Source organism: Euprymna scolopes, chromosome 13 (genome assembly GCF_053919585.1).
Source record: "Euprymna scolopes isolate OS-2025 chromosome 13, ASM5391958v1, whole genome shotgun sequence".
Classification (NCBI taxonomy): domain Eukaryota; kingdom Metazoa; phylum Mollusca; class Cephalopoda; order Sepiida; family Sepiolidae; genus Euprymna; species Euprymna scolopes.
The window spans coordinates 97,891,966-98,180,323 of NC_136494.1; the positions used below are offsets into that span (position 1 = coordinate 97,891,966).

General features: G+C 34.2%; 2 protein-coding genes and 1 pseudogene across 6 annotated transcripts in view; 1 reads left to right on the top strand and 2 right to left on the bottom strand.

Annotated features, from left to right (window-relative positions):
• Positions 1-6,863: 6,863 nt before the first annotated feature.
• Positions 6,864-8,670, top strand: LOC145292100 (caspase-3 pseudogene; annotated as a pseudogene). Its single transcript, XR_013869551.1, has one exon. The product of XR_013869551.1 is annotated as a caspase-3 pseudogene (transcript).
• A 15,021-nt stretch (positions 8,671-23,691) lies between these two features.
• LOC145292101 (DDB1- and CUL4-associated factor 6-like) lies at positions 23,692-159,562 on the bottom strand. The gene is made up of 16 exons (XM_080138186.1): positions 158,151-159,562; positions 102,167-102,228; positions 79,492-79,584; positions 79,177-79,254; positions 78,645-78,749; positions 75,137-75,250; positions 70,739-70,874; positions 66,560-66,720; positions 63,307-63,460; positions 53,169-54,917; positions 52,147-52,288; positions 47,767-47,938; positions 45,308-45,464; positions 43,497-43,585; positions 35,032-35,137; positions 23,692-24,658 (listed from the first exon to the last, which is right to left on the bottom strand). Exons 1-16 carry the CDS (start codon positions 158,218-158,220, stop codon positions 24,591-24,593), a joined length of 3,456 nt encoding a protein of 1,151 aa, XP_079994312.1. The 5' UTR covers positions 158,221-159,562; the 3' UTR covers positions 23,692-24,590.
• A 21,955-nt stretch (positions 159,563-181,517) lies between these two features.
• LOC145292102 (thiamine transporter 2-like) overlaps positions 181,518-288,358 on the bottom strand; it is a 136,616-nt gene continuing 29,775 nt past the window's right edge. For 2 of the 4 annotated variants that reach the window (XM_080138189.1, XM_080138190.1), the window contains 4 exons: positions 261,454-263,504; positions 196,116-196,308; positions 188,574-188,715; positions 181,518-186,570 (listed from right to left, as the gene is read on the bottom strand). In XM_080138189.1, the coding sequence (XP_079994315.1) occupies positions 186,439-186,570; positions 188,574-188,715; positions 196,116-196,308; positions 261,454-262,396 (1,410 nt within the window). In that variant the 5' untranslated portion in view covers positions 262,397-263,504 and the 3' untranslated portion in view covers positions 181,518-186,438. Of the gene's footprint in view, positions 186,571-188,573; positions 188,716-196,115; positions 196,309-215,088; positions 216,450-234,189; positions 234,559-261,453; positions 263,505-288,358 lie in introns of those variants that run through there. The other 2 variants (XM_080138188.1, XM_080138187.1) reach the window with 2 other exon arrangements.

The window sequence follows — 288,358 nt, forward strand, 5'->3', positions numbered from 1 at the left end:
TATATATATATATATATATATATATATATATATATATATATGTATCATAATTTAGGAATTTAAAATTTGTGATTTGAAAAAGGTAAATTTCAAATATAGAAATTTTATTGTATGCAAGACAAAGAATACAGTATAATAAAATATATTTCCTTAACCCATGAGTTTTCGATGTTTATACATCTCCTCGGAGGAAAAATATTAGCAAATATTATAAAAGGTTTGCACCTAATTTGCTAAAGGTAATAAACATAGAAAATTGAATTTAAAGTTTTTAAATCATTTTAGCAACAAAGATTAAGGAAAACTAGACATTGATGCAACAAAAAAAAAAAAAAGGACATTGAACTTCAAATCGAAGTGTAGGCTAAATCCTGTAATGGAAGCTCTTGGTATTCGGCAGGTAAAAAGATCCAACGCGTATTGTAATAAATCCAAGGAAGCTGGTAACAATCCAATATATACATATTTCCACAGTTTTTCTTTAGTTTGATTGGATATCCGGCAAATCTTTGATTATATCAATCCGGTAAAAAAATTTTTTCCATATATCAGTTTCAAAATTCAGTTCAAGTTTTCAAATAATTTGTGAATAAAAACCAAAAGATATCCGTAGACAGGCAAGTAAAATAAATTAAAATTAGAATTAAATGAAAACGAAAATAATTAAATAAAAGAATTGCTTATCAAAGCATCATGCTGCATCAATATCCAGTTTCCTTTATTCTATGTAGCTAAAATTTTTTTTTTTTTTTAATTTCTTTTCCTTCTTTACAACAAATATTTTCAGAGTTTTCACATGTAATCGCCTAAAAAAATTTGAATATCTTTTGGGGGAGAGTGCAGATCGTTTATGTGTTTATCTAAAATAGCACGAAATTTAAATCTATTATAAAAAATAGGTCACGACAGCAATGTAACCAACAATATTTGTACTACTGTTTAATATCTTTTTACAGTCGAGACAAAAACAATTATGAACTACTAGTCATCAACGTAATCATCTTCTCATCAACAAGATGAAATGACTAACAATCAATAAATATAATAAGCAACAGCTTACTTTTATTTCATTGGACTCAAATCATGACGATAATTAAAACATTCATGCAGTATGCTTAACAACCATGAAATCGAAAACAAACAAAGTAGATAACAAATATAATTGTTATACATATTATTCAGATTCTTCAGACTACTTTTCTCATCTTGAGTGTCATTTTCACAACGTTTCGGCCAATGTAACCTCCGACTTTCTCCAGGTGTATCTTGTCAAACTCGGGAATGTTTCTGCCGAACTCGAGAATTTGGGCAGAATTTTGAATGGAACCCTTTATTTACTTCACGGGGGTAGCATGCTCTCATTCTGTTAGCCATAACTGGATATGAGTCCTAAGTAATTCACAATTGTATCTTTCAGTCGCCCACACTAAGAATTGAACCTTCAACCTTCAGAAGAATATCACTTTTACTATTGATTTTCTGAGTACTCCAATCACTGCTCCACGGGTCCTTGTGGACTTACTTAGGATCTCTATCCAGTCATAGCTGATGGAACGAGAGAATGCTACCCCCATGAAGTAAATAAAGGGTTCCGTTCAAAATTCTGCCCAAATTCTCGAGTTTGACAGAAACGTTCCAGAGTTCAACAAGATACACCTGAAGATTCCATGAACAAAGCTTCTTTCTTAGAACTGCACGACTGTGGAACTCTGTTCTGTTTTCCTGCTTTCCAACTGACTACAATATGGTTGTCTTCAAATCCAACGTGAACAAATTCTTGATGAGAATTCCTTATGTAATTCAATTTACCAAATTTCTACTACTAACGATTACTATGACATGTTCCCCTTCACCACTGTACACGCATTAACCCTTATTTTCGAGTGGCTTCCAGGCCTTGATAAGTGGTTACTCCTTTGTAAAAAAAAAAGGTCATAGGTTACATCGACTGAAACACTGTGAAAATGACACACAAGATGTGAACAGTAGTCCAAAGAATCCAAATAATATGAATAACCAATCCTCATCTCCAAATTACAGAAACATTATTGTAATTTGTAATAGATCTGGTATTTAATATTTCTATGCTTTTTACATCGCAGAATTGAAAACATCATAAATCATTTTAAAGCCAAACTCGGTGCTAAGAGATTTTTTTTCCGAAAAATGAAAACAATGCAAACCAAATATTTCGGTAGACACCCGATCATCTTCAGTGAATTATAGACCTTTTTTCTTTGTTTTATTCATTGTCGAACTTTTCTGACAAATGCCAATAATAGCCGAACTCTCCTGTCGTCAAATAGATACGATTATAAAAGTATAACTTTTATAAAACGCATTTAGAATTTAGTTTTCTATCGACCTCTATATATTTAAAGTGTGGAAACCAATTGTACGATTTATTATCTCTGAATCTGTTATCGTCACTTTATAACTCATCCATTTGCCAGTGGAGTGTTACTTGATTGTTGTTTCTAACTCAACCAGTGTGTACAAATGATCGTTTGCCAGGGATGGTTACTTAATTCATCATGCAAACGACCTCAAACCCCACCGCTGTGGTCAAACGGTATTCAAAAACAATAAGACATAACTCAATGGTGTGGATCGCTTCTGTTTGGTTGATATCCAGTTCAGCTCCTTGAGTCATTCTGGCTGTGATGTCTGCTTTTTTTCTTTTTTTTTTAATTACATTTTCACCCCAAACAAGGCACATTGCCACTTTGATGTAGGGGGATACTATCAATGACATAATCTACAGGGGTACTATGTGGGGAGTTGGCCAGCAAGGTCGGTTCACGTTACACTTGAACTTCTGCATGTCAGTATAGTTGGGGAAGCAGGGGCCCAGAAGGAAATTCCAAAGTCTAGCGGTTCTGGAGAAGAAACTACTGGAGTAGAAGGCTCTCTTATATCTAGGGATCTCTACTGTGAAGGGGTGGGATTTAGCTGCTTGTCGGGTTTGTCAGGGGTATTTACGTCGAGGGGGTATGAGTGCTTGCAGTTCGTTGGAGCATTCACCATTAAAGTACTTGTAGAACAGGCAGAGTGGTGACAAATGACATGCAACACAGATTTAAAAAAAAACTTAGCTATTTATTTTACAATATCGTACATTATATTTTAATAAAAAACTATATTAAATTACAACTGAATTATTTTACCCTAACTAGGTTCCATTAGCTAATTCTTTATGCAGGAAGAAAAGGTGCCCGCCTCCTTCATCTTCCAACTGAGATACCAAAATATGTGTGTTCATTGCATGCTGGTCAGACTAGAAAGAGAGAGGGAGAGTTGTAAGAATGGGATTATGGGAAATCTATTGCCTAACCCTTACACGACAGGCCCCATCACTCAGCAAGAATATCTGTGTTACTACGTTGAGAGTGCCACCTAACAAGTAATGCCACAACTTCACTTAGCCAATCATGAGTAAATATAAAAATAGCAGCCAATTTTGTTTGCATATTACATACACCTCACCTCTTGAAAAAAGTCTATTGTCCCACGAATTACAACCAAATAAAATATTTGGACGTTCATAAAAATTCCTCATATCATGTTCATGTTCACCCATACCAATCCTCTATGACTGAGACAGTCATTCCATGATCGTCTTCAGGGGTGAACTCTCACTGGAATTAAAGACACACAATAACACAAGGAAAAAAGAATTTGAAGCACCTTTTATTAGACTGTTGTTATTGCTTTCTCTTCTGCTAGCAGTAAGGGGTGCATTTCAGTTCTAGGCCTTTATAGCCTTTGGACCCACCCTCTAATTTATCATTAATGCTTAGATATTCTCTACATGTATTGCTCATTTCCCAAATATCCAACCCACTTCTACTCCTCTTGCTCCATCTCTCTTCTAGCCATGTGACATCATGTCTATTTCCAGCAGACAGCAGCCTATATTGACCCACACATATAAACCACGAGATTAATATTAGCAAACTATTACTTACTATTTAACATGAAGATGGTCGCTAATTTTAGATTTAAAAGGTAGTGAAACAAAGGCTTACTCTAACCCTAGGTTTGACTTGTGTCAGCTCGACAACAATAAGTGATAACAATTAATTTTTTTTTGCTATGTTTTAAGGAATTGAATACAAACAATGCATGGGTCAACCATACTGGATTTTTATTCCATGTGAAAAGACAAATGTTGATTAAATCTTATATTGAAATTTAAAAAAAGTGTAAACAGCTTCAGAACTTTAAAACTATACAGGCCAGTAAGAAAAAACTTTCTTGTGTTTGATAAACGTTATTCGTATTATTTGGATTCAACAGACTACAGTCCTCATCTTGAGTGTGATTTTTCACAACGTTTCGGTCGATGTAACCTCCGATCTTCTTTAGATGTATCTTGTCAAACTCAGGAACCCATGGATCCGTGGTGCAGTGATTAGAGTACATGATGTCACATGGCTAGAAGAGAGATGGAGCAAGAGGAGTAGAAGTGGGTTGGATATTTGGGAAACGAGCAATACATGTAGAGAATATCTAAGCATTAATTATAAATTAGAGGGTGGGTCCAAAGGCTATAAAGGCCTAGAACTGAAATGCATCTCGAGCGCGTGGTTCAGTGGGGGAAGATGTGGCTGGTTACCTTTAATGCGTCCAAAACCAAACTCCTATCCTTACATCATAAACACTTAGATCCCCAGCTGGCATCAATTGTGATGGATGGCTCTCGTCTGGGTGAGACTCCGTGTTTTGACAAGCTTCTGGGTTTGACCTTTACTCCTGATCTGAAATGGAACACGTACATCAAGTCTGTTGCCAAGGTCGCTGGAAAGATGGTGGGATCCTTCTACCGCTCCAGAAGATATCTCACTACTGATGCAATTTCTCTATCTATATAAAAGCCAAATACGTCCAAGGATGGAATACTGTTGCCATATCTGGGCAGGAGCTGCTAAAAACAGCCTATCCTGCCTTGACAGAGTACAAAATAGACTTCGTGGCTTAGTGGGGGATGCCCTTTTCTCTACCCTGCAACCTCTCTCCCACAGAAGAGACGTTGCGAGCCTGTCCTTGTTTTATCGTTATTTCCATGGCAGATGCTCGTCTGAACTCCAATCTCTGGTCCCCCCTCGCCAATCTTTCATGAGAAACACCCGTCTAGCTGAATCCACTGTGAAAAATTTCCCCCACTCTATATATGTGCCTAAATCAAAACGCGGATTCCATGAACAAAGCTTCTTTCTTAAAACTGCACGCCTGTGGAACTCTGTTCCGTCTGCCTGCTTTCCACCGGACTACAATTTGGATGTCTTCAAGTCCAATGTTAACAAATTTCTAATGAACCGCCCCCTTAAGTAAACACTTCAGCAAATCTCCTCACTAACTTAATGTACTTGCAATAACCCTTATCCCTGAGTGGCTTCCGGGCCTTGATAAGTGGTGATCACTGTGTAAAAAAAAAAAAAAAAAAAAAAAAAAAAACTTGGAAAAATCAATTGTAAGAGTGATATTCTTCTAAAGGTTGAAGGTTCAATTCTCAGTGTGGGCGACCGAAAAATAGAATTGCGAATTACTCTATCCAGTCATGACTGATGGAACAAGAGCATGTTACCCCCGTGAAGTAAAAAATGGGTTTCATTCAAAATTCTGTCCAGGTTCCCGAGTTCGACAAGATACATCTGAAGAAGGTCGGAGATTACATCGACCGAAACGTTGTGAAAATGACACTTAAGATGAATCAAAATAATACGAATAAACAATCCTCATCAAAAAAATTCAGAAACGTTAGTCGAAGTAAGTGACGTCACAAAAGGTACTCTAACTTGTCCTTGCTACGTGTAGGATATGCAGCTAATTTCATTTCCCATGGAAAGAGAAGTTGTTGCTGAAAGAGTCTATAAATTTACCTACCTAAGCAACATGATTTCAGTGACGAACTGACACAAATGTAAGATGATGTATATCTGTCACATAGAGATTCTTTAAACTGTTAACAATTTTACACGATGCAAGAATCCAATTATATGTGAGAGTGACATCATACATATCCGACCTGTATTCTTGCGAGATGTGGTTAATGATGAAACGTTAAAATGGTGTGATCCTTAACGTAGCACATTGGATGGACAAAAGTGCCGATCCCATTCTACAGGTTTTGTTTGTTTACTTCCCTTCACCCTAAACAAGGCATGTTGCCACTTGGACTTAAAGGGCTGCTATTGGGACCATGCCTAAGAAAGATTAAGATGTTGATTTACGTTACATTTGAACCTGCATATCAGTAGTTAGGGAAGCAGGTAGCAGGAAGAGAATTCCAAAGTCTAGCTGGGAAGAAGCCACTTAAGTAGAAAACTTTCTGACATTTAGAGACCTCAACAGTGAAAGGGTGTGATTTTGTTGCTAAGCAGGTGTGTCGGGGATATGTACGTCAAGGGAGCACAAGTGCAGTTTGAGAAAATATGTCGCACAATGACGCCCCAACTGGTATGCCTATGTCACCCGCAGTCATTATCTGAAACACTCCAAAGTGTCTCACATTGATGTCGATGACTTAAATGGAGCATGGCATTATTCAGGGTTGCTGCAAAATTTGCCATAATCATCCCATCGACATTCCCCGATAAGCATCGACCAGCAATAAGCATCTCTTTCGAATCAGAAGGTAGTGCTTGCTGCTTGGGATGGTGGTCTACTGAGACCGAATAATGCCATGTTCCACGCTTATACAAGTCCGATGATCTATGCCAGACCGTATTAGTATTCAAATATCAATATCTCCTTATTCAAGGAACCGGAAAAAATCTATATAAATAAATACAAGTTTATAAATTACTTCGTCTGCTGTGAAAGCTAACTTTTTCTTTAGAGTTATCTCCTCTTGGATTTTTTTTTTTTTTTTGCCCTTCCTTTTACCGCTAGGCGCGTGTGTAACTTTCTGTTTCACAGTTTAATTAAAATTGCGTAAGAGATACAGAAACATGTCCGCCGGAGGAGATAAGAAGTCACAGCAACCAGATATGTTCATAACAGAACGTAACCCTGAAGAAGATCTGTTGGATGGTAGCAGTATACCTCATTATAAAATGAACTATAAGAGTCGGGGAATTGCCTTGATAATCAACAACGAGACCTTTCAGAACGGCTTGCCTAAAAGGGAAGGTTCCGGACGCGATGCCGATTGCATGCAGGATGTTCTGAAGACTCTCCAATTCACCGTGATCCGCGTCAACAATAAAACCGCGAAAGAAATGAAGCAACTCTTCGAAGATATCAGCCGAACGAACCACGCCGAAAATGCATGTTTTTTAGCCGTGATTATGTCGCACGGTGAGGACGACGACGTTCTCTTCGGCACAGACGGTACGGTCACCGTCACGGAACTTGTCGAGTACATCCTTCCGAATATTTGTCCGAGTCTGGTCGGGAAACCTAAGCTTTTCTTTATTCAAGCTTGTCGAGGAACGAAACTGGACAAAGGGACAGAAAAACCCGACGCCATGGAATCAACGAAGACGGCAAAGAAGAAAAATCAGATGAAAATTCCCCTGTGGGCAGATATATTGATATCCTATTCAACAGTTCCGGGATATTTTTCTTGGAGAAACTCCATAAACGGTTCGTGGTTTATTCAATCGTTGGCTAAAGTTTTAGCAAATTATGGGAAAAAAGAGGAACTAACAACCTTGCTTACAATGGTAAACGCCAAAGTCGCATTTGAGTACGAATCGAATGCGGCCGGTATGTTAAACAAAATGAAAGAGATGCCGACATTTTCCTCAATGTTAACGCGAAAACTTTACTTTTAATTTCCAATCTGTTGAAAAAGGGTAAACGTTATTATTTTGCGACAATGATGCACTGATGCACTGATATTTTACAACCAACAAATCGAAAACAAGCAAAATATACAACAAATAATTTTTACCTAACGATATGCATAATGTTAAAGTTTTAAAACTGTAAGTTTTGTAATTTATTAAAATGTGTTTTTTACGTACTCTCAATAACCCTAAGTCCGAGTGGCACCCCCCCCCAACTCATATAAAACCAAATCTGATCGCCTAAATATTGCAAAATGAAAACATCACTTTTGTTGCTATGTGATTTTTCGTGTTTCAATAAGACATGCGAATATAGAAATAAAATACTTAAATAAAAAAAAAATGTACTCCATCAAAATACGGATCGTGCTATTTTTATTTATTTTATGATTTAAATTCAATTTTTACGATATCTTTTGTGTATTAATTATAAAACGCCTTCCCTTCGCCATTTTAAGAATGGATTTCTAAACAATAACTTTATTTCAGCGCGGTCCGCATAAGTATCTAAAAAAAAATCTTAGAAACAGTTTCCACACGTTTAAAATATACTGATCGGTTGAGAATTTAATTCTGCTTCGTTTTCTATAAATTATTTGTTTTTATTTTACTTTTTGTTTACGATTTAACCTTTTATCTATTTCCAAATTTCCATTTACTGTTTAACATTTCATCGCATTTTTCTAAGAAAAATTAAAAGTCATAACTAAAAAATTTTTTAATTTTTCGAATTATTTCCTAATGTATGGTCGCTTATTTATAGTGAAATGAATTTCGATATTATTCGCTAAAATAAAAAAAAAACAAGTGGGGAAAAAAATCAACAAATAAATGTTACCAAAGGCAATAAAAGTTACTTTTATATCTGCCTGGTTGTATTTGTGTGCGTGTTTTTTTTTTTTTTTGTAATAGAAATATTGCATTATTTTTAATAATCCGATAAAATCCGATAGATTTTTACTTTAATTTTAAAAATGGCTGACGACTCGTGTCTGGAATTTGCCGAAGACTTTTTTTTTTTTTTTCTATCAATTCGATTTTCAAGAAATAATTGCGCCTCGAAAATTACTTTTTTACGCAATTGAAAGTAGTTGACGATTTCTTGAAATCTGAGTTAAAATTTTCGGTATTTTTTTAGATTAGGTCCACCTCCACCTCCACAATTTTCTTTTAAATGACGACTTATAAAAGTTTTCGACTATGCTGAATGCAGAAAGCACATTGAAATTTTGCAGAAATAAATAGTTATCGAGATATAAAAAGTTGTTTTATGCATTGTATTCTTTGTCGGCCATCTTTGTTATGCCCGTAGATTTGTTTATGGCGCGCGCATGCGCGTAACAAAGATAGCCGCCAAAGAATACAATGCATGATACAACTTTTTATATCTCGATTACTACTTATTTCTGCAAAATTTCAATACGATTTCCGTATTCAGCATAGTCGAAAACCATTAAGAGTCGTCATTTAAAAGAAAATTGTGGAGGTGGACCTAATCTAAAAATTTACAAATTTTCTAACATTCATTTGTTGTTTTGTTTCTTTCACCTACTTTTTTTTCTATTTAACTATTTTAAAGAAAATCATCAAACAAGTTTAGAAAGAGGTAAGCTAAGAAAGATCGATAATTCAGGTTTATAATTTTCTTGTTAAATGAGGTTATAAACTTGAGTTATCCTTCTTCCTTGGCCTCTCTCTCAAATTGCGACCCTCCCTTCACGCGTACGACAAAATTTGTTATTACTTACTGTTTTTAATGTCATTCTTATTTTTTTAAAAAACATGGTTCAGCGCCCAGCGGACCTGAATGAGCTTTATCCCTTCGGACCTGAACGAGCTTTGTCCCTTCCGTAAAAATTCTTTTTTTGCGTTTTTTTTTTTTTTTTTTGCGTTTTTTTTCTATGGATTATCGTCAATAAGAGACTTAACTTTCATATTAGCAAGATTTTTTTTTTTTTTTTTAAAGTTTATGTAATAATTTTTAACATTTATAAAGAACAACGATCGCAAAGTTGGGTATTAATTTAATAGAACGACAGAAGGTTATAATTGAAAAGTGATAAGTCATAAAATAAACTTTAAAAATATAATTTCCTGTTAATATGAAAGCCAAATCTATTATCGACGATAATCCGTAGAAAAAAAAAAGAAAGAAAATGTGAAAAGGAATTATTTTTACGGTAGGAGAGCAAGCTCATTCCGATCCAAAGAGGGAAAGCTCGTTCAGGTCCGCCCATGGTTCAAGTAAAAATAAGTTGTTTAGGAGGTGCTTAAGATATAATCGACAAATCTTCCTTTTTTATTATTTTTAATGTCGTTTTAAGCAAAAACAATATAACGTACTTATCATCCCGAAAATAGTAATACATCCAAAAATTACGAAAAATCAAGTAGGAAGTTATTTCTAGTTCCTATTTACAATGCCTCCCCCCGGGACAGTTAGACACCAGGGTCGTTTTTTAACGTGGAGAAAAGGAATAAAAATTGTCTCAGTCGTGAAAGATTTCTCCTCCACTGACAGAGAACAAGAAATTGAAGTGTAGCAATGTAGCATCTGAAGAATAGAAAAAGTAGGCAATAGTAGGCTAAACGCAAGGGACATAACTCTGAAACGAATATTTTAAATTATTTGTGTTATGGCTGCAATATTTGTTGTCTATAGTGATAGTTTTTTTGTTTTTTTTTCACTAAAAGCACGATAGCAATTGTCCTACTCGGTGCATTTTCGTAATGTGTGGATATATTACTATTTTCTATATCACAATTAAGTACGTAATATTGTTTTTGCTGAAAACGATATATATATATATATATATATATATATATATAGTAATTTATAAAATATATATGGCTATTAAGCTACACTGAATATTCTGCGTTTCATCCAACTATAGGATTCGTCAGGCTTATGCGCGAATTGTGTGGTTGCTTCTTGTTTTTATATGTTTTATATATGTTTATATATCTTAACAAGTGGCGGAGTGTGCATGTGACTGCATGTCAAAACCTATTTCACTACGTCACTAACAAAATTCGAATCGTGTTTACAAATTTTAACTTTGATGTCGCTTTCAAAAATTATTTAAAAAAAAAAAAAAGACCATTTTCATACATTCCATTTGTTAACGTTTCTGTACACATTCACAATTTCTTATGATTCCGCTCAAGTTTTAATGACTGCATTTGAACTTCAAAAACACTGACATTACGAAAAATAAAACAAAACAAACTATGTTTTCATACGTTGTTTTATGTTTTCTGTTGTTGCCAATAAATGTTTTCTATGGAGAACATTTTTAACCAACGTGTATATTTATTTTATTTTATTTTTTTTTTTTCACCATTTTTACTTTTCTTTGTTTCTCTGTAAAGTCTTAAACGCATTTTTATTTTAATATTTGACCAGATCATTTGCAACGATGTCATTTGTGTGTATTTATATTCCTCTTACCAGTTAACAAGAGAACTATTATATACAATTATATAAATGCAGCTTTGTCTGTGAGTTCGTTCCTTATATACTCCGAAATAGCTGAACAGATTTTCTTTAAAATTTACAGAACTTTAGAAGTCTGGGAGTGTTATTAGTTAAGTTTTGTCGCAGAATACCCCTGATAATTACTGATAATCAAAACCGTTATTTTAATTTATCATCGGTAAAGCCATTTTTTCCATGTCGTCGCTTAGCAACAATGATAGAACAACGGGCCGTGAAAATTCTTCCGTGGTAAGTGCTTTGTTTTTGTTTTTTTTTTTGTTCTTTTTTTTTTATAACTGGAAAGAAGTTTATATAAAATAATTTTATAAAAGAAACAGGTTCTCTAGAGTATAATGTAGAATAACATTTTGGACTAAGTTACTGCATGGATGCATGTGAAGCTCTTCCTCCCGGACGATTTCACGGATTTTGGTAACAATAAAATAGAGAAGTGTGAAATATTCATTGATCATCATTCAATCCCGGGCAATGGCGGGTCTCCCTGCTAGTATATATATATACTATATATATATATGCTGTGTAACTATATTGAACTTCACAAATTAAAGGATTGGTATAAATAAAAGGTAAACTATAATTGAAGAAACATATTTCGACATAAAAAAATAAATATATATCATGTTTCTTAGTTTCCTCAAACTATTTCTAATTCATTTTAAATGAATTAGCCCGGTTTTTATTGCTAGCTCGTTTTTGCAATTAATTTGGATGGAGGAATCAGACACAATGGGCTCTTTGCTGAATAGATTTTGACAATGACACTTATTTCTTCAAACGCTCATCTTGGTTGTTTGCTTTGATCTTGACTTCAGTAACTCTTTCTGTCTGTAATAACATTGACATGTGAAGATTGTCTATTTTCGGTTGCATTAGTGATTTTAACATTTTTAACATAAAACAAAAGACAAAGAAGCTCAGAAAGATTTAGAAGCTGTATATCTCAAAGCACAGCAGAATTACATACAGTCCCATGATTCATAATGATCAGTTAATTACTTTAGGAGTGAATCCTATGCATACAAATATATAAAAATACAAACAAACTTTATATGAATGTTATCCAGCATTTAGTTGTTACACAGGTTCAATTTCTGCATAAAGTTTGTCCAGTTCGGAAACAACTAACATTTGTAGTAGAACTCCACAGTAAAGTCGTAACCCAATTATAATGTCATGATTCATCAGTTGCTGTGATGCGAATATCATTTTATAGAATCACTAGCAGGCCGACCAGTGCTGCTCGGTCATAAAATATGCATAAATATATTTTAATTCATACAGTAACTGAGATATATGCATGTGAATATTGTTTTTCTAAACAGTTCACTTCTTGTAAGTAAAAAAAAAAAAAAAAAAAAAAACTTAAGACGTCAAGTATGATAACCATTAGGCCAATTTGACACGATCTTTAAAAAATGTATTCAAACCTATTTTAACATAATGTGAACCATGCACATTTGTGAAACGCGACCCTCCCACATACTAATTTTACAATTTTGACCCATTCAGAGCCCGTTTTTTCTAATGAAAACCAATTGAAGAGTTTTCCATATGTCTGAATACTCTATATATGTAATTTCAAGTCTTTAGGTGAAAAATTCATTGCGTATATAGGTTGAAAAGTGTCCTCACACACATTCTCACTTTTATAGATATATAGAAAAACAACAAAAATAAACAGATTTATGAAAGCAATTGTTTGTCACTGACAAAATGTCACAATTCTAATTTTTTTTTTTAATGGAAATCACTCCAGACAAAACAGGAAGCCATTTGATGTAAGGAGCTAAAATAGAAAAATACTTCAAGGTCAAAAACCAGCCAATGATGAGTGCGAGATGGGTAAATTCTGAATTAGAAGACAGCAATTCTTCCCCCTTGGTCACAAACATTGCTCATGACGACTCAAAGCAGTTGGTTATTGATGTAAGAAGAAAGAATTCATAGTAATAAGGAAATAAGACTTTGCTGCCCCCCCCCCTCCAGTTGTGATAGGTCAGTAGTAACTGGTGGACCTATAAGGAAGAGAACGTGTTCCTCTGTTATCACCAGCCTGGGTCCAAATGAGCCACATTGCTAGCAGAGGAGAGGCAGGAGGAGGTGTATTGCTCGTAAACCAAATAATGGTTTTGCCCTCGTCAAGAACTCATTGGTACTTATGTAATCGGTTCTGCAGATATCCATACCCAGTCTTGATTCGTAGAGTTACTTCTATGCACACTACAACTACTGTGTGATCCTTTTTTCCTTGATCAAGAATGCACTATTTGACCTCGATCAGCCATATAAAACCGATTTCTGGCAATGGACAGCATAAAAAGAAAAAAAAAAGTTTTTTGTAATATTTTCCAACTTCCAAGATATTCGTCCATAAAATGTTAGGTCGACCAGGAACATATTTGTTTTTATTTTCTTTTTTTTCTTTTTTTTACTTCTCTGGTCATTCCCAAGGTAGTGGACAAGTTGGAGAGAAGACCAGTGTAAATGATTCATCTTGAATCCTATTCAATGCTTGCTTTATTCCAGATTCAATTGAAAATTTTCATCAATTGCATATTATTGTTGGCTTCTGTCAATATTCTTTGATATTTAATTAATCTTCCAGAGTTTTTTTAAAATAGATTTTAATTTGTTTAATTGCTTTGAATCACCATTGGATTTTTCTCGTGCATGAAAAACAGTGCAAGTTGACATTAATACAGTAATATATATAATTAAAATTACAGATAAATATCTATATTAGAACCTGTTGAGATAATAAAAAGCTCAATATACTAGAGCAGATAAAAATTGAATAAATTACAGTATTTATTAATCCATCAAAACTTCAAACAAATTATAATAAAGAAAAAATCCTTAACTCATGGATGGATAGGTTCTTTTTATCAAAAAATAAACGTTAGTACAAAATCTATCCCTGGTTAGCCTAAATTTGATATATATATATATATATATATATATATATATATATATATATATATATAAATAAATAGGCCTGGCAAGATCACGAAGAAGACAACCGAAGCAGCAAAATTGAAGTCGTCTGCCAGGACACTATATACAAATGTAGGCAAATTTGGGCATATTTTATTGGTTTTAAAATATAGATTCTTTTCTAATTGTCATAAAATTTTAACCATAGAATAGCATTATAATCTTCAAAAAGCTTGCAAATTTTCATGTTGTTTCATCCGATAGAACCAAAGATATGAGTTGGCAATTTTACTGTCACAGTTTATCTATCCAATATGCAGAAATAATGTTGACTGATGCACAGTATACGTGTTAGATATTTAAAATCGAGAATGTAGCCCAGTATTTGTTTCAATGGAGTCCATGAAACAAAGCAGTTCCAAACCTATATAAATTTATGAAAGATGATCATAAAGTTATGCCATCGATTTTCCCAAACCCTCTGGCGAGTTAGTTGTATACATAACTACACTGATGAGTCTTTATCATGCCAAACAAACGCTAGTCTTAAATGTTTAATTATTGTTAGTCCCCTTAAAGGGAGAACATTATGTTCAGGAAGAACTGTTTGTTATAAAATATCATGCATAGATTCTCTCCCTTGTCTTAATTGAGATTGAATCCTGTTGAGACAATATATCATACTAATAAAATGCAGCAAATGCACTGTTTCTCAGAACTTTTTATATGCTACCTAGATTATAATATCTACGATTCACGAAACGAGATGGTGTGTATCTTTAATTTGGGCGACTTTTACATGCTACTTTCGCAATTTTGAAAAATCTGTGTTTGTTTGGCTTTTCCGTATATAAGCGAAACTGAATCCCTAGCTGATGAACCTCCCTGGCACTTGTGCTAGGAGGTCCAGAAAAGTAATCAGCTTTGATCAATGTGGGGGAAACCCCTTATATCAGACAATTGCTATTCATTTGGACACTCCCCTTTTCATGGGGAGCTGGTTCTCCCCAACATCTTGAGGAAAACTGGCTTGCAGACAAAGTTAAGTCGCGTGATGTTTGACCTCATTAAATTTACGTACCTGTCACTTAACTTTTTAATCGTTAAATTAAAATGCTTTTCACTTCCTGTCCTGTCGTCGCCGAGCGGTAAGATGTCAGGTTCTTTCACACTTTCTTTTCCACCTCTGCATCAAGGGTTCGGGTTTTTTATTTCTCAACACACACCTCTAAACACCCGGGCACCCACGCTAGTCCATATATATAAAAGGCAAAACGGCCACAAGTGTTTTTGTATGTCCAAGAAAGGCTTTTTTCGTGGAGGTTCTTGACAAGGTTACTATTATGGAGAACTTTCCTTATACTTTGTTAGATGATAATATCTCTGATTTACGGACAAACATAGTCTCTCTCTTTATTTTGATCGACTTTTAAAAAATTCCCTCCGTCCCGCCATTTCGAATGTGTTCTTGTCTTTTTTGTATAAATAAAGTGAAATTGATCGCAGCAAATACAACCACCTGGACATTCGGGCCGGCACATCTTGAAGGCAATTAGTTTTGATCAATATGGGGGAAACCCTTCATATCGGACAATTGCTATTCATTTGAGAGTTCCCCTTTGGAGGGGAGCTGGTTTTCCCAAACATCGTGGGAAAACAAATAAACTGGCTTCCTTCATTTCTGCGCCTGTGTGCACTCATTCACTTAATTATCCATTTCTGCAAGTCAATTGTTTGATTGACATCGCTAAATTTGAACGCTTTTCACTTCCTCTCGCACGGTAGCGTAAAGATGTCAGGTTTTCTTTCACTTTTTTTTCCCGCCTTTGCATCACAGGTTCGAGCCTGCCTGCCTACCAACACTTTTTTTTTGCTCAACACACACCTCCAAACACTTGGGCAACACCAGGCACCCTTGCTAGTCTAATATATAAAAGGCAAAATGAGCACGAGCGTTTGTTGATCATATCTCAGATTCTCAAACGGATATTGTCTCTTATCTTTTTTTGCTCGAGTTTTAAAAAAATTCCCTCTGTGCCGTCGTTTCAACTATTTGTTTGTCTTTTGTATAAATAAAGCAAAACTAATCGTATATATAATGATCACACACACACACACACACTGTTCATCACAGGGAAAGTCTATCAGGCATATGTACACTGTGGTGATGTTCGTAAATGAAACTTAACCCATGAGAGTTATGGATATGCGTTGCATGGAGAGAAATATGAATATGATACAATGAATGCGTAATAAGATTCTTAAAGACAGGTTTAGTTTAATGACCTCAGAGGAAGATTAAATCTGGACAGTATAAAAAGATGTGTGTGAAAGAGTAGACTTTGATGTTAAGGCCACATTGAAAGAATGGATGAGAGTTTTGGGTTCAGTAGAGTAGAACAGTTGAGGTAGCAGAGAGAAGGTCCAGGAAAACCTAGAAGGAAGTGATAAAAATGAAGGATAAAGACTTGGCTCGAGACATGTTACTTTGGAAGTCAATTTCTTAAAGCTATCCAACACATGGCAGCATAAAACTAAATGTGATGATGTATGGCAATAGTAAATAACTAATAATAATTCTTAACACTTTTACGAATCCTCTAATTATCAGAATTGTATTAATAAACTTTCAAACGTTGATATGGCTCAGTTTTGATTTTGAGAAGTTAATTTTTTATGTTATGTATAGATTGAAAGCAGAATTGAATGTCAATGAGTATCAAAGACAGCTCCACTGATTTTTGTTTTTTCTTATTGAAAATTAATACAAGGATTTTCGTTGTTTAGGGTTTGATTCAAACTTAACTTTTATTCATTTTCGTTTTTGAATTATCACAAAATAGTTTTTATTTTCTTAGGTGAACAGCAATATTAACATTTATATATAGTATACTTTTAAATATAACAGAAATAGTCAAGTTTTATAATAAAGAAAATAGGAATAAGAATCATTTTTAACTAGCTATGATGTGAGGAGGCAGTATTTTATTCATTTTTTTTTTATAACATATTTGTTAACTATATTTTAACTTATAAATTAATATTAACTTATTAACTTATATTTCTTAACTAGCTATGATGTGAAGAGGTAGTATTTTATTCATTTTTTTTTTTTTTTCAACCTACTCGCCACCTCTGGGAGGAAATGAAAGTAAAAATTCAATGACATTAACTTTTTACCCCATGACTAAGCAGAATCAATTATAAAACAGGATATTAAAACGCTTGGATTGTTTTCATGTGACCTACTTATTACTTATCTCATTTTTATATGCACCCACGTATCTTTGTAAGGGGATTGGTTTCCTGCCACACATTGAATCGACGGATTAGTGGTATGTCATGCCTAAGTTTGAAATATTTTTGTTGGTCTCTCATGCTTAAATCTGAAATAATATTTTTGTTGGTTTGTCATGCTTAAGTTTAAAAAAACATTTTTGTTCTTCCATGCTTACGTTTGAAAGAGCATTTCTGTCGCTGAACATGCAGAATGAAAGACTGCAACTCTAAAATAAAAATACATCCACTCAAATGTGTGAATCTAGTGATAAAAATAGTATTTCAAACTGAAACATGACAGACGGACGAACAACATCCGTTATAGAGAGTAGCAGATGGCACTAAAACATGATACAATTTAAGTGTTCATCATTATCATCATCATAAGATGGTGCCAACCAAATCTGGAAAAATAAAAATATATTAAAACAAAATCTGTCTAAATTCTGAGCAATATTAAAAATACTCTTGTCACTATCGATCTATTATAATATCTGGAATGGTGTAGTCCACTATAAGAGCGAAAAAGAACATGACAAAACGAAACTTGGTAAATGGTCACAATCATCAAGTTTTGGTGTTTAAGATGCTAGAAAGTCCTAAACTCAAGGGTCGACAATATTTCAAACTGACTCTACATGCAGTTTGATATCAGTTATGTTGTTAGCAGTGAAATCACTTATGCACTGAAGTCATCTCTTCCTCAATTTACCATGTTCCCTAGTGCCTCTTGTATCCAAACCTGTTATCGAGTTGATGCATACTGTAGTGTTAAACCACTAGATACACAGAACATGTAAGCCATTCAAAATCACATCAATACCAAGTTTCTGATGAAATAGTTGAAGGGATCCTTTCCTTCATCACGCCTAATTTTATTTAGCTGAAACAATCACACATATCACAAATTGAATACAATTTTAGTTCATTTACAAATAAATAATCAATGCAACAACAAAACGTATTGTTTTACTATATATGTTTTCAGTGTCCCAATTTTTTTTTTTTTTCGCATTTAAATTATCCAAATAAACAATTGTTAATACTTTCTGCATTTTTTTTTTTTTTTTTTTTTTTACATCGTTCATTTCCGTATTATGTTTAAGTTATTTTAACACAATTTTCTTACAAATAATTTACTTTAACCCGTTGACAACCATAAGAGCATTTTACAACGGCGATTTACCTACCGCTTTCATTTTTTTTTTTGTTTAATTTATTCTCCATTGTTTAATACACCTTTCTTAAAAAACATTCATACATTTTCTTCTATACTACCAACATAAATAACCCCGAAAATGTTTTTTTAATTTGTGTTACAATAATCAATGCGACAATAAAACATTGTTTTACTGTGTACATTTTCAGTGTTCCAATTGTTTTGTGTTTTTCATGTTTAAATTAAAAGATATATCAAAATTTGAATTTAACTATTTATTATGGTACCTGTTCAGTGCACATTTACCTATAAGTATGGCAAGCTACTTATAATTTAATGGCTGTAAGTTTTTTTTTTTTTTTCAAAAATAATCAATTATAATAAACAGAACGACTCATAGAAATCGATCTATATTCTTTTTTCATTTTAATATACTTTCACTGAAATGTTTGTCATGTCACAAAAACCTATTTTCTTTATGTCACAAGTGTCATGCTCATAGATTAATTCCATAGCAAACAAAATTCCCACTAATGTTTACTACGCTAAAATCACAATGACTAATGTATATCCATTAACCCTTATCCTCGAGTGGCTTTTGGGCCTTGATAAGTGGTGCCCCCCCCCTGTAAAAATAAATAAATAACATACTGACCCAACGGGTCACGGGTAGTCTAGTATTTAAATAATCAGTGACACCATGAACCTGCTATAAAACTAAGTACATTTTCTTTAATCAGCCTGTTTCACAGCTCTTCAGTGAGACTAGTTTTGAAAAAGGAAATTTACTATTTGTCATTAAAGATTAAATTTTATTTTTGTTTATCAGCAAATAAGGAAAACTGAAAAAGCTAGTATTACCAAATCTTGTTTGGAATGCAGTAATGCTTGATGACTGTAATTGCTAATTGTGAGTAATCTGTGTCTTACTTTTTTAGATTATACAACTTCTCTTAGCACAGATCGTTTGTAAGTTTAAATAGTTGTTCTAATTTCAAATGAGGGAAAGCAAACCAATTATTGTGCGTAATGGGCTTTCTTTGATTTACCATGTGTGTAAACTAATGTCAATCATTAGTGGTTTTGTGCAGACGTAGTTTCAGAAGAGACACGCATACATACGACTGATATTACTGGCAGGGTGGCACCCAAGATAAAATAGGCCCCTTAACACATATATACATCAGGTAGCAAGAGATATACAATGGTGTAAACATTGCTATCTCTGGAAGTGACACTCCAGTCATGACACTGAGAGAAGTTAACTAGGGTAAGCCATTATGAAAAAGGCGTTGACCCCATATATCCATCAGTTGCAGCAACAAAAACAGGAAAATAAGAGGATTTAAAGCCAAGCTCTTTTGCGCAAAAGGAGGTACTGCTCGTTTTCTATGATTACTCAAAGTTTAAAAAGTGGAGCAAGACTTCAAACAGACTCCTCGCCGAGAAAACCAAATACTGGAAAGAGTTTGAATGCAACACAATCTTCAAGTGTTTTTGGCCTCTCTGTACAGGGGTTTGTTAGGACAACCTGACATGAAGTTACTTCTTCTATAAGTAAACTCTGAACAAATATTCAAAATAACATGTGAAACCCAACACTTTGGCTCATATGAATAGTGATGTTACCCTAAGTAACAGCACTAGATTGGGTACCCCACCAGACTAGATGAATTCTTGTTCTGGAATTTGGTCAAACCAAGAAAAAACACAACAAAGATAAACTATAACGTAGTTAAGTGGTCAATTGGAGGGAAGTAAAATTGATGTTTTCCACTACTTTACTAACTCAACGTTTCAGAGATAAAGGACACGCTTGATTGAACACTCGGGTATCTATGTATCTCATAACATTCAAGTGATAGCTCCAGGAAGGAACACCTTGATTTATGAGAATTTACAGTCTTATCACTAGATGCATTCCAAAGTCATGCTTAGAATAGTGTTAAAAAATCAAAAATCAAAATTACTTATTACTGGAAACGGACCAGGATTCTAAGAGTTAATGATCATGAGAGTATCCATGCTAGACATTGGACTTTTTTTTTTTTCTTTTGAAATAATATGAAATTCTTTTTATGACAGGACTATAGTAAAGAATTAATGACCACCCACCCATCCTCGGTTATGAGTAAAATAGCAATTTATCTTCAATATATTGCACCAAATCAAATATGTAATCATGCCTTGTATATCATTTTTGTTACAATAGATGAGCGGTCCTAAGAAAATTAAAGTTTCACAAAAAGTGCCAAAGGATTCCACAAACTCAAGGGAGATAAGCTAATGCATTTTTGACTTTTTGCTAATTTGTGTTTACGTAAATTATTTTCAAAATAAATATTCAAAATTAATAATCTATATATCTATAAAAGTGAACATATCTGTGTATGTGTGCCTGTGTGTGTACATTTCGCAATAACTATCAATTTTAAGCTTATAGACTCGAAATTTGATATACAGGGTACTGAGATTTGGGAAAATCTTTGTAATCCGTTTTTGGACAGAGATTTGGCTGTTAAGGGTTCAAAGTTCAACGATTTGACCTTTGAGAACTCTACTAAACTCCTCCGCCAAATTTTGGGTCTAAACACTTGAAGTTTTAGATATGGGTTCCTTGGACATGGATCTAACTTAACTTGATTTGAGCCCCAAACAATAAATGTTAAGGGGTCATAATAGGGGTCCAAGTTAAAAAAAAAAAAAAACTGATCTTCGGAGTCTCTACCAAATTACTCATACAATTTATGGTCTAAACATTTGAAATTTAACATAAAAGTATCTCTAAAAAAAAAAAAAAAAAAAATAGCAACCATTTCTTTCTTCTTCTTACATGATTTTCTCATAAAATCTTTACACAAAACTGCTGCTTATATGTATGAAAATATTAGACTTAAAAAAAAAAATACTGGACTATTTTTTTATATTGTTTCACATGTAAAAAATTGATTTAGGTTTCTATTTTCGCAGTATTTGATACAAACTAGTGTACGATTAATAATTGACTAGCAGGAAGCCATGGAAATTCTGCAGTTGTCCTTCTCTAATGTAACTTCAGAATATATCTCGTTATGGAAGTTTATCTACAAACCCCTTCTAGGAATTTGTGACATATTTCCATTCTATGCATGTTCAGCATAAACGCAGACCCCACACTATTATTATACCATCTTTGGGCAGAACAGATACTACACTTTGATCCTTGTCTAAAGGCCAAAAAAATAAATAATAGTTTCATGTCCCACACAACAGTGACTTACGATGAAAAATTTTAAAAAATTACTTTTTGCATTGCATCTTTGGCAATTGGGTCGGGCCATCTTGTAAAAAAATAGTGGAGGATAAAAACGTGTGTAAACAAGGAATTGCTTTAGTGTATATAGATTATACAATCACGTACAAGTATACATGTCCTTCCTCATCTTCATGGGTTGAACACTCTGGTAAGGACTATCACCAGCTGCTTAGTGATAAACTTGTATCGGAGATACGTCTTTGACAATCAGTTTGCTTTTATTGCTGTCAGGCTGAAGTATAGTTCTGTTCAGTTCCAGGAGTTATCCTCTCAAGCTTTACCTTTTAGAACAGGTTAATTTATTCCTAATCGCCTGAGGTGCCCCTACAAGGAAATTTCGACAGGGCTGCTCAGGCATTTTTTGTAGATTACTGAGCACTAATTCTAGTGCACTAGCTTTTCAAACCAACAAAGGACCTTATATTTATCCTCATGGAGAGGATGTAAATAAAATAAGCATTAAGATTTATCTCATAGCTTGTGTTGGTGAGTAAGAAGTTGGACCATTTAGGAAACGATAATTTCCATCTCAGCTTTACTGAAAGGGCGTAATATAGCAAAACAGTATTTACTTGTCTCCTCACAAGGATAGAGTTAGACACAAAGTCAGAGAAAATTTAATTCTTCAAAATGAGGCATTTCTTTTTTTTTAAATTGGCTCAGTTTAAGTTTTATTCACTGACTGAGGACAGAATAGATAAAGAGCAGTATCAAAACATATTCTACACTTTGCTTTTAACCAAAGACTGAAGTTGTTTGACAATTATAGAGCAATATATTCTAAAATATTAATCCAAGGGCAATAACTCTTTAAATTTAATGAATAATTTTCTTGATGGTGTTTTATTAATTAACCAATTATAATTAACGTTATAGAGATACTTATAACAAACCAAAAGATAAATAAAAATAAAACACCATCAGACAAAAGGGAAATAATTCATTAAGTTTCAAGATTAAACTTAATCTTTGATTAATATTTTAGAATATTATTGTTCTTTAAATGTCATAAACAACTTTAGCCTTTGGTTAAGAGCAAAGTGTAGAATGTGTTTTGATACTGCACTTCATCTGTTCTGTCCTCAGTCCTAAACTGAGCCAATTAAATAAAGAAAATGCCCTATTTTGAAGAGCTAGATTTTCCCTGACTTTGTGTCTAACTCCATCCTTGAAGGATGACTGGACACAAGTTTTACTGTCAGTCAGAAGAGGTTTGTTTAGCAGCTAACACTTCACTGTCATTAGTTCTAGAAAATCTCATAATGAAACAATTTTAACTGAATGTCTATCATTAAGATTAAGTACAAATTCTCTAGGAAAAAAAAAATCCCACACTGAAATATAAATCACCAATTGAAATATGCATTTGTGTTCATTTATTCAAAATTAATTGTCTCTTCATTTCTAGGGATTTGTCAGTGATTGTCAAATTTATCAATTAGCTCATTGTTATTATTGGGTGCATAAAACAAAAAACATTAATCCAATCTCACAGGTAAATTTCTAACCATGTAGCAATTATCTTAAAAAATTCACATGACCTGTAGTAAAAGATCCCAGGTGCACAATCGCTTGGCCTCTTATAGGGACAGTCATGAAAATGCTACATATAAGTGAAATGTCAGTGGAAAGCCAAATAAGAAAAGGTTGGAGAGGACGTAGGTTGGAGAAAAAACAAACCTTAAAAACTGAAAAAAGAAAAGCAAAAATGAATAACAAACAATAACAGTAGCAATTTCTGAACTCTTTCTTTCCAAAGAGGGTCATGGGTTGCATACGTCAGGAAGTTGACAACATTACAGTGAGTCTCTGTGAATGGTAAGGGTTAGGTAATCTTTAATTTGTACAAAAAAAAAAAGAAAAAAAAAAAAGAATGCTGCATAATAACAATAATTATTATAATAATGTACATTGTTCATTTAGCCATTTTTGTTTTTTGTTGTTGTTTCCAATTCTCTCCATAAGCGACAACAGGAACACAAATAAAATGGCAAGACTGAAGCCCCACCCCCCTTTGTGAATTCTTTGGGAGTTGAAGTGAAGACTCATCTGGGATTGCTATTTCTCTGACAAATTTCCATGGTGAAAAGAGCAGGAAAAAAGAGGAGAAGAGGGAAGGTGTAGAGAGAAAGTCAGATAGGTGGGGATAAGAGAAACAAAGGGAAAAGGAAGTGAGTAGGAGGAGTAAAGGCTCATGGGATAGGTGCTTAACACTAGTTTTATAAGCGCTAGGCAAAACGGGTGGCCTGATCCCCCCCCCCCCCATGACAAGATGCTAATCTGTTGTCGGTTATATTCACAGCAAGGCTGGTAGCCATTGGTACATCTGGATAAAGTGCTTACATCACTTAATATTCTCCAAATTGTCACCCATCCAATTACTAACAATGCTCAATGTCGCTTAACTTTAGTGATCTGATGAGAACTAATGTCAACAAGATTTAGCTGTAAATGGGTGGCAGGTGTAAATTCAGAGGGAGGGAGGGAGGTAAAAGGTGGTAATGGTGTGTAGGGATAAAAAAAAAACAAAAGTCTGCCATTTTGCTTGTTTGGTTACCAGTGAAATTTTTATTCATCTGGCAGTTTCAATCTTTCCTTAATTGCTCGGTGGAAAGGAGTCGTATCTGTTTATTCACTTTCGCTTTCTGCACCGTCTCTCATCGCAGAGGTTGGGTCTTCTCGGCCGGATGCACGACCTGTAATAAACACAAATGTAAACATTATAGCAACAATGCAGTATAAACAAACACTTTAGCTTTAATGCTGACTTAATGCTGATAACTGAATCAAATGAACAAACAAATTTTGAACTCGTTAAATTTAAGATTGCTATTGAAATATAAAGTTCTATTTATAACTTTGAAAAAACATATATATATATACCATTCAAACACGGTAGTTGTGGTAGTTTTAGTCATTTAGAACTGCTTTAAAGCTTTACTGCTCACTCATTTTTCGACCAAATTTCAAACAATTATTACAGTTTATAGATCAGCTTTTCAGCTATATTGTGGAAAAAATTTTTTTTTCAATTTTCGTTCAGTAAAACAAAAGTTATGATGAATTTACTGGTGTTCAAAATCTTTAAAAAACGTAAGGAGGTGAGCAACGTTTTTTTATGACTGGTTTCCATAGCAACTAGATGGCTTCAGCAACTAGTGTTACTACTAAAAAAAGAAAAGAGAAGTAATAAGTGAAACAGAGAGAATGAAAGCAGATGAGTGCCGTACATTGTTTTACATATGTGTATGTTATGTTTATGGGGGCAAAAAAAAGAAGACTGAAATTAAAGAAAGAACAAGTGAATTTACTAGAAGTCTGGAAAAATCATGGATTCAATAGAAAAATGCGAGCATGAAAAGTGATATAGTTAAGCTTAAACATGGAAAAGAAAAGGACAAGATATTCTAGTAAAAAATATAATAAATTTATAACTTAAAATATTGCAGCATTAAGAATTTTTTAAAAAATTCTATTTAACATTATATAATCAATTCTTAATGTTGCAATATTTTAAGTTATAAATTTTTATTTTTTACTAGAATATCTTGTCCTTTTCCATACTTAAGCTTAACCATATAACTTTTCATGCTCACATTTTTCTATTGTCATATATATATATATATATATATATATATGTGTGTGTGTGTGTGTGTGTGTACGCACTTTTACACTGTCTGTTACAAACTATAAGGGAGATCTAAATTGAACCCAGCATGGCAACGAGCGACCACTGAACCCGGCACGGCAACATGTGATTATTGGCAGCACACATATATTAACTGCTTATCTATACTATTAATAAAATTCTAAATGTTTATTTATTTATTTATATGTGTGTGTGTGTGTGTATATATATACCAATAAAACTTTCGAACGGATGCACCGAATTGAAAAATTCTTTTTTTCCCTGAAAGTGCAAGTCTCTAGATTGTCCCTATCTGTATAAGGTTTGTAAGGATTAATGCAGAGTAACACAAAAAGCTCGAAATAAGGGTTTTTGGGCTGTTTCGTGCAATTGTTGAAAATATTACGTGCTCTTGTCAACGGAATTTAACACTGTATACAGTCGCGGTAACATCTTTCGGCATATGGACAGGATTTGTGGCGCAATGGATAACGCGTCTGATTACGGATCAGAAGATTCCAGGTTCCAATTCTGGCAAGTTCATAATTTTAACCATCATTTTATCCAACGTTTACTCATTATCATTAGGGTATTTTTGTTTTTTCAGTGATTTTTTTTTTGTGCATATGGGAATTTCCTTTACTCTGAGTTTACAGGGTAAGCATCAATGGTAAAACGATGTTGAGTGTACTTGATTTTGTGTTTGACCGCTAGTTAACAATATTAACTGACCCTGTGTCTAACCTTGCTTTTGTTTTTGGTTAGAAGAGAAACCTTTATAGACTAAGACAATTTTTATTGGTAAAATGATCCAACCTTATTCTGGCTAGTTAATAAATTCCTCGAAATTTATTATAGTATTTGACAAAAAAATTTATTATTAATAGAAATAAGATTAAGAAGATACTCATCTGTTTAACTGATTTTATTTTTAAATGAAGAATTCCATTTCAATCTCATTTTTTGCCCCCATAAACATACACAGACGTAATGAACGCCTATATTGTGATCAAGTATATATATTTTCATCCATTTTGATTCAGAATAATTCTTTTACTTGAAGATTCCTAATAATTTAATGAAAATTAGATTTAAAAAATTATTTATGCAGTCGTCTGCTTTCAATAACCCCCCCCCCCCCCAATTATCTTTCAATGTTATCTCGCTTTCACTCTTTCATTCTGTTTCACTTTTTACCTCTCCATCTCTCTCTCTCTTTGATTTCTCTCTTTTTCTCTCTGGATTTCCTCCCCTTTTCTTCTTACTTCCTCTTTCTTTCATTTAATGTTTTTCCCCAAAAGTTGACATTATTACAAACAATTCATATCGTGGCGAAACAGTAAAATAAAAGATGTAATCTATATGAATAAAATATTAGACGTATGTGTGTGTGTAAATATCTAACAGGTAAACTCTTAAACTACTGGTCACATAGCACTGAAATTCTCAGGAAATAATATTCATGCACCAAGGGTGGTTTATAGCGAATAATATCTTTGCTGTATATAGCATCCAGACATCGGCAAGTTTACATGTAAAATGTTCATTAAATATTAGCCAACATTTTGTTTTGTATGCTCATATGTGTACTTTCGTTTTTTTTTCTCAGACTGGAACACTCGATTCTTTTTAATTTCAATTCTAACTGATGACACCAACTCATTTTTTTATGTTTTTGTATTAAAAAAAACAAACAAAAAAAAAACGAAACCATACGTACATTTTATTCGCGGTTTGAAATTTGTAAGCCTATAAATCTTTTTTACGATCTCATATTTACTTAATTTCATACATTATTTTAAGACGGAGGAGGGGGGTGACACACGGTATACGGACAGTGCTGAAATAATAACATCATTTAGAAAGCCATTCTTAATATAGGGAGGGGAAGATATTATTTAAACTATTCTGTACTTTCACCTAACAATCTATTAACAAGAAACTGACATTTATTATCTCTATTTTTGTTTAGTATTAGTTAACATTAAGATCTGTTTCTCAATCCAATTTCTTGATTAGTTTATTGTAAAGCAAGTTTTGCCTAATCAATATCTGCACTTTGAAATATTTATTTTTTGGAGTAGCATCAATTTTAAATAAGGTGCTTCTACAGTGTAGTACGCATATTTAAAAAATACAAACAATTTATGATAAAATCATGTATTTCAAAAAACTGCCGAGTCATTTTCCGGAAGTGACATCATATGTTGATGATGTGGGGGGAGGGGGGGGGGACAAGCACGATTATGTTGCTTTTAAAAAGTACTCTGGAGGCTGCCAGGGATTACCAAACCTTTTTTTTAGGTGAGGTTGGGGTGTGGTGAATTAGTGCTTGTTCATTCTCCCAAGCATTACCACCACTTTTTCTGTTTATGGAGAGGGGGGGGGGCCAGTAGATGATTTTGCTGAAATGCTGTGTCAGAAAGATATTACACTTTGATCTTGGCCAAAAGACCAAGCGTAATATAGTTTTCTACCAGGCATTACCGCCTCCAAAAATAAAAAATACAAAATAACAGCCACAGCATATATTTTAAGAGGTGGGAAGGGGAATATGGAGTAAGTCCTGGTAATGGCTGAAGCAGCAGTTTATGATCTCCAAAATACTTTATTTCATATATATTTTTTTAAAAAGTGGGAATAAGGAGTCAGGCCCGCAAACGGCTGAAGCAGTTTATGATCTCAAAATTACTTTATCTAATATTAAAAACTAAAACAGTCTACGATGTAGACATTACATTATTTCATGTATGTTTTTAAAACAGTGAGGTGGGGGATATGAAATCAGTCCAGGAAATGGCCGAAACCGTTTACGAGTTTAGCATTACTATATTTCATTCATATTTTTAACAGTGGGGTGGGGCTTACAGAGTCAGTCCCGGAAATGGCTGCAACATTTTACGTTTTAGACATTAATTTGTTTAATGTTTATTTACAACAGTGTTGTGGGGGATAAGAAGTTAGTGCCGGAAATGGTTGAAACATTTTACGATTTAAACATTATTTTATTTCATGTATATTTTTAACAGACATTATTATATAGTTATTATTTTCGTAAGGAGGGAGGCGATAATATGGGGTAAAATTATGAAAAATTGTCTAAACATATCAAAGAATTATGAAAAATGATGAAATGTGAGTTAATTGATTGGTGTTTTTTTTAGTGAAATAATCGGTCCAGACAATATATCAAAGTTATTATTTTCATGGGGGGGGGGGGCTAGGCTAAATGTGGGTTAAAATTATAAAAAACATTGTTGAAATTAGTAACATATCCCAGAATTATGAAAAATGATGAAATGTGAATTAATTGATTGGTGCGTTTGTAATGAAATGAGTTATTTTTGTAAGGATGGGGGCATTATGTTGGTTACAATTATAAAAAATGATTGTCGAAATTAGTAACATATCCAAGAATCATGAAAGATGATGAAATGTGAATAAATCGATTGATGTGTTTTTAATGAAATAAATAACTAAGGCAATATATCAAAGTTATTATTTTTGTAAGGAACGGGGTGGAGGTGATAATGTAGGTTTAAATTATGAAAAATGATCGTCAAAATTAGTAACATATCCAGGAATTATGAAAAATCATAAAATGTGAATTTATTGATTGGTGCGTTTGTAATAAAATAATCGGCCCAGACAATATATCAAAGTTATTTTTTTCGTAAAGGGTAAAGCGATAATGTATGTTACAATTATAAAAAATAATTACCAAAATTAGTAACATATCCAAGAATTATGAAAAATGGTGAAATGTGAGTATATGATTGGTGTGTTTGTAATGAAATAATCCACCTAGACAATAGATCAAAGTTGTGATTTTCATAAGGGATGGCTAGAATGTGGGTTAAAATTACGAAAAATGATTTTCAAAATTAGTAACATATCCAAGAATTATGAAAAATAATGAAATGTGAGTTAATTGGTTGGTGTGTTTGTAATGAAATAATCGGCCCAGACAATATATCAAAGTTATTATTTCAGTAAGGGGTAGGCAATAACACGGATTACAAATATCAAAAATGATTGTCGAAATTAGTACATGTTCAAGAATTATGAAGAATAAATCGATTGGTGTGTTTGTAATGAAATAAACAACCCAGATAATATATCAAAGTTATTATTTTCGTAATATGGGTTAAAATTATAAAAAAATGATTGTCGAAATTAGTAACATATCTAAGAATTATGAAAAATTATGAAATATAAGTTGACTGATTGGTGCATTTGTAATGAATTAATCGGTCCAGACTATATATTAAAGTTATTATTTTCGTAAGGGGGTGGGGTGCGATACTTTTGATTAAAATTATGAAAAGTGATTGTCAAACTTTATGTTATTTTTCGTAAGAGGTCGGGGAGGGGGGGCGATAATGTGGGTTAAAATTAGTGTTGTACCGATTAATCAGAATCGTGAATCGGAAAAATTAGTGTTGTACCGATTAATCAGAATCGGGAATCGGAAAAATTAGTGTTGTACCGATTAATCAGAATCGGGAATCGGAAAAATTAGTGTTGTACCGATTAATCAGAATCGGGAATCGGAAAAATTAGTGTTGTACCGATTAATCAGAATCGGGAATCGGAAAAATCGGTAGCTTTCGGGGTATCAGAATCAGTATCGGAAAAATTTGTGCCTAATTTCCGATTCCAAAACCGATTCTTTTAATATTTTATTATGTTAATTTTTCATTGCTGATACCGTTGACAAATATTTATTCCTTTTAAACTATTAATAAAACTAACCTCTACAGATCATGATAACATTAAAAGGAATTTAGGAAAACTCGTCTCCGGAAAACTTGTACCCGGAAAACTCATCCTCTTTTGCTAGGTAGGAAAACTGGTCCCTTATTGAATAAATATCGATTGAAAACACATTTTATGACCGTTCTTGAAGAAGATATTGTCTTTAAAAGCGAATACACATCCCATAATATTTTTAAAAAAAATATTTTTACTTGTTTACTGTTGTTTCGAAAAAATTAAATTTATTTTTTAAAGTTTTAGTTTTCTACCTAGCTTCGAAAGTTTTTGGCCTTTCAACTTATTTCAAAGAGTTTATTTAGTTAAAAAAAAAAAAGTAACGTCGAGTGTTACTTATGAACAAATGTCCAACATAAGAGGATCACGTCACATCTTAGGGGGATAATTGCTCAAAAATAGAAAATTAAAGAAAATACTAAGGTAGATATAGTTTTAAAACGAGCCCCCCTCCTAAAAAAAGAAAGTAAATTTGTATATTTTTAGGTAATAATGCACATCCCATAATATTTAAAAAAATATTTTTACATGTTTATTGTTTAAAAAAAATTAAATTGATTTTTCTAAGTTTTCGTTTTCTACCTAGTTTTGTAAGTTTTTGGTGTTTAAACTTATTTTATTTTTAACTCGACATTACTTAATAAATAATTTTTAACAAAAAATGTCCGAAAATTAAAGAAAATACTGAGGTAGATATAGTTTTAAAACGAGCCTCCCCCACACCCAAAAGAAAATAAATTTGTATATTTTTAAGTACTGCACAAGTACCCCTGAAATTACTTTTAAACGATACCCTCCCCTCCCGATGTTAAGAATGGTTTCCGAAATAATAACGTTATTATTTCAGCGCGGTACCAAAATTACATAAGACCATGTTTTCTTTTTTGTTTTATAATAACACAAGAATTATTTAAACTAAATTAATTCTTCTAAATAAAATAATTGCTTTCTTTGATAATACGTGTTTTCTTTCTTTATTTTTGTATCGTAATGACATAAAAAGTGTTAAAACTAGAGTATTTTTAAAATAAATATTTAGTTTTGTTTTTCGTATCTTGACTCCGTGATCAAGTTTATTTTTTTTAAGCAAGAGTTAAAAATAATTTTTTTAAATATTAGAGGGGTGCATAGTCTCATTTAAAAACATTATCTCCTTCAAGAACGGTAATAAAATGTGTTTTCAATCGATATTTATTCAATAAGGGACCAGTTTTCCTACCTAGTAAAAAGGGGGAGAGTTTTTTTGGGTACGAGTTTTCCGGAGACAAGTTTTCCCAGGACGAGTTTTCCGGGCACCCATTAAAAGAAGATCTAAATTTATTTTATCTGCATGAAATAAACAAAATAAAAGTTGAAACTTTGCGAAAAAGATAACCTTTAGAAGGATGCAGTTTATTTTCAAGGTATTGAAAAAATTGTTCAAATTTAAAGAAATATTTTGTCAAGAAAAATAATATCAAACATTATTGCTAATTAAATCAAAAGTAGAATATAATAGTGTTGGATTATGTCCAGGTTTTTGTCCCCCCACCCCACCCCGCAATGAATTTACCAAAGTCTGGATAAAATAGATAAAGAGAAAACATTTCGAAATTTTTCAAATTGAAAAAGAAATTATATCTACATTTAAAAGTACCCCTCACCCGCATTGAAATTCTACTTTTGAGCGATATTTGTGAACCCACTAAAAACAAAATTATTTTAGAATTTAGGATTGAGAGTTAGTAGCCCATATAAATTAATCTCTAATTTAAATATGTATAAATTTTAAAAGAATCGGAATCTGATCGGAATCAGAAATTTTGAAAGGAATCAGTAATTGTATCGGAATCGGGAAAAATTTTGGAATCGTCCCATCACTAGTTAAAATTATGAAAAATGATCGTCGAAATTAGTAACATATCAAGAATTTATAAAAATGTGAGTTAATTGATTGGTCTGTTTGTAATGAAATAATAAGCCCAGACAATTTATCAGTTTCTGTAGGTGATCAACAATATTTTTCTGAATTTTCAATGTTAGCTTCTGGGAATGACGTCACAGTTGTAATGGTGAGTAGAAAGCCACATGATTATGTTGCTTTTTAACGTGCTTTGGAGTTCTTTATGAATTAACAAACCTTCACTTTTGGGGTGGGGCTGGAGAGAGTAATATCCATTTTGGGGTGGTGCAATGTCATATTCCAAAAATACGGAATAACTATGGAATCATATTCCGGAAATGACATCATTTATCTTACTAATGTGTTGTTGGTGGTTGTGGTAGTAAGAGGGGAGAACTATATTTATATTGAAAATTGTGGTAAAGTAAAAGTTACCTCATGATAATTCACATCAATGCATTTATGTAATTAGTTGGAAAACCTGCTGAGATATCATTTCACTTAAAATGATGGTGTCAGTAGTAAGGAGAGAAAGAACACAGTAATATGGAATTTTGTAGTGAAGCAAGGGTTGCCTAATCACAAAGCTTCTCAACATATTTGTTTATTTGTTTGTAAAGCCAGCTGAGTAATCTTCTGAAAATGACGTCTTTTTTCAAAGTAGTGGAGAAAAAATGAAACAGAGTAATGTAGAATTTGATAATGAAGCAAGGGTTGTCTAATCACTTTACTTTGTCAATGTATTCATGCATTAATTTTAAAATCCTGCTAAGACATCTTCCAAAAATGACAATTTTTTCTTACAATAATAGTGCCAATAAGTGAGGGAAGAAAGAAACGCAGTAATGTTGAAATTTATGATGAAGCAAAGTTTGCAAATTCATTAACCAACACAATGTATTTATGTATTAATTTGTAAATCCTAATGATCCATCTTCTAAAAATAATTTCAATTTTCTTAAAATCATGGTAGCCTTGGTGGGAAGAGAAATCATTTCATATATGTTGTACAATACCTGTTGAGAGTATGTTAAATTGTTTCAGATATATAAATTACCCGTCCAAATGTATGTAAACATCTTTTAAATAAGTGTTGTCCCAAAAAGGTAAAATTATTTCATATACATTCTGTAAATTACCTGTCCTAGGGAAGGTACAATTAGTTCATACGTGTAATAGCCGTCCTAGGGTAGGTAAAATATTCTTTTGCTCGAAATAGCAAATGATACATACACATTAAAAATTCCTCTCTCCAAAGAATAACAATTATATTCAAAATCAACTTCAATTTTCTCATTATTTATACGGGTCCTGAGCAACAGCGGGTAGCCCAGCTAGTTAAATGAATAAACAAAAAGAAAAAAAAAAGAGAAGCAGAATTAACTGGTGATGTCGTAAGCGAAAGATGACATGCAAGTGACATTCCCGCTATGATTTATGAATGTGTTGACGACATGGTAAAACTTTAATAAAAAGGTTACCCTTTCCTTTTCTCCTGTTAGGTACAGACACCAAGATAAACAACTCTCAAAATCTCTCTCTGTCTTTAAGGTGAAAATCAGAGAAAATAAACAAGCCTCTCTATATTATTGTTGTTAATTAACACAACAAAAAGCCTAAAGTCTTGGCTTTTCTTTCTATTTATTTTATAAATCAGCCTGAGTGCCTGGCATTGCCTGAGTGTTTGGAAGTGTGTATTGAGCAAAAAAAAAAAAAAAAAAAGTTGTAGTAGGCAGGCAGGCTTGAACCAGTACCGCGAAGGAAGAAACGAATGTGAAAAAAAGAGGATAGTGAATTAAATGAGTTGGTAATTAACTTTTGTCCGGGTTTTTTTCTAATCAAGCCGATGATGAAGGTTCTTATACTGTTTTCTCTCCTTTTATTGCTCGGGCCCATTTGACTGGAGACTAAGTTCTCTTTGGGCTACTGCACTGTTCGGAAAAACAATTTTCATTATTTCAGTTGTTTTGAAGGCTTTCCAATCGGATTATATGCATCGTCACGCTGGATTTATTTTGGACCCCATTCTCTCTAAAGAACTATTTTCGCATTTCGGATCAACTTGAGAGGATTTTCATGCAAGCTGAAATATTATGCGCGATTTGTTTGTATATTTTTTTTTTACAAATCCAACATTTTTTCATTCCTTTTTTTTATTTGGCAATTTATAACTACCATAAATTGCAGTTTTACTTAATGCCTTAACTAGCAAATTCTAACATTGCTACAAATATAATTTGCTGATTTTTTTATGTTCTCTGATGAGAAGAATAACAAGAATAGCATTCTTTGAAGTTTTGTGGAATAAGGAGTTTGTAAATTGTTTTTTGGAGTATTCAGCCGAATAATAAATTTTTATTTTAAGTTCAACTTACAGTTTTAATTTTCTTTCTCTTATAATAAGCTCTACTCTCTATTGCTTATTGAGCTTTTTATTCGGTTGGGATTAAATTTTCTATATATAAATACTGTTATTTATATTAGTTTGAAGTTTACCATTACATATATCAGGTAAACACTACATCCCTTTGATTTCATTAAGATATATATATATATATATATATAATATACTAAAAAAATACTCATCCCAAGATAAGAAAAATTAATTACCAAAAAGGTTTTGCACAACTTTTATGTCCCATTACAAAAATTAAAATCAAGGTATGATATTAAACATTGTGTCTAAAATCCTTATTTTAATTTTGATCAAAATTTTAACAAATTTATTGTTAAATGCAATGTTCAACTTTCAAAAGATTTCAAAGTCAAGCATATGGCATCCTTACCTGAACGGATTTGATTGAGAGATGCCAAAACCCTGAGCATAAAGGCTGCTGGTACAGTGATAGTGTCACGCGTCTCATCCAACATGATTTCATTTCGATGCATAATCTGGAAGAGAAAATAAAAAATCGATTTCCGTACATGAAATTTTTAAATTAAAAAAAAAAGCAGTAATTCATTTACACACATTAATTATCAATTTGAAAATTGATGAAAGACAGGGTTTCTCCTTCTGGTTCCATTATTCATCATAGAATCATCAACAACAATTTGAAACAACGTTGTCATTCATTGTGTTACACATTGAATACAGAGTACATTGACACTAATTCCCCTTAGATCACCCAAGTTAAGCAATGTTGAGCCTGGTCAGGACTAAAATGGGTGACCATTTGGGAATTCCAAGTGTTGTGTGTGGTCTCTGGTTATCTCAACATTGTTTCCAGTCATCCTGGACTTCTCCTTGTCACTGGACTCAAGCAGTGCCAATTCAGAAGAGGTGTGGTTGGAGATTGCTCAATGCGTGTCTCAATTACATGTGCAGCTACCCTTACAGGGAGTATCCATTGTCTTTTGAGACTGAATGGAAGTGATGATGATGACAGTATGTCAACTAGGTTTAAATAAGTCATTTTCCATTTGATTGTATTTAAGGACAACCTATCTGGCAGAGTTAAAAGGACAGAGCAGGCAAAATGTAGGAAGAGAAAGAATAAGTAAGTGTCTCTGGTTTTCTCCATTTCACTCAAATGTATGTTGGATCCAAAGAAAATTTGTTCACATTAGACTTGAAAACATCCAGGTTGTAGTCAGGTGGGAAACAGGCAACCGGAACAGAGTTCCACAGGCGTGCACTTCTAAGAAAGAAGCTTTGTTCATGGAATCTACGTTTCAATTTTGATACAGATGAGTGGGGAAAATTTTTGACAGTGGTTTCAGCTAGGCGGGTGTTTATGGTGAAATATTAGCGATGGGGGACCAGAGATCGAAGTTCAGACGAGCACCTGCCATGGTAGTAACGATAAAACAAAGACAGGCTCGCAACATCTCTCCTGTGGGAGAGAGGCTGCAGAGAAGAGAAAAGGGCATCACCCACTAGGCCACAAAGTCTATTTTGTACTCTCTCAAGGCAGTATAGGCTGTTTTTTTTAGCAGCTCCTGCCCAGATGTGGCAACAGTACTCCATCCTTGGACGTACTTGGCTTTTATACAGATAAAGAATTGCATCAGGGGTGAGATATCTTCTGGAGCGGTAGAAGAATCCTACCATTTTTCCAGCGATCTTGGCAACTGACTTGATGTACGTATTTCATTTCAGGTCAGGGGTAAAGGTCAAGCCCAGAAGCTTGTCAAAACATGGAGCCTCCCCAAGACGAGAGCCACCCATTTCAATTAATGCCAGATGGGAATCAGAGCATTGATGATATAAAGATACGAGCTTGGTTTTAGATGCATTAAAAGTAACCAGCCACCTCCTCCCCCACTGTACCACGCGCTCAAGATCAGAGGAGAGAGAATTTGAGAGAACTTTGTCTACGGCCTTTGATGTGTTGCCATAGATGGTCGTGTCATCAGTATAGATGTCAACGAATGATTTAAGTATGTGTTTTGGGAGATCATTGATGTATATCAGGAAGAGAGTTGGGTCTAGGATGGACCCCTGAGGGACTCCAGCATTAATATTGATGGCCTCTGATTTCTGCCCATCAACTACTACTCTTATAAGCCTATCGGAGAGAAATGATTTTATGATCGAGAAAACATTTCCAGTTATACTGTAGCTGGAAATCTTGTGAAGTAGGCCCTTATGCCATATCTTATCGAAGGCCTTTGATATGTCAAGAGCAATTGCCCTAGAGAGGAAGCCTTTGTCAAGAGATTCGCTAATCCTATGAGATATAACAGTTAGCACATCTGCTGTAGATCTGGCAGAACGAAAACCATATTGCATGTCACTAAGAAGGTTATTTCTGCTGAGGTGGTTGACTACTTCTCTATTTAATATGGATTCCAGCAGCTTACTCATGACACACAGGAGACTTATTGGCCTGTACTGAGAGGGAGATGACTTATCACCTGAGTTCTTAAATACAGGGCATACTGATGAGGTTTTCCAGGGTGTTGGGAAGCACTTCTCTTTAAGGCAACGCTTAAAGAGTTTTGTAAGTATGGGGGGCAAGTTCTAGTTGAAGATTTTTCAGCACAATGATTGGAATATCGTCAGGGCCAGTTGCTTTACTGGAATCAAGGTTCTTGATTAGCTTGGCGATATCACACACAGATATTTGTATGTTGCATAGCGTGTTGTCAGTTATAGGAGGAAATACGGGGAGTTGATGGCCTTCGTCGTATAGAGTAGAATTAGCTGCAAAGTTCTTGGCAAATAGTCTGGCCTTGTCTGATGCTGACGAGATGACCTCAGGTCCATTGATGATGGTTGGGATAGAACGCACGCTTCTATTCAGGATCCTGTTTGCTATTTGCCAAAACTGATGGGAACCAAGCCGCTGCTCAGCTACCTTGGATTTAACAGACTGGGCATACAGCTCTCTTGCATTTTTTATTACTCTTTTGCAGTGGTTGCTGGCAGTCCTGAGGGCAGCTTTAGTCTCAGTGCATCTATTACGTTGGGAGCTATGGACAGTGATTTCTGTGCACGATGGCAGCAGCACATTCTGGGGAGAACCATGGCTGGCTGTTAGGTTTTTGTTGGAATTTTTGGATGGTATGAATCGGTCTATGCCTACAATTAACCGTTCTGTCAGGTCTGATACTATTGAGGACACATCTTTTTTAAACATGGAATGCAGTGGTAGATCGGATATAAGTTATCCCAGTCAGCGGTAGAGTATCGATATACGGTATGGTGGAGAGGTACATCTCCAGACTTATTGCATTTCATTTTTATCTGTGGTGGAAGATCCCAGAGGAGACAGAACGGAACTTGAACATAGCTCAGGGGAAGTTGTGAGAAAAAGGTCTAGAAGGCTAGCATACTGACCGGAAGTATCGGGCACTCGGGTGGGTTCGTGGACAATCTAGGTGAAGTCATAGGCAATGGCAAAATCATGACAGAACCTCCCCTCATCATCTGTCTTGTTAGAGTGGGTCAGCCATTCCACATTGTGGACATTGAAGTCACCACAAATGTGGATGTTAGCTAAAGGGTGAGCAGACAGGATGTGGTCAATTTTTTCAGATATGCTCTTAAGGATAGTAACTCCGCTGTTGTGGGGGCGATAGAGAGCGAATATAAATGCAGTGGTGTAAGCAAGTGCAACCCAGAAGCACATATAAAGTAAATTAGGGTCTTCTCTGGAGATATCCCTACCACATGGAAAGCCATCTTTAATGTAGGTACATATTCCATGTCCATGGCGATCTGTGGGGTCAGATTTAGATATTAAGTAAGAGTATCCTTTAATTATGAATTCGTCAAGGGAAGCGGTCGGCCTAATGCCAGTTTCACTTAGGAAGAATATGTCTGGTTTTGTCTCCTGTAATTGGGTTTCAACCTCTGGAAGGTTGGAACGTAGACCCCTGATGTTGGAGAAGGAGACATGGTAGTAGGGGGTCTACGTTGGAGGATGGGGTTCTAGGTTTACACATGTTATTTTTCTGGAGGTATTTCGTTGAGGATTGGGATTTGTGGAACAGGTCAATAGACTTGGTTAGAGCAGGACAGAGAGGGAAGGTAAGAGAGAAAAGGAGAGGAAGATTTTTTTTTTTGTAGCCATGATAAGGTAAAGCCGTAACAATTACCCACTAGTATGGCATCGAGAGGCCCCACTTGAAACTACTGCATGGTCCAGAGTCCATTCACCAAATGGCAATACAGCAGCCCCAGTATTTTGCACCTGCTGATAGGACGGCCTCCTTAATGGTTAATCCAAGGTTCGGGTCCCTGACTATCAGGCGGATAACATCAGTCCAGATGAAACGTTTACCTCCAGCACCCTTACTAGTGACATGGCCACAAGGATAGGCATAGGTGCAGAAAATTTCCGACATCTCAGTCTACTGTTCCCGAAGTACTGTCGTCCTGGACAGCAGCTTTTTCTTCACCCTTTGTCAGAAACATCACTCATTGGAAATGAGGACGGAGGGACAAATAAGAGGACACAAGAGTAATGAGAACTGCCGATAACACATCCAAAATGCGTTGTCTACTCTCCATCTAAAAAAAAGGGGGGGTGTAAGGACTTATTAATATTTACTTAGTATAAGTCCGTTGCTTTAATTTGAAATGTAAGATATTTGAGGATAAATTCCCCCCTTTTGATATTTCAGCTTCTACTGCAGTTCAACTTTGCAGGGTTTTCAGAACTTGAATGATCAGGTAATAACAATCAAACAAATATGCAGGTATAACATTTTGATCCACTACAGCCATATTCTTTAGGGTCCTTTTTTTATATAGGTACTAACGAGTCATTGCTTATGAAGGCTCAAGGATCACTTGAGGATAAATATTTATGAGTGTCAGGTGGACAACACAACACTGTGATAAGTGGTAACAATTACTGATTGAGTATTTCATTATTTAAGAGAACAGCTCAACGAAAATTTGTTAACATTCAACTTGAAAACGACTATGCTGTAGTCAACTGGGAAGCAATCCTATAGTACTGCATTCCACAGATAGGTAGTTCTATTCTGGGAAATAAACATTCTTCATGGAAGTTCCATTAGTTTTAGGTACACAAAGGAAGAAAGGAAAATTATTGACGTTGATTGCAGCTAAATGAGTTTTTGTTGTAAATGTTTTACAGGGAGGAACCATAGATTGGAGCTCAGTCGAACATTTACGAGGAAATTAATGATAGAGTAGAGAAAGACTAGCAATGTTTCTTCTGTGACAAAAAGACTGAAAAGAGGACACTCCTCACTAAATTTTGAAGTTGGTTTTGTACTCAGCAGGAAAATATGCTCTTGGGTAGCAGCTCCCCAGCTATGGCAACAGTACTCCATCTTGGGATATGTTTGATTCTCAAACAGGTGTGGCACAATGAGGAAGCTCACTTTTGGGAGGAGCTGGAGGCTTCTGCATTAATCAACCTTGTGCCAGGCTAGCTCTGTACTTGTGGAGGAGCTCACATATATCATGCAGGCGTTGTGTGATTTTTAAAATGTCAGAATATATCAACCAGGTTTGACTGACAGTTGTTTCTGAAATACAACAGCAGAATTGAAAACACCATAACATTCGACTTGCCTAGATTTAAAAATGTTATGTATGCATCTCTCTCTCTCTCTCTCTTTCACTCTCTCTCTTTCACTCTCTTGCAATAAAGAAAGAGAGAATTGAATTTATTGTAAAATACAGTTAAAGCGTTTGACTGTCGAAAGCAGATGCATACCAGTTTTGTGCCAGCTATTGGTGACCCATGTCGAGTCTCAACAGATCTTAACTAAATATGCTCCTCCATTGTTAAATGTAAAATGAATAATTATATATTTTTATAAAAAAAAGATGTTCGTTTATTGTATGCGGAGTTCAATTTTAACAAGCAGCCCCTGCTATTTGATGCCACCGATAGAAATGTTGCCCATAAAGACACAATGAAGACTTGATAATCAAGCCCATGCCAACTGGCTATAGTCAATGCCCTACTGACCCCTTTGATGTAAGGGATGTGCCTATCGTTTGATCGTGTCTAACACCCGAGGAGCTGGTTGCCGTGCCAGGACATAACAGGTTCAAGAAACGTCCCCACGAGAAACCAAGTAACTCTCCCTGGCAAACGATCGAATCACATTTGGTACCTTAAAACCAGGATACAACCTGAAGAAAAAAATCCACGGACAAAACAACCCAAGAAAATCAACTCAAGATCAGCGATATCAGTCAACACATCAGTTCTCATTAGATCACCAAAATTAAGCAACGTTGAGAGCTTGGTCAGTACCAGATGGGTGACCATTTGAGAATAGTAGAGAGGATACAGATACTTCCCTATAAATAACTAATATTGTTATCACCATTGACCAGAACATATATGCAGCTGGGAACCACTTGTAAATTTTATTTATTTTTTCTGGAAACTTCCTCTTTTGGAGGAAGTCATACCAGGACAGAACAGAAATATGGAGTTCAAGACACTAAATTTTTTTGACTAACATTTTTTTTCTTTTTTTTTTTTTCACAAATTTGGTGGATCTATAGATATTTAGCTGAAAAAATACTTTAAAATGGTATATAACTACAAAAACAAGATTTTTAAACTTTGTGACTATCTTCTAAAATTCCTATTTTTTAAAAAGGTCAGAAGAGTCATATCTCTTAAAACTAACTTAGAGATAAAAGAGAGGTAGTTTACTTGAAGGTAAGCAGATATGTGAGTATTTATTTAGTACTCTTAAACTTTTCACTTCACTTAAAGGATCCACTTGTGCATTATTTTTGAAAAAGGGAGGGTATTTCCTGAAATTATCAAAGACATTACACCATTCCAGACACTAATATTTTAGCAATAAATCTCATATTTACTTACTTATTAAATAAAAGATTCTTTTGAAAAATAAATAGATTTTGCAAAGATTCGTAACCCAAATACTGTCTTTGTTTTTGCTCATATTTTCCTTCACCATTTTGGATTTCGGCACCCTTCATAAATACCCACATGCTGAATTAGAGATGTGAAATAAACCAATTAGCCTCAAAATGAAAATAGTGTTCTCGTCACTATGTCATGCTTAAAGCAGCTATTTTGTTACTCTGCCATATTTGTTAAAAATAATATTTTTGTTGGTCCATCATGTTTGAGTTTAAAAATAGCATTTTCAATTTGATGAAACATAGAATTATCTGTTCTTTTATTTTTAAAGGAAGAATAGATAATTCAGTGAACTCATTTAAAAATGTCATTCAACCGAAAAACATTGGACACAACCAGGAAGAAAAATACATTAGTATTTATGCATAATACTGACCGCATTATCGTCAGTATGTTCCAGGCAGGTTACATAAACCACTGGAAGGTGTCAGACAAAAACGTTTTGTTTTGCAAAACTTTTTTTTACTGAAAATGATGGCCAATGTTTAAAACACGAACAAACAGTTAAAAACTAACAGAAAAAATATATAATTATATTCGAAAACTGTCACCATATGGTGATTTCAATAATAAAAAAAAAGTTTACGGATCGTGTAGAAATAATATTACTTTAAAAACCATTCTTAACATAGGGAGGGGGACTTTTTAACTATTCTATACTTTCACCTAACAATTTAATACACATAAGATACTGAAAAAAAAATAAGATAGCATTTAACAATTGTTGGCTACTGCAATTTCATTAGCTAAGTGTTTTGACACCTTCCAGCAGTTCAGATAACCTGCCCAGAATATGCTAATGATAAAGTGGTCTGCCTAAGTACTAATGCACTATTTCTGAGATGAGATAGTGTTATTTACAAGTTTCTGAGGTATTTGTAATGAAAATATCGAAAAAAGGTTATATTGTATGTATTTGTTTTGGACTGAAGATCTCCGAAAAAAAAATTTAATTTAATTTGATTGAGTATTTTTTTTTATAGCGGAAAAACATTTTTACGAGAGCGCATTGAAGTCAGCCATTATGAAATTTATTGAACACGTCACGGGGAGATAACTCCAGTTAAAGCACCGACACCTCTCCTCATCTTTAATACTAGCTTTTCTTCCTAAACACCAAACCTTTTGCTCAGTATCATAAATTGTTTTTTCGCTGTAAAAAAAAAAAAAAAAAAAAAAAAAAAAAAAAAAAACTAACTGATGAAATTAAGTGAATTTATTTTTTTCGGAGAACTTCATTCCATAATGGATGCATACAATTTAAATTTTTTCGATATTTTCATTTTTTAATGTCTTGGTACAAGTACTGTTTCTGATTATTATTTAATCCTCCAGAAGCATTAAATTATTTTGCGTTCTATAATTTCTGGTTCTTTCTCGTAAGATATTAAGATATTCTCAACAAAAACCTATCTTACTACTACAATTAATTACAAGAAACTTTGCTTTTTTTCCTACATGTGCCTAGCATCAGACAGTTTCCATGAACAGAGTCTTTCCAATAACTTCATACTTGTGAAACATTATCACTGAGCTGCTTACAGGCAAACTATAACAGGATTTCAATGTCAGCCATAAACTGTTCTCATAAGTAATCCATTTTTTTTTTTTATAGAAATAATCATTTACAATCCTCTCATAATATATCATATAATGTAACTGATACTCTCTCCATCACATTAATTCTTATCCTCAAATAAATTTAACGAGTCACCATTTATAAATAAATAGTGACTCATTAATAAAATAAAAATGTCTTTTAGATATCAGGTATCATTTAATTTTTTTTCAATACTCCAAAGATGCATAAGAAAGGTAATGCAGTTTAGCAGTTTTGATAAACTTGTTTTTTGTAAAATGAAATGATGGTAAGTGGGGCAGGGTGGGGGGCATAAATAAGGAAACCCAACCTCTTCAGCTTTACACTCATCAAAATTTGGATGTTCTTCGAGAGGTTGCCACACTTTAATATCATAGTCGATTCCACTGGAAGCCAAAACTGGAAAAAAAAAAAAAAAACTCTTTGCAATTCAGTTGGAATTTATTTTATTTCAAATTTTGAAAATAATTATACATGAATATTACATTTAATTGAATATTTTATACCTTAGCATTTTAGTAGAAACTTTCATGGCATTCGCAAAATGACAACGCACCTTTCATTAGCATTCACAAAATGTCGATGCACCTTTCGTTAGCATTCGCAAAATGCTGACGCACCTTTCGTTAGCATTCGCAAAATGCTGACGCACCTTTCATTAGCATTCGCAAAATGCTGACGCACCTTTCGTTAGCATTCGCAAAATGCCGACGCACCTTTCGTTAGCATTCGCAAAATGCCGACGCACCTTTTGTTAGCATTCGCAAAATGCCGACGCACCTTTTGTTAGCATTCGCAAAATGCCGACGCACCTTTTGTTAGCATTCGCAAAATGCCGACGCACCTTTTGTTAGCATTCACAAAATGCCGACTCGTTAGCATTCGCAAAATGCCGACATACCTTTCGTTAGCATTCGCAAAATGCCGACATACCTTTCGTTAGCATTCGCAAAATGCCGACATACCTTTCGTTAGCATTCGCAAAATGCCGACATACCTTTCGTTAGCATTCGCAAAATGCCGACATACCTTTCGTTAGCATTCGCAAAATGCCGACATACCTTTCGTTAGCATTCGCAAAATGCCAATGTACATTTTTGTTTATAAAAAAATGTATGGAAGCAAAATTGTTATTCAAGTTTGAACATAGATTTGTTTATTTTAGATGTTTATGTAAAGAGTTTATAGCTCTTATATCCGGACATTTAAAAGTATTAAGGATATATTTATCCTCATACGGAAACCACTTGTAAAAAAAAGTAAGCAAATATATAGTACAAGTTTCAATTATTAGAAAAATTGTATTTTTTTTCACTGAGCAAGCATAAGCATTTTATAGTAATCTACAAGCTGCTTCTCACTGAGGAGCTGTATTACTTTACTTTGAAATGATCAGACTTTAAACTCTTCACATTGACATTTAAAATAACCAAATCTGTATTCCAATTTTTATAATTTTTTTTTTTACATATTCTTTATATATTTCCTTATTATATTTATGCTCCATTTCTGAATTTTTTTAGATGAGGATTGGTAATTTGGATTATTTGGACTAGTTCTTATCTTGAGCGAGATTTTCACATTTTGGTTGATGAAACTTCCAACTTGCTTCCGGTGTATCTTGTCAAACTTGGGCGATACTCAAAATATAATTGTGAATTATAAGACTTCTACCTAGTTATGGCTGACAGAATGAGAGCATGTTACCCGATGGATTAAATAAAAGATTCCATTCAAAATTCCATGCACATTTTAGAATTCAACAAGATAAATCTGTAGAAGGTGTGGAGTTACATCAACGTAAAGGTTGTAAAGATAATGCTCAAGTTGAAAACTTGAGTTTGAGGAATTCAAATAATACAAATGTTTATACTCTATTTCTAAAATTAAGCATCCCACTATCATATTAGGATATCATCTCTCTTAATAGACCTTATGTATTTATATCTCCATATATTAAAGAAATCATTTCATAGTTGAATAATATTGCTTTTAGTTTTTGAGAGTCATTTATTACATTTGTACAATTTGAATAATTTAATGCAAGGGAGTAAAAGTGGCTGCAATTGTTTAAATATTAGAAAAAGTTTAAAATGGTAAATAAACCAAAGAAATACTTACTTGGATAGAATGGATGAGGTTGCAGGCAGTTGACAACATGTCGGTCAGCCTCCAATAGCATCACCAAGCGGCCGGTGAAGCGATCCCAGAAAAAAATATGGCCACAATCAGAACCACTCATTACAAAATGATCACTCCAGAAATTGGCTTCTTTTATCTGTTAACATGAATCAATAGAGAAATTGAGAAAAAAAAAACTTTATTTAATCAATCAATAAAAATTTGATTTGATATATCAGATGTTTATATTCAATGAAGAAAGAGACGGAGGATGAACAGCTTTAGTAGGATTATATAAGTATGGAAAATAGTGTGACAATGATTACAGGCATGGATTGTGGACTCAGCATGCCAGGTTCATGTTCAGATGAGTCTACTGCATGATTTTTAATTTGGTTGTTTTATGGCATATCAATCCTTTACAGTTTATTAGCCACTTTTCATTTTGGTAGAAATTTATTTAAGGTGTTTGATTGTTTCATTTTATAGCATATCAACCATTTTCAGGTTACTTAATGCCAAATCCAGTCATTTTAGTGAAAGATTTCATGTTTAAAGTTCTTTAAATGTTCAAATATTTATTCAAAGTGTTTGGTTTTGTTGTTTTAAGGAGGAAAACTATTGTTTTTGACTTTGAAGAACATGATTGAGTTTTGAAAAAGGAAAGAAAAAAAAACAACATTAATGTTTGGTGCATTTTAAGCCAAGAAGACTGTATTTTCATGCACCACTTCTAACACACTTAGCATAAATATGAATTCATATATCTTTTCACCAGCTAAGGATCAAATAGTAGAGACCTTAGTTGTGCAATTAGTCAAGGTGAACTGAAAATACACCAGTTTTTATCTGCTTATCCCTGTATTGTTCCCAATCATCTTGAACTTCCCCTTCTCAAGCAATAACAATACAGAGTATGTGCAGTTAGGGATTGTAACTCTTGCTTCCCAAACAAGCACTGTTAGAGGGTGGGGAGCATTATTTTTCAACACTGAAAGGAGGCCAATCAGATATATCTGTGGATATACTTGAAGAATACCACATCATTTCTTATGATGCATTCATTCAAATCAGAACATTTAGTGACTAACAGGCCATTTAAAAATTTAACAACAAACCAAAGAAAATGCTATTTAAACATTTCACACAAAAATACCAAAGAAAATACCCTTTAAAACTTAAGTTCAATAGATTAAAGAAATAATTTTTGTCTTTGCTGTAAGTATCTGCATTGCTTTTGAACAAGGCTTTAGAGTCCCAAATGTTAAAATAGTTTGATGTTTGTTATTCATTCTATACTTATTAACCCATGAAAATAATAAGAGATTTGTTTTTAATGAATAATAAATGCTAAGAGTTAAAAAAAGAAAAAAAAAAAAAACTTTGCATATATTGACAATTAAGACAAAAAAAAATGATATAGTTAGAGAAACACATTATACATTCTCACTTTACAGTGAAGACTTAAGATTACTTCCAACAAGAGATAAAAAAGGGATGTCTTTCTGATAGTTTTACAAGGAAGACCATTTCAAATTAAAATATAAAACAATTAACAAACTATCAGTATATTAAGATAAAATAATTAAAACATCAGCAACAAATTATTATATAATCTCCTACAATATCTTTAAATAAATTGCTACATAAAATTACAAAATTAATTTTATACTTTCTAACAATTTTAACGCATATAAAATTATAAAAAAAAAAAAATATTATTTAACAAAATAAAAAACTTTGAAGATATTGAGATGGAATAAATTAGAAATATTAAAAGACTAGCGAGGGTGCCCGGCATTGCCCAGGTGTTTGGAGGTGTGTGTGCTTTTGGGTAAATCAAAACAAAAGAATAATAAAAAATTGTTGCCCAGGTGTTTGTGTCGAGGGGGGGGGGTTAAAAAAAGTTTTGGTAGGTAAGTAGGAAGGATCGAACCCAAAGCCTTGAGGCGAAGTTGGAAAATAAAGTATGAAAAAAAAAAAAAAAACATGCGATGTTAACCGCTCGGTCAGTAAGAAATAGTAACGGAAACATGTCTGATATAAGGAGAAACTCTGCATTGATCAAAGCTGATTGCTTTTTGACGTTCCCGGCGATCGCACCGGGAACAATGTGTTAAGCTTAGTTTCGCTTTTATACGAAAAAGCCACATCAACACGTGACAATCCAAAAATGTGGAATATTTAGCTTTTCAAAGTCAGGCAAATTAAATAGACAGGCGACCCCCATTGTTAACTCGTAGATATTACGATTTAGACGTGATATAAAAAGTTTTAAGAAGGAGCGAGCCGACCGATCGCTTCCTGGAAAAAAAAACCTTTTATGGACATGCACAAAAACACACACACACAAACAAAACAAACAAACACACATTTTCGCTTATATATATATATATATATATATATATATATAGATAGATAGAAGAATATATTTAGAAAAATCACAAAATGTGTCTTACCATTGTTCTTGCATTGCGATGACCTTTGAACTTTGTCTTTGTAGTAGCCTGGAAGACCCGATTCATTGCTTCTTGTTCTTCTTTAAGACGTTCTTCTTTTTGCCGCCGATAATATTCTTGCAGCCGTGATTTAGCTGCATTCCGTTTTGCCTCCCGACTTGTATTGCTAGCCCTTTTTAGATGGAGGAAAAAAAAAAATGGTTTGCATTCAAAAAGAATTGTCAGATAAAAGTGAATAATATTGACTGAAAAATTAAATATGAAGACAGACGTCTGCCAGAAGAGACAAGCGAGATGACATAGTTGAAATAAAAATAGAGAGAGTGAGAGAGGGGGGAGTAGAAGGGGGTTAAGAAAGTTCCCTCTGTAACAATCTTTTTAGATAAATAAGAGAAAGAGAGAAGAGAAGTTAAGAAAGTTCCCTTCATAACTCCCCTTTTTTTAGATGGGAATATTTACCGGTCACATGGGAGAGGGAGTTACCATCTTTTTTTCTCTAGATAATGGTCGGAAAGTGGGTGTTGAATTTAGTAGAATGTTATAATTGAAAACTGATCTCCGACAATAAAAGTCATAAAAATTTGTTTCAAAAGTATTTTTTTTTAAGTCTAAAAGTAAGTCTGTAAAAAGTGAAAATTGTGGAATTTAGTGTGGGGGAGGGGGGGGGGGTCTTCTAGACGTCCACCAATATTAAAATCTAACTCCATAACAAACTCTATAAATTCTCGTTTATTTGGCAAAAAATGAACTTCACTGGCACAACTAAGAACGTCACATAGTATAATTTCTATCTAAATTTTGTTGCAAATAATAAAAAAATTGCGCTATAAAAAAAAAAACCCAAAAAAAAAAAATGCTTCATTCATTTATTTTTTGATTGGATAATCCAATCGTCAAAAATTTTTAGAATCTCAGTGAATTTCGATTGCAAACAAATATTTTTTAAAAAGGTGATATTTTAATCTCAGTTTATAAAATAATGTAAATAGCTTGCAAAACATCCAATCTTTTAATACAGGGCGGAACGATAAAATTGTCGCCCTAAAGAAAACAACACTACAGCTTTATTTTAAAACTTTTATTGAAAAAATCAATTCAGGTTGATTTTGTAGTAGAGCTGACATCTATTCAATGTAGCCGCCTTATGCCTCCATCACCACTATGATACAGGTTCAGAACTGGGAGCATGCCTTTTCCATAAACACTGGTGAGAGAGCGGTGAATACTCTGTGGATGGCAGCGATCAGGCTGGCTTTGGTGTTATGGGAGATCATGTTGGTGATGTTCTTGATGTATGGCCAAACAAAGTAGTCCAACGGGTTCAGGTCTGAGGAGGAGAGGAGAGAAGGCTACAAAGTTGTAGTACTCCTTCTGAAGCCAAGCCGGAGTCTCTTTGGACTTGTGAGCTGGCACAGTCCTGCTGCTACATCCAAGGTCTGCCATCAGCCATCTGATTGCACCAAGGGATCACCACACTCCAGGTACAGGTTGGTGTTGACTTTTAAGCTGACTTTGAAGATGTGAGACGACATGATGTGACCCTCACTTAAAGTCACACCAGAAACCAGAATTTTAAAGCCAGTTTAAATGATTATATGATAATTTAAATGTTTTCAGATTCCTTTATAATTCCAATGGATCAGAAATTCATTTTTTTGTTTAACTATCAAGCTTAAAATGGCGGACTTAGAATGCACGATGGTGGATTTATTTTTATAACTTTTTGCAAATAGAATTTTTAAGTTAACATAGTATAAAAAACTAAAGCTATTTTTTTTTTATTTCAACCAATAATCGATTAATAATAAATACAAAAACATGTAAAAAAAAAAAATAATAATAATAATTGCCATGACATTAAAATGTCAGGCAGGTATAATTTGTTTTATTAATGATATGAAATAATTTTGTAAAAAATTTGTAAATTTCATAAGTGTGGCATCCGTCAGTCGAAACGACTATAGATCAGCGCCGTATTAAGATGTTGCCTGTATGCATCCTTTTGTGTGACTGTAGAGACCAATTCTTGATTTGCATAGTCTGCCACAGCCTTGACATACGAAGGTTGTTATGCAATTTGCCGCTTCGTCCGGCTGTTCCGCCTGTACACTCGCTCTTCTCCTAGCTCTCTTTGCAGCGTTTTCAACATGGAGGGTCCTCTCGCTGATGATAATCCCCTGGCGTATCATTTTCCTCCAGGCAGTTCTGTCAGCTGCAGAGGCTTCCCATGTATTCCTGTCCACCGAGAGAGCCTTCATGTCACGCTTGCAGACATCCCTGTAGCGAAGATGGGGTCGCCCCCTATCTTAGAGTTATCTCCCTTGCATTTAAACTTTAGGCGTTTCTTCGTTTATAATAATGAAATTTGATAATCGAAATATTGAATTTCAAGTAAAACCGATAGTATTTACTTAATTACCATGTTACAGTAATGAGCATATTCAAAAATTAAGAAAAACGATAAGATAGAAAAGTTTTCAGACAATAAAAATTGACTTTTGCTAAATTGGTATAAGATTTTCAATTTCCAGAAAATATTTACCTCCCCTGTTTGAACTCCCTGGTTTCTTTTTAGCAAAACTCAATTTTCGCTATCGAAAACTGTTTTCATTAATAATTCATTTTCTACCTTATCGTTTTTTGTAATTTTTGAATATGTTCATTACTGTGAGATGACAAGTAGATATCATTGGTTTTACTTGAAATCCAATATTTCGACTTCTGAATTTCGTTATTATAATGAAGAAGCAACAAACTTTATAACAATGATTTCATTTTCTGCAATTAACGAATGCATATTTCAATTAGAAGGGAAGGCATTCATATCAATATGTAGTTTTTTTTTTAATGGACAACTAAAACTCTAAGCATAGTTTTTATATTGGATCTTATTCTTTCAACCAATGAAACAAACATATTTGTAGATTTAATTTTATTCAGCTTCTTTTTTTTTTTTTAATTGGAAAGCAGAATAGAGACTTTAGAATGTTAAAATAAAAAATCATATACAACCTCTTGAGATAAGAGACAGATTCTGTTTGTTCACAGAAACAAAAGGAGACACCTATCACTATATTTATTCTGAAATAACATTACCCAAAGTACTTGGATAAGTATATTTCACATTTTGATCAAAGAGAGTACAATCATTTTGTGGGGGTCAGCATTATAGCGGGATATTCATAAAAAAATATTTTATTTTATTTATAACTTGAAAGTTGCAGAAATTAAGAAATAAGGATAGAAATGTTAATAGGGTTCAGGGTTTGAAAAAGAAATGTTAAAAGGGTCTTCATTGATTCTCAGGAAATGCAAAATGTGCATCAAGAAGTTTAAATTTAAATTATTTACTAATAATTATTTTAATAAATCTCACTTTATTTATACTCCTACCCATCAATGCAGCATACATTACTAAGCCCTACTCAAAAAATTGAATATAATTAAATGTAATTAATAAGGAAATAAAAATTGATATGATGTTATGGAGAAAGGACATAGAATTTCTTATTCTATCCTGAGAAACGTCTTGTATAAATGATTCTGCAAAAAGTTCAATGAGAAGAGAAAATTTACATCTTAAACTCAACGGAATATTTATTTAAACAATGAAGTATTCAAGATCATAAATTAAATTTTTTTAAGTTGTATCAAAGTGTAAGCACAGGAACCAGTTTCTCCTTTATAGTTAAGCACAAGATTAATTAAAAAAAAGTATATATTTTTTATCCAAGCAGAATATAACACTAGACTTTTAAGCCCATTAGAAACAGGCAAAAGTTATAGACTATTGATTTAGAAGGTATGCTTTACGTCAAATTGATGGTTGAATATGGTTAAATTTGTACTCATTTTTGCATTAAATACTAATTCCTATTAATCCTTAACTGTGCATTGGACAAATACCATAATTAGTTTCTCTGCTTCACGTCATAAAGATCCATACAGAATTTCAACTAGATCAGACCCATAGTTCCTGAGAAAAGTGCAACAAATAGACAGATAAAGAGAAAATAATATAGATTACATCACATCTTTTACACTTTGAGTATCCTGAATTATCAAATAAAAATAATTGCATTCAAACAATTCAAATAAAAACAGATTACAGCAAAAGAAATAAATTTGTTGGTTAGAAATATTTATAAAAACTTTTTATTATAGTGCAGAGTGATCTAGATTTTTAAATCTTAATATGAAATTGGTTTGTTATCATCTATCAGAGTCTAGTCGATGTAGACCATACTGAACACCTTAGGATTGTCTGTTGTATGCAGAAACTGGTGGGTCAACATAAATTATCTCTTTGAGCCATGAATAGAAGAAATGGTTGCATAATCTTGAAACTTTCTGTAAAAAAACAAAAACATTGAAACTTACGCTTGTGCTGCGTGCCCCTCTTGACTACTTGGTCGGAAAAGCAGTTCATCATCACTGTTCTCTTCGTCATTTCGGCTAGACTCCGCTACATTTGCTACTGAACTTCCAGAAGCAAGCAGCTCAGATATGGTGCTTGACTGATCTGAAATGCATTACACACATATTTATATATGTATAATTGAATAGATTGTGTCTTTAATCCTTCATGATCACTAGTTTTACACTATGAATGATTTGTCGGATGACTCTAAAGTTTTTAATTTGTATTAACGTATTACAATCATTTAACAAATCATTCACATTAGAAAACTAGTAGTCAAGAGGGTTTCAAAAAAACACCAAATTTATTTAATTAATCTAACACTAAGGCAGCATCAAGTACTGTATATAAGTAGAAATCCCAAATTTTGAACAGGTTTTAAAAGGAAAGATGATACTCATCAGCTTTCAGAATATAAGTCTGACAAAAATGTTATTTCAAAATTAAGCATGACAGACCAACAAAAATGTTATTTCAAAATTAAACATGTTTAAAAAAAATAATTGTGTGGTCGGTTTAGATTTTTAAATAAATTTCCGGTAAAAATGGAAATAGATAAAAAAATGTTTTAGTATACTGTGAAAATCTAGGGTTAAAAGATTACAATCATTTTTATCTATTATTAAATTCAAAATTTTTCAACAATCCTTATAACCAATATAGAATTGATTCTATGATAATACATACGCAATCTGCATAAATTAAAATATCATGTTTAAGTGTATTGTACAAATGAGCAACACCTGGCTGCCAGCTAGTATCCTATAAAGTTAAGCAAATCTTGAAAGTAATTTTAGTATCAAAAAAGATTTCTGGTAATAAATTAAAGAAAATAAATTTTAGCCATTAACGTGTTAAAATATAGATTTTTAAAACTTTTATGTATGTTATTCTCACTCTTCAAACACATTTTTGTGCTGCCATTATTTATTTCTACAGAAAACAAAGAGAAGAAAGTGGAAAACAAGAAAAGCATTAAAACCTGCTTCATTAGAATTTGATGATCTTCGCATCGACTCGTCATCGGCACTTAATTCTGGGAAAGCAGCCATTGCTCCAGTTGTATCACAGATATCTGTATTCTGATCAGATGTTACAGTCTGGTCAGACACATTTTTCCTGCCACTGGCCACAGTGCTTTTGCTCCCTTTGCCCTTCCTTTTAGAGCTTCCGGAGCAAAATGCTGAACTTGTATCATCCTTTTGCATTGCACCATTGCCATGGGGCGACGACTCTTTGTTCATTACTGACTCTCTGGAGTCGCTGCCACTGCTTTCTGTTGTTTGATCACAGTTAGACTCATTCGTTTCAATCTTTAACCCCTCATTGTCCAGCGGTGGTGCTGGAGATGAGACTGGATCACTTTTGGGAATCTCTTGAGATCGAGGATCTTGAAAACCTGATGAAAGACAAGGGGAAGTAGAGGTAGAGGAGTTAGAATTGGCAACAGGTTTGTCAGATTCATTGACGTCACTGGAGCTAGACGTTTCTTTCTCTATTTCCATCGAAGTAGGAGTTGCTGCATTCTCATTAGCTGGCAGAGTCAGCTGACTTGGCATCGGTGATGTGCCCAACTGACTGAGGGAAGCATTCTCTGCACTCCGCTCAAGAATGCCAGCCTCAAGGTTCTCAAAGGCTGCAAAACCAACACGGATAGTGCTGCTTGAGGTGCCTTCAGTTTCATAGTGAAGGCTTATCACAGGCTCTATGCGGACAGGTGGGAAATAGGATTGTAATGGTGATGGAAGTGAGCCAACCGAGCTGGAAGCTCCAGGTTGATTCACAAGATGAGGATCAGGTGGAGCACTAGCACTGACTGCCTCTTCTCTGGGGTTGATATTCGATTCATGGGCAGTCCCACTTTGAGTAGAGGATGACAAAGTTTGCAATGAACTGCAGGAAACGGTCGGTAGAGATTCTTTTAACTGGCTTTCGGTCAATTTGTTTGCTTCTAAGTCGGGCGTATTTTCCACGCCTTCATGACTATCATCTAGTATATTACACTCCCTACTATTAGATTTTTCTGCTGGCTGCTGGCATTCAGAGTCCAGGGAGACATCTGCATGCGATGTGGTGCTTGCTTGGCTATTGCTTTTGCCTGTCGTTGAATTAAGGCAAACCTTTGTTTTAACTTTACTGTTGATTCCAGAGAATATTGAACATTCTGATGAAATAGACCGGCTGCTGGGACAAGGTAAGGGATAACTGGGGACGTTATCCGAAAGATTGTTTGTGCTTGAGGTAGATGGGATACTAATCATACTAGGGTCTTCAAAACTACAAGATGGTTGTGGACGAAGTTCTGAATTTGGCGGAACTGTGGACTGAACTGTTGAATTTGTCTCTCCTTTGGCTGCCAACGTAGAAGAACATGAATTTTCAGTGGACAGTTGATTGGCTTCCACTGTAGACTCATGCTGCCCAGACTGCAGGGTTGGAATATCGGTGGACGAACCGGAGGTGGTATCCATGGTTGGCATCGTATCTCCACTCTGGTGCTCTGAAAGGCTACCTGTGTCTTTAGAAGTACCCTCTGGTGGGTTGGCTGGGGCTGAAGGAGGAGCTGCTGCTGAAGCTGCCATAACATCTGTTAGATCGCTGGATGAGGGAATTTCCGCTGTTGGTGCAGATGCCTGATCTCCCTCCTCTGTGTTACGGAGACTCCCATCCAGCCACCGAGTCAGCATGTCGGACATACGCTGCATGATTGTTGTATGTGGACTGCGTTGTCCTGAAAAGAGAGAAACAGACAAAGAAAAAATAAACAGACAAATTAAAAGAAAAACATATTCTTTAAAATGAAATGTATACATAGAAATTTCATGGAATCACAAAAGATTTTAGTTTGGTTTGTTTTATGGTATATTAACCCTCTATGGATTATTTAATGCGAAACAAAGTTTTCACATATAATTCTATAAGTAGCGTAATCTATATATCTATAAAAGTGAGAATGTGTGTGAGGATACTTCTCAACCTATATATTCAATGAATTTTTGATATACAGACTTGAAATTTGGCATATAGGGTATTCAATCATGCGAAAAACTTTTTAATCAGTTTTCATCCAGAAAAAATGGCCGCTAAAGGGTAAAAATTAAAAAAATGGCCGCTAAAGGGTAAAAATTAAAAAAATGGCCGCTAAAGGGTAAAAATTAAAAAAATGGCCGCTAAAGGGTAAAAATTAAAAAAATGGCCGCTAAAGGGTAAAAATTTAAAAAATGGCCGCTAAAGGGTAAAAATTTAAAAAATGGCCGCTAAAGGGTAAAAATTTAAAAAATGGCCGCTAAAGGGTAAAAATTAAAAAAATGGCCGCTAAAGGGTAAAAATTAAAAAAATGGCCGCTAAAGGGTAAAAATTAAAAAAATGGCCGCTAAAGGGTAAAAATTAAAAAAATTGATACGTGAAGGTCATCGGATTTTTATCTGTTTGTCAACTGTTTCATGAATGTGCATGCGTGAATCGTTCACATGACAGATTACTTATACTAAGAACAAGTAGGTTTGAAAACACTTAATAAATATCATGTCAAGCTGGCCTAATGGTTATTGTACTTGACTTACTGTTTTGGTTTCGATCTCAGCTCAAGTATTTTTTTTTTAATTAAAAGAAAGAAACTGTTGAGAAAAAACATAATACCCACACGCACATGTCTCAGTTTCTTTCTGTGTTTTTACTTCATTTTTTTTTTTTTAAAAAAGGAATTTAAAGTTACGTTTAATACCTACGGTATTTCGGCTTATAATAAACTAGTGGGTGTGCCCAGCGTTGCCGGGTGTTTGGAGGTGTGTTGAACAGAAAAAAAAAGTGGTAGTAGACAGGCAGGCTCAAACCTGTATCACCAAAGAGGAAAAGAATGTGAAAAAAAAAAAGAGTTGGTAATTAACTTTTGCCCAAGTGGAGGATATTGGCGCAAGGACGAAATAAAAAATTTTTTTAAAGAGAGCGAGAGAGAGAGAGAGGTGGGAATGCAACACGAAAACGTATGGTAATTAGTTATCCTCGCTAACCGTTACCCAAAGAGGACAATGAATTCATTAAGTTGGAAATTAAGTTAAGAATCATAGGAGTCAGCACAGAAATGAAAATGGCTTTTAAACCTGGCCTAGAGCCAGTTAAGCTTTCCGCTTTCTGTTGTGGTATTTATTTGCTTCCTCACGAGGTTGTTTATAATGTGGGGGAAAACCAGCTCCTCCCAAAAAGGGGGAATGCGGGCAGTGTCCAAATGAATAGCAATTGTCTGATATGAAGGGTTTCCCCGATATTGATCAAAGCGGATTACCTTCAAGAATAGTAGTAGAAACAAAGTAGATATAATTATCAAGAACATTTATAATAATCCGTCACTCCCCCCACTTAAAATCAATAAAAGAGTATTAAAAAATTACTATTAATCTGCACTACAGAAGTACCTTTCTGAGTCCAACGGTAACATATATACTCAAATAGATGGAGTGGCAATGAGATCAGTACTTGGACCGACCTTAAGTGAATTCTACATGGCTGAGTTAGAGAACAAAATATTTATAAATAATATAAAGCCCCCCCCCCATATATGTACGCTACGTGGACGACATCCTTATTTTAGCAGACAATAATGAAAAGATATACCAACAATACCATTTTCAAAAAAACTCAATTCTTAAATTTACAGTAGAGTTAAATAATAATACAATTTCATTTCTTGATGTCCTTATTGGCACGTCCAATAATACTTTTAATACTTCTGTATATAAAAAACCAACTTTAAAAATGAGTGGCCACAAAGGTAAAAAAATTTATTAAATTGCGCTAAAATGATATCCACAAAAAAGCATTACTAATTGAAATAAAAAACATTAAACAATTACTCATCAATAATTATTTTCCTAATTACATTGTTGACGAACAAATAAAACAAATACTACAATCTCTTGAAAACCCTAATAATAATATTAGCCAACACTGCAATGCAAACCCCATTAATATATTTTATCAAAATCAAATGACACTGAACTTCAGAATCGAAGAAAATGCAATTAAAAATATCATACGTAGATACTTGACGCCTGCTGACAGTAATCATAAAATTAAATTTATTATCTACTACAAGATAGGTAAGGTAAGTTTTTGTTTAATGTCACATCAACCCTATAGGTCATTTCATGCCATGAAATGTGAAGAAAGTATTCTTCATTGAGTCTTTAGGTTATAAATTGTTTTTAATTAAGACTTAGTATTTCTAAGTCTTTTTGCAGGGTTTTTTTTCCTTTTTTTAATGTGTTCCAAAAGTTTAATTTTTCTTAGAAAATCTAATATTTTATAAGGTTTTCCAAATATTGCTTGAAGGTTTTGTTCTTTGAAATATTTCACACGAATATATTTATATTTTTGCATTCCGTTAATATGTGTTTAATGGTTAGTGGATGTTGACAGGTTCTACATTGAGGAATACCTTCTGCTTTCAGAAGGTATTTATGAGTTAGTCTTGAATGACCAATTCGAATTCTGGTAAATATAGTGTCTAATTTTCGTATTGGTATTATGGTCCTATCTTGTCCAACATTCGGTTGTATTTCTCTAAGTTTGTTTGGTTGTTTGTCCCATAGTTTTTGCCATTTGGTTTTTATGTAGGAGTTTATTTTGTTTTTCCTATCTGTGTATGGTATTTTTATGTTTGATGGAGTCAGGTTTGTTGCGTCCTTAGCCAGTTTGTCAGCTTCTGAATTTCCCTTTATGCCGACATGACTCGGTATCCATGCTAATATTATTGTTTTATTTTCCTTTACTTGGTACATTTCCATAATTTCTAGGATGTACGGATGGTTCGTGTTCCTTTCTTTCAATGCCATTAAGCTGGACATAGAGTCACTGAAGATAAGGAATTTATTCTTGCTAGACTCTCGGACTAGTTCTAGAGCCATTTTAATAGCCTGTAACTCTGCGGTGTATATAGAGGCACAGTCCGGTAATCGGACTTGCTTGTGTGTATTATGAATTTTTGCTGCTGCTCCTACTCTTTCAGTTATTTTTTAGCCATCTGTATAGATGGTTTTGTATGTGGGGTATTTATCCCCAAGTTCAAGGAATTTGTTTTGATAGGTTTAGTAGTTAGTCTGTTTTTTAGCTGTTTTAATAGTCATGTCTATATATAACTCTGTGATTGTCCATGGTGGAGTATTAATTGTGTAAGTTTGTATGTTTTTTGGTCCTTCATATCCTTCTGTAATAGCCTTTTTAAGGCGATATCTCCAAGGTTTAATAGCTGTAGGTTTGCTGGTATAAAAATGTTCATACATTGATGTATATATTTTTTCATGAGCAGGATTTTCTGGTAGACTTTTAAGTTTAAGCATATATTGGAGAGAGAGTTTTTCCCATCTCAGGTGGAGGGGGAGTTCATTAGCTTCTGTGTGCAGGCTTTGAACAGGTGATATTCGGAAGGCTCCTGAACAGAGTCTGAGTGCTTGGTTTTGTATGGGCTTGAGTTTCTCTAGATATGATTTCCTTGTTGAGTTATATATAATGCAACCATAGTCCAATTTAGGTCTAATGAGTGATCTATATAGTAGGAGCATGGTTTCCCTGTCTGCTCTCCAGTTTGTGTGTGATATTATCTTTAGTATGTTTAATGCTTTTTGGCATTTTTTTTGAGTGCTTCTATATGTGGCTTGAAGTTAAATTTGTTATTCAGGATCATCCCCAGATATTTGGTTTGCTGTACCATTGGTATTGCATTGTTATTAATTTTTAGTTGTGGCTTATGATGATATCCTCTTTTTTTTTCAAAAGTGCATGCAAACTGTTTTGGTTTTTGAGAAGAGAAAACCCATTTTCATCAGCCCATTTCTCTATTTTGTTAAGGCATTCCTGTAATTTTTTTTCTCTTGTTAACATATTAGGGGATGAATAGGTGATTGAAAAGTCGTCTACAAAGAGGGATTTATCAATGTTTGTGGTCACTACTTTACCAATAGTATTGATTTTTAGCAGGAAGAGTGTAATGGATATTATACTGCCCTGGGGCACTCCCCTCTCTTGTTCATGCATTTCAGATTTTTCTCCTCCAAGGCACACCCTAAAAGTATGGTTTTTAAGGAAATTTTGTATAAATGTTGGCATCCTTCCTCTGATTCCCAGGTTGTGCAGATCCCTCATGATGCCGTATTTCCATGTGGTGTCGTATGCTTTTTCTAAATCAAAAACTACTGACATTACATGGTGGAATTTTTTTTAGGGCTTTTTCCGTTTCTTGATTGTTTCTTTACCATGGTTTATGCTTACTATTTTTCTTTGAAGTTTTGGGGATTGTTTCCTCTGCTATTTTTATTAACCTTTGAGTGAACGTTGCAACTGGGTCAGGTTCCTGAAGTATTTTACAATTTATTTGTGCTTCGCAGAGATTCCCCAATGTGGACCAGTCAGCTCTCTTTAGTTGCCATTTTGGTGCTCCATTCTCTATTGTGGGATTGTTTGTTTTGATAATAATTGGGTAGTGATCACTACCACACTGTTCTTCATGGATATCCCAATTAAAGTCCATGTAAATTGTCGGAGAGCTGAGTGTTAGAACTATGGCTGAGGTTGTTCCTGTAGGTGGATGTAGGTAGGTGTGTTTGCCGTTGTTTAGTATACATGTCTGTAGTTTCTAGTATGACTTCTATTATTTTTCCGTTGTGGTTTGGTTATCTGTCTCCCCAAAGATGGCTGTGTGCATTAAAGTCCCCCAGGATTAGGAATGGTGCAGGGGGCTGTTTAATTAATCTGTCTATTTGAGTTTTCCCTAGTTTATATTTTGGTGAAATGTAGATTAAGCAGATTGTGAGAGTTTGGTGTAAGGTAGCTCTTACTGCTACGGCTTGAAGTTCTGTATTTAGGTCGAGTTTCTCGTGGGATATTGCTTTTTTTTTTTTTTTTTTACCATAATGGTTGTACTGCATATTGGTCTGCCGTCTATGTGTGAAAGGTTGATTTTATTGTATCTTTCATAGTCTTTAAAGGATAGTTTGGAATTTTCCTTCAGTAGAGTTTCTTGTAAACATATGATATTCGGATTGTATTCTTTGATTAATTGCTGTAGTTCTTCATAGTTTGGCTTCAATCCTCTACAGTTCCATTGTAGAGCTGCTATGTTCCTAGTTTTTTTTATTTTGTTCTGCCATTTTTATTTATTTGGGAGTGTAGGCTTGCTTTTGTCCCTCTGATGTTCCATTGTTTTTGGCTTGTCTTCTGTTTGGTTTTTTATTTTGGTTCTTTTGTTTGGGGACCTGGAACTAGAATTAGTATGGGACTTTATGTCCGTTTTGTTTTGGTTTTTCTTTTGTTTTGATGGTGTTAGATAGGAAGTCTCCATTTCATCAGGTTCCGTCAAATTTTCTAATTTTTGTTTTATTGGTTTATTGTTTGGTTTTGAGAAAGTTTGTTCTTTGAGACATTGGCCTTTAAGGGGGCAGGTTTGGGTTTGGGAGGAGACAAATACTTTGAGTTCTTTTTTGGTTTCTTGCTTTAATTTTTCCAGTTTTTGAGAGTGTTGTATTTTTAAGTTTTTTTAAAGTTAAGTTCATTCGGTTCTAGCTGTACCAGTTTTTCAATTAGTTGGTCGTATTTATCAGGCTGGTTGGTGGGATTTGTTTTTTCTGTAATTTTTGCATGAGTTTTGTTTTTTATAACTTCTTCCACTATTTTTTTCGCTTCTAGGTAAGAAATATTTCGTTTATGTTTTGTGGCTAGGATTTCTTTTTCAATTTTCCATCATTCACAGTTTTTGGAATAGGCAGGATGCTCGCCTTGGTAGTTTGTACATTTGGACTCGCAACATTCTTGTTCATTGTGACTTACTTCTTTAGAGCCACATTTAGTGCACGTGAGATGACCTCTGCAGGCATCTCTATGGTGACCAAATTTTTGACAGTTGAAACATCTCAGAGGATCTGGGATGTACATTTCAACTGGTTCTATGGTGTAGCCAATTTTAATTTTAGATGGAATTTTTGGAGTGTTAAATGTTATAATATAAGTATGGGTTGGTATTTTCTCTGAGTTTTTCTTCATGTAAATTCTTTTATAGTCAAGGACTCCTTGTTTGCTTAGTTTGTTCTGGATTTCTTCTAGTGAAGCAAGTGATAGTTCCCAGCTTCGGATAACTTCTTTAGATTAATTTAGTTTATTGTGTGGGGTGACTTTAATGTTAATATTATGGAAAGTTTTCATGTTTTTTAAATTTAAGCTTTGGTTTATTGTCTCAATTTCAATTAATAGATTACCATCTCTTGTTTTTTAAAATCATTTTTGGGTTTATTTTCCTGCTTAGCACTTTTTCGATGAGAAAAGGGGATAATTTGGTCATCAGTGTTTCATCTAGTGATTCTATTACATAGTATTTAGGAAAGTCTACGTTTTCCTCACTTTCTGAGTCCAATAAAGTTTGGGTTTTTTGTTTTGTTTTGACATCATTATGGATAAAAGTTTCATTGCCTGTGTTCCCCACCCACCTCGGAGCCCGATATTGGGACTTGTCAAGGAGGAAACCCATTCGCCTTGACAGAGTCAGGGTTACACAGGCAGTATACTCAGTCAAGTAAGAATACCGAACATCTGTCGTTACCCAATTTTCACTACCCAAATCTAGCGTGAAAAAAGTTGTGATTGCAGTCATGTCAGGATTTGGTTCTACACTTTCTGCTGATTGACCCTTGGCCAGCGCTTTCAAATGTCTACTTTGGGGCAAAGTTTTGTTGGTTTCTATGGTTTTGTTTGAGAGGATTTCTTTTATTGATTTTAAAATTCCCAGTTTAGTCCAAACCATTGATAGTAGACGTAGAGCTTGACCTGACCAGCCGATTGATCGGATCCGGCCCCTCTGACCGCCCATCTAACCGAAGAAAGGGCCAAAGTGATGTGTTGGGAAGAGGAGGCTTATAAACTTATCCTCCAAGACCTTCAATCACCAGGATTCCATTCCAAGGTGTCACGGGTCACCACCCACAGCCAACAGGTGGCCCCATTGAGGGACTTTTACCCTCTGCAGGGGGGCAGTCAGTGTATTCTACTGCCCCACCAACATAATCGACTTTTCATCGACTATATATTTTAACTTATCGCCGTTTACTGTATATTTTAGTTTTCACTTAATTCTTATTTTCGCTCCTTCGGACTTTTACTTTAACACCTGATGATGATTTGTGGACGAATCGAAAGCACTCGTGACAGCAACAACTATGGAACTTTTATTAATATTTTTGATTTTGATACAAAAAAAAATTACACAGAAAATCGAAAAATTAAAAAAAAAATAATCAAAAAGCAAAGTGTCTCTGTTACATTTAATAATATTTGCTTGTATATATATATATAATCCAGCAAGAGGGCAGAGAGGATCAGTTTAGTTTTTATGAGTCTCAGAGACAGATGGAAATTTGGGTCTTAAACTGATGGATTGTTTGCGTTTGGAAGAGATGTTTGTCCTAATTTGCAAGTCTGTCATACAGTAAAAAAAAAAAAAAATTCAAAACATTGTTATTAGTGTTAACCTTGAGATGTGATTTTATTTAGAAGGAGTGGTGGCTTTATAGAGAAATAAAATAATGGCAGGTGAGAGACGTTTTCTAGTCTAATAGCAGTATCTTCTATGTGTCTGTTTCAATTCATATTACCTATAAATGTTAGGCCGAAGATTTCGAATGTGGAACTCTCAGGTAGGGTGCTATTAGCCATGACAATCGATAATTGGAAAGGTTTCTTATAATTGTTAAAAGAAAGGAGTTTTGTCTTAGTAGCATTAAATTTAACCATTCATTTATAGCCATATTTCACTACAGACGGGAGATCATTTTCTACGGATTTAGCCATTGCCTCGAATATGTGCATATTCGTTTTAACCACATGTCGAGAATAGGGCATGGTGTTATCAGTAAATATGCCTATCTTCAAAAATTTTATCAGACAGGTTCTTTATGAAAATCAGAAATAATAAAGGTTCAAGAATTGACCTCCTGAAATACACCTGCATTGTTTAGACGTGTAGCCATATATTCATCCTAGCAACTGTGTTCCAAAATTCATAATGATCGACTAATTAGTTTTGGAGTTTAGCCCATAAAAACATGTACAAATATATAAAGGAAAAAGAAAAAGTGGGTCACCTTCCCCAGATTGCCTTTCTCTTTCAGGCCTTGCATTTGGCCCAGTGTCTGACCAATCACCGCGTAAACGTAGCCTCTTGATAGGAGGTTGTCTGTTTCCTGCGTCACATGAGGTGCCATCAGCCATTAGACAGGTACTTCTACCTTCATCGCCCTGCACAAACACAAAGGATACATTCATCAGAAACAGGACTATTTAGATTTTTTACAACAAATGACAATACAACAATAATGAACATACAAAACTCAACAGAGCCCTACTAATAACACAAACACGAACGAGAGACATTTTGCAAAAAGAGATCGAAACTTTTACTACAAAAATCACATTTAGGGGTAACATCTTTACCTTTAAACTCTTTTCCCAAAACAAAGAGATGAAAAATGTACAAAACAAAGGCAAAACCATATGAATCAGTCTGGTATAGAAAATTCCACAAGAATAAAGAGAAACTTAGAAAAAAGAACATTCCAGATTTCTGCAATTCTATTATATGAAAGTCAAGCAGATAAACTGACAAAACATGAAGAAACTAAAATCAATTACTTTAAAAATTACAAAATTGAGGATAATAAAACAACAAACAAAAATAAAATTTTTATTTAACTGCATAAATAAAAGCCAAGGACAAGAAATAAAAATATTGGATAATAAACCAACTCTTTTCTAGGGACCCCAGGATGATATACAGGAACATCAATAGAGACAAACTCACCAACAACAGGCGAAAGGTTTCTAAAGGTTGCTACATATAGATCCCAAAGAACATTGGAAAAAAAAAAAAATTAAGTGGATAAACATCATAAAAGAGGATAATAAATTAAAAAATAAAAATGCCAACCCTGGAAATTACCAAAGAAACAGTCTATGGAGAAAAGTAGCTTATTTCATTAACTGCAAAACTCAGAAATTGACATCTCAAATTTCTGGATAAAAAAGTTGGCAGCACTTCATCAGTATGCAACACCATTCAATAGAATCATTAGTGGTGATGAGGAGATATCTAAATGGTTGACTGTAGGTAGCACAGTCCTTCTACTCAAAATTGAAGAGACCTCAGTTCATATATACAATGAGTGATGTTTCTGACAAAGGGAGAAGAAAAAGCTGTATACTAAGTCGGCAGTCTTTTTCCTAAGCAGTCGCTTGAGATGTCCTTATTTTCTCTTTCTATCCATGTAGCCATGTCACTAATAAGGCAAACATTTTACCTGTGCTGACATTATCTGCCTGATAGACAGGGACCTGAACCTTGAATTAATCCCCAAGGAGACGGTCTTATTAGCAGATGTAAAGTACTTGGAATGCGATTTTCACTTGTGTCCCATGTTGTAGAAGTACCAACCATTTTTCAGAGCTAAATGATTAACTGGCAAACATTATCCTAATATTACATGGAAGGAAAAATACAAACCTCAAAACTGTTATGAATATTTAAAAAACATTTTACAAAAAAAAAAAAAAAAAGTGGGGGAAAAAAAATTGACAAAAATTAATACTAAGAATTAAGTGTGGGATAAAAAGCAATCACTAACAAATAGCAAATACAGACTTATTGAATTTCAAATCAATGCATTTATTTGAAGACAAGTAAACAAGAATACATACAGGGTGGAATGATAAAAGTGTCAACATAAAGAAAACGACATTACAACTTTATTTTAAAACTTTCATTGAAAAAAATCAATTCAGGTAATTTGATTATGTAGTAGAGCTGACATTTATTCAATGTAACCGCCCTCAGCCCCAATCACCACCTCGATACAGGTCCGGAACTGGGAGCATGCCTTTTCCATAAGCACCAGCAGGAGCTTGGCGAATACTCGGCAGATGGTGGCAATCAGGCTGGCTTTGGTGTTGTGGGAGGTCATGTTGGTGATGTTCTTAATGTATGACCAAACGAAGTAGTCCAGCGGGTTCAGGTTGAGGGAGGAAGGGAAGGGAGCAGTGAGAGAAGCCAAACATAAGGTCTCTTTGGACTTGTGGGTCAGCACTGACTCCTGCCGCCACACCCAGGATCTACCAGCAGCCACCTGATTGCACCAGGGGATAATCACACTCTTTATCACATCCAGGTTTACTTTGGTGTTGAATTTCAAGCCGACTTTGAAAGTGCAAGGTGGCATGATGGGGCCCTCTCTTGAAACTGCACCAAATACCATAACAATGGCTGGAAATTTCATTAAGCTGTACCATCAAGTGTTGAATCATCCAGATTTTCATTTTGAGGGTGCTGACAATGGTCCTGTTGTCATAAATTGGATCAGTAGAGAGCAGGAGTTGTACAGCGATGCATCTCCGATCTTGCTTGTTGAACATTGTGTCACTTTCAGATATGATAGAACGTTCCTATCGCTCTTGGGATTTATAAACAACTGGCCAGCTAGATCATCTGCAACAAAAAAACAAAAGAAGAAAAAAGAAAGTTGTTTTCATCAAACCGAAATGGAATCGTCTTTTCTAGGACAACAATTTTATTATTTCACCCTGTATTGTTAAGACATGTCTATTCAATCTGCACATGTAGTGAAGAAAATGCTTTCTCAAAACATAAATATGACATCATCATATTCAGTTTAACGTTCATTTTAGATGCTGGCATGTGTTAGACAGCTTTTAAAAACTAACTGCCAAAGTAACCCATCTTTCGACAGGTTTTTTATAATAAAATCGCTCCAGACAAAGCATGGAACCACTTGATGTAAGGAGCTAACAAGAACAAAAGATGATTATTACAAAGAAAGGAAATGACTATTGATCTTAGTCTTAAAAAGAAAAAAAAGATATAGGTAGAAGGAAAACAGTCAACAGGAAGAGTTCGACAAGTCTGCAGTTTGTAGAAATAGGAAGCTGTATAAGAATTAGGTATCAAAACTAATAATTTAAGCATAACCTGAAATATGAAATATCTTAATTTGTTGGCATTTCCTTATTTGAAGCAAGATTTTTATGAGCCAGATGTCCTTCACAGCAACCATGTGAGGCGATAGAGATCAGAGCTTTTATCAAAAAACTACTATGGCTAAAGAGCACTTCACTTTCTCTTAAACCAAATAAAATGTTATTTCAAACCGCTGTTTGGCAAACTGACAGATAGAACCCTGTTATAAGAATGCTTGGACACACCTAAATATAAAAACGTTTATGGATGAAAGAGCTATTTTACACTGAAGAGTGACAGATCGACCAATTGACAATTTTGTTTAAAAAAAAAAAAAAAGAAGAAAAAAGAAAAAGAAAAAGATAACTTACCCGAGTTTTGAATAAATAAATATACTCGGAGGAATAACTGACAAGCATCTCATTGCCATCAGGACTATAACAAAGTGATGTAATACGATAATTCCGGTTCTTCAGGGTTGAAGCCGTGAAGCGACAGGTTAAACCTGTTGTAAATTTAGTTGTATAGTTTCCTGCAAAAAAAAAAAATTCAATTAAAAGTAATAACTGCAATAGTGCAGAACATTTTAAGATGAAATAAAATGATTTCAGAAATAATCTATAAATATAAAATCGAAAATGTATGTATGTGTGTTTGCTTTTTCTGTGTGTCTACAAAAGACTTCTTTCAGAGAAGCGGTCGGTCGGTTCACAACTTTTTAAAACTTTTTATATCACATATAAATCGTAATATTTCACAGTTAACAACGAAGCTCGCCTGTCTATTTAATTTGCTTGATTTCGGGAAGATAAATATTCAATATTTGTCGCTCACCGCATGTGGGTTAGTCTTTTTCCTATAACATCTTGAGGGTGGGGAAAAAAAAGCGTTCAGCAGTAATTGAATACTATCCCGCAGTCAAACTTGACCTCATTAACTCATTAAAACGAGCACTTGCTAAATCCAACTAATTAAATAAATTCAAACATGTTTGCGTTAGCATCTCGCGGTGGGGCAATGGTTAACATCGCACGTTTTTTTTTTTTCACACTTTAATTTACAACTTTGCCTCAAGAGTTCGGGTTTGATCCTCATACTTACAGTTTTTTTTTTAACCTCGCCCCCCCCCAAACACCCGGGCAACGCTGGGTACCCCTCGCTAGTAGTAAAATAAATCAGAATGATACGTAATATATTACCAGAAACAAACTTTAATGTTAACTATATAACAAGTTTACTAGATTAACTACTGAATTCAAAGTTTCTTTCTCACCTAAAATTTCAAGCAGTGATGTCATGTACTGTTGTTGTTTTAATGGATCCAAAGGTTATACGTACGTAGTCCAAAGTGAATAAGAACTCCAACACAAACTTTCCTGGTGCAAGAAAAATTTATTTTCTCTGTTTACCACACTAGTCACCGACACTTATTTAATATCCGTATGTTCTCTTTTTCTGACCACCACATCAGCCCAGTCATTACACGGCACCAGCAGACACTAGCTAGCTCTTGGTACATGGCATCAGATAAACTTATGCCATAAATTTCTCTCACACAATGGCAATCTTCAAAGTTCGACTCTTAAAAGAGGTAGTAAAAGAGAGAAGACTAGTCTAAATTGCCAATCGCCAAATGTATTTCCCTTTTTATTCTTTTTCTTCCAATGTTAATCCCTATATATGCATTTGAGTCTGTGACATCACCCTCACTCCGCACCCAAAATGCTGACGCAACTACTTTACATTATGTCATTTATAGGAGCTAAAATTGCTCTCTTCATTAAGCATTCAGGATGCATATAGGTGTTCAGCTATACTTGGATAAATTTTGGGTCACTATTGAGATGCACATGTACTTTTACAGATATTATTACAATCTTCATGTGCTTTTACAAATATGACAATTTAATGTAAGCATTGAGTATCAGCAAGACTTCCATGTGGAATGATAGGAAATTGTTTGTCAAAAGTCGGCTGATGACAAAAAGCTTGATGCTACCCACCACAACACGTCTTAAGATCATGCAATGTTTTATATATTATTTAATTGGAATTCATTATTGAGATGAGTATTATTTATTAATTTATTTATTGCGGACTATTATCCTCATCTTTTTTAGTTGTTGTTTCACGATATTTCAGGCAACTATTCCTTTGGCCTTCGTCAGGTGGTAACTGCAACGGGATAGGAACTCCAAATCTAACTGCATCCTCAGCAATTACTGCCTTCCATAGTTGTTGTCTCATCAGTTAGGAGATTCGGAGTTTCTATCCTGTCGTGGTTACCACCTGATGAAGGCCAGAGGAATAGTTGCCCGAAACGATGTGAAACAACTAAAAGAGATGAGGATGATAAATTAATGCAATGTTTTATCTTGAACTTTGAATACTTTTTATCTGCCGTTGTACATTCAGTCCATATGATCAAGGAGGAATTCTGTAAAAATGTTAGATGAATCCTTTTTCTATTTGGCAAATCAGATCAGCATCTTTTGTTGTTGAGTTGTTCTACCATCAGGAAAGAGTGGCTGCAATACCTGATGTTTGCTCATGTTCACTAATTTCATGTGTCGATATAGTAATGAGTAATGAGTGGATGAGCATTAAAGCAATCAAAGTAAGATCCAATTTTGTCAGAGTTTTACCATTTATCTTGTAAGTTATATCTTTGATATGAATCCGAACCACATTAAAGTTATCGTCTGAAAATGTCATATCAACCTCAGGATGTTAATTCTGCTCCCCAAGAAGGAAAATTCTACTAAATGTTTCTTTCTAAAGAACTAGTGGGTGTAGCCGGCGTTACCCAGGTGTGGAGAGGTTTTATGGTAAGAGTATTGATCAACAGAGCCTTAAAAAAAAATAATAAAAAAAAAAAACATTTCTAAATGCTGTAGAAAAATAAAAGTAGCAACAAGGACTTCTGCAAGTGGAAAGAAAATTTTTTTTTAATTTTTTTAAAAAATTAAAAGTAGCAGGCAGGCAGGCTCGAACCTGTAACGCTAAGAGGAAATGAAGTTGGGAAAAAAAAAGTAAACAGTTTAGTCACCATGCATACCACAACAAATGACGTCAGTTGCATTCAAAATAAGGTTAGTCATTGCAAGGCATATATGATGACTTTGCAAAAATGTTGAGGAAAAAAGTGATCCCTTCCTTGTAAAAAATAGCCTGATGGTTAAAAAATGAATGTTTTGGGTCAATTTTTGGATATTTGTCAGCTGAGAAACCTATCTTTTTAATGATACCAATTTTGTCATTCTTTGATGCATCTGTCAAAAGTTTTTAGCGGACACACAGACAGATAGTTGATATTTATATAATACTAGCGAGGGGTACCCGGCGTTGCCCGGGTGTTTGGGGGGGGGGGTTAAAAAGAAAAGTAAGTATGAGGATCGAACCTGAACCCTTGAGGCAAAGTTGTAAATTAAAGTGTGAAAAAAAAAAAACGTGCAATGTTAACCATTGGCCCACCGCGAGATGCTAACGCAAACACGTTTGAATTTATTTAATTAGTTGGATTTAGCAGGTGCCAGTTTTAAATGAGGTCAAGTTTTGACTGCGGGATAGTATTCATTTACTGCTGAACGCTTTTTTCCCCCCGAAGATGTTATAGGAAAAAGACTAACCCACATGCGGCGAGCGACAAATATTGAATATTTATCTTCCCGAAATCGAGCAAATTAAATAGACAGGCGAGCTTCGTTGTTAAGTGTGAGATATTACAGTTTGTATGTGATATAAAAAGTTTTAAAAAGTTGTGAACCGATCGACTGCTTCTCTGAAAGAAGCCTTTTGTAGACACACAGAAAAAGCGAACACACATACATACATTTTCGCTTTTATATATATAGATACTAGTGGGGGTGCCCAGCATTGCCTGAGAGTTTTGGAGGTGTAAAAGAAAAAAAAAAGTTTTGGTAGGAAGGTAGGCTCGAACCCAAAACCTTAACACGAAGGTGGAAAAGAAAGGGAAAAAAAACTGGCATCTTACCTGCTTGGCCACCATGGGAAAGGAATGAAAAGTGTTTTAATTTAACAATTAAAAACTTAATTGACAGGTGTGTGAATTTAATGAGGTCAAACATCACGCCTATGGGAAAACTTAACTTTGGCTGCAAGCCAGTGTCTGCGTTTCCCCCAAGATTTTGGGGAAAACCTCTCCATAAATAGAGGAGTGTCAAAATTGATAGCAATAGTCTGATATGATGGGTTTTGGCTGCATTGATCAAACCTCGTTGCTTTCTGGACGTCCCGAGCACGAGTGCCAGGGAGGCTCATTTTGCTATGGATTCAGTTTCGCTTATATACGGAAAAGCCAAATAAACACTCAGAGACTAAGAAATACTGCGAAAATAGCATGTAAAAGTCGCCCAAATAAAAGATACACACCACTCCCTTTCGTAAATCGTAGATATTATAATCTAGGTACCATATAAAAGGTTCTAAGAAAGAGTAACTGCCTGGAGCGCCTCCTCGAAAAAAAGCTTTTGCCGGACATGCACACAAACGCACACATTTTCACTTTTATATTATAGAAGGTTACTCACCTGTGGCTCTAGTTCCTAGCATTCTGCGGTCAAAAATCAACACTGTGCTATCAGACAAGGCTATCCCCAGCTCATAGGGCACCATAGGGTTGACTGCCATTGATGTTACGGCACGTTGGCAAAAAATCATAACATCCTGTAAAAAACAAACAATATATGTAAGCAACAAAAAAAAAAAAAAACCCAGACATATTCAGTCTTTATTTTTTTGTTTTTAACTTTTGTTCACCCTAAATTAAAACATATCTCCACTGAAACGAAAAAAGATACTGTGATAGGGGGGGCCAGGTTTATATGGGGGAAACCTAAGTGGGTAGTTGGGTAGCAAGATGTTCAGATAAGATTTAATTCAAGGAAACAGGGAGTAAGGAAGGAATTCCAAAATTAAGCGGTCTGAATAAAGAAATTATTAGAGTAGAAAATTTTCTGTCATCTAGGGGCATCTACAGTGAACAGGTAGAATTTTGCTGCAAGTGGGTTGGAGATATTTTATTAAGGGGGGGAGAGGGTTACAAATGTAGGAAGTTCATCAGAACACATTCCATAGAATCACTCGTAAAACAAGCATAGGAATGCAATATTGTAGTGATGTAACAGGGAGTTCTTTTTGAAGTATGCAATTTTGGATGATGTACAAGCGATTTTGTTTGATTTTTGTTGTGTTCTATCAAAAAAGAAAAAATGGTTCTACAAGGATTGTTCTAAAAGTAAAGCCTTCTATTTATTTTTAACTCAAAAGGTTGAAAATCTACAAAGTCAGGAGTAGTACCATTAAAACAAGCGACCTTTTGTGCTCCAGAATTTATTTTTCTACATAGTTACTATCATTCTGAATGCAATTTTGCTAGGAATTCAATTACACATTTTTGCTTCCAATGCACATCCATGACAAGGTTTGCTTCTTAGAATCTCACACAGTCAATATCTGCAACAGAGAGATGAAACATCCAGGTCATGAATGCATAAGTGCAGTCATCATAACAATGCAATTTGTGATCCTATTTGAAACATTAAGGTGGAATAAAAAAAAAATAGGAGGCATTACTTTTAGAACGCCCTTCGTATTATATTTCTTTCTGTAAAGCTTTATTATCGTTTTTACATTTTAGGTTTTCTGGATCTCCTGTTTCTATCCTATCTAAATATTCAAAGTTATTTGTAGGAATTTGTTCAATTTGGGTTGATTCTTGTTTGTAATTTTATGTATCTGTGATGTTCTCGTTCACTGTGAGAATTACTTTTTCTTGAGTTTTGAGTGAAATCTCTTGAGTTTTTTTTTTTTAATTTCTAGTTGAGTTTTTTTTTGTGCGTATTTTTCTTCCTTTTTGGATGTTTGTTCTTCTGTATGTAACTTATTTGTTTGGAAATTGTATTTCTGATTGGTTAGTTGATTTTGTTTTATCATTTCAATTAAATGAGTTTGATATTATCTGTCATTTGTTAATAGTGTTCCCTGTCCAAGAGAGAAAACGTAGTGGTAACAATGAAATCTATACACATATAAAGTTGAGATTTTTATTACACGAACATTGATATTATTTCTATTTAAAAATTATTATAACAAATTTCTTTATATACTCAATCTTGAATATGTGAGCGATTTCATGATGGTTAACTAATTTGCATATTACCTTGAAACACAAGTATTCATTATTAATTATTTTTTATGGTTTCTTATTGGATGATTGCTTTCATTTAACTATTATGCTCAGTTCTATTTATTCATATTTTCTACATTGTGCATAGTATTTAGAATAAAAAAAGTTCTAGCACATGCACATATATAAGTGACCTTGTCAGTGTGTGTGTGTGTGTGTGTGTGCGCGCAGAACAGTTGCTACAAAACTCCTCTATCAAATTTTTGGTCAACAGACTTGAAACTTGATATGTAGGGAATTTGGACCAGTGAGACAATTTCAATTTGGTTTATAGAAAAAAAAAAAAAAAAAAATTAGCTGCTATGAGGTCAAAATTGGACAAAAAAAAAGTTGACTAAACCTGTTACTTCTGCAGATGTGCAAATATACATTAATAGCTTAAAGTCACTTAATTTTTAGCCCTTCTTATCTGCCGATAGCAGAAGCAGTAGCGACCAAAGCTGGAGCACTAAATGTTTTGGTTTTCATTCTAGTTGATGGCACCCATGTCCTGTTTTTTTTTTTTTTTTTTTAACTTTTGAAATCATTACTATGTTGGGTACAATATAATAATCAGTAGAGAATTGGCTCTATAATAATAAATACAAAATCTGCATAAATTAAAATATCATATTCAAGCATATTTTATGACCAAGTCATGCCAGAGGGCTAGTACTATATATTGAGTACAATGTAATAATCAATAGAAGATTGGCTCTATAGTAATAAATATGAAATCTGCATGAATTAAAATAATTATATTTAAGCATATTTTATGATCGGGGAACACCAGGCAACCAGCTAGTTTTTTATAGAAATGCACAGGGCACATATAAAAAAGGCTAATTCTCACTTCAAACTGCATCTCAAATTGAAATCTAAGAGTATCAATATCTAATTATATATCAACAGCAGTATTATGTGGTCTTTAGTGTGTCAAATTGACAGACAAAACAATGAAATAAAATCTAGTCTTTCAAAATAACATATTCAGAACAATGTGTAATGTAAAGTTAATGGATCAAATTAGTATGCACAATCTTTTAATAATTCATAGTTAAATACAAAGTGATAGAACTTAAACAAATTACGCAATTAAGTTAAAAAAAAAAAAAGCATTAATGTAAAACAGGTTTCTAAAAACGAGGAATTAAAAAATTTCAAAAGAATTCTCGATCTATCGGATGAAATATTTCAGAGAGAATTTTAACTTTATATTCTTACTAGCATGGGTGCCCGGCATTGCCCAGGTATTTGGATGTGTATTTTGAGCAAAAAAAAAAAAAAAAAAAAAAAAAAGCGGTCAATTTTTTTAAAAACTTTGACCCCTATTATGACCCCTTAACATTTATTGTTTTGGGCTCAAATCAAGTTATTAAGTTAGATCCATGTCCAAGGAACCTATATCTAAAATATGAAGTGTTTAGACCCAAAATTGTCTGAGGAGTTTGGTAGAGTTCTCAAAGGTCAAATCGTTGTACTTTGACCCCTTAATCGCCAAATTTCTGGCTGAAAACTGATCACATCGATTTTCCCAAATCTCAGTACCCTGTATATCAAATTTCGAGTCTGTAGACTTAAAATTGACAGAGGGAAATGTAGACACACAGACAGACAGATACACAGACACGTTTACTTTTATAGATATATAGATTATACAGTACAGCACTGAAGGATAAAGCACTGAGGCCCCGACTAGTCATTGCCAAGACTGACAGACTGCATGATGATGATGATACAGTACAGCACAATCACGTTGACACACCGATTCTCACCAGATCACCCAAGTTAAGCAACATTGAGCCTGGCCAGTACCAGATAGGTGACCATTTGGGAAGGCTAGGTGCTGTATGTACCTTCTGGGAAGGATGGACATGGGACCAACACCCTCACCCTGAAAAAAGAACTCCTTGCTACAAAAGCATCTACAAAGTTGTAGATGGCCTATGCCCCTTCAGGGTCTCAAGGCTAAGGATGGGATGGATGGATTCTAATTATACATTACCAGATGATGTGTATTTTAATTTTTTTTTTATTAAAAGTTGGAATGGAATTATTGATTAAAATAGAAAAATAAATGCAACTGGAGACATTATCTCTTTATTAATAGAATTATAAGACAGCTTCATGTGTGGGTTTTGTTTTTTGGGTTTTTTTTTCTAGCGAGTATGAGAATTAAGTCAATATTTCTGCTTACTTACTACTAATAAATTATTTAATAAAATAAAAGATGCAATAGTGTAAAATAAAATAACATTATACATATTTTCGTAAAAATAATTTGTGAAATTACTTCAATGTGAATTTCATTGTATTTGTAAAAAAAAAAAAAAAAAAAGTTAGTCATTTTAATCTTTTTTAATAGTTGCCAGGAAAAAAATGAATTACTTTGTGACCTTTTGAAATATTCAAGAAATTTGGAAGCATCGAACTACTGAATAGAAAGTCATTTCTGGCTTCAAAATTGTTTTGAAAGTTATTTGTATCCAACATTTTTATAAATGGAGATTAAGATAGCATTACCTTAACAAAAATTTGATTCAAGTAATAATTTAATGGCCAAATGAAACCATAGTAATTAAATTTAACTTTTAAAATCCTATTTAAGAAAAAGAATTTGGAAAAAAATAAAAAACTTAAAAACAACATTTTTTAAAACCGGGAAACAAAAATGAAAGTAAAACGACTTCCGAACAACATCAGATATAGCTGTTAAGTATTTATTATTCAGAGAACATGGAAGACAAAAACAGTTTCTTACATCTCGACAATCATCTTTATTGCATTTAGTTTTCATGCGGAGATCAAACCACCTGACAGTGCAGTCTTCACCACATGAAAGAAATGTGGAGGCCTCATTTGGGACGACCACCACCTGCAAAGAAAATGTAAGAAAATCAGACGACTGACCAGCAATATGAAGATATAAAAGTAGAAATGCTGATATGCTTAAAATAAATTTTTAATAAATTAAAAGAAAAACAAAAGCTGATTTAACATCAAACTCCAAAGTCAATAAGTGTTGAAAAACTGAATAGGTTTTACTCAGATCACCAAAATTAAGTCGGAGATAAGTGATCAAATGTTGTAAGTTTTTTTTTTTTTCTTGCTTCTTAAGACATTCAAAAAGTTTATAATATTTCAACATTTTCATGGTGACTGTATTTCATGTTAGGAATTTAAGTAGAATAGAAAGACTTGTCAACTTCATAATCCTCACTTCTCTTATTTTATCTTTTAGTTCTTCCATTTCATGAGCAACATTTCTGACAATGAGGGAAGAATTGCTGTTTTCTGGGTCAGAATCTATCCATTTCACATTATCGTTGGTTAATTTTTTTTAACATTAAAGTAGTTTGGGGTTTGTTTTCTTTTTTAGCTCTTTACATCAAGTGGCTATCTGCCTTTTCTGGAGCAATTTCCATTAAAAAGATTTATGATTTTATTTTTTTAATAGGCTAATCAACCCATCATAGTAATTAATATTGAATAATAAACTAAATTTAATTGTAATTTTCTATCAAAAATCACTGTGCATTGACATTCTTTTGATGGTACTCATGCATTTACTGATCCATATTTCCATGATGTTGTCTAAGCAGAGCTCAGCAACTTACGTAAACTGCCAAAATATGTTGAGCACTTATCAAATTTTAAAACATTAGGAAGAAAAAAATAAAAAAATAAAAATTATTGTATAGTAATTACAATGAAAAACAAGCTGAGCATGCAAGGTCCTCCTCCACGAGTGAATACGTTATTTTCAACATAACTAATGTTTGTGTAAATTTTTTTTAAAACATCCACGGTGTGGTTATTGAGAAAAATGCGAACAAATGAACGTATGAATGATTTGGGAGCAATTTTACTCCTATAATGCCCCTTGAGGGGTTGGGGGCAACCAGAGTTATCCCGGAAAATTCATTCTAACAAAAATTTACTTTCACCATGACTAATGTTTGTGCAAAATTTTTTTAAAAATTCAAGGCATAGTTATTGAGAAAAATGCCAACAGATGAACGAGAGTGAATTACTAGGTCCAATTCCTCCTTTGTCGGGTGGACGAAAAAATAGAAATACAATAAAAATATAACATCAACCTATGGTAAGTTTCATATATAAATATTTTTAATAAAAACATTTTTTTTGTAAAAGTTTTTTTTTTTTTTTCTTTTTGTAAGTTTTTGAAAACATTTTTTGTTGATATATTTTTTTGTCTGAAAGATTTTTTAATATAACTTTTTTTTTTTTTAGGGGGTGGTAGAGGAGGTCTACTTTTTTCTTTTGAATAACAGCTGTGACATGGACATAAAAAATGTTTGCTTAATCCTTAATCAAAACTATTTTCAAGTTCTGCTTAACTATGGAGCCTGGTTACTAGAGATGAACTGCATTACTAAAACATCAATAGATATTGCTATTACCAAAATACTGAAAAGATTATAAAAATTTTAAAACCGTTCTGCATGTTTTATTTATTTTTTTTTTTAGATTAAACACTTCATTACTATTAGTAAATAGTAAATGCTTATGATTTTATTGAAATAAATCTTGGATATTCTTTGGTGGATTAAAATGACATAAAACAGAAAAAATTAAAGTTATGGTTTATAATAAGTTGTGTTCTACAAATGGTCAACATTTTTATCAACATATTTGCACTATCAACAAGAGGAAGGATTGCACAAAAATTATAAACAATTGATTATCTTTATTAAAAAAAGGAAATTGATTGCTATAAAATCTATTTATTTACATAATTAGTGAGAGAATAATATTTTCGGAGGAGGAAAAAAAAAAAAAAAATGGCAATAATTTAATAACCATACTATATACATATATTACTACGAGCATGGATACCCAGTGTTGCCAGGGTCGACATGAAGTTCGGTTTGGCCACACTTGCTATACCAAGAATATTGAACAGTTTTTCATTATTATATGTCAACTCCATCGTTACCCCAACAAAAATTTCAAAAATAAAAGAACAAATAAAAACACAAAATTAAGCAGTTACGATGTCAAAAAAATGTGAAGAAAGAAACTGGTAAAAAAACGTAAATGAAAGTTGTTTTTGTTTTAAATAAAGAATCGTAGTTGAATTGTTTGTTTACTTTAAAATAAAAATCCATTGGATCACAACGTTTATTGCTAAATCACGGAAATTATTTTAGTTAGCTAATTCCAAAAATAATACTTGGAAGGTTTTAGTTTTAATATTCACCAAAATAGAAAACAAAAGGAACAAAGTTCGTACCCAGGGGAAATAATTGAAACCGGTTTATAAAAAAGAAAAGAAAAAAAAAAATCGATGTTGGTAAAAATAAATTAAATATATTAATACAAATCAAATGTATACAATAAACTTAAATAGAACACTTAAAACAATCCTCTCACTATAAACAATAACTAACACACCACGATCTAATAAAATCGATTTTCCTTAATGTAATATGCAAATGACATCACCTCTTAATCATATATTTTGCAAGAATTATACTATATATAGGAATGAATGAAACATTAAAATAAAGGACCTTTTGTATATATTAATCAAATTGTGAACAAACAAACAGACAGGAATACGAATTTATACATATATAGATAATTATAATCAAGCAAACTTGTACATTGTACAACCTCCTCTACACTTAAACATTTTAATTACTTATTCTTTTTTTATATTTTTTTTGCCAAATTCTCAGATTAAAAAATTAACTTTAATTTTTATCAAGGGATTCATTTTGCTCTAAAAATTTTGAAGTAAAAGGATCCAAAGATTTCTATACCATCCACTAAAATCTTTGCTATTTAATTTTTTTTAAAAGAATCCTGATTAAAGCAATTTAAAAAAAAAAAAAAAAAATATGTGATGTTTAATTTTTAGATGGTAGTTCAGTTATGTAAGTTTAATGCAAAATAAATGTCCCCCCCCCACACACACACACGCAGACACTTCAGTTCAACATTTTCAAAGAAATTTGTAAATAATATAGGTTGGCTAAAGACTGGTAAAAAAAAATCAAGACATTTTACGCAAACTTAGCAAACTGAACACACACCCTACAAAAATTTGAACACAGAATTTTTCAAAACATTTACTTCATAATCTGAAAATTTGTTGGTTAGTAATAGTCAGAAAAAATGTAGTAAGTAAAAACGTAATTGCTAGTTTTGTCTCTTCATTTTTGGTTAGTTTAATATATAATAGACTAAATAACTTTCTAAAGTCTATTAATAGGAAATAATTGCAAACTGCTATCACCCACCTCATATGTGGTACCAAAGTGACAATCAAAACAATTGGTGCCATACATGTCTTCTCGTTCTGTGTTTGTATAAAATATCTTGCCATCACCAGAACAGGAGACAATCTGAAATAAAACAAAACCGTTGCTTATAAAATAACTAAAAAAGAATATGGTTAAAAACCGAAATTAGAATTACGGTTACACACTCTCAGCTGTAAATAAAATTAATCTAAGGAACGTCTTCTTGATGGCTGAATCAAATGAGTAAAAAAATAAATAAAAAAGCTAAATTACATCTGCAGTATCCACTATTATGTTTGAGATTTAGAAATACTTCATTTCTTTATATTTATAGAATTGAGGCGAAATATTCGTCTCATTAAGATACAACTAAAGTTAAATTTACTTACTTTAACACACACATAACAAAGAAACATTTTAAGTTAAATTCAAATGAACATTTTCAAAGATCAATTTGGTAAAACTATAATAAGTGTGGCAATTAAAGAAAAATACATTTTATTTTAAAAGTAAAAATTGAATTTCTCACTTCTTTGTCATAACAGTTGGGCAAAAACTTGGCACTAAAGATATTTGCCCGATGACCAGATCGAATCGAAGTAACCTTCTGAAAGAAAAAGAAAACATTTTTTTTTTTTTAATAACTGGAGTTTTTAAAGAGAATTATTTGAAATTTTAATATTTAATTAAAACAATAAAAACAAACAAAAACTTCCAAACTAGTTTAATTTAACATAAGATGAAGTTAAATTTAAGATTTTTTATTTTTATTTTAGGGAAAAAATTAATCTATTGAAATAATTCAGTTTCAAGTGATAACTTATAAAATATAAAATGTACTAACTTTGCCATCAAAAGGATTTGTGATGACCAGGTACTGGTCATCTGAACCAGATAAGATGTACTGGCCACTGTCATTCCAACATATTGTATTTACCTGGAAAAAAAAAAAATCAAACAAAAATGAATAAAATTTTACTTTGTATTCAATTCTTAAGATGATCCTACAATTTAAAGGGAGATTATTCCTCAGTCTGAAGAAGTACACTTTTTTTTTAATCCTCACAATCGTTATTCACTTAGTCTGTGATTTTTTTTTTTTTTTTTTTTGAAGTTAGGAAATGTAAATTGTAAACTTTACATATAAAAAGAGACCTTTTAGTTTTTAATGTTCAATGTTCCTTTTTTTTTTTTTTTTGTAGCATACTTGTGACAGCATATGTGATATCCTGTCTTCATCAACCACCAACTAGTGATGGTAGTATAGGTTTAATGACTATGGCAATACTTCCACTCTAATGCTACCAGCAATTTTTGCCACCAAAGAAACAATTAAAAAAAAAAAGGGTCTAAATAATAAATGTGCATTAATTTTTGCAGTTTTATTATAAATTGTTGGATGTTCTTAACAGTACATGTTTGCTTTCGGCTATTTATGGCATTACATACTTGTAGTAATCGTCTCTAATCAACTATATGTAACCAGTTGCACAGCACACAGAAAGTGAACCCACATTGCATCGGACCACTGTTCTCATCTTGAATGAGATTTTCATGTTTTGATCGATGTAACTAACTTTCTTCAGACACTGATAAGACCAACAGTGATGTAGGACAAGCTGACTTCTGATGCTTCACTGAAGGAATGCACTTGTCTCACAATTCACAATATAATGGAGATGTTCTCCATGTAGAAACTGCATACTTCATGATAAGATCTGATATATTGACAGGAAGGTCTGGCGATGGGATCACCATTGTTCTCAGTACTAGACAATGCATACATGGAATACTTTTAGAAAATTGCATTAGAATCTACACTAATAAAGCCAACAACGTGGTGACTATATATAGATGATACATTAATACTCAGGCCTCATTAGGAAGATGTTCAAACATTACTAGACTACGTGAACTCTATTTGTCCAACCAGACAGTTCATGATGGAAAAAGATCATAAATTATCATTCCTAGATGTGCTGATAACCCACAATGGTTAGGAGTTTATGTCATCTGCATACCGAAAGCCAACTTTCACTGGACAATACCTAAACTTCAATTCCCACCATCCATACAATGTAAAGAAAGGAACTGCCCGTTGCCTACAACACTGAGCAAAAGCAATATGTAGTAACAGCAATGCATATCAAGAGGAGATGAACAGTTTAAGAGAAACCCTTCACCAAAACAACTATCTAGAGAGCATGACATCAGCTCCAAGAAATCTGGACCAGACACAAAAGGACACCACTCAGAAACTCACTACAATTTGTATACCATACATGAAGGGTTTTTCTGAAAAACTTCAATGAATATGTAATCAATATGACAGGACAGTATTCAGGGGCGTTTCAACTCTCCGGAAACGGCCTGTGAAAGTCAAGCCTCCTACAAAAAAAAATCATGACTAAGAACTGTGTATATGAGATCCCATGTAAATGTGGAAAACTATACAAAGGTGAGACATGTCATCCACTAAAAGTACAATAAGAACATCAAAAAAACGTAGTACGTGGAGAGATTGAAAAATTGGGTATAGCTGACCATATCTGGAGGGAGAAGGGAAACCATCTTCCATTATGGGATGAAGTAAAAATTATAGTAGCAATACACATGGACAATAAAATGTTTTGAATAATCACAGATTTCAAGGGTGTTCTGCTAAAATCGTCATATTTTAAAAGCCAAAGCATGAATTAATAAATAATAATGTACATTATATATTTTAAGAGTTCTAAGCTAATAAAGTGATAAAAAATGTTATTAGAAAACAGCGTTCTCGGTAAGGTTTCATAATGACACCCCCCTCCTGATTTGTAAATGCTTGTACCGCATTTGTATTAAGAATTTTGTCATGAAATTTGGAAACTAATCAGAATATATTTCACTTAATAGCTTGGGGTGTCTGAAATACTTTTGACCGTTCATTTTTTTTTTTGTTGCGTTAAAAAAGACTTCATCATGACGCATATTGAAAATTTCGAAAAACAAATTTTCTTTGGACACTCACTATTAAATAAATCAATTTTTTTACTGTTTTTATCCATTAAAAATATAACTGCATGTTTTCTCTAGCAATTTAAAATCATGATACCCGGAAAAAAATATCTAAAAACTATCTGTAGCAGCAGCAATACTATCAGCAATAGCACGACTGTAAACAGACGGTTTTTTGTTAACTTTTTATTGCAGAGTGAATTAAAAAAAAAAAAATGAAAAAATGAATATAAAAACATGTTCTTATGTTTAGTTAGAGCTATTCAGTTATCAGAATATATAATTAAAGCAATCCCAACCAGTCCGGTGTTATTTCTGGTAAAATTTTTAAAGTATTTATATGGTTGAAAAGACAAGAAAATAAGCTTTGCGTGCACTTTTATCCATTGCATTAGTTTTTAACAGTGAATTAAACAACGTTTTGTTTAGAAAACCGAAAATGTGAACTGATTTATTTGGTTCATGTGTGGAAGCGGTAATTCCCATTTTTTTTTTTTTTTGTCTTTTTTACAATTTTTTTTTTAATCGAATGGGGTATGTTTTAAAGAGAGTACCCAGTGTAGTATAAACACCACCAACCTCCACACATTAAGAACGGCTTTCAAGGTTGGGGGGGGGGGGGTATTACGAAAGTTGTTCTTAACATGAGGAGGAAGGGGGGGGTGTTTATACTACACTGGGTACTGTCATAAAAAAAAGAAATACCTCGGATGGACACTAATCTACCCAATTATAAAAAAAAAAAAAAAAAAAAAAAAAAAAATACAAAAATCAATATTTAAATATTTGTAGGGGATGCTTAGTTTCTAATGAAGTTAAAACTTAAACTGGAAAGTTCAACAAAATAATGTGTCAGCCTCCTCCTAAAACCTTCTTTAGCCTTAACAATTATCACCAAACAAAATTTCTCAGTAAGCTACATATAAGCGTTTAAAAAAAAAAAAAAAAAATAGATCCTTTCTTAGAGAAAAGTGCATGAGTTATCATACATAAAAATAAATTTGTCAACTGCCCTAAAATGCTAGAATGGTCTCGAAACGGTGAATTATTTTACATTAAATTTATGTGAAACCAACCCCCTACTCTAAATTCTAAAATTTTTTTGTTTTGTTTCTATCAAGTCTTCTGGATGTTCATACATAATTTCCCTTAGCTCCATCATTGATTCAAAGTCAGGGTGGCAACCTGCCCATCCTCTCGTAATTGCACAAAGACCCTCTTAAAACTACACAATCGTCTTTAGAAAAAAAAGACTGCACAGGATTTATCTCTCAGAAAAAAAATGGTTAACTGTCCTAAAACGCTGGAATGGCTAAAAATGGAGAGTCATTTTATATTAAATTCTAAAATAATACTAGACTACCCATGACCCCTTGGGTCAGTATGTTATATTAGCTATAGAATTCATGTATAAACGTGACACTTGTGACGTAAAGAAAATAGTTTTTTTTGACATAACAGAAACATTTCTATGAAAGTATATTAAAATGAAAAATCACAGACAGATCACTCAAACATGAAAAAAAAATCCTTCCTATTCGTGTAAAGTTACCTATTTTTCCGAATAATCGCTCAAAAATCGAAAATTAAACATGATTTCCTACGAATCGAACGCGGGTGAAAGTCATTTAGCAGCAAAAACGCACATGAACATACCAATGAGAAATATAAGAATGGAAAACCCATATTGGAATCCTTCAACCAAGTTATAGAAACTTAAGATCTAAAAAAAAATAATAAACCTGAAGCAAAAAAATAAAACCTAAATAAGTAAAATAAAATAAAACTAATATTGAAACAGATTAGTAAATGTGTCAACAAATTCACTGTTCTCACACAACAATTTTGTATCTAGAAATGTAAACAAAAAGGAAGGAAGGAAGAGGGACAGATAGAGAGTAGTAGTAGTCTTGGCTTTACTACAATTGTTCTTATGTTTGTCAACGGGTTAAAGTTGTTTAGTTGTAAGAAAATAGTGACAGTATAGTTGTAATAAAGAATAGTTGCAAAACACCCCCACTCTTCCCATGTTAAATAATAATTTTGAAATAATAACGTTAATATTTTAGTGCGCAGGTCAAAATCTACAAAAGAAGCGATTTGTGTTTATTTGTTTACGTTGTTATGGGCTAATGCATGCGCAACCGGATGTCGTAAACCGGAAAGTGGGGTACATCACTCGTTGCAAGGTCATTTGAGTTTTCTAATTATATAGATTTGTTTATCTTTCATTAAAGTTTTTCAAGGTGTTCACACATAATTGCCTACAAAGGTAGAATCACATATTTTGGAGAAGTGATCAGATGGGGAGGAAGGTTAATGGAAAGTATTAATCTATATATATATAAAAGTGAAATTGTCTGTGTGTGTACATTTCCTTACCAAATTACTCTGTCAATTTTAAGTCTACAGACTCAAGATTTGACATAAGGGGTATTAAGATTTTAGAAAATCTTTTTAATCAGTTTTCGGCCAGAAATTTGGCTGTCAAGGGGTCAAAGTTCTATGATTTGACCTTTGAAAGCTCTACCAAACTCCTTCGTCAATTTTTGGTCTAAACACTTGAAATTGTAAATGTAGGTTCCTTGGACATGGATCAAACTTTTTTAACTTTGAGACCAAAACAATGAATGTTAAGGAGTCAAAATTGGGGTCAAAGTTTTTAAAAATTTGACCTCTGCGCTCTCTACCAAATTACTCAGACATTTTCTGGTCTAAACATTTAAAATTTTACATAAAGGGTATTCAGAAATAGGGCAAGCTTTTTAATAGATTTGGGTTGAAAATCTGAGCTGTTAAGGTGTCAAAGTTCAAAAGATTTGACCATTGCGATCTCTAGCAAACTACTCAGCCAATTTTTGGTCTAAAAATTTGAAATTTTACATAATGGGTATTCAGGCATGCGGCAAGCATTTTAATTAGTTTGGGAGCAAAAATTTCGCTGCCAAAAGGTCAAAGTTGAAAGAGTTGGCCTTTGCAGATTCTATCAAACTGCTCCGCCAATTTTGCATCTAAAAACTTGAAATTTTAGATGTAGGTAACTTGGACATGGGTCAAACTTTTTATTTTGATCTGAGACTAAAACAATAAATGTTAAGGAGTCAAAATTGGGGTGAAAGTTAAAAATTACCTCTGCGGTCTCTACCAAATTATTCAGACAATTTCTGGTCTAAACATTTGAAATTTTACATAAAGGATATTCACATATAGGGCAAGAGGAAAGCCGGGCTGAACTGCTCATCTACAATAATACCAGGAATAATAAATTTATTTTTAAACAGTCCTAGATTTAGGGAAGGGCATCACATCATTTCAGTTTTTTTGACATAAAATGCATTACAATTCAACATTGAGCTCCCTAACTTCTTTTCTTTTAATGGATACATGGCATTTTTAAGGAATTGCAGCATATTTATGTGCATTTACTGCAGATTATTTAGAAACCATCAATTTCTGGAGATTTTCAGCAGCATATTCTGATTCCTAGCATAAAAATATACTCATATGGCAAATTTCATTGCTTAATCTTCTGTTTTAACAAAGATATAAAATTTTTACTGAAAAAATAGTGTAAAAAATGTGACCAAACGAAAAATATCCAAATGTGTAAGGCACAAAAATAGTCCTAACTTTCTTAATTCTAAAAAATGTTAACTTTTAAAAATTTTAAAAGATTCTTTCTTAGCTCATCAAGCTCTTTCTATATATCTATATATATATATTAAAATGTTTGAGGCCATTTCAATTTTTTCATGTGTATTGCTAATTATAGATGGAGAAGAACGGTGGAGAATAAATGACTCAAAGAAGCAGCACATATGCTGGGAAACAACTAATTACTAAGTAATAGTAGTATAGTATTTAATACAATATGGGAACCATTAATTATAATACATAATACATTCAAGTAATAAGTAAAAAAAATAATTATATATATATATATATATATATATATATATATATATATATATATAGTAATAATAATTAGTAATAAATAGTGATATTTACAACTAGAAATAAAAATAGGTTTAAGGTTTCTAAAATTTGTACTAGAATTGTCCTCAAGGACCTGTGGCACAGTGGTTAGAGTACTTGGAAAAATCTGTGGTAAAAATGATATTCGGTTGAAGGTTCAATTCTACTCTATGCGACGAAGGCCATCAACTCCTCGTATTTCCTCCTATAACAGACAACACGCGATGCAACATACAAATATCTGTGCGTGAAGTCACCAAGCTAATCAAGAACCTTGATTCCAGTAAAGCAACTGGCCCTGACAGCATTCCAGTTATAGTGCTGAAAAAGCTCCAACCAGAACTTGCCCACCATACTTACAAAACTCTTTAAGCATTGCCTTAAGGAGAAGTGCTTTCCAACACCCTAGAAAACCTCATCAGTATACCCTGTATTTAAGAATTCAGGTGATAAGTCATCTCCCTCTCAGTACAGACCAATAAGTCTTCTGTGTGCCATGACCAAGCTGTTGGAATCCATATTAAATAGAGAAGTAGTCAACAGGAAATAACCTTCTTAGTGACATGCAATATGGTTTCCGTCCTGCTAGATCTCATAGGATTAGTGAATCTCGACAAAGGCTTCCTTTCTAGGGCAATAGCTCTTGACATATCAAAGGCCTTCGATAAGGTATGGCATAAATGCCTACTTCACAAGATTTCCAGCTACGGTATAACTGGAAATGTTTTCTCAATTATTAAATCATTTCTCTCTGACAGGCTCATAAGAGTAGTGGTTGATGGGCAAAAATCAGAGGCCCACAGTATTAATGCTGGAGTCCCTCAGGGATCCATCCTGAGCCCAACTCTCTTCCTGATCTACATCAATGATCTCCCAAAACACATACTTAAATTATTCGTTGACATCTATGCCGAAGACACGACCATCTATGGCAACACATCAAAGGTCGTAAATGACAAGGTTGTCTCTGATTCTCTCTCCTCTAATCTTGAGCGCGTGGTACAGTGGGGGAAGAGGTGTCTGGTTACTTTTAATGCATCTAAAACCAAGCTTCTATATTTACATCATCAACGCTCTGATTTCCATCTGGCATCAATTGAAATGGATGGCTCTCGTCTTGGGGAGGCTCCATGTTTTGACAAGCTTCTGGGTTTGACCTTCACTCTTGATCTGAAATGGAACACGTACATCAGGTCTGTTGTCAAGGTCGCTGGGAGGATGGTGGTATCCTTCTACCGCTCCAGAAGATATCCCACTACTGATGCAATTCTCTACTAGGGACATGCAATAAGTAATGCCCCTGACTCACTTCCCATAGTAGTAGAGCAATGAAACTTGGCACAGTTATTAGTCTTTCTTTACATAGGAACCACCCAGAGTTATGCATTTCTCCCATCGTTTGATGCAGCTTTGGAGACCATTTTTGTAGAACACCCCAGGTTGGTCCTCCAACCACGACGTGACTTCAGAAATCAAGGTTGCATGATCTGGGAAAGGCTTTTCTTTCAAAAACAACTTCATGGCTGGGAAGAAGTGAAAGTCAGAGGGTGCAAGGTCAGGAGTATAGGGAGGGTGGGGGAGGATTTCATAGCCACACGCCCGTGCTTCTGATCTGGCAACATGTGAGTTGTGGACCGGAGCGTTGTCTGCAGGAGGAGGATACCTTTGCTGATCTTGCCCCGCCTCTTGATTTTGATAGCTTCTCTTAATTTCCTCAAAAAGTGAAGCATAATAAGGCTCCTGTAATTGTGGTACCCTTTGCCAGGAAATCTGTCATCACTACTCCGTCCTGGTCGCAGAAGACTGTGAGAATGACCTTGCCAGCGGAGGGCTGCACCCTTGCCTTCTTTGGAGGTGGTCAGTCCAAGTGCTTCCACTGCATTGACTGGGCTTTAGTCTCTGGATCATAGTGATGGACCCAGGTTTCATCCTGTGTAATCAGTCTGTTGAAAAACTTTGACTCATTTTGGCACATCTCTAAATTCATTCTCGAGCACTCGACACGTTCTCGCTTCTGGAATGGTGAGAGCAACCTGGGAATCCATCTGGCAGACACCTTATGCATATGCAAATGGTCATGGATGATAGTTTCCACATACCCTGTACTAATCTTGATATCTTGGGCTATTTGGCGAATAGTAATGCGCCGATCTTCCAAAATAGCAGCCTCAACTTGATGGACAGATGCCTCATCAATGGCAGAAGGGGGAGGGGGCGACCAGGTCTGGGAGCTGTTTCTACAGACTTCCGGCCATGTTTGAATTCACGATGCCAGCGTTTTACAAGGTCATATGATGGGGCATTATCGCCATGAGTTTTTCATTTCATCAAAAGTCTCCTGTGGTGTGTGTCCTTTCAAATACAAAAACCGGATCACTGCTCGACATTCAACAGGGTCCATTTCACACCTGACTCAGTTCAAACACCTGTAAAACAGAAACCACAATTAATTCAGAGCTGTAATTTGCCACATAACCTGTAGAGATATAAATCATTGCACATGCAAAATTTCAGCTAGATCAGACAACTGGAAGTGGGTCAGGGGCATTACTTATTTCATGGCAAGTGCTCGTCTGAGCTGCAGTCTCTGGTCCCCCCTCGCCCAATCTTTCACAAAAAACACCCGTAAAGCTGAAACCACTGTCATTAATTTTCCCTACTCTCTATCTGTGCCAAAATCCAAGCGTAGATTCCATGAGTAGAGCTTCTTTCTTAGAAGTGCACGACTGTGGAACTCTTTTCAGTTTGCCTGTTTCCCACCTGACCACAACTTGAATGTCCTCAAGTCAAACATAAACAAATTCCTGACAAACCGCCTCCTTAAGTAAGACACTTTATCAAATCTCCAATACTAACGATTACTACAATACTATCCCATTGATTACTGTACACGCAATAACCCTTATCCCCGAGTGGCTTTCGGGCCTTGATAAGTGGTGACCTCCATGTAAAAAAGAAAAAAAAAAGTGTAGGCGACCAAAAAATACAACTGAATTGCTTAGGACTTCTAATCCAGTCATTGCCGACGGAACAAGAGCATGCTACCCCTATGAAATAAAGAGTTCTGTTCAAAATTCAGTCTAAATTCCCAAGTTAAACAGAAACATTCCAGAGTTCGACAAGATACACCTGAAAAAGGTCAGAGGTTACATCGACCAAAACGTGAAAAATCACACACAAGATGAGAAAAGTAGTCTGATGAATCCAAATAACCAATCCTCATCTCAAAAATTCAGAAATGTCAAATTGTATGTATATTTCATACAATTTAACCTTCTAGATTTCAACTAAATCCTGTTTGATATTTATGGAACAGTGGTCTGTTATTTAAACATTTTTGTTGAGATTCTATAAAACAATCTCTACATTTACGGTTTTTTTTCTAATCCTTGATGCCTACTTACTAAACATTAAGAATTATCAAGCCAAGGAAAGGAGTGATGCCCTTCCTTACATCCTAATGTAGTAGCCAACAAAACTATGGTCAATCCTTTTATTACAATCCTTTTACAAATATATTTAAATTCTGTGCAGTTTCATTCCAGACAACTTTTTTTAGCACATTATTATACAGTTTGTGTTTGCACTTGACATACATTTTACTTTATAACTCAAAAATTATAGAAAGTATAAAGAAAAAGGAAGAAGAGAAATTTAGTATTATCTGGATTATTCGGATTACTGTTTTCGTCTTGAGCGTCATTTTCACAACATTTAAGTTAATGTAACCTCCGGCCTTTTTCAGGTGTTTCTTGTCGAACTCTGGAATCTATCTGTCAATCTCAAAAATCTGCACAGAATTTCGAACAGAACCCTTCATTTAAATGGCTGATGGAACAAGAGCATTCTACCTCCCTTGAATTAAATGAGGAGTTTTTAAATGAAGAGTTCCTAAGTAACTCACAATTGTATTTTCCATCACCTACACCGAGTATTGAATCTTCAAAAGAAGGTCACTTTTACAACTGAATTTTTCCAAGTACTCTAACAACTGCACCACAGGAAGAATATGAATGCTATTAAAAGGTTTGGAGCTTTAGGTTCCATTTAGTTAACCTAGTTAAATTTTCCTTTAATGTTTCTACTAGTAATCTTAATTCTTTCATCAATTTAATCAGATTGTTTTGCATTGTTTCTTGTCTTGAAATCGAATTATTTGTAATTTTCGCTATATTTGCATACGTTGGTGAATCTGATGTGCTCTCAATCTTTTCGCTTCTGGGTATGATAGATTTTTGGTGTATTTGATTGTAGTTATTTGTTTTTCTTTCTTCCAAACTTCACATTCTTTTGAGTCAGCTGCGTGTTTTTGCTTACAGTTGGCGCATTTTAATGGCATTTCACAATTAATGTGTTCTCCCATTTCACCAGTTTTTACATGTTGGTGGTCTGGTACATCTGTCTTTGTGATGGCCAAATTTATGACGATTTTGACAATGCAAAGGGTTTGGTATATAGACTTCTACTTTTTCTATTAAATATCCGATTCTTATTTCAGCAGGAGGGTTTGGGGGTGTTGAAGTTTAGGATGTAGGTCTTCGTTGGAACCATTTCGTTGATTTTTTTTTGTTACTCTTTGAATGTCTATGACACCTTGTTCCTTTAAGCTATTTTTAATTTCATCTGACAAACAAAATGAGAGTTCTGGGCTTTTTATCACGCTCTTTGAGGAGTACAGAGTGATCTGAATATAAGCTTTTATTTTAAGGTTGTGGATATGGTTTTGGTTTAGGAGTGTAGCTGCTGAAAATTTATTGGATACTTCTATAAGAAATGTTTTGTTCCTGCTGTTGAATAGGAATAATTTAGTGATTGGAGTGTTGCTCTCTATTGACTCAAAGATTATGAATCGTGGAAATATTTTATTGTTGGTTTTGTCATCTGGTTCTGATTCTGTCTATGAGTATTCCGAGCTGGATTCGATATGGGGTCTTGTTTTTGTTGGATACCATTAATAATGTTTTTCATCTCCCTTGCTCTCTACCTGCCTCGGAGCCCATCAGTGGAATATGTTAGGAGGGAAACCCTATCACCCTATTATCCCAAGGAAGGTATACTCATACTAGTAGGGGTTTGTTAGCATTTCAGGTTTTTCTTTGTTTTCCTGACACATTTTTTATGAAAACTTCAGTTTTAATCCCTTCCTGTAAGAGCTTTTCCATACTAGTAGATTGACCCTTGCCACCACCTTCTGATACTTACTTATACTCTATTTCTTGCTTGTGATTGAGAGTCAAACGATTTTCAGATGTGTCTGAGGGTTTATGTTATCTGAAGTAGGTTAATTTTATGTAAGTAAGTATTAGGGCTTGACGTGACTGGCCGATTAATCGGATCGGGCCTCTCCGACTGCCACTCTAGCCAAAGTAAGAGCCGAAGTAATGTGTTGTGATGCCTAGACTGCTATGAAAACGGGACCATTGCCAGCACTCTCAAAATGCAAATCCGGACCGTTCAATACTTTAGGGTACAGCTCAACAGAATTTCCCGCCACAATTATAGTTTTGAGTGTGGTTTCAAGTGAGGGTCACATCATGCCACCTCACATCTCCAAACTCGGCTTAAAAGTCAACACCAAAGTTTATCTGGATATGCTGAAGAGTGTGGTGATCCCCTGGTGCAATCAGGTGGCTGCTGGCAGATCTTGGATGTGGCAGCAGGGTTTGGCACCGGCCCACAAGTCTAAAGAGACCCAGGCTTGGCTTCAGGAGTGCTATGACTTTGTACCCTTCTCTCACTGCCCCCCCTCGTCCCCCAACCTGAACCCACTGGACTATATTTGTTTGGTCATATGTTGAGAATATTACCAACATGACCCCCACACAACACCAAAGCAAGCCTGATTGCCACCATCCACCAAGTATTCGCCAAGCTCCCACCAGCACCTGTGGAAAAGGCATACTCCCAGTTCCAGACTCCTATTGAGGCGGTGATTGGGGTTGAAGGCAGTTACATTAAATAGATGTTAACTCAACTACATAATTAAGTTACCTGAATTGATTTTTCAATAAAAGTTTTAAAATAAAGTTGTAATGTTGGTTTTTTTTTTTAGAACGACAATTTTATAGTTCCACCCTGTATGTATATATATATATATATATATATATATATATATATATTTACAAACGCAAGGGAAATCGTCAGTCATGTGACAACCACCGCGGGATATCCCTTCTTTCCATCGCCGGGAAAATCCTGGCCCGTGTCCTTCTCAACCGCCTGCTGGTGCACCTTGAAGATGGTCTTCTTCCCGAGAGCCAGTGTGGCTTTCGAGCGGGCCGCGCGACGACTGATATGATCTTTGCTGCACGCCAACTGCAGGAGAAGTGTGTCGAGCAGCACCGGGGCCTCTACACCACGTTCGTCGACCTGACCAAGGCCTTCGACACTGTTTGCCGAAATGGCCTCTGGCGGATCATGAAAAAATTCGGTTGTCCAGACAGGTTCATCGCCATTGTCAGGCAGTTCCATGAGGGCATGACCGCTCGTGTCCTGGATGACGGCGACCCCTCAGAACCCTTCCCTGTGACCAACGGGGTCAAGCAGGGCTGTGTCTTAGTCCCGACGCTCTTCAGCATGGTTTTCTCTGCCATGCTCCAGGACGCTTTCAAAGACAGTCACTCTGGCATTGTCATCAAGTACAGATGTGACGGGGAATTGTTTAACATCAGGCGAATGCAGGCAGTCACGAAAGTGAGGGAAACCATCATCAGAGACCTTCTCTTTGCCGATGACTGTGCCCTTAATGCCCCAAATGAGATAGAGATGCAACGTCAAATGGACGGATTTTCCACCAGTTGTGACAACTTTGGTCTCACCATCAGTACAAAGAAGACAGAAGTTATGTACCAACCCGCCCCAGGAGATGCATACCATGAACCCGGCATCACTGTCAAAGGACAGAAGATCCATGCTGTGGAGCAATTCACCTACCTTGGCAGCACCCTCTCCCGCACCGCCAACATTGACATTGAGGTTAACCATAGGATCTCCACAGCGAGCAGTGCATTTGGAAGACTTAGAGACAATGTGTGGAAGAGGAGAGGCATTACACTCACAACCAAACTGAAAGTATACCGAGCGGTCGTCCTGACAACCCTACTCTACGCCTGCGAAACTTGGACGCCATATAAAAGACATGAAAAACAGTTGAATGGCTTCCACCTCAGATGCCTCCGTAATCTTCTCAACATCCGCTGGCAAGACAGAATTCCTGACACAGAAGTCTTGAAGCGCGCGGGGCTCCATACCATCACCACCATAATCCGCAAAACCCAGCTCCGGTGGGCAGGCCATGTCTATCGCATGCACGACAGCCGAATCCCCAAACAACTTTTCTATGGGGAACTCAGCCAGGGAAAGCGGAATGCAGGGGGCCAAAAGAAACGATATAAAGACTGTCTGAGAACGTCCCTAAAAGACTTTGACATCAGCCCCCAGTCTTGGGAGAGTCGCGCTGCTAAACGTTCTGCTTGGCGTTGCGTCATCAGCCTAGGAGCCGACAGGGCAGAGAATCAACGCATGACACACGACCAGCAGAAGCGCAAGAGGAGGAAGGAGAGAGCTGCCTGTTCACAGCCTGCCGATACCGCCTTCACGTGTCCAGAGTGTGGAAGAGTCTGCCGAGCACGGATTGGCCTCATCAGCCATCTCAGGACCCACAAACCCCTGACGCCGAATTGATTGATACCTTGGTCATCGTCGATTCCGACGGACGAGCAAGAAGAAGAAGAAGAATATATATATATATATATATATATATATATTCTAGCAGAAGCCCATAGAAATCACACAGTGCTTTCTACATAATCTGTCTAATTTACATTTATTAATAATATTCCTTTTGAAATGATAAATGCTTTTCAGAGTCAATACTATAAAGAAAAGAATGGCTTTCATAAAAATAATTGCTATTACCAGCTAAATATTCTTTAAATAAATGAATATGCCTCCTCTATATTTATTTAAAATTGTAGCAAATTTAATTCTTTCTAAGATATCATTCTGCCTCATGACTGCAAAAATTATAGTCAATTACATAATCTCCAAATTAATAAAATGAATGTCAGGTTTTTCATTGTAATTATTTAAAATTGTACTGTTTAACCAACGAGATGAAATAATTTAATTTTGAAACAATTAGTTTTAAAATGAATAACATGTTTTTTTTACCCTAGCAACATCAGATTAATCACAAATTAATATCTTTGTTGACTGCAAAATTTCATTTTTTTTTAAATTTTTTTATATCAATGAAAGTTATAATGTATGCACAAACATGAAATGCCTTTCGTATTATTTGGATTTTTCGGACTACTGTTCTCATCTTGCGTGTCATTTTCACGTTTCAATTGATGTAACCAACGACCTGTGGTACCGTGGTTAGAATACTTGGAAAAAAAAAATCAATGGTAAAAGTGATATTCTCCCGAAGTTCAAGGTTAAATTCTCACTGTGGGCAACCGAAAAATACAATTGCAAATTACTTAGGACCTTTATCCAGTCATGGCTGATGGTACGAGAGCATGCTATCCCCGTGAAGTAAATAAAGAGTTCTGTTCAAAATTCCATCAAGATTCCAGAGTTCTGACAAGATACACCTGAAGATGAGCAGAGATTACATCAAATAAAATGTTGTAAAAATGACACTCAAGATGAGAACAGTACTCCAAATAATACAAATGAACTGCCTTAGCATATTATCATGTAGGTTTCGAAATTCAAAAATGTTTTCATGAATATCTGCTGGCATTTTCAAATAAACATACAGAAATATTTACGAAACTCTTGTGAAGTCATTATAGACACTCCCCCTTCTCTCATACCAATCTTCCTTCACCCTCTCATAATTATTCACTTCCTCCCACTACTTCATTCTCCCCTTCCTCCCACTAAAACGTTCATGTACAGATGATAACAAGGAAGTAAGCAAAAAGTGACATATAAAATATTTCAGAACATAAAATAATCTTCTATTCAGATATTTAAATATCGTTGCATCAGTTAAAATTTTTGTAAATTTGAAGTTTTCTAATTAAGAACTAACTTTTTAAATTAGTTATATTTTTATGCAGCCATTTTTTTTTTTTTTTTTTTTTTTGCGTACTTGCTACTTTACTCTCCTGTTTTTGGTTTTAAAGCTTGCATACAAACAAACCAACTGGCATAACAAAACTAATAATCCATCTAATTCATTTACAGCACAGTGGTAATCTCTTTAAGAGATTTTTTTTTCTTTTAATGTAATTTCTCTCCACCCTCTTCCTCATGTGCACCAATCATTAAAACCTGCTTAAGTCACAAATTTGGCAATCTTCATTAAATTAGACGAAAACTTCCTTGGAAATCTGCCAAAGACAAAAACGAAAACACATTATTCTCCGTAGTAATCAGAATTCAATAATTTTGTTTTATAGAACAAGGCCAACAACTTCATGGCATTTAAGTACACAAATACGGAGTTTAGTTTCCTATTTGGAATAATACAAAAACCGACTCCCTACTTAATGTAAAACATAAAATATCAGCAGACAGTTTGCTTCAGAGATTAACTTGCTATCAAGGCTAATATCTTACTTTGTTTTTGTCTATAATAAATTACATAAATAGAAATAAAAATGTATTTTATTACTTCAACAAATTACATAACTGACTACACATAAATCTACTAACTTTCATTAATCGACAACTAAGGAGGTGATGGTGGCTGAGTGGTTAACGACACAGACCGACAACTTGGACATGCCCAGTTCGAATACAGTTTGAAATAAAGAAAAAGTTTCACTTAGGATATTAGTAACCTTCATATGGCTCCTTCTGTTAGTACTCTGTGCCTTTCTAGAAAGAATTCTAAGTAGAAAGATATCAGAGAAAAGACTGCTAACAATAGAATCATCTGTAATTGAATTGGCATCCATATTTGAATTGTACAAGTCTAACAACAGTATATCATTCTTTCTTTAATGATGACTATGCACATCAGACAATTCTTAATCATGCCAAATTACTTAACAGAATAAAAGCAGTTCAATTAAGAAACTCTTTGTTGAATATTATGACAAAACTAGATTTTTTGTTCATTAAAAAACTGGTAAAAATTATAGCCTGTTGACTTAGAATGGATGCTTTATGCTAAATTAATGGTTGAAAATGATTAAATTTGTGCTTATTTTTGCATTAAATACTAATCCATATTAATCCCTGTGCATCGAACTGATACCATAATATTTAGTTTGTTGCACCTTATTATAACAAAGGTTCATACAAAATTTCAGTCAGATTGACCGGAGCCCAGTAGTTTCCAAGCAAAAATGAAACAGACTAAGAGAAATATAATGTAGAAGTTTCTTTTTTATTATTATTTAAAAAAAATTAACAGAACAATTTTTGATTTTAAAGACACTAAGTTCAGACTTGGTCTGATCATAATTATATTGTGGCTCTAATTCAAACAAACGCTATCAAAGCCTTTTTTTTTCTTTTTTTTTTCTTTTTTTTACATATCTCATCTCTTCAAAATGAAAATATTTAACTTTGAAAAAGAAAATTAAAAAGAAAATGTCTCCTCTAATCAAGTGAAATTGACAAATTGCTGTGAACATTTCAGAGAAAAGGGAAATTAGGATAGGGAAGGAATACATTTAAATTGCCAAAGAGAAAATTTGTCTAGTTTGAAATGGAAATTAAAAAAAAAAAATCATCCAGTGAAAATTAAGTTTCGCCCCCCAGAAATGAACATAGGGAATTTAATGTGTCCTTTTATATTTTGATGCTTTAAGGATGAAAAACATATATTGCAGCATCATGGTCATGTATGTTCTATCATTCAGAAAAAAAAAAAGTAAATAAAAAAAATGTTAAGCCATTCCTCAAATTTATTAAAAATGCTTCAGATAAGCCATCCAGTATAAAAAAAAAATTTTTAATAAAAACACCAAAAAATTCATAAATTGTTTAAAATTAAATAAACAAAGGAAACTAAAAAAAAAAAAAAATTCATCAATTAGTGACATCTGCTCCCCCATCTCCAGCTGTTTTTGTTTTTTTTAATCTATCAATGCCTCCATTTAGTCTCAAAAGACAAAAGATACCCCTGTAGAGGCAGCTGCGTGTGAAATTGTAGGGCAAGAGTTGCGCAATCACCCAACCACACCTCTCTTGGAATCGGCACTGTTTGAGCCCAGTAGCAAGGAGAAGTCCAGGATGACTAGAAACAATGCCGAGATAAGCAGAGAGCACATACAGCATCTAGAAGTCCCAAATCGTCACCCACTTAGTATTGACAAGGCTCAACATTGCTTAACTTCGGTGATCCAACAGAAACCAGTGTGTCAACATGATTATGCCGGATACATTTTGTATCTGTAAAAGGCACAATTAGATATTGGAGAAAACAATATATTTATCTTTATTTCCAGGATACAGGATAGTTTTATGAGGAACAACTGCATCACGAACAAAAAAGTCTTTGTTAAAAGCAACGTTTTTGTAACAAGTTATACAAACACAAGTGAAAATCAAACACTTTCTATGCATCCAACAGAATACGATCTATTATGAATTGTCTCCAATACTTTCTACCTTCCACTACTTTGTTTATCTGACTGATTGATCTGGAAGCCCAGAAACATGTTAGCATACCATCTTCTGATTTTCCTTTTGTTCTGTACCCTTCCACTGTACCTTTTTGACATATTAAATCAGCAACTGATTGGCTGATATTATATATCGTATTAATTACAGCTATAAAATTAGAAATCTTTTTTTTTTAATGGAAATTGCTCCAGATAAAGCATAAAGCCACTTGATATAAATGGCTTTAAAAAATAATACTTTAAGGTCAAAACCTAGTCAACAATAAGCATTATACAGATAAATTCCAACCCATAAAAGAGCAATTCTCTCTCTTTGTCAGAAACATTGCTCATCGAATGTGAGGTTAGGGTTAGACAAAATAAGGAAAGCAAGAATTATAAAGCTGATGAAAGTAAAGTCATGCTCCACTTTCTACTCTCCAATCTAATCATTTGGACAAATTTTGAAAATTATTTATCCATTTATTTATTGCAGACTATCATCCTCATCTTCTAGTTGTTTCACGACATCTCAGCCAACTATTCCTTTTACCTTCATCAGGTGGTTAACCGTAACGGGATAGGAACGATGAATCTCCTAACTGCATCCTAAGCAATTAGCCACCTGACGAAGGACAGAAGAATCGTTGGCCGAAACGCTGTGAAACAGCAATTAGAAGATGACGATAATAGTCCGTAATAAATAAATGGATAAATAATACAAATGACTCATTTTAATAAAAATTCCAATTAAAATAAAACATTTTGAAACGTTTACATTTTTCTGTGTTCAATTTTAGATCATACTTTCAAAATTAAACATGTTTTCTTTGGTTTAACTTTAGCTCTCAGAATTTTGTGATCTGAAAATATCAGGAATGTTGAATGTTTTATCTAAAGCATTTAATTCACTGAAAGTTTACTTGTCAAAATAAAATGAATTCCATTTTTTTTTCAAACATTAATAAACAAAACTATGAAGAAAATGTAAAGATTTGGATTTTTCTCATAAATAAATACAAAGTAATAAAGAAACAGTGAAATATGTAAATGAATATTTATTTCTTTTAGTTTTATGTCTATGTAATGATGATGATGATGTTCATCTGTTGCTTGCGAAGATGACCGTGATCATGCAATTGTTCTGTAAGTTTGAAGATGGCTTGTTAGACTGAATAGAGCACTGAAGTATTTCCCGCATGTTGTGGGAAAATTCTGCATCAGAGATGTTGATTGCTCTGTTTTTTCCTAATGTCATGTTTTCTCTTGCATTCTTCATTGCATGTGGATTCAGCAATTATAGCCCCATTGTGAGTTGCAGCACGCCAGGAACATCTGTCTTGGGTTAGTTTTTACCCATGAGTTAGAATACAAGTCAAACTGTTTGAGGGAGACCTTCAGATTGTCCTTGAACCGTTTCCGCTGTCCTTCTGCGGGTCTTTTTTCCTTTGGACAGTTTACCGTAAAGGAGCTGTTTTTGGATCCTTGAATCAGGCATGTGGCATATATGACCTGCCCAATGACACTGCTGTAATATAGTGTGTACTGACGGAAGTTTGACCAGGCTAAAATCTGTCTGGTACACTGTCTTGCCACTTGATTTTTAACAATCTACAGAGGCAGGTCGTATGGAAATGGTTCAGTTTCTTGGCATATCTGGCATATATAGTTCAAGTTTCACAAGCATACATGAGGATAAAAATCACAGCTCAGTATACTTGGAGTTTGGCCTGCAGCCAAATTCCTCTATGCTCTTACACAGTGGTTCTGAGACGTCCAAAGGCAGCACTAGCCATGAAATCAACTTCATCTATATATACTGCCTTTGACAGAATGCTGTCCAAGTAAATAAACTTGTCCACAGCTTTTAGGTTGGTTCCATGGACTGAGATCTGAGGCTAAACATAACATTTTCCAAGAGCAGGTTGGTACATTACTTCAGTCTTCTTTAGATTAATAGTCAAACCGAAATTGCCGCATGCCTTAGAAAAACGATCAACAATATATTACATGCTTGGCTCTGTGTTGGCATTGAGAGCACAGTCACCAGCAAACAAAAGGTCTCGTATGATGGTGGTTTTAATCCTGGTGACAGCACCAAGTCGTTTTAAGTTGAACAATTTGCCATTTGTCCGATAGTTGCTTACTCCAAGGTCTTTTGCATTGAATGCGTCAATTAACACCACCGAGAACATCATGCTGACAAGTGTTGGTGCAAGTACTCTTTGACATTGCCGTTGACAGGGAAGTCATCGGAAGCCTCTCCATCTATGATATAAGCCATAATCCCATCATGAAATTGTTTGATGATTGAAATGAATTTGTCAGGACATCCAAATTTGACCACGATCTTCCATAGACCTGCCCGGTTTTCAGTATCAAAGGTCTTAGTCAAATCAACAAATGTTGTGTAAAGGTCCTGGTATAGTTCTTTACATTTTTTCTGGAGTTGATGAGCTGCAAATACTATGTCAACTGTACCACACCTCATACGTCTATGTAGATAGAAAGGGGCCAATGTATATAGTGTAGGGAATCCAGCATTCAATTTAGAAATGTAAAAGTAAAATCCTATGTGACGAGGCTCCATAAAAATTATGCGACATATAGATAGGTGAAAAAGTGGCTCTTCGCAAAAAATGAAAAAAGTGAGAGTTAAATGCGTGCGTTATATACATACAAGTTTACAATCATCATCATTATTATATTTGATTTAACATCTGTTTTATATGTTGGCATATATTGAATAGCTTTTAGAAATTGACATTCAAATTAAGCTATCCCTGATCAAGTCTTTATCTCTCAAATTCATGGTTATTACTTCCTTCCATGTTTTCTTGACCTTTAGATACCTCCAATGCATGCCACAATTTTAATCTCTCCAAGATGTAACACGATGTAATTTAATTTAATATTATCATCCTAACTTTTTTACCATTTAAAAGAAGCAACTTCAAATAAACTAATATTTTTTAATAATTTTTTACAGCATTCAAAAATAATGAAAATGCGAGACTAAAACCGTGTTTATATTATTGACGCTTTCAAACAACGTTCCAATGTAGTGATGTTTTTGAAGCCGTATACATACCCAAGTTTTAAAAATTTAGCAAAAATCAAATAATAGTCATAGTCTCCCGAATTTTTTTTATATTTATTCATTATTAAATAAACTTACATAATAAGAGTAGGTTTCATTAAATATATTAGAGGAAATATTTATTTCACTTACGTTAAAGTTGTAAATAAAATTGGACATAAAAAAAATCAATATTATTATGTTAAAAAAATAAAATAAACACTTTTTCTTCATAATTTTTTTCTCAGTAATATAATTATTTGAATTACAAAATAAAACAAAAAAAAAGCAAAAAAAAAAAACAGAATTCTAAAAAATAATTATTTGTAAAAAGCTTTATATGATATTAAATTCCAATATTCCGCAATATGACGTTTAAACTAAAGATCTTTTTATAACGGGTTTCCGATATTAAAAAATATATTCATATAATAGAATATATAACTCTTGATATAATAAAAATCCAAAGTCGAAAATCAACCTAAAATAATTTGTTTTGATTTGATTATATAAATTGATAGGTGAACTTTATTTTTTGTGCCTTTTTCCAAAAAAAAGTACAAAGGGCCTTAAGCAACACTAGCAGGAGTAGCCGGCGTTGCCCAGGTGTGGTGAGGTGTGTGGAATGGAAAATAAAGAATAAGTGAACATAATAACCTTGTTTAAATATTATATAAATAAAAAAACAGCAAACGTGATGCAAAATAAAGAATAAGCGAACAATGTTAAAAACTTCTTTAAAAAAATCGGAAAAACAAAAAAAAAAAAACAGCGAACGTGATGGAAAAATAAAAAAAAAAATGGCATAAATAACCTTGTTTGAATATTAAAACTTTAAAAATCGAAAAAAAAAAAAAAATCTGATATATCGACTCAAATGTACAATCTTAAGATAATGACGCTGCTACTATAACGACTGGTCTATGACCATGAGAGCGAAATTAGTTTCTTTTTAATATTTAAACTAATTCAAGACAGAACAATTTTGCGCAAGCATGTTTGGCTAAATTGTCATGATAGAACGATTTTCTGCTATCCCTCTCTGTAGAAAAGTGCCCAGTTAAGGAATTAATGTTTTTAGCCAATTTTTCCATATTTGTTATCCAAATTTCAAAAGAGCTTCAAAATGATACTGATCTCGTGAAAATCTGTCGCTTCTGTCAAAAGTTTTTGCGAGACATACAAACATACATACATTCATTCATACATACATTTAAACAGACAGGTGAGATTTTTATTTTATTATGGATTATCTTTATATACATAAGTGTCAACAGAAGACGTTAAAATTAGTTTTATTCATTCTTGTCTGTGTAGTTCCTTAAAAAAATATATTTGTTTTACAATGTAAATATGAAAATCCAATAGTAAAAAAAGCCGCTACTTCCATTAACCATTATAGCACAAGCACCACTGTCCATCCATAAAAATTGACACAGAAAATAGTAAACACACAAAATTATTACGTTGCTGTTATTGTGTAAAAAGCTGATATTTTACACAAAGCTGTGGAGGAGCCTACTGACCTTGAACTGAACCTGTTACCTCAACTGTTCTACATGTACTAACCCAAGAACTCTCATCAATTCTTACGTGACCTGTTCTACACACATCTCTCTATACCATCCAGATTTAATCTTCCTCCGAGTTCAGATCTAAGCCTGTCTTTAGCACTCGCATTACATATCCATCATATTCTCATATCATTTATCTTCATGCAACACATGTCCTCAACACCCCCTTTTGCCAGATATTACTTCCATACATCACATTACAAACACATGCCTGAAAATATTATATATTGGTCAACAAAAAGTATTTTAGACAATTGAAAGAAGGAAAGTGTACAAAAAAAACCAAAAAACTTTCATTAAATAAATGTTTAATTTACTTACACAACCATTATGAACCTCAAGCTTCCTTTCCAACTTCAGTCGTTGTATAAAGTCCAAGTTGCCTGAAATAAACAAACAAAATATTTTAGAGTGAAATAAAAAAAAAAAAAAAGATATTAAACATAATCGTGGCAATCAGAATTGAATGGTTAATGATTTTGCATACTTGAGAAATGATAAACAAAATAACAGTATAATTTTCCATCAATTTCACTGGTCTACAAGGTATACTCAAACGTTCAGTGAATCATCTGAATGCAATACAAAAAAGAAAGTAAAAAGAAAATATATAATGAAAACGATATTTTCTAATAACCAACCCAATTTAATTAAAACAAGGCCGATAAAATACAGGTGGGAAATGTTTAATTAAATTTAAATTGCAGAGAGTTTATGAATTACCTATAAATAGATATCACTAACAAATTTTATTTCTATTTTATCTAAATAGATTTTAATGTGACGACAAGGATCTTTGCAAAACAATATCAAATTTTATTTTAGTAACACAATTGACCACCAAATTATGCCCATTCAAAGTTTGTTAAAAATTAGAAAATTTTCCATCTTGTGTCCAGAAGCCAACTTTCAGTGTGTATAACTAAGAAAAAAAAAAAAAAAGTGAAAAACGCTTACAAATTTAATGTCTTCTTGCAGTAAATGGAAATTAATTATAATAGAAGCAAGAATTATTAGATCAAGCCAGTGTAAACATTTGGCAAACTCCCACTGTCTCACAAAAAACATACAAAAGTGACACTGAAGTGCAACTTTACCTATTCATATCATATTCATTACAAAGGTTAACAAATTGAATCTTAATATGATTCAGAGCAGACTATAGATCAAGCTAGATGCTTCTTTTAATAGTTAATCAAGGAGAAAAATCTCAGATTTGGATCATGTAAAAAGAGATGGAAATACAATTTGATAATCGAGCAAAAATTACATCCACTAAAGTGTTCAAGACCACTTAAAATCCTATATTAAGGCCATTATATTGATGAATGCTCCTCCCTCTTTTCTTGAAAGACATGACTGTTTTTATATATTTAGAGACAAAAGATATCGTGCACATCAAGTTGAAAAAATATCAACATTAAAAATTAAATCGACTATCACTGAAAATAGTAGCTGCTTAACTTCAAGTAACCTGGAACAAGTGAAGCATGCATGGTCCCCCGTGAGTGCACAGTGACCGAGGCATGAAAAAAATGACTAAGTTCAGCATTTGACCCCCCCCCCGCCGCATTTAACCCCCAAAAGTCCCCAGGGGACGTAAAATCCTGGTGAAAATGGACAAACGGTGCAGTCTTAGAATATGTGAATTTGAGTTCTGCACCATGCAAAAAAAAAAAGACAAAGTCCATCATTTGCCCTCCTCCCTCATTTAACCCCAAAAGTCCCCAAGGCCTTAACATATTTAAATTTGAGTTCAGCACCATGCAACACTGCCAAATAGACATACACAGAACATTTTTGACAAACATGGTAAAATAGTTCCAAAAATAGAGTGTTTTTATTAGCCCTAAAAGAGCCCCATGGTTATCACGAAGTATAGAGAAACAAAATTCTATAGAAATCAGTTAGTTAAAACTTTTCAGAAAGTTTTATAAAAATCCAAGGCATCAATTTTTTTTTGATAAGCACAAAAGTGTTAATTTTAGCCATTTTAATCCGAAAGGTACTCCTAGGGAGGCAACCGGAGTTTTCCCAGAAAATCGGTTCTGTTACTTTTTTTTTTACTCATATCATGTTTAATGTTTGTGCAAAATTTTAAAAAATTCCAAAGTGTAGTTATTGAGAAAAGTGCAGACGGACAAATGGACAAGGGTGAATTTACAGGTCCACCCTCCTTTTGTCGGGAGACCAAAAACAAAAAAAGTGTAAAAGACAAAAGATTAATTTTTGTGCACATCAATATTTTATCAAAATAAATTAAAAACGCAAATTGAATGAAATTTCACTATATTTATGCATTGTAACACACTAAACTGGCTGGTTTATAATACCTACTAGAAAACAGTATATTTTGCAATGTAAACAGACCTTTTCCCTATAAAACTATACTTGGCAATGTAAACAGACTTATTTCTCTATAAAGCTGTATACTTGGCAATAAAAACAGATTTCTTCAATATACCAATGTAAGCATAAAACTATATTTAAATAGAATTAGAAAGAAAATCATTGATAAAGAACACTGAAAATAAATCACATTAAGATAATTCTAATCCTTCCAGGTATTAAATATCAATTAATCTGCTTAAGTCACTGTGTAAAACATATCTCAAATGCAACTATCGGATTTTAATGAAACTACGTAACTGTAAAACGATAGTTTTAATGAAAATTATTATTATTATTATTATTATTATTATAATACCACCACCACTGCCGTCACTCATAAATGGAAATAAAAACTTGAATTTTTATCATAGTGACAAACAGAAAATATGAAAAAAAAAATAAATAAATAAAAACTGAGTCAAAAAAATATAATGAACCAAAGTTATCGTCTTAGATTACTTATTAATTCCTTAATTTTCAATGCTAATTGCAAAGAATTTGACACTGTCTCTTATTGCATTTGTCTTCTGATTTTCTCAAAACTGATTAATTAGTTTTTCTATTTTTTAACTAAGATTATATGATTATAAATGAAGAAAATTGGTGAAAATAAATTTTGGCGGGAAACTCTGGCTTTTCCTCTAGGAACCTAACAATGGCTCAAAATAGCAATCTCATGCAAATATTTAAATTTTCCTTCATTTGGTTGATTTTAGGAAACACGAAAGAGAATGTGTAGACACAGCAGCCGAGAAAGAAAATGGCCGCTAAGTTAAGAGTTTTATGCAAAAATTGAAGCTGAAAGAAATCTTTACTTCACATGTAAATTATAAAGATTTGTTTGTAAGGAAAGTTTACTTTAAAAAAGTTTACGTTGAATGATAAAATCCATCTTGTGAACATTTCCATCTCCAACCATCAATTGACTGTGAATAGCAGTCCAATGTGCATGGTAAATTACAGATTTACCTATGCTTGGCAATCCATGCGATCATTTCAAAATTATCAGCCAGCTTTATGATAAGTTGAAATATTGTTATTTCTTCAGTCCGCATAAAATTGTGATAGGCTGATAGGCATCATTTACAAAACTTGTTGGGCGTAATCTAAGAATTCAAAAGCCATTTTCTTTACCGAATCCAGTGATTTGGAAGAAAAGTTTTTTAGTAGAATGTTTTTTCAAGTCAGTTTCTATTTAACCCATAGTTGTGATCCTAACAGGTACTACTACACGGGCCAGAGTGGACGTGGGAGCAATGGCAATTAAAGGGTGGCTCCACACTCCCCAAAGCCCACAAGCTGGGGCCTCATCATCGGATATAGTTTAAGGTCATATCCAGGACCCCCTTTTTCTTTCTAGGCCAATGTGTCTATACATGACAAAAAAAAAAAAAAGTATAATTAATGGTTGTTTACATGAAACCAGTACGGATGACATGCAACATACTTGCCTATTATTATTATTTTATTAGAAGACTTTTTTTCTAAGTAGTATAAAATATGTTGTAACTGCATTCATTCCAGTTTCTTCCCTGGCCTGCAATACATCCTAAATCATAGCAGCCCATCAGCAAGATCATATAAGAGGACTAACCAATCATGATTCAACTGTCAAAGGTCGACTTATGGACTTGAGAGATCAGCCAAGTCCTCCTTAATGATTGTTGTTCAGGTTCGCAGTTGTCTTCCGATATGCTTGCACCATCCAAGGGTTAAGAAGGTCCATGCAGGTAGGTAATACCTTTTGAAGATGACCTTCCATGGCATTCTTGACTAGTCCCTATGCAGCCAGCACTATACAATGCCTTTCGATGGTGAATGACCATCCATGCGTGCCAAAGAGTCACACCCTTCATGCAGTAATCCTGTTAATGTGCATAGGTATAGCCAGAACATGGCAGCTCTAGAGGAATCAAACTTCAATAAAACCTCCCTCTATCCTTACAAGTAGTTGTAGTTCCAGTGGCAATTATTAACAACTCGATGCCTTGACTGAAAGAATATGGCAGAGGGTGTCTGCACTGTAAACAAACATCTGACTTCATATAATATTCACGCAGGATGGGTTGAGCTAGATTCTTCTATAGAACATAGAACATCCTAGATGAACGCAGACCACCCACAACCGTCCATAGCAACCAGGAAAGTTATGGGAAGCCAGTCCCAGGACAAGCAGAGAACACTGTAGACCTGTGGACTAGAGCTAGGTTTGACATTGGCTATTATGGTGTGTAAATACGTCTTTAACTGGCCTCCCTAACATCTTTGCCGATCTTGGAGTAGTTCTAGAGCTATTGCTTCATGAGTGACCTCTCCTGAGTCGTGGTGCGCAGTGTGGCCGAACTGACAAAATCTCCTCTTTAAAAGAGCTTGGTTAAAAGATGGGAGGGGGGGGGGTCGTGCATCGCATCCAGAAGACCTGCAAACTTTGATGGAGGCAGTACAAGTCAAACACTACCAACCTTTTGAGATCCATATATATGGCATAATCATGTTAACACATTAGTTCTCATTAGATTACCAAAGTTAAGCAACATTCAGTCAGGTCAGTACCAGATGGGTGACCATTTGGGAATAATAGGTGCTGTATTTAAGGACATAAACACCTCTCTGCAAGTACTGCAAAAACTCAATGTAGTTATCTCCCTTGATGGAGATATACAAACGACTGGGGATTGTGTGTGAATTTGATATTCCTATGAAACTTCCTTCTTTGGAGGAAATCAGTTTAACCAACCTAGGGCGAGTGCCACCTTCGGTCTGCTTTGGTTTTGAGATCCGCAGGTCTCGTAGCCATAGGGAAGGATTGTTCAATCTAACACCTAATAAATCCAGATTTTTTACCCTATTGTGATTTCGAGACGAGACCACAGACCATGTTGTAGGTGATTGAAAGCATACCAGGCATTGTTGATTCAGATATCGATATAATCATACTCCTGATTTATGGAGACAAATATTCAGCCCAGGTATTTGAAGCAATCAACTTACTGTAGGATTTTCCTGTTGAGAAGTATCATACTTTTTTTTTTTTAGAGGGTAGGAATCCCACGCGAAGGATTTTGGGTTTTCGTAGCATTTACCTTCATACCAATCTTAGATAGAAAGTGGTACATCTGTGGTATATGAAAGTGTTACAACTCTTCCTTCAAATCTTCACAATACTTCTTTCATACGGCAAGCATGATATACAATAGCACGACTCACACCAGGGCATTAAATGCTTTAGCAAATGTGCCAATCCCTTCAGCCGATTTGGGGCCGATGATAAGTTTGCAATGTGTCACTACACTAATTGCATGAATGGAATGGTGACAGGATAGAGCATACTACATCGACATGATATAGGTGTGGCATACTTGGCAGAAATCATGTTTCCTCAATACTGGGTATCACATGATCAAGCTGTGAGGTACAGATTTTGTCTACCATCTGTCTCACGGCAGAGTAATTCATAATAGCATACTGCACAGGGTGATCATCACGTTCAGCTCTGACACACGCAGCTCTTTTGATGCGGGCGTCAATTTCCAATTACTTGGTAAAAGTCTGGGTCAAAGGAGTGATCAACATCATTGCTTCATATGCATCAACACTCAGACCAATATATAATATATTTTTTTATGCTAGTATTGTATCAAATTTTAAATTCTGATATCATATGGAAATTTAAATGTTGCTATCAACAAAACGCTATTGGATAACTTGGTTTCAGAACGTTTTCACAAATTAAATATGCAAGTAAACATTGACAAAAAAATTTTTTTTTTGGGGGGGGGGTCTAACATTTCAGAGAATTAAATTCATTGTTAAATTATTCAGTTTATTATGAATTATGGAAACTATATTCTAGGTAATAGAGTGAGTAACATGGACACAATTCAACTAAAATTCTGGCACAAATGAGTTTGAATCTTTCACCTGGTTTAGCTAATCAATCAGCCATCTACTTCACATATTGTTTATGAGCTGACCATAAATTCATCTACCAATCATTCCAAACAAAAAGGCACACCTGAAAAGTATTTCTACATTCCACATTTAAAGTATATTACTGCCAAACAATAAAAAAAAATATGCTCACAGAATAAAGTAAAGTACCTGTTCAAAAGATTATAAACCAGATATAAAACAAGAACAGACTCATTCTTGCAATCTGCATATTGAAGGATGAAAATGCTATTTCAAATTGAAACGTAACAGACTAAAGAAAATGATATTTAAGACTTATGATAGACCAACAAACCAACCAAAGTCGCTGATAAGGAGGCTGTGGGGTATCTATAATAAAATGTACTCATTATTGAACCTGCACATTTAAAATGCTATCTAAAACTGAACATAAAACTGAACATAATAGACGAACAAATGAATAAACAAAGATGCAAGTACTTCCATAGAATGTTTTGATGAATTTACTGCACTTGTACTTTTCCAACAAAAGAACCTCCGAACTACCCAACTAGCAGCAAAACTCATTTCTTCACGAGAGAAAGCTGTAGATGCTGGAAAACTTTCTACCGTAACAGCTTCCTTCCTCACGACGCTTGATTTTTTTTTTTAATTCCTTACCCCAAACCATACAGAAATTTAATTATAAACATATTGCTGCCCAACTCCCCACTTAAGCTGCCTTCCAATAAATATGACCCTTATCACAGCAGTCCTTTACATCTCAATGTCAATATGTTTTATCCGAGATGAATATTAAATTCTTAATATATTTTTTAATTATTAGAAATCCGGGTTATTATTATTATCATCATCATTTTGCTTTTATGCGTTCAATGATTTTATGCTCCAAGTTAAAAATGAAAAAAACGGTAAAAAATTACGACAGCAAAAAGGGAAACAGTTTTTTCAATGTTTACATTTCATACGTTACGTTTGGATACATATGCACGGGGTCAAATTTGATTGGCTATGGATGAAATTTTAAAGGCTATATAAGCATAGAAGTCCATCTTTACTAGTCTTTGATTTTTTTTTTTTTTTTTTACGACCACAGGAAGCAAAGTTACGATTGATAAGATAAATTGGTATATATCATCCATCTTCATATAGATAATAGTTTCAGAATTATTTTCATGTATAATATGAAAATATTTAATAATTATTAATTGTGCGGAAATTTCTTTAAAATGTTATCTTTTATAGAAATTCAAATCGCTTAAGGGAAACGGATCGCTATGTGCTAACCATTGCTGTCAGCATATTAACGAGTTTGTACTGTAATGATATAGATAGAGAGGAAAAAAGAAACGAAAGAAAAAGTAATAAATAAATAGCTGCGAGTGGCGAACCCCCTTCCTCCCTCTCCAAATCAAACGTAGACCCCTACCAAGCACCCCCCTTCCCTCACACACAACAGCGCTAGCAACGAGAACTCTATCATCATCTTTAACACCCTGCCTTTTTCTTCTCCTTTGTTCACCCCTCTCTCTTTCACCATGTAAAACCAGAAACTAGTAGCAGCGATAAAAATTTAAAAAAAAAAAAGAGGAAGGGGGAGGAGAAAAATCTCTAAGGGGGAGAAACGAAAAAAACCCGGTCTTTCTGGGGTCGACACCACGAGGGAGCGGAGGGAAAAATTCCTTGCGCCGCCATGCCAAAAAGCCATGGAAGGAACCAGTAACCAGATATGATGGACGAATCATCTCTGTACTGTCCCGAGGATAAAATGGACTCTTTTGCTGTCTAACTCAAACCCCATGAAAAGAAACTTAATATTCAACCACCAGAAAAAATAAATTGTCGTGGAAATGATACCCACGTGGAACAATGTAAAATGATGCCCATCACGTACAAGTTTCGGGTCGATGATGTCGAATTGGAAAAAGCCTACAGAAGGCAATGTATCTGCGTTCATGGATTTTTAAAAATAATTTTAAAAAAAGAAACAAGAAAGAAAAAAGCTATGCGGGCCATGCGATATATTCTATCAGCAGTTAAGTATCCCATTTCTAATACGCCATCTCCCAAACCCAAGCCTCACCTCCATCCATGTTATTTTTTTCTCCAGACTGTTATTCCAGAACGACATTCATGTCAAGTTGTTTTTCACGTTATCCTTTTTTTTTGTTTGTTTCATTATTTTTTCACTTAATTTCTCGTTTGCTCGACCTCACCCCAGCCCATTGAGGTGTTACATTAAATTTCAATCACATGTTTAATAGAGCTCTTATATTTTATCCACGTGTTGTCATCCTTGCTTTGCATTTGGATTGCTCAAGGTTAAAGGAGTTATTCATGCACGTTAGATAACGTGTCGTTCTGGGTGCAAATCCGCACCCGACGCACTTCTGTTTATTTTTATTCTATGTTACGAGAACGTAGGATGAAGCGCCATTTTAGAGTAAAAAATTCTAACCAGGGGTGATCATCCCGACTTAGCCTCTCCCAGCCAGTAACAGTATTCACTTAAAAAATAGAAAACTGTTTTTCTGCTTTCAAAACAGAAGCAAAAAGAAGTTTCATTTTTTATTCTGACTTTGTCAATTTAAAAAAATTATTAAGCTTTTAAAATTTAATTTCCAAACAATACTATTTTGTTGTTTTTAACGCTTTTAGTACAATGTACTAAAAGCGTTAAAAAAACAACAAAATGTACGAAGTACATGCGTTTGTTTTTTGGTGGTAACAAATAAAAAGGTACTTGTGCACTTAATGCTACCATGCTGAAATAATAACATTATTTAGAAACCCATTCTTAAAGAGGGAAAGGAAAGGGTGTTTTGTTAACTATTCTGTACTTTCACCCAACAATTAAATTATATTGTGAAATTTGAATTTATTTTTAACTCATTGTCAAGACCATTTTTTCGAATCTGTAAAACAAACCCATTTTTTATTTTAACTAAAGATATCTAAATAATAATAATAATAATTAGGCAGTTCGATAAAGAATTTCATTGCGATGCATTTTGTAAATTTTTACCTTGTTTCCACCTTAACAGTTTTCTTTAAAATGACTATCTTTTAAGGTTTTCGGGTATGCTGAAAACGAATATCGCATTGAAATTTTCCGCAAATAAGTAGCTTTCCAGATATTAAGCAATGTCATTTCTTATGTTATTGCTGGTGGCCATCTTGGTACATGCATTTGCGCATAGTTTCTCGAGGTTAGGTTTGTGCGCTCGCGCATATCAAGATGGCCACCAGCGATAACATAAGAAATGACATTGCTTAATATCTGGAAAACTACTTATTTGCAGAAAATTTAAATGCGATATTCGTTCTCAGTTATACCCTAAAACATAAAAGTAATCATTTTAAATGTTAAGGTGTTTACATAGTTGAATTTTCAGTAAAACAACAGAATAGAAATGACAAAAATTACCATCAACTGATGAATATATAGTTGTTGCTTATCAGGATTCCTGGTATTCTGGTACTGTGAAAGCTACATCAAGGATTCATGTAGAGTACGATTTGTGGTTGCATCTCAGAAAATAGGGGTATATTTTGGGCCAGATAGAGAGGATTTATAAAATTGAAAATTGGACTGGTCCCAAAATGCATAAGTTCTGGTTGACTATGGAAATTTCCATCTTTTACAGAAATCCAAAATCTATATGCAAAATTTTCTTCGATTTATTTCTGAGATTAATTCATATCTACTCTTTTTTTTTCTGTGAGGGGAGTAGTAAATGAATACTTTAGGCATTCAATGGCTACACTGAGATTAAGCTCTTCTTTGGTGAGGAGGCAGGAAAATGCCTATTCTCAATAAAGCTATAATTAAATACCACTATAATACTTAGTTTTGTTTATAAATAGAAACCCACTGTAAACCATGCGCCAGTTGAAAAAAAAAATTGAAATTTGTACATTTTAATTTATAATTCATGGCTTATGGTAAAGAGATACATCAAATTTGACTGTATAATCAAAAAAAAGCCCACAATTTTACATAAGAGTGCCAAGTTTCATGAGAATAGCTTGAAAAATAAATAAATGGTGGCGAAATTATCGAATTTCTTGAAACGTTGAGCTCCGTAATTTAGCCCACTTTTTCTAAAGAAAAATGTCCACGGAAAAGCATAAATTTGGGCACTTAATCTCATAACTTTTGAACTACTGATGGTATTTGCAAAATTCAAACGGTTTTAAGCTTCTTTTACATAGCTCTTTTCATGCAAGTTGATAAAACAATTATCTAAAAAGAAAAAAACAATCAACTTGTAATGCTAATAAAACTTAATTACAGATGAAACATGAAAATTAGTTTTGTACATTGAAAAGATGTGGGAGTCTCATGTGGTTTTGACGTCACAAGTGAGAAGTAGATCAAATAGATTTCTTTCCTCAACTAGAATTCAATGAGAGCAAATATTTTGAATGCTGTAAAAGGAGGTTTGAGTAGACACTTAAACGATTTGATACTACAGCTCACAAATGTCATCCCTGGCCAGGATTTAATAAGGAATTGAACTGTGAATTCTTGTTGTATGGTATTTTATAACAACGCTGGTCTACATCATGGGATGTCAATTAAAGATGGCAACATGCATGCGTGGCATAGTTGCAGAAAACAATAAAAATAGGTGATGCAACATTTCGTTTCCTAGTTAAAGCATTTACTGACCTTTAATGTGAAACATTGATACTAATGTGATCGATAAAATCTATTACCAATAAAAATATTTAGTCTTAGTTGAATTTTTTTTAATAGATTTTTAAAATTATATTTATTGAAATGATTTCCTAATAAAGAATTATTACAGTCCGTATTTAAAAATAATTGTTTTATTCCTCTTTATTAGGTTTTTATGGGTTTTTTTTTTAAATATTTTAGTAAAAAAAAATCTGTGTGCGTCTCAATTATTGCACACTACATTGTGCCGGTGAGCGGATCAAAATAATGGACTAAACATGACAATAAAGAATTTGACCTTTGACCTAAAACATTCATACTAAGAATATGACTAAAAAACGTCTATTATCAATCAAAACATTTAAAGTCGAGTTCATTGTTGAAAATTGAAATCAGAGTTCTGTTTCAACAGGAAATAATTAAGAGATGCAATTCAAGAATGGAGAAATTGAGGCAGATAAACTTCATAAAAACAGATCATTAGAATAGATATCTTTTTGGAAATAAAATAGAACTCTGAATCAAGATTTCTTCTCAACAATAGAATCGGTAATAAAGTTCTAGACAAATATTGATTTTTTTCGTTATTGTAAAATTCAACTGAATTATATAACTTAATGTATTACAATATACACAACAGCTAAATAAAAGTATATTTCTAGAAAGTTCTGTTAAAGTAATACGAATAGACATGGTTACAATCAATAGTGCAATACAATTGCAATTATACAAACCAAAGCAAAAAAAAAAAATTTAAAAACATAATCAATGTATAGAAAAGATAAAGTGTCTAGCATATAAATCGTATGTCTGTCATTCTATTTAGATCTGTCAGAGGGATGCAATTAAATACAAAGATCAAGCAATTTTTTCAAAAGTAAAATTTTACAAAAAAAAATCCAATTGTTGTATTAATATCATAGCTTCATTCACACCTGACAACCGTAAAGAGCAAAGGTGACATTAATTACTTAACTTTTAAGTAGAAAATTGAAAATTATAGAAATTAAAATAATAGGAATATGGGATTTAGTACTGAGAGCGGAAGTACACAGAGGTCCTTATTAATTCTCAGGCGAAACCAGAGTTGATAACTCGTTATCAATAAGCAGAATTTTATTTTTCATTCTAGTAATCTAAAATGAAATGTGAATTTTGTTTTTCGTTTATTACTCCTATATCACCATCAAAATGAGTTACTGTTATTTAGTGGTTTGAAGGTAAAATCTTTGAATGCCTAATTTGCAAAACTATTTATTTTAAACAGGCAATAAAAAATTAACGTTAGTGTGATTGATTTGTAATTTTACGGTTATATTTTTCCCTATATACCTGCAATAGCTTTATCAATAAGAGTAATTGAGGTGATTTAATTTAATAATAAAAAACAATTACTGAAACTTTTAAAATATTTTCAATAATTATCAAGGAAAATAATTTACATGAAACCAAAGATATATTAATGAAGCATGAGATTACATAGAAAGAGGGGAAGAAGCCACTTTTAAAAACAATATAAAAGATAATTTTGTATCGCTCTCATTTCCTCTTCTTTGGTCTTTCTTACTCTAACTACATCAAATCTTATTTTTAAAAGAACTTCCAACACATATGCAGACATTTTTTTTTTTCATTTCTTTAATTTAAAAAAAAATAAATGTATATCAAAAGTTTTTTTCTCCATATATAATATTTTGATTGCAGAAATTCCCCTCTGGACCAAAGTACCGTAGGTTTGCAACAACAGATGTCACATACAAATTTATTATGTTTAAACTATTAGCCACTATCTTATTAAACCTTAGAATAATATTTTAGACACATTTGGTTATTATAAAATCCTAGATTTCATCCTAAGAGCAACACCATCACAATCGCACCATCTTTAGAGGAAATACTTTCTATATTTCCCTCTAAATATAAAGTCCTTCTACCGCCCCCCCCCAGTCATCACCGGGAAGAAATCTACAGATATTGTGCTTGCACCCTTCGTAACTGGATCATAATTTCATAGACATAACAATCTTTCCATCTCCCAATTCAAAAATAATAAATCCTCCCTTCTCAAATTCTGCCCATTCTCATTGGCTGAGCTCTGATTATTCTCATATTACAGAATTCTATTCTTCTCTATATAAACGAACAGTTATTAGAATTTTTAAAAAAATGGTGTCGCTAAGAAACATTATATGGCCCAGAAATGGGCCGGATACAAAACACACAACATCTGTTGTTAAAACTACTGCAACAAAACAAAATACTAAATATAAATAAACATTACACAAAACAACTTCTACAGAGAAAAATAAGTATACATATTGAGCTCTCCAGTAAACTTACACATCCATTCTTGTGTTTGATCCAACTTGTGTTCGTAAATAAAACACAACTTTTTACATACTTTGCAATATGAAATAATAAATGTTATACAAACTGCTACTTCTCCGGAGAAAATTAAATATATATATAGATATTCAGTAAATTTACAATATATGTACATTTTTTTCTGGCCTGTTACTTTGTTTACATTTTCAGAGCTATCGAAATCATGCATGCATATTTCTGTGTGCGTGTGTTCGTGTCAGCATGTGTTACCAAAGAAAAACACAACTTTAGCTTTTAGATACTTTGCATAAACATTTATTACATGTTAATAAACCATTACAAACTGCAAGTTCTATTTAGATGTGTATCTAATCAGTCAATTTTAGGTATTTTTTTTTTTTTTCAATTTCTGGCTTGCTATTCTTTTCCCATTGCTTCCCAAATTATGTGGGGCGTTCATTATACAGGTTGGCCGATACAAAAGGGTGCTTCTTCGTTATTGTAGCAATATCAGACAGCCGAAAGGTTGATCTTATTTAAAAACACAATTATATCTATTTACATTTTTTTGTCTATTAAAGTTTTGACCCGATAAAAGATGGTGCTTTTTCGTTATTGTAAAAAGTTGATTTTTATTTATAAACGCCATTATAAAAAAATCACATTTTTTGTCAATTTGTGTACTCCATGATTCAATAAAACAGCAGTTATTTCTGTTTTGTCACGTGACGTTTGCCATAAATACAGGAGAAATAGCCTATTTTGCATGCATTTTGGATATTTTAAGTACTGCGACATGGCAATACATTAAATACTATTGGTTTCACTTAAACGTCAATATTTCTATTAGTACAGTACCAAACAAACAACAAAATTATATTTGAAAGCAATATCCACAGGTATTGAGAAAATGAACATAAGAATCATACAGTTTGCCTATTATGATTTTTGTTGGTTTTCAGCCACAGCAACGCACGGCCAGGTACAGCTAGTAGAAAAATAAATGTGTATCAAAATTTTTTTTAAACAAATTTGCATCAAAATTATGAAAAATGCTAATATCTATATGAATAAATGCAAACATTTTTGTCTTGTGTTTACAAGAAACTTATGAATGAAATATTATATAAATTTCTGGTTTCAAATAGCTAACTTTGTAGAGCAATAGTGACAAAGACAGCTATTCGTAAATAAATGTGTCTAAGAAATAGTAACTGATCCAAAGAAAGGCTTTTCAATTCAATAATGATCAGTGAATTAACAAGAAAACGAGAAAAATGTGTTTAATTGAATTTTATGGTTTAGATTTCTCCAGTTAAAAAAAAAAATTTTTAATTGGAAAGCCGTAACACACCTATCCTCTTTAAAAATAAAAAAAAAAACACTATATTATATAGTATATATAAATTATTATAAATGTGAGGTGATGAAATGGATACTGACATGGATCAGCAACTTGGATGTGTGCCATGTTTGAATCCATTGGATCCACAGAATCACATTCACTATGAATGTTGGCAACCTTCATGTCGTCTCCCTTACAGGTAAAAGTGGGTCAACCAATGCCAACACCAGAAACAAGCAGATTAGAAAGTCATATCATACAGATTCATATTAATTTAAATATTTTATTATAAGTGGGAAAAGAATATTTTTTAGGTCAAACCTTTTCAAATTTCATGTATCACAATGAAGTATTTGGGTTTACTGACACTACAGCTCTGATGAGATTAATATTATTTTAGATATTCAAAGAGTCATCTTAGGTTTTATTATAGATCTTAAAATTCATTTTTATTTTATCAGAGATATGTTTGCTTGGTTTTATTTTTCTGCCTGTCAACTTTGTTGAGTTATTTATAATGCTGGAGTAATCAGGAGTAATCATTTTGCTAAAAGATTATTGCTTAACTAGCAAAGATACCCGTGCTTCGCACGGAGCTTTGTTGCGCACTCGGGTACCAAAATCTGTGGGCACCTTTCCAGTAAGTTGATGTTGTAAGAGCAACGATTGCATAAGGTGATTAACATTTTAACTACCTCTTGTAGTGACTGAAATTCAATCAGGAACTTCACAAAACATTTTCATCAAAAAGGAAGGTTACTTGATGTTACATAGTAAATTTTTCATTGAAGTAATTTTCAACTCTTGCTTAAATTTTATCTTGCACATTCAATACTAAAAACTTACCACAATCAGATCATGTCAGTTTTTCCTCATATCCATTTCTCGAACTTTTCACTGAAGAGCCTCAGGGTAAACTACATTTCTGCTGCTTTGATTTGGAGCCAGAATGTAGAGTTTTTCTGAACTTCCTGTCCGGCTGATGGAGACGTAGAACATACCGTGACTGAAGCAGTCTGATGTCAAGTCTACGCCAATGGTGTTAAATGTCTGACCTTGACTTTTGTTTATGCTCATTGCAAAACACACCTTCACAGGAAATTGGAGTCTCCGGAATTTAAATGGAAGTTCTGAGTCCGATGGAACTAAGGGGATCCTTGGCAGTAGAACGGTTTCGCCTTTGTAGGGACCACAGGAAATGGTGGCCTCAAGTACATTGGTGTGCAATCTGGTGATAACACATCTGGTTCCGTTTGTTGTTTTTGGCGGTTCCAAGGATCGAAGAATCATGATTGGCGATCCAATTTTGAGATTTAAAATGTGTGGAGGCATTCCAGATATCTCCAAAGAGTTTAAAAACTCCACAGGGTAGTGAACAGCTTCATATTCATTAGTAGCCGAATCAACTGACTTGTATTGCTTTGTGTCTCCTGGAAATTCATTCATTATTGAATTGTTCAAATGATTCACATTGCTGTTTAATGGCGAAATAATAGCCCTCTCAGCAAGCCAATCCGGTGATTTTCCATTGTTTTGCAGGTATGGGTACACTTTGTCTTTCAGTTGCTTCTGATTACCGACACATTTACCAAGCGCAGTTGGAATCTTAATTGTGTCAGGTGAAGAAGTGATAGGAAACTGACCATTACCGATTTGGAGAAGCAATTTTGAGAAGTCTGCTGTAGCTGTGTTATCAGAGATATAGGCTCTCATATTAGTAGTCAGTCTCTTCACTATAACGTGCCTCCAGAGATAGGATTGTTTCAAACTTGCATTGACAATGTTAGCCCTTGTGCCATTTTTAACCACTGGGAGGATTTGACGGAAATCACCGCAAAATAAGGTTGGAATGCCACCCATGGGATTCTTGTTTCCTGTGATGTCTTGCAGTGTTCGGTCAATTGCTTCATAAGCACTCTTGTGCGTCATTGGGGCTTCGTCTACAATGATTGCAGAGGTGTCTCTAATTACATTTGCCAAGGCTGAGTTACCAGTAATTTTGCAAACTGGCTGATCCATTCGATGAGTATCCAAGGGTACTTTAAAAGTGCTGTGAAGAGTGCGGCCACCTTGTAGTAGAGTAGCAGCAATGCCACTGGATGCTGTTGCAAGCACAATCTTTCTCATGGATCTAATCTTTGCAAGGATCAAATTGATTACAAAAGTCTTGCCCGTACCACCTGGAGCATCAAGAAACATCATGTTTTTGTTCATTTCACCTTGTGCTTCCAACATTGCCATGAATGAATTGTAAACTTCTCTTTGAGAATCGGTCAGTTTTTCTTGCATATTTTTTGCTTGTAGGGAAAGTTCTTCAAGATTATAAGTAACTTCACGTTGATACTCTCTCGCGAGTCTTTCATCTCTCCCTTGTGTTGGTGCAGGTAATCCATAGCTTGCCAATGGTTGACCGCACATAAGGAGAACTTTTTCTTCAATTAGACAAAGAGTTTTATTGTAGATGTCCTCATTAAAATCTGCTTCTGGATTGTTAACTTCTTGCCTGTATCTGTGAAGAATGTCTTCAGATATTACATCACGAAAAGCCATCCAGATCTCAAGAGGATTTCTTGGCTCACAGGCTGTTAAAATTATCACAAATAGGCTTCGCAAATTTGAAGGTGATTGAGTGGCACTTGCCTCTCCTACTGCTTGATGCAAGTGATGGTCATTTTCTAGAAGGCCTCGAGCAATGCACGCTGCTCTGTATGTTTCAAACACCTGACCATTGTATGCTCGCAAATTTTGAAATGAAGTTGGACCAGCAACCTCATTGAGCAACAGGCGTAAGAAATAACACTCCCCTGCTTTTGGACTAATCGTGTAGATTCTCCCAATGCATGGTGCCTTCCATACATCATCATTTTCAGTACCTTCAACTTGTACCCCACGCATTCTTCTCATCCATTTCTTTGTCGATTTGTTCCAAGTGTAAAACTCAGGGACTTCTACGTATTTGAGACCCCTTGCAAAGTCATCCTCATGGCAGAGTTGAAAAAATGGTGTCAAAGTTGTGGCAGGCGGTGGACCTTGGGCTCGTTCCAGAGCAGTATCAGCTGAGAACATGACATGCTGCCCATTTTCAAGATGAACAGAAAGTTGTACAATTGGGGGGAAATGTTCATGGATGGGATGTTCCAATATCCTCCAGGCCGCCTCTGAACTGCCGACATACCTTGCATTCTGGAACTGCTGGATCTCATCCACAATGTGACTTTGTACTTGGCCTTGTTGGTTAGCTGCTCCATCAGTTCTTTGTAGTTCAAACACTGCTTGATCACATCCTTTATTCACGTATTTGAGGACATATTTGATGCTTTGGATCGAGCTGCAAATTTCTACGTTAATGTGAGCGTTGAACTGCTGAAGGAGGACCTTGTTGTACGGAACAATCCACTGGTTTGTTATTTCTTGATTAACATACCGACCATTTCTCTTCATCCTTATTGTACCAGTCTGGCCTCCATCTTCTGGTTTTCTTCGCCTGTACTTGGGGTAAGAGTCTTGGCCTTGCTCGGTACACTGAAGAAATTCTTTTGGGTATTTTTTGGAACATTTGTTGTCAATCGTACATGGACACTTTGGATTAAATGGTCCACAAGGTCCATGCACCATATGTGCCATCACTTTAGCATGAAGATCAGGATCTTCCTCTTTGTCAGGGATCTCTGCAGATATGCAGAGATCCATTTTTTCTGGTAGAAGTTTGTCCTCTGGGGCCTGCCAGGTGAGGATGTGTGCATGCGGCAGTCCTCTTTTTTGATATTCAATACTGTACAGGAAAGCCCTCAACCTGCCAAATCCTCCCTTTTTAATAAATTCAAGTAACTTTTTTAGCTTCTGCCTGAAAACCCTGGCAACAATATCTGGACGATCCTGAGGGTCTTGCCCTTGAAGACAATTTTCTGTAATTTCTGTCCACTTTGGATTTGTTGTGAACGTGATGAAGAGGTCGGCTCGGCCCATTCGCCGAACATATGCCATGGCATCACTTTGACGCTCAAACATGTATCGAGGGCCTCCTGTATAAGTTGCCGGAAGAACAACTCGTTGACCAAACTGTTCTGGATTCCCATCCTCCCTAAGAATTGAATCTCTCAAGTTGCTATAATTGTCAGCTCTCAGGGTCTGTTGCTCACGCCTCAGGAACTGTAAACGTTCTGTTTCAATCTTGCAGTACACATCCACCAGCCATTGTTGAAATAGCCTTCGGTACCAGAGAAAATAGTTTCCAGGCCGAGTCATTAAATGGTACGAATAAAATTGCTGTTGGGTAACTTTTCGCCCATTGGATGCCTTCATGTAGATGTTGTAAGATGGAGAACCATAGGGGTACATTAACGGGTACATTAAAGTATCGTAGAGGGAATGTAGTTCGGAGATCCATTTTAATGTATCATTTCTAAAACGCAAGACAATATCCCGGTTAGCTGTTGGTTCATTCTCCATTAATATTCCAATCTCATACGTTGTTGTTGGAGCATTGAATCGCCGTGGATGCTCTTCTTGCGACCTTCGGTTTTCCCTTATGACAACTTTATGTTCTACCAAGTGTTCTTCTTCAATCCTCTCCTTTGTTGTTTTCAGCTGACAAATGAAGCTGTTGTTCTCATGTAAAAATTCAGTCAGACTTTGGAGAATGTCTCTATTGAGTCTACTGTCACGTCCCCGATTATGTAGTTCCTCTTCCAGACTATCCAAGAAGTAGACTTGAATAAACTTTGCTGTTTCATCTTCAGGTGGTAAAAGACTCCCAATCTGGTGGCAAACCTGGCCTCGAATTCTAAAAGAAGGATTCCACCCATGTACTGCCACAATTTTGTGACCAAATGATGTCATTGCAAAACAATTGTTATAACTGCGTAGATTTTGCAGAAAATCTTTAGAGATGGGACCATTGCCGGAGAGCAAATCTTGAAGCAACTGAGGCAGTGGTGGAAAGCTATCAAGCACAACTTTGCCAGAAGAACAACAACAACCAGGGGGTTCTCCTTTAAATTTTACAGCTGAGCAATGTTGACATACTTTGTCCATTTTTCCTATATCAGCTGTAGTGAGAGAGTCATTTTTGTTGTAGAGCAATCCTTTTCTATTGCAGTGTTCTATTTCATGGTGTCTCAAAGCAGTCATTCGTTGTCTAGCTGCCTCGTTTTCTGTCAATTGCTGGGGCAAAGTCATACTCTCTCTCCATGCAGCCTCTCGTTGTTGCCCTTGGTATAGGCGAAAGCTTCGTTGGGTTTCCGATTCATTCTGATGTCGTTGAGCCACTCTCAACTGACCTTGTGTACGTCTACTTACCTCATATAATTCATTCGATCGTAATATTGCTTCTCTTTCCAGTGCATATCTTTGCCTTTCTTGAATTTCATCTTGTGATGAATTTAACCGCCTTACAGCATGTCTAGTTCTGTCAGCTTCACGTTGGGTTTCTCTTTCCAAATCTGACAGTCTTGCTCTCCTTTCTCTTTGACGTATCCTGTTAAGTTCTAGACGTCTTTCTCTATCTGGATTGTTTTCATTGGAGCGAACTGCAGCAACTCTTAGTCTATTAGCTTCCAATCTTTCCATTCTTTCTTCCTCACTTTCGTTTCTACTTCGTTTGGGTGGCATAATTTCGGTTTTGAACGGAATTGTTTAACGATATTAATGATTGTAAATTAATTAAGCGTAAAGGAAATGTATACTAACTGAAATGGACGAACTATAAATAATATTTCTGAATAGTACAATTATAAACAATTATATTGTACCTATTTACTATGCCTCCCCACGGGACAGAGTTAGACACCAGGGTCGTTTTTTAACGTGGAGAAAAGGTACAAAAATAAAAATTGTCTCAGTCGTGAAGGATTTCTCCTCCACCGAAAGAGAACAAGAAAATGAAGTGCAGCATCTGAAGAACAGATACTACACTTTGATCTTGACCAAAAGGAATGAATAAAAGCGACCTACGTGTGACTCATTACTTCCGGGTGTAAACGTCACAGTCTAAAAGTAATAATTAAAAAAAAAAAAGTAAATGTAAAATAAATGTAATACCAACTTAGGTTAACTAAGTAAACAGTACAATTAAAACAGTTCTATTAAAACAAATAATTACTAAGATCTAGGTAATTGTTAGTCTCATTGTTATGGTTTTAAAGAAAAAAATGTGTAAAAAAAGTTCTGCTTTTGTGAGTACGTGTATTTCTTTTAAATTACATAACCTTTTTATTTTATTATTTATATCTCTTTTAAATTTATATATTTTGTTAGTAAACTGGAAGAAATTCAGTTGAATAAAACCTTGTTCGTGTTCTTTACGTTAAACTCATATTTTTATAAAAGGTTCATCCGGTTTAAAGAAAGCACTAAGTTTAAATAAGACTGGAAATAACTAATTCAATATATAAATAGAAAAATGAAATAAATATAAGCTTTAAGTCTTAAGATAGTAATAATCAAAATGTAATAAATTATTTGTAGTTCAAATCTATGATAAGACAGGCTTTCGAAATAGGCTCGACCAGAAAGATTAAATTGGAACGAAATTATAATCTCCGTGCCATTTTCAAAACAACCCCACAAAAGTAACGGTATCCTGCAGTTGGTTAAAATGACAACGTTGGTTGTAAGAAAAATGTAAAAGAAAATGCGCTTATCTGTTTATTTTGACCTGTTTTATTTAATTAAAAAAAAATTGGCTATAACTGGAAGAGAGCGTTATGTTTTGGGGGTTGTTTAAAAAATAGAATGGAAATAAAGTTAGTTCCGTTTTAATTGTCTTTAATTGCGGCAAGCGCTAACAAAATCGAAAAATCACTGTTTACATTCGAAATGTTAACTTTTATAGGTTTACAGGTTTGCTGACAAGGCTGGGGGTGTTTAATACAATTATTTTACTAAATTGATTTTTTTTCATTTAAAAATAAAATTATTTCTTTTTTAATAAAGTTTTATTTTAAAATATTTGTTTTTGTTTATTTATATAAAATTACGATAGTTGAATTGTATTCTTTCAATAATATTGGCAAGTAAAATATAAAAGATTAAAACGGAACGAAATTGAAATTTCCATTACATTTTCAATACAATCCCAAAACATAAAGCTTTCCTCGCAAATGAATTGTTTTGATAATATACGTAAAGTGAAATAAATCGAATATAAAATTAAATGAAAATATATTAAATAATTAAATGTTAAATAGATTTTGTAAATAGTACAGTTGAAATGATTAGAATATTTCCAATATGTAATAAGGTCGAGGTAATTAGTTATAGAGATTTAATATAATGTGATATGCAAATGAGCATAAGTCATTCGATACGGGGGTGGTTTGTAGACTTGTATATAAAGAAATTAGGCAAAGATTCTTATATCTCCTATAACAGAAACATCCTAAAATGGGTTCTAATGTTTCTCTACCCGGAGAGATCTACCCTCTTGCCTCCTTTATATTTCGTTGATGATGGAGAGCTGTACACACAGACAGAAACACACGAACCCTATTACTTTATAAAAATATATAGAAGTTCTTAAAGATTGAAAAGTACTCTTTATTTCAATCTCAGTTGACTTCATCCAAAACTCTTAATCATATATACATGAAAGATGACACGTTTACTGCTTGACTTTTTGAAAACAAAAGTGGACAGATTGCTTGACCTTTTTTCTGATTTATTTCCAACTTACTGTGAGACTTGTTGCCATGACAACATTTCAAAATCTTTAATTTCTTTGTCTCCTTTCTCATATATTTATTGATTTAGTTTTTTTTCTTTTGCAGTTTTTATTTTTACATTTCTTAATACGTTCTCTTGGATATTTCTAAACCCATTGTGTCTTATATAGAATCAGAAAAATCAATTACTCAAAAACGGTCCTTTCGGATGATTCAAAACTGACCAAATTAAAAAAGTTCATCTAATATATACAGTGAAGTCGTTTTTTCTACACTTTACTTTTGGCAATTATAAACCTCATGGCAAAAACTTAATATGCCAGACATTTCAACTAACTACCTAACAGTAATTCCTAATGTGGGTTTCCAAAAAAAAAAAAAATAAATAAATAAAATTAAACGAGACTTACATTTATTTTGACTTATTTGCCTCTCACAAATATATCATCCACAAAAGTAGCAAACCTTTTTACTCACTTATATTATCTCCTATCATATAACTTTAATACACTAAGTTGTTTTTTAATTTCAAAAGAAACAATTTTATAGACATCAAAATTATTTCATCTCAACCTGCTTACTATCTTCTACATAAACTTCCAAATCAAAAAATATATAACTAGCAGGATTCATGTACCGGCATTGCCCGATTGAAATATGAAACAAAGCTAGAACAGCTTTGGTGACCCCCACCCCAGAACTGAAATAACCTTTGATTATCTAGTATGCGAGTTACATTTGGAAAATTTTGTGGATAAACAACTAAATATTAACACAGAACATAGATAAATAGCGGTGGTTACTAGTGGTAGCCATTCTCGGATTAAGAAAATTACAGACTGGTGGCAGTGGCCAAAATGAAAGCATCTGGCTTGCATTGTGTGGGAGTGGCACCTAGTGGAATCCACTGGCTGCCATTGTTGGAGATTAGTGTTGTTTAGAGTGATTACTTGCCTTTACAATTGTCGGTGCATGGCAGTCAGTATCGATCCCCATGATCCAGTGGCAGACACTATCATCTAGTGGCAGTTATGACTTATCTGCATTTACTGGAGGATAGCGATCTTTTTAGGTGGTTACTGTCATTTGATGGCACAAGTAGGCACTGTCAGGTATTTCTATATTGAGGTGATTACTTGTGAGCACTGGCTAGCTTAACAACTTTTTTTTATCACAGTTGTAAAGTGAAATAATTAAGAAAAAAAAATTGTGCTATCTCCAGTAACTAAGACATAGTTTGGATTGTAATGCTCCTAGGAATTAATATAAGATCTTATTATAACAGATGAATGAGACAGCAAATATGCGCAAAACATATGTAAGATAGTGGCTAGTAGTCTGATCATAATGAATTTATATGTGGCGTCTACATTTGTCAAGTTATGTTTTTTAATGGAATAATTTTTATTATATGTAGAGATAATAGTTTCTTGGTGAATATCAAAATTCAAACATTTGACCATTGGAAATGCCTTTTTCTCATAGATTCCGCAACCCTTTCACTTTATCTTTATAATTAAACACATGATTGCTTCCAAATGGCAGCATCTACAGGATTCTTTCATAATAAGTAATTTTCTCATGTTCGAACAATCAATCATTTTTTTTTATAAATAAATATTTTTACATATTTGTATAGTGATATAAAATGATAAGTAGCAAGATTGTATATTTAAAAATAGAAATAGATTTAAAGCTCTTAAAATTCATACTAGAATTGTCTGCAATGACCCATAGCATAGTTGATAAAGTAATTGGTAAAATTTAGTTGTAATTTACCCTCTTCTAACGTTTGACAAGTGTGAATTACTTAGGATTTCTACCTAGTCATGACTGATGGAACAAGAGCATGCTACCCTTGTGGATTAAATAAAGGGATCTGTTCAAAATTCTGTGCAAATTTAAAAGAAAGATGCTCAAGTTTGACAAGATACACCTGAAGAAGGTTGAAGATTACATCAACCGAAATGTTATGAAAATGGAAACAATAGTTCGAATATTTGATGCTTCAGACTACTGTTCTCATCTTGATTGATTGAACAGTAATCGAATCCAAATAATATGAATAATCAATTCTCATCTTAACAAATGAAGCATGCATGGTCCTCCATGAGTACACAGTAAATAAGGCATAAAAAAAAATGACTATATTCAGCATTTGCTACCCCCTCCCCATTTAGCCCAAAAGTCCCCAGGGAGCGTCAAATCCTGGTGAAAATGAACAAACGGTGCAGTTTTAGGCCTTAACATATGTAAATTTGAGTTCTGCACCATGCAAAAAAAGAAATGACTAAGTCCACCATTTGCCCCCCCCCCCATTTAGCCCCAAAAGTATCCAAGACCTTAACATATTTAAATTTGAGTTCAGCACCATGCAAAACTGCTAAATAGACATACAGAAAATTTTGGACAAATATGGTAAAATAGTCCCAAAAATGAAGTGTTTTTATTATCCCTAAAAGAGCCCCTGGGGAAAACCCAAGAGTTATTACAAAGTATAGACAAACAAAATTATATAGAAATCATTTAGTTACAACTTTTCCCAAAGTTTTATAAAAATCCAAGGCATCAATTTTTTTTAATAAACACAAAGAGTCAATTTTAGCCATTTTAACCCAAAAGGTTACGAGGGCAACCGGAGTTTTCCCGGAAAATCCGTTGTGTTACTTTTGTACTCATAAAATTCATCATTTAATGTTTGTGCAAAATTTTAAAAAATTCCAAGGTGTAGTTATTGAGAAAAGTGTGGACAGACGAACGGACAAGGGTGAATTTACAGGTTCACCTTCCTTTTGTCGGGGGGACCAAAAATTCAGAAACACAGTATTCCGAATAATTCAAATAATATGAAATATTTTTAACGGTCAAATCACAATAAAATCACCTTTTTTGCTCAACAGTTTAAACTATATATTCGCTGAAATTATTCTGTAACGAACAAATAACTAAACACATTTCATTAAAAATTTATTTTGCTTGTTTTTCTTTCATATTTTCATTTACTTGAATTTATTTGGAATTGAACCAATTATCTATCATGTGTAAACATTTCATTATCACAATTTCAAATTTGAAAAAAATTTTATTCAAAATTGTTTAAAAAAAAAAAAAAAAAAAAAAGAAAAGACACACACAATGCCTGCCAGCACTGAAAACACTGAAATAACATTCAATTTTAAACTATGAAGTAAATTAGAACTTTGTTTCATGGCAATACAAACAATATAAGTTTGATCATCAAAATGTGAAGTATCATTATTGTAGAATGGAACAAATTATTTATTATATGGAAACTTTAATAATGACATTTTTTTATTCAGGTGCAGACTATATGGAACTGCAAATGGATGGTAACATTTAATGCTAGTAAAACTAAGCTGCTCTCCTTTAACAATTACAAGACGTCTCTCCAACCCCCTATATCCATGACAAATAGTACCCTACTTGAAAATTCTACCTTTAAACTCCTCGGCTTAACATTTGCGGGGGAATATGAACTGGAACAAATACATAGAAGACATTGCAAAGGCTGCTGCAAAGAAGGTGGGTTCCCTCTATCGAGCTAGAAAACTACTCACGCCTGAGAGTATCATGTACCTCTAGAAGGCCACCATTCGCCCATGCATGGAGTATTGTTGCCACATCTGAGTTGGTGCATCTACCACTAGTCTCTCCCTCTTAGATAAAGTCCAAAAAAGAGTTATCAATCTAATCGGTCCCACTTTTTCAACTAAGCTCCAGCCCCTGTCTCATCGCCACAATGTTGCATCACTGTGTCTGTTTTACAAATATTTTAATGGAATGTGTTCTGATGAACTTGTTTCACTTGTACCCCCTCGACGTACATATCCCCGACAAACCCACTTACCAATAAGATCTCACCCCTTCACTGTTGTTATCCCTAAATGCCAGAAAGCTTTCTATTCTAATAGTTTCTTCCCTTGAACAGCTAGACTTTGGAATTCCCTTCCTGCTGCCTGCTTCCCTGGCTGTACTGATATGTAGAAGTTCAAATGTAACAAACAAATATCTTATTAATCTTTCCTAGACATGGCCCTAAATAGTAGCTCCTTACGTCCAAGTGGTGATATGCTTTGTAATGGGTGAACAGGAGTAAAAAAAATAAAAATAAAAAAAAATTTTTTAAAAGTTTTTGTTAATCCACCACCTCTTCCATACAGAAGTTCCCGAAGGGGGGGGGCAGGGATTTCTGTATAGCTAACTTCATATCTTTTTTTTAATAATCCCTATGCTACGATTGACACATTCCTCTGCCTCTCTCTCTCTCCTATAGTCTTTCCTCTTTTTATCCAGTTTAAACTTAAGATGTTACACTTTGAATTATTTATTTGCAGAAAATACTAAATTACAATCTGATCTTGTGTCTAAACTTTCTGACATGGGAGGAAGATAAATAATTATGAGGTATATGTAACTGTTAATCAAATTAATGAGTCTTTCTGCAATCCAATCATATATGGTATAAACAAACTTCAAACTATGCATGACTTGTCCAAGTTTCAGACATGAATGTTGAACAGTTTGGGTTTTATCACCATTCAATGATATGCTTTAATGCAGCAAGTCCACCTGAATAAAACATGACATGAAAAATTGTCAACAACTGATATTCTCTTGACACTTCTCTAATTTGGGCTGTGATGGCTCCTTTCAGTGCAGGAATAGTCTAGGGATTGCTTTTATAGGCATTATCTTTGCAATAACCCCACAAATAAAAATCTGGGGTTGTTCAGGTCCAATGAGTATGAAGCCCATTCAGGATCACATCAACTGATGAGAAAATCACCAGAGTGTTCATACAGCCATTCTAATGAATCATTTGAAACATGAGGAGTTGTCTCGATTTGTTGAAACAGGTGTTCATTCCTCACAACACCTATTTGTCTGGTGAACTCAAAATTGAATGACAATTAAGCAGTGTTCAGTAGTAATCAATGTAGAGGTGCACATTTCGAGAATATCATTTAAATGGTGATAAAAAGAAAAAAACTGCTGGACATACAGGAGTAAAACTTGGTGGACAAGACAGGCACAGATTAAAGTTTATTTGTACCAAATATGGTCGGATTGCCAAAAGGATTGTGAATTTTTATTAATGATTCCATGAGTGGCATTTTTTGGCAGGTCACCCTGTACCAGTGATTGGAAAGTGATTGTGTAATTTGAGTAAACTCTGCTGCTTTGGAAGACACAACCTGCTGCAATAATTAAACTGTCAGCTGCCAACAACTTCTGTTTACAACTGCTATCAAAACATAAGCTTCTTATTTGTTGCATGATTAACAGCTTAAGCAATACCTATTTATCTTAGGGATGTGAGGGGGAGGGGAATAAAATAAAGACGCAAACTCAAATCTTAATGAAATTGTGTGATCTCTTATGTGTATGTGCATGTTTTTCGCCCCTATATAGCTTGCACATTAATAGTTAATAATAATAAAAATAAAATCAAAACTGCAATAGCATAAAATAAATAATTTTTTAAAATCTAATTTTTAAAAAAAATTATAAAATTAAATCCACCATAATGCATTTCGGTTTCTTTGTCAGTCATTTTATTTTATTAACAGCTGAAAAATGCATTACTTTGTAACTGTTCTTTATTTTTTTGAAAGGTATTTGGCAACATCCAAACTGCCAAATAGATAAATCATTTAAACTGGCTTTAAAATTACTTAGCAAATCTTCAGGTGTTAAAAGATTTAAAGTTTTGGATTCTATTTATATCCAATAATTTTATAAATGAGCTTAAAACAACATTACCTTAAAATTAGGTTGCTGCAAAAACAATGTTTTTTGACATGAAGTTGAACGCCAAAAAAAACATTATTTTTGCACCAACCTAATAGTTAAAAAAAAATTTGTTTAATGGTTCATTTAATGACTCAATGATGTAAAGATTAAATTTAACTTTCAAAATCCTAAATAAAAATATTTTAACCAAATTATTTACTTTTTCTTAAAAGTAAATAATTCGGTTAAAATATTTTTTTATAAAATAAAATGAAAAAATATGTAAAAAGAGTAGTGACAGCTAGATACTAATAGAGAGAAAAATCACCCCTGCTCAGGTGCATGCTATCATAAGAAAGCTTGACACTGCAAAAGCATGTGGACCTGATCTCATCCCGGCTGTGCTATTAAAAAAAGTGTGCCACCGAAGTAGCTCCAGTTCTCTCCAAACTTTACAACAAATGCTTTAATGAATCTTGCTTTCCTGCCTGCTGGAAAACTGCTTCTATAGTTCCAGTTTTCAAGAATTCTGGCGAAAGAACTGACCCAGTAAATTATAACCCCATTAGCCTCCTCCCACTTTTCGCCAAAATATTTGAGACCATAATTAACCAAGCTCTAGTCCATCACCTTACAGATGCTAAACTTCTGACTGACCAACAATATAGATTTAGGCAAGCCCGTTCCACAGCAAACATCCTAACTGTAATCTCAGAACATATATACCAGTCACTGGACAAAGCGGGGAAGGGTAGAGCAGTAGCTCTAGATATATCTAAGGCTTTTGACAGGGTATGGCATGAGGGTCTTCAAGAAAATCAGATCATACGGCATCACTGGAAGAATACATAACATAATTAGATCCTTCTTAGATAAGAGAAAAATCCAGGTTGTCCTTGACGGGCGTACATCTAAACAATATGATATAAATACGGGAGTTCCTCAGGGATCTATCCTTGGACCTCTGTTATTCCTAATATTCATAAATGACTTCCCTGACAAAATTGTGAGATGGGTATATATGCTGATGACACCACGCTCTATAACAGGCACGACAGGAAAACAAATGAACACATTTCTAAATAACACTTTCTAAATAAACACTAGACGAAGACCTCTGATCCATAGTGGAATGGGGACAAAATTCGATAGTCACCTTCAATGCTGCCAAGACTAAACTTGTTTCCTTCAATAATTACAAGAAACCTTCCCTACCGCCAATAGCAATGGCCAATGACTCTTTATCTGAAAGTACATCTTTTAAACTCCTCGGCCTAACATTCACAGGCAACATGAGTTGAAACAATTACATTGAGAGTATTGCCAGGACTGCTGCGAAGAAGGTGGGTTCTCTCTACCGTGCTAGAAAGCTATTAACGCCTGAAAGTATCCTATACCTCTATAAGGCCACCATTCGCCCATGTATAGAGTATTGTTGTCATATTTGGGCTGGTGCATCTGCCACTAGTCTCTCGCTCCTAGACAAGGTTCAAAAGAGAGTTGCCAATCTGATAGGTCCTGAACTGTCAGCTAAACTTCAGCCTCTGTCACATCGACGAAATGCTGCATCCCTCTGCCTGTTCTACAAGTACTTTAACGGTGAATGCTCTGACGAACTGCAAGCACTTGTGCCCCCTCGATGTAAATACCCCCAACAAACCCGACAAGCAGCTAAATCCCACCCCTTCACAGCAGAGATCCCTAGATGCAAGAGAGCCTTCTACTCCAATAGTTTCTTTCCCAGAACAGCTAGACTTTGGAATTCCCTTCCGGGTCCCTGCTTCCCCGACTGTACTGACATGCAGAAGTTCAAGTGCGTGAACCGACATCTTGCTGCCCAACTTCCTACACAGTACCCCTGATGCTTATGTCCCTGATAGTAGCCCCCTACAACAAAGTGGCAATGTGCCTTGTTTGGGGTAAAAATGTAATTAAAAAAAAGAGAAACTTAAATGATCTAGTAAAAATTCTTTTCAGCCTCGTTTTTGCTCAACTCATGCCAGCATGTAAAATGGATGATAAACATGCTTTTGCGGTTCTAGTATATAAAGTAATTATTATATATAGTAATTAGTTTTCATCTAAAGATGAATCTTGTTTATTCATACCACGATATTTTGAGATATATATATATATATATATATATATATATATATATATATTTATTTTAGATTTAAAGTTCCTTCACCAGGAATTGACCTCACAAGTTCAAAGTAGAAGTCATTCTAAATTTCAAGATATCTAAATTGGTATGGAATGCAATCTTATTCAGTATTAAACTGATTTAATGAATATGACTACATCTACATATCGCTGGTTAAGCCATAAATACAAACTGGTAGATCCACAGACGACAGGTGTTGAAAGGTACATCAAAGCCTCACACTCTAAAGATATACCTGCTCTGACCATGAACACTCGTTCAATAAGGGCACGTACCAGATTATTACACAAATACTGTAGTCAAATCCACTCAGCTACATCAAAGAAATATATCCCTTTTGCGAGACATTCAAATATACAAGTCAATTTATTAAATACAGAATTTAAAATTATTGGGAGATGGTGACAAAAGCACTTGAAGAAAGTCTAATAGTACAATGGCTAAAGTTTGTTCGTTTTTTATTATTATTTTTTTTAACGTCATCTTTCCAACCTACTAAAGATATCCCTATCATTCAAATGCTGTATTTAGTGTAGCGAGTATGTTGATGTCAGGGGATAAGACTCCAAGTAGAGGAGTTCTTACATTTTTTATTATATTTTAGGCTTTGAAATGGAATATCAAGCAAAGCAATACCGACATTTGATGGTTTTTAGTTATAAAAAAAAAAAAAAAAAAAAAATCAACAAAAACCTGCACAAAGATATGCAAGATGTATAAGGAGAATACCATTACAACACGGGTTTGCCAGAAATAGTCGATTCTAAAAAGGACATTTTTTTTTCAGTGAAAGGTGCTCCTAACTCTGGATGACCAAAGATGATAAATACTAACCAGGTGAAGGCAACAGTTGAACAAGATTGCTGTTTGACAATCAGTCTCAAATCGGATACCTTTTCAAGATTTCTAAATCGAGTGTGAAAAATGAATTGCACAAACTCAGTTATATTTATAAACTTGATGTTTAAATTCCCCATAAACTAACTGAAACAAGAAAATGAATGAACTCTTTTAGTCAACCAATATATATTTTTCTAATTGCATGATTCACATGTTTTGCATTGCAAGAATCTGTTGTACTTTTGCTTAGTTAGTAATGAGGAAAAAATAAATTTGCAAAGACTAAAAGGAGTATTAAGAGAAGAAAAAAGTAAATGCCTTCTTTGTTGTTTTGTATTATTTATTTAGCTTTAAAACCGTGTATCATCAAAATATATAAGCCTCATTCTCTAGCTTCCGTATGCAGATATTGCATTTTACATACATCATTTCCTAATGAACCGCCCCCTTAATTAAACACTTCATCAAATCTCCACACTAACGTAATGTACTTGCAATAACTCTTATCCCTGAGTGGCTTCCGGGCCTTGATAAGTGGTGATCACTGTGTAAAAAAAAAAAAAAAGCACAACCTGATGTTCCCAGGTGGTCATCCGTCTAAGTACACGTCAATAACACAAAAGCAGTTCAAGACAAGTTGTAAAAGAAATCTAACAGCATACTTTTCTTCTATTCACAGTCATAATATATAAATAGAAACAGACATATAGACGCTATTAAATTCATATCTTTACATTTTATACATTTCTGATTACTAGAACTCTTGATCACAGTTGCGGTGTTGGAAGGTATAAGGTCTAACTCACTCCTAAGTGTCAAAAATATCTGACAAACTCCTTAAGTTCTTCCAATATTCAGACTATCATTATATTAATTTTTATTTATTGTGGACTATTATCCTCATATTTTTTCTTAGTTGTTTCACAACGTTTCGGCCAACTATTCCTCTGGCCTTCATCAGGTGGTAACTGCGACGGGATAGGAACTCTGAATCTCCTGACTGCATCCACTGCAGTCGTGAAACAACTAAGAAAAAAGACGAGGATAATAGTCCACAATAAATAAAAATTAATAAAATAATACATCTCAATAATGAATTCCAATTAAATAATATGGAACCAATCAACTTTTGCCAAACTAAACCTAAAACTTAAGGTTAGTTTAGAGCTAGCGTTAAAAAAAAAAAAAAAAAAAAGAAAGAGAAAGCACGCCAGTGGAAATTCTGTAGAAGTACGAATAAAAGCTGTTTTTTTTAACAAGGTAGTCACCACTTATCAAGGCCTGAAGACCACTCGAGGATAAGGGTTAAGGATCACCGAGATAACAAGCCGCTTGTGAGTGGTCCCTCTCTGGTGCTGCATGTGACAAGACGCCACAAAAAATAGTGAAGAAATAAATGTGAGAAGTGTGAAGGGCCAACGTTGCCTTCATATTTTTCGCCAAGTTTCAGAAAAATCTAATGGATGGGGAAAAGTTATGGGGTAAAAAGTGCAATTTTTTTGCAATTTTGAGGCATTTGTGACCCCTTTTGAACTCCTGGGAATGCCAGTGAAAATGGACAAACGGTGCTGTTTCATGTCTTGACATGTATAATTGAATTCAGCACCATGGAAAACCACTATATAGACAGACATATCAAGTTTTTGAGTAATATGAAAAAAAGCTACAAAAAGGCATTTTTTTTTTTAGCCCTAAAAGTCAAAGAGGGATGCGAACTAGAATTTTACCAGGGTCACCCATATTGAATTTATATTAAGAACAATGGCCTCCACATTTTGGCCAAGAAAATCTAATGGATGGACCAAACGCTATGGGGCAAAAAGTGTCATTTTTGGCCATTTTGGGTAAGTTTTTGACCTCTTTTGCCCCTGGAGATGCTGCATCCCAGTGTAAATGGATAATGGTGCAGTTTCAGGTCTTAACACATGTATATTTGAGTAGACCACCGAGAAAAACCACTATATAGTCAGACATATCAAGTTTTTGTTGAGAAATATGAAAAAAGAGCCACAAAAGGAACGTTTTTAGCACTGAAAGTCCCTAGAGACATGAACCAGAATTTTGCTAGGGTCACCCATACTGGATTTATATTAAGAACAATGGGCTCCACATTTTGGCCAAGTTTCAGAAAAATCTAATGGATGGATCAAAATTTATGGGGCATTTTTGACCTCTTTTGAGCCCCTAGGGACGCAATGGGAATTTTTGCAAAAAGAAATTTTTTACTTTGCACATCTATTTAATAAAAAACAATTTGTGCCAAAATTTCAGGAGAAACTAATGGACGGTTATCTGGCAATGAACGCCACTAAAAACATAGGTCCCTCTCCGATAAATCGGGGGACCAACAACAGTAATTGTTAGTGGTGGCAATTGGGTAAAATTTGGCTAGAAGGTGACCATATTATAGTCAGCTGGATGGCAGGCCAGTGAAACAGCGGTTCACATGCAGGGAGTTCTAGGAAAGAAGCTTTGTTCATGGAATTTGCGTTTAGATTTAAGCACATAGAGGTTCTAAAGCAACCCCATCCTCTCCCCAATGGTTCACTTTTACTTGCACAGTTGCCATTGCTCAAAGGCAGCATGCTTACCACAGATTTATCAGACAAGTCCAGTACAAACAGACAAAAGTATATTAGGAACTTGTGATTCCTGGAAAATTTATAACAGTGTAATTAATAATGAACAGTCAACAATTCCCCCACTATCCAACAACCTTGAAGTTGTTTACACAGTAACCAAGAAGACTAATCTACTTGCCAGATGGTTTGCCTCCAACTCCACTCCCCAGATTTTCTTTTGTGGACAGAAACCACACTATGATCTCTTTCCAAGTTTGTGAGATAAAATAGCCTAGATATCTCAAAGGTATGTGGGTCTGATTTCATCTCAGTTATACTATTGAAAAAAAAAAAAAAAAAAAAAAAAAAAAATGCTAAAATATTTGAGTCCATAATTTATCAAGTATTAATCCATCCCCTCATAGATACTAAAATTCTTTCTGACCAACAGTAAGCAAGCTTGTTCTATTGTAATATATAAATCCACACACTGGATAAGGCAGGGGAGGCTCGGGTAGTAGCCCTTGATATATCTAAGGCTTTTGACAGGGTATGGCACGATGGTCTTGTGAAAATTAAATCATATGGTATTACTAGACAAATACTTAACATAATCAAATCTTTCTTAAATAAGAGAAAAATCCAGGCTGTCCTCAATGGCCGTATTTCATGAATGGATGGCAACATTCAATGCTACCAAGACTAAGTTTCTTTCGTTTAGCAATTATAAGAAACCTTCTCAACCACTGATAGCTATGGTTAATGATACACTATTTGAAAGCTCTTCATTCAAACTCCTCAGTTTAACATTCACGGGGAACATGAATCGAAACAAGTACATTGAAGGCATTGTCAAGGCTGTTGCAAAGAAGGTGGGCTCTCTCTACTGCGCTAGAAAGTTGCTTATGCTTTTATCTCTACAAGGTCACCATTCACCCATACAAGGAGTATTGTTGCCACATTTGGCCTGGTCTATCTGCTACTAGTCTCTTACTCTTAAGCAGGGTTAGAAATAGAGTCACCAATCCAATATGTCCCACACCATCAACCAAACTCCAACCTCTATCCCATTGAAGAAATGTTGCATCTCTGTGCCTATTTTACAAATACTTTATTGAAATATACTCAGACAAACTCCAAGCACTGTAGAGGTGGGTTTTCTCAATGTAAAGACCTGATTAACCCGACAAGCAGCAAAATCCCACCCCTACAGTGTAGAAATCTCTAGATGCCGAAAAGCCTTCTACTCAAATAGCTTCTTTCCTATAACTTCTAGACTTCAAAATTCTCTTCTAAGTCCCTGCTTCTCTGACTGTACTAACATGCACAAGTGCAAGTGTAATGTGAACAGGCATCTTGCTGCTCAACTCTCTACATAGTGTCTCTGCAAATTTTGTCCCAAATAGCCCTTTACATTCAAGTGGCACTGTGCCTTGTTTACGGTGAAAAAGCAAAGTAAAAAAAAAATTGATAGATAGTGGGGGAAATTGTTGACAGTGGTTGTAACCAGAGCACTTGCTGTGAAAATGGCAGAGGGAACCATAGATTGAAGCTCAGATGAGCACTTACCATGAAAATAATGACAGAGCAGCAACAGGCTCACAATGTATATTCTGTAGGAAAGAGGTTTTGGGGAGGAGAAAAGGGCATTATATATCAGGCTTCAAAACTGGTTCTGAACTCTTTCAAAGCAGGATAGTGTGTTCTGAACAGCTACTCCCCAGATATGATAACAGTACTCCATTTTAGGACATATTTAGCTCTTATACAGGTAGAGGATTGTATCTGGAGGGAGATAACTTCTGGAGTGGTAGAATGATGCAACCATTTTCCCAGTGACCTTGGCAACAGATTTGATGTAATTCTTATTCCAGGTCAGGAGTGAATGTCATTCCCAGAATCTTGAAGCAGAGTCCTTTTAAGACAAAATCCATTCATATCAATTGGGGCCAAGTGGGAATCAGAGTATTGGTGTTAAAAAGATCTAAGCATTTGGTTTTGGATGTGTTAAAATTAATCAGCCACCTGCACCACAAATTCCAGATTGAAGGAGAGAGATCTTGGTTGTTGCTATCTTTTGAATTGTTGCCATAGATGGTAGCACCTGTATCTATCTCTATGAATGAACTTGAAATGTAATTTTGGGAGATCATTGATGAAGATAAGGAAGAGAGTTGGTCCCAGGATGGATCCTTTGAGCTTTGGACTTCTGCCCATTGACGACTACTTGTATAAACTTTTTGGAGAGAAGGGATTCGCTAGTTGACTTTTCAACTATAGAATCCATTCTCTCCAATATTTGATAGTTGGAAATATTGTGAAATATACCTTTATGCCAAACCCCCATCAAATATCTTTGATATGTGAAGAGCTATTACTCTAGAGAGAACCCCACCCTCGTTAATAGATTCACTGATCCTATGCAAAATTACAGTTAGTATTACATCAGCTGTAGATCTCGCAGGACAGAAACCATATTGTTCATAGAGTAGGTTGTTTTTGCAGAGGTGATTGACAATTTCTCTATTTAATATGAATTCAAGCAACTTACTCATGACACACAAAAGCGGTCTGTAGAGAGATTCAGACGATTGATCACCAGTATTTTTAAATACTGATCAGACTAATAAGATTTTTCAAGGTGTTGAGAAGTATTTCTCCTTTAGGCATTGATCAGAGAATGCAAGAATGGGTGCTGGTTCTGGTTGAAGCCTTTTGAGTACTATGTCTGGAATATTGTCACGTCCATTTGCTTTGCTGGCATCAAAGTTCTTGCCATGAAAATAATGACAGAGCAGAGACAGGCTCAGAACATCATAGACAGATATGTGGATATCAATCAGATTATTTTTGATTTTGAGAGGAAATTAGGGAGATAGGTGGCCTTAATCGCACAGGGTTGAGTATGATGCAAAATTCTTGGCAACGAGTTTGGCTTTGACAGATGCTGACGAAATCTCAAGTTTGTTTAATCAACCACTATGAACCTATCAGAGAGAAATGATTTAATAATTAAGACATTTCCAGCTATACCATAGCTGGAGATCTTGTGAAGTAAACCTTTATGCCATACTCTATCAAAGACCTTTGATATGTCAAGAGCAATTGCCCTAGAAAGGAAGCCTTTGTCGAGAGATTCGCTAATCCTATGAGATATAACTGTAAGCACATCTGCTGTAGATCTAGCAGAACGGAAACCATATTGTGTGTCACTAAGAAGGTTATTTTTGTTGAGATGGTTGATTACTTCTCTATTTTAGACAGATTCCAGCAACTTACTCATGATGCACAGGAGACTTATTGGCCTGTACTGAGAGGGAGATGAGCGATCACCAGAATTCTTAAGTACAGAGCATACTGATGAGATTTTCCAGGGTGATGGGAAGCAATTCTCCTTAAGACAATATTTAAACAGTGTAAGGATGGGCGCTAGTTCTGGTTGAAGTCTTTTGAGTACTATAATTGGAATACCATCAGGGCCGGTTGCTTTACTGGAATCAAGGTTTTTAATTAGCTTGGCAACATCACGTACAGATATTTGTATATCGCATAGTGTGTTTTCTGATACAGGAGGAAATATTGGAGGTTGGCGGCCTTGGTCGCAAAAGGTAGAATTAGCTGCAAAGAGTTTGGCTTTGTCTGATGCTGACGAGATTAACTCAGGTACATTGATGATAGTTGGGATAGAGCAAACGCTTCTGTTCTTTATAACTTTTTTTACAGTGGTTGCTGGTAGTCCTGAAAGCAGCTTTAGTCTCAGTACATCTATTACGTTGGAAGCAATGGAAAAAGTGATTTCTGTGCGCAATGGTAGCAGCACATTCTGGAGAGAACCACGGCTGGCTGTTAGGTTTTGCTGGAATTTTTTCGAGGGTATGAAACGGTCTATACCTACAATTAACAATTCCATCAGGTCTGATACTATAGAGGACACATCCTTTTTAAACATGGAACGCAGAGGTAGATCTGATATAAATGTATGGAAGCTATCCCAGTCAGCCATAGAGTATCGATATACTGTACGATGGAGAGGTACATCTGAGGATTTATTACATTTCATTTTTTTCTTAACTGATACAACAGAGTGGTCGGAAGACCAAGTGGAGACAGAACGGAAGCTGAACACAGTTCAGGGCAAGTTGTGAGAAAAAGGTCTAGGAGACTTGCATACTGGCCGTCAGTATCAGGCACACAGGTGGGTTCGTGAACAATCTGAGTGAGGTCATAGGCAATGGAGAAATCATGACAGAACCTCCCCTCATCATTGGTCTTGTTTGAGTGGGTCAACCATTCCACATTATGAACATTAAAGTCTCCACAGTCATGAATATTAGCTGAAGGATAAGCAGATAGGACATGGTCAATTTTCTCAGATATGCTTTTAAAGATAGTAACTCCGCTGTTGTGGGGGCGATAGAAAGCAAATATAAATGCAGTAGTTTGAGCAAGTGCAACCCGGAAGCACATATAGGCTAAGTTAGGATCTTCTCTGAAGATGCCCCTACCACATGGAAACCCATCTTTTATATAGGCACATATTCCATGGCCATGGCGATCTTGGGGGTCAGATTTGGAAGTTAAGTTAGAGTATCCTTTAATTACAAAATCATAGAGAAATAGTCTGTCCAATGCCAGTTTCACTTAGAAAGAGTATGTCTGGTTTAGTCTCCTGTAATTGGGTTTCAACCTCTGGAAGGTAGACCCCTGATGTTTGAGAAGGAGACATGGTAGTGGGGGTCTACGTTAGAAGTTGGAGATCCGGGTTTAATCGTGTATTTTTTATTGAAACTTTTCATGATGGAGTTTTGGGAATTGTGGACTAGGTCAACTGACTTGCTTGAAGCAGGGCAGAGGGAAAGTAAGAGAGAAATAGAAATGAAGAAATATTGGTCGGGATAAAGGACATTCATCTCTTCAGGGCCTTGTTTGTTATTCACTAAAACTCCTGGGAATCAAGCCTCTGTTCTTCTTTGGACTGGGCATATGACTCACTTTTTCTATAATTCTTTTGCAGTGATTTCTAGCAGTCTTAAACGCAATTTTAGTTTCCAAACACTTTTTGTGTTTGTGTGTGCAACGTTTTATACTGCTTAAGATCTCTAAAAATCATATTACATTAAATCGGTGAAGGTTGTATTGTACAAATAACTCAGCTCTTCAGCTTTGCAATTAACCTGCATTTATGTTTTTATTATCATTGTAAACCATAATCTCCTTGCGTCAACAAGTAAATACAATAAATGAAATATAGTAATTATTGGATTTTATGTCAAACAACATATTATGTATCTCACCTTTTGAGGGGGGGGTACACTGTTTGCATTCTTAAATAAACAGTTAATTTAGTTTATAGGACTAGAAATAAATGAAAATAAATAAAAAAAACGCCGAGACTTGCACAAAAATCAAATCTAGAAAGAGGAACCACTTGTCACAGGTATTGTCTTTACTACTTAGCTAAGGAGTTCGATAATCAAACCATCACTCATTAGCCAAAGGAATATCATGAAATAAAAGTAATGAAATTAATTTCCTGTCAAAGCTAGTAATTGTTTTAAAAATAAATAAATAACAGAAAAAAATACTTTAATACCAAGCATTTTATTTTCAGTAATAATGTCAGTAAAAACTATTTTTGTGTAAAATGTTTTTAATAATCTTCATTCAGACTTTCCAATTGAAAGATTGTATATTTTTTCCAGTAAAACAGAACCTTACAAATTTGTATGCATAAAAATTTATTTAAATGAATCTACCCAAAATGTGATCAGTATCATGTAGATTCCATTGTATACTCTCCATTAAAAAAACGTATCAATCAGTAAAGAAAAAACAAAAAGAAAATGTCTCATTATAGAAATAAAGTGATGGATCTCTTTCTGAAATTATTCAAGAGAGTGGGATTAAAAACTGATTTGTTATTTGATTTCCCCAAAACACTTTTGAAATGGTTTTGTTTAATATTTTTTTTTTTTTTTTTGCTGACTAACTTCTATGTGACTGTATGGATATATATTTACACACAAATACACATCGGTCTTTATCACAGAGTGGAGAATTACAATCTTTAAAGTTTGTTATATTTTGGCTGTATTGTAGTTATTAAAATAGCATAGAAGCAATCCTGGATGACTCTGCAAAAACAGTTGACAGTATAGTTTCTTCTTCCTCAGTCAAAAACAGATCCAGCCTACTTTCATGTAGATCTGTAGAAGTAAAAATCTATACCATATTGCAAAAATAGGTCGGATCTGCTATTAAATGAAGAGCAGAATAAAGTATAGCTGTCTTTTACTTAAACTGAGTTGCTTTGGTTTCATAACTACTGCACAGCCAAAGCAATAAAGAAACGTATGTAGAGGTTTACAGAAAAGTAGAATGGATCTGTTCTCAATAGGGAATAGAATGAAGTATACTGTCAGATTTCTTTTACACCTTGTCTTTAACTGCTTCTATATTATTGCCATTAAATTAAGTTAAATGAGTGACCATTTGGGAACATAAGGTACTGTATGTAAAATGCGATTCTAGTGTCCTTGCAAGCCAAAGATGAGTATCAATCTGCAAATACAATAAATTTTTTTTATTTGTGCCAAAATCAAAACGCGGATTCCATGAACAAAGCTTCTTTCTTAGAACTGCACGCCTGTGGAACTCTGTTTCGTCTGCCTGCTTCCCACCGGACTACAACTTGGATGTGTTCAAGTCCAACGTTAACAAATTCCTAATGAACCGCCCCCTTAAATAAACACTTCATCAAATCTCCACACTAACGTAATGTACTTGCAATAACCCTTATCCCTGAGTGGCTTCCGGGCCTTGATAAGTGGTGATCACTGTGTAAAAAAAAAATATATATATATATAACAGTCCTGAGTCATTTGTTGTGATCTGCAACAACCAGACATTGGCAGACGATGACAGATCAAATTCAGACTATTAAAGTGAAGACAACTTGACAATCAAATATATTTAATTTGTAATCATGTCAACATACAGGTTCCCGTAAGGTCAAATTTATGTGACACTGAGCCAAGTCAGTTCTTAGATGTGACCATTATTTGGGAATACATGTACGTAAAACAAGGTCATACTGATTTTGCAAGCAGGTGATGCTCAATCGATTTAAGATTACAATAATTTTTGAAGAGAATTAGTACTAGAAGTACTTGTTTCAGGAGGCATGCCATTGTTTACAAAAATATTTTTTTTTTTTTTTAAATGGTGCCAGATGGTGTGACTTATCAGCCAGAGTATAACTATCACAATCAAACAAATCAAGATGGAATAATATAGTGCAGACCAAGTTTTAAAGGGATAAACACAGAAGAAAAAAGCATAACTTACAAGAGATGCTAAGTAAGTGTTGAATGTCAACAAGAAGCAGAGACAGATAATGATAGGTTAAAACAGAGATGGAAAGACAATTTTTGTTGGAGATCACAGCTTTATACTTTTAGTTGACTCATCTCCGAGTTACAATAACCAGCAAAAGTAAAAATGAAAACAAACTTAACCTACATTTTATTATGACTAAAGGGATCTATAGAAATTAGCGATAATTTGGTTAACACATTTTATTTATTTCTGTATATATACTAGCGGCATTCACTTAGCCTTGCCTGTGTGGAGAAATATTGCTGATCAGAAGGTTTTAGTAAAAATAATTTCAAATATAACCATATTTACAATTTTTCCAAAAACTGTCAGTGCAGTGGTGTTCTTACAAAAAAAAAAAAAACTTATTAACACTGTGTTTCTTAAGATTTCTGTAAAGCAGCAAATGATTTCCTTTATTTTAAATCTTAAAAATCATAATAAAAATAATTATTTAAATGTTTAAACCTTGTAGATATATTTTTTACTCTAGTATATATATATATATTTTTTTTAATTTATAGACCTAACCGCTAATTGTCCCTAGATGGAATTAAAGGAAAAATTCTATGAATTTTTTTTCAGATTCTGTGAAAAAAGTTAATACTTATTGAAAATTATTTCAATTTCATAATTGCTAACATCGATTTCTATAACAAAGTTTACTTATATATACATATGTGTGAGAGAAACAGAGATAATTATATATAGACATAGTAGTCACTATTCTAAAACCAGTATTTAATTCTCATTGATATTTTATTCATGAAGTATGTCTTACATGCGTTTCATTGAATAGCGGAAGCACACCAAACAACCCATCAGCAACAAAAGTATATTTCTCAGAAAATAGTTGGAAAGGTTTTTGTTTTCATTTTTCTTGGAATGGAAAAGGATTTGGTTATTTTTGTGTACTAGCCAAAGCCACATGACTTTTTGGAATATGACCTCTTCATTTCATGACAAGAACGTGCATCATAATGATTTTTCTGTATTTTTTTTTTAAATAAGTAGTGTAACCCGGATATAAGAGACCGGGGGGGGTCTCTCTTATATCCGGATTACACTGAACATTAACATAGGCTCTAATTTTGGGACCAGAGAAAATCTCCGGTTTTCTTATATTCGGGGTCTCTTATATTCAGGTTACGCTGTAATTCTAAACCTGCCCCGAATTTTATGTTGTATGTTGAGACTTGAAGATATAAACATTGAACTTTCTTCAGATGTTTTTAAGTTTTCATTAAAAAAAAAAAAAAAAGAGTATATTGTTTTATTGACTTTGCTTGTTTTATTAAAAAAAAAAAAAAAGGTTGAAAAGACATTTTCACTCAGTAATGAGCTTTGTAAGATTGTCAGTGGAAAAAAAAAAGTCACCAAAATATCAGCGTTTTATTATTTCCAGTCACCACTTGGAAAGAAAAAAAAATACTCGCAAATGCAACTAAATCAACGTTAACCCCTGAACAACTTATTGAATCTATTATGATTCAAAGCATAGTAGAGATCAAGCTATATTTCCCTTTAAAAAAATCTGGAGGGGGGGGGTATCAATTAATTAAGCAGGCACCTATTTTTGTACAATATACTGGCTTGTTTGTTGTACCTATTTATAATCGTTATAATCAAAGAATGAAGGATGTTTTAAGCAAACAAATATCAACAAATCTAAACCAAAAGCTTCAAGTATTGAATCAAAGAAAACGCTTTATTTTATTTACATTGCTAAATTAAGAGACAGCTACTAAATTTCTTTACATTTACTTTTGTCAGTTATTCTCACGAAATCTGGAAACATCATTTGTCGACACGGCATAACACTTAAAATGATACAGTGTTACCATAAAATGTTAAAGCAAACGGTTGGGAAGGAGAAAGGTCACGAATAAGGGACAGCATGCAGAATAAGCACGAATTGTCAAAAAGGTCATTTGCCAACATCATTTGAGAGAAGTTCAGGTTTGCTAGTCATGTACAAAGGGTCAAAATTCCAGTGGTGAGATGATCAGTTTGTTCCTGGAGGGATCAATTGAAAGCCAACAAGGACAGAGATCAACAAAGGACACAAGTGAAGATATGTATTTCTCTTCCACAGTAAGAAATGCGACACAAGGGTCGGAAAGTGAGATTTAAAAGTCAGTGTTCACAAGGAGGAACACTGTGCAAAAGATGCTTGCACAGCCCTGTCAGCATTCTCTGGTATAGGTGCCTCAGGCGATTAGCAATAAACTAACCCTTTTTCAAAGAGAGAAAGCAAAGCCTGGGAGTGTGGACCTCTATAGGAGCAGCACTACACCACAATCAACAGTGAAATGGTCATTACAAGAATGGTCTAGACTATTGATTTTGAGGTGAATGGAAAGAAATCCCTGGAGGACAGGGTATTGATAGGAGCAACAGACTAGCTAATCTTAAATTGTAAAGAGGACACTAAATGGTGGTGATGACCGAATTAGTCATTTAATTTAGATTTATTTTCACATGTAAAAAAATGTAATCAAAATCCCAACAAATGTTAGGTAATACAATCAATAATAATAATTAGCACATGGGAGTTATGTTTGTGTGATAGAAGTACCTGATAATAGAATCACCAAGTAAAGACAGTTGCTCGGATATATAAAAGCTAAGTGGCCGACTATAATCAAGGGTAACTCTAAGGCTCCCCTTTTTTATTAGCTGCTACACCAAGGTGTAGAAGAAAGTACCACTACATTCTAAAGATTACTCCACTTGCCCTTGATCCTCTCTTTTTAATGCTGAGTGTTTAGCAAGGGGGCATCAAGTACCATTTTTTTAAAAGTTTGTGGTATGACTTGACTAAGGACTGAATCCTGGTCTTCTGGGCCATTAGCAAATACTCTTAGCATTATGCCAAATGGACCGGAATATATAGCCTTGTAGTTAATGTTAATTGAATACACAAGAAGTGAATATGTAAAGCAGACATAAACAGGACAAAGCTTTTATAAATATGCAAATACAGAAAACTTACATATAATCTTGAAAGTAAGAAAATGTTCTGCAACCAAATGTTTTACCATAATGACCGAGTGCAATGTGTCATACAAATTTTTGCAGTTAAGAGGACCCTGTATGATATTGGTAAAAGCTCTCAACCACAGAAACCTAAGGAACATCTATCAAAATGTGACCCAGAAAGGCGAATCTTTCAGCATGTCTATGACTTGTAAGATTCAGAATTTACAAGCCAACCTTGTGCAGATGTTCTACAGACATGGTTTCTCTCTCATCCAAAGAAGTGAGAAGAGTAAGTGTGTAAAAGTGTAAAAAACAGATATTCCTCAGGCAGGGGAAATACAGCCAGTTGTTAAAGGACGAAAGGGAAGATGTAAGTGGCAAACACCTTAGCACTATTCTTTCCAGAAAGTTTCCTTTGAATCCACACAACAGACAATCGGACCTTTAACTCTTTCCAACCAATTCTTTTCCAAATGGAGGCCCAGTCTAAAGTAAATGTCAAAAATTCAACTGACCCATCCGACCAACTAAAAATACCTAGAAGTGCAATTTTATCGCTCCAAGCACCTAACCTCTGGTCACTGAACATGATATGATTGACTACGATGCCCATGACTTTTTGTACTGAGTGAGAATCACTGAATGTAAGTATGGCTTGACACGAAAATGCTGACATTAACGAATACAGAAACCCGGGCATGCTCTCTACCAAGTACAGGGATTCCACATAGGTCTAGCCTTGTCCTTTAATTTGTGAAGGAAGGGCTCCAATGCCAAGACATGAAACAGGGGCAACAGTAGATAATCCTGATGCACTAACCAAGAAACCACAAAGAATTCTGAAAGCTTACCATTGATTGTATTGTTACCATCAGTAGACAATACAGAATGGAGATCCACTTATGGAAGTCTAAATTAAAATTGGTGTCTTCTAAAACAGATCCCAGGAAATGATGGTCGATTATCATCATCATCATATCATATATTTAGTGGATGGTTTCTTTATTTTGGGAGTAATAATTTTTTTCTTTAGGAGCCGATTTTAAATAAATATTTTAATATAAAAGGTTTTAAGGTTTATAATTAAATGCGGGAAAACGAGAGACGTGTTATATGATAAACAAAATAAAATAATGAGTTCAGAAGGCAGACACTCACAAAAGAGATATTTTATGTATGTTTAAAAATGGAAGATTACAGCAATAGGAAAACATTGAATATTTGTGAATGTTTAAGTCCATTGTAAAACGGGGGAGGGGTTCATTCGTTAAGATATCGAAGAAGTCAAGAGTTGAAAGCTTAAGTGTCGCGCATTACACAGGTCAAAAAATTGTAGTCAAAACTTCTCTCAATTATATAAATTATATTTCATTAAAAGTTGTTAATAAGAGTCAATGTGCATTCTTTTTCATATTAGGAGGTAAGGTTAGCAAGAAAGGTTGGGAATATTATAGTGTAAGAGTTGGTTATAAGTGAGCAAATGACAACCAAGAGATTCAAGTAGTTTGTGTGTATGTATGTGTGCCATGCTTTGTAAGTGTGAGTATGCATGAGTTGACATGCCAGCAGGCTCAAAGTCCAACCCAGGGGCATCGAGGAAGACCATTTCAAATAAATTTAGAAAGTTCTGATTAGTCCAAAGTATAATTATTTGTTTTCATTCACGATAGTTTATGCGCATATGATCTGTGTACAAACGAGTCTACGGATTTTGATTTTGGATGCTACATATGAATCCAAATATTCTATTGTTGGTATTAGTTCCGCAAATATTTTCTAGTCAGAATTTTTTTGAGGAGGACCATGTGGAGGTTTCCAATATCCTAAATTAGAGTGACTTCTGTGGAACAAACTGGATTCGAACCTGGGACACTCATATCATCAGTCCACTAGAAACCTTGTACTTATCTAAATTAATTAACTTTAACAAGTTTACTGAATTTCCATTATTAACAATTACTATATTGTCCAATTTCTACTGTACACTTTTTAACCTTTATCCTCGAGTGGCCTCTTGGCCTTGATAAGTGGTGATGCCTATGTAAAAACGAAAAACAAAAAAAAACTTGGCTTCCATTCCGTCTATGATTGAATCAGCTGCAAGCCATTTTGAAATGGATGATGTCATAAAGTATGAAAAGTAGGTTTTGCCAACTTTTGAAAAAAACAAGGTTCATTTTGTGTGACATCTATTTCAAGCAAAAGCAAAGAGAACACATCCAAATTATAAATATTTGTGTATATACCAGGGAGTCGAAGTCGGAGGTTTTAGCTGGAGTCAGAATTTTTTATCCGACTTCTTAAATCCAAAAAAAAAAAAATTTTTTTTAAATGGTTTTCCTGTTTGGTTTTACCAGTTGCACAATTTAGCAGTTTTTGTAATGTCTTGTTCTTATTTTTTTAGATATATCATATTTTGCACTGTCCTGCAATGCTTCTACTTCATCAAGACATTTTGGTTTATCGGATCACTGCAAATCTTGTCTGGACAGCCTTTTTCGCTTTGGTTGTGACGTCACACATGATCAATGAAAATTCTGTCTTTGAGTGAGATCACTGTGAATAACAATCAGATTTGTAATCCGAAAGTTATCCAGTTCCTGAATGGAATTTGGCAATTTGATTAGTCCAGGATCGATCCGGAATTACAATCTTATCCAAAAAAAAATGGGCATAAATCAATTTGCGCTGCCACCATGTGACAACATTGTATATGACTAACTAATCTAAACAAAAATAGCTGATTATGGCTGAAACAGTGTATCCCAGTGCTTTTTCTTTTCCTTCATTTTTGGTAGTTTATCACATTTTTCGTTAATAGAAATATGCTAGATTATGATAAAGCTACTCCAGAATATGAAAATCATACATTTATCAAATTTAGTGGTTTGAAATAACGAAATTGAAAACAGGGGTTACTAATGAATATAATAAACCTACAAGTGAACCAATGAAAAATAGGAATCAGAGTAAAGAAATTTACGAAGCATCTTAATCTAATTAAAAACTCATTATTTTATAAAGACAATTGCAAATTAGACCTAAGTGTATCAGATATTTATGCATTAACCCATAACCATAATAGTAAAAAAAAAAAAAAAAAATATCTTGGCCAAATCTTGTACATTGTGTAATGTGACTTTGGTAAAGACAAATAATGATATACTGGTTAGGGTAGGTCGATGTTGGAATAGTAACAGGGCTAGGGTGGAGAGTTGCAAATTACCAGAAAAAAGTGACCACATAATATATTTTTCCTTTTAATATTGTCAATATTTGAGAAAATGACTTTAAATTGTGAAATAATTTATGATACTGCTAAGATAATGGTATTATCGAACAATGTCAGCCTGTAAAATTAGACAAGGTATGACTGCCAGCAAATAAATCTTTTCATAGAATAGACAGACTTTGGTATTTTGGCCCTTTGCATCTCACAATGCCAAATATCAAAGCCAAATAGGTCATAGCTAAAACCTGTCTCCATAAAATAGGTCCCAAAGATAAGGTAAAAAGGTTAGGAAAAATACTAGTCTAGCTAGAGTAATAGCGTAATGATGGCATAAACATATATAAGATAATTAGTACTTGTTTTATGCTCTATATAACTTGCAAATTAAAGTAAGGTAGATGGCCATACACTCAAGTAGTGATTCGGACCTAGGCGAAAGGGATATTATGAAACAGATGCCAATTTAGCGGTTTTCTGCTAGATCTGGAAATTTCGTTTGCAATCTACCAAGGGAAATTTTCATCTAGTGGCTAGCGGGTTTTTTCTAGAAAATCTGGATATTTGGCATCCACACACCCACAATTTTAAATGACAAAAAAGAAAAGCGCTTGAAAACACTTTAATACATAAACTAATTCATGTAGGTAGAAAAGTAGCATTTATTGCCTTTGGTAACAATAATTTATTGACTATTTGTTTTATTTTTCACCATTTTTTTTCACCTAACCATTCTTAAAACTCGCTATAAAATCGCTTTTTCCAAATACATTGGAGGGGGGGGGGCTTCAGCCTCTGTAGTTTAAAATACGATCCAACACTTGGTTAAAGTGTAAAAAAGTTAACAGTTGAAAATTGTAAAAAGCAAAAATAACAGCAAAAATAACAGCAACTCATACCAAACACAGTAGCATTTAATTATCTACCAACCTGTATACTTTTAACAAGCTAAAACAATCGCTTAACGGGCTTAATTTCTCAAAGTTTGTAAACAAATGACTTATTCTACCACTAACACTAAATTCGAGTTGCACTCCCAAATGTAAAGTTCGTGATAATCATAGATTTTTTAATACAATTTTTCAAGAATGAAGTCCCCAATGGTTAAACGACAAGCAATCAGCTAATTGTGGTAAAGACAACTAAAAAAAATTAAATAAAAAAAATTAAACCGTTTCAGCACGTATAAAAGATACTTGAATTTTACTGCATTTGGTATCAGGTATTTGTTGATTTTTGTTATTGTTTACAATTTGTCGACTGTTAATTATTCTACACTTTAACAAATGACTGTTGTTCTTACTTACTTGCCCCCCACCCAAAGCCAACATTCATAATTTTACTTGTATATATATATGTATGTATGTATGTATATGTGTATATATATATATATGTGTATGTGTGTATATATATATTTATGTATATATATATATGTATATATATATATATTTATGTGTATATATATATGTATATATATATATATATATTTATGTGTATATATATATATGTATATATATATATATATTTATGTGTATATATATATATGTATATATATATATATTTATGTGTATATATATATGTATATATATATATATATATATATATATTTATGTGTATATATATATGTATATATATATATATATATATTTATGTGTATATATATATGTATATATATATATATATTTATGTGTATATATATATGTATATATATATATATATATTTATGTGTATATATATATGTATATATATATATATTTATATGTATATATATATATATTTATGCGTATATATATATTTATGTGTATATATATATATATATATATTTATGTGTATATATATATATGTATATATATATATATTTATGTATATATATATATATGTATATATATATATTTATGTGTATATATATATATGTATATATATATATTTATGTGTATATATATATATGTATATATATATATTTATGTGTATATATATATATTTATGTGTATATATATATATGTATATATATATATATATTTATATGTATATATATATATTTATGTGTATATATTTATGTGTATATATATGTATATATATATATTTATGTGTATATATATATATGTATATATATATATTTATGTGTATATATATATGTATATATATATTTATGTGTATATATATATGTATATATATATTTATGTGTATATATATATGTATATATATATATTTATGTGTATATATATATGTATATATATATTTATGTGTATATATATATGTATATATATATATTTATGTGTATATATATATGTATATATATATTTATGTGTATATATATATGTATATATATATATTTATGTGTATATATATATGTATATATATATATTTATGTGTATATATATATGTATATATATATATTTATGTGTATATATATATGTATATATATATATTTATGTGTATATATATATGTATATATATATATTTATGTGTATATATATATGTATATATATATATTTATGTGTATGTATATGTGTATATATATATATTTATGTGTATGTATATGTGTATATATATATATTTATGTGTATATATATATAGTAAATTGTAACGATGGATGCAAGTTGCAAAGAAGACGGAGTGAAGCTGGAAAGTTTCTTCATCGTCTTTGCAACTTGCATCCATCGTTACAATTTACTATGGAGGTCGAGGACTGTGGCTCTCTCCCATTCCTCGATGTTCGTGTTTCTAAAGTTGGTTCTACGTTTGAGACCTCTGTATACAGAAAACCTACATTTACAGGGCTCTATCTTAATTGGTTTTCCTTTGCCCCTCAGTCTAGAAAAATAAACCTCATTAGCGCTCTTACACATCGTGCACTTATGATTTGTTCACCAAACCGTCTTGATGCAGAACTTGGTGAAATCACAAATATTTTTCTTAGCAATGGATATCCCATAAATATAATAAAAACTACTATTGAACGTAAAATTGCTACATTTAATAGTGTTAAACGTATTGGTCCATCAGGTTGTCTCATTTATTTAAAATTACCATGGTTATGTCCTGTTGGCCTTCATATTGTTGAAAGGATTTCTTCTGCTACTCAACGTTGTTTTCCAGCTACTATGCTTAGAGTAGTTTACACAACTCGAACCTTTTTCTCTTCTTTTCGTAAAGACGTTTTGCCAACCATTCAAAAGAATTCTGTTGTTTATAAATTTGTTAGTCAGTGTGGAGCTGACTACGTTGGCAAAACATCCCAAAGATTAGAAATGAGAATATCCCAACATATCCCTCGGGATATTCGATTACACCAGGTTTCGAGAACATCCGGGCACTCCCAAGCTCATGAGTCCGCCATCGGTAATCACCTGATTAGTATAAATGGGTGTTCTGACCATTATTCCGATGGGTGGTTTTCTGTTTTATACAGTGCTAGGTTGAACTATCATCTCAATATCATTGAGGCATTAGTCATCAATAACTCTCGACCTAGCCTGTGTAGACAAAAGATTTTGAAACATCAGTTGGAAATATTTACTGATTTAAAACCACTTGAACAGTGAGATAATTTTTTTTTTTTTTTTTTTTTTTTCTCACTGGTCTTCCAACTGAAACCAAATTCCCTTCTTTCCTCATTCGATTCTTAGCTTTTAATTTATCATTCTGACGTTTTCTCTTAGAGGGTCAGACGATAAGGCCTTAAGGAAATTTTAATAATTCCACCTGCCCGTTATTTTTTGTTTCTTTGGTATTTAAATGAAATTATGTTTCCTCTGAAATATATTTATGTATATATATATATATATATATATATATATATATATTTATGTGTATATATATATTTATGTGTATATATATATATTTATGTGTATATATTTATGTGTATATATATGTATATATCTATATATTTATGTATTGTATGTCAGGTCATGTCATATGCTACTGGTACCATGTAACCCAGTACTACCTGCCTCATGGTCGGGTCACCGGCAACTAAACTGGTTCCCCCACCAGACTTGTTTGGTGAGGAGGGCGGCTAGTCTCCCTGAAGGATTAAAAACAAGACCTTCCAAAGGGCGAATGAACTCTTTTTCTGGGTCAACGGCCAACTAGCATCGTGTATATTTGTGTGTGTGTATATGTGTATTGGGGTAAAGAGGGCTCCCGTAAGCCGTGGTGAAGGCAACCTTTCTAGGAGAAGCAAATCTCTGATTTAAAAAACCATAAAGTGGAAGACCAGTGCCCGCATTAAGCTGGTCTGCAGTTTAATTTGTTGCTGGCTATCTTGATCTTGCTTGTTGCTGGATCTCAACATTTTGAACCGAGAGAGAGACTTAGCTGTCGTACAAAGCTAAGACTCTGTAACATCATATTTGTATAGATACTCCCTCAGACATTTGGAATCATGGATTTTAAATGTCTGAGGGAGTGGCACTCGTTTGACAAGACGTTGCAATCATCATATATATTTATGTGTATATATATCTATATATATATATTTATGTGTGTATATATATGTATGTGTATATATATATATATATATATATATATATATATATATATATATATATTTCAATAATAAGCAATCCATGCTACTATAGCCCTTTATGGCTTTTTCCTGTTTTACCTTTGATCCTCATTTCATAAAGGCAATATTATCTTTTAAAATATTATTCTCTGTATAATGTCTTTATCCCCCTCTTCCGATGAGAAGCGTTTGGCTTCGAAATGCCATGGCCTAAAGAGGTTTCCCTATCCCTAAATATTGTATTCTATTTTGAACTGATAGCATAAAATTTAATTGTAAACTTATTCTATAAAGCTGGTTGAGTTTATATGTGAGTATATTTATCATACAAGTGAATGTTAAACGTCGAAAATGATATACATGAAAAGTAATTATAAAATGCATGCTGAATAGATGTGGAAGGCTGGTATATGGATCTGCAAAATAGATTTTCACATAGAGTCAAGGAGTCGGGAGTCGGAGTCAGTTGAAGATATTAAAGGAGTCGGAGTCAGCATCCTAGTAATTCTAGAAGTCGGAGTCGGACTTTTACCATCCGACTCTGCAACCCTGGTATATACATTTTTTTAAAGCAGCAGCAGTCGTAATTTAGAATTTCCAAAGATTTAATAATCATGACCCAATCGGTCACCAAGTATTTTTTATAATGGTAAAGTTAAAAAGAAAGAAAATAACAAAAAAAAACTTTTTGCAATTAAATCAAAGAATATAGTTTTATTTTTACATGAGCTTTTTTATGCAAAAATAATTACAATTTGTATACAAAAAATATATAACAAAAAGAAATGAACTGGAAAATGGAGACACTCAATAGATTCCTTAAGGTCAAGATCAGTGTAGTATCTGTTTTGATGCTGCGTTTCGTCTTTTCTGTCCTCGGTCGGTGGAAGAGAGATCCATCATGACAGATAATTTTTATTTTTGTTCCTATCCAGAGTGCTCCTCTCCTGCTCCTTTTTTGGGGAACTGGATTTTCCCCCACATTAAAAACCGACCTTGTGTCTAACTCTGTCCTCGTGGGGAGGCAAGTAAATGGGAACAATCATTAGATTATTCAGTGGGGGAACTTAAAGAAAATAAATTCAAAATGTTTACAATATTTTTAGACAGATGGTTAAAGCGATTAATTTCTAAAATGGTTGCCAGAAGTCTGATTTTCAAAACAATGAGCGGGAAAATAATATATCAATTTGCCCTATTGATTTTTTGTTGATTTATTTTTCTTTTCTTCTTTTCCAAATATAATTTTTGATTTTCGCAGATTATCCATCATAGAAAAAAAAATTCTTAAGCAATATTTTATATTGGGTACACCATTATAATGATGTCTAACTTGTAATATATTTCAATTTAATTTTAAACAGTTTAATATTATTTGCTTGAACTTTACAACTAACCTTAAACCCTGGTGGCCATCCCTCTAAAAATAAAAACTCTGAATGAACCGAAAAAGAGTCGCCACTCAGACTTAAAGTAAATAGAAGGGTTAAGGTAGGGTGTTTTAAGTTATTAAAAAAACGATTATTTTTAATCATAATTCAAAATTTTTACAAAATAAAAAAAAAAAAGAAACCACAAAAATCCTTTAAAAAAAAATCCTAGCAAAAACAAATTAAAAAAAAAAAATTAGAAAACAAATTAATATTTTCAAAATAAAAATTAAAAAGAAATCCGCAAAATCAGCAAATTAATACAGTGGGTTATTTTGCCCTGCTACTAATAGCAAAATCAGAAAAATAAGCGATAAAATTTGGCAGCTATTTTTTAAGCTAACAAATAGCGTCAACATAACCGGATCTTTAGAAATTTGTTATAGTTTGTTTTTTTGCTTTTGTTTTTTTTATCTGAATAAATATTTGCGTAATAATAGTATATAAATAGTACGATATGTGTTTATTAAAATTACTTACAGACGAAAAGCGCGAGATATATATATATATATTAGTTTTATGACAACCCTAAACTAAGACTGCGGTGGTGCTGCAGCTGCACTGGTTCACTGGTGCAGTGGTGTGCAGTTGATGCATATACGGAACAGAAGCCACCAAGCATGAAACGAAACACGAAACTATAAAGAAACACTCCATTTCACAAAACTATCCCAGTTTCAACACTTCTTGTGTTAATAATTTCAAAAAGACTTCATTGATAGAAATATAAATAAATAAATAAAACTTGCTGGAAACTGACAGTTTTATTAATGACAATGTTAAGTAAAAAGACCGTGAGAAAAGATTAGTGGAATTAGCGGATTACACGTCTTTAATACGAAGTAATTTAATTCTTATTTTCTAAAATAAAACAAAAAAGGGATAGAAAACATTTTATTAGATATTTTCTTTTGATTTAATAATTTTATTTAAACACTGTCGATATATATATATATATATATATATATATATATATATATATATATATATATATATTGTAGTAATATAAACAGACAAAAAGTTTAAACATGTGTTTTAAAAAAACATATACATATAATCAATATTCTTTATATATCGGCCAAAAATTGGGGGTGCCTTTTACATGTATATCGAGCAGCAGATTAGACCCCCACTTTATAGCAGGTTTAAATTTGAACACGTTTTGTTTTTATTGTTGTTGTTTTGAATTTGTTTAAGATTTGGACACCGAAGAAAATTTACTGAAAAGGGATCGACAAGTTTCAGTTATAAAAATGAATTTGGAATATTTAGGTTTAACTACTTTACTAGCGAGAAAAATAAAAAAGGGGTTTAATTGAGACCTTCAAAATAATTTCTGAATAATATTCCTCCTTGCACAAATAATTTATTGGCAAGAAGATATATTTATAAATAAATCTACCATATAATTAGATGTTACTTTTCTAATAGAAAAACTTTTATTTTTTCAACAAATTGCTCTATACAGTTAAAAGATGCAGATGCACTGATGTAAATAATAATTAAAAAAAAAAAAAAATGATTTTACAGAGATTTGATAAGGTAGCGTCCAAAATTATTTTTCCTCAAAACAGCAATTCCAAAACAATAGCATTTACGCAGAGAAGATACCGTGCTATGTTTTTAATAACATTTTCAAGTTAATTTCAAATTATAAAAACGGTATCTTTGATTTAATAAAATGTTAGGTGAAAGTACAGCCTCCCCATGTCAAGAATACAATAATAATAATGTTATTATTTCAGCCAACACAGTATCTTCTCTGCAAAAATACCAAAACTATTATTCTGGTGCTTGTGAATTTTCAAGTTAAATTTTCGCAGTACCTTTTGTTGGTACTAATGCAGAGAGTGGTGGTCCGCGCTATTTTTTAAATCGTATTTCCACGTTTAATTAAAGTTTTATTATATGTTGTTTTTTTATTCAACTGTAAGGTTAAAGTAGTACGAATAGGTACAAAACACCCTCCCCATGTTAAGAATTGTAAGAATTGAAATTGGTTTGACTTAACGTTATCACTCTCTGCATGAGTACCCTTTTGTTTATTAGTGAGGAGAACGTACAAAACAGTTAAAAAGCCTACCTCACCGTGTTAAGAATGGCTTTCTAAATAAGCACTTATTATTTCAGTACGGTCCATAAACTACACAAGTACCATTATTCGATTTTAGGGTACTTGTGAGTGCTTGTGTATTTTTGGTACGGTGCTGAAATAATATTATTTTGAAAGCCAGTCTTAACATGGAGAGGGGAGGATGTTTTTTTGTGCTTCCACCTAATAATTTAATTAAAAAAAAAAAAAGATATCGTGAAACTTGAATTTAATCTGAAAATTAGCGCGATACCAAAAAAAATGCATAAGCACCGATTTCAGTTTTTAACTTGCATTGCAATTTACGATGTAACATTTATAAAGATTTAATTTATCAAGTCGTCGGTGCTTATGCACTTATTTTACCGCGCTGTTTTTTTAAATACTATTTTCAAATTAAATTCAAGTTTTACGATATCTTATTATTTATTTATTAAATTCTTAGGTGAAAGTACAGAATAATTACAAAACACCTTCCCCTCTCAATGTCAAGAATGGCTTTCTAAATAATAACGCTATTATTTCAGCACGGTGGCATAAGTGCATAAATACCGATTCTTCTTTTTGTTTTGGTTTTGTTATTGTTTTAGAAAACAATGTGTGCAATTCCTTCTTTTAACCAAATTCCAATTTGGACCCATCGTCCTTCCTTTAAGAGTTATGTCTAAAATAATAAAATATTTAAAAACAACTCAGCTTTTCCGGTATCTTTTGTTTATTTAGTTGTTAGATGAAAGTACACAATAGTTAACAGCACCCCCGCCCGATGTTAAGAATGGCTTTCTGAATAATGTTATTCAACACGATTCGTATACTGCACAAGTACCTAGTATTACGGTTTTGTTTGTTTGTTTGTTTTTTAAGTTATAAGTTGGCACAAGATTGATTAAAGACAAGATATATCTAAAGCGATATAAGTAAATAAATGTCAACTAGACATTAAAGACGGTAAAATGCGAAGATGACAACTTGGAAATTCTACCGTTGATGTAGTCATAATAAACAAGAAGGAAGAGGAGGAGGATATATTTCGAAATGAAAACATTACCTTTACTGGCATTGTAGAGTTTTGCTTTATCCCATGATCCGAGCGGTCTGCTTTGAATGGGGAGGAACATAACGCAGCTTATTCATAAGATGTACTTAGACTTTTTTAAAAACTAAGTTTACCATTACTGTCGACAATGACACCCCAACAAGGAGGCAGCCATCTTAGAAACAGAAACAAGGAACAGAAGTTGTAAAATCCGAGAAAGAAGGGGAAGTAACTCGGTATGACTTTTACCCACCACCACCACCTTAAAAAGTCCATACCTGAGCCAAATAGGCTTATCAAAATAAATGTATTTTTAGAAAACTTTATGTATGTGAGCTGGCATCTTTAAACAACAAAAAACCGGATAATTCCTGTTTTAGTCACCTAAATTATTTAGATTCAAATTTTAGTATTGTTTCCTAAAAAACTTATTTTTACTTTAACCATTTTTTTTTACAAGAGAGTCAAGTCACCACTTATCAAGGACCGAAAGCCACTCGAGGATAAAGGTTAATCAGTGTACGGTGATTACCGGGACAACAGACTAGTATTAGTTAGTGGTGGAAATTGGGTAGAATTTGATTATTTAAGAGGGCAGCTCAACAAGAACTTATTTACATTGGACTTGAAGGCTACAATGTTGTAGTCAGCTGGAAAGTAGGCCAGCAGAACAGAGTTCCATGGGCGGGGAGTTTTAGGAAAGAAGCTTTGTTTATGGAATTTGGATTCAAATTTAGATAGAGAGTTGGAGGAAATTGTTGATAGTGGTTGTAGCTAGACGAGTGTTTTTCATGAAGGTTTAATAAGGGAGGACCATAGATTGAAGCTCTATCAAGCACTTACCATGAAAATAATAGAACAAAGACAGGCTCGCAAGGTCTCTTCTGTGAGAAAGAAGTTGCAGTGAAGAGAAAAGGGCATCACCTACTAGGTTTTGAAGAAGGCAGAATAGGATGCACGAAACAGCTCCTGCCCAGATATGGCAGCAGTACTCCATTTTAGAATGCGTCTGGCTCTTATACAGGTAGTGGATTGTGTAAGGAGTGAGATATCTGTGGAAGCAGTAAAATGACGCAACTATATTTCTGGCGATCTTGGCAACAGATTTAATATAAGCCTTCCATTTCAGGTCAGGAGTAAAGGTCAGACCTAGAAGTTTGTAAAACCAGGGAGCTTCTTTTAGACGAGAGCCATTTATATCAATTGGGGCCAAGTGCAGATCAGAGCATTTATGGTGACAAGATAGAAGCCTTGCTTTGGATACATTAAAATTAACCAGCCACTTTTTGCCTCATTGCCTCACATGCTCAAGGTTGGAGGAGGGGGATACAGAGAGATCTTAGTCATTGTTGGCCTTTGAAGTGTTGTCATAGATGGGAGTATCATCGACATATATCTCAAAAAATAAACTTAGCGTCAGTATTGAAGCATGATCGTATATCGGCCAAGGGAGATAACTCAGCATGACAGTGTTATTTTCAGTTGTCGTCTGCCTCTTCCATTTTTGTTGTTTACGGTTTCAGTTTTGTTTTGAGTTTTGTTCTATACATTCGAGGATAAAGTCTCTTCATTCCATCAAACGGTTTCATGTGATATACCTTTATTTACTAGCGTGGTGGCAGCAGTTTACTTATCCTCATTTGCTATTCTGAAGAAGTAAAAAAAAAAAAAGAATTTTTTTCTTTCAATAAGGAGTATATTACTCACCAACTAATTAGGTGACCACCTGAAGGGATTATCGTGATGAGATTGGATTATGGAAGCATTTCTTATCCATATATACCAGTTGTTCAAGTATATCTCAGTCAGTATGTCTGCTCGCACCCCTAAGCAGTGGTGCCTGGGAAATAATGAGACTACCTCTCCTTTTGAGGCATGGAGAAATAACCTCGTATATTGTCTGTCTCTTGATAGCAACTATGCCCCATTCCTTGAAATGAACTGGGAAAAGAAGTCACGCACTCATCCACATCGGGGCTTCACAAATGATGACATGGAAATACCTGACTTCAGCAAACTCACCACTATCCAAAAAAATAATATTGTGGAGATGATGTTGGGACAGGTGGAAATTACTGCCCCAGCATATCATGAAGTGCCATTGTTAAGAACTGAACGTCATTAACAAATGTTTTGCAAATCATAAGACATTATAGCTTCCAAACTAGTGGCTCTCACTTCCTGGAATTTGATTCCATAAGGTTTGAACCGGACGAATGCCCAGAAGGGTTATTTCAGAGATTTGCAGCCTTCATTGACGACTTCTTACTAAACATTGACACTAATATATGCCATCATGACAGTGTTCCCATAGAAGATGAAAAAGTAACCACTATATTAGAGAGAAGCTAATAGTTCTCACTTGGTTGCACCTACTTCATCCAGCCCTTCCTAAATTAGTCAAGCAATGAGATGGAGTTGAAATCACGCACATTGGCATCAATCAAGCCAAGATCTCCCTGGCATTGGATTCTCTACTTGGGGAGTTGGGAAATGAGGCATCTATGAGCCGGACATTTACTACTCCACTTCGATATACTAGGAAGCCTCAACCAAAGAAAACTTGTCCACTGTGCAGTCAGACTAAGAGACCCAACACAAACCATTTTTTGAGTGAATGCATCTACCTTCCTGAATCAAACCATAGATGTATGATCAAGGCTTGCCAGATCCTTCACATCATTGATGATTAAAAGCCCACTTTTCAAGAGACCTTAAACAATTTAAATATAGAGAATGAAAATATGACAACCTCACGCCAAGTGAAAACTGAACAATCCCTCTACATCAACATGGTCTCAAATCATCATCCAATACAGATCATTGTGGACAGTGGTGTCTCCAGGAATATGATTTGACACTCAACAACCAAGCGCCTGGGCACTAAAATCACAAAAACTTCCCAGTCTGCCAGACAAGCAGATAGATCCTCCCCCCCCTCAATGTGGTTGGAGAGACCAGGCTTAGTTTGTAGAGAGGGGGCACAATGTACTTCTTTGAAGGCCTGGTTATTGAGGATCTTGATACTGACATACCCATTCAAGCACAATAATGACCTGTCAGTGAAACCCGCTAGATTTGAGATATGGATAGGCAACACACAATTGAGGTATGGCTCTACTACATCCCCTCCTGACACGAGACTGGTCAGATGTGCTCATGTTTTATGTGCCCTACTCCAACAAACCACAGTGTGGCCTGGCAAGTACTAGGAACTCTCCATGCCCAATGATGAGGATGACGAATTTGCCATTGAGCCTCATTGGGATTCAGGCCACATAGTATCAGTTAAATGTGATTTTGGAGATCATTAACGAAGATAAGGAATAGAGTTGGGTCCAGAATGGATCCTTGAGAAATGCAAGTGTCGATACTTTGAGCTCCAGACTTCTGCCCATCCCTGACTACTTGAAAAAAAACGTATTGGAGAAAAAAGATTTGATGGCTGAAGAGACATTTCCAGATATTCCATAGCTGGAAATCTTGTGAACTGGACCTTTATACCAAACCCTATCAAATGTGTAGAAATTAGGGGAGGGGGGGGGGAATGAATTTCTCCTTTTTTTCCTCTTCTTCCTTTCTCTTGAGTTTGCTTCACTGCTGCTGATGTTTTTGGTCATGTGACTAAGTTCTGCCTGTTAACTGGTTGAACTGAGCATTCCCACGTTTTGTGATAAAATTCAAGCTGAGGTTGGCAGTTGGAGCTTGACACTTAAAATGTGTTGACATGCAATCTTCTCTCCATCTAAACAGAATATTAAAATGTTGAATTGAACTCGTCTAAGTTACCTAGCGAAGTTTATTATGTTGAAGTGATTTTGTCCAAGTTACCTGACAAATTTGTATCTTGCTGCGAGAAATCTACTTCAAGTAAATCCAAGAAATCTGTCAAGGACTTGACATTTAAATATGTCGGGTACTACAATCCTCCAAGGCAGGAGACACATGTGGGAAATATTCTCACTAGGATTGAATATGCAGTGGAAGTGTCTATCACTATAACTAAATATTTTCTTTTAAGGCCTGAAGAAAATGGAAACATTTAAAGTTGCAGTTTTACTAAGTTAAATGAACAGAATATTTTTATCCTAACTGGACTCAAGGAAGGAACTTGAAAAGTTTTTTACTGGATTCCTTGCGTTTTCAGATAACATTATTATATGAAAAACTGTGTATTTTTTTTTTCAGGCTATTCCTTCAGGAAAATGAGGAAATAAATTCCTCACTATAAAATAACATTCTGAGAACATTATTTTCAGATAATAAGTTATCTTTGTCTGCAGAGATTTCAACTCATCTACATGAGTGGACTTTTATTTTAAAATGGACGATATTATCAAATGTAAGCTTAAATTGTGACCAAAAGGAGCGAACTCTCTTCAAATCTGCTAATATATTTCGACCTTTCTAAAAAAAAAAAACGCTGTGCTGGTTGAAATCTCATATCACAGCAATAAGTAAAAGAAAGTCTTCTAAACCAATCTATCTTTCTATCTTTCATAATTGTTTCCACACAAAGAACTTTCTTTGTAGCTAAGAGCAAAATCTTAGTAGCAGACAGCTTGTAAACTTTTCTTTTGGCTCTAAGTTTCTTTTTTTTTATTTCCTTAATAAAATTGTTTGTTTTTATCCACCGAGTCTTTTCTCTTATTTTTTCTTGTTTTTCTTTGTCTTGGTAACGTTTTTATACATCGAAATGACCTTCATTGAAAGTGATCATAATAATTTTAACAAATGCCTTTGATATGCCAAGAGTTATTGTTCTAGAGACGAAATTCTTTTTCTTTCTTTTTTTTTACAAAGGAATCACCACTTATCAAGGCCCAGCGGCCACTCGAGGATAATGGTTAATAAGTGTACAGTGGTCGAAGAGACAATGTCATAGTAATCATTAGAAGTGTAAATTTGGTAAATTGGATTACTTAAGAGGAACGCCTCATGAAGAACTTGTTTACATTGGATTTGAAGATGACTATATTGTAGTCAGCTGGAAAGCAGGCAATCGGAAGAGAGTTCCACAGGTGTGCAGTTCTAAGAAAGAAATTTTGTTCATGGAATCTACGCTTAGGTTTAGGTACAGATAATTATTGATAGTGTCTTCAGCTAGACAAGTGTTTCTCGTGAATGTTTGGCAAGGGGGGACCATAGATTGGAGCTCAGCAAGTGAATGTTTGGCAAGAAAATAACGATAAAATAGAGATAGGCTCACAACGTCTCTTCTGTGAGAAAGAGGTTGCTGGGAAGAGAAAAATGAGCATCCCCCACTAGACTACGAAGTCTATTTTGAACTCTGTCAAGGCAGCATAAGCTGCTTCTAGCAGCTCCTGCCCAGATGTGGCAACAATACTCCATCTTTGGATGTACCTGGCTCTGATATAGATAGAGAATTGCATCAGCAGGTAGATATTTACTGGATCGATAGAAGGATCCCACCATTTTTCCAGCAACCTTGGCAATGGATTCAATGTATGTGTTCCAATTCAGATCAGGAGTAAAGGGCAAGCCCAGAAGCTTGTCAAAACATGGAGCCTCCCCAAGATGAGAGCCATTCATTTCAATTGATGTCAGATGGGGATCAGAGCGTTAATGATGTAAAGATAGAAGCTTGGTTTTAGATGCATGAAAAGTAACTAACCACTTTTTCCCCATTGTATCACATGCTCAAGATCAGAGGAGAGAGAATCAGAGAGAACTTAATCGTTTATAGCCTTTGATGTGCTACCATAGATGGTAGTGTCATCAGCATAAATGTCTACGAATGATGTAAGGATGTGATTTGGAAGATCATTGATGTAGATCAGGAAGAGTGTTGGACCCAGGATGGACCCCTCAGGGTCTCCAGCATTAATACTATGAGCTTCTGATTTCTGCCCATCAACCACTACTCTTATAAGCCTATCAGAGAGAAATGATTTAATAATTTTTTCCAGCTATACCATAGATCTTGTGAAGTAGACCTTTATGCCATAACCTATCAAAGGCCTTTGATATGTCAAGAGCAATTGCCCTAGAAACAAAGCCTCTGTCAAGAGATTCACTAATCCTATGAGATATAACCATAAGCACATCTGCTGTAGATCTAGCAGAATGGAAACCATATTGCATGTCACTAAGAAGATTATTTTTGTTGAAGTGGTTGACTACTTCTCTATTTAACACAGATTCCAGTAACTTACTCATGACGCACAGGAGACTTACTGGTCTGTACTGAGAGAGAGATGACCGATCACCTGAATTCTTAAATACAGGGCATACTGATGAGACTTTCCAGGGTGTTGGGAAGCAATTCTCCTTAAGACAACGCTTAAACAGCTTTGTAAGCATGGGAGCTAGTTCTGGTTGAAGCTTTTTCAGCACTATCATTGGAATGCCATCAGGGTCAGTTGCTTTACTGGAATCAAGGTTTTTGATTAGCTTGGAAACATTACATATAGATATTTGTATGTCGCAAAGCATTAATGGATTCACTGATCTTGCATGAAATTATAGTCAGTACATCAATTGGAGATCTTACAATAAAGGAATCATATTGCCTGTTAATGAGTAGGTTGTTTTTGATGAGGTGATTAACAATTTCTCTATTTAACACAAATTTAAGCATGTGGACCCGATTTCATCCCAGCTGTGCTATTAAAAAACTGCTCAGCCGAAATAGCTCCAGTTCTCTCCAAACTCTACAACAAATGCCTTAATGAAGTTTGCTTTCCGGGCTGTTGGAAAACTGCTTCTGTTGTACCAGTATTCAAAAATTCTGGCGAAAGGACTGACCCATCAAATTATCACCCCATTAGCCTCCTCCCACTTTTTGCCAAAATATTTGAGACCTTAATTAACCATGCTCTAGTCCATCACCTTACAGATGCTAAACTTCTGACTGACCAACAATATGGATTTAGACAAGCCCGTTCCACAGCAGACATTCTAACTGTAATCTCTGAACGTATATACCATTCACTGGACAAAGCGGGGGAGGGCAGAGCGGTAGCTCTAGATATATCTAAGGCTTTTGACAGGGTATAGCATGAGGGTCTCCTCAGGAAAATTAGATCATACGGTATCACTGGTAGGATACTTAACATAATTAGATCCTTCTTAGATAAGAGAAAAATCCAGGTTGTCCTCGACGGTCGTACATCTAAACAATATGATATAAATGCGGAAGTGGCCCAGGGTTCTATCCTTAGACCTCTATTGTTCCTTATATTCATAAATGACCTCCCCAACAAAATTGCCTCTGAGATGGGTATATATGCTGATGACACTACACTCTCTGGTAGGCACGACAGGAAGACGAATGAACACATTTCTAAAGAAATGGCAGAAACACTAGAGGAAGACCTCCAATCTGTAGTGAAATGGGAACAAAAATGGTTGGTCACGTTCAATGCCGCCAAGACTAAACTAGTTTCATTCAATAATTACAAGAAACCCTCTCTACCACCTATAGCAATGACCAACGACTCTTTATCTGAGAGTACATCTTTCAAACTCCTTGGCCTAACGTTCACAGGAAACATGAGTTGGAACAATTACATTGAAGGCATTGCCAGGGCCGCTGCAAGAAAGGTGGGCTCTCTCTACCGTGCTAGACAACTACTAACACCTGAAAGTGTCCTGTACCTCTATAAGGCCACCATTCGCCCATGTATGGAGTATTGCTGTCACATTTGGGCTGGTGCATCTGCTACTAGTCTCTCGCTCCTTGACAAGGTTCAAAAGAGAGTCGCAAACCTGATAGGCCCTGAACTGGCATCTAAGCTTCAGCCTCTGTCCCATTGACGAAATGTTGCATCCCTCTGCCTTTTCTACAAGTATTTTAGTGGTGAATGCTCTGACAAACTGCAATCACTTGTGCCCCCATGACGTGAGCACCCTCGACAAACCTGACAGGCTACTAAATCCCACCCCCACATTGTAGAGATCCCTAGATGTAAAAGATCTTTCTACTCCAATAGTTTCTTCCCCAGAACCGCTAGACTTTGGAATTCCATTCCAGGTCCCTGCTTCACTAACAGTATTGATGTGCAGAAGTTCAAGTGTAACGTGAACCGACATCTTGCTGCCCAAATCCCTACATAGTACCCCAGTAGTTGTTGCCCTTGATAGTAGTCCCCTACACCAAAGTGGCAATTTGCCTTGTTTGGGGTGAAAATGTAATAAAAAAAAAAATTAAAAAAACATGCCCATGACACAAAGCAGACTAATCGGTCTGTATTGAGATGATCTCCAGCATTTTTAAATACTAGACAAACTAATGGCGTTTTCCAAGGTGTTGAGAAGCATTTCTTCTTTAGGCATTGATTGAACAGCTTTGCAAGAATGGGTATTAAATCAGGTTCTCCATTTACATTTCCGCATATTGGTAAGTTAGATTCTTTACCCTATTGTATTGTATGCCGGTATACTGGACTAGCGGCATAGTGTCATAACATAATAAAAACGAATGCTCAATAAAGTGTTGCCAATTTAGCGATTTTCCTACTAGATCTGGAGATTTCATTTGGAATATATCAGGCGAAATTTGGATTGTATTGCAATACAGTACATATTTTTTCATAAATACATATACTATATGTACCGTGCATATTTTTGCTGTGTATTAATGTTTTTAATTGCATATTGTACTGTATTATTGTAGAGAGACAGGGCATCAACCCATCTCCGAATTCGTGATGATGATGATGATGATGGGAGCATAGGTGGAAACTCTTTTCACTAACAAAAAAAATAAAAAAATAAACATCAGCAAATAGCAACGACTCAGGAACAAATACAAACATTTAAAATAATAATTTTTTTTATTTAACCAGAAGTGTTTATTTTTTTGTGTGAGATATGTGCAAGTCACAGTCCTTCTTGAATATTCAATATCTCCCATTTGCATGAAATTAAAAAAATTGAAGTCCATTAAAATGCGGAGAGATGTGTATTTTAATAAGATGAAAGTTCGGGAACATCATTCAAGTGGGAAAAGAATATTTGCATAATTGTAAAGGTATTGCTGGAAGTCTTTAGTGACTGAAGAAACGCATGTCACAACTTTCCAATATGCAATGACATGAAAAAGTAAATTTACGAAGATTTTGTTGTAAGATCACATGCTGCAAAACTTGTTTTGACAAACAACTGCTCTTCTTAAGAACTTGTGGCATAACAGATAAAATAATAAGTGAGAATCAATTCTGAGTGACACTCTTCTGGAGGTTGAAGTTTCTATACTAAGAATACAATCACAAATTACAAAAGACTTATACCCAGTGAGGGCTGACGAAACAAGAACATATGTTGCAATATTTCTGGGTACTTATACACTTTTATTACTGTGCTATATTTTAAAATAGTATTTTCAAGTTAAATTCGAGTTTTACAATATCTTTTTATTAAATTGTTAGGTGAAAAGACATAATAGTTACAAAACTCCCTCTCATCCCCATGTTAAGAATGGCTTTCTAAATAATAACGTTACTATTTTAGCACAGTAACATAAGTGCGTAAGTATCTATTTTTGATAAAAAAGGTATGATTAAAAAAAAATTGTAAGATTTTACTTATAGACACTGGCGATAGGAACTGACCAATCAAATGGATCCACATTCTGCTAGCAACCAATCAGAAACCAGAATTGCTCAATAAAAATATTGAATCTTTTAGCATTCCTGCATATAATTTTTATCATGTTCATACGAGAAAGATTTTTTTGCTCTTCGCCTGTAAAATTTTGAAGTCCGAGAACAGCTACCCACCAAAAACTGTTTCCAGGACTTGTACAGAATAGCTATCTATCAGAAACTCTTTTGAAATTAAACATGGCTTCCAATTAAAAAACATACCACACCTGTGAATTAAATGAAGTGTTCCATTTGAGATTCTATCCAGATTTCCAAGTTTGAGAGAAAGATTCCCAAGTTCAACAAGATACACCTGAAGAAGGTCAGAGATTACATTGGCCAACAAGTACACACACACAAATACATATTCGCTACATTTACGCAACATTTGAAGCCGATTAAATAAAATAAGACAATTTCTTGTTACTATTTTTGCATCTTTTGTAATAAAAATATGTACTTTTGCATTTTACTTGCTCATGTCTGGAGGTTTGGTAATAGACACTTTCTCCTATGATTAGCTAAAATGAAAATTATGTTTACATGAGTATTAATATACGTAAAATATTTTCTGCAAATAAACTCTTCAAAAGGAGAGTAGAAAATGGATCTTGGTTTACTTTCAGCAGTCTCGTAATTCTTGATTCCCTTATTTTGACCATTCTATGAGCAATGTTTCTGACAAAGAGGGAAGAATTGCTGTTTTCTGGGTTATAATCTATTCCATTTTACACTCATCGTTGACAAGTTTGTTTTTTTTTTATCTTAAAGTACTATTTTTATTTATTTTTTTAGCTCTTTACATCAAGTGTTTCCATGCCTTGTTTGAAGTAATTTTCATAAAAAAAACTAATTTGATGTAAGCGGCCTTAAATATATGTACCAAAATGTTGTCTATCTTTTCTTTTCAACAACTCTGTAGACTATGAATTGACTTTCAACGATTCAGGTTGCACCAACATTATGAATATTTTTACATCTACTTTTAAGTGATTTTTTTTTTGCTTTTCATTTTCTTATCCAAACTTTTCTTTTTATCTACTGATTTTTCACCCCACACAAGGCACAGTGCCACTTGGATGTAAGGGGCTAGTATTTGGAACAAAATTTGCATGAAGTTGTGCAGCAAGATGTTTGTTCACACTACACTAGAACTTCTGCATGACAGTACAGTCAGGGAAGCAAGTACCCAGTAGGGTATTCCAAAGTATAGCAGTTTTAGGGAAGAAACTATTTGAGTAGAAGACTTTCCGGCATCAAGGGATTTCTACAGTGTAAGGGTGGAATTTTACTGCTTATCGAGTTAGTCTGGGATATTTATATTGAGGGGGTACAAGTGCTTGGAGTTTGTTGGAGCACTTTTCGTTAAAGTATTTCTAAAAGGGCTGCAACCTAGGATGAGTAGTAAAATTAAGGAAAGGTGGATGTTTTATATGACTTTTAATATTGTTATTATATTAAAGTCTGATTAAAAATATAAAATGTTGTTTGGAACTGATACAATTTTAGGGACCATTAAAAGTCGATTTTACTCGTTTTGAAGTGTAAATGAACATATTACGCCTTTAATCTCTCTTATGAGCATTTAAAGTGATCAAAAAATGTTATTTTCCTCTAAAAGTTTTAATGATTTGGTTATACAAGAGTTGGTGACTAGTACCTCCTGACGTCCCAGAGTAGGTTATTATTTTATGATAAAGTTATACTTGAAACTGACCCCCTACTTTAAATGATAAAATTATATATTATTTTCTTCACTTTTACCATAAACTTTTCCAAGCTGTTTACATTTAATCACCTAAAAAAAAAAAAAGAGGGAGGTAATCATACAGTATAGGGCTTATATAATGTTTGTTTGACCCAAAAAAGGAACTTTTTAATATAGTTAATTAAAGTGTAAATTTTTACTGAGTATATTTACATAAAAATACAAATAAAGGAATTCAATACGCCCGGGCAACACCTTGTGAGTAAAGCTAGTGTGTGTGTGTGTGTGTGTGTGTGTGTTTATCTATCTCTATCTCTACAATTATATAAAAAGGAACTTTATCTGTGCGTTCGTAAGTTTGTTCCCTATGGATTCGAAAACGGCTGGATCGATTTTTATGAAATTTCATACGAAGGTACTTTATGTGCCTAGCAGTGTTTTGTGTCAGAATGTTTTCGATAAGTATCGATAATCGATAATCGAAATAATCCGATGAAAGAAGGAACAGGCGATTTTGACCAAAGTCAACATTTTACACAGCTTAACATTACAAGTGCATTTGAGAAGTTTTATTACCACACAAGCCAAAAGGCCCAACATATAAAATCAACAGTAGGTTCTTTCATATGTGTTCGAAATGAATGTTTCTTTTTAAAGCACAATTTCACAATGATACTTGACTTTTTCAATTTAAACTTAAATTCAAACCATTATCACTGTACAACCAGTGATGCCAGGCATATAAAATCAACAGTAGGTTCTTTGATATGACAAATAAATGTTTCTGTTTAGAGCACAATTGAAGTATGATACTTGACTTTTGCACTTTAAACTTTAATGCAAGCCATTATATATAAAAAATAATTCTATAAAATCAATAGTAGGTTCTCTACAGTGCAATGTAGACTACAATATATTGTGAACTTAGTCACTGCGAGAGGCATGTGGAGCTTCCTCCAGATACATTGTGATGGGTCCCCAATTAGAATAGGCAAACAATCGATTTGATGGAAAAATGGGCTATTTCATCGATTTCGATATGGGAGTGTGAAACATTTATTGATCATGATCCAATCCTGGGCAATGTTAGATCACTCTGCTAGTGTGTATATATATATATATATATATATATATATATATATTACTAGATACCAATTAAATAATATCTTAAAGAGAATTCTGAAACAAATTTTTATTTGACATTTCATTTTGTTTCACAATGTAAACTACTGATTTTAAATTTATTAGACGGTTTTGCAAAATTTTGTTGGGTAAATCTTAAAGGTCACAATCAGAAAAGAATGCAGGAAAAATACTGCATGGTTTTATGTAGTTGCTATTACTAAATGAAGAATCATTTCAATTTAAAATCCATTTAGTATTATGCATGTAAAATTGAGAAAAGCACACTCCAAATATGTTAACACTATATGAATAAGCTAAATCAAAACAAAATGGTCACTGAATTTGACCTGATGTCACATTTATCTAAAAACGAAACTACAATTTAAACTTGTAATGATTCCTTGTTTAATAATATTTATTAATAACAAGTGATCCCCTACTTTTTTTTAAACTAACAGTATTTATTACTGGTGAAAATACTTGTTTTTCGGAATTTTAAACATTATTTTCGCTTTTAGCACCTCTGAAAACTAATTTTGAAAGTAAAATTTCTTCATATATGTGAAACTACTTGTTTGCCAGAATTTTGAACGTGATTTTTCTTTTCAGCACCTCGAAAAACATATAAGTTGTAATTTTAAAAGATTTGTCGAAGGTGGAAAGAATCCTCATATTTATTATTTGTTTAATAACGTGGTTGAGTGAAATTAAAATTTAATGACATCCTCACATGTGTAATAATAGTGTGATGTAATTTTATCCATGTATAGTTTGTGTATATAAACAAACATGGGAACATATAACTCGAATCGGAAACTCAAAAACCAAATAAAACGAAATATCATCCCATGTGTCCATAGAAATACTATTGCGGTATCTTTATTAATAAAACTAGCAGGACCTGTTAACCGGCGTTGCCCTACCCCCTCCCTCCCCGGTGTAAAAAATTAAAGTACGAGTAGTGTTGTTGTTGTTGTTGCTGTAGTCCAACCACCAACCTCCTCATGTTAAGAACGGCAATCGAAATGCACCCCCTCCCTCAACCTACCTATCTTAAGAACTGCTTTCGGAATAGACATCCCATTTTCTGGGTGTGGGTGGCAAGAAATTAGCCCGAAATGTAAGGTATGTAATAATAAAAGACAATATATTTAGCTTTGTAACCTATTTGGGTAAAAGATTAAGAAGAAAACATTCAATAATAGTTATAATAGATTAAAGTACGCACAAAGAGTTTTAGTATTTTCCATTCTGACGTATTTGTGTGTAAAAATAAAAAAAGGATACGCAGATGAATTGAGGTCAAAGCTCTCTCGTAGAGGCTTACTTGGCCAAAAACGGGGTGAGACGACAACAACTACGGATGTCAGAAATTGCTGAGAATGCAATTAGGAGATTCAAAGTTCCTATCCGTTGTGGTTACCACCTGACGAAGGCCAGAGGAATAGTTGGCCGAAACGTCGTGAAACAACAACTAATAAAGATGAGAATAATAGTCCGCAATAAATAAATTAATATGAATAATACTCATCTCAATTATGAATTCCAATTAAAAATAATATATACAAACTTAGTAATCTTGAAAAAAAAAAATGATTTGCAGTACATTATGATTAATACCATCCTTATCACTACGAAACATCTTACTTGTTTTATTGCTTATTTAACAAACGGAAATTGGAGTTTTATAGTTAGATTGCTGTTTACATTTATTCCATTTACAGTGATAAAAAACATTTTGTCTCATTTGGTTTTCGCATTGCCGATTCGAATTTTTAAAGTTTTCACGTTTGTTTACATTATAACTGCTTCACAAACTATAACTAGCTAAAATTAAATCATGCTATTCTTTCACATGTTAAGATGTGGTTAACAATTAATTTAAATTAACCTTTTATCTAAACAACAAAAAAGAAACATATAATAACAAAATAATCCGAAAAGCGCAAAGTTCAAGCCCAAAACAATATAAATGAAAATATGCCAAAATTCTTTCCTTTCTTTTCAGATTAATCTCACTCGAACATGCTGCGTACAAGATTAGAGCCGACGTGTACATTAGTCGAAATTATTTTTATTTGGAACTCTAATTTGTTTTTGTTACAAACTCATAAACTCTCAGAAAACCAAATGAGACAAAATGTTTTTTGTCACTGTAAATGGAATAAATGTAAACAGCAATCTAACTATAAAACTCCAATTTCCGTTTGTTAAATAAGCAATAAAACAAGTAAGATGTTTCGTAGTGATAAGGATGGTATTATTTATATATTTATTTTTTTTTTACATGGGGATCACCACTTATCAAAGCCCGTAAGCCACTCGGGGATAAGGGTTATTTTGTGTACAATAATCATGGTATTAATCATCTTTGTACTGCAAATCATTTTTTTTTTCAAGATTACTAAGTTTGTATATATTATTTTTAATTGGAATTCATTATTGAGAAGAGTATTATTTATATTAATTTATTTATTGCGGACTATTATTCTCATCTTTATTAGTTGTTGTTTCACAACGTTTTGGCCAACTATTCCTCTGGCCTTCATCAGATGGTAACCGTGACGGATAGGAACTTTGAATCTCCTAATTGCATTCTCAGCAATCACTGCCATCCGTAGTTGTTGTCGTCTCACCACGTTTTTGGCCAAGTAAGCCTCTGGCCGGCTTTGGGTAGGATTGATACCACTATCTTCAGACAATCATCATCTGGAACTGTAGAGATTCAACATTATCAACTGTGCCACGGCCCCGAAAACAACAACTATAGATGGCAGTGATTACTGAGAATGCAGTTAGGAGATTCGAAATTCCTATTCGTCGCGGTTACTACCTGATGAAGGCCAGAGGACTAGTTGGCCAAAACATTGTGAAACAACAACTAATAAAGATGAGAATAATAGTCCGCAATAAATAAATTAATACAAAGTTTGTAATTGGAGTATTTAATATGTAATGATTCTGCTTAGGGAAGCCATGTTTGTGTTAATCTTTGTAGCGTTTTTTTTTAATGATGATTCAGTCAATCCGGAATGTTCGAATATGTAGGCATCAACCAATGAGATTTTGAGGAATAGTAGGAGGGAGGAATCATTATCCAAGTAGTGGTAAAGCGTTAAGGGTATGCGATGTGTAAGAAATTACTAATCAGTTAATGATGGCTAAGACCCAGAAAAGTATGAAAAAGTATAAATGCACACGGTGTAGAATGGGGTCATAAGAGGACTTACCAAAGGGGGGAAAAATTTTAGATATTACCGCTGTAGGTTAGAACGATGATGAAGCTGGTGCTTCTAGAAATAAATGTAATGTTTCAATATTACGAAATAATGTGTAGGAAATGGTGTTCTATAGTTAAATAAGGTAATGGCTAATAGAAATATAGTAAATTAAACCTACAGTATTTTGGTCCAGAAGAGGAAAACTGCGCCTCTTTTATTATATACAAGATGATGTTTTGTGTGTTAAGATATATAAAAAGGCGAATCTGTAATGTATCAAATTTTATTAAATTTCCATGTATAAAAACTATTATACTAATTAAAAAATCTTTATCTTTATTTAAAAAATATTTTCAAAATATAAAAGTACACTCCAATTATTAAAAAAAAAGGTTTATTTGATTATTTGCTAAAAAAAATCTTCAACAACAAAAAAATACAATTATAAAAACTGAATTTTTATGCCTTTTTTTTTTTTTTTTTTTTTTTTTTTTTACACAGTGATCACCACTTATCAAGGCCCGGAAGCCACTCAGGGATAAGGGTTATTGTAAGTACATCACGTTAGTGAGGAGATTTTATGTAGTGTTTAATTAGGGGGGCGGTTCATTAGGAATTTGTTAACATTAGACTTGAAGACATCCAAGTTGTAGTCCGGAGGGAAGCAGGCAGACGGAACAGAGTTCCACAGGCGTGCAGTTCTAAGAAAGAAGCTTTGCTCATGAAATCTGCGTTTTGATTTAGGCACAATCTTAATCTAATATATAAAAGGCTATATGTTTGTCTGTCTGTCTGTCTTTCTGTCTCCATATTTTCAAACTCTAAATCCTCCGAAACTAAAAGTCACAGAGTGACACTCTGGGGCTCAAATGATTGGATTTTTTATGGGCTGTTCTTTTATGGAGCTTTAGCCGGTTAAAATAGTTTTAAGGGGTCAAAAATGGGTCAAAATTGAAAAAATCGTTATACATTTTGTAAATTCATCTTAGTTTATTTTTAATTTTTAATTAGTTCATATGCGTGTCATGTTGGTACAGTAGTAACATCACCAGCTTTGAATGCTACAGTTTCGGTTTCGACTCTAGCTGATGGCACCCAAATACTTTTTTTTTTAACTTTTGAAATCACCGCTCTATAATCATATATACGAAATCTGGACAAATTTAATATCATATTTAAGCATATTTTACACCCGGGTGCCCTCGTCTAGTAAATTAAAAAAACTATTGGAAACAAATTATTAATCCCACCACCACCAAAAAAAAAAATAATAAATAAATAAATAAAAAACACTCGCCTTAAAATATAATGGGAAACTGTTTTTGATAAACACCGGTTGTTAATTTCTTATTTCCAAAACGGCAACCATTATTAAATGGACACATTCTATTTTACCCAATTAATAATAGATGTAGTAGTATTGTGTTTTTAAAAAAATGAAAAATTGTTTAAAGTAGTTAAAAGATTTCTATTGGGCGTTGTAATTTTGCAAATATGAAAACAAATCCTACTTCCCTTTGCTTCTTGAAACAAAGTATTTATTTCAAGTTAGAATTTGACCTCTAAACGAAAGTTTTATGAATGATGATGCATTTTGTTCCTTTATCATAATGCATACTGGGCGTTGTAATTTTATTAGTTTGTAAATAAAATTCCTGTTTTAACATCAATCATAAAAACATGCGGAATGCAAACAGTCATAATAAATTAAGATGATTATTTGCAATTGCTTGTAATGCGCAGCCATTATTCATATGTGTACATTTATAAAGAATAGTTTAAAAAAAACTGTGAATAAATAATTTTACATATAATAGTCTTTGATAATCTAAGTTATTGCATTTAATTCTTTTCAATAATTATTCTGGACGTCTCATTGGATAATTATAATGAATTATTTATGTGTCTATTCCTGGAATATTTATCAAGTCAGAGAGAATATGAAATTGATGAAATCGATTGGTATTTTTATTTTATGTAAAGACTAATGATTTCCGTAATCCATTGGCTAGGTAGAATCAAATATTGAATTCACAAAAAAAAAAAAAATGACTTGGGTGCCATCAGCTAGAATCAAAAACAAAATATTTAGCACTTCAGTACTATTCCCTACTGTTTGAGCTATCGACAAATTGATAAGAAAGATTTAAAATTAAACCATTTCAAGGTATGAATGAATTTGCACATATGCAAAAGTAATAGAAATATGTTGACAAGTTGAAATGAACATTTTGCATTTCAACTTGCTGACATTTTTGTACGCATTATTCATCCATCCAAACAAAGATTTTACTTGTTATAAGCCATCCTTGGTGCATGATTACTATTTCTTGTTAATTTGAATGTTATGTAACCAATAGTTTAAGAGTTTATCAGTTAAATATTTGCACACATACATACATTCATCTACTGTTTAATTTATATAGATAAAGGGCAAGCATAATACTGGTAAAGATTCATTCTTTGATTATTTACTGTTATCAAGAAGTAAACACGATTTTTATCATCATCATATCGTAAACATTTTTTCAGATTGATATTTAAAAATTAACAGGGGTTATGTTATATAAGATGAAAAAGTCTATTCGTTACTTAATTATTTATTTGCATATTTACTTTTTTATTTAATTGTTTGTTTAAATCTTTTTTAATCAGGCCTTGACTGTCTAGTGTCCTAAATGTCTGTCTTAACAGCCGTGCTCGTTTAGTCTCTGAGTGTGGGTGCGTATATGTCAGAACATAGAGCAACATATACATATCAACATACCTGTGTTCTGCTGGTACCTTCTTTCTGGGAGGATTCGACAATGTCTTGGTGGAGTTGGTTCCGTTACAACAAAGACGCATGCAAAATGGACACAAGATGCTGTATGTTTTTATATATATTTTTTATTCACTCCCAAGACATTTTGTCACAGCAGAACTGGAATGAATGACGATCTTTGGTTTGTGGTTTCTCTGCATTCATTTGGAAACCATCGCTCCCTTTTGAGGAGACATTGTTTGACCCATCTTATCTCTTCGGCATCTAGAACCCAACTCACTAAAATTAACTTAGTTTATTCAACCTTTAACCATGACACATCACATATGGTCACCGTTTGCATACTTTCTGGTGCAACTTGATCAGTCACACAGTTTGATATCTCTCACAACATTACTCTTTAACCCTTTCTGCATCTTAATTGTTTCCCACGATTCAATCTATTGTTTACTCCACTAGACAGATTAACAATTAGATAGATAGATAGATAAACCAATAACTGAATAAATGCTTTCTACCCGGCATTGCCCGACAATTACATAACAATTAGGGTTGGGGGACTTTGTCTTAGCTCTCTGGAAGCCTCTTTAATTTCATGCATGTTTAAACATGGTATCACCTAGGATAAAGAACTTCTGTCCTTTTGTTGGTGTTGGCCAAATTGTTCAATATCTTTGATAGAACAGGTAATAAAACAAAAGTGAGAAACAAATAAATTTTGGAGGGTTTGGTTTTAGTAGTGCTCTAGAGGCTTCCTCAATTACATAAGTATTCAATATTCTAGATAGAGCAGGTAGTAATTCAAAAGTTAGTTAGCTTGGTTATTGTGATGCTCTGGGTCCTAGATAGAACAGGTATATATAAACACAGTGTTGTTTGAGATAAAGAACGCTGTCCTTTTGTTGATGTTGCCCAGGAATTATAATTCATAGCGCTCAATATTCAGCATAGAGTAGATAGTAAAAAAAATAATTCTCTTGGAGGAGAGTAGTAGTGCTTCGGAGGCACAAAAGTAACATACACTATTAAACATCTACTTTTATGTCTCTGGGCAATGCCGGATAGACCTGCTAGTAAGAAAATAATTTTCATAGTCTAAAATATGTCTAAAATATCTTTGTTTTTACAACTCTCATAGATTAAATGAGCATGGTATCCAAACAACGTACATCTTTTCACCATACAGGTCAATCCCTGGTAGTCACAACAATTTCCATAAAGTTTGACTGTGTAGTTTTTAAAATGTTAATATTTATTGAAACAAAGTGTGACAGACAGAACTGCAAAAAAAAAAAAAAAAAAAAGAAAAAAGTCACATATAGAGATAGAGATACAAATCTACAAACTGTTCTTTGGATACATGCTAGATTTTCATTTATTTATTTATTTTTACTCTAAAAAAAAATAAAATAAAATAAAAAATTAAAAAAATAAAATAAATAAAAATAAATAAATAAAAAAAATAAAATAAAATAAAAAATGAAATAAAATAAAATAAAAAATGAAATAAAATAAAATAAAAAATTTAAAAAATAAAATAAATAAAAATAAATAAATAAAAAAACAAAATAAAAAATAAAATGAAATAAAATAAAAAATAAAATAAAATAAAATAAAAAATAAAAACCCTGAAAAAGAAAACTGAAGTGTTTGCATGTTTCTATTTACATGCCTTTCCACAAAGGCAAACTTAGACACAAGGTCGGATTTTAATGTGGAGAAAATCCAGCTCCCCAAATGAGGCACTGAGTTGGAACAAAAATAGAAATTGCTTCAGTCTAGAAAGATTTCTCCTTCACTGACCGAGGACAGAACAGATACTGCACTTTGTTCAACTGTTTGCATGCTTGTTGACATTGGTGGTGAAGGTAGTAAAAGTTATCCCCTTTGTCTCATAAAAGCAAACTATGTAATCTATACGGAGTTATTCCCCTTTCATGTCATCTTTTCTCTTGAGGCAATGGTAAGTAAAATCGAACCATCCAATGTACACTTTTTATCTATAACTTTAAAATGTGCAAAAAAAAAAAAAAAAAAAAATGAAATGAATTAAAGAAATAAATATCTATGACTATTACTGTATTACAAGCAGTACCTATTCGCTGTTGCCTGATATTCATTAATGTCATTTTAGTTTAATTTTTTGTTGTTAGTTTACAAATTTTAAATGTTATATTCAAAAGAAAAGAAAATTTGATAATCAATATTAGGTTAATAGTAATTTTTTTAAAAAATATTTTATAAGTTACAGACCAAATTGACTCTTTCCCTGAACAGGTTTCTATCTTCCATAACCTTATGAAGATCGAGTTGTAAGTGAGTGTCTTCTGTCAATAATTGTGTGTACATCTTCACAGGTCTTCCTGCTTTAGCGGTTTCGTGTTTAGGATTCCACAGTACCACATCACTGACGACCTCATCTTTTCTTCTGTAGCAATGTCCGGCATATCGTGTTCTTCTTTTTCTTATTACTGAAGCAATCGACCATACATTTCTTATTACTGGGCAACCGACCATACAGACGGTTAATGACTGGATGTGTTTTCCAGTTTAAGTTTAATACTGCCAGGCGCATTCTAGGGTAAGTTCCATCTAACTAAATACAAGTTTTTTTACTGCGAGTCCACGCTGGTGAGACAAAGCAGTACTGTCTTCACTACTTCTCTAAAAAAGTTTTTCTTGATCTATTCTGAGATTTCCATATAACTTTCAGCCAATTAAGTGTACTCCAACCTTTGGCTATTCTGATGTGGCTAATCTTTTTTTGATAGATGCGATGTGGTTGCAGAGATATTCAAAGTCATCTACTTGTTTGAGTGGTGTTCTGTCTAGTGTGACAATTGGGCCAGTTTGGTGGAAGGATATATGTTCTTTTTTAGTTGCATTTGTATGCAGTCCAATCATGACAGCTGACTCTTCCAGGATATGTAGCAACTTTTATGCATTAGTATTGTCATCAGCAAACAAAACAAGATCATCAGCATAATTGACATCGGTAATCTTTTTTTCTGGATATCATCTGCTTCTTGCTGGAGACAATGTTAGGCCATATTTTCAACAGAGTGTTTCAGTATGTAATCGAGACAGATCACAAATAAGAATGGAGCCAGAATGTCACCCTGTAGTATACCAGCTTTTATTTCAAAGAAGTCAGTGTGTTAGTATTCTTATATAGGATCATTATGGCTGAAACAATTTCTTCAATGATACTATATATCAACAAAATATGTTTCATCCTTTCTCTGTGAACCGAATCAAAAGCTTTCAAAAAATCTACAAATATTAATACAAACTGTCGATAGTTGCTTTGCTTTTACTCTTTCAATAATTTTTGTAATAGTCAAAATTTGATTGGTTGTTGAGTGGCTTTTTATGAACATCTCTTCCATTTCAGGCTGCATTCTGTTGAAGAGCATCCTGTTGTATACGTTTGCAACTATTGGTGTAAGTGAAATGCCTCTATAATCATTTTGTCTGATTAAGATCTCCTTTTTGGGGGGAAAGACAGTATGTAACTTTTAGTCTGTGACTTAACTGTACTGCCCTTGTACATTTTCTTACAATAATAATTTGTCGGTTTTCTGTACTTCAGGTGGAATTTTGTCAAGACTGTCTTCATCTCCTTAAATCCAACCTGCTAGCCTCAACATAGTGGAGAAGTGAAAACGGGGTCGTGCTGAGGCTATGTTGTCTTGGATCAGAATCCCTGGCAAGTCCTACTATGGAGAATAGACTCGGCAGTGTCAGTTAGTGACTGAACCTTGGCCAACCGTAGCAGATAATCCTAAATTTGCGGCAGGGTGGATATGAATAGGCAGCAAATGAAGGTGTTATTAATGGATCAATGGTGTCTATGGCGTGGGATGTTGAATGGAAAAGGTCAAGGTCGACACAACGAATGGAAATTTTGTTGAACTTTCATGCCATGAAATCATTTTACAATATCGAAAAGATAACGTCACATGTTATTGTGGCAACCTTATAAAAAAAAAGTAGTTACCTCCCTTTGTTCAAACTAATTATATCGACCACTTCTCCTTTCTGAAAGCCCTATTTTGATTGGCTAGGATGAAGCTCCTTGGCCAATCAACAAACATTTAATATAAGCAGAATTCTGGAAAAACAGATTCGCCCTCTTTTTGAATCAATCGTCGGCCTATAGACAACTATGGAAAATCTCTCCTAAATTTGCCGCCGAATTTTGATTGAACTTTTTCAGGGAGCCGTCCAAGACTTTTGGACGATAAAGAACTTTTTATTGGACTTCTAAAGCCGCAAACACAATTAGTTTTGCAAGAACCTTTTCTTTGTAATATTTTCAATTTAATATACATAATTTTCTCCAATTCTTGTGTGAGTTCAGCAATCTTTATTTCTGTATTTCCCACTTCCTACTTCAACAAGACACCAGCTCCCGGCAATCGCCATAACCTTCAATGGGAATCGTACTCCAAGCATTGTATCATGCTACAGCCCAACCAATACTCCAGAAGAACAAGAAGTTTTTTTACGATGACCTTTCATCTCTCATCAAATCTATTCCAAAGCATAATATACTTATTGTTGATGGCGACTTCAATGCACAGTTAGGTAGGAACCAACACCAAAAATTTGCATATCATCGAACATCAAATAGAAACGGGAAACACATGGAACACGTTCTAATAGAAAATGATCTGATTTGTGTCGACACTAGTTTCCAAAAGAGAGAAGGAAATCTATGGACATTCACATATCCAGATGGACATAATGCTCAACTGGACTGCATGATGATAAATAGGAAATGGATCAATAGTGCCAAAACCTGCAAAACATATCACTCCAAAGGAGGCATTTCTTCTGATCATCACAGAAAGATATATTATAACTGAAAATTTATATCATAGGAAATTGCTTATGAAGCAGGATGAATAATCAACCGTTTGTATTATTAAATGGAAAGAAAATGAAAGAAAGAATATGAAAAATTTTATTTATTATTATAGTATACAATTAATTGCAAGAAATAAATAATTTAATTAAAATAGGAAAAATTCTTTTGAGACATCTGTTAGTACTTAAATTTGAAAATTGAGCAAAATACCATTTTGAACCCTGCATAAAATGCAAATATTTTTTATTAAATTTTTATTCTTATTGTTTAAAACCTTAGTCTTAATTTTTCGGATAAAATAGCCTTCATCAAAGACAAGGTTTTTGTTTCATATTAGTAAAAGTATTATCTTTTTTATAATTAGGAAAATCCTTTTCTTTTTGTGGTAAGGTCTGCCTGATGTGATGGAAATATGTTATAATCGTTTTGACACACCAGTTCTCATTAGACCACAAAAGTTAAACAACATTAAGTCTGGTCAGTATTTGATGGGTGACCATTTGGAAATGCTAGGCGCTGTATATCATCTTCCTATGATCAGGATATATATGCAGTTGGGAAGTTGACATAGCCTAATACTACACCAGTTTGTTTTATTATTATTATTATTATTGTTATTATTATTTAAAAAGAGAAGAACAGTCATAGTGAATATCAGAGTCTGACGTCCGAGCTCTAAGCCCCCCCCCCCCCCGCTGCAAAACTTTCACAAAAAACACTATACTAGTTACAACCACTATCAACAATTTCCCCCACTCTCGATTTGTACCTAAATCTCAACATAGATTCTATGAACAAAGCTTCTTTCCTAGAACTGCCCGCCTGTGGAATACTGTTCCACTGACCTGCTTCCTAGCCAATTACAACATGGTAGCTTTCAAGTCCAATATAAACAAGTTCTTGTTGGGATGTCTCCTTAAATAATCCAAATTCTACCCAATGTACACCATTAACGATTACTACAATACCACCTTACATTTATTAACCTTTATCTTCAAGTGGCTTTCAGGCCTTGATAAGTGGTGATTTCCTTGTAAAAAATAGTTACTTTTATACGTATGTGTGAGAGAGAGAGAAAGAGAGAGTTTATACGAACGGCATATAAACTTTTATGCACACGTGTCGTCATTGAGCCAAGGTTGTTGCTTGTCTGTGGATACAAAACCATTTGTTATATTACTAAAGTCAAACGACATGGAGCTTGGCCAGCGCCAAATGATTGATAGAGGAAATTGGCAAAATCTGATCAGGTCTACCTACCAGGTATTACTGGTTCGTTTAGTGTCATGGAATCATGTGATGAAACAGCTTTTTATACACAGAACTTAATGACATGTGGAATGTCAGAAGAATCGTGAACATGGAAAAAGTTCTTTTGAAGTATCTGTTAGAATTTAAATTTACAAATTGAACATCATGCTGTTTGTTATAAACCACTAAAATGATGCAAATATTTTTGTTTCAAAATCTTTTTTTACGTTAGAATAGTTTAATATTTATTAAAAAAGTTAACTGTTTATCAGGCAGAGGAAAAATATCTAATTATCTAGATTTTTCTTTTTCAATATAAATATGTGGATACAGCTTTTTAAGTCATTATTTAAAAATGTCGCCATTGTAACAATCTTCCTAGCCAGAATAAGTATTTTTTTTCCCAAAGAAACTAAAGCAAAAAACTTTTTTGGTATTGTAAAGAACAAGCTGGAAGTTAAAAAAGACAAAGTTGCTAGACAGAATCAAATATTATTTGTAGAATGCAAATACTATTACGGTCTAAATTTGAGAATCCAACACACATTTTGGAATGATTAACATCCAGCACAGGCAACAAATCTTTCTGCCAAAAATAAAAATGTCAGATTTTCTCCTGAATCTAGTATAACTACAGATTAAATCCTGGTGTCTTCAACAAATACAGTAATGTATAGTATTTAAAGAAAATAATAAATATTAGTTCTTGTAGATTATAAATCAAGGACTTTGGTAATTTGGCTTTAGTCTCTGGGAAACCAAAAGTTTCAAATCTCGCTAGGTTTAGCTACAGTTAATAGTCATAAAACGATGAAGCACATGTCCAAGGATATGAATATGTGTGTGTAGCCATGCTGATGAACTGTACATGGCAAAACACCTGTTCATGGATAATAATATTCTATAAATATACACACTCCCATATGAGAGCATCACACTTGTGATGGGAGCAATGATTCCCCATTAGCATTTATGTGTTTGACTTTACATAGAAAACTGAATTCCCTTTAAAAATTTAACAAGTAATTAATAAAAAAACATACATTATAAATGAAACGTTTGGTGTTTAATTGATAATGATCAGATAGTCTTTTATTTTGATCTAATAACAGTTTATAAGGGAGCACGGCATGTCGTATCTGTCTGTCAAAAATAATGCAATGGATAATCAACAATTCATCCATCAGGAAAATATAATAATCATGTGGTTGAATTAGATGGGTTTTTTTTTCTTTTACTATTTCATGTTTCAATTTACTTTTTAATTATTGCAATTTTGTCCTTCCATACATTAAAGAAAAACAAAAGTCTGTCAAATATATAAATCAAAGCTAGCAAGGCAACTCTGTGTTGCTAGGGTGTAAAATGCACAAAAAGGATTTTGCATCCAAGTCTCAAGAATACTATAACAATGACACAGCAGATTAAATCGATCAAAATCTACAATTTCTAAATCCATAAAAAAATATTATATTATTTCAACTTTTATCGATTTTAAAAATATATTATCTTTACACATTTAAAAAAATATATTGCTTTGAAAATGTCTAAAAACCAAAAAAAAAAAATTTTTTTTCATTTATATTTTGTATAATACATGCTCTATAATAGGTTCATAATATAAGGATCTCCTTAGACTCTCCATAAACTGTAAGAGTTCAGATCCCCAAATATTTTCAATGCATTTTTTTTTTCTCTTTTATATTGCTATGGAAAAAAAAGTGAGTTAAAATAGAATTTATATGAGTAAATGTTTATGGTGAGAAAAGGGTTCATTTTGTAGTGTTGTCCTCATTAAAAGACTTTCTTTTAGTCTCAAGATCGACATTCGAAGCAAAGGTCGTACAATTACCAACCAGACTTATTGCTTGGTTTGGTTGTTTTGCTTTATGATATATCAACTCTTTTTGGAGATTATTTAATTCCAAGTCTGGTCATTTTGATAAAAGATTTTATGATTCACGTTTTTATATCTTCAAATATTCATAGTGCTTGATTCAGTTTTTTGTTTTATAGCATATCAACCTTTTTGGGGTTATTTAATGTAAAATTCAGCTGTGCTGATGAAAAGTCTTATGCTTCAAATTCTTTATATCTTCAAATATTTATTCATGATGTTTGGTTTAGTTGTTTTATGAAAGAAAATTGTTGTTTTTGTTTTTGGATTTGCAGAACATGATTGACTTTTGTAATGGGAAAAAGAAAAAAAAACAATAATATCAACATTTGGTGCATTATCAGGAAGATGGTATCTTCAAACAGCCTGATCTAGTAATACCTGTATTGAGATTGTATGAATTTCTCAAAGGTATTAGTGAAAGTGAGGTAATAGTTATGAACCAAAAATTTGTGCCTATATGTGACGTCACTCCTACATTAGATGATGGGGATTTGTTAAAATTTTTATAATTAACTGATGTAATGAATGTGAATACATTCGGGTTCCTCCTCATGAAAATATGATTGGCTGAGTAAGCCATAAATACAGAAGAGCCTGGGAGACACTTTGAAAGATATGCCAAAAACCTAAAGCTTAAGCATATTACTGTCTATGACTCTGAATAGCTGTTAATTATTACCAGATGTTATTACTCAATTACTGTAGTCAAGACAATTCACCTACTTTAAACAAATATATCACTTTCCGGGACATATAATTAGCATAATTTGAATACGGTTTGAATTAGTATTAGGACAAATCATTGCAATTGAGAATCAAAAAAATCAGGACTTTTTAGGATATCAGAATCGGTACCAAAATCTTAGCATAATTTATGATTCCAAAAAACGATTATTTTAATTTTTCTTTTCTTTCTTTTCCATTTTCTGGTACTAATGATAAAAAAAAAAATGATCAATATTTATTGATTTTTAAACTATCAGTAAAACTAAAAATTGTAGATCATAATAACAAATTTAGGTAAAAATAGCAGTGGAAAAAATGGCACATGTTTTTATGGTAAACCAAAAATTAAGACAAAAACAACTCTATAAGTAAATATTTAGAAATTTGAAAAGAAACGAATCAATAATTATGTCAGAATTAGGAATTTGGATCAAAATCTGTAATTGTATTGGAATTTGGGGAAAATATTGGAATTGTCCCATCAATAATTTAAATATTATTTACATAGTAGGGGGTAGTCATGCTACCTCAGAGGATCATTTATATATAATTTTTAACATTTATGCACATTATTAGATTTCTTATTAAATGTAGTGTTCGATGCACTCCTTGAAACACTATTCATTAAAGCCACACCAATTTATTATAAAGAATAAACATTTTCATTCATATATATATATATATATATATACAAAGAAGCACCTATCATCTACCCTGCATTCTTCTAACACCCTTACACTCTCTTCTACCTAGCTACCTCTGATTTGAATTTCTTATTTCTAACACGGCACCAAATGTATAATTATTAACTCTGTTAATTTATCATGCATTCTTGATAAAGTCCAATCTGAGGTAAAAAAATTGAATCAAATCATGACTGTGTGTTGATTTCTTTTTGTTTAAATTAGTTTGTCTTTTTGCTTATTTCCATTTTATATATATATATATATATATATATATATATATATATATATATACACAGAGATGAGATATCACTGATATAAAAATGTCAAAAAAATTAAAGGATAATGGTTGATTTTAAATTTGAATCATAATGGAAGATTTTCAGGATATCTGGATGGACACAAACAATAATTGCTCAAAATGTAGAAATTAACACGGGTTCATTTACTCGGTTCTTCCAGGACATTAACAGATTTCAGCTGGAGTTCATTCTTTTTACGAAAGCAGTTGTAGAAGAATTTCACTAGAAATGGTAAGGACAGAACACCAAAATATCCACCATAGACAGCAAACTGTAAAACAACAAAAAAATGTGTTACTGTATTGCCAGATCTTATAATTTGGATAAACTGTTTCAATAATTATTCAATGAAGAAAAATGGAAATACAATCATAATAATAACAACAACAATAATAAAAAAGAATCAACCTATGGTGAGTTTAATGAATAAGTATTTTCTTTTTGTCAAATAATGTGTAGCAACAAATGAAAATATTTTTATTTGTTATGGGGGGGGTACTTATTTTGTGTTTATCTATCTATATATCTATAACAGTGAACGTGTCTGTGTATCTGTGTGTCTGTGTGTGTACATTTCCCTATGCAATAACTTTGTCAATTTTAAGTCTACAGACTCGAAATTTGATATACAGGATACTGAGATTTGGGAAAATCTTTGTGATCGGTTTTCAGCCAGAAATTTGGCTGTTAAGGGGTCAAAGTTCAACGATTTGACCTTTGAGAACTCTACCAAACTCCTCCGAGAATTTTGGGTCTAAACACTTGACATTTTAGATATAGGTTCCTTGGACATGGATCTAACTTAATAACTTGATTTGAGCCCAAAACAATAAATGTTAAGGGGTTATAATAGGGATCAAAGTTTAAAAAAAATTGACCAGTGCGGTCTCTACCAAATTACTCAGACAATTTCTTGTCTAAACATTTGAAATTTGACATAAAAGGTATTCAGAGATAGGGCAAGCTTTTTCACCGGTTTGGGTCGAAAATTTTTAGTTACCAATATATAAATGTATGTATGTATGTATGTATGTTTGCAAGTCTGTCTAAAACTTTTGACAGAGGCGACGGATTTTACCAAGATCAGTATCGTTTTGAAGTCCGACCTTTCAGACGACAAATCTCGAAAAATTGACTAAAAACATTAATATCTTCACCTTCAACTGGGAACGTTCCTACAGGGGGGGGGTCGCTTTTTTCTTCGATATTTTTGAAAGTCATCATCCCCTTTCGATTGTCTAGCCTTAATTTTAAAAAATGTCACTTCCGGTTTGGCGGTGGTCGTAACAGCATAGACGTCAGGTTTTTTCCCCGTTCTTTTCCTCCTTCGCAATACGGGTTCGAGCCTGCCTTTCTACTACCACTTTTTTTTTTTTTTGCCTAACAGACACCTCCAAACACCCGGGCAACGCCGGGTTGAAATGATAGTAAGAAATATTACTGAAAATTTAAAAAAACAAAAAAAAAAAAAAAAAACAAAGGCAACACACACACACACACACACACACACACACACACAATATCTTATCCTCTCACATTGTCAACTGCACACACAAAGGCTATGCACACACAATGTCCACTATACACACTCACACACCTTTTTATACACATACACACAGTAACAAAGGCCACATACATACAATGTCTATTAAAGTCACTCATACACTCTGTCAAGCATACATATATTGAGAAGGAACACACTCATAATGCTTACTAAAGTCATACCAACAATCTATCACACACACACACACACACACACAATAGCTAATCCTTTATCAGATGTATATATACACTGACAGAAAACAAACATACACTTCTCATTGCTTTCTTCTTGAAAATTTTATATACAAGAACTTAACTTTTTAAATGAACAATTACTCATGGGCAATAACTTTTAACCAAAAGTAATACACATATAAAGCAAGTGCAAATCAGTACATAGATTACCATCTTTTTATCTCACCTCAGGCAACGCTGAGGAACGACTCCTGCTAGTATATAATTATATTGTGTTCGTTAAACATGTTTTATCTCTTTTATTCAGCATGCATGTTTTTTTTTCCCACATTTTCCAATACTTATAACATATAATTTTCTGTTTGGATCTTCGTACATTTCAATCATCTACACCTTATTTACATTACAGTTCACTCTGCCACAAGAACTATAGTATTTTTATTGTACTTTTAGACTTGATCCTAGGCAAAGTAAACAGCTGCACAAAACAAACAAATTGATAATGGAATAAAATATGTTAAAACCCCAGAAACTCACTTGTGTTCTGACGTCAAGATTCAGCCCGTGTTTATCAACAACAATTACCGTCATGATTGTTTCAAGTAACAAAGCCATAAACGTATTCAAACCAAAAACTAAACCATAACAGCGACTGCTTAGATGAACAGCAACTTGATAGCTGAAACCAAAAGAATAAAATAAACTTCATTATTACATGGGACTGAAACAGACTTTACACTACATCAGAATCTGTTTTATTTGGGATGTTATTCTCTCAACGTCTCGGCCATTATAACTTCCTACCTTGGCTAAAATGCTGTGTTTTTGTCCAGAATTTTCCCTACATTAAAAAAAGAACAAAAATAAAGAAAAATCTGTATGATGTTCCTATTTACTTGCCTCCCCCACAACGGCAGAGTAAGATACAAGGTCTGTTTTTAATGTGGAGCAAATCCAGCTTCCCAAAAAGGAGTACTCTGGATAGTAAAAAAAAATAAAAATTGCCTTAGTCTAGAAGGATTTCTTCCTCCAATGATCGAACACAAAAAAGGTAAAGTGTAGTATCAAAAAAGATACTACACTTTGCTCCTAACCAAAAGACCAAGAATAATCTGTATGATGCATGTATCCATGAGGAAACCAAAATATTAGATTCCAAAAATTATGTAAATTAATCAAGTAGTTTTATTTTTATAAAGAAAATCATTTTTAAGCGATTAATGGAAAATCTCACAAGTTTGCATTATTGATTTATTTTTTTCCTTTGTTTTTTTTTTTTTTTTTTAGATTGTTTTCAAAATGGTGGACAAGACAGCTACTCTTCCATTACTTCGTAAAATTTGATTTTCTGATTTAAAAATAAAACTACTTGATCAATTTATATCATTTTTGGAATAGGATATTTTCATTACATCACGGGTACGTACATCATACAGATTTTTCTTTATTTTTATTTTTTAAGATAGGAGGAATTTTGGACAAGAACCAAAGTTGTGAGAATAATATGAAAGACGAGAATAGTTGTCCAAATAATCCAAATTATCATCCTAAACTAAAAAAATTCAAAATATACATGGGAATTACTTAAAAAAAAAAAAAAAAAGATTTATCATTAATTTCTTCTGCATTTATCCCATCTAGCAGGGTCTGGATTGAATGTCTCTCTCCACAATCAGAGGTTTGGTTGGAATGAAGTCTGGCCATCTTTTGGTGTAAGGTATCCAACCACCTTTGTTTCGGCCTTTCTCTCAGACTTTTCCAATTTTCGTGATGATATTGCTATTTGCGCACAATACATGTCCATATTAATACAGACGTTTCTCTATTTTTTCATAATATGATCAAGTCTAAAATTTAATGTAATATCGTTGTTTTTATTACTTAAAGTCTTCTTGCTTCGTTAATGGCAAGTGCTGAGAAACAGGTCAAACTACAGTTAAGTAGATCTTGAACTTCACGGCTCATAGAGGAGACCAATGGCTGTATGTAGTTTCCAACTCCAAAGTGGGAAGTCAGTAAAAAAAAAAGAAAAAGAAAGTCAAATTCCACACAAAAGTAAATATTACCCATCTTCCTTTTTATCTTCTCACGTTAAAAAAAAAACATTATGCATTTCACTTCTTGTTTTTGAAAACTATTTGAATTACTCCTGTTTTTTTTTTTTTTGTTTTTTCCTCACTATCAAATTGACAAAACATGAATCTTCATTTTTATATTTGACTTCAAAATTACTTCTTTATCCACACGCCATCAGTTTTTTGTATTTATCCTAACCGAATGGGATCCCCATTGGATTACTTGCTCCAACATACATGGTCAGAGGCTTGGTCAGAGGAAGTCTGGCCATCTTGAGATATTGGTGTAAGGTATCCAAGCACATTTGTTTTGATTAACATCTCAACCTTTTTTCCAGAGGCCTCCACCTAGAATCCAGTTTTTTTGATGATATTATTGATTATGCATAGTACTGTGCTGTTTCTTATTTTATCTTTCCAAATCACATACACACACATATTAAAATTTATTCACACACGGGTGTTTCTAAAAATTCATTTATGTGGGCATTACCGCATTCACCCACACCAAACGCCTTGGGGTTAAAAAGCAGAACTTTTGAAAAAGCACCAACATAGAAAAAGACCCTCTCCTCACCAAAAATATGAATTTTTGACCAATCAGGGCTCAATAAAAAAAGCTTGTTTCTGTCAGTTTCTGAAGCCTTTTACAAAAATATAAAAAGGCCACAAAGAACTTCTTTCAGCAAACAGAGAGAGAGGATGTGGATAGTATGTATGCAGAGCGAATACAGTAGCATACACAACAGGCTGCATCACGTACCAAGGAAGACTGCTTGACTCTCTTTTTTTTTTTTGTATCTCGCCTGCAACATGTCATGTATTTCTTTTCCTCTCACACTCTCAATTCCTTACTTTCTTCTTCTCTTCCTTTTTGTACAGACTGCTACATTTGCACACAATAAAAGTAATTTCTGTCCTTTTAATGTAAATAAACAAAATTTTATTTTACATTATTTTTGTAGTGTATTTCTTTTTCATTTATTATTTGGGGGAATAATGTATATCCCCAACAAATTAGTGAGCCGACTTTGAACATTTATATAATTAAAAGAAAAAGCAAACGAAAAAGAAGAAAATAGAATCACAACCTTCAGAAACCTCTCTAGCCACACTATCATTGAATATCCCAGCTTTTAACTCGACTAACATCAAGTCCTGGTTTGTTCAAATGCAGACATTATTCGATGCGAAATGAATCACCTTCCAGTAAACGTGGTATTGTTTCTTAGTAGAAAAACTGCCAGTAGACATCATCGAGGAAGTAACAGATTTACTTGAAAATGTTCTGAATGGCAACCTATACGAAAGGCTCAAAGAAGCGATTTTAAAACTGATCAGGGTCTCTAATGAAATAATGCTGTGCAACCTTTTCACTCTGGTTGAATTAGGACACCATACCCTGTTGCAACTACTATGGTACACGCAAACCTTGCTGGTTGTCCAAGAATATTTGTACTTGCAATAACCCTTATCCCTGAGTGGCTTCCAGGCCTTGATAAGTGGTGACCACCGTGTAAAAAAAAAAAAAAATATATATTATGCGGAGTTTATGGCTGGACAAATTACCCACTACAACTACACAAATCCTCGCATCCATGATGGAGGAGAAAAAGACTGGAAAACTAGCTGACAAAGCAGACTAGATTCATAAAAGTCTTAGAAGCCACGGGGTAAACACTATTCAACTACAACCAGCCCAAAAAAGAGAGGAGGAACTGAACGAACTCAAGTGTATTGTAGAAAAACTGCCAAAACAACTACAAGACTTACTACAAGCAGACCGTCGGTACTCCCATAATAAATGACCACGCTGTAGAAAATGAAGTTTTAGCAGAGGTAATCATGATAAAACAAGCAAATACTGTTATTATCACAGAACGTTCGGTACTAAGGCATAACACTGTATACACCCTTGTTCTTTTGACAACATGGACATTCCAGCCAGTAGAGACAACGACTGTAGCTGGATTTTTGACAAAAGGTCGTCTATTTTACATCTGCGACAAAATTCATGGATATAATATTTTAATAGACACTGGAGCTGAAATAAGCATGACACCACCAACACAAAATCAGAAGACTACTATGCCACAGTCTTATCACCTACAAGCAGCTGACAGTACCAAAATACCAACTTACGATTAAATATTAATCTCAGCATGTAATGGAATTTTTTGTGGAATTTTACCATAACCAGCATAACAAAACCAATATTAGGAGCAGACTTTTTAGCCTGATTCAACCTGTCTGTGGGCATGACTAATCACACACTAACAATCAAACCAAGATTTCGGTAAGAGGAATCATCTCGAGATACCAATCTACTGGAATCAGCTTACATCATGTACACGTACATCAGGAGACGTACAATCTCCAGCTACTACAAAAATATCCACAACTCTCCCAGCCATTTAAAAACACAGACATCATAAAGCATAATACCAAGCAGTACATCAAAACAACTGGACACCATCGTCAGACAATTGAAATTGGATAAATACAAGACTGCAAAAGACGAATTTCAACATATGCTACATCAAGGGATCATCTGACCCTCAAAAGGTGCTTGGTCTTCCCCTTTCCACAAGGTGCAAAAGTCGAACGCTACAACATGCACCCTTGTGGCAATTTTAGAAGATTAAATGTGAAAACAGTCCCGGAGAGATATCCTATCCCACATATCCATGATTTTGCCATCGGATTGCAAGGTGCCACAATATTTTTCAACTTGGATCTCATAAAGGTGTATTACCAAGTTCATAAAACTGCACTGACCACATCATTTAGCCTTTACGAATTCGTATGGGTGCCTTTTGGGCTTAGGAACACCTGTCAAACCTTTCAAAGCTAATAGACAAAGTTTTTAGAAAAGTTTTTAGAGGTCTGCCATTCATATTTGCATATGTGGATGATGCTCTAATCGCCAGCAGAAACCTTGATAAGCACAGACAACACTTGGAGCAAACCTTCTAAAGACTGTCACATTATGATCTAAAAATAAACAGAGAAATGCATTTTCAGCCAACCAGAGGTTAATTTCCTCAGACATTTAATAGACAAGGACAGAATATCTCCACTACCTGAAAAAGTGCTATTTTAAATTTCTGCCTTTCTCTCATCTCGCCCACAACATGTTGTCTATTTCTTTTCTTCTCACACTCTCAATTCCTTACTTTCTTCCTCTCCGCACAAAAAAAAGTAATTTCTGTTCTTTTAATGTAAATGAACAAAAGTTTATTTGACCTTATTTTTGTAGTGTATTTCTTTTCCATTTATTGTTCAGGGGGGGGGGGGATTATGCAAATCCCCAATGGTACATATTTGTACCAGTGCAGATAATTTTCTCTCATTTTGTTTGTGGCCATGGCTCTCAACTGCTAATAAATGACCAGATTTTAAATCAGTTTGAAGCACACATACACGTTTCTAGCCACACTGAAGAGACATAAAACAGCTGTGTGGATGAATATATATGTTTCTTTTATTTTACATTGCTTAATTTTTTATCCTATCTAAATGATAAAAACTTTTTTTTTTTTTTCTACATGGGTGTCACCACTTATCAAGGCCCAGAGGCCACTCAAGGATAAGGGTTAATAGGTATACATTAGTCATTGTGATTTTAGCATAGTAAACAGTGGGAATTTTGTAACTTTGTGCCTACTTTCCTAGATCCAAGATTCAAATTTAAATTTCAAAAGAATGACATGAAAAACACTAAGAATTGGATTCTACATCTTCTACTTTCTACTGATGATAATGAAGTAGAATCAGCAGGACACACTTCTTCAAGCTGTGAAAGTTGAGGGTCAAGAAGATCAAAATGAAAGTAAAACTGCATCTCTTTCAAACCTGTTTGATGAATAAGCTTCGAATAAGCCTATAGAAACAAATAAAAACAGAGTAGGTAGTAGCTGAGTTAAACCTGAAGACTGTAACTACAACAGAAATACAAGAATCACAATCTAAACTCAAAAGGAGTAAATCCCTTATGTGCACAAAAGAACTTAAACATTATGTAGCTTTACAACTACTGACAAGAGTGAAAGAGAGGAGACCTTATCACTTCTGAGTAAACTGTCTTCAAAATATTTAAGCACACCACCTTCATCTGTGGAGAGTGAGAGGTTTTTTAGTACAGTTGGTAATGTATATGAACCTATGAGGAACAGGCTGTGTCCTGAGAATAAAGAAACTCCAATGTTTCTACATTACAACTTAAAAGTATGCAACTTTAAATACTGAGGAGACAATGAGAGCAGAGAAGCAAGACAGCAAGATTAGAAGAGGAAGTAAAACAGTAGCAGGTGCAAAACTTCAGCTTATAGTTATTCACTTAAAGAATTACAATTTGTACTTTGTAGTTGGTTTGTAATTTCTTTTTTCTCATCTAATTGTTCAATTATATTCATTTAAGAATTGGAAATTGTACTTTGTAATTTTAAAGGTAAAAAACTAATAGTGGCAAGACATTTAATTAAATGTTAAGTTAAATTAGCAGTTACTATATTAATGTGTCAATACTATTTGATGAATCACTTGATTTACATTTAATAGGAAAGAGAAAAGTAATTAATCAGCTGATTAATCAGCAAATTAGCCGATTACCGATCAATTGGCAAAGTGGCCAATTAGGCCAATTACCAATTACCTGAAGATTAATCAGTATACCCTTAATATATATATATATATATATATGATTAGTTTTTTTTTTTGGAAAAAGAAATCCAACAGAGTGCTCAATTAAAAGGAAAATCCGAAAATAAGAGCATATTTATATTTTGTGTACAGAAAGCCGTTAAATGAGACAAGTTAAATGGTACCGTCTGTTTCAAGCCCGATAATTAGAACCGTTTAAGATATCCATATCAAGCTCTCTTCAGCCAATACTCATCTGATGAGTATTGGCTGAAGAGAGCTTGATATGGATATCTTAAACGGTCCTAATTATCGGGCTTGAAACAGACGTTATCAATGACTTGTCTCATTTAACAGCTTTCTGTACACAAAATACAATATATACATATATATATATATGATGATTGCAACGTCTTGTCAGACGAGTGCCACTCCCTCAGACATTTAAAATCCATGAGCCCAAATACCTGAGGGAGTATCTATACAAAGATGATGTTACAGAGTCTTAGCTTTGTACGACAGCTAAGTCTCTCTCTTGGTTCAAAATGTTGAGATCCAGCAATAAGCAAGAGCAAGATAGCCAGCAACAAATTAAACTGCAGACCAGCTTAATGCGGGTACTGGTCTTCCGCTTTATGGTTTTTTAAATCAGAGATTTGCTTCTCCTAGAAAGGTTGCCTTCACCACGGCTTACGGGAGCCCTCTCCACCCCAATACACATATACACACACACACAAATATACACGGTGCTAGTTGGCTGTTGACCCAGAAAAAGAGTTCATTCGCCCTTTGGGAAAAATATGCTTATTCAATTATATTTCACCTTTTATTTATATCAATCCTTTAATTTATGAAGCTCGATGTAACTACAGAGCATATACAAATAAATGACAAAAAGTTTATATTCCAAATTTCAAGATGTTGTCCATCTTATCTTTTCTTTCAGATGTTAAAATGCTCAATTCTTGACAGCATAGCGCAGAATCATTCATGTAATTATTATGTCAATATATTGCCCTTACTCATCAGAAGAATAGGAACTTCTCTTCCGACTTTTGGATTTTGTAACCATGTCCATATTCCTTTATTTTCTTTTAAAGTTGATGTGTTTCGATTCTTCTGAGGAGTAAGAGTGGAATAAACTCAAAACTTGACATAATAATTACATGAATGCTTCTGCACTATGAAATAGGTACTGTCAAGAATTGAACAATTTAACATGCTTATAGAAATAAACAGTAAGATGGACAACATCTTGAATTTGGAATATAGACTTTTTGTCATATATATATATATATACCTAACTTTATATGTACATAGGCAGTTAAAGGATAGAATAAAAAAATATTTATTTTATTCTTACGTTGCAATTGTCAAAACAGTTTGGAAAATAATTCTGATGATTAAATAGCAACCATACGCAATCCAAATGCTGTTTGTAAAACTCATCCATAACATTAGACCACCAATGATGAGGTTTACAGAGAAGAGCAGCAATTCCCCATATTTGCTCCAATTGACCTTTACAAATCCAATTCCGAAAGACGTGGCAGCACCTGAAAAAAAAAACAAAAAAAAAAACCACAAATGCACACTCAACAAATTCGAAAATCAAAAACACAGATCAACACTCACTATTTGAAACACGTTGATTAATGCTGTATCACCAAATATTGAAAAAACCCCCAAAAAACTATAGAATATATATATACTAGCGGGGGTACCCGGCGTTGCCCGAGTGTTTGTTTCCAGGACGGGGGGGAAGTTTTAAAAAATGTTATGGTAGGTAAGTAGGAAGGATCAAACCCGGAGTCATGAGTAAAAGTAGGAAAATAAAGTGTGAAAAAAAAAACAAAAAAAAAAATCTGCAACGTTAACAGTTCGGCCACCAAGAAAAGTCCATTCCAGTTGTTTAGGAAAAAAAAAAAAAAAAAAAAAAAAAAAAAACGACTACGGTAGGTCGGCGTAAACGTGAAAATATAATGTGAATTGTCCAGCACGCTAACCACTACGCCACAGAGCACTGCAGCTTAGTTTAGTGATTTTAAATAACTTCACATGAAAGAACTACGAAGCCAAACCGGTGTTCTCTTCTCAACTGTTCCTTGTGAACGATCCCCAAACGGTGTTAAGTGGTGGCAGGGGGAGGAGGAATTTATTAGAGAGAAAATATTTTACCACTTCCATTGATCTTAACCGATTTTGGCCGTGACTTCTCAGCAGAAAAAGTATAGAAATCTAAGATTATCGAGGAATTTCAGAAATAATAAGCCTATAAAACACCTCAGATATTGTTCTGCCGTTTGTGCATATTATATTTGCATGAAATATCTTGATTTTTAATCCTATTAAGGTCAAAATCAGACGGGAAAAAATGAGTTCATTTTATTTATATAGAGATAATACATTATTGCTCCCTCCCCTAACTTATTTAATTTAATAAAAATAAATTCTTAGTAATCTCCTGAAGGTTGGAAACCATATTTGTCTAAACAATTATCTCCTTAGCGTTTTATGATATAGAACGTCATGTAGAATGTTTTATAATGTAGAAAATATAAAACGCCATTCCATAATATAATATGCCATTGTATAATACAGAACGCCTTGGTTATCATGCTTTTTCTCCTTTTACTCTCGATAGGCAACGGAAAGCCCCTGTACAGATGGTCTGCACATTGAGTCTATAATGAAAGGAGAGCGTAATCGAAAACTGATCCAAAAATTGATCACAAAATAAATAAATCTATCATAGAAAAAAGAAAATTATCTAATTGGGAATATTAAATGTAAAATAACAGTATCAGTCCAGTCAGAGAATTGTAAAGAATTCCAGGTAAAGAATGGTTAGTATTTTAATCCAGTTAGGATCAGCAGTGGAAAAAGCTGTGACTAAAAAATTTTTAAATTTCACGTTAACATTTTGTTCCTTAGAAGCGCTGGTTGAATTTGAATTAAATAAGATACGTACTATATACGTTTGAGACTACAAAAAAAACTACCGTAGAAACAACAAACGGTAAATTCTCTGCTCCAACAACAACATAGCAAAAAAAAAAGGAAAAAAAATACTGAAGATGAAGGTTTCCTTCGAAATATATTTATGAACTTTAACACAAATTTCACACAAAATAAATATCTGTTTATTTTGTAACAATGCATTGTTTTGGCTTCAAACGTATATAATACATATCTTATTTAAACAATTTCAGTATATTTTATACAGTGATTCTGGTGTCAGATTCGTTCATTTTTACTACTCCTGGCTATTATAAATATAATCGTCTAAATCTTTGTAACCATACCTAATAAAATGATGACAAAAAATATTGCAACAGTTACACAGTCATTTCTTGAGTCCAGTATAAAGGAACAGTTCAGTATGACTTGAAACACTGTCAGGATAAGCAGAGAAAGATTGGTGATATTTCGGAATTTTCATTCTCCAAGATTAGTTGCACAAGCAAGGCTTCAGAGTCTAATCTACTCTACTATTTGATCCATAGCTAGATATGAACTCATACCTTTCCCAAATATTTTAGTAAAAGTGATTCAGTAACTGTGGTAGAACTCGAACCTGGCATGCCAAATCCACATTCTATGATGCATTTAACTATTAGATAAAGAATGAGTAAGCATACGTTTCTATTTCCAAAATCTCATTCTATCCTATGTTTGTGGTCTCAATTGGTTGATCAATAATGCTTTCTTGTTAGGAAATAGGTCATTATTTTATGTTTTGTTTGTAAGGTAGGAAAATCTGTCCTTCCAACTTGTTGAAAAGATCCACATGAAAAGCAAATGGCCACCCTCATCTGTCCTATATATATATATATATATATATATATATATATATATATATATATATTGTTTTAACAAAATCAAGACATCAAAGAATGGATTGATAGCAACAAATAGTGTATTTCATCGTTCGTTACTATCAATCCATTCTTTGATGTCTTGATTTTATTAAAATGAATGAATGCTCAATTACAAAGATGGTAATTTTGAAGCTTACCATTTAAGTCATCTTATTCTGACTTAAAATTTATTGGTATATGAACGGTTACCAAATTATCAATTGTATAAATCCAATACAATTCAGAATACTATAAATAAGATTTTATATATATATATATATATATATATATATATATATATATATATATATATATATATATATATATATATATAAGGGGAGATCATTTCCTAGTTATCAGGAGAGATCACTCCCTAGTTATTTCAGGAGAGATAACACCATGGTTACTTCCTGTTATCAGGAGCAGAGGACTCTTTTACATAGACATGCCTCTTCCTTCTCGTGACTACAGGATGAATTGTGGTTTTCTTTGCATGCACCAGAAAACGTGTGATTTTCTGTGCATTTGTGATGAGTTTCTTGGTACTCATGTTTTGCAACATAAAGGTTGTTTTAATGGTAGGGGACTGACCGAGTGTGTACATCTTCCTGTTGTATCATCAGTTTCCATTCTTCTTCATTATGCTCACTGGGTAACTTGATATTAATGTGCCATTCGACCTTCGTTGCTTCCTCAAGGGGTTGTTCCTATAGGGACTCAGGGTTTGTGGATGGATTTGAGGTTCCTGGTGAAGCATAATGTGAGCTATCCACAACTGGGTATATTTTATGGAGAATCTGACGATTGCACAGTTACTTGATTGTCCCTATCTACTTGCACATGATACTGTCGATTCCCATGTGTCTCCACAATCCTCCTCATCTTCGTCAATCCACATAGGTAGTTACCATCTTAGTTCTTAGACTGGACAAAGTTTCTGACTTGGAGTTCCCAATACTGGTTGTTTATATGTTTGTTCTGCCAACTTCCTTAGTTTATCTATTACTTTCCATTGTTTCTGCATTTGATATTTATCTTGTAGGATTTTAAGGTCTTGAACGGGGGTTTACAATGGGTTAGTAATGCCTGAGCAGCCCGATCATGGCACAGGCGTCCAGAACTGTCCATGTTGTCAGCTAGTATATGTTTTATAGTCTTTACAGCTAACTCTGTATGACTATTGCTTTGAGCGTAATAGGCTGATGAGGTACATTTCCATACACCTCAGTTTCTTAAAAATTAGTCATACTCCTGGAACTCAAATCGTTGTCCTTTGTTTAAAGGGATTTTTTCAAGCACACCATAAGTATAGAACCACGTTCTGAGGGCTTTGCACACAATTTTGGGCCTCCCTGATGTCATTAAGACCACTTCTACCATCCAGTATATCGATCAACATACATCATAAAGTTTCTACCCTGTATATTGACAATGTTAACCACTACCTGTTGGAAGGTAAATTCTGGGTTTGCCAATGACATCAACAGCTCCCTGGGCTAAAATGATGCAAGTGTGGCACTGGAATATGGTTTGCTGATATTAACATTTAAACCTCATCAGAACAATCATTGTTATGCATTTGCAAGTGTACCATTTACACCTTTAGGTGCGGAATGAAGGGATTCTAATACCTCTGCAAAAAGTTGTTGAGGTATCAGTATTTTGCTGCCTTTGATAATAACTTCTTCCAGGCAATATAATTCTTCACACATAGGCCAGAAAAATGACAGCCACGGTACTTTTCCTATTCAATTTAATACATCAATTTTTTTAATTTTTTTTTTTATTGAAATTGTTCCATTGTTCATTGAATTATTTTAACACCCCAAATTTACATTTTTTTTTTTTATTAGTATCTATAATTAACTAAAAAAAAAAAATTTCTTATTTTAAAATAAAGTTTTTTTTAGTCTCATTCCAAAAGGCATATCTGCAAATTGTTGGAGACCAGAAGTTAAATCTTTCAACTTCATCTCATGCAATTCAATTTCTTTAGTGGAAAACGGAAAAGTATTCTCTCGCATAATTATTGCAATTTTTTTTCATTTATTAACATTAACATTGTTTTTGTTTTTTTGTTCGTTAATTAACTTGTTTCCTTTTTTGATTGAATAACTGATTATAATTATTTAGATATATTATTGTTCAGGTATAGCATTCGTGTATTATTATTTTACATTTTTAGTTTGTTAGTGTTGATTTGTTTTCTTTTTGTAAACTGTTTCTACAATTTCTAGGACTAACTGTTCTTTTGGAGATCATGCATTAATTTTTGTTGTTTTTATTATTTAAATTATTATTATTATTTCATTTTTAGTTTGTTGATTAATTTGTTTCCTTTTCGTAAACTGCCTCGGCAATTTCTGGGACTATGCTCTTGTGAAAATGAGTTTTTTTGTTTTGTTTTTTACTTTAAATTTTGCAGTGTTCATTTGATTATTTAGCGTCCTAAACTACCTGAACCTCCATAATGGGGGGGGGGGAGTTCACTTCTTACACACAAAAAAGGATTATAATTTCAGTCTAAGTACTGCCGAAGCGTGTACTCTCCTGCCCGATCTGGAATCGCTCAGCACCGAGAAATGAAGCTCATTTTGTAGTTTCCAGCACACGTGCACACGAGATTGTGTGAGAATGCACTAATAAAATGCTAGCCGCCATCTTTGTTTTTTTGTTTTCTCGGCCTGAACTCACTGAGCACCCACGGTAAGACTTGTTTTTTCTTAGCTTCTAACCACATGCCTCCCTGATCTCAAGATCATATTTCATAGTCTCTCATCCACTGTGGTGGTCGCCTCTCTCTACTTGGCCTCTGAGGTGTCTCGTCCTCCTCCTGTTGCTGCACATTCCCCTCCATTGCTTCGCCTTCCATTGGTCTGATGTCGAGAATATGCGTCGGTACTCCGTCCACCACGATGTTGTTTCTAGTGTTCCTCCCAGTCACACGACGTCTACTCCATTGTGTGGTGCAGCACGCTCCGGTGGCTTCACCCATACCTCATCCTCGAGTTTAATGGTCCCTGTGGCCTCTGCCTCTCTGCTTGCCGGCTCAACCCTGGGATGTCTTCAGGAATATGCTAACGTTGACAGTTGCGGAACCATCTCTGGCACTTGTCCCAATCTAGGCAACATATTATATCAGTAGACGGCTTGCTCAGGTGAGGTGCCTCCTCTCTCCGCAACTGCCTTTATGGTGCGGTGGTTTCTCTCCACGATCCCGTTGCCACTGGGTCTGTAGGCAGCTCTGAAAAATTGTTGGATATTCCACTTCCTCATTACTTCTGTCACTGCTACTGACTTGAATGCGGTCCTGTTGTTGGTTAACAACTCTTCCACAGGACCTCGCTCCAAAAACACCTCATCGAGGATTGCCGCTATTTCATTGCCTGTCCCTCCACGTAGCTTCTTCCATAGGGCAAATCGCCCGGGACCGTAGTCAATCATGGTCAGGTAAAGTCCACCCCTGTAATGGGTGACATCGCATGCCAGTCTCTCCCAGGTCCCACTCACCCCCAATTGACCACCTTCATGCCGTGCTTGGAGCAGGATCAATCGACTGACATCTGTCGCATGTCCTGACCACTTGCCTCACTTGCTCCTTGGTGATACTCGGGTCGACTTTCTTCACTAAGTACCACGTCCTCTCCACCCCCATATGGTGCAGATCGTGCAGCTCTTGCACACCAACATCATCTAGATCCGATGCAGCAACAACATCTTTCTTTGGCAAAAGCCAACTCTTCTTCACTCTCATGAGAGCATCTGTTCGGTTCTTCTCAGAAGCCACCATGTCTACGCGAAGCTTCAAACAAAACTCCTGCATCAGCTCAGCTAGCATCCCAAGCCTGCGCTTCATTAACATCTCTGCTGCCTTTTCGTTCTTATCCTTTTTCGCTTGAAATGAGGGACTTAGCCAAGAAAACAGTGTGGCAGAGACTGTTTTGATGCAGATGTCACGCAGTACCCATTTCAAGGCCAGATTGACCCCTTTGATTACCGCATCTAATTCCGCTACATTAATGTGGCTGACATCATTTTTCTTCCTTAACAAAGCCGCATCTTCTGCAACCACTCCTTCAACTTCCAAAACGACCCCTGTTGCAATGCTGTTTGCATTACACCACACGACTCCATCCAATGTTCGCGGTACGTTCCAGGTTCCCCTGACCGGGTCTTGCCGTTCTGCTTCTTTCAGGAGCTCTTCCATCATGGTGACCGTTCTTCCTCCCACTTTATCATTCCATCCTCTTCCTTCGGCATGCCTCTTTATGTAGCTGCATGCTGGTCTAAACCAGCTAGCAACGGGGTAATGTCCGATCAACTTCCCGCATGGGGAAAAAAGTTACCGTCTACTGAGCTCTTGCTTCAGTTGTGGGATCTCATTCCCCCTGTGAAACTCTATGCTGCCCAATGCACCTCGTTTCAACCTTAGCCCCAAAGCAGCCCCTCCGTCTAATTTTTTAGGCATTTTGGCGACCAACTCAAGCCTCTTCAAATGAGCCACCACCTCCTTGGCAGTTACCAGAGTCTCATTCACCAGAATGTCGTCTATGTATGAACTCACTGCCCCATCTCCTTTTCCCATTGTTTCCAGAATCTTTCTGAGGATAGTTGACATGATCTTGGGTGCCGAATTCAACCCGAACCCCACTTGCGTAAGGCAGTAGGTTTTGCCTTTGTACCTGACTAACTGGTATTTCCAGAGCTTCTTGGCGATGTGGAGTTGCAAATACGCAGATTTTAGATCTACCAACGTAGACGCACCATTCATCTGCCTCCATTCTCTAACGGTCTCACTGCACACATCTACGGTGTCACCTCCAGTATGGCACTCAACATGTTGGTTCAGCTCTCAGAAATCCAGGACCGGTCTTACTTTCCCTTTAGTTGTTTGTAGAACGGCCATCAACAGCAAAATGCCGACTCAACGTCATCCGTCCAAGGCAGCAGTATACCCTCTTCAATCCATCGGTCCACTTCTTGTTCAAACTCCTTTCTCGACCCTCCTCTAAGCGAATTAGTGTAGCATACCACCCTGTTTGTCAGCGATGGCGCTTGATGTTTCCATGCCCACTCCACCATCCACTGCTCTCCGTCGAATTCGGCTCAGAAGTCCTGATCTTTGATCGACATTTTTCTTTCCTCCCCGGCCATGTTGGTCCCTCCGGGAGCTTGATCTCTCACTGCGCACTCAGCTAGTCCGAACCTCGCGTTGTTGCATGTGATGGTAACGCCTCCAAGTCGGCATATAACATCCATTCCAATGATGGCTTGGACGCCAGGCACCAGATGATCGGTGATAATTGCATGGACCCTCATCCGGTGTTCAGCAATATCAATAGTGACGGTCTTCCTCCCTCGACACTTCACTCGCGACCCATTGAATGCCACTACTTCATCCTTCCCTTTCCATCTTCCGACCAGGGTTGTGTGCACCATGGTAGTGGTACAGCCAGTGTCAATCAGGGCCATAACTCCCCGTCCTTCCACCACGATCTTCTGCTTGGACATCTGCTCCGAGTGTGCCACTATTCTCGAATCGGGGCGGCCGCTGGCGCATTGGCTTCCCCTTGCCAGTTTCCCGAACTCGTGCATTTCACCACTAAATGGCCTCTCCGATTGCATTTGTAACATACTATCCATTGTAAGAACTTCCTGCAGTCTCTTCTCATGTGTGGTCCCCCACATTCAAAGCATGCCACCCTCGGGTTTGGCAGACTCCTGCCCACATCCTGCTGTACCGTTGCTGTTATCCCTCCAGACTCCGTGGGCTGGGTCTGGGTGCTCACCAAGATCTTTGCAGTTTTGAGCAGCTCACTCACATTCAGCATCTCCACTCCCGGGACCTGCTGCAAACGTTTCGATATCTCTTCCAGGAACCCGGTAACGAATGTTATTTTGAGTACGTGACTTGTGGCGTGTCCTCTGATGCCCGACAACTCAACCAATCTCGTTCGCGTAGACATCAACAGATTCACCAGTCCACCTCTTCTCCTTCAACTTATTAAAGGCCTCGAAAGGCCCCTCTGCAAAAGCTTCGATCAGTCGACCCTTGATGGTGTCTGCGTCACCCTGTTCTCGCTTGCTAAGATCCAAATAGAGGGCCAGCGCGTCCCCTTCTAGAAACAGTGGTATTACTGCGGCCACATCGTCCAACTTTTGAATCCTTGCCACAAGGTCCACTTTTTTAAGCCACGCCACCACATCACCGTCGCCATTAAAAGGCTTAATCATGTTGCTTAAGCCAGTGTTGGCCATCGCCGAAATAGTTTGAGCCTCCGTAATTGGGGGGGGTCACTTCTTACACACAAAAAAGGATTATAATTTCAGTCTAAGTACTGCTGAAGCGTGTACTCTCCTGCCTGATCTGGAATCGCTCAGCACCGAGAAATGAAGCTCATTTTGTAGTTTCCAGCTTCACGTGCACATGAGATTATGCAAGAACGCACGTAATAAAATACTGATCGCCATCTTTGTGTTTTCTTTTCTCGGCCTGAACTCACTCGCTGAGCACCCACGGTAAGACTTGTTTTTTCTTAGCTTCTAACCACTAGGTGTGTCAGAAATTTTGTGAAAAATAGTGAATAATTCCACCCCGTCTTTCCAAGCTTATAACTCCTCGAAAAATGTAATTCAACCCCTAATTTTTTTTTCAATTAAAGGAGCAAGAACCAAGGTTTCATTAAAAACAAAAACAAAAGAAAAAACAAACAACGTGGTTTAAAAAAAAAAGGTTTTAAGCTTCGAACTTTACAGGGAAATTTCTAAAAAACACTACCTTTTTTTGTTTTAAATTTGAATATATTATTTATTGACCTTTTCTCTTCAATTTGTGATATTTAAAACTTTGGTGAATAAATTAATTATTTACTTTTTAATAGACACTTGAAAAGGGGGGGGCGTGAATTGAAAAAAAACAAAACGTTTGTCTAAAATATCATATTAAGTTTATTGGAAAGAGCATAGAATTTCACATTGACCCTGAAATATCGTAAAAATAGAATCAATAGAAAAATTTTGATAGATTTTTAAATTTTAAAAATTGAAAAATATTGAGTTCGTAAAATTCATTACTGTTTTTTAAAAAAAAAATATTTCTATTACTTTTAAAACAACTTTAATAGTTTATTTTGGAAGTATAATCCATAAAGAAAATAAACAACCCACTTTTAAAAGAGAAATTACGAGTTTTTTTTTATATTTTATTCGCAGTTTCGTGTTAGGGGTGTCAAAAATTCCTACAAAAATTCTGATACACCTATCTAACCACACTACCTTTTGCAAAAAAATACTTATTTTTGCTTAGTCAATGTTAATCTCCCTTGCAGAGTCGTCTCTAACTACATAAGCGCATATTTTCGGAGAAATCTATATATCTATAAAAACAGAGATGTGTGTGCCACAGACGATTTCTGATTGGTTAATCCAATAATCACATCTCCTAAAAAACTATGGTTCGTAGGCTCTTAATTTTACCATAAAATATTATGGCTTTATTTATTGTCCATCTTGGAAGGGTTTAATTTTTTTCTAACTTGTTTATTTACAAACTAAAAAAATACGAATCTTACACAATCTTACAATCCAACCTACGACATCCACGGCCGCCATTCTGCTAGCCGCAGACACGTACACGACACGAAAACAATGTTTTGAAAATCTAGCAAAAATTAATTTTCCTGAAATTTTTCAATATTTAAAAATAAATTATGCCGGCTGATAAAATTTTTAAACTTTTTTTAAAGCTAGAAAGATAAAATTTAAAAATACTTATTTTTATGTAAAACGCGCGTTCCCTCGTGGTCTTTTCATTTCGGGTTTGTATATAACAAATAAATGTTATCAAAGGCAAGATAAGTTACTTTTCTACCAAACTGGATATATTTTTCGTGTTTTTATTCAATGTAACACATTTATTCAGCTCGAAAAACGGGTTTGTATTACTGTACACATAGATTCGAAGAAGTTGATAAGATACGAAACATTACAGCACGAAAACACGCGCACACACGCACAGACGCACACACACTCACGTCCACTACCGTCCTTGGCTACGTCACGTTGTTATGGCAACACGATAAATACACAGTAAATTTGATTTTCTTCATTTCTACGCAAATATTACGCAAATGTAAATCATATAGATTATCTGTATGAATATAATTACACGTAATAGTTAAATAAAGATGATCATCGTATAAGAGAACCGAAAAAAAAAAACTATTAGGGAATTTGTATAAAGTTGTATTTTCTTTATAAATAAATAGAAAAAAGGGGTGTTGATAAGACTATCGATACTTATACAGTTTAGTGACGACATTAAAAAATGGAAATATTGAAAAAAAAATTTATTGTACGTAACTGTTATAGACTGAAGTTCTCCGAAAAAAAAATTTCACTACATTTGATCAAGTAGTTTTCTTCTTACAGCCAAAAACAATTATTTATCACGACGACGTCAACGTGGCCATTTTGGAAATGTACCTAGCAGAATACCTCCATTTTAGGCCAAATTTCTCAATCTCGCCTTTTTTTCTCGCCATATTGAGATGCGCACAACACATCTGCAATTTTTTTACGTTTTTTTTTCTTTTTTTTTTTTTTTAAATCTGCAATTTTTTTGCGTTTTTTTTTTTTTTTTAAATAAGAATACTATTGAATATGCAAAGAAATTGAAGAATGCAAAGAATTGAAGAATTTTTATACAAGATTATTTTCGAAACATGCTCAGTTGGACACGCATGGATAACTTCGAAACTTCGTTTATTTACTTCTGTTACAAATTAAAAAAAAAAAAAACAAACAGCCCAAAAATGGCATCTTTCTTCGCAAAAAAAAAAAAAAAATCTCATTCTGGTGGGGGAAAAAAAAAGGGCTAGATTGGCCTAAAATGGAGGTATTCTGCTATGTACGGCAGTTACCTGCCCTTGGGGAATTCCTGGGCCTGCAATAACATTTCCAAAATGGCCACGTTGACGTAGCCGTGATAAATCATTGTTTTTCGCTGTAAAAAAAAAAACTACTTGATCAAATGAAGTGAAATTTTTTTTCGGAGAACTTCAGTCTATAACAGTTACGTACAATAAATTTTTTTTTTTCAAAATTTCCATTTTTTAATGTCGTCACAAAACTGTATAAGTACCAGACTATCATTACACACGAAAAAATATAGATTTATTTCTGGGTAAAGTTCCCCCGAGTTTTCCTTTCACTTCAGTAAATACTGGTCTTTTGTTATATATATGGCGTACTATTATCCTTATATATATGATGTTTATGTTTATATATATATATATGTATAAGTGATAGTGTATGTGTGTGTCTGTGTGTCTGTGCGTCTGTGTGCATTTCCCTACGCTAAAACTCTGTCAATTTTAAGCCTACAGATTCGAAATTTGATATACAGGGTACTGAGATTTGGGAAAATCGATGTGATAGGTTTTCGACAGAAATTTGGCGATTAAGTGGTCAATATTCAACAATTAGACCTTTGAGAACTCTACCAAACTTCTCCTACAATTTAAGGTCTGAACACGTGATATTTTATATATAGATTCCTTGGACATGGATCTAACTTATTAACTTTACTTGATCCCTAAACAATAAATGTTAAGAGGTCATAATAGGGGTCAAAGTTTTAAAAAATTGACCTTTTTTTTTCCTCATCATACACTTCAAAACACCTGGGCAACGCCGGGCACCGATTGCTAGTCTTTTGATAAAAGTTTAAATAGTTTAAGCTTTTCTTGAATTGTTTTCACCTATTCTGAAAAGATTAAAAAAAAAAAAAAAAAAAAAAAAAAGATGACCAAGATAACAGTAATGTATAACTGCCGAGTGTATTGCGTGTAAGAGAGATAACTCTGTCCTGCAAGGGAGATAACTTCATATCCCATGATTCCAGATAAAAGCTAGATTCCCTTTATATTAAAAACCCACCTTGTATCTAACTTTGACCTCGCGTAATTCAAGCGATTCAATAAGGATATTGAAAACTATTGCTAATCCCAATAAAAAGTTAATATCTACTTCAATAGAATACCCTGATTATTTTATCCAAATATTATATTAAAATCTTTTTAAAACTAACTACTAAATCCTAAAAATAGTTACTTGGTCTTTTGGCAAGGAATAAAGTGTAATACCTATTTTAATACTACACTTAATTTTTTCTGTCCTTAGTCAGTGAAGAATAAATCCTCCTAGAATGAGTCAATTTTTATTTTTTGTCTCTATTCAGAGTGCCCATGTTTGGGGAGCTGGATTTTCCCCACATTAAAAACCAAACTCGTGTTTAACTCTGCTCTCGTAGAGAGTCAAATGGATAGCAACTACTTACTGAATCTGTATAAATTATATGTTGTTTTCATTTGAAAAATGAATATAATAGAAGAGGTTCCAATTACAATTTTACTCCTGGATTCACCTCTCGTTTACAAACCCTGATACATTTGTGCAGGTTGAGATATTTTCAGTTTTCTTTTTTTTACTCTTATTCACCCTAAACAAGGCATATTGTCACTTGGACATCAGTGGCTATTGTTTGGGACTATGCCTACAGGGACACTATGTAGAGAGTTGAACAACGAGATGTCTGTTCACATTACATTTAAATTTCTGTATGTTATTACAGTTAGGGAAGTAGGAAACGGAGAAGGAAATCCAAATATTATTGAATTAATCTGGAATTCTTTTTGCATAATTTATTGTATTTAATTATTTGTGGTCTATTATCCTCATCTTCTAGTTCTTGTTTCACGATGTTTCGGCCAATTATTCCCTGAATAACCTGCACCTCCTCATTGGTATTACCTCTTCAGATGTTAGATGGGGAGTTACCAGTCGAGTAGTGATCACAAAAACTATCTGTGATGAATACCATCTTCATGAACGTGAGCCAATGGTTCAATAACTGAAGCCAAGAAGTTTTCTCAGCCATGTTAAACCCCTAACAACACCCCAGGAAGGGACCAGAGTGTAGTTTTGGATCAGACGGCTAGAAAATGGCTCCTCTCCTCCTGACATGGGAATTTCCCCTTCTGTGGCCCTTCCTCATAGTTCAGAATCACCCTAGCTCTGATAGAAAACACTTAACCGCCTGAGAACAGGAATGGAATGATCAAATGTTGCTATGACTAGATGGGGCTACAAAACTGACTCAGCCATCTGTGAATGTGGAGAGGAGGACTATACAATGCAACACTGCCTTGTTTACCCTCAACTAACCAAACGGTGCAGTTTGAAAGATTTTGCAAAATACAATAATAATGAAAAGGACTGTGTAAAAAAGTGGGAAACTTGTATGACCATACTCTTCAAAGACACACAAACAAAAAGAATTTAATACATAGAGTGATTTTCTTTTTACAAATGATGTATGAAAGAATAATATAATTGTTTTGTGTTGGTGATTGAACTGTTAAGATCTGTGACTAAGTTAGACAAGCTTCACTAAATTAATCAATAGGGGATCAGGGGAAGGAGGCATCAGAGATTCATTTGTGCAGATCCATCAACATGGGGTACCAAAATCTTAAGGGCTTAGGATATCTAAAGGGCTTAATCAAACATCAAAGTGGTTATTCTGAAAAGTTGAGTGATGTTCTTTGTTGACCCAAGGAAGAATTAATCTTTAAGTTGATAGGTTCAATTGCATCTTCTGGCTGAAGAAAGCAAGGCATCAGCAAATTGAAGACATGGATTGGAACAGTAAAGACAGACATAAAGCTGGTGGCTGGTCCTGACATTTTCATGTCCCTCACTGGAACCAAGAATCGCTGAAGTATGCCAAGAACTCAGCTGCTGATCAGTATGTGTGGGCTGCCTTGATGAAAACTCAATGAATTCATTTGGAGCTGGCTCAACCCACCCCAAGTAAATGCCATCACAGTTATAGTATTTTTTTTTCTTATTCATCCTAAAGAAGGCATATTGTCACTAGTAGATAAGAGGCTACTATTTGGGATCATATCTACAGGGGCATTATGAGTTGAGCAGCAAGATGTTTGTTCACATTATACTTGAACTTCTGCATGTCAGTACAGTCAGGGAAGCAGGGGCCCAGTAGGGAATTTTAAAGTCTAGCAGTTTGAGGGAAGAAACTATTAGAGTAGGAGGCTTCCTGGGATCTCTGCAGTGAAGAAGTGGGATTTCGCTTCTTGTCAGCTTAGTCACACTCCAAATGCTTAATCATACATTGCAACGTATTAATGACCAGCTTTTCCTTATGTTCTGTTACTTGACGTTGTTGTACATTTTGCACTTTTACAATTAAATACGAGATGAGGCATCATGTTTTTTTTTCTATCTCATTCACTGAAACCATGCAGCATTGATTTTTTAAATTTTTTTACGTTTTACCTAATGCATTTAGGTAAAAAATTTAAGGTTTGATATAATCTTTATCTTCTCAATATGCTTGTCATGACGTTTAGTAAATTGATCATCCACACGTGAATATACAAAATATCACGTTTCATGCTGACTGGTGTCTTTTATAAATACCTTCCACACTTACTAATACTAATGATTTCTTTCTTTCTCCCCCTCTCTCTCATCAGTGTCCTTTCAGATATATGTAAAAAAAAAATTAAAAAATAAAAATACATTTTTTTTTTGTGTATCACTGCTAATTGTTTCTTTTTTTAATATTTACTAATGGATCATTACTACTAATCAAGGCCCGGGAAGCACTCAAGGATAAAGGTTAATGAGATTATTAGTTAGAAACAATATGTGGAATGGGCAGAAGATGGATTAAAAGAAATGTATTAATCAAGAGGATGGCTCAACAAGCATTTGTTTACATTAGACTTGAAGATAACCATGTTGTAGCCCATTGGAAAGCAGCATATGGGATGCTCTAGGTAGTGATGAGATGATTCCAATATTTTTTCCCGATGTCGATTCTATATAAATCTCTAAATACGTAACTGTAAAGTTGCTGTTTTTTTTTTTGCCAATTACCAAAAAAAAAAACATGTTAAACGTGCAAATATGTTCTCAAGCATAAAAATGTACTTGTGGGGGATGATCTATAGATTTTTAGTTTTATTGATAGTTTAAAATCAATAAATATTTATTATTTTAACATTACTACCAGCAGTGTTGGATTTTGTTTTAAACAAAATCAAATAACTATAACAATTGCAAGAATCGTTTTTGGTATTGGGAAATAGGCACAGAATTTTCTGATTTTTCCAATTCTTAATTAATCGTCCCAACACTAGTTTTAGGTTAGAAACTCTGTTCATGGGCGTCCCATTCAATTTTTGGTACAGAGAAAGAAAAAAAAAGTTTGTTTATTTGTTGTGGTTGTAGCTAGGTGAGTTATTGCTATGAATATTTTACAGGGGGAGATGAAAGCTCAGTCGAACACCTACTATGAACATAATGATACATTAAAGATAGACTAATAGCATTTCTTCAGTGCAAAAGAGGCTGTAGGGACGAGAAGGATCATCCTAACCAAATTGTGAAGTAGTTTTTTTACTCTCTCAGTGCAAAGAGTTTCATGTAAAAAAAATAATCAATGCTAACATTTGGTAGATTTGGAGCCAAAATTAATTTAAGCTTTTTTGACATACAAGACCCAAAATCATGAGAATACTATCGCTTTTTTTAGTGTTATATATTTCTTCACATGCACCTATTTCTCAGGGAGCCATATATTATGTCTTACCTCTGTGTCACATATGTCAAAAATCCAGTCACAGTAATCGTTATAGAAACATTAGCCTTAACAAAAATTGTATTCAGATCTTGACAATTGCATGTTCTCCCTACACAAACTCCAGCATGATCCCTTCAGAATAAGTGAAAAAATAAGTGTCTATCATATTTTTAAAAAGAGCTAATTCAAACAAGACTGACAGATACAACGGACATTCATTCAATTTGATCTTTGACTGGTGAGAAAGGAGAGAGAGAGAGAGAGAGAGAGAGAGAGAGAGAGAGGGGGGAGAGAGAGTAATCAAAATCATTAATCCTATATATAATAATTTGATTGCAGAAATTCCCCTCTGTACCAAATTAGATTAGGTTTGCAATAGCAGATGTCACATACAAATTGAATATGTCTAAACTATTATCCACCATCTTATGTAACTGTAGAACACCGTTTTGTAGATATTTACTCGTTATAATAAAATGCTATAATCCATCCTAGAGCACCATCAACACTATTGTCAAGACCTACAGAGGAAGTAGTTTGCATTTTTCCCTCTATTGAAAAAGTACTTCTACTGGCCCCACTCAACACTGGGAAATATTCACACTACACATATACCACCTAGTTAATTATACTTTGTCAGCCCATATCATTTCACACATCCACCTACTGCATGCTCCCAAACAGATTTTCATGTTACTTTATCACATTCTCCCTGAATTATGTGATGTCACATTCATTTCTATTGTAATTTCATAGTTTACCAATTTTAACCTTTTAAGTTAACCTCGGCTGAACTCTCAGTAGTTTCCATTTCCTGTTATCCCCAATCAACCATTTTATACATCAGCAGATTCACTCTCCCAATATTTAATGTGTTATCAAATGGCTATATTGGACTTCATACTTATTTGAACTGGTTCTCAAAAACAACAATTCTATCTTATAATGTGTTTTTGTTACATGTTCTTAATTTACCAGGCCAAATAATAATTACAAAGTTCATCTTCTATTAGGCTTTTTGTTGGCTATAAGTGCAGAGACTCCTAGAGATGCATCCATTCACCATTGTGCTTGACTTAAACTAACTGCCCCTAAGTCTGCAAACATTAACGGTCATGATCAGAGCAGAAAGCAAGAAAAATTCTGTATATGTTTTTCTTGTATATTATTAAACGAGAAATCATTTAGATTTAAAATCCATTTAGTATTACGCATGGAAACTTGAGAAAATCACGTTTGAAATGTATTAACATTATCTGAATAAATAAAATCAAAAGATGGCAAGTGAATTTGACCTGATACTGTGAGATTTTGTTTATTCAGATAATGTTGTCATATTTCAAGTGTGCTTTTCTGAAGCTTACATATGTAATACTAACTAGATTTTAAATATAAATAATTCGTCATTTAATAATATATAAGAAAACAACATTAACCCATTTTTAATGAATTTTTCCAACATTCTGCTCTGGTTGTGATCTTTAATGTTTGCCTTTACATCTATATTGATATTTCGACATGACCCTTTCTAAACCCAGTTCGACTAACTATACATAACATAACTCAGCTCCACCATTCAGCTCCACCAATGTAGCAAAATTTTCCATTCTTTTAACACAATATGAATTAACCTCACCAGAAATAAAAAGAAATGTAGACTTTTTTCAACAAATTTAAGCTCAATTAAATATCAATTCTACACATATTTTTGTAAAAACTTTTAAAATAATAAACCAATCATAATTTTTATGCATTCAAGTATCATTATAATAAATTTTGTCAATCGATCAGTCTGCCATTTACTCAGTTGGTTTGTTCTGGTGTATTATAAAATAGAATTTTCATCACTGAACGCAAAGATTCAATGGATACGTTTTATTTTTGATGATTTGAATCATCTTTATAAAATGTTCTATTTCATCCGTTTGTCTGTCATGCTTAAGTCTGAAATAGCATTTTCATTAGTCTGTAACAATTAAGTTTGAAATAGAATTTTTCATCAGTCTTTCACAATTATATTTGCAACAAAATTTTCATCAATGTGTCACAATTATATTTGCAATAGAATTTTCATCAATCTTTCACAATTAAGTTTGAAATAGAATTTTCATCAGTCTGTCACAGTTAAGTTATAAATTGCATTTTATTCAGTCTGTCACCATTTACTTTGAAATGACATTTTCATCAGTCTGTTACAATTAATTTTAAAATAGAATTTTCATCAGTCTATTAAGTTTGAAATAGAATTTTGATCAACTTGTCACAATTTTTAAATAGAATTTTAAGCAGTCTGTTACAATTAAGTTTGAAATAGAATTTTCTTCAGTTTGTCGCAATTAATTTGGAAACAGGATTTTTATGTCTGTCACAATTAATTTTGAAATAGAATTTTCTTCAGTCTGTCACAACTAATTTTAAAATAGAATTTTTATGTCTGTCACAACTAATTTTGAAATAGAATTTTTATGTCTGTCGCAACTAATTTTAAAATAGAATTTTTATGTCTGTCACAAGTTTTAAATAGAATTTTCATCAGTCTGTCATAATTAAGTTTTAAATAGAATTTTTATTAGTTTACTACAGTTGATTTTAAAATAGAATTTTCACTTTTCTGTCATGCTTAAATTTCCCTGTTAAACTCTCAGACTAAATGGGTATATCTTATTTTATTTTTATTTTGATAATTTACTCTTATAATCCTAATCACAAATTAAAATTTTAAAAAGAAAATCAATTTTATAAAACATGGCAATAATAATAATAATAATAATAATAATAATAATAATAATAATAATAATACTAACATATTGCCAATGAGGATGCGTCTACTGCAGCATTGTAATTGGTGGCTGTGTTATAGTCCACACGGATCACTTCATACAAACTCTGGATGTAATTTCCAAGGTGAACTTTTCCGCAGGTTGTTGTCGCCCACCAAAAAGACCACAAGCATAGTTTTCGGTTTTTGTATGCTTTCTGGAAATCTATCCACATACGATGGAATCCTTCCTTGATAAAAACGATATCCACCAAATTTTGGCAGAGTAAATGCAGTGACTTTTTGTTAAATATTCTGCAATTTCTCTTTGTCTGGTGTTCAGTATTTGTTTTTGTAGGCACAACAATTACATTTAACATCTGATGTATTTTTTTATCTAACATTATTTTTGATTCCTGTCTAGAAGGACAAACATCCTCCTCATCCCCATGTTTTGAAACAGATACAGCAGACTCTTTAGACTCAAGAATTCTAGTTTCTTCTTTTGAAACTATTAATTGCTTTTCATCAAATTCTTCGATATCATCTTCAGCATCTGTATTCTTCTCTTCCACTTTGGTAAATTCCGTGTCATCTTTTGAAAACATCTCCACCATCTTGTTTCCTTTTTCCTTCTCTTCCACTTTGGTAAATTCTACTGCATCTTTTGAAAACATCACTTCCATCTCGTTTCCTGGTTTCGTACATGTGAACGATGATGTCTTGCCCGTTTCCAGTTCAAAATCAATTTCAAAATAGAACGAGCTTTTGATGCTCGGCAGCATCAAAGCAATTACAAAAGAAATGCAAACATTGCCAAAGGAAATCACATTCAAAAAGAAGAAAGAAACACCACCGAACGTCAGTAAAAGTTGTGCTAAAAGAGCAGCAATGAATCGCCCTGTCAATGAGCTTGCACGGATGAAACTAGATACCTTCCGGTAATGAGCATCACTGATGGCGGCGTAAACATAGGAGTAGTAAGCAATCTCCATGGATGTGGCACAGCCAAAGGTGAACTGCATCAGTTGCATCAGGATAACACCATGACCCCAAAGCAATATGATCCAGGTAGTCATATAACTGAGGGCTTCAAAGATAATGACTATTTTGTAACGCAGAAGGTCCGTAAGGAGCAACACAACAACCAACATGGTAAGATAACTATATGTCCACACTGGATAAATTTCATTGTTCACCTGTTCGATGGTCAGATTCTTCCACTCCGGGGCCATAAGGTAAGCGGTGATGTAGGATTCAGATGGACGAAAATCTTTGAAAACGCCAAAACAACAAATGATGCCAGTTGCAATTCTCCAATCCATTTTAATTGGCTTTTCTTGAGATGATGATAAGTTTTATGATTATTATTTTTTAGTTTTGGATTTAGAGTTCAGTTTTAAAAAGCTGAAAAACAGAAATAAAAAAAATGGTTGACACAGACAATTTATGAATAATAAAAAAAAAAATCTTTTAAAGACGAGAAGAAAAATGTTTAGCATTTAAATGTTCTGTTTTTATTCCATACTCATAGAAATACCTATTTTAGAAAAATTGCATTTAAAAGGACAAATAGAATCTTTAAAAGATCTCTCAGTTTGAATGTATAAGATAGCAAGTAAATATCTGGCATCTGGTAGGATACCCTATCCTCAGCTAGAACAAAATAAGAAAATTAAAATGTGAACTTAACTCCAGACACTCTTAGTCAAGGTGTCGCCAGCCTGAAACTTTCAGTTTTTTCCATTCTGCCAATCCTACGTCCCAACTCTATCAGCTATTCAAATGTCTCTCTGAACTTGGCCCTAGATATGAAATTATACTACCCCCAGTGGTAAGGCTCCAATTTTACAGCTTTGGGGACGGGTGCAATCAACTCTTTATTTTACATTATGATCAGGTGTACTCTGAGCTAGAGTGGCAGTGAGTTAGTACCTTTTAGGGGGTCAAATAAATTCTCTCTTTGGCTATGACTTGAAACTGCATCTGTAAGTTTTTTTGTGAAGTCACCCCCTAGTTTAAGTTACTCCTAAATCAACTCTATACATTTCAGACTACCATGAAGTCTTTCTCTCTCTCACTCACTTTCACACTCACTCACACAGACACACATGCACACACACACACACACACATATTACTTGGATATATATAGATATATATATATTTTTCCAAAACCTCTGGCCTTGATAGACTAAAACTTGCTGCTATGGTTTCAAATGATCTGAAATAAAGCAAGCACAGACTTCATTCCAAATATTTATCATATATTGCCTATCTTTTGGAAACAGGGTGCGATTATGAATAATTACAGTATCAAATAAGCCTTATACACTTTGAAATTTACTTTATGCATGAAAACCAAAGAGGAGAGATATAGCATATGAGAAATATTTGGAATCAAGTCTCCTTTCCTGTTATTTCATACCATTTAAAACCATAGCAGCAAGTTTTAGTCTCCCCTCTATCAAGGTCAGAGGTTTTAAGGAAATATCAAATATTTTGTAATTCATATGCAAATCTAGGAAAACAAATCACTATGATTGAAATATTTTATGACTGTAAAAAAGTGCAAAAAATAGGCTCTGGATGATGGATGATCCACTTAATGTGCGACCTGAAGAGCAAATGTCACATAGCCCACTACACACTTCGGGTCATTACCTTTCCAACGAGCCTTCATTTGTTAAATTCTGATCAATAGTCGCTGAGATTTGGAACTTAAAAATTACCAAAAAAGGTGGTATATATATATATATATATATATATATATATACATGTAGCCAAATTGAATATTAAAATGCTCATGAAAATTTGTAAGCTTTTTGAAGATTATAATACTATTCTATGGTTAAAATCTTATGACAATTGGTAAAAAAGAACCTATATTTTCAAACCAATAAAATATACACAAATTTGCCTGCATTTTTATATATAGTGTCCTGGCAGGCCAGCTTTGGTTTTGCTGCTTCAGTTATCTTTTCTGTGCCCTTGTCAGACCACTAATATGTATTTTTTGGACAACTGGTCTTATCTTGACTGTCATTTTCAAAACATTTTGGTCGATGTAACCTCCAACCTTCTTCAGGTGTCTTTTATTGAACTCGGAAATTTTCCGACAAACTCTAGAATCTGAATTGTATATTCATCTGAAGGTTGAAGGTTCAATCGTCAGTGTAGGTAACCAAAAATACAATTGCGAATTACTTAGGACTTAATGGCTGCGGAATGAGAGTATAGTACCCCCATGAATTAAAAGATTCTGTTCCAAATGCTGTGCAGATTACCAAGTTCGAGAGAAAGATTCCTAAGTTTGACAAGATACACCTGAAGAAGGTCGGAGGTTACATCGACTGAAAATGAGTTAAGATGAAAGCAGTAGTCCGAAGAATCCAATTAATACGAATAACCAATCCTCATCTCAAAAATTCAGAAATGTAATATAAGAAATATGGAATTGATGAAAAGGAATGGTTATATACTTTACAAGTTTATCATAATCATCAGGTGTTTAAACAAGAAATATAATAAAATGTCTTTTAAGTAGAAGTAAAACACCGAACGCCATTTTTCAATTTTCTGGTTTTCAATTTTGCTAGGTTTAACAGTATTGATAAGTTGTAAAGACAATAAAACACAAAAACTAGTTATTTTGCAAGGAAATAAAAATTGGATCTGTTTATTCATTTATTTATTTATTGATACTGCAGTTTTTAAAACTGTTGAAATCATGCTATATTTCGTTCTGTTTTCATTCCAAACATAAATACCCCAGGTTTTGTTTTACGTCAATGGGTGATTCAAGACCAGACTTACCCAAGGTTTTGCACCATATACACTTTTCAATTGTACTCAAATACTTTGTTATTGATATTTGATCTAGAATTCAATTAAAGCTTCAGATTTTAATAACATCAAACTTTCACATCCAGATACCCAACTTTGAACAATCACATCCGAAGGAGTATTTTTGTAAAGATTTGCTTTGATATGCAAATTTTTTAAAAATAGTTGTTAAGTAGGAAAAATGGGACCTCCAGCTCGTTGCTAAGATCCACATAAAAAGTAAATGGCTGTCCCCATGTCCCCATCTGTCCTTTATATATAGCTATCAGGGGAGATAACACCACAGATACTTCATGTTATCAGAAGCAGATGACTCTTATCTATATATGCCCCCCACCCCCCCACCATTGATTTTCTGCGCATTTGTGGTAATTAGTCTATTGGTGCTCTTGTTTTGTAACATAAAGGTTGTCTTAATAGGGGACTGATTGGATGTGTTCATCAACTCCATTTCTTTTTCATCATGCTTGCTGTGTGATTTGATATTGACGTGCCATTCAACCTCCATTGCTTTCACAGGGTTTGTGGATGGATATGAGGTTCCTGGTGTAGTATAATGTGGATAAACTGATGGTTGCGCCATGTTGCTCAATTGTTGCCATCTACTCGCACTTGGTACTGTCAGTTCCCATTTGTCTCCACGATCCTCTCTGTCTTCATTCATCAATCCTGGTTCTGGATCCGAACAAATTTTCCGACTTAGAGTTCCTAGAGTGGCTGACAATGTTAGTTGTAGAAATGTTTGTTCCACATATGCTTCTTGGCTATTGCTCATTCCCTTAGTTCACCTATTTCTTTCCATTGTTTCTGTGTTTGATATTGATCACTTACGACAGGAAAGTAGTCTTTAATGACTTGACCATATAGCATTATGGCTGGGAACATCAAGGTCTTGAACAAGGGTATTTTGATGGATAAATAATGCCAGAGCAACCCAATCCTGACACAGGCATCCATAGCTGTCCATGCTTTCAGCTAGCATATGTTTTGTAATCTTAACGGTTAACTGTATGACCATTGCTTTGAGCAAAATAGGCTGATAAGGTATGTTCCTGTATATCCCTGTTCCTGAAAAAGGAGTTGTACTCCTGGAACTCAAATAGTGGTCATCCGTTTAAAGAGATTTTTTTTAGGTTCCCTGGGCTGAGATGGTGCAATTGTGTTGCAAGTGTGGCACTGTAATCTGGTTTGCCTGATGATAGCATCCAAACCTGGCTAAAACAATCATTGCCTTGCAGTCACTAGCATACCCTAATGTAGAGAATAGAGGGAATTCCAATTCTTTTGCATTAAGTTACTGAAGTATCAGAATTTTGTTGTCTTTGATAAAGACTCCTACCATGCAATATAATTCTTCACACATAGGCCATAAAACTCGAACTATAGGCAGGAGATTATCATGTAACAGGGGAGCTATTTTGAATTAGATCTCTTTGGGATATATCATGATCCTTTCCCATGTAATAGCCTTCAATTTAGGATCACTTTCGTACATCAATGTGAAGGTGGTTTAGGCTACAGTGTGAATCATTTGGTCATGGTTTATTTGTGGGATACCTTCTAAGTATCGGGATGCACAATCAGGGGCTAAATCAAGTCTTCCAGGACAATGTTTTATCTGGAATCTGTACATCAGTCTCCTTTCTTTAAAATTTAACAGTTGGGTATTTTTAATATTTTTCAGGACCTGGTTTGAAAATATTTTTATTAGTAACAGGTGATCCACTGTTACTAGCAAATTTAGGCATCCAGCAGGAATCTAGCCCATTGACCAGAGCTAAAGTTTCTTCTTCCACTGGTGTATATTGCAATTCTGTGTTATTTGTAAAATTGGATCCAGCTAGAATGAGATTCTATTGATCATCCCCATAACTCATGTTCAATTAACCCTCACATCTGCAGTGTTTCTGAAATAGGATGTAAAAGATTCCTGCTTTACTGTAATCTGTTGTCAGTCTTGTCACTCTGTTCTTTTTAAGCATTTGGACACCTTTCTCAATCCTCTTCACTATTATTCTCTTTGATCTTGGAATAGGTGCTCAAGTGTTTCATCTCAATAGAACTTTCTGTTCTTTGTTTCAACAGTTCTTGGAAAGTAGCCATAAATGCTGCTTGTGAAAAGGCATATAACACCTAGTTCAAACGTAACATAGTTCAAACATAACACAGTTCAAACATAACATAGTTCAAACATAACATAGTTCAAACAGAACATAGTTCAAACAGAACATAGTTCAAACATAACATAGTGCAAACATAACATAGTGCAAACATAACATAGTGCAAACATAACATAGTGCAAACATAACATAGTGCAAACATAACATAGTCCAAACATAACATAGTCCAAACATAACATAGTCCCAGTGATATTCATAAGGGTAAGGAAGTGAAGAATGGCTTCTGTGATTTTTTTCAGACGTTTAACATTGTTTGCAGTAACCAGAAATCCTGTGAACTCCACCTTTATTTTAGCAAAGTGAAACTTGTCTGGATTAAATACAATTCCTTTGGTTGCACAGTGACTGATGTAGTCAATAGTGTGCTAGAATTAAGAATCTATTGAGTCGTCCCATAGGAGGCTATCATCTGTGCATCAGGTTTTACAAGCCATATCCACGGTGATGTCATTAAACCAATGGGTGTATCCATTCCCTGATCCATGGAATCCTTGACAACCCACTCAGTAATCAATGTAGTAGCATCCATCTGTGGCATCCATCATATGCGTCCAGTACAGTTTTTTCTGTTGTGTGCTGATATCATCAAAACCTGATTAAATGGGGATGAGGTGTGATATGTTTCTCTCACAGTGACATCATTCAACTTCTGTAGGTTCACTGCGTGCTTTGGAGATCCATCCCTTTTTAGGCATGACCACTATCCTTGAAGACTACCAGTACCAGTTCTATTATCCCAGTGCAACATCTCTGTATATGTCCTGCTTCAACTTCTTCCAGTGATTAAGAACAGGTGTCAGTGTGTGAATTCTCCCAACTTATTCCTGAAATAAATGAACGTATATCAACCAGTTAAATGTCTGTCCTGTCTTTGTCTTGTCTTTCACACCACCATATGCTTATTCACTTATTTGTAATATAACAACAGCAATATTAATGATGGTGATGATGATGAAGATTTTTTCGAATTACTCTGCGTTTTACTGTCATGTGACCCTTGAAGGTAAACAGTGGTAGTCTTCACATTTTCTATCCGATCAAAGTCGTAAAATATATTTTGTAGATGTTTCAGTGTTGAACTGGTTTTACTGCAGATTTCTAGTTTTAAATCATCACACTCGCTCCACCAGTAACCCAAGCATTTCTTAAAAGAAAAAAAAAATACCTTCTTAAATATGATGTCGTTCTAATCAAATATAAACATTGTAAACTAAATAAAGGAATACACTTGATATGAGTCTAAATCCCCTCTCCCATCCACCCACAAACTAAAACAAAACCCAAAGATAAAAAATCTGATTTCTTTTCTTTTGAAAAATTAGGTTACTAGCTGGTAATCTGATTCTGACCTGATGATACCATTTTACAATAAAACCTATTGGCATAAGTATTTTTAGAATGTCTTATCACAAACTGAAAGATCATGTTTATTTTATTTATTTATTTTTATTTTTTTAAAGAAATTCAAACATCTATAATATAAATCTTACCTGTCTGTTTAAATGCATGTATGTATATATGTATGTATGTATGTATGTATGTGTCGCAAAAATTTTCGATAGAAGCAACGGATTTTCACAAGATCGGTATCATTTTGAAGCTCGACCCTTCAGATGACAAATATCGAAAAATTGGCTAAAAACATTCATTCCTTCACCCTCAACTGGGCACTTTTCTACAGGGAGGGGGTCGCTTTTTTCACTGATATTTTCGAAAGTCATCTGTTCTTTTTGATTGACTAGCCTTAATTTAAACCTGCGTCACTTCCAGTTTGGCAATGGATGCAAAGATGTCACTTTTTTTTTCACATTCTTTACCTCTTTCGCAGTACAGGTTCGAGCCTGCTTGCCTACTACCACTCTTTTTTTTTGTTTTTTTTTTGCTCAACACACACCTCCAAACACTCGGGCACCCAGGCTAGTCTTAATATATAAAGACAGGTTTGAAGTTTAGAATGTTGTAAAATGCAATGTAAATTTATGGTTATTGGGTGAATTGCAAGATCGTAATAAACATAATGAGACAATATGGAATGTAATACTTTTATCTCATTTTCTATTTATTGTGTTTTTTTTTTATCTTCAATTAATCGTGTATTATACAGTGTCCACGTTTTTCTAATATTTCGAGGTTCATTACAAGTGAAGTTGACCAGGTGTGGGTAATCTTTCAGTTCACTCAGTGTTTAATTTATTTGCTTCCCTACGAAATTAGACACAAGGTCGTTTTTAATGTGGGGCAAAACCAGCTCCCATAAAAAAAAGGAGGCACTCTAGCAGTTTCCAAATAAATAGTAATTGTCTCAGTATGAAGAGTTTCCCCTACATTGACCAGGGACCAATTACAGAACAGATACTACCCGGCTCGAAGGCCTTTATGTTGCATTGTCACTGAATCTCAAGCATATCTATGCACAATACTTCAAGCAAACTACAACATTCTCTTACATATATGCTAGCAAGGCTACCAGACGTTGTTTGGTACCATAAACAATGAGATAGAAAAGTTTAAAAAGCGTATGCAGCATTTTTATATTTAAATTTCTACTTCTCTCAAAACGTCTCTCTATCTCTCTTTTCCCCTTCTGTTTTATCCATATACCTCTACCCCACCCTTCTTTCACCTCCACCCAATCCATTCATATCTATGGAAAATAATAATAATGTAATTTATCTTGTATATAACACTAGCATGGGTGCCCGGTGTTGCCCAGATGTTTTGGGAGGCAAGCAGGCTCGAACCCGTACCTTGAAGGAGGAAAAGAATATGAAAAAAAGTGACATCCTTGCTGTTGCGTCTATTACCAAACCAGAAGTAACAAAGGTTTAAATTAACACTAGTCAATCGAAAAGAGGGGATAACTTTCGAAAATATCAGTGAAAAAAAGAGACCCATTCTTGTAAAAAGTGCCCAGTTCTTTTCTTTTTTTTCATTCATATCGACTACTTTTTCTAACTCATCGTTATGTACACCAACCATTTCCCTCTCTACCCAAATCCATTCCTCTTTTGTAGTTATGAAATAATAGAACCGTTTAAAGGTATGTCACTCTTCATAGATTTAATACTTGCAGAACTCTATAGTTAATATTTTTAATCAAATAAGAAATCAAGTAAAAATATTTATATGGGATTCAGAGGTAGAAGCCTGAGTTTCTTGGGTTTTTCGATTTTCTTGGGTAATCCCCTTGCACGATGTGTCCTGTAGTACAGTCTCATATCATAAGTAATCATTACTTTCGTACATCATTTGATTAAATGTTCCACACCTCCACTCAAGGTAAGAGATAAGATAAAAGACAATAACAACTTGCAGTTTAAAATTAGTATTCAAACAAAGTATAAAACTTCTATTTGATACTGCATCTTAATTGTTAATTTTATTTTGGTAAATTTTCTCATATTCTTGTTGTAGATAGATATGGAACTAGCTTATTAGGTTATTCTTGCTAATTTTAAGGAAGTCGTAAAAGTGTAAAGCATGAAAGATCGACTGCATAATTTCTGTGTTGGTGCCGTAAAAACAACGCCAGACATTTCTAGATAATCTTTCTAGCCTAGGATAAATTGGTTGTTTGAAATTAAATTCTAGTTGAAATAAATGTTTATATAAATATAAAACTAGAAAGATAATGTTCAGAGAAATCATCAATAAAATAATATTTATTCCTGGTAATCCCTTTCTTCTCAAAGTTGCAAGCACTATTCTTATTCACATTTCCAGTCTGTTGGATTTGACCCACTTCCTGGTCATTCGGAGAAACCCAACTTTTCTTGTCAGCTCCAAAAACCCAACTTCTCTAATTAACTCAATCTCAAAGTCTTATTCTAAGATACACATAATCTTAAGTAACCTCTACGTCAGACTGTTAGAGGGCAGACCTATTTTTTAAAATTTTGTTATTAACTTAATCGTTATAAAACCCATTTTTTTTTAATCCTATTTCTCTAAACATTATCTTTCTAGTTTATTTCAACTAGAATTTAATTTCAAACGACTGATTTATCCTAGGCTAGCAAGGTTATCTAACATCGTCCAGCATTGCTTATGTGACATGATTGTATGTTACGAAAATAAAACGATAGTGTAATGGAAAAAAAATGAATTAATTTACTGTTCTGATGCACAAATATTTTTAACAAATAAATATTTAAAAGTAATTTAGCAAAATAGAAATATCTTTTCAATAATGTTCTAAGTGGTTTGAGATTTTTAGAGTATAACAGACAATGACCCCATCTAACAAACTTCCTCGCTAGAACAAGTATTTTTTAAAAGAAACTTGAACGAATTACCGTTTTATAGTGTAAAGAACATACTGTAAAGATTAGAAGTAAAAAATTCTTAGTTAGCAGACTGCTACTTAGGTGTAACTCGGAAAATCCGACTATATTTTTTGAAAGCTATTAGGTTGAGAAGAAAGTTCCTGTGGAATTTTTTATTTTGATTTCAAATGATGTATTTTTTTAAGTTTTTGTTATAATACCTTAACTTTATATATCATTTTAAAGAGCGTTTTTAGCTCTATCGAATCGTTTGAATCACAATCGTTTTAAAACAATTACGTTTTCTTTTTAGAACTTTGAATAAAAGGTGGAAAAAAAGCAAATTCCAACCACTGAGAGATTGGAAAGAAAAAAGAACTTTATAAATGGGTGTCTCATGAATTAAACGACAACCAAAAGAAACACTGTTATGAAGTGTCATCTTCCCTTCTTTTACACAATAAGAACAACCTGTTTCTTGACTGGGTTGTGACTTGTGAAAAGTAGGTTCTTTATGACATCCGGCAATGCTCAGCTTAGTGGTTAGATGCTAACAAAGCTCTGCGACATTTCCTGAAGCCAGAGTTGCACCAAAAGAAAGTCACGCTGAGTGTTTGGTGGTCTATGACTAGTCTCATCCATTACAGTTCTTTGAAGGCAAGCGAAACCATTACTGCAGATATGTACTGTAAAAAAAATGGATGAAATGCATCAGAAACTACGACAACACCCAGCATTAGTCAACATAAAAGGCCCAATTCTCCTCGATGACAATGCCTGACCACACGTTGATAAACTGACCCTGTAGAAATTGAATGAATTGGGCTACAAAACTCTATCTCATCTGCTATACTCTTCAGACCAGTCATTTTCTAACTACCACTTTTTCAAGCATCTCGACAACTTTATGCATGAGAAATGCTTAAAAAATCTAAGTGATATTAAAAACGCCTTCAACAACTTCATTGCCACCAGAACGCAAGATCTTTATGTTACTGGCATAAATACATTTGTTTCTCATTGGCATTGTTGATTATGATGGTACTTATTTCAATCAATAAATTTTTGCTTGAGCCGGAATATGTTCACCTAAATTTAAAAGTTAAAATTCGCAAGAAATTTCTTGTCAACCTGATAAAAGAATTCATTAAAAAATAATGACATTTTCGATAAAAATTAAAAAAGACTTTCTTTTTTTTACTATTCAATTTTCATCCCAAACAAGGCACAGTGCCACTTTGAAGTAGGAGGCTACTATCGCGGGTACAAGTTGCAGAGGTATTATGAAGGGAGAGGAGTAGCAAGATGTCTGTTCACATTACACTTGAACTTCTGCATGTCAGTGTGTGTTGAAGACAAATTTTGTTTGAGAAATAATACTTCTCAAATTATAAAAAAAAAAATCGATGAAAATCATCCATAAAGTTTATAGAAACTTTATTATATATGGTTGGGTGTTTGTTTGTTTTTTATTAACAAATTGTTTCTAATTGTTTTTATATTTACAAATTTTACAAAACTGATTTTAAAATCAATTTTAAGTAATTTTCACTTAAGGAATTCTTTTCTGCAAGCAATATATTGGAAAAGGCAGCACAGTGAATATTGTTGTGTGGCAATACTTGATTGGGCAAAAGCTTAAATCAACAGTTTGTTTCGACCAATCAAAGTGCAAGAAATATGCAGCTCCGAATTTCAGTGTATACTATAAAAACCTAAACACCGTACCTTTCCTCCTCTTTCAGCAAAAGACACACGTACATATGATGGACATGAAAGGCTTTCAAAAACTTCTGTAGCTCAGCAAGGCACACACATATCGCTTTATGAATGCACATATATTCAAATTCATAGATGCATATACTTTCTTACTAACAAAACAAAGATACACTAATACACCCATATATATCTTTGTGTCTATTCATTTATACAGATGTAAACACACACAGTAAACATTATCCTCAAGTGTCCAAGGGTTTGTCAGGACAACCGGCCATGGGGATACTTTTACCTACAAGTAAATCCTGACTAAATATAAAAAATCACATAGTATCCGCAACACATAAGATCTCCTCGGTATGGCTAATCCACACTGGCTTTTACGAGAAATGATGCATCTCCTCGAAGTGATGTTGGGTGATGTTACTTCAAGTAATAGCAAGAAACTGGATATTCCACCAGATTAGATAAATTCTTGTCCTGGAATCCAGTAAGACTAAGATACCACAAAAAAGATACATGATAACATATTTAACTGGTTGATTTGGGAGAGGAAAATCGTGTTCTAAATTTCTTTACTAACTCAGTATTTAAAATATAAAAGAGAGCTTTAATGGAATATTCGAATATCTATGTATCGTATATAGAGATCAAGTGTTAGTCCCAGGAAAAATGTCCCTTGATTTCTGGGAACTTTAACTTACGTAAAATGAAAGCGAATTGAAATAAATATATGTGCTTAAATTATTCTTATAAATACTTTCCATTCTTCAGGACGTTCTCTGACTTTTTGAAGATTCATTCCTCCCCTTGATAAAGTCTTATCTACCACAAATGTAATCATAAAAAGAATTGTAGGATGTTTTAAAATTTTAGAAAACCGAATAATGTTATAAAAATATTTCATTAAATAATTAAAATCATTTTTTTTTTTCTGAGATTTTTGGTGGAAACACCTTTTTCAAACGTTTTTATTTTCTTTTTTCTCTTCAGTTTGTTGCAAAATGAAGAGAAAAAACAAAAAAAATCTTAAAAAATATTTTTATAACATTATTTGCTTATTTAAATTTTCGAATATACTTTACAAAATAATGTTTTTAAAAATGTAGTTTGTTGTTTTGAAAGCAATATTTCTATAAAAATGTCGACGTCATTAATTAAAATTTTGTTTATTTATCCATTTATTAAAATTTTTAAATGCACTACTATTTATTTATTTTTTACGGTGAAACATTAGTTTATGCACTTTGTAACTTAAACTTAATTGTTTGTTTAAATTTGCTTTATCTGTTTGAATTTTATTTGTTTTATTTTTTATTTATTTTATCGTTTGTTCTTTTGTATTTATTCATCTGTTTCATGATTCAGTTGTTATTGTTCAATTTGAGTGTCTACTTAAAAACCATGTAATCACACAATTCGTAAACATCAAATTAAGACCAACTCTTATATTAGCATATAATGCCACATATAGACATGCATCTACCAATAGCTTCTCCTTTTTGAACAAGGTTAAAAAAAGAAATGTCCAATCTAACTAAGTTCCAATCCTATACCATCACTGCAATATTGCATTTCTCTGTCTGTTTTAAAAGTATTTTGCTGGAATGTGCTCCGATGAACTCATTACACTTATATCCCCTTGACGTACATACCCCTAACAAAACTGTTTAGTAATAAAATCGCACCCCTTTACTGTAGAAATCCCCCGTGCCCGAAAACTTATTCTTCTTTCTCTGGACTGTTAGACTTTAGAATTTTCTCCCTATTAGCTGCTTTCCTGACTGTACTGACCTACAGAAGGTTAAATGTAATGTAAACCGACATGTAAGGCATGTTTCAAGAAACTATGTGCACATCTCATCCCCATTTAAAAAACTATTACATTTATTCAGAACTGCTTTTTTTTTTTTAGACTTTGGAATTTTCTCCCTATTACACCCAACAAAGGTAACAAATATGAATTGGAATAAATACATAGTCAATTTGAATTGTAAAACAAATTTGAATTAACATGTTCTTATTTACTTGCCTCTCCACGAGAGTATAGTCAGATAAAGGTCAGATCTTCATGTATAGAAGGTACTTTAAAAAAATGAGTTGCCTACATACTAGTTTGCAACCTTACATCGTAAACCAATCACATATATTAAAGTTCAATCTACGAATATATAATCAATATTTGATAAATCGAGTCTACAAGAGTCATTTCCCTTGTACTGTTAGCCCAAATCAGTTGTAGAACTGTTATCTATTTTGATCATTTGAACCCCTGGCCTACTGTAAAACATTGAGCTAAAAAAGCCAAATAACACCGTTTCATGACAAACGATGCCTTAATTTTTTTAAATTCAGTACCATTTAAAACACCTAATTAGACACAAGTATGAATTTTAGGAGTAAAATAAAAATTAGCCCCAAAAGGTATGTTTTTTACCCCCAAACCCCAGAATTTTCCCAGGATCAAATATTACCTTTCCAGATGTATATCCATGTGGTATTGCTTTTGAGTAATTTTCAACAAAATCTAATGGTTGGAAAAGATCATATGTTCAGGAAAGTTCTATTTTTGGTCATTTTGACCTCCTGGAATGCAACCAGAATTTTTCCAGGGTCAAATATTACATTTCCTCTGCTGGTAGTAATAATAAAATAATAAATATTTATTGATTCTAAAATACCAGTAAAACTAAAATCTCCCTCTTTATGTTTTGGAAAATATATAAACATTTTCAGTGATCATGAAAAAATAACTTTATAGTAAAATATTTAGAAATTTCTAAAGAATCAGATTCAGAAATTGTATCAGAATCGGAAAAAAATATTGAAGTCGTTCTATCACTACCTTTAACCTTCAGAATTAAATTTTAGTTAGTACTTTATCCATTACATAACGGGTCCTTGTGGACAATTCTAGTTTAAATTTTTATGGCCTTAAACCTATTCTTGTTCTTTAGCTGTGCAATCTTACTCTCTCTCTCTCATATATATATATATATATATATATATATATATATATATATATATATATACTCTAGCTGGGAGGGGGAGGGGCTTTGCCTGGGTGTAAAATATGCTTAAATATGATATTTTAATTTGTCCAAATTTTGTATACATTATTATAGTATTGTGATTTCAAAAGTAAAAAAAAAAAGAGTATTTGGGTGTTATCAGTAAATAATTATATTTTAAAAACAAAATATATGCCGCTCCTCATATGGGGGTAACAAATAGGTTAAAAGGAAACTTATTCCCAACTCGCATTTAGGTAAAAATGCACTTTCATAAATAATTGAATTCATTCAAAACGTATTGCAAAAGAAAAAAAAAACAAATAGCATCTAAGTAAATCACAATATATCCAAACAGTCGTGCGAGACAGACGAGCGGGTTAAGAGTTTAGGCTCATTACTGAGGGGTCCCGATTTCGAATCTTGCGAGATTCAGCCACTCTGATGAGTCGTAGATGACACACATGTCAGTGGATAATTATATTTAAAAAACAATAAGTAAAAATGTACTTTCGTAAATAATTGCATTCAAAACGTATTACAAAAACAAATAACATCTATATATGTATGTATAAATAAAGAGAGAGAGAGAGAGAGAGAGAGAGAGAGAGAGAGAGAGAGAGAGAGAGAGAGAGAGAGAGAGAGATTAGGTATTTTAGCCATACACTATTTTAAAACTTATTAAAAGTGGGTCCTTGCTCTAATATGAAAAAATGTACAGTACTTTCAGGAACACGCTTAGTTGAATGAGCATTTAGATCAGCGTCAAGTATACTGTGGGTCACAGTCACTGTGCATATATAGTACTATTATATAGCGTGTATGACTGAAAGAAAGCAAAGACTAACAGAAACCCTTTTCAGATAAAGTAAGGGGGAAAATGACAGGAATTTAATTAAAAGGGATAGAATTAAATTAATATTGATACCACAAGATACAGCGTGTCTTGTCAACTGGAAAAAAGTTGCTGGTTGGTCTTTCAAGAGAAGATGAATGCATGCTCATGGATAAATGATGTTGAGAAGTTGGTCAGAGGTATGCGAGTTGAGGTAGATGGGTAGCATTACCAGTGTCATTTGATATTGGCTGTCATCTTGGGGCATGGAACTCAACTTATCAGAAAAAAAAAAAACCAGATCAATAATTCAGCAGTTTTTGTTGATAGCCTTTTTTTTTTTAAAAGAAAACAACATCTGTCATTTTTTTTAAAATCTATTTTTTTTATCAGCCAAAGGTTTTCCTTCAGCACTAAAATCAACAAAGTATGGGCCATTATTGAAATCGATTTTTCTCTGTTGACTGCATATGTTACTGATCCTGTGCTATTGTAGGAGGCCCAACCTCCCAGACTTTACTTTCTCCCTTTAGGAAAGGAGTTAGTTTACTGCTAATCACATGAAGCGCGTCTACAGGAAATGCCAACATGACTGCCCAGGCATTTTTTGCAGGCCAGAGTGCTTTTCTTCAGTGTCATATCATCTTGCAGTGGGAAGGGAGAGGGAGATAAATAAACCACTTTTATCTACTTTTTAATTTGGAGTCTAGAAAAGGTGTTTGGATAACCTGTGTAGAAACAGATTTTTTTTTTTTTTTTACTAACTTGTTTCTCCGTGTGTTCACATTCTTAAAAGCAGATCTGATTTGAGCTGACTACATAACAGCGTCTAACCTGACAAGTCATTATCGGGTTGACTTTTCTGAATTTTTGAGATGAGAATTGATTCTCCATATTATCTGGATTCTTCAAATCAATGGTTCAATCCTCATTGCAGGCGGCACACAAAATACAATTGTGAATTACTTAGGACTTCTACCCAGTCATATATGACCAAACAAGAGCATTCTATCTCCATGAATTAAATAAAAGGTTCGATTTAAAGTTCTGTGCACATTCCCAAGTTTGACAGAAAGATTCCAGAGTTCAGCAAGACATATCTAAAGAAGGTTGATGGTTACATTGACCAAATCGTTGTGAAAATAACACTCAAGATGAGAACAGTAATCTGAAGGATCCAAATAATATGAATTGCCTTTATTTGTATGTGGAGTTGCTGTTGCCCCCCTACCTCCACGGTTTGGAGTCTATGTGACACATATGCACCTGTTCAAACGATTGTGACTGGACATAGATCACTTAACAATATCATGACGGACAGTTTCAGTTACATAACATGGAAGAAGTTAGTGGTCGAGTGATTTAAAGAAGTTTAAGGGTTTAATTAGTTACATTTATTTTTTATATACATATATTATATATTTCCCCAAATCCTCTGGCCTTGATGGAGGAGTTACTAAAACTTGCTGCTATGGTCTCAATTCAGGTCATTAGCTTTCCAACGAGCCTTCATTTGTTAAATTTTGATCAATAGTCGCTGAGATCCTGAACTTATAAGATTGCCAAAACAGGTGGCTATATATATATATATATTTGTAGCTAAACTGAATATTGAAATGCTCATATCTTTGGTTCTATGAGACGAAACTACATAGAACTTTGCAGATTTTTGAACATTATAACACTATTTTATGTTTATATTTTTTATGATGAGTAGTAAAAAACGACCTATATTTTCATATCACTAAAATATGCTCAAATTTGCCTACATTTGTATATATAGTGTCCTGACAGGCAGCTCCAGTTTTGGCAAGGCATCAGCAAAACTGGAGCTGCCTGTCAGGACACTATATATACAATAATAGAAAGCTTAATATACTAGATAGTGCAATTAAAAAAAACGGTTCTTATCCAGAATTCAACCTAATTAAAAAGCAAAAATACAGAAAAAATCTTCATGGTGTACGTACCTATCACGGAACGAAAATATCATATTCCAAAAGCCACATAAATTGATCATATACATTTTTCTGTATTTTTGTTTTTTTAATTTTGGAATTCTGTCTGGACTTGCATAAAATAACAACAACAACAAAAATGATGAAAATAAAAAATGAATACATTACTATTTTTGAGAAATTACTCTAAAAAATTGAAATAAGAAATTATTATAAAAAAAAAATGAAGTAACCTATTTTCTTTATTTTAATTCGTTGTTTGAATTTTTGATAGATTATTGTAATTTATTCAATAAATGTATAAGCTCCCCCCTCTTTGGGTAGAGCACTGTCTTAACCACTACTTATTTGGTTATAAAGTGAGGTTCGCTTGTTTTTGTTTGTAAATAAACAAGCAGCTCATAGCTCTGTAAAAGCGGTGGGAGAGTGTTTATTTAAATGAACATTTGTTGAGATCTTTTGCAAGTACCAATCCTATGGGCCGATGAGTAAAATTGCTGACTATCAACGCGATGGTTGTAGGTTCAATCCCCGACTTGGGAAGATGCTAGTCAAGCCACACTGATGAGTTGTGATACAACGAAACAGTATTGTATGTGGATGACTGGATGACATACTCCAAAACCTCTGGCCTTGATGAAGGGGAGACTAAAACTTGCTGCTATGGTTTTAAATGATCTGAAATAACAGCAAGGGGAGACTTGATTCCAAATATTTCTCATGTTATATCTCCCTTCTTTGGTTTTCATACATAAAGGAAATTTCACAGTGTATAAGAATTATTTGATACTGGAGGTATTCGTAATGGTACCCTATTTCCAAAGGAGGGGAGATATAACATATGAGAAATATTTGGAATGAAGTCTCCTCTTGCTGTTATTTCAGATCATTTGAAACCATAGCAGTAAGTTTCAGTTTCCCCTGCAATGCCTATTGCATCATGGCCAGAAGGTGGGGGGAAATATATATATAATATCGGTACTTACGAACAACTTTCCGATTTTCATCTTGTTAAATATACTCTGGGCGGTATTTATCGAAATAGATTTGGCACGTGTTTGTATGAAATCAACAAACGTTGCACTAAATTTGTTCGTCGCGATAAACAACGTTTCGGGTACATTTGTTTCATGTTTATCCTGACGTATGTACGAGTAAAAACAAAACGTCTTCTTTTTAATTTGCTGTTTTTCAGCTTCATTTTTAGTTATCAAAAGACATTTTAAATTAAAAAAAAAAAAAAAACAGTTTTAAAAATTAGTATCGCTAACCCCCTTTAAAAAAACACACACACACACACACAAATATATATATATACATATATATTTACTTACATTTTGTTTATAGGCATGTTTCAGTTGGCGGACGGATAACACCACATCTAACAAAGTTCATCTACTGCTATAATATAATGGACCTAAGGGAGATAACTCCGTCTTTCTTCTCAATTTCTCAATTGGTTTTTGTCCGACGCGTTTGCGCAAACTACATAAAATAGTAAAAGATGATTAAGTTTCATCCGACCTTTAAAACATAGTTCTAATTTGGGAGAAATTTAAGAAAGACGGGTCCTGAAGTAAATGTGGTATTATTACTGTTGATGATTCTAGCTAAGAGTAAGAGAAACAGTTTTTTTTAGAGGAATAGCTAAATATATCTATTTTCTCCACACTTTCGAACGGCTTTGTTTAAAATCTATATTGGGGGGGGGGGGGGCGTCTACACTATTAGTGAACTCCTTTCTCTTTTGACTCCGAATGTTTCGTCTGCTAAAATTGTAATCACGCGATTACGGTGTAGCATCAATAAAATAAACCATTCATTCAAATATCGCTTGTTATGGATTTAGCTAAATAAAATATTAAAAATCATTTTATTAGTACTTATGCACTTATGTTACCAGGCTGGCGGGTGTATTGTAACTATTCTGTACTTTCATGTAACAATTTAATAAACAAAAAATATCGTAAAACTTGAAAATACGGGTTAAAAAAATTCGGGTTAAAAAATACGGGTTAAAAAATTCGGGTTAAAAAAAATAGCACGGTAACATGCAGGCAGCACCACTGCCGTGCACAGTGCACCAGCACCACTCAGTGGTGGCGGTCGGTGCGGTGCGCCGGTGCGGTGCGCCGCGCCGCCGCGGTGGCCACTTTATTTTACATATTTTTTTTTCCAAAGAACCGTTTGAATACATTGATTTAAATTTAAAATGTGAATTATTTCTAAAAAAAATAAAAATAAACTAAGTACTAAAAACTAATGAGTAATGTAGGTAGAAAAGTAACTTAACATATGTTATTGTAATTTTTTTTTTTTTTTTTTTTTTTTTTTTTTTACACTTTTGTTCGTTTGCTGGCTTCTTTTGCAATATATCCATTTAATTTGAATAAGACAAACCAAATAATAATCTGATTGAAATACTACTTTTTTTCTTCTTGTACCCGCAAATTCATTCATAATTGTGAAATTATTCAAAATTGAAGAAATAAAGCACAAGCAACTGAATTTTTTTTTTTTTTTTAAATTACACAACACTTTAAACTTAAATCAATGTATTCAACCGGTCCTTCAAGTTTTACGATATCATTTTGTTTATTAAATTGTTAGCTGAAAGTGAAGAATAGTTACAATATACCCGCCAGTCCAGTAAAATAAGTGCATAAAGTACCAAAAAAGCGATTTTTAATATCGTATCAGCTAAATCCGTAACAAGTGGCACTTGAATGACTGGTTTATTTTATTGATGCTACATCGTAATCACGTGATTAAAATTTTAGCAGACGAAACATTGGGAGTCAAAAAAGTAAAGAGAATCAAAAATTGTTTATCATATGAAATTCAGGTGCAGCTTAGATAAGTAGGTCCCGCAGACGAGCCTCGTTCTGACATTCAGAAAATTTAGGTTAATAACCGGTGAAACTACCGAAAAGTAACCCTTTTGAAAACAATATTTTTAAAATTAATTTCTTAATTTTATTTAAAAACATGATGTAAACATATCTAAACAAAATATTGTAGAAAATAATTTCTTAATTTTATTTAAAAACATGATGTAAACATATCTAAACAAAATATTGTAGAAAACAATTTCTTAATTTTAAATAAAACTTGATTGTAAAGAATTTTTTTTGTAAATAATTATTGAAAAATATTGCAGTGTTTACATAGCTAGTTCTTTAGGATAATAGGGGCACCTCTCAAACCCTCCTTCCAAAAAAAGACAACAAACGGAAAAAGTTTTAGTGGTTTTACTATTTTAAAGTGCTTTTTTTTTTTTAAAGTTTGAAACACAAGTAGTAGCTAGTTGTTAAGTTAGAACAACAAGAACACATGGCGGAAATTCTTCAGGGGTTAAATGTGCGCGAGCCTTTTCTAGTCTCACACAAAAACGCGCGTTCACATCTCAAGCTATATTACTTGTCATATACATACGCGCACACAAACATACGCGCGCGCGTCCACACACGTACATATATTCACGTTCGCGTATATACACTCACATTCACGTGTATACACACACACGTTAATGTACACACATGTACTTCACATATACGCGCACACGAATGCACACATGGGCAACGTCACTAACCCTTTCAAAGGAAATCCACACATGCGCAAAAGACCACTGGAAACACCTATAAAAGCAAGAGCAATAAGCAGCTTCTTTCTTTTTGGAGCAGCTTCCGAGCTGGGTGGTCTATGGACTGACAGCGTGCCTTTTCGGCAGGCACGCGCACGCGCTTGCCTCACGTCACTTGCTACTATGTGGGACAAAAAGCTAACAGACCGTACATACACTTTATACGCTTTCTCTCTCCATAAACTGGATTGACATTCTCACTCTTTCTCTCTATATATACAACTTGTCCCTGAGAATACCTTCGCGTAGCTGACTACTAACATGGCGCGCAGTTTAACTGATGTCAACCCTCTATCCTTTTCTTTGTCTACACGCTGGACTATCATTCTCATTTTACACTACATTACTCACTTCTCGTCCCACACGCGAACAAACGATAGTGACCCGAACATGAGATGAACACACATTTCCTTTTTTCCTTCTATGCTACCAGTCCTGCAAGAAACGATGGTTACACCCGCGCGGACATGAACACGTGATACACCTAAAACATTCATTCTTTCAACAGTAAATAAACGACACGTTTATCTTATCCAGCAATTGAGCTTTTGTTTCCTTCATTCCATTCGTTTCATTATTTTCTTTTGTAACAGGATTAGGATTTATATATCCTAGCCCTCTACAAATGTATTGTAATGCTTTGGGGTCGAAAAACGTTTTTCAGCCGCCATATTACTTCCTATTTACTTGCTTCCCTAGAGGATAGTGTATTACATAATCACAATCCAGCCGTTAGTGCATCTTAGATTTATCCAACAGATAATTGAATTGTTATGTTTATACTCATGTTACCATAATATCATTGTATGTTTCAGACCTCCATCATTTTGGATGAATAAAGTTATTATCTGAAAATAGTATCGGCCTACTTATCTATGATGGAGGTACAGTAATGCCTATAACGGATGGATTCTACCTACTGAGAGACCACTAGACCAACATCATCACCAGCAGAAGATCAACAACACCAGCAGGATGCCAGTGGTAAAATGCCTGATTCCCGATTGCGACTTCGAGACAGCTGATCTTGACACAGCAATTGCGGCAGCACTTCTGACAATCCATGTGCTAGTGCACAGCACAACTCCCACAAGTACTGCAAGCTGCAACAAGAAAAAGTCAAACGACCATCTCATCAGCTGGTACAAGTGAGGACTGGTCATACTTCCTATCACGATGGAAAGACTATGTTGAAGCCACCAAAATCAAGGACAAAGAACTGGTAATTCAACTGTTAGAGTGCTGTGATGAAACTTTGCGAAGAGACCTTACAAGATCAGCTGGCGGCTCCTTGACAGAAAAATCTCAAGAAGATGTTCTAACAGCCATAAGACTCTTGGCAGTGTGTGAGGAAAATACAATGGTGGCTCGGGTTACACTGAACAATATGACACAAGACCGTGAAGAAACTGTGCGTTCATTTGGTGCTCGTCTCCGTGGACAAGTAGGAGTATGCAAATTCCTAATACCGTGCCCCAGCTGCAGCCATGAAGTCAACTACACAGATGCAATCCTACGTGATGTACTTGTTCATGGTCTCAATGGCTCTGACATTCAGCTAGACCTCTTTGGGGACATAAATCAGAGCATGACCCTTGAAGAAACTTTTCAGTTCGTTGACGCCAAGGAATCTGGTAAACGCTCTGCATCCAAACTACTTGATTCCCAAGGGGCTGAAGTAGCTAGCAGCACATATCGTCGCAACAGAAATGCTGCACGTGTCGTAATCAAGAAAACTGAAAAACAAGAGACAGCATGCACTTATTGTGGAAAGAGAGGTCACGGTGCGAGAGCAACTCTCCAACTTCGCAAGAGTGTCCAGCATATGGTCAGACCTGCAACAACTGTAGAAGAATGAACCACTTTGAGGTTGTGTGCAGAGGCAAACAGAAAGTGACGGACACTAAGACTGAACATGAAAGTGCTGTATTTGACTCCCTCTGTGCTGCAACCATTTATAACAAAAACTATGACAGACATGTTTTTCATCTAGACCATCACCTATACAATCTGCTATCAGACACCTGGGTGCGCCAGTCATCAGAGCCTAAATCTTTCATTCAAGTGACTGCTCGTGTTGAACCTGAAGACTACAACCACTTTGGCATAGACTCAAAGATCACACCAAAGTCAAAGACAACTACCATCACTGCTATGGCTGACACAGGCTGCCAAAGTTGTATAGCCAGTATCAAAGTGCTTCATTGACTCGGTATCTGAGAGAAACACTTAATTCCCGTGACAATGAAGATGCATGCTGCTAACAATGTTGGCATAACAATTCTTGGAGCAGCTATTCTCTGCATCTCCAGCAAAGGAACCAGAGTAGAAACCTATGAAACGCCCCAAGTTGTGTACGTGACTGACAAATCCAAAAAAATGTTTCTAAGCAGAGAAGCATGTGCAGCACTTGGCATGATTACACATAACTTCCCAATGATCGGTGAATCACAGAGCAACAGTCAAACAGCAATGAGCACTATCAGCCAATGTGTGGTTCCCCCATGTCCATAGGAAGATAAGAGCAACCCTGCATCGCAAATCCAGTCACAGTCAACATCTTCTCAAGACTTTATGTGCACCTCATGTAAAGACAGTGACAAGTGTACATGCCTCAAACATGAATCACCGCTCCCTCCACCGTCGGCTCTGACATTTCCTGCAGCTGAACCTAACTGAGAGAAACTTCAACAGTACCTACTAGACAGGTACAAATCCAGTTCCTTCAATACATGTCAGCATCAACCACTTTCTCACATGGCAGGCCCACCGATGCGGCTCATGGTCGACCCCAAAGCTACACCTGTCGCGCATCACACACATGTCCCAGTACCACTACATTGGCAGGATGAAGTGAAAGCAGGCCTAGATCAGGATGTTCAACTTGATGTCATCGAGCCTGTCCCAGTTAGAGAACCGATCACTTGGTGTCATCGCATGGTGGTCTGCGCAAAGAAGAATGGCCCTCTGCACCGAACCATAGACTTCCAAGCACTCAACACTCATGCAGTGAGGGAGACCCACCACACGCAGTCCCCATTTCATCAGGCTCGCTCTGTCCCATGCCACACTAAAAAGACTGTCTTTGATGCCTGGAATGGATATCACAGTGTACCCATTAGGGAAGAGGACAAACATCTCACCATCTTCATCACACCGTGGGGCAGGTACAGATATAAAACTGCACCTCAAGGATACATAGCCTCTGGGGATGGCTATACCCACCGCTTCGATGAAATCGTCACCGACATTCCTGACAAAACAAAGTGCATTGACGACGCTCTTCTTTGGTCAAACAGTATCCAGAACAGTTTCCTTCAATCCTGTAACTGGCTGGAAACCTGTGGAAAGAATGGTATCATCTTGAACCTGGAGAAATTCATCTTTGCTCAAGACACTGTAGAGTTTGCTGGCTTTGAAATTATTCCAGACAGCATGCGACCATGTAGTCGCTATCTTGAAGCAATCTTAGACTTTCCTTCACCGAAGAACATCACGGACATGAGGTATCATATGCCTTCAGTATGACTGACAGGATGCAAGCATTCAGACAACTGTTGAAACCTAGAACCCCATTCAATTGGGACGACACACTGGAACGTCTTTTTCAGGAGTCACAAGCAGTCATCATCAGTGAAATTGAACATGGTGTCCAGATATTCGACAAAAACAAACCAACTTGCCTAGCTACAGACTGGTTGAAGAATGGCATTGGATTCTGGCTGTTCCAAAAACATTGCACATGCATCAAAACTGTGCCCTTCTGTTGCCGAGATGGGTGGAATATAACTCTTGTTGGTAGCAGGTTCACCAGCCCCACAGAATCCAGGTATGCACCTGTCGAAGGTGAAGTCCTTGCAGTTGCTGACGGCTTGGAGAAAGCAAGCAAAATGCTCCATCTCAACCAAGTGCACCACCAATGCCACCCGTCTACCCCTTGTATCCATTTCAGTGTGTATGTGCGGACTTCTTCCACTACAAAGGCGGTAATTACCTGGTGATTGTTGATAGATACTCAAACTGGCCCATCATTGAAAGGGCACACAATGGTGCCTCTGGCCTCATTGACTACTTACGACGCACCTTCGTCACATTTGGAATAACAGATGAGTTATCTTCAGATGGTGGTCCAGAGTTTACAGCTTCAACAACCAGAGATTTCCTGAAGACCTGGGGTGTGCATCATAGGCTCTCATCTGTAGCTTTTCCACATAGCAACTGTAGAGCAGAGGTTGGAGTGAAGACCGTGAAACGCATGATTACAGACAACACTGGACCAAATGGTGAACTAGGCACCGATGCCTTTCAGCGCGCCATGTTGCAGTATCGAAACACTCTGGACAGAGACACAAAATTATCTCCAGCAATGTGTGTCTTTGAGCAGGCGATCTGAGACTTCATCCCAATCTTGCCTGGCCGCTACAACCTCATGAGACATGGAGTGACGCACTTACTCTGAGAGAGGAAGCTTTACGCAACTGACACATGAAAACTGCCGAACGCTTAGCTGAACATACAAAGCGGCTGCCACCTCTCAGAGTGGGAGACCAGATCAGGATCCAAAATCAAACTGGCGCTTGTCCAAGAAAATGGGACAAAACTGGAACAAGTTCATCAATTTGACCAGTATGTTGTATGCATGGACGGATTAGGCAGAGTGACATTATGCAACAGGAAGTTTCTACGATAGTACATGCCAGTGTATTCCCCTCCTGAAAAACATACCATCGACCATGACTTGAGATATCACTTCAAAGGGGGAAATCCCAACCCACCTATACCAGTGAGTGGGATACCAACAGCCCCAGCTGTTACATCTCAGACCGTCACAGACTTGAAACTACAGGACAACAGCTTCACCAAGTCATTGTTCACCTCACTGTCTCTATTACACCAGCTGAGCAGGGTAGACCACCTTATGCCACTCAGCCTAAATGACCAATGCCATCAGTCTTGGACAGACCACCACCGGTGGATGACAGTCAACCTTCCACGCCTGCGTCTACCAGGCCACCTCCTACACCGCAGGCTCCAACGCCTTCATCCACGGTACCAACTACACCGAGAAGAAGTGTGACACCTAGAGTAAGACCAGAACAACTTTCCTTCGACCAGACTCCAAGACGCTCCAGTCGCTCACAACAAGAACCAAAGTGGCTCAGTGATTATGAACATTAAACGGGGCAGAATAATCCCCGAACCAGAGAGCAGTCTACCCAATGACGGTTCATGACTGTCTCTTTATTTTATGTACAAGCAGTACACTTATTAATTCTTATTTTAATTTCATTTTCCCACATGATTTGAGGTCATAGTGCAAAGACAGTATAAAGACACTATCTATTAATATGTGCTTTGAAAAGAATATCATCCTATCTGTAATCATCACCAGTAAGAGACATTAAATCAGTCATTCAGAATACTCTCAAATGACTCGGGGAGGGATAGAGGATAGTGTATTACATAATCATAATCCAGCCATTGAATTGTTATGTTTATACTCATGTTACCATAATATCATTGTATGTTTCAGACCTCCATCATTTTGGATGAATAAAGTTATTATCTGAAAATAGTATCGGCCTACTTATCTACTCCCCACGGGGTCAGAATTAGATACAAGGTCGGTTTTTACTATAGAGAAGTATTTATTACTAAAAAACGAAATAGTGAAATATAAAAGCAAGTTAAGCTAAAAGTAAAAAAACAAAAAACAATGTCGAACATTTATTTCTATAAACATAACGAAGAAGTGAAAATAAATAAATAATTGCAACCAAATTCAAGATAAATCAACGCAAAAAGGGTCAATAATGGTAGAAGCAATGGTGTCATATGTCACATGACCTAACTGTTCAGATTTTTCAGAATGAGGCTCATCTGCGGGACCTACTTATCCAAGCGTCACCAAAATAAATTCAGTATTACGATTTCCGAAATTTGGGTCTGATAGTGTAAAGGCCCCCTTTTTTTTTAAAAATATTTCAAGTAAATAAATAATTCAAAGTTAAGTATGGTTCTACAGATCTCTTTCAAGACACCCACCCTCCCTATACATTTTTCGTTGTTTTCTATGAAGCTTGCCAATGGTCTGAGGAGAGTGGTAGTGGATCCGAACCAAACTATTTTTAACCAACCACAATATTATGATTTTTTGCTGACGAAGATAAGGGACTAAATTACACACATTAAACTGAACCTTTTTGTAAATGTTAATTTGTAAAGACAGTTCAACAGGTCTGCAGTTCTAAGAAAGAAGCTCTGTTCATAGAATCCATGTTTAGGTCTAGGCGCAGACAAAGAGTGGGGGAAACTAGTGGTAGTGTTTTCAGATAGATGAGTGTTTCTCGTGAATGTTTGGCGGGGGGGGGAGACCATAGATTGGAGCTCAGATGAGCACTTGCCATGAAAATAATGATAAAGCAGAGCCAGGCTCACAGCGGCTCTTTTGTGAGTGTGTGCAGGGAAAAGAAAAGAGCATCCCTCACTAGGATACAAAGTCTATTTTGAACTCTGTCAAGGCAGGATAAGTTTTTTTAGCAGCTCCAGACTAGATGTAGCAACAATACTCCATCCTTGGACATACCTGGCTCTTATACAGGTAGAGAATTGCATCAGCAGGTAGATATCTACTTGATCGATAGAAGGATCTCACTATTTTTCCTTGGCAACGGATTTGATGTACGTGTTCCATTTCAGATTAGGAGTAAAGGTCAAGCCCAGAAGCTTGTCAAAACATGGAGCCTCCCTAAGATGAGAGCTATTTATTTCAATTGATTTCAGATGAGGATTAGAGCGTTCATGATGTAAAGATAGAAGCTTGGTTTTAGATGTATTAAAACTGATGTAATGGAATAACCTAACATCCCTTCATAGATGAAATGAACTATAGATATATTGACCCTCTCACGTGACTGAAAGAGAAGGAAAAAAGACAGGAAGAGAATAAGAAAAGAGGTCAAGTAACTCTTATGTCACCTGTATTCCCTTGTAAATAAACCCCTTTGTCTTTCACCCATAACCCTGTGTTTCTTGCTGTATTCTTATTTAAAGTAAGGATATAACAAAAACTAACCAGACACTTTTTCCCCATTGTACCATATCCCAAGATCAGTGGAGAGAGAATCAGAGAGAACTTGGTCGTTTACGGCCTTTGATGTGCTGTCGTAGATGGTAGTGTGACACGGTCAGGTGTCTTGATTTTGAATGATGGTCATTGTTAGATAGTGCGGCCCGAAAAGCGGAATTGGTGCTGGTAGTGTTTTTTTTTAATCGAAAAAAAAAAACAACGAAATTAAATTTTTGTTTGTTAAATATGGAAACATGAAAATTAAGGTCCATCTTTCTTAATTTAAACAAAACACACTCACGTCTAAAAATAGAAATCAGATGAACAATACATGGAATGTCTCGGTTGATATTCGATCCTTCTATGTCAACGAAATCGAGTATCTAGCAGATCGAGTTACGCTTATGTGTAGGTTGGAGTCTCTGGGCGAACGTGACAGAAATCATATAAAAAGCCGTGCAGATTTTAGTAAGGGAGTAGTCGGCCGGCGGTACTGTTGAAGAGACAATCACCTCGAGTTGAGTAAGCCGTGCCCTCTGGTCCCATCCTTAGAATCGAGACGCCTGGCAGTGTTGATTGCCCCCCCCCGGTTCTTTTCTACATATAACAAGCGTTGTTGTTTTTTTTTGTGACGTTATCATCATCACCAACACCACACGACAAAACGTCTTAGTAGTGTCATCAGCATAAATGTCTACGAATGATCTAAGGATGTGAAGAAATTTTTTGATTTTAAAGGACAAAAGATTTTACCATGTCTAACATATAGCATGGTTTAAAGTTCTTATGGTTTTAAATCGGAAGACAAAATCTTTTATGGTTGTTATTCGTTAAAAAAAGGGAGGGATGTTTAAAAGTTTGTTGGTGGAGAGGATGTATGAAAGATTAGAGGGAGTTAGAAGAAAGAGTGTGAGAGAGAAAAAAGGTTTAGAAGGAGTGGGTTCGTGAAGTCATTTAGAGAGAGACAATGTCGGAAAACCATATTTCAGACGATTCGAAATTAGGTAGCCGGTCGAACAGTTCATCAAAATTAGGTCATACTGTCTGTCTGGAACCTCGGAGTTGATCGTTCAATTTTTTTTTATTTTTAGAATCTTGCGACAATTTAAAAAATATTTTTTGTATTTTTATGACAACTTTTTTTTTTTTTTTTTAAAGGGGCTGAATTAAACTTCATGTTTATATAGTTTTTAGTTATATCAAATTAAATTTTTTATTTGTATCATAATAAATTTATACATTTATTCATGAAATTTATCAGATAGTATTTATTTTAACTTTTAGTTTGTATATATATATATATATATATATATATATATATATATATATATATATATATATATATGTATATATATATATATATATATGTATGTATATATATATATATATATATATATATATAATAAATATATTTATAAATAAATATAAATTCAAAGCACAATATATGTGTATATGCTTCTATGTGTATGTATATGTATATATATATATATATATATATATATATATATATATATATATATATATATATATATACATACACATAGAAGCATATACACATATATTGTGCTTTGATATATATATATATATATATATATATATATATATATATATATATATATATATATATATATATACATACACATAGAAGCATATACACATATATTGTGCTTTGAATTTATATTTATTTATTTATCATTATTTTTTATTTTTATTTATTCATTTTATTTTTATTTATTTGTTTTATTTTTTTTTACTTTATTCTATTTTATTTTATTTTATTTTCATATAAAAGGGGGAGATCCTAATCTAGTTCATTTTTTAGGTGTTTTCCAAAAATTTTCAAAATTCTGCCTAACATCACTTTAGTTTGATAGTCTTCCATTTTTTTAAAATTCAACTTTAACCCCAAACAAGGCACAGTGCCACTTTAAAGTAGGGGGCTACTCTCAGGGATATAAGTTGCATGGATATTAAGAAGGGAGATGAGCAGCAAGATGTCTGTTCACATTACACTTGAACTTCTGCATGTCAGTACAGTTCGGGAAACAGAATCCCAGAAGGGAGTTCCACAGTCTAGCAGTTCTGGGGAAGAAACTATTAGAATAGAAGGCTTTCTTACACCTAGGAATCTCTACTGTGAAGGGGTGGGATTTTGCTGCTTGTCGGGGGAATTTACATCGAGGAGGTACAAGAGTTTGTAGTTCATTAGAGCATTCATCATTAAAATACTTGTAGAACAGGCAGAGGGATGCAACATTTTGTCGATGAGACAGAGGCTGAAGCTTAGATGACAGTTCAGGACCTATCAGGTTGGCAACTCTCTTTTGAATCCTGTTAAGGAGTTAGAAACTAACAGCAGATGCACCAGCCCAAATGTAACAACAGTACTCCATATATGGGCCAATAGTGGCGTTATAGAGGTACAGGATACTTTCAGAAAGCCCACCTTCTTCGCAACAGCGTTGGCAATGCTCTCAATGTATCTGTTCCAGCTCATGTCCCCTGTGAACGTTAGGCTGAAGAGTTTAAAAGAAGTAATTTCAGGTAATGTATTTTGGGCCATTGTAACTGGTGGTAGAGAAGGTTTCTTGTAATTATTGAAGGAAACAAGCTTAGTCTTAGCAGCATTGAATGTGACCATCCATTTTTGTCCCCATTCCACTATAGATGGAAAGTCTTCTTCTCGTGTTTCTGCATTTCCTTAGATATGTGTTCATTTGTTTCCCCTCGTGCCTGTTATAGAGCGTGGTGTCATCAGCAAATATACCCCTCTCAGAGACAATTTTATCAGGTAGGTCATTCATAAATATTAGGAATAATAAAGATCCAAGGATAGACGCCTGAGGTACTCCCGCATTTATATCATATTATTTAGATGTATGACTGTCGAGGGCAACCTGAATTTTTCTCTTACTTAAGAAGGATTTAATTTAATCACATATTATTGAACATGTAATCATGTGATCATTAAATTTTAAGGTGGAAGCACAAATTATTTACAAAACACGCTCCACTAACATGTTAAGAATGGCTTTCAAAATAATAACATTATTATTTCAGCAGCACAGTAACAAAAATACATAAGTACTGAACATTTTCATTTTTTTTCGACCGACACTGCACACCCACAATTTCCAGGTTGGTTCATAGTATTTGTGCGTGGAGATCATGACAGTGATTATCAAGGTAAAATTTGGGGCAGATATTTTGCCCCCTCCCTCCCCCACAAAATGGGATGTCTATTCCGAAAGCCGTTCTTAACAGAGGGAGGTTCGGGGTGTTCATTCCGAAAGCCATTCTTACCATGAGGATGTTGGGGTGTTTATTTCAAAAGCAGTTCTTAACATGAGGAGGTTGGGGGGTTGGGCAATACCAACAACAGCCGTACTTAAACTTTTTACAAGGCGGGGGGGGGGCATGCTTCCACCGAGCAATGCCGGTTAACAGGTCCTGCTAGTAAAATAATAAGTACAAAATCTGCATGAATCAAAGTATCATATTTTACGACCGGCGGCGGGTGGCCCGCCCGCTAGTTTATTATAAAAGGTTTTATACTCAAAACCTCGTTGTTAGAAACAACTCCCCTCCAGTTATAAAAACATTAGAGCAAACCAATGTTGTATATAAGTTCAAATGCCCTCTATGAAAATGTAACTTCCATAATAATAAGACTAATACATATATTAGATGTACAACAACAACATTTTCCTGCCGCCTTACTGTGCATTTAACCAATATCAGTGCCATATATTTACATTTACAAAAAGAGCATAACTGTCCACCCCCACCCCGCTTTCATCTTTAGGCAAGTGCTTGTAGATAACACGAAAATCGTTCAGCAGGAAATTAATCCCAAAAAGTTAAAAAAATTTCTCGCGGCAATTTATATTAGATATAATAACATCGCATTCAAGACAAGTAGCAACATATTTAAATGGCTGGCGTAGTATGGAATTGCCATGCTTTCTTTGCTAATACTGGCTCACGAACGTTTAGATTTTGCAGCTCAGATTTCTAATCGACTTAGGTTTTAACCGACTTTTAATCAACTTTTATTTGATTATTTTAACCCGCCACCGCTGCCTACAATTTATTGAGAATTTTACTTTTCTATGTTTCATTTTTTTACTTAAGTTCACTTCCACGGCATAAATTCCACCAATTCCCCTGAAAATGACTCTTATGGAATCTTATGGAACTTTTATTAATATCTTCGATTCTGATACAAAAAGATTATATGAAAAGTCGAAAAAATAAAAAAAAAGAATAATAAAGCAAAGTACCTCCGTTGTATTCAATAATTTTTGCTTGAATATATATATGTGTGTGTGTGTGTGCGCGTAAGAGATTAGTTTGATTGAAAATACAGATAAAATAAATTTATCAACCAGACTCCCCAATCTGCCCAAAGGACAAGGAAGCCCCCAGAACACAGACCACCTGATCCCACACTGTCCACCCAACTGGAAGGAGGCTATGCGACAACCCAAGACAATTTCTCAGACTGATTAAAAAAATAGTCTACCCCTACTACTACCTCTACTACTACTACTACTACTATCTCTACTGCTGCTGCTGCTACTACTACTACTACTACTACTACTACTACTACCACTACTACTACTACCTCTACTACCGCTACTACTGCTACTACTACTACTACTACGAAATCAGTAAAAAAAAAAAAGAAGGTAAATAGTGAAAGTTTACCTAAGAAATAGATATATTTAAAAGGCACTTATTCACTTTTTATTTGCTACTATCTGCTTGGTGATTAAAACCAAAGAGGTGTGGGATCAAGTTACACATTTTTTTTTGGGGGGGGGGCGGCCTCAGTACTTGAAAGGGGAGAATGGGAGAAAACAAATTTAGATGGCCTTGATAGCCAGATTTCAAAACGACCAACGAGCTGGAATAGTAGATAGGCCCTATGCACTATATATATGCACATAAAGTTATAAAACGTGCATAGGGCCTATCTACTATTCCAGCTCGTTGGTCGTTATGCACGTTTTATAACTTTATGTGCATATATATATATATATATATATATATATATATATATATATATATATATATATATATATGCACATAAAGTTATAAAACGTGCATAGGGCCTATCTACTATTCCAGCTCGTTGGTCGTTATATATATATATATATATATATATATATATATATATATATATATATATATATATATATATATATATATATTAAAAGAATTGACTCATGTCCAGGTAACCTATATCTAAAATTTCAAGTGTTTAGATCCCAAATTGGCGGATGAGTTTGGTAAGCTCTTGGCAGCCAAATTTTCGCACAAAAACTGATTAAAAAGCTTGTTACATGTCTGGATACCCTTTATGTAAATTTCAAATGTTTAGACCCAAAATTGGCTGAATAGTTTGCTAAAGACCGCAAAGGTCACATCTTTTGAACTTTGACCCCTTGGCAACGAAATCTTCCGCCAAAAAACGATTAAAAGCTTGCCCTATGTCTGAATACACTTTATGTAAAATTTCAAATGTTTAGACCTAAAATTGGCTGAGTAATTTGGTAGAGACCGCAAAAGGAATTTTTTTTAACCTTGACCTCAATTTTGACCCCTTAACATTTCTTGTTTTGGTCTCAAATCAAATTAAAAAGTTTGATCCATGTCCAAGTAACCTACATCTAAAATTTCAAGTGTTTGGAGCCAAAATTGGCGGAGGAGTTTGGTAGAGTTTTCAAGGTCAAATCGTTGGACTTTGACCCCCTTGACAACTAAATGTTTGCCCGAAAACCAAATAAAAAGATTTTCCCATATCTCAATACCCGTTATGTCAAATCTCGAGTCTGTAGACTGAAAATTGACAGAGTAGTTTGGTACATGCACAATTTCACTTTTATAGAATAGTAATTCAATAGCAATGCTATATTTTGGTTTTGTTCGTTATTTCCTCTGAAGAAGAAAAATGCCTAAAATATAACAACTATGAAATAGGGAAATAATTTCTTGTATTGGCTGTTTTTGAATCATGAATGTGGTAAACTTTAATTTGCAGCATTTAATTACGTTCGTAGAGAAAGAGTGAGGGAGAGAGAGAGGGGGGGGAGAAAGAGATAAGGAGAAAGAAAGAGAGGTAATTATTAGTCAGTCAGGGTTTAGGGTTAAAATCTGAAGTCGCTTTTGTTTTTTGTTTTTTTATATATATTTGTATTAGACGTTTCCTTAAAAGATTTATAAGATAAAAATGTTAATCTATGTTTAATTAAAGAACGAGAAGTATACATATGTTGTTTTTCTAATCTTTATGTTAATAATATGATTTACATAAAATGTATATAAAACAATTAGAAATTGTAGAAAAGAGTACCAAAAAAAAAAAAAAGGAAAAAAAAAGAAAATTGTCTTTTGGAGGTGTATTCACTTCTGGTATATGAGTATGTCAATGTAATATAGGGAGAATACGTGGCTTTTGTGCTTTATTGTCAAGAAAAGCTTTTTTCATTCTGCTAATAGATACAGGCCCTTTCTTGTTACTAATGTTAAGGGTGAAAAGTTTGTCAATAAGGACCAGTGTAAGGTAGAGGGCGTCTGTTCTCAAAAAAAAAAAAAAAAAGAAAAAAAAGAAAAAAAAACGTGTGTCCGCGAAGAATTGCCTTTTGAGACTGAAAATTTGATAGTCTGTTCTCGAAAGTGCATAGGTGAGGTTTTACTAAAATAAGCTCTGGATCTGTTGCTGTTAAATCTATCAGGGTCAGCATTTGATAGAGGTACTCCATGAACAAGTTCGGCTTGAGAGTATCTCAGGTCCATTTTGATATCTGCACAACAGCCAAGAACAACAACAAGTAGGTATATCATTCCATTGTTGTTGGTCAGGATAAGCACACAATACAGTTTTCACTTGCTAATGAAAGCATTCTATCATTCTGTTAAAAGCAGGGTGATAGCTCATTAGATAAATACATTTGATCCCTAAAATCTTGGAAAGTTCCTGGAAGAGGTTAGATTGAAACTGTACACCAGGATTAGTAGTTGTGGGAACTCTGTCACGTGATATCTAGCATGATATAAGGGCTTGCACTACAGATTCAGCGGAAATATTGTTTAAGGGAATGGCTTCAGGTCACCATGTGACACAGTCTATACAGGCCAGGAGAAGTAAATTCCTGGCTGACCAGCCATTGTCCAACCAGATCAATATGAACATGGTTAAACTGGGCGTCTAGAGTGCTGAATTTTCCAAAGAGGTGTACGGATATGCTTGTGAGTGTGAGTGTGAAACGGTACTAACCCTATTTGGGTTTAACCAGCTTCCTCCAAAGGAGGAAGTTTCTTGGGCGTATGAAATTCACAAGCGATCCCCAGTCGCATATATATTCTCGTTATTGGAGATGACGACGTTAGGTTTTTGCAACTCTTGCAGGGAGGTGTCGACGTCCTCCTACATACAGCACCTGAACTTCCCAAATTGGTCACCCATTTTAGTAATAACCAGGCTCAACGTTGCTTAACTTCGGTGATTTGACAGGAACCGGTGTGTCAACATGGTTATGCCGTATATTTGTGGATATGCTTGTGCACCTTTAACTTTTGACAGGATACACAGGACTGTGTCCAGGCAGTAATGTCATGCCTCATATTTGGCGAGAAAAATCTAGCTGTAATCAGCTTCACTGTGGCTTTGAATCCAGGATATGCCACACATTGTATAGAGTCATCAAAACAAAAAGTCGAAGTGAATCTGTTGAGCTGTCACAGATGATCTGCATGTCCAAAGAAGGCACAGGCAGGTATGTGAATTTGCAAGTTACACATTTAGGTGTTGACAAATTCAAAGTGTTCAGACATGGTTGGTCTAAGGCCATCTGTTGTAGAAACGTATTCAAAAGTGAGAACAGAATATTGATAGGAAGATGGGATAAGGCATCTACCACTGCATTCTGTTCACCAGATATATTATCAGACATCATTGGTAAATTACGAAAAAAAAAAAATCCAAGTGGCACGTTTTCCAAGGACAATATTTGTTCGGTTTAGAACGTAAGTGGACAGTGATCAGTGTAGCTTACAAATTGATATCCTTCAAGTGAATGCTAAAAGTGTTTCATTGCGAGGTACATTGTCAACGTTATTCTACCGGTTTTAGCTGTTTCGAAAAAAATAAGTGAGAGGTTCTATAGCTGCGTCCGTCCGATGCATCAACGACTACTGAAAACTGGGCATCGAGTACAAGATGTGCCAATAACGATGTTGGTGCCAGTTTTTTCTTCACTTCGTTAAAGGTTTTTGGTTGAATATCGGTCAGCAAAATCTATTCATTATTTTTCTTCCTGTTATGTAACAGGTCAGAAAGAGGAGATATGAGATCCGCACAGTGTGAGATAAAGCGTCTGTAGTAATTTAACTAGGCACCGCCAAAAATGGCCGAAAAATCAAGTTGTTGTTTTTTAAAACGAAATTACATTGATTAAAATCCATTATTTCTGAGTAACTTTTTTTTCCCAGAAAGATAAAACCCTGAATTTTATCATATAGAAAATAGAATAATGTAAAACTTTTTCTACTATTTTTAATTAAATTTTAAATGTTAAATTTTCCCAAAAAGTTAACAATTGACATTTTTTGTCTTGCACAAAAACGTACATAAATATTAAAAAAAAAAAAAAGAAGGTTTTTGAACTAATTAATTTATTTATTTGTTGTCTAACTAAGATTTAGGATGATTTTCTATGAGAATATGCAAAAATATTATAATATAAGTACCTGAATTTCAAATAATTCCACTTATTCATATAGGCAACCAGTTACTTCGCGTCGATCTAGAGTCTAGATCGAGAATGTTTACGTTTGTGTTTAATAAAAAGCAAACTATGGAAGACGAAACAGGCCCCCAAAAAACTTATTTTTCAGTGACGAAAATTTCAATGTATTATTAACGCCGAGGCTGGCCAGTACCAGATGGGTGACCATTTGTATGAGTTTGGTTTTTAATGTGTATGTGTGTGGGGGCCAGGCTCCTCAAAATAGGGGGGGGGGCAATTTAAAGCAGAATAAAAAAAAAAATTATTTCAGCGCGTTTGGTCCACCGTAGTCAAAAGGCGGCAAACATTTTCAAACGGGATCGAAAAAATGATGCTATTTTTAACACAAAGGGCACAATATTTATCGATTTTTTTGTATCGATTCTTCAAAGCATGCCCTGTTTAATAATGGTCATGCATTATTCGGCTCGCTAAAAAAAATTGTTAATTTATTTATCAAAGATTTTAAAATGGCTTTTTTCGTATAAATATTAATTTTTTTTTGTTTTGCTTAACTTAAATTAATTATTTTACTTAACATGTTCACCGAATTTCACACTTCAAAACTCAAAAGTAGGAAAATTACACACAATCGAAGTTCTGATATTCAGACGTCAAAATAAGGTATGCAAACAATTTTTTTAAAATCTATAATTCTGTCCCTTACAACAACACAGTATGTTGTGTTCAGTTTCAGATGATTATTTTAAGTATATTTGTACCACTTCAAAACAAGGGGGGTTGTAAGCAAAAAAAAATATATATATATAAATATCGTTTATGAAAAATAAGTACACTGTTATAAAGTTCATTCTTCTCTAAATAATCGCTGAAAATTTCGTATTGATCGGATAATTACCTGATTTTTTGGTAAATTTTTAAAAAGACGGTCCGTCAAAAAGTACTTACCTAGGTAATTGATTTTAATTTCCCCGCGCATTTGCACAAAAATAAGATCTTCTAGCAACGACATAATTTCAAATACGCCCACGCGCTATTCTCATAACAACAAAAGCAAAATAGACATATTTCTGGCGGACGTAGGCGAAGACAATACCACGTGACAATATTGACCAATGAGAAATTTTAGAAGATTGTTTTTTAACGCTTTCTCAAACCAAATATCAGCAGCAGCAATCTTGTGCTCGAATTCGATTCTAAAAGTATTTAAACGCAACAAACATTCCCTCTCTCTCTTTTCACTCCAACTTGACACGAGAACATGTCTCTTGTTTTCCTCTCATCGTCGTTTTCAAATATGTCGAAAACATAATTACACACACCACGCGGGCATAAAAAAAAACACACTTATCTACCCATTCCGTACATTTCTATAAGAATTACTAACAACGGACTACTTTCCTCATGGGACTTTCAAATAAGGCAAACTTCGCCAGTTAAAACAAAAACCTTGAAATAAGGACATTATTTTCACAAAAGACTTCCACCTTCCAATCTTATTATTTTAACGAAGGACTTTCATCTAACATGACCTTTTAACCTTAGTAATTCCACAAAGGATTTTCACCTAATTTGAATATTCTAACCTCAATGATTTTACAAGAACTCTTACTGATCAGACTTTGCTTGTTCATCTTGTTATTTTGTTGAAAAATAAATGCGGCGCATTTTAAACGAGAAGGAGGTGTCATTGTGTTTTATTTCTTTTTTTTATTATTATTATTTTGTTTGGGACAGAGGAATTTAATTTCCCTTAAATCCCTTTTCCCTTACAAAACTCATCTCTTTATCCAAGCCTCAAACCCTTTTGTCTCGTTGAGACGTATTAATGCCCTAATGTGATGCGAAATATTATTCATCACACATTGTTGTGTTCTACGAACTAATTGACTTTCTTCATTACTTAAATAATGTCTCTCGGAGACGAAATTAAGGTCTGCATTTTTACCTGCCCTTTGTCCGCCATTCGGACGGTTATTCTCAGTGAACTCCATGATCACTATCGGACTCACACCATTCATTCTTCCAAGGCATCACTAACTTATCAACTTGTTGCAATTATTCTTCAAACAGTGTGGAGGTTTTGATCCTGCAAACGCAAAGATAAACCATGAACTACTACCCATATGGGTGTTACTCGCTCTGTTACGGCAGAAGCTGAAGATGGCACATCTTTTGCAATTTGGATCTTTTTATTTTAATAAAATTTACGTTGAAGTTTAAAGGTGAGCCTGCTGTGATATCTGTTTGCTCTCTTTCATTCTGCAAAGGGCAAAACGAGGTGAGAGAATATCTCACATTGGTTGATGTCCACGTAAATTGTCACACCTGAATTATATATATATATATATATATATATATATATATATATATATATATATATAAGGTAAAATTAAAGCCAAGAACAATGCGAGATTTTTTTTTTATATAGAGTAAAATTATTTCAACTCTAAACAACAGTAATTTTTTTTTTCTGTTGTATCCAATGGTGTTATAAATCTCAATATATTTCAGACTTATTAGTCCTTTTTCAAGAGAAGACAGCGGAAGAGTGTTCTTCATGAGTGCAAACTCTGTCTGGCCGAGACTGAGGGATATAAGTAGGTTGTCGTTTGCTTGAAGCATTGTTGAAGAAAATTATAAGGTAAAATTAAAGCCAAGAACAATGCGAGATTTTTTTTTTATATAGAGTAAAATTATTTCAACTCTAAACAACAGTAATTTTTTTTCTGTTGTATCCAATGGTGTTATAAATCTCAATATATTTCAGACTTATTAGTCCTTTTATATCCCTCAGTCTCGGCCAGACAGAGATTGCACTCATGAAGAACACTCTTCCGCTGTCTTCTCTTGAAAAAGGACTAATAAGTCTGAAATATATTGAGATTTATAACACCATTGGATAAAAAAAAAAAAATTACTGTTGTTTAGAGTTGAAATAATTTTACTCTATATAAAAAAAAATCTCGCATTGTTCTTGGCTTTAATTTTACCTTATAATTTTCTTCAACAATGCTTCAAGCAAACGACAACCTATTTATATCCCTCAGTCTCGGCCAAACAGAGTTTGCACTCATGAAGAACACTCTTCCGCTGTCTTCTCTTGAAAAAGGACTAATAAGTCTGAAATATATTGAGATTTATAACACCATTGGATACAACAGAAAAAAAAATTACTGTTGTTTAGAGTTGAAATAATTTTACTCTATATAAAAAAAAAATCTCGCATTGTTCTTGGCTTTAATTTTACCTTATAATTTTCTTCAACAATGCTTCAAGCAAACGACAACCTACTTATATATATATATATATATATATATATATATATATATATATATATATATATATAATCATTCAAACACGGTAGTGTTTGAATATATGGTTAAGTGTTACTTTTACTCATTTAGAACTGTTTACAGCTTCACCGCTCACTCATTTTGCAACCAAATTTCAAACAATATTTACAGTTCGTAGATAACCTTTGCAGCTATATTTTGAAATAAAAATTTTAAATTTTCGTTCATTAAAACAAAAGTTATAATAAAAGTACTGGTGTTCAAAAGTCCTCAGAATTAGTAAGGAACGTGAGAGACGGTTACCATAGCAACTTTTTCAACATTGACGTTTTAGAGACGATTTCTTTTGATTTGCTGTTGGTTACCATAGCAACTTTTTTCATAAATCATAGTGGGAATGTCACTCGCATATCATCTTATTTAGCTTATATTGAGAGAGTTAACAAATTTTATTTGCCGTGCTAGGACTGATAATATTTCGCTTACAATTTCGCCCGTTAATTCTGTTTCTCTCTTTTTTATCCCTTCTTTCTGTTTATTTACTTAATTACGTCTTTTATTCGATGTTTTCATTTAGTCAATTTAAGAAGTTGGTAATAATTTTTTTATGTATTCTTGACAATGCGTATGTTATTGCACACACAAAAGAAAATATTATTTCAAAGCAAAGCCCGGATTACTTAAAACAAAAGTTACTATTTTATCTATATGCGGAGTTAAAAAATCGTAGATTCTAACTTTTATTAACAATGTAAATGTATTAATGATCGCAATAGGATTTGAACATAAATGAAATACACTAATACCTTAAGATACGAATTTAATTCGTTCCATGACCGCTGACGTATCTCGATAAAATCGTATCTCAAAATAATTGTCTCTAATTGAATTAAAAGAAACAGAATTTAGTCTCTTCCAAGATTAAGAAATTTATCCCAAACAAGCTCAAATTATCTTAAAATTACATTCAACAATCGCTAAAAAAAAAAAAGATTATACAACATTAATGACGCGGAAATTGAAATATAATGATAAATGTTAAGAAAAACAATAAAAAAAAATAGAGTTATACTCACAGTCTAGGCCAGTGCTAGCGTACAGGATTCATGCAAGGAGAAAGAGGGGGAGAGGAGCAAGGTTACCACGCACACACGCACACGGTATGGTAACAAAAAAGAAGCAAGATTATGCACAATTAAAAACGTGAATGAACTTACCAAATGCTTAATATTTAAGCCTTAATACAAAAGAAAGGATGAATAAAAATACTAAAGAATGAGATTGAAACCAATTTACCATTGGGACGCGGTTGAGCGGCTAACAAAGATGAGCTAGAAGAAGAAGGGTGCAGGAAGAGAAAGAGCTGAGATAGCATAGCATGGCCCATGATACACACACGTGCGCACACACTTTTTCTTGCTTTTCGTTATTATTATTTTTTTTCCTTTTCTTATATATATATATATATATATATATATATATATATATATATATATATATATATATATATATATATATGGAAATTCTGCAACCTGTGTGTGAGTTATACACCACGCATTGTATCCCAGCTTCTTTTCGGTTCGTTGATTGTGTACGTGGGTTGGATTCAACTGCAGAGACGTCTTTCATGTGCTCATTTGATGTCTCTAGTCTTTTTACCAACATACCGTTGGATGAGACTATACGCATATATGCCGACACTTTATATGATGGTCGCCTGACTGCTCCACGGTTTTCTAAAGAGATTCTTATTGAACTAATTTTAATGTGTACGAAATCCGTGGAATTTAGTTTTTGTGATATTATGTACTGTCAGGTTGACGGGATTTCAATGGGGAGTCCGTTGGCCCCAACTTTAGCGGATATTTTCGTCGGGTACTATGAATCCGTTATGTTTAATTCTACAACTAAACCCACTGTTTCAGATATGTTGACGACACTTTTGCTATTTTTCCTTCGCAAAGTGAAGCGTCGATATTTTTTAATAGGTTGAATTCTTTACATGGGGCTCTTAAGTTCACTATGGAAAGTGAGAAGGACAATTCGCTTCCTTTCTTGGATGTTCTTGTCGAACGCTCAAGGGGGGGGGGCTTTCTCACTACAATTTATAGAAAGCCGACATTTACTGGCCTATACGTGAACTGGTTGTCTTTTGTACCTAAATCACGTAAGGTCGGCTTAATTAATACTTTGGTACATAGAGCCCTCATGATTTGTTCGCCTAACATATTAGATGTTGAACTCGATAAGATCAGGGAAATATTCATCAATAATGGTTATCCTATTGACCTTATTGATGACTGTATTTTCAAAAAGGTTGCGGATTTTAAATCCCCTAAAAAGTTTGGACCCTTGAAATGCCCGGTTTATTTGAAATTACCGTGGATTGGGGAGGGGAGTAATAGAATTTCCAAACAGATTCAGAGAAGTATTTACGACTGCTTCAATTCGGTGACCTTGCGTTTGGTATTTACTACGAGACCTGTTTTTCCGTCTTTCCGCAAGGATAGTTTGCCTTACATCCAAAATAGTAATATTGTATATCAGTTTAGATGCCAGTGCGATGCTGGTTATGTTGGGCGAACATCCTTGCACCTTTTGAGTCGTATAAACCAGCATGTTCCATCGAAGATCAGACAAGGGAGGACGGGATCTGCAGCCTTGGACTCTGCTATTGGCCAGCATTTGGTTGACAACCCGTGCTGTGCCGATAGATATAAAATAGATTGGTTCGAGGTGCTACATAGAGCGGACTCCAAAAACCATTTAAAGATTTTGGAGGCCGTCTCTATCGCGGTGCGTCAACCTTCTTTGTGCCGGCAAAAAGAAACATCAAACGCATTGTTTCTCTTTGGGGAACTTTGAATTTTTTCTCCCGCTTTTTTTTTCTTTTCTCCCTCGTTGTGCCAATATTTTAATCGTTTTTAAAAGTAAATAAATTTAATTAATGTCCCCGTATGTTTGGCACATTAATAAGTTCCCCAATAGAACTCTTTATTTTCGTTACAATATTATTTAGATTGCTATCGATTTACTCCTGACGAGATGATAGCCGAAAGAGCTCTCGAGAAACTTCCGCCTAGTACTTTATTTAATATATATATATATATATATATATATATATATATATATATATATATATATATATATAAGAAAAGGAAAAAAATAATAATAACGAAACGCAAGAAAAAGCGTCTGAGCTCGTCTACTGGCTGCTAGCTAGTTCCTAACATGGATAATTTGTTCCTTAAGGGGCATATAGGATTATTGTGCCCTAGTAGCTGACTGGTCAGTGTGTGGCTGCATCAGTCAGGAATGGGGCATTAATCAACAAAAGAAATTAGTTTGTCATGGTGACTGATACAGTCTTGTTTTTATCTATGCGAACCTTGTATTTTCTCTGACTTTGCATTTAATTTATATGATCTTGTATTTAAATTATATGACCTTGTATTTAATTCATATGACCTTGTATTTAATGTATGTGACCTTGTATTAAATGTATGTTACCTTGTATTTAAAAAATACAAAGAAAACAGACCTCTCTCCTCTCATTCTCTGTCCACTGACCTCCCCGCCCCAGGCTGCGACTGCTTCACAAGACCTCTGCTGGACATCTTGAGAATACTTCAAGTTTTTGCCTACCGACACGAGAACGTCCTAGAATTTTCTATTCCTTTTCTTTCTTGCACTTCGAACGTAGTCCTTCTTTTAAAATAAATCCTTGCGTTGTTTTATTCTAAAAACAGGTGTTGACTAATTACCCTGTGCTTTTGGGTTGCAAATGAATCTTTTATTAGAAGTTTTGTGCACTCGCGCATAAAATCTACCTACAAGACCATTTAAATTAGCAATAATTTTAATCTACATAAATGTGAGCACATTATTTCGTCTCTGACTTCGCCTTTAGAGGCACAGATGTCATTACTTTTTTCACGTTTGACGGCCTCACTGTTGTGTTCTTTTTGAGAAGGAGACGTTTCATTCTCGAAATTATCAAGGATGGTACAACAAAGAAATAAAAACAATAAAAAATATCGTTTGTGACATTGGAAAATAGGCACAATCTTCTCAGATTCCGATACAGATTCTGATACTACTAAAAGTTCTGATTTTTTCCTATTCCCGATTCCACCTAATCGTCCCAACACTAATATATATATATATATATATATATATATATATATATATATATATATATATATATGGGTATATACAATACCTCAGGGAGATGAACGCCCCTGCCTGCACAGTTCCAAGTCAACCTTGTTGGAATTTTTTTTGTGCCAATAATGATGCATCCCCCCTGTTTACATTTATTATTTTTTATCTGGTTCTTATATATGATTTTTTGTATTTTGTATGTTTTTTGATCTTTAGTTTCGTACATTTTGGGTTTGTACGAAACTCCCTTTAATTTGGAGAAAAGAAAAATGCTAGCTCCGTGATGACGTCACGAGCCCAGCGCGAGATTCTTCCTTTTTTGAAATTCCGCTGACGTGGAGATTGAACGTTGTTTCATTGCCCGGCGCTGAGAATGGAATTTTTACGAGCCTCCTTCAAAGAACCCCTCCCCCCCGGATATGTGATGAGACATACTTCTGAAAACTACCTACGTGACTACGGTTTTGCACGTATTTTAGAAGGAGTGAAATTATTTTAAAGAAAATACCCTTTTTTACGTGGCAGGGAATTTTGGAATCTCCTACAAAGAAGAAAACCCGGTAGGAAAAAAGAACCGGACAAGCGACACGGTCTTGCTTCTGAAATCCATCTGTGTGTCTACAGGTTGCACGCAAACATGGAGGGAGAGAAAATTTTAAAAGGACTTTAAACAAAAACAACAAAAAAAAAGGCACGTGCCTGACTGGCTTTCAATTTGTGAGTACGCTCCTAAAATTTGTGTCATATGCGAGTGTGATTAGGAGATACTATTTTGAATATTATTATTGTATTTGCTAATGGATACACACATCTTCTTTATAAGAACCAGTGTTATTTTTTTTTCATTACATGTTACCTTGGTGTTTCATAAGTTTAATGCCCACAAAGGGAAAAATTTGCAACTTATTATTGTAAATAAAATATCTTCTTCATTTCAAAGCAGGACCTTTATATTTTATTCTTTACCCCCTCCTCCTCTTTTGTTTCATGCTGTTTTTTTTTCAGGTTAGTTACTTTAGCGTTGAATTTATCTGGAAGCAAGATAAAATTCCGACAACCTAGGGCAAGGTGTAGCACCTGTTAGCCTCCCTCTGAGGTTCTGGAGGGTTACTATACATATATACATATGTGTGTGTGTGTGTGTGTGTGTTTGTGTGTGTGCGCGCGTGCGTATATATATATATGTGTATATATATGCACCGGGCCATAGAAATTCCCAGGTTGGTGTCTGGGAGCGCGCTTGTACAACTGGACAAGATACCACCGTTAGTTTTTGTTTATATATATATATATATATATATATATATATATATATATATATATATAGAGAGAGAGAGAGAGAGAGAGATCTTACATTCTCCCGGATATTTTTTATTAATATTTGGCTGTAAGTCTGATATTTACTGGTTTATATGTGACATTTTTGAAAAATAAATAGATTTTTTGAAGATCGATAACTTAAATATTGTCTTCGATTGTTTGTTGTTGTTCATACTTTCTTTCAACATTTCCGGGGGTTTTTGTTTTTGCATTGCACACAGCCTTCATAAAAACCTAAACATTAAATAAAATGACACCTAGGTTAAATACAACATCATATAAATTAAAGTCTTTTTTTTTCATTTATGAGTCATACGAGAGAAATAAATAAATAAATAAAAACGTGGACTTACTACACAGCATAGAAATGGCATCCACGGCTCCATTATAGTTTTTGGAACGTTCGCGATATGGACTTATCGCCTTCCATAAATTTTGTATATAGTTTCCCATCTGTAGATTCCCAGTCGATGCAGCTGACCACCAAAATGACCAGAGAAGGATATCAATTTGGGAATATGCACTTTGAAAATCCAGCCACATGAATCTTAGTCCATTGAGAAACGATACTTTCGTGTGTGACGTTTTATTACCATTTTCCACCACACAAGAAATCTCTTTTTGGTTTGATGTGACCGAGTCCCGATCAGTTGTAATATTATCCATGGTGGTGACGTCACTGGCACTGGTGGCGTCAATCTCATTCTTTCTATGAAAGTAAAATGAAAACTTGACTTTTGGCAGGAAGACTGAAATCACAAAAGCGATACACACATTTGTCATCGAGATGATGTTCAGGGTGAAGTAACTAACGCCGACAAACGTGATCAGTATTTGCCCGAGAGAGGCAGCCAGAAACCTACCTGCTAACGAACTGGCTCTTATGAAGCCAGAAACTCGTCGAAAATAAGTACTAGTTACTGCCGCATAGACGTAAGAATAATAAGCAATTTCTGTGGCTGATGCCCCGCCATAAGTGAACTGCATGATCTGCATATTTAGGATTCCATCGGCCCAAAGCAACAGGGTCCAAGTTATGATGTAACTAATCCCTTCTAAAATCACAATAGGTTTATAGCGTAAAAGGTCCGTAATTAAAAGCACAATGACTAGGAAACTTAAGTAACTATACGTCCAAATAGGATAAACTTCATTGTTTATTTCTGAAAGGCTTAGATTTTTAGCTGAAGGGTCAGTAAGGTATGATGTAAGGAATGATTCTGATGGACGAAAATCCTTAAAAATCCCAAAGGAACATATCAATCCGGTAGTGACTTTCCAATTCATATTTGACATTTTTAAAGAATTTGTATTGTCTGCGAGTTTGTCTTTGAATTTTAAAAATATTTGCTTTGTCTGATTTTATGAAATTTCTAAAAAATTTCCTTGATCTGATATTTTTTCTCGGAATTTTTCAAGAATTTGTTTTGTCTGCGAGTTTGTCTTATAATTATTAAGAATTTCCTTTATCTACAAGTTTGTATTGGGATGTTTAAGGAATTTGCTTGTTCTGCGATTTTTTTCCTGGATTGTTTTTTAAAGAATTTACTTTGTCTGCAATATTTTAGAATTTTAAAAGAATTTGTTATGTCTGTAATTATTTCTTAGCATTTTTCAAGAATTTTTTTTTTTTTTTGCAAATTTTCCTGGGATATTACGGAATTTTCCTTGTTTGCGATTTTTACAACCTAAAAAAAATGTATTAGCATTCTGTGTACGTCCTCACAAATCTTTATTTTTTTTCGTATATTGACAAAACACTCGGTCAGTCTTTTCCACTTAGATCTAGTTTGTTATCTTTTTCAAGAAATTTTTACATTTTCAGCTTCCTAGAAATTGGTGTGTCGATTGTGAATATGGAATAATTCAAGGTATTTGAAGTTAATAAAATTTTATTATTTTATATTTTTTGTCAAGCTTTTTTAACAAGGTCGCCACTTCTTATTAAGATCCAAAGGCCACTCGAGGATAAAGGGTAATGAGTATTAGGTAGCCAGTGCAGCAACACCGTAGTGATCGATAGTGATGAAAATTGATTATTTAAGAGGGCAGTTCAACAACAACTAGTTTACATTGGATTTGTAAGCGACCATGTTATAGTTAACTGGGAATCAGCCCTGCAGTATCGTGTTTTAGATAGAATTTCCGTTGCTAAATGCGCAGATTGAATGGGCACATCTTAAAATACCTCTTCCTGTTTACTGTTTATTTTTTGTTTTTAATTTATTTTTAAATGTTTTTGATACATTTTCTTTCATTTTCTTCTTTTTCTTTCCCTTTGTCTTTCTTTTTTACGTTTATTACTTTCTTCTTTTTTTCGCCTTCTTCTTCGCCTTCTTTTCTTCTTCTTCTTCTTCTTCTTCTTCTAATTTGCTGTTGTTTTCTTCTTTATTAAAGTCATCCTCTGAAAATTTCAAAGAAAAAAAAGATTTAGATAATTAGAACTTAATAGTTTCAATAAAAAAGAATAATTTCCAGTAAGTGTTATTTTGCTGTTGATGTCAATCGGTTAATTACCTTATTAATAGCTTTGTAGTGATGTAATAAAATTGTCAGTTATCGTCTGTCTTTTGAAACAAACTTTTTAAAAGTACAATTTTAAAGCATATATATTCAACTAGCAAGGCTACTGAGCATTGCCTGGAGAAAAAGTGTAACCTAACTTCTAGCACTCTCTCTTTCTTTCTTCCCACTTCTTGCTTTCTTTTTCACCCAGCCCATTCCTTTCTCTATACACAAATACAATGATTCAACGTAAGGGAAATAACCCTATAAAAAGTTATTCCCCTTTGGTTAGTGGTTGGAAAACAGACTACATGATAACATTAAAATGTGTGTACGTCTTAATAACATTAAATAATAAAAATGGCTACTTAACCTCTAAATAAGGAATCTTTTTTTTTTTTTTAATTTTAGATATTAGTAGCAGGGAGATCCGAACTTGCCTGGGATTGAATAATGATCAACGAATGTTTCACGGCCACTTATTTTTATTGTGATCGAAATCAGTGAAATCGCCCATTTTTCAATAAAATTGTCTGCTCTAGTTGGGGACCCATCACGGTGCATCAGGAGGAAGCTTTACATGCCTCCCCGTTGTGACTTACTTCACAATACATTGTAGTTTACATTGCACTGTAGAGAACCTACTGTTGATTTTATAAAATTATTTTTTATATCATGTCTTGAATTAAAGTTTAAAATGCAAAAGTCAAGTATCATCCTTCAATTGTACTCTAAATGGAAACATTCATTTCGAACACGGCCTTATCATATCAAAGAACCTACTGCAGATTTTATATGTCGAACATTTCAGCTTGTGTGATAGTAAAACTTCTCAAATGTGCTTGTGATGTTAGGTGTTAACTTTGGTCAAAATCGCCTGTTCTTTTCTTCACCGGATTATTTCGATTATCAATATCAATATTTATTGAAGACATTCCGATACAAAACCTATCTAAGATCACTGCCAGACACATAAAATACTTTTGCATGCAATTTCATAAAAATCGGCCCAGCCGTTTTCGAATCCATAGGGAACAAACTCACACTCTCTCACACACACACACACACACACACACGCGCGTGCACACACACACACACACACACACACACACATGACGACTTTTATATAATAGTAGATATATCCGGGTTATGACGATTACAAAATACTAACTTTGTGGATGTTTGTTGTGTATTTTTCAAGTTTTACCTGGACATATTAACAGACATTTGCTCTTTATATAATGGATTAATGTAATGAAGCAACTACACTATGTGTAATTCTATCACACTTCATAAAAATCTAATTTAAAAAAAAGTAAAAACAATGACATGCAACAACTGTTTTTATTTTTATATATATTATTTCGTGCCATGTATAGTCATTGTTAAAAGAAAAATTGAACATTTATGGTATTTAATTTTCAATATTTTGTAAGGCGTATTTTAAACTGTTACGTGTGATAATAATCACTGTTATCAGTTTAATAACAGACCAAAACTGATCAATAGACGAAGTATAACCTTTAATACATTTATTAAACACTTTTACAGGTTGCATAATAATTTAGAAGCTACTTGCAAATGTCATGGTCAACCTTACTCCAAGGGCAGATAACTATTGATTCTTAGTTGCAAGGAAGATAACTCGTCTTTTGCATAATGTCATAGGTGGAACAGCTCATATCTTCCCATTTAAATCCTTAACTCTACCAAACAGACTTTGAGTTAACTAGACGATCCTTTACTTGTGCCACCATGCTTTGGGCAATTCCTGTGAGGGCTTTATTTGTGACCATTTGCGTTTGTCTGTATTGGAGGTGATGGAGATAGCAGTTCGAATGTGTTCATTACAGGTCGAATGGAATAATTATCCTGTGTGGCCGGACTCCCGTGGTGAGGTCAAGCAACTGACCTCTGGTCTTCTTCGAAACTATGGCTTGTGATGTCTAGTCTGCTGGGAGCTCTCTCCATTAGATCCTAAACGCTACTTTGTCGGATTCCTCTGAAAGCAAACCGCAAAAGTTGCATAGGTCAGAAAGAAAGAAGACAAACAATTTGGTTTTATCTATAAAAATTAATTTCGCAAAAATTACAGTCTTTTTACACGTTCATTTCTGAGCACATTTTTAAATTCATCAAGCTCTCTTCTTCGTAGATGGCACTCAGACGGTTGGAAAAGGGGTCGTCAGGCGTTTTTGGGAGCGGTGTTATACTAAAAAAATTCAGTGCAAAATCTGCCTCCGATCTGGCTAATTTCGAGTGGCATTGGCTTTTTATAGTAAGGTCACAGGGTGAGGTAGACGATCTACCCAACCAATCAGAGCACAGTACGTGTCTGGGGATTTCCAGATCTAAATTATGTGTGTGCAGTTCAGCCATAGTCTAGAGTTTTGTGACCAAAAATGACATCCATTCACATGACCCCAGGGGTTAGTCTCTGTCAATTTTCCTTGCCAGAACTCAGAGTACCTGGCCCGGTGTCTCTTAGGGCAGACGAATGTCATTGTCCCTTATTCTAACATTTCCTGTCATCTGTTTTCCAAATAACAAGTATATCTCTGGCTTTGACAATAAAACAAAATATATATCCATATATTTCAATTCAAGTATTCTTGATATTTGCTGTTGTCCGGAATCCAATTAAACAATCTTAGCATCTTTTTAACAATCTTAGCATCTTTTACCCGGTCTTTCTCAGGTCCCGGGGGAGGGGGGGGGTCTCAACCTTCCTAATGGGGCAAATCGCTCCCTCAAGTCGATCACCTTATACTGTTATTAAGCAAGTTATATTTGGAACCTATGTCAGAGTATACCAGATCATCATTTCCATTCTGTAAACAAAACACACTGTCAGCAAGAACCTTGCACTCCTTGAAATACATCACAAGCACGTGTGCTAAAAATAGCAAGGACTTTTCTCAAACAACAAAAGAAAAACATAAAACTTAATTTTTCGCAATGAAAAAATAACAAACTTTATATTTTGGAGTGAGTGTGACTTGCTAGATTTTTAGACGGAGAATAAAATATATACAAACAATAAACACTGCAGACATTTTTGCCTGTAAGAAACCCGGCCAAAAATGAATGATAGTCATTTATTTATTTTTTATTTATTATTTATATTAGCAACATCATTGACTATAGCATAAACGGTTTTATATGAAACAAGTGACTTCTCAGCAAATTGGAAGGATGACAAGAAGCAAGGAGCCTCCCAAATTGTGACTTTGACATGCCCAATCAAGTTGATTGAACCCAGCAACCGACGGAACTCAGCAGCAATAGCAGCAGTAGTTCAAACAGCCCTTTTAAGAGCTAATTACTACAAACTATTATTGCAATTCAATCAGCCTTTTTCAGGGCTAACTTTCAACAAACTACCTTAACTACCTGCAACGGACACTTCACTCTCTGCTACTGCCTGCCTTCTGCAGCATCCAGCCCATTCCTGCAGCTTCCAGTGACTCCAACGGCTCCAGCTCACTGCAGCTTCCAGTGAATCCCATAGTCTCCAGCAACTCCAGCAACTCTTACTCACTCCTGCAGCTTCCAACAACCCATGTAGCCTCCACCTCACTCCTGCAGATCCAGCAATTCCAACAAAAAGCTCCTGCAGCCCTTAATGTCCAGCTACTATCTTTGGTTCCCATCGACGTCCAGCTATCAGTTTCCAGTGCCACTGACGTCCTGTTACCAGTTCCAGTGTTCACTGACGTCCAGATACCAGTTCCAATGCCCACTACCGTCCTACTACCAGTTCCAGAACTCTCAAATGTCCAGCCATCAGTTCTAGTGCTCATTGACGTCCTACTACTATTTGTCATTCTTAACAATGTAATTCTTAGCGCTTTTAGTTCTTACAACTATATTTCTCTCACTACTTTTAATTCTTAACTGTTATAATTCTTCACATTTATAATTCTTACAGTTGTAGTCCTATTTTTGTTTATTAAAATAATTGAATTTTTAATTGTTTTAATTCTTTCTATTGTAGTTCTTTCTTTTAGTTGTAGTATTCATAACAGTGGTATTTAGATTTAAAGTTTTTTTTACTCTTAGATTTTCACTGTTCTAGTAATTGTATGTGTAGGTCTTAACAGCTGTAGTTCTTACAGTTTTTAGTAATTAAGAAATATAGTTTTAACAGCTTTTAGTTCTTAACAGTTGTTGTTCTTAATACTATAATTCTTACAGTTATTAGTTCTTAATAGTTGTAGTTCTGTAATGACTGAATCAATATGCAATTAAAACAAACGCTAAAAAGCAAATGGCTCGAATAGCTACCCTATTTCTTTCTCCACTTCGTTCTAGTATTCTTTTCATCTCAATATAAAGCAAGTTAGATTTCACAGGAACGTATTAACTCAAAATATTTTCAACAAACGAAGATCGTTTTTAACCCTCCAAAAAGTAACACTCCAGTATGAAATTAACCAAGCCTATAAAAACAGTGGCCTGGCTAACGAAAGATTTCTCCAGAAGTCTCAATCCAGCTGCACCAAATGACCCAAAAGCATATGCTCACTTCTCTTCTCCTCCATGCCTTTGGCCAGGGGAGGCGAAAAGGAATCTTCAATGATTCACATACACACCTTCTTCACCTTGTACACGTATCCATTACATACTAGCAAGAGTCAAATGAAAAGAAACAAATTACTATTCACAGCTACACATGTGTTAGAAGGCCAAGGTAAACCAATACACATACACAGTGCCATGCTGCAAAATATTCACATACATATATTATTTACACTATGAACAGACTGAAATACACATGTAACGTTCTACACGTTTACACACGTTTTAATATGCAAGGGCCCAACACATTGTATACTCTATCGCAAAGGAGATCAAGACAGAATAACTCAACTCACTTTTTTTTCCATTGAAACAATCACATTTATTTTTGAGTACTTTCCCGAATAAGACATGATCTCCATCCATCTCTCTAATCTGATCATGATCCTCGTTCTTTGCACCTTTTCTTCTTTTTTTAATCTTTTTTTTTTTTTTTTTGCGTGACGTCTCTTCACGCACAGCTCGGTCATTTGCATACAGCTGCTATATGCACGTCTATGTTCTGCTACACACACCTCTAAGCCTTGTCACTGCTTACGCAACTTTTTTTACCAAACACAAGTTTGCATAAACTTACTGACTGAAAATGACTTTTATATTTTTATAAAATTTTAGATATAAAAATGTTTTGCTATAAAGTTTTCCTTTTTCAATTTTGTTTTTTTTAAAACCCTGTTTATGTTTTAGTTAGCGCTTGCTAACTGGTGGCGCTAATATTCTCTCAATGTTTCCTTTATTTCCATTTTTATATGCATGTTCATATTTATATCTTTCATTTTTTCCCTTCGCTAAAACATGACTTTTATACCTAATTTTATATTAAATATTTGCGTGGTTCGTGACAATAAGCAACACGCTATCATCGTCCAAATATGGCTCTACCAATTCCATGGAGCACACTATAGTTATTATTGTTGTAGTTCTTACAGCTTTTAGTTATTAACAGTTGTATTTCAATTGTTCTGCTAAAACGCTGTATTTATACGTATAGACTTCAAAAAATTTACTTCATAACATATATACTTCTTACATTTCCTTAAATTCTTTGCAGTTGTAGTTCTTCATAATTTTATTTCTAAAGTAACGTTTCTTACACTTCCAGTTCATATATTTGTAATTCTTAACAGTTGTAGTTATGAAATATTGTAGTACTTATATTTGTAGTTCTTAAATTTTAATTTGTATACAATTATTGTCATCGCAGCTAATTTTAAATTTTAGTTTAAGATAGCTTTTTTTTGAAACTCTTAAGTGTTGTAATGGCCTTCAAGTTCAATGTAAACAAGTTCTTGATGAGCCATTCCTCTTAAGTAATCCAATTTATCAAATCTACACTTCTAACGATCACTATGATATTGTCCTTTTGACCGCTGTATACTCTTTAATCCTTATCCTCGAGTGGCCTCTGGGCCCTGATAAATGATGATTCCTTTGTAAACAAAAACAAAAAAAGTTTGGTGTTCCTACAAGAGTTATTCTTATAATTTAGTTATTTCGTTTTGTTTTTTTTACTCTTAACAGTTTGGAGTTTGTAACAACCATAGATTTTACATTTTAGTTCTTAACGGTTGCAGTACTTAAAGTTGTAGATTTGACGATTGAATTTCTTAGAATTGTAATCCGTAATTTTTACTGCTATATTCCTTACTTATAAAAACTAGCTGTAAATATCCGGCGATGCCAGTTAAAAAATATATATTGTCAGGCAGAGGGTTAGTCACATACTGTTTTAGATACACCAAATATTTTACATTGTTACGATTTTCCTGAAAGTTGACAAACCTCCAAGATTTTTCAGCTAATTTTCATGGTTGCACCATGTATAGTAAGATTGATCTCATTTGGGCAGACAATCAAATTCCAATGAATCCAGAGGATATCCCTAAGACAGCAATAACTACTCCCTTCGGGAATTTCGAGTTCCTTTTTATGCCATTTGGCCTTCAGAATGCGACCAGTACGTTTCAAAGATTTCTTGACAAAGTTGTCCAGAGATTGGATTTTGTATTTGCCTATATCGATGATTTGTTGGTCGCTAGCAACACAGAGGAAAAGCATGCTAACACCTTACTCAGCTCTTTAAACGACTCAGTACACACAATGTACGCATAACTGCAGACAAATGCGTGTTTGGACAGAACTCTCTCGGATTTTGGGGTCATTTGATTGACCCTAATTGTATTTGACCACTTCCAACGTAAGTAGACACTATTCAACGAATTCCACCTCCCACCTCTTTACGACAGTTACGTAAATTTCTTGGCATGGTGATTTTTTATAGAAGCTTTATACCGAAATGTGCTCATAAACTTCTTCTTTTTACTACTTTGTTGAAAGCACCAAAAGAAAGTAAATGCTTAAATACAGTTGACCGAAGATGCGTCATTTACATTTAAGATAGTAAAAAAAAAAAAAAAAACTAAAATTAACTTCTATTCATTTCTTGCCACCCCCTGTACCAGATGCCCCTTTATTTTTGACAGCAGATACTCCCGATTCTGCTGTTGGGTCAGTTTTCCAGCATACTGTAAATGGAGTAACCCGACCACTGGCATTCTTCTTTTGTCAGCTCAAACCTGCTGAACGTTGCTACAATACATTCGAGCAAGAGCTATTGCCAATATACCTGTCTTTTCGACATTCTCAACATCAGCTCGAAGGTTGGAATTTTGTAATTTTTACCGATCAGAAGCCACTCACTTTTTCTTTGTCATCTAGATCTAATCAATACTCACCTCACACTTTCAATCTTCTGGACTATATATCTCAGTTTACTGGTAATGTTAGATGCATTCCCGGAACTGAAATTGTACTAGCCAATCCACTTTTCAAACTACCAGTTTATGCCATCACAGCTTTTGCCTCTATCAACTTAAAATACAAAGCACAGGACTAGTTAGAAAATTTAGATTTAACGTCTGAAAAATTTTCCTGATGTAAATTCTCCTACCTACCACTTCCCGATTCAGAGGGTACCATACACTGCGACATTGCCACTGAAGTCTCTAGACCTCTGGTACCTGAACAACACTAATGCACGGCGTTTGAGACACTGCACACAATATCGCACTCAGGCATTGCTGCATCAGTAAAACTTATGATGGCCCATTTTTGGGGGACCGACCATGCGACAAACTATCATTGGTTGGGCTTGTACTTGCCTTCAGTGTCAACGTTCTAATGTTCACTGATATGTCTGAGTTCCCCTCAAACGTTTCGCCTTCCCAATGTTTCTCCCCACTTGTAGTGCGTTTCCGACATGTTCATATAGAATATAGATATCCTGAGATAATGGCCTGTCAGTTCTGGTTATTCTTACATATTAACATTATTTGACCGTTTCTTCTAATGGCGTGAAGCCACACTAATAACCAATAAGCCTGCAGAGACGATGGCAAGTCTTTGTTTCTTCTTGGATTGCTCGTACCTGAACCTTAATGAACGAATAACTACTGATCACAGTCGACAGTTTGAAGCTTTTCTTTTCATAAGTTATCGTGAATTTTAGGTACTCAACACATTCACACAACCAATTATCACTCAGTTTCTAGTGGTTTCATAGGCAATTTAAGGCAACGATGCGTACATCTCCAGATCCACAGTTTTTGTCTAAAACGCTACCTATGATTCTACTCAGCTGCCATACTGCCGTTGTGCTGAAAGAACAAAGAACTCTTTAACTTCCGTTTGTACTTTCCGGAAGTGAGTAACTTCCCTTGAGTTTTCTTTCCTTTTTCTTCTTTCTTTTAAATAAACTGCAGACTCGCAGTGACTCATTCCCTTCTTTGTTCTCAGTAAAATAAAGCTTCTTTAAACTTCCTCAGTCTCGGAGTTTTTTCATTACAGCCGTTAAATCAGATTTAGGTTACTCGTTCTCAGAACTGCTTCATGGGACTAATCTGGTACGATGCCTGGTACGATGTTCACTCCTGGCAATACACTCAATACAGATATTTTATCGTACGTCTCACAACTTCAGTTATATTTTTCAAAGCTACCTCCTTTGTCTCCTCATCCACAAACAATCTCAGCGCATGTGCCTCGAGATATGGATAGATGGACACATGTTTTTTTATGAAATGATGCGGTACATGGACCTCTCAACCTTCCCTACCTTGGACCATTCAAAGTTTTGGCACAAAAGAAAACAAAAACACTTTAAGCTGGATATGAATGGTCACATTCATTTTATGAACAAAAAGAAAAACTATTTTCACACATTTCTATTTTAAAAATTTTTCCTAAATATTTTTACGTTTTCCATACGAGCTCCATGGGCCAGATTAAAGACTTTGAAAGGCTGTATCTTGATCGTGGGCCAAATCTGATTCACGGGCCATAGTTTGGAGATCCCTGGTCGAGACTATTTTTGAGGATGTCTTGTTCTCTATATAAATCAAGCCTGTTTAGTCTAGACTCTAGACTAAGCTGGTCTGATTTTGGGATGAAATTAGCCCAATGTTTCCTTATTTAGTTGTAAGAAGATATCGGTCTTCTAATATAATAAAATACTGCACAGCAGTTATAAGGATATTATTCTACTGTAACATAATCACGTTAGCATTTGGAAGCGTGGTGTATACATGACGTCATGAACTAATATATATATATATATATATATATATATATATATATATATATATATATATATATATATATATATCGGGATGAATATCAAGAAAAGAGAGAAGTGGATCAGAGGAAAAAGGAGAAGAGAGAGAGAGATAGAGAGAGAGATAGAGAGAGAGAGAGAGAGAGAGAGAGAGAGAGAGAGAGAGAGAGAGAGAGAGAGAGAGAGAAGAGATGGAAAAGAAACCAATGCATGGCAGTTTGCCATTGACGTTCGGAGAACGTGTGAGTCTGCCTCCTTTCTCTATTCCTAAGAAGTCGAACTTTGTAAAACTGGTCACCATATCAGTGGGGATTACGAATTAGTTTTCTGGTACCCTGTACTGACAGCGAGTAGTTGTTTTGATTTTGTGAAATAAAAAAAAATAAAAAAAGCTATTTTTTTACCAAGAAAAGTTGTGTCAAAGTTTTATCCTTTTCCTTTGGGGCTCTCTGCATTCAACATGTTGGGTCCATTAGAGAAAAATAGACGACTACATTACGAAGTTTATTTGGACCCAGTTTGAGAGAAACCGCATACAAAATTATCATCGCCTTTGCGAAAGTCTACATAAAACGTTACAGCATATTCTTTGGAACCTTTAGAAAGGGTGGACTACATTACACTGCTATATGAAATCACTTTCTCTTATCTTTAATTGTGTAATAGCACTTCAGAAATCCGAGTAAGTTTTTTATTTAGATATTGAGTGATTAGAGAAAGTTTAATGTCCAGCAATTTCCTAATCTATCTATAAATACTCCCTAACTTAACAACCTGTTTGATTCTTCTTTTTTCTTTCTTTTCTTTTCTTTTTTTTTTTTTTTTTTTGTCTTTTCTTATCGTTTTTAAATAAATATTTCGGTAAAAGGATAAAACGATAAATATGGAGGAGAATTTTTAAACATTTTTCCTTTTCTCTTTTTTGCTCTATCTTATTCTTTTTCCTTTATCAGTAAATTTTCTGTCATCTCCCCCACTCCTCATTAAATTTACTCCAGTTTTTTTTTTACGTCTAAAGGTGTAACGATTGCTGATAAATGCTTAAAAAAAGATTGAATGAGAAAACAAGTGCATTCATATCGCTTCAAACAAATACTAACCTAAACAGATAATACAGTAACAGAATCCAAGAAAACCACAATTTACTGGCCTACGCATAATGCAATGAAAAATTGTGTACAAACGATAAATGCTGTTTTGTCTTTTTTGTTAAATATTAGTAATTGAGCAACCATTTCGAATTAAAATCCATTTAGTATTACGCATGTAATCTGAAGAAAAACACGTTTGAAAAGATTTTAACAAAAATGAACCAGAAAAAAGTGCATTTAGCTATTATTGATGTCCACGTTTCAAGGTTTCAAGCGAGTTGTTCTTTTTTTCTAAAGATTACAAACGTAATACTAACTAGATTTTAACTCGAAATGGTCCCTCATTTACTGATATTTAAAAAAAAAAAACAACAAGATAAAACAATATTTATACAAAAGAAATTTAGGTTTATAGAAGGCAAAACAATGCAACTATGTAACGGATAAATTCAAGCTGAAGCAACTTAAAATCTATAATGATAGAACCAGCTATGCGATTTCACTTTTATTGATCTTGTATGTGTAATGTTACCCAACACGTTGTAATCTCAGTCACAAAGGAGACAAAGAATAGAAAAGAACTTCAACACTCTTTATCTGTGCCTAAACCTAAATGTAGATTCCATGAACAAAGCTTCTTTCTTAGAACTGCACGCCTGTGGAACTCTCTTTCGATTGCCTGCTTTCCAGCTGACTACAGTCTGATTGTCTTCAAGTTCAACGTAAACAAGTTCTTGATGAACCGCCCCCGAAGTAATCCAACTTACAAAAATTCCACTACTTATGTTTACTACGCTATAATCACATTGACTAATGTATACCCATTAACCCTTATCCTCGAGTGGCCTCCGGGCTTTGATAAGTGGTGATTCTTATGTAAAAAAACAAAAAAAAACTCACTTTTTCTTTGTAACAACGACATTTATTTCCGTATTGTTACAACCGTGACGTCACTCACATGATCGTCCTCTCGAGTGACTTTCACACCTCTCAAGTGATCTCGAACGTTCTTCCCATCTCTAAGGTGATCTTTTTAAAGTCTTTATTTTTCCCTACCGGTAACGTTATTTGCACGCATTTGCATACGTGCACTATGTTAGATATGTATAACTATACACACAGACATATACATATTTTTTTTCATGAAATACTTTACATGTACAATGTTCTTACTTACATCAGGCGTCCAGGTGGCATGTCTGTGATGCTATATTTCAGGTACATATTCCTTTCACCAGGCGTTCAATTTTCAAATAGCATGTAAACAATTTTCATCACATTACGTTCAGTCTACTAAACTGCAGCTTTATTCAGAATCCTTAGCTTTCTTTGATAAAATGTTCTTATCATTACGAACTGTTGAGCTTGGTGATTTATTAAGACGGATGACTGTTTGTCCGATTGATTTGAAATAAATTACGTTTATTTCTCTACTCGTCATGTAATAATTAGAATTGGTCTCATCAATTAAAGCATTGGGAATTGAGTTAAAGTTGATACATGTTCCAGGATTCAAATTGTACAATCAGTTTCAACAATTATCCCCACACTGAATATTCTACTAGGATGAAATGTATAATTAAATATTTATTATTTAATAATTATATATAATGTGATCGCTTTTTTTCCTGTAAATGAAGATGGGCACTTATAGAATATAGACTGACGTGAATTTCCACTTTTTTATCCTGAAATTTTCACATTACATCGTTATGCAACTTTCTCTTTAAGTACTTTCTGTTTTTTTTCTGACGAGTCCAGGGAAATATTCACTGTTGACATTGTAATCTTGATTGTTCCCCGCGAACAAAACAGATCTGTTAAATGTACTGAAGTTTATAATTTTAGAAAAAAATAATTGGTAGAATGAATAAAACTTTAGACTTTGGAATATAGCAGAATTGTTGTTCATTTTCTATGCTCTGTTTTTTATATTTAGCAAACATAGAGCTTCTAACTTAAAAAAGGTAGGTTTGCACAAAGAATGAAAAATAATCACAAAATCTTTATATATATATATATATACCGTTTTATCTGCTCAGTTACACGTTTTGATTACCGAATCATATTCACGATCCAATGACTTCATCAGACTTTACAGAAATAATTATTTTAAACTTGAAAATACTATTTAAAAATAGCGCAGATCAATAACTGCACCAGCACCGATATATATATATATATATATATATATATATATATATATATATATATATATATATATATATATATATATATATATATATATATATATATATATATATTGTGTATATTTAGGCAGCATATTCTCCTTTAAGCATATGTTGTTAAACAGCACAGCATTTTCTTGTTTGACAATTTTCCGTTTTATTTTTTCCAGTTTTCGAATAATCCTTCTTGTGTTATATGTAAAATGATACGGAACACTTTTACACCATTTTACATATAATACAAGAAGGATTATTCGAAAACTGGAAAAAATAAAACGGAAAATTGTCAAACAAGAAAATGCTGTGCTGTTTAACAACATATGCTTAAAGGAAATTATATATATATATATATATATATATATATATATATATATATATATATATATATATATATATATATATATATATATATATAAGAGAAAAAATAATAGCGAACTGTGTAAAATGTGACCAGTATAGCAACAACAAATTAAACAGTAAGAAATACAAAAATATAATCACTAGAAGTATAAATAATCCAAAGACTAATAACAATAACCGAAATAGAAATAACGAAGTTAACAATGAAGAGAAAAACTGTAACTCTAGAACTGTGTAAAATGTGACCAATATTGACGGAATTTGGGGGTTGTCACCAAAATCCGCTTTTTTATATAATACACACATGTATATAATCAAATAATATTATAAATAACACTGTAAGGCGGGGTAAATACCGTAACTAGGGGCTTGAAAAACATTGTATTCCACATCTAAAGGAAAAATAAGGGAAAAAAATAAACAAGCAAAGAGAAATGAACAAAAGAAATATAGCCCCGAAATGAATTTAAAATGATCCGAATTTATTTAAAGAAAATAGTGATGGCTGCTTATATTTTCCTAAGCTCAGGTTTTAAAAACCTGTAAGTAACATGAAATAAAAAATAACAGATACAAAAAAAAAAAAAAAAATCTTACTTGACAGAAAGGCTGAAATAAAAGCACATAAAAATAGAAAATATTCTTTTTTTCAGATTTTCTCAAATTCAGTTTTTCAACAAAAAGTTCTTTTCTTTTTTTGAAAAGAAAAACATGCAGGTTGCAAAGTTCTTTCAAAGTTCTTTTCTTATTCTCTGTCTCTCTTTTTTTTTTTTAAACAAACAAAACCTTCAAAGGGTTTAAAAGTAAAGCTCTCTGAAAAAGGGGATTTCTTATTCTTTCTCTCCCTCTCTCCGAAAGGGTTGGTATCTCTTTCTTTTCTTCCGAAATAATTCTTCTTTTCTCTGAAAAGTGTTGTCTTGCTATTTCTTCATCCGTTTGTAAGGGGGACAAAGAAATAAATCACTGTTTACGAGTCTCCCGTCCACAGCTACTAATAATTAGTGACAGGCTCTGTCACTCTTACGTCGGTCTCCTTTCTCTGAAAGGGGTTAACGTCTTCAAGAAATGGTGTTTTTTGAAACACCTATTTCAACCTCCCAATAAAGGCCTTCTACACTTAAGGACGGTTGAGAATTTTACGTCGCTCGCTGGGCCCGACGGAATTCCAAAAAACAGGACTTAACTGTCCGAAGTCTTCTTTGGAATTAATTTGAAAATGGCGGAAGAAAGATTTCTGGAATTCACTTCACAGCCCAACCAATCAGCGTCCAGCAATGCTGATGACTACCAAGAAAAAAAGGAAAGGCATTAACAGAGAGAAAGAGAGAGAGAGAGAGAGAGAGAGAGAGAGAGAGAGAGAGAGAGAGAGAGAGAGAGAGTGAGGAGAGAAAAATGTCCGCTAGGACTTAAATGAAATTGACAAGAGAGAGAGAGAGAGAGAGAGAGAGAGAGAGAGAGAGAGAGAGAGAGAGAGTGACAGTGACGCACCCACATTAGCCAACTGAAAAAGGACCTTCAGGCTACAACGACTGCTAGTCGCGGTCAAGAAGAGGAGGGAGTAGGGGTTAAGTGAATTTTACAAGTTAGGGAAAATGCTGACACTCCACCCTTCCCCTTTGCACTGATAATGGCGAGGTCCTTAAAAAAATAAAATTCCGACAATATAGCAACTTTAATAGCTCCTGCTTTATCTCTCACACGATATTCAATGCGAACATGATTAGAGCGAATCAATGAATAGGAATAATAATAATAGAAAAAATTATATCAGCCAGTAAGGAGTTTTATGCATCTAGTCTAAAGGAGTTTAAAAAATATCTTTACAAACTTGACAATATCGGTAAGAAGCGATAACACACAACCTAAATTAACTGAAACGATATTGTTCCAGTAAGAAAGTTTAAAAGCGTCAATACATTTTTCATTGGATAAATAAATTCATACAAATAATAATGTTTAATTTACTATCAGAATTAGTGTTTTGGTGCCATAGTATATGAATAGGGTGAGTTGACCTGAAAGGGGAGGGTGCTGTTGGGATTTTTTTTGTACCAATAATGGTGCATCCCCCCTGTTTACAGTTATTATTTTTTATCTGGTTCTTATATATGATTTTTTGTATTTTGTATCCATTATGATTTTCAGTTTCGTATATTTTTGGTTTGTACGAAACTCCCTTTAATTTGGAGAAAAGGGAAATGCTAGCTCTGTGGTGACGTCATGAGCCCAGCGCGTATTTCGTCCTCTTTGGAAATTCTGCTGGCGTGGAGAGTGAACGTGTTCTTTGCCCGGCGCTGAAAATGGAATTTTGAAGAGCCTCCTTCAAAGAAGTAAACCCAGCAAGAAATTAATACCCGGCTGTGACGAGACAGACTTCTGGAAATTAACTACGTGGCTGCGGTCTTGCGCATATTTATTTTACAAGGAGTGGAATTTAAAGAAAATACCTTTTTACGGGACAAGGAATTATGAATTTCCTATCCGGACTTGCTCCTGTAATACATGTGTGTCTCTACGGGTTGCATGCAACATGGAGGGAAGGAAAATTCTAAAAGAACTTTAAACAAAAAAAAGAAAAAGCCACGTGCCTGACTGGCTTTCAATTGTGAGTACGCTCCTAAAATTAATTTCATATGCGAGTGTGATTAGGAGATACTACTATTTTGTACATTATTATTGTATTCGTTTATGGATACACACAACTTCTTTATAAGAACCAGCAGTGTTGTTATTTTTTCTTTACATGTTACTTTTTCATAATAAGTTACCTTGGCGTTTCTTAAGTTTAATGCCTGCAAAGGGAAAAATTTGCAACTTATTGTAAATAAAGTTTCTTCTTCGTTTCAAAGCAAGACATTTATATTTTATTCTTTACCCCTCCCCCTCTTTTGTTTCATGCTTTTTTTTTCAGCTTAGTTACTTTAGCGTCGAATTGATCTGGAAGCAAGATAAATTCCGACAGTGCATAAAGAACTTTAATTGGATTGAACGGGGCCTCATAACTAAAATAAGGTTGAGAAACATCAGAATAGATTTTTTAAAACTCAGATATTAAAGGAAGTAATGACTGACCTGTGCTTGTAATTTTTATTTATTTATTTATTTATTTATTATTTAATCGACTGTTAAAAATTAAACACTAAGAAGTACAAAAATATAATCACGAGAAGTATAATTAACCCAAACCTTAATAAGAAACACCCAAATAAGAATAAGGAAGTTATGTGCTGCTTCTTATTTTTCTAAGACACACATTAAAATTTATAAATTCATCTGTGCGGGAATTACATCATTCACCCACACCAAACCTTTTGGGTCAAAAAGCAAGACACTTGAGAAATGGCCGACGTAGCTGAAAGCACTTTTTTTCTTCTTTCTTTTTTTTCTTTTTCTTTTTTTTTTTTTTTTTTTTTGTCAAAAATATGAATTAATGACCAATCAGGGCACGATTAAAAAAATGATTTTTGCAAGCCTCTGGAAGCCTCTAAAGAAATATAAAAGGCACGCGGAACTTCTCTCGTCAGAGAAAGGGATAACTGACACCAACATCTACGCTCGCCAAGTGAAATTCAGTAGCTGAAATGACAGCGTTTCTGGCACATCAAAGAACATTGCTTGACTCTCTCTTCTTTCATTTCGCCACAAAACATAGTTGAACCTTTTCTGTCACACTCTTAAGTCTTCACCTTCTTCCTCACTTCCTTCTTTCATACAGACTGAGACCTTGGCGCACACTAAAAAGTAATTTCTTTTCTTTTAACGAAAAATAAACAAAAGTCTATTTTACATTATTTAGAAGTGTATTTCTTTTTATTTATTTACTAGCGGGGCTACCCGGCGTCGCTCGGGACCATATAAACAATGAGAAAATTGAATCTGATTTTGAATATATTTGTTATTCTTAGGAGCAAGGAATTTTTAATGTCTATGTATCATTTGCTATTTCGAGCAAAAGGATATTTTACCTAGCTAGGACGGGTATTGGACGTATGAAATAATTGTATCTTACCTAGGGTAGATAATTTACAGCATGTATATGAAATAATTTTACCTTTGCAAGGACGGTGAATATACAACACATATTTAAAATAATTTTACTTACACTAAGACGGGTAATTTAAATACATATATGAAACAATTTCACATACTTTTTTTACCCCTAAAACGGACATAACTCTCTCCAACCCAACCCCCAAAAGAGAACTTAAAATTAACCCAATCCTCAAAAGAGAACTTAAAATTAACATAATCATGCTTCTTTCTACCCACCTCTCCAACCCTCATATAATAACCGGATGATAACATAAAATATTCAAATAAATATAGATCACCCACCCACCCTAGAAACTGACCTAGTAAACTTTCATAGTAAACCAACAATATATATGCATTAATCTAATTTTTCGATCGTAAACTGTTTTAGCAATATCCGGAATCGACTTCACAAATAAAGTAATTTTGAGATAAAAAATTGTTTAAGCCATTTCTGGTACAAACTTTATCTTTTACCACCCTCATTTAATCCAGAGTGACGGTGATTATACTCATTCAATACGGGGCAATGCCAGGAATTCTGCTAATAGATATTTCCATCAATATCCTTCAATCCAGGGATATTGCTAGTATATTTTCTCACCTATCTCATTCAATCTTGAGCAATGCCGGGTATTCTGTTAGTGTATATGTGCAACCATCTTATACAATCCCGAGTGACGCCAAGTATTGGTCTATTCTGTATTTGTACCTATCTTATTCAATCCCAGGCGATGCCAGGTATTCTGTTAGTATTTATTTGAACTGCCTCATAAAATTTCAGGCGATACCTGGTATTCTGCTTCTATATATTTCCATCTATCTCGTTCAATCTAGAGCGATGCAGGGTATTCTGCTAATATATATTTCCACATATCTCATTCAATCCCAAGTGGTGCCGGATATTTTGCTAGTATATATTCTAACCTACATTATTCAATCCAGGGCAACGCCGGGTATTCTGCTGGTATATATCTCTATCAATCTCCTTAAATCCTGGGCAACGCAAGGAATTCTGCTAGTATATATTTCAATCAATCTCATTCAATCCCAGACAACGCCAGGTATTCTACTAATATATATTTGCATCTATCTCATTCAATCCAAGGCGTCCATGTATTCTTCTAGCATACATTTGCATGTATCTCATTCAATCCTGGGTTACTCTGGGTATTATGCTAGTATATATTTGTGTCTATCTCATTGAATTTTTCATGATTAAACCCACATTATCACCCTGCTCTTACTAAAATAAAAACTTTCATACATTGTCTGGGCTGTTTATTTCATTGCACACTCCCAATAAAGTAACTCACATTTCATTATTTTGCATAATTCTTGGATATGTTACTAATTTTTACCATCATTTTTATGAGTTAATCCACATTATCGCCCCCTATTACTAAAATAATAACTTTGAGACATTATCTGGGCTGTTTATTTCATTAAAAACACACCAATCATATAACTCACATTCCATAATTTTTCATCATTCTTGAATATGTTACTAATTTCGACAATCATTTCTCATGATTTAACTCACATTATTGCCCACCTCCCTCTAACTAAAAAATAATTTGGACACATTCATTAAGCTGTTTATTTCATTTCAAAAACACTAATCAAATAAGTCACATTTCATCATTTTTACATTACAAATACACCAATTAATAGTCATGTTTACTCGTAAACGGTTTCTGCAATTTCCAGGACAGTCTTGATATCCCTCACCACACTGTTAAAAATATACATGAAATATTGCCAAGTAGTTACCCATCTGATAATGACCAAGTTCATTGTTGCTGAACTTTAGTGATCTGCATAAAGCATTTTGTATTCCCAAGAAGTCACCCTTCTGATAATGACCAAGCCGATGGTTGCTTAACTTTGGTGATCTACATAAAGCATTTTGTATTCCCAAGTAGTCACACATCTAATAATGACCTAACACATTGTTGCTTAACTTTAGTGATCTGGCCAGGCTCATTGTTGGTTAACTTTGCTAAGCTACATAAAGCATTCACTCATTTGAGAATGACAAAGGCAATGTTGCTTAACTTTGGTGATCTATATAAAGCATATTTTATCCCCAAATAGTTACCCATCCTATAATAACCAGGCTAATTGTTGCTTAACTTTGGTGATCTATAAGCGCATTTTGTAATCCCAAGTAGTTACCCATCTAATAATCACCAAGTCCATTGTTACTTAACTTTCGTTATCTACACAAAGCAATATGTATTCCTAATTAGTCACCCATCTGATAATGACCCAGTTCATTGTTGCTTAACTTTGGTGATCTACAGAAAGCATTTTGTATTCCCAAGTAGTTACCCATTTGATAATGACCCAGTTCATTGTTGCTTAACTTTGGTTATCTACATAAAGAACTTTGTATTCCCAAGTAGTCACTCATCTGATAATGGCCAGTCTCATTGTTGCTTAACTTTGGTTAGCTACATAAAGCATTTTGTATTCCCAAGTAGTCACCTAATTGAGAATGACCAAGACAATGTTGCTTAACTTTTACTAAAATAATAAATTTGAGAATGGGCTGTTTATTTCATTAAAAACACCAATCTTACATTTCATAATTTTTCAAAATTCTTGAATATGTTAATAATTTCGACAATCATTTCTCATGATTTAACCCACATTATTGCCCCCCCCCCCCCCGATTACTAAAATAATAACTTTGACATATTGTTTGGGCTGTTTATTTTATTTCAAACACATTAATCAAATAGGTCGCATTTCATCATTTTTAAATTAACAGGCTCAATCTTGCTCATAACTTTGGTGATCTACATAAAGCATTTGGTGTTCCCAAGTAGTCACTCATCTGAGAATGACCAAGACAATGTTGTTTCACTTTAGTAATCTATATAAAGCACTTTGTTTTCCCAAGTAGTCACCCATCTGAGAATGACCGAGACAATGTGGCTTAACTTTGATGATCTACATGAAGCATTTAATGTTCCCAAGTAATTACTCATCTCATAATGACCAGGCTCAATGTTGCTTAACAAGAGTGATCTATATAAAGCATTTGGTGTTCCCAAGTAGTCACCCATCTAATAATGACCAAGCTCATTTTTGCTTAACTTTGGTGATTCTGTATTATGAAGTATTAACCTATCTAATAATGATCAAGCTCATTGTTGCTTAACTTTGGTTATCTACATACACAATTTTGTATTCCCAAGTTGTCACCCATCTAATAATGAGAAAGCTACATCGAAGAGAGGTCACTCGTATATTATAACAATGATTGTATATTATTCTAATTGTATTTGCCAATGAAGCTATATCAAAGGGAGGTCACTTGCATATCATACCAATGATTGTATATTATTCTATGGTATTTGACAATGGAGCTACATCAAAAGGGAAGTCACTTGTATATTATAATAATGATATTATATTATTCTATGGTATTTGACAACGAAGCTACATCCAAGGAGGTCACTCGCATATTATAACAATGATTGTATAAGGAGGAGGTCATATTTAGCTTTAGAGAAACAAACGTCACTAAAAAATATGAAGGAGGTCATGCCTGGCATGCCTAGCTTTAGAGAAACAAACGTCACTCGAAAATAAGGAGGAGGTTATGCCTGGCATATATAGCTGTAAAACATGCACAGTGTCTAATAAAAAACATATGGATACATATATTTATACTGTAAAAACATCTTCAAAATTATTTGAGATTTAGACTGCAGTGCACAAGCACCTTCAAAATTGTCAGATCGGACCTGTAGTGAAAAAGCACCTTCAAAATTGTCAAATCGGTCTCATACTGCACAAGCACCTTCAAAATGTTTTCAAATCTGACCCATACTGCACAAGCACCTTCAAAATGTTTCAAATCGGACTTATACGGCACAATCACCTTCAAAATTGGCAAATTGGAAATGTACTGCACATGCACCTTTAAAATTGTTAAATCGGACCTATACTGCACATGCACCTTTAAAATTGTCAAATCGGACTCATACTGCACAAGCACATTCAAAATTGTCAAATCGGACCTATACTGCACAAGCACCGTCAAAATTGTCAAATCAGATCTATACTGACCAAGCACCTTCAAAATTGTCACATCAGACCTATACTGCACAATCACCTTCAAAATTTTTCAAATCCGACCCATACTGCACAAGCACCTTCAAATTGCCAAATCGGACATATACTGCGCAAACACATTCAAAATCTTTACAAGTCGGACCTATACTGCACAAGCACATTCAAAATTTTTAAATCGGACCTATACTGCACAAACACCTTTAAAATTTTCAAATCGGACCTATACTGCAAGAGCACCTCCAAAATTGTCAAATCGGACTCATACTGCACAAGCACATTCAAAATTGTCAAATCGGACCTATACTGTACAAATACCGTAAAAATTGTCAAATCGGATCTATACTGACCAAGTACCACCAAAATTGTCACATCGGACCTATACTGCATAATCACCTTCAAAATGGTCAGATCAGACCTATACTGCACAAACACATTCAAAATTTTTCAAATCTGACCCATACTGCACAAACACCTTCAAAATTGTCAAATCGGACCTATACAACATATGCACATTCAAAATTGTCAAGTCGGACTTATACTGCACAAGCACCTTCAAAATTGTCAAATCTGACCCATACTGCCCAGGCACCTTAAAAATTGTCAAATCCTTCCATACTGCACAAGCACCTTTAAAATTGTCAAATCGGAACTATACTGCACAAGCACATTCAAAATTGTCAAATCGGACCTATACTGTACAAGCTCCGTAAAAATTGTCAAATCGGATCTATACTGACCAAGCACCTCTAAAATTGTTACATCGGACCTAATACTGCACAATCAACTTCAAAATGGTCAGATTGAACCTATACTACAGACACATTCAAAATTTTTCAAATCTGACCCATACTGCACAAGCACCTTCAAAATTGTCACATCGGACCTATACTGCACAAGCACCTTCAAAATTGTCAAATCAGATCTATACTGCACAAGCACCGTCAAAATTGTACAATCAGACCTATATTGCCCAATCATCTTCAAAATTGTCAAATCGGACCTACACTGAACCTTCCAAATTGTCAAGTCGAACCTATACTGCACAAGCACTTTCAATATTGTCAAATCAGACTTTGAGACATGTCTGGCTGGTTATTTCATTACAAACACAAATCAAATAACTTACATTTCATCATTTTTCATAATTCTTGGAAATGTTACTAATTTCAACAATCATTTTCCATGATTTAAACGACATAATCACTCTCCTCTTACTATACAAGGTATTCTGCTTGCACAAATATCCACCTATCTTATCCGATCCCAGGTATTCTGCTAGGAAACGTTCCTCCTATCTCACCCAATCCAGGCAACGTTTTGTATTTTGCATACATATATCCACTTATACTTTACAATCCCAGGGTGCGCTGGGTATTCTACTAATACAAATATCCACCTATCTTATCTGATCCCAGGCGGCGCCTGGTATTCTGCTAGGAAACATTCTGCCTATTTCATCCAATCCCGAGCAATGCTGGGTATTCTGCTAGTACATATATCCACCTTTGTCATCCAATCCTGGGCGACGCCGGGTATTTTGCTAGTATATATATCCACATATCTAATCTGATCCCAGGCAACGCGGGGTATTCTTCTAGGAAACATTTCACCTTTTTAATCCAATTCCGGGTGACGCTGGGTATCTGCTAGTACATATTACTTTAACATGTATTCCTTAGTGTAGTCTCAGCATTCAATTGACTTTAATTCTCATTATCCTTAACTCAGGATTATATATAAAAAAAAAACATCCCCTCCCAATACTAAGAATGGTTTTATAAATAATAATGATTTTATTTCAGATGTGATTTTTGGCATATGACTTCTTGTCTCAATGTAGTACACGATAATAAATATATAATATGCATCTATTTTAAATAGAAGATAATGTTCGGTATGAAATTACACTATATACGTTTACTTGGTCTTTTGGCTAAAGTCCAGTATCTGTTCTTCGAATTCAAGCGGTCCTATCTTTTCCCGGTAAACAGTTAGGATATCATATTGCTACTAATACAAAAAAAAAAAAAAGAAAAGAAAATGGCCGTATGTTTTGTTTTGTTAACATGCCGATTCGTTCTTTACGTGATTTTTGAAATGTTACAAATAAGCACTCAGCATGCAGATTCATTCACTTGATTTTTGGAATGAACAGTTCAGCGATGTGATTTTTGGAATATGACATGTTGTCTCAATGTAGTACACGATAAATATAAATTATGCATCATTTTTTAATAGAAGATAAGGTTCGGTGGACAATAACGCTATATAATACGGTTACTTGGTCTTTTGGCTAAGATCAAAGTATCTGTTCTTAGAATTCCAGCTGTCCTATCTTTCGCCTTCCTCCCCCTAAATAAAATTAGGTCATAGTGTTACTAATATTAAAAAGAAAATGGCCGTTTTTTTTTGTTGTTTTTTTTTTTTGTAAAAGCATAGACATCGGTCGTCTCATGCTAAATATTTTTAAGCGTAATTTTTTTTTTTTCCTTATCATTTTTGCTTATTATTTTTTGTTTAAGTCTCGGATTTTACTATTTTTAACCAATTAATCACGTCGGTAACATTTTCATAACATGTAAGTTAATATTTTAATTTGTGCAATACTGACAGTAAATTTTTTAATTTGTACGATACTAACTATAAAGAGATTCTTATTTAAACCATACAAACGTCACTATTAAAGCGTGCTGACGTCAAGATCACGTGACATGACTCAGTGTTTTTCAATTACGTATAAACAACAATAGATTTAAAAATATAAGAATTACGTAATGTTTAACGTTAAAATATCACTTTTTTTGGGCCCCCCTTTCAGAAAAATGGTCAGCTGACCCACTTTGAGTGGACCGTTTGGGCCCAAAATTTCGATATTTGTCGCCCGGAGGATCGGCTTTAATATGATACCAAATTTGTGAATTTTTGTTGTGTCTGTCGAAAGTTTTTGGCGGGCATACAAACACACATATATGCATACATACACACACACACACACACACACACACACACACACACACACACACACACACACAAACACACACACACACACATTTTCGCTTTTATATATATACTAGCGGGGCTACCCGGCGTTGCTCAGGACCATATAAACAATGAAAAAATTGAATTTGGTTTTGTAATATATTTATTATTCTTATGAGAGAGGAATTTTGTATGTTTATGTATCATTTGCTATTTCGAGCAAAAGAATATTTTACCTACATAAGACGGGTATTACACATGAAATAATTGTATCTTTCCTAGGGTAGGTAATTTACAGCATGTATATGCAAGGACAGGTAATATGCAACACATTTATCGCATCAAATCCCAAGCGATGCCAGGTATTTTGCTAATATATATTCTCACCTATTTCATTCAATCCCGGGCAATGCTGGGTGTTTTGCTAGTATATATCTCAATCAATCTCATGAAATCCTGGGTGACGCAAGGTATTCTGTTTGTATATATTTCAATCAATCTAATTCAATCCAAGGCAACGCCAAGTATTCTGCTAGTATATATTTGCATCTATCTCATTACATCCCAGGTGACCATGTATTCTGGTTGCATACATTTGCATGTATCTCATTGAATCCAGGGTGACTCCTAGTAATCTGTAAGTATACATGTTGACGTATCTCGTTGAATCCCACAATTCTTGGATTGTTACACATTTCGACAATTTAACCCACATTATCGCTCACCTGTCAAAAATAATAACGTAAAGACATTGTCTTGGCTCGTTTTTCATTACAAACACATCATCAAAATAACTCACATTTAATCATTTTTCATAATT

Bases quoted from the DNA above. Each gene is read 5' to 3' on its own strand.
- LOC145292101 (XM_080138186.1), bottom strand. From the start codon at position 158,220: ATGTTCCTCCCCATTCAAAGCAGACCGCTCGGATCATGGGATAAAGCA. The intron at 102,229-158,150 runs GTAATGTTTTCA...TGTTTATTTCAG, and splicing joins ACTCTACAATGCCAGTAAAG to GCAACTTGGACTTTATACAA. The intron at 54,918-63,306 runs GTGACCCACTTT...CTCTCTTTTCAG, and splicing joins AGAAAGGCAATCTGGGGAAG to GACAACGCAGTCCACATACA.